This window comes from Hippopotamus amphibius, chromosome 9 (assembly GCF_030028045.1).
Source record: "Hippopotamus amphibius kiboko isolate mHipAmp2 chromosome 9, mHipAmp2.hap2, whole genome shotgun sequence".
NCBI classification, from domain to species: Eukaryota; Metazoa; Chordata; class Mammalia; order Artiodactyla; family Hippopotamidae; genus Hippopotamus; species Hippopotamus amphibius.
Window position 1 is genome coordinate 73,406,075 of NC_080194.1, and position 288,358 is coordinate 73,694,432.

The following is a 288,358-nucleotide window of genomic DNA, read 5'->3' on the forward strand; positions in this document are numbered from 1 at the left end:
GTGGGGGGTTGCTTTCTAGGTCCCAGGTGCAGACTGACTTCTAGGGGAGAGGAATGCATCTGATGGCTGTCGATCAAGCTCCACATATTTGTGGAGAAAATGATGAAGTAACAACTCATGTGTCCTACACCTGCAGGTGACGATTGATCCTGCCTCCTCACACCTCCCTTGCTCCATTGCCTACAATGACGTGAGGTGGGTGCCCTGGAAGGCTCATAAAGGGGGCGATGGAGCTGGGTCCACCCGATGGAGCACAGTGAGCTTCATTCCTACCTGCACATTCCAATCACCTGAGGAACTTAAAAATCACCTAGAAGTCTCGGAGCACCCAAGACAATCAGAACCGTTGGAGATGAGGCCAGGAGGTAGGAATTTTCCACCCCCCTCGCCCAGGTGATTCCAAAGTGCAGTTAGGATTCAAGCCTACCAAGCTGGGTAGGACAGAAGGTATCCAGAGCATGGAAGATGCGCTCAGCAAGAAAAGCATCACATGTGGAGGCTGCGCATCCCCCCCCAGCCCCACCCCAGCGCGGCCCACCCGGCCTCAGGAGACCCTGTGCCCCCGGGCACAGCTCAGCCCGGGGTCGTGCAGCGCCTTCCACATGAGCAGCATCTCAAAGGGCGCGAAGCGGTGCACGAGCAGCAGCTCGCGGTACATGCAGGGGTCGAAGGAGGGCTGCTGGGCGCCTGGCAGCTGCACGCCGAAAGGCCGGATGCCCTCGTGGCCGCTGGGCGCCAGGCCGGCGCGCTCCAGACACATGCCCATGTAGGCGTCGTCGATGGGGAAGAGCGGGGTGTGGCGGGCGGCTTGACGCAGGGCCTGGATCGTGTGGCTGGACAGGAGGAAGCCGCCGCCGCTGCAGTACACCGGGTAGGCCGGCCCGGGGAAGAGCTGCGCCGGCACAAAGTACTTGCTCCAGCTGTCGCGGATGGGCACGGAGCCGCTCATGAGCTGCCCGGCAAAGAGGTGGTGGTGGGGCGGCTGCGCCTGCAGGAAGCGGAGCACGTTGGCTGTGTGCACAAAGACGTCGTCGTCGCCGCTGAGCAGGAAGCGCGCGTGCGGGCAGCGGGCCTCCAGCCAGTCGAGCAGGTGCACGTGCTTGAGCGTGAGGTTGAGGAAGGTGTCGGCGAAGGCCCACTGCAGCACGTCGCCGTGCTCGCGCGCCTCCAGCGCCACCAGCGCCGCTAGCCGCTCAGCGCGCTCGGCGTCCTCGGGCGCGGCGGTGCCCAGCAGGAAGAGGCGGCGCACGGCCCGCCCGCCGTAGCTGCGCTCCTGCCCCCACGTGCGGCGGATGAGCTCGCGCCGCTCGTAGTTGGCCGGCGACGACTTCACGGCCAGCAGCAGGAAGGCCCCGCGGCTGCCCGTACACTTGGCCGGCGCATCCCAGAGCAATGGGAAGTGGCGGCAGTGGCGGAACCGTAGGAAGTCTTGGATGCGCGCTGGCAGCTGCTCGAAGTCGGCCGTGGCGTTCGCCGAGGCGTTGGCCACGCACGGAGGCGCAGGGCTGGACAGTGGCGCGGCAGCGGGGGTCACACGGGCAACCTGCGGGGAGCCATCCGACATCCTCTCTAGCTGGGACCCGGGGGCTTTGGGGAACCACAAATGCAGGCCCAAGAAACTCAAAGCCACTAGAAGGCAGGTCAGGGTCTTGGGTTTCACGGACCTGCGGCAGAGAATAGCCATCTGTGGAGGGAACCGAGTCAAAGGTGAGCCTGGAGTCGTCTTTGAAACAGCAGAATGACACCCTTCCCCCATCACGACTCTCCCAGAACCCAAAACCAGCCCCTTCTCAACTCTGTTGTTAAGAAGGTAAAAAAAGGAACGAGAACTGAAGCCTTTCACCTCTTCTGCAGCCTGGAGTGTTCTGACCTTCAGATCTGTGTATCTCGTTGCCTCCTACATCTCCTCCCGATGTCAAGTAGGCGGGGCAGGCTTCTCAAGTCAAAGTCAAAGCCTCCGTCTTCCCGTGAATCCGTATGCTGCTTTTTTCCACTTCAGTGAATGATACTTCTCTCTGCCCAGTTGCTCCAATGGGAAGCTCTGACTCTCTACCCCACCCTCAACTTTTGTAGACTTTCCACATCTTGTTGATGCTACATCCTTATCTCTCCAAGTTTATTCCCTCCTCTCCACCCCTGTCCAGCCCTGACCCTCTCTGATCTATTTCCCTCTTTGGGAAAGAGGGAAGGAAGCATGAGGTGACAGTCCTGGACTCAGACTCAGGTTAGGATTCAGTCATTACCGTTTATATGTATCATCTTGAACAAGTCATTTCAGATTTCTAGGGCTGAGTGTTCTCTGTACCAAAGAGTTGGTAGCTTCCTACTTTGCAGGGTAGTTGAGAGCATTAACTGAGCATGAGCTGGCCAGCCAACGAATGGCACCAGTTCTTTACCCTCTTTGGCATCCTCTGGCCCCACCTCCTTCTATTTCTATCTGCTGGTGTTATTTTCTGTTCCCCACACATGCCAGGTCAGGCCCTCTCTGTGTATCTAAATGCCCCCGCCTGCCCCGGGTACACCTCAAGCCCTGCCTTCATGAGGACACCTCAGGACAAATCCCAGATCACAACAGCCTTTCCTGTATTTACTCCCTGCTAAATTCAGTCACGCCAGGCCCTGCCCTTCTTGAAACACACTGCTCTCTGTTTCAGGGATGCCACACTCTCCTGCCTTTCCTCCTTCCTCTTTAACCGCATCTCTCAGTTTTCTTTGCTTTTTCTTCCTCTGAAATGTCCTTTAGTGGTGGTGGTGGGGTGTGTGTGTGTGGGGGGGGGGGTCTCCAGGGCTCTGTCCCAGACACTCTTTTCACCTTTGTGCAAGGTGACTTCCTTCGCTTTTAGCACCTCCAAACTCCAGGGCCATATGTCCAACCAACAGTCTGTTACTTACCAGCTCCATGTGGTGGTCCACAGCCACCTCGGATGCAACCTGAGCTCTCATCTTCCTCCCCAGAGTTGTCCCAGAGTGCCATCCCCACTGTGTTGTTCAAGACTCCCTCCTTTTCCTCATCTCCTCCACCCCCACCCCCCAACCCCAAGCGAGGTCAATTCTAACTCCTAAATATTTCATCAGTCTATCCCCTTCCATTCCCACCATCAACAGGCTAATCTAAACTAGCGTCTGCTGCTCAGACAACCTAGCCTTCTGCTTGGTCTCACCACACACTTTCTTGCTCTCAGCTGATTTGTCCTCTACAGCAGCTGGAATAACCTTGAACAATGCAGATCTGCATGCCACTCCTCATGCTCCTTTCCTCAGCTTCTCACTGTTATCCACCTGCGCTGGGCATCAGCCAAGTCACAGCTTTCAACTGTCAACCTCTTCCTGCCTTGGAGATTTCCCTCACGCTGGTCCACTGCTGGGATGAACCTCCCTTCCCCTCCTTCACCTACTTAATGCCTGCTTGGCCTTCTCATCCTCTAGTTCCACTTGAATAGGCATGTCCTTGGGGAAGGTTTGACGTAACTCAAAGGAGACTAGAGTGTTATTTGTTTAAAGTTTATCTTCCCTCCTGGTCTGTAAGCATCCTGAGGGCAGGGATGGCATCTTGTTGTTCACTGATGTCTCCCCAGTGCCCTGCCCAGGGTGGGAGTTGGGACAACATACTCATGGAAAATACTGGCTGCCTCAGTTCAAATTCTGCCTCTACCATTTTCTAACTGCATGTGCTTAGTAAATTAAGCTGTCAAATAGCTATCTCTTAACAGTTACAGAGTTATTGAAATGATAATTCTATAAAGAATTTATCATGGTTCTTGGCAAACAGTAAGTGTTCAGTAAATATTAGCTATTATGATTATCAGAGATGACAGTAAATATTTGTTGAATGACTACTTTGCCCAGAATATGTGCTCAACAAATATCCTTGGATTGAGTCATTTGCACATAGTAGTAGATATTACCGGATCGAATTGTATTCTTCTGTTTGGTTGTTAGAGTCCGTACACAATGTCTAACACAAGATGGGCAAAAAGCAGGTATTCTGTCAAATAATGGCAGCAATTAACTACAAATAAAAGTGGGAAAGGGACTTCCCTGGAGGCACAGTGGTTAAGAGTCTGCTTGCTAATGCAGAGGACATGGGTTCAATCCCTGGTCCGGGGAGATCCCACGTGCCGAGAAGCAACTAAGTCCATGCGCCACAACTACTGAGCCCACGTGCCACAACTACTGAAGCCTGCATGCCTAGAGCCAGTGCTCTGCAACAAGAGAAGCCACCACAATGAGAAGCCTACACACCACAATGAAGAGTAGCGCCCTCTCACCGCAACTGGAGAAAGACCACGTGCAGCAACAAAGACCCAATACAGCCAATAAATTAATTGATTAAATTAAAACATTTTTTAAAAAAAGAAATACTAGATGTAGGTTCCTATAGCTCTTTTTTTTTTTTAAGTTAAACTGATGTTTTATTTTATTTTATTTTTATTTTTTTTATTTTTATTTTTTTGGGGGGGTACATCAGGTTCAATCATCTGTTTTTATACACATATCCCCGTATTCCCTCCCTTCCTTGACTCCCCCCCTCAAGTCCCCCCCACCCTCCCTGCCCCAGTCCTCTAAGGCATCTTCCATCTTAATGGATTCCTGCTTCAGTGTTTAATGCACCAAGAAAAGAGAAACAGCAAAGTAAACTATTTTATCATCACTGTATGCTCAGTGCCTAGTCCTGTACCTGGCATATTTGCGTCATGCAATGCATTTTTTTCCAATGAATGAAAGAATAAAAGAATGAATGAGAATAGAATTTGGAGTCTGAATAACTTGGGCATGAGTCCCAGCTTCTTTCATTAGCTGTGTGACTTAGTGTAAATTTGTTAACCTCCGAGGTTTCAGTTTTCTCATCTGAAAAATTGAGAAAGTTAACATTCATCTCTCAATGAAATATGAAGCAAGAAAATAATACTGTCAGTGCTAAAAAGTGTCACACAAATGCTAGTTTTAAAAAATAATTAAAAAGCATTCTCTACCTCCTCTTTCTGCCCCTAATCATTTTTAGAAAGAAAATAATCTCAGTTTCAATGCGACAGTAATTCTTGTCTCAATTAAACCTGCATTTACTTTGATAAACTTGATCCAGAAACCTGGATCTCAGCCACCTTTTGATATGAAAGTAAGGAGAATGTTGGGCTGGGTCCTGTTCCCGAGGGTGGCATTGGTTTGCTGGCTCTATTCTTGGGTGCTGACACTGCGAAGCTCTGGGTGTCTTCTCTGCGGTTCTTTTTGCTGGATTCCCCCCATTCTCAAACCACTCTTCTAGGACCCCTTAAAGTTCGGGAGTCCCTGAACTTTAAGCTGTCACAGCCTCTGCCAGCCCTGATCCCTTGTCTCTCAGTACTCACCTCCTGCAGGAAGCCTTCTGGTAAGTCCAGCTCAACGGAACCTGTGTCAATGTTGATATATACCACAGCTGCTGAGTCACAAATCTGGTGAAAGACAAACCTGCCGCTTGTGTGACCTTTAGAACCTCAGGTTCCTCATGTGTGGGACCATGGGCAAGTTGTTTATCTCAGAGGATATATGAGATATATATCCTCAGAGGGTAATATGAGGTGATTGGTGTAAGGCACTTAGAACCACGCCTGCACATAGTGAGTATCATAGTAACATTAGCAATTGGCTAACACAGGAATGTTTGTGGGGCAAAGTAGGTCCTCTTTTATGGATTAAGTTCAGCCTTCTCATGCAGGATTGTATAGAGTTCCTTTGTGACCCTCTTTCTGTGCTCCTTTCTTGCTCTGTTTATCACTCCACATGTTTACTTGCCTTTGCAGTGCTATTGTGGGAAGACATTCTGGAACCTTTTTGAAACATTGAAAATGTTTCAGTATGTGGGCCGATCGATGGGATTCAGAATGTCCTGCTTGAGCAGTGGAGGAGCTGAGGGTGCGGGGCGTGGAGACTAATATCACCCTGTTTGGTCCTGAGGGATGGCTGGTTAGCCAAAGACGGGTAAGATTCCTCAGAGGAGGAACAACCTAAGACAGGCACAGTCGCAGAGGGGCCAACAGGGGTGGGGCACAGACCCTTAATCCTTCTGAGAGAGGTCTCCTGCCCCCAGGGCTGCTTTGCTCTCCACGCCCAGCTCAAACCCATGCCACACCCAGCTCAAATCCACACCCAGCTCAAATCCACACCCAGCTCAAATCCACACCCTGCTCAAATCAGGACCCAGGAGGCAAACAAAGATCATTGCCCCCAGTCATGTGAGGCCTTTGATTGTTTATGGGATTAACCTGGGAGTGTCAGACCCTTAGGCTATGCCGAGAACTCAATAAAAGCAACGTGGGATCAATCAGCGAGGCTCTTGATCCTAGAGGTCTTGAGTCCCCCAGTCCCATCTTTCTCTTCAGTCTGTGTCTGTGTCTTCTTCAAGCTTGCGGCACCCGTCACTCACCTCGAGTCGCCGAGTTGATCCCGGCATGCTATTCACTCTACCTGGGATTCTCTCCCTTATTTTCCCAGAACAGGAAAATTTCCTGTTAGTTGTTCCCTCTTGTGGTTTAAAACCAAGCTATGGATGGCTGGAACAGAGAATCCTCCAGCCCCCTATCACCCCAAGGTATTCTTATATATGTACCATAGATGTGGCAGGCAAACATACCTTTTGTTGCCTTTGGCCCTGACCCCCAACATGGGGCCCCAACCCTGGGGCTTTGCCCTGGTTCCTTTCCCCTTGGCCTCCCTCTGGTTCTTGCTTTGCACTCTGAGGAGAGTGGGGCAAGGAGGGGGAGAAAATGCACCTCCTTGTCAATGGGAAGAAGCCCAAGCCCCCATCTTACCTTGAATGTCTGAGAAGAAATAGACAGGAGCTATTCCCAGACTGGGACCTTCCTTTAACCCCCTTCTTTCACAGGCTGAGGCCCCACCCCCTAGGACTGTGGCTTAGGTCAATATTCTTGAATCTGACCAATCCATGAATCCTTCCTCCTCCTTGGAAGGGGGGACGGCTACAAGCTTCCTTCCAACAGTGACAGCTTGCTTACCCTTTATGATAAAGCTAAATGTTATCTCTTCTAGGTGTTTTCTTAACACCCCCGCCCACCAACTGCAACTGACTTATATACTGCCAGCAATACACTTGACTGAAACACTCTGATGCTATATGGTAATGAGCAGTTTTCCCTGGTAAACTGGGAGCAACTCCAGGGCCTCGGACCTGTTCTGTTAGGATGTGCTTTAAAATTTTTGTTGAGTAATTTGCATGTTCATCTTGGCATACTTTCTAGACACATTCATGACATCTGAGTAGACTGAACTTAGCAACTGATCAAGGGCTTCATCCCATTACCACTGTGAGCAGTTGGGAGGGAGATGAATCAGACTCAGCCCTGGTCCTCAGAGCTCACCATATCTTGGTAAAGCTAGATAATAAATGACTGTAAAATGATGTGATGTGTACAAAACACAGAGGGAACTTGGAGAAGGAACTTCACTGAGCCAGGGAAGACTTCACAGTAGAACTGCATTGTATCAGTTATCTACTGCTGTGTAACAAACCATCCCAAAACTTAATGGCTTTAAACAACCAGCATTTTTGTTTCTCAAGAATCTGTGAGTTACCTGGGAGGTTCTTATGTTGGACCCACCTGGACTCTGTCATGTGGATCTATTCAGCTAATGTGTAAGCTGGGAGCTGGGCCCAACTGGGTCATCTGGGCCTTGCTCTCCTGTGCTCTTTCATCCAGGGCTGCTATGTGACATGCTGATCTCAAGGTTCCAAGATGGTGACAGAGAAGGCTACAGGCCCTCTTGAACTTTTATCATGTCACTTCCACCACATTCTATTGGTCAAAGCAAGTCACAAGACCAGCCTAGATATAAGATATGAGGAAGAATTCCAAAAATGTGTGGCCATATTTAACTTACCACATGGTAAGGAGTTTCCCCAGCAGGTAAGGAGCAATGTAAAGAGGGAGAGGACACTGTGGGCAGAGGTACAGAGCTGAGAATAAACAGGACACATCTGGGAAACATTCCAGGTTTAATGTCGCTGTAAGGGTAAATATTGGGGGTTGAAGGTGCAAAGATAAATTAGTGGTTCCTGAGAAGGGTCTTGAATGCCGTACCTGGAGTTTTAACTTGATCCTTTGAAAGTTTTCACAAGTCCGTATCTGTTTTGAAGAGTCCACTGTAGCAACCCATACATGGTATGAATGCTAGAGAGGGAAATAGTGGAGGAAGTAAACCCAGAGGTGGGGTACCGTGATCCATGAGAGAGAGGTGAGGCCCAAGCCTGAACTGGGCAGGGGTTGTCAGAAGGGCAGGGATGGTGTCCTCATAGCTTGGTGACTTACTGGATTCAAGAATGTTCACCTCTCAGGTTCCTTGTCCTTGATAATTTAGAGGGGCTTGGCAGGGGCGAGGGGAATGTCTGGATGAGAGAGAGTGAGGATACATATGAGGGGGAAGTGGTGGGACGGGCCTGATCATATTCCTCCCCAGACTGAGCAACTCCTGTCGCACTCGTGGCTGAGAGTCCAAGGCCTGGCACAGAACAGACATCCATCCAGGTTGGCCCAAAGACTTTGTTAACTCATTTTCTCCAAGTCTCTAAAAACTCATCTTTTCTCTTTAGCAGAAATGTCTCTTGGGAAGTTTGGGGATGAATTGAAGTGGGGAGAAAGTTAAATGGGGATAAGTTTATTGGAATAAAATGAATAGGCTTTAGGACGGAGCGATGACCTCTCTAGGAAGGTTCTGGAGTGGTCAAGGAGGAACTTAGTGAGATGTGTGTACTGGGTATGGGCGGCAGAGTGATTTATGAGAGGTGTATTGTTCAGAAGTGGAACAAAAGAGGTGGATTAAAGCAATCCTAACTCCTTTTCAGCCCTCACTTTTACAGTAAGTGATTGTTTTTATCTAGCATAAAAGGTCTCTGTCTATTGCTTGTTCTGCCACACCTTAGTCATAAAAACTGGCAGAGGAACCTGTCCCCACCTCCAAAATAAACAGGTTCTATGGGCACAGGTGGGCCAGATGGCCAGGAAGGGGAGAAAAGTTGGATGGTCCTTTGTTCCAGGTTGAACTGGCCAGTGGAAGAGGGATCCAGAAGAGGGGTTGACTGCTCAGGTCCGTTCAGAAGTTTTGAAGTACCCCTGGCAGGCCCGGGCCAGGCACTCTTACAGGAATGATCCTATTCAGAAAATCCATTATAATTAGATTCATATTACACCATGGCACTAACCCTTAAGACAACCCTACATTTTACAGATGTAGAATCTAACATTTAACTTTAAGTGACTTGGACACAATTACACTGCTTTTCAGTGGAGGACCAGGATACTAAGCTAGGCTGTTAGACACCAAAAAGGACAGGAAATACATAACAGCACCCCACCGGGACTAATGCAGTGGGCTCCAACTTGGAGCTGCCTCAGCGCAGTGCTGGACCAGGTTAATCCCCTCCACCCCCTCATGCCTCGAGATCATTGATGTTTAACTGAAAAGTTATTAGCTTTTAACCTTGTAAACTACTCAGGCTTGGAGTAGAAACTTACTGCAGAATCACTTAAGACTAATGACAAAAAAAGTCCCAGCATAATTACTAAACATCCTTCCCGTGAACAGGATTGCTGCTGGCCTATACAGCCCCTTCACTCAGATATTGGAAAAAAGTGTCGTGAGACACAACACTTGCAAGTTCCGTACCGTGACAAGCTGAGCACAGGCTTCAGCCTGTACTAACCCCCTCCCCTAACTGTATCATTGTGCAGTGCACAAACTGTACAACTAAACGTGTGGCCCTACCTTTATATAAGTATATAGATACATTAAATACAAACCAGGGATAAAACATTACCAGAAGTCTTATTCAAAACAGTATTATTTAATACTTTCACTTATAGCAAGGTAATTAATGCTGAAATATAGCCTAGATTATAGCAGATTAGATAAAAATACAGTTCTATCTTCTAGAAAAATAACTGTGGCATTGGCAAATCAAATAGAAAAAGTGAATAAGCAGGTCTGAGATCATCTGAAATTGTTCGTTCCTCGTATAGCTCCATGACAATCTATGTTTATTAAATAATTGCTAGTAGAACAAATATCTGCACCAAAATGAAACCAGGAAACCCTATATTAGCTTGAAAAGTTTCTCTAATGGTCACACTGATAAATGACTCAGAAATATCCAAAGTATGGAAATGCTTGATAGTAAACAACATTGTATAATACATTAAACAAAAATTATGATAATATTTCTTAAAATGATTCATTTATTAATTGATATTAAGTAATTTAGTTCTAAAAGAGCCAAAAGAAAGAAGTCCTAATTGTGGAAAGGATTTTGAACTTCTCCTTTCAGAAAGTATTGGGTTGGCTAAAAGTTTCATTCTGGTTTTTTTCTCTAAGATGGCTCTAGTAGCACTTAGTTGTCTTTAACTTCATCCGAAACAATTTTGTTAGATTGTATGTGACAGCTGTCATATCAGAGTGTGTTTAAAAAAAGCCTTATCAAAATTGGTGAATTTTTGTGTAGCCATTTTAATATTGAAGATGGAAGTAAAAGAGCAACATTTTTGGCATACTATGCTTTGTTACCTCAAGAAAGGTAAAAATGCAACCGAAATGCAAAAAGAGATTTGCGCAGTGTATGGAGAAGGTGCTGTGACTGATTGAATGTGTCAAAAGTGATTTGCGAAGTTTTGTGCCAGAGATTTCTCGCTGGATGATGCTCCACAGTCGGGTAGACCAGTCGAAGCTGATAGCGATCAAATTGAGACATTAACTGAGGACAATCAATGTTATACCTTGCAGGAGATAGCTGCCATACTCAAAATATCCAAATCAAGAGTTGAAAATCATTTGCACCAGCCTGCTTATGTAAATGGCTTTGATGTTTGGGTTCCACATAAGTTAAGCAGGAAAAAAAACCTTCTTGACCTTATTTTCACATGCGATTCTCCACTGAAATGTAATGAAAACGTTCCCTTTTTAAAACAAATTGTGACAGGTGATGAAAAGTGGATACTGGGCAACAATGTGGAACAGAAGAGATCGTGATGCAAGCAAAATGAACCACCACCAACCACACCAAAGGCCGGTCTTCATCTAAAGAAGGTAATGTTGTGTATATGGTGAGATTGGAAGGGATTCCTCTATTATGAGCTCCTTTGGGAAAACCAAATGATTAATTGCAACAAGTACTGCTCCCAATTAGACCAACTGAAAGCAGCACTCGACAAAAAGCCACCAGAATTAGTCAACAGAAAATGCATAATCTTCCATCAGGGAAATGCAAGACTGCATGTTTCTTTGATGACCAGGCCAAAACTGTTACAGCTTGGCTGGGAAGTTCTGATTCATCCACCGTATTTACCCACAGACATTGCACCTTTTGGATTTCCATTTACTTAGGTCTTTACAAAATTCTTTTAATGGAAAATATTTCAGTTCCCTGGAAGACTGTAAAAGGCACCTGAACAGTTCTTTGCTCAAAAGACAAAAAGTTTTGGGAAGATGGAATTATGAAGCTGCCAGAAAAATGGCAGAAGGTAGTAGAACAAAACGGTGAATACGTTGTTCCATAAAGTTCTTAGTGAAAGTGAAAAATGTGTCTTTTATTTTTACTTAAAAACCAAAGGCAATTTTTGGCCCACCCAATTATAAAGTGTACATGACTATGATAGCTTATTAGTTCCTTGACAATTACCACATGACACATTTTATATGGCATGAGACAAAAATGGTCAAATGATCTCAACTTTCTGGAAGTCAACTCAAAAGCTGAATGCAAGTAGCATTTTTGGACTTTATAGTAAGGAACAGAATTTCCTTTATAATGAAAACAAAATCATGTAATTTTCCCCAAAGGTTTAGGCACTCTGCAGCAGGCTATTGCCAACCTAGTAAAACTGGTATGAAGAAATACTTTAGCATAAATATTTAAACACAAGTCCTGCAATTACATTCAACAAAGAAGTGAGTGCTGCCTCAAATGTATAAAATATTTCATTCTGACAAATACACACTGGAATCACCTTATAGAGAAGTGCAGTGGGAAGAACTACCATCCTTCCACATTTGCTGAAGGTCTAGAGAAGGGGAGGTAAACTCTTAGAACCAGATAGTGAACATTTAGGGACTTGCAGGCCACACATCTCTGTAACATATTCCTCTTTTTCTTCTTGTATGTTTACACAGTGCTTTTAAAATGTAAAAACTATTCTTACCTTGCAGGCCATACAACTGCAGACTGGATTTCATCTTTGGGCTGTAGTTCACCAAACCCTGGTCCAGAGCCATTTGATAGCATAGACCTTTCATCATTTTCTTTTAGGTACAGATGATGTCAGGATGAATATTTGTAGGGAATCATATTTCAGTGCTTAAAGATTTCTCTATTGTGCTCTGCTGGAACCATAGAGTTACTTCTGCAAACTCAATTTAAAAGTGATGATCTGCAGATCTGACATCTGCCAGAGAAGTTTCAGAAGATTTATGACATTTTTGTGAATATTTAAATTACCAATGACTAAATCTGGTCCACAAAGCAACACTGTGCTCCTTAAAGCCATGAAGAAGTACTTGTAATAAGGGTTAAAAAGGAACTGTGAGCAAAGTGTGATGTGTGGTTGGTGCTATGATATTGATACCTGCTGAGTGGGACAATTTTAAAAGTTACTTGAAGGCCTGTAATCAAGTGGGTTTTAGGGTTTCCTAGTTGGAAATATTCCTGTGATCATTTTCTACACTAGCTACCAATCAAAGCAGGCAGCAACTTAATGACTCAATGATAATGAAGGTCTTGTGAAACAATACTAGATATTTAAAGTGTGTTCAGATGGTGCTCAGTACTACTTATTCCAAACGTGCATCAACAACAGCAGAAATTTTGTAGGTAATAATACTGCTTAAATTCCTTAGTGATCTGCCTGCTCCTTAGCTGCTCTGATTGCTAACTTTGTTTTCCACTTTCCCCTCAAATATGTCAAGATTTCATTACCCAAGGTGAAAGTTTATGGTCTAAAGCCAGAGTTTTATCTTCAGTGTGAATTTTAAGTGAAGAGGTATCTTTCTCTGGGTCTAGGTAATGTCCAAATAAGATAAAACACTGAAACATTAATTACTAAGCATAAATTTATCTACTTTTGACTTACTTTCACAGGGAGACTAAAGATGTTTGGGTTTGTTGACAAACATGTTCTTTCACCACATTCAAAAAATAAAGAACCATATGCTTCTATAAATTGAGGTGGTATATTCATAAATTTGTTAATCTACTACAGAATTCTGATGTGACAGTTCACAATTGCCTACTTCCTCATTTTCACTGGAAATTAAGGTTACTAAGGGTTAAGAATTCTAATCAACATATATAAATAAAAATACTAGAAACAATAAAGAAGGGAAGCAATCTTGAAAGGTCTGAAAGAAATGAAGGATGTGTTTTTGTTAAGGAAAAGAGAGTAATTTTGTCCTGAAGTAGTTGCTTAGAGATTGTCAAATGGTTTTCCAGAATGAGAAAGAGGAAAGTAAAGACAAAAACCTGAATGGGTATAGAAAGTTGTAAAGGGTCTGCAGAAGGTGGTGGGAGTGGGAGAGGTAGAGAAAGGAATGGGGCTGGGGAGAATATCTAAGGTGGTCAAGCTGGCTAAGACTGAATGCATTTATTTATAATTTTTAAAAAAATCAGCTCATTGAGCTGCCTGATCTCCTTGCTTGGTGCCTGCAATAAACACTGTACTTTCCTTCACCACACACACACAAAGAGCTCAATAGTGTACAAATGCAAAACTAGAGGTTGAAATTCCCTGTCTGTTAAAAGGACAAAGTTTTTTGGATTACTGGTCTGTATTTAGTGAGACAAAGTAATTACTGTCACTTTGGTCACATGGGTAAGTGAAGTATTTTTTCACAGTGACCCATAATCTTATTTAATTAAGCATTCAAACCTTTTAACAACTTCCCCAAATCAAATTCTAAATGAAGTCTTCTTGACCTCTTACTTTGAGATTTCTTAGAGGGCCCCTGGAAAATCTCAAAGGATTTGTTCTCTCACCTTATTAAAAGAGAGGTATTAAATTAATTAGGTTTATTTGATGGGTTAAATTGCATGGCAAGCATTGTCAAATAAGTGATGCTTAACCCTCCCTAGATTATAGTTCTATGGGTATGTGTTATTAATACAAGTATTTCAGAAACTGTATGAAATTTCTAGAAGTTTGTTAATGTCATAGCTGTCCATGATATGTCCTGGTAGAATGTCATAACTCCATTTATCTTGAAATGTTGAACTGACAACCAAATTTCGTTGTCAACTGCATTATAATGAACTCTCATCAGACCTTTAACGATAGCTGTGTTAAGCCTTTTGTCATTCACAGATGCTATTTTACTCTGATGCCTTCCTGAAAACTCTTATAATCAGCTACAGGCTTCATCTTCCACATCTTCTCAGAGATCCATGGAAAAGACTATAACAGGTACTCTGAGGTGCAGGCTTACATAACTTTGAGATCATATCACTGAACTGAACAAGGATTTCCAGAACTAATGGAGAAGCTCATGGTTTTATGAAATTGCTAACCAAAATCAAGAGAGACATCAATTTATCACATGGGATTGAGTAGACTGATGAAGAATGATTATGACTCCTTCTGTGATTTTGCTTGTAATATTGCTGGTTCTTTAATGTTCTATTTTCTGGATTTAAGGAACCCCTTTTCTCTTAAGCTATGCAGAGCTTACAACAATTCAGTAGATTATATCTTTGTAAACAGAGATGAAACATTTATCTTTTCTCCCTGCCCAAACCCTCCAAAATTTGGAACAAACTCTTATTGAATACTTATTTCCATGGCAATATAGATATTTGAATAAATTCAATAAGAATTTGTTCTCCATATAACAGGACACAATTGGTAACATTGATTATATTACCAAGGCTTTGACTAGAATGCCATATTTGAGGATGATGTGCATAGATATGACCAGTTTTAAGGAATTATGGTTGACTTTAAGGAGCCAGTGCTTACAAAGCCCTCCTGGAAAACTGGCCTAGTACCTGGTTGAGTAAGGAAGGCTACTTCCTGGCAGGACCAGGAAGCTTAGGATATTTTGGGGACCTGGAGAAGGAGGGATTCATCCAAATCTGAGGGTATGCAAGAGAAGTCTGATGTTCTCAGCTTGGATTCCTAGCCTCAAGGCTTTTCAAAGTCCAATCTGGGATTCCTAATAAAACTTCAAAAGACGTATGTCATCAATTACTATTCTCGTTGCACTTATATAAACAATCAGGCCAAGTTTGATGAGACTAGACATGCTTTGCAAACAAACAAGTCTTACCTTGATTATCTTTGACAAAAATGGGGTGAGCATAAAGAGAAATTTTATGTTTTAATGGAAAACTATAATATACCCTTGTGGATTACCAGATGCTAGTCCTGTTCATTCTCTTTGAGCTATTTTCACCTCTTTGTAAGCCAGATCCTGCCATCTTGTGCATTTTGTCACTAATTAACATTTCCAATTTTCTACTACCCTTCTGACTTGGCCCAAACTGCCCTTTTCCTGAAGCCCTGCAAGCTGAAGCTGGATGTAACTTTACGGGATTTACCACCACAACAGTTTGGGCCACTCAGGAAGTTCACCAGAACATGGTCCTTTGAGCTCTAGGAAATAATCATGTGTGAGACTGCCACTACCAACCTTGCTCCACTGTTTATTTAATAAATTTACTTATTTGCTGCATTGGGTCTTTGTTGCTGCACACGGGCTTTCTCTGGTTGCAGCGAGCGGGGGTTACTCTTCACTGTGGTGCTCAGGCTCCTCATTGCTGTGGCTTCTCTTTTTGCTTAGCATGGGCTCTAGGCACGTGGACTTCAGTAGTTGCAGCATACAGGCTCAATAGTTGTGGCTCATGGGCTCTAGAGCACAGGTTCAATAGTCATGGTTCATGGGCTTAGTTGCTCCATGGCATGTGGGATTGTCCTGGAGCAGGGATTGAACCCGTGCACCCTGCATTGGGAGGCGGATTCTCAACCAATGCGCCACCTAGGAAGTCCTGCTCCACTGTTTAAAGATGCTTTAAGACCAACATCTAGAAATCCTTTTGATTGACTGCCCTCTGTACTTGAAAACCGAGTTTATAATGTGCTACAACTATTAATTTTTGCTTTTCCTTTTGTTTCTCCATAAATCTATGTCTTCCTTACCTTTGCAGATCTCTGATCTCCTAACTTCTAATCTGAATCTTCTCTCCACAGCCACCAACTTGGCTTCTGGTCTGTGAAACTCCTTGGAAAGTTTTAGACAGGGAAAATAAAAGGTCCAGAATACACCACTGTGGCATAAAAAAATATTTTGAGCTGAATGAATCTGAGAATCAATAGAGGCAGGAAGAGGCTTTTTTTCCTGAATTACCTTTATCTGCCTGTAAGCAGAACCTCCCTAAAGAACTCAACTGTCATAAATCTTCCCTGGGAGTTTCAACGCCACACCTAAAAAGACATTGTCACAGAACCATCATATCTCCCACCTATTCTCCTAAGGGCCCATTTATCTTTCCTAAAAGTCATTTGTTTTCCCCTTAAGTGCCCTTTCTCACTGTCCCATTCTCTTACTAAGATGGTATATAAGCTGCAAATTCTGCCTCAAGTCACATTTTTCTCTGAACTCCCATTTACATATGTAAATAAAAATCTGCCCTTTCTCTTGCTAATCTGTCCTTTGTCAGTGTATTTCACAGGCCCCCAACAACTGAATCTAAGAGGGTGGAGGAGAGGCTTTCCCTCCACAACAGGAGAAACTGTTAAGTTCAATGGCATGCTCACATAAACCTCAGCAATACTGGCAGCTTCTCCCCATCTAGCAACTACAAATTGACAATTTTCATTCAGACGATTCTGGATTTTTCCTTTTTTTTTTCACTTACAGCCCCCTCCACAATGGACATTTAGCCAAATTTTAGTCATTATTTCCAAATGTTTACAGCATGGTGAATAAGCTGTAATTTTAGACACTGAAAAATAAGACGTGATCAAACTAATTAAATTATGGTATTGATAAGATGCACAATGTAAGATAGAGGTAGATCTGCAAATTGCCACTTAGTTGCAAATTCCAATCAGAACTGGTTCTCTTTGAAACATCGGTTTTACATAAATGCTTATCCAGTAGCAAGCCATAAGCCACAGGGCTAGAATAATATTTCTGTCATGTAAATGTGGAACTGAGAGCTAAAACCCTTAAACTTAGCAACAGATGATTTTTTTCAAGAGCAAAGTATTATGCAACCCACAGTGACAGGGAGAGAGTAAAGGGACAAAGTAGGTGATTAAATAGTTAATCCCACTAGGGGATTGTAAGTAGGAAAAAGTATGGGACACCCCTGTAAGCTAATGATTACTCAAGAAAGCAGGTCTGCTTAACCACAAAACCAAGCAGGCTTGTTTAGCAACAAAACCACATCACACAAGCATGAGACATGCCTGAAAACAATAAAACAATGGTGGCATGAGACCCACATGCTGCCCAGTGAGCTCAGTAACTTAATGATCCCTAGGACGTGCTCTCTGCACACATAAAAATACAATAATTTATGGAAAGGTGCTCATTGTACGGAGACCTGAAATAATTGTTACAGTCCTGGCTTGACAATGTAGGGACCAGAAACTCCCCTGCCCAACCTGGAGGAGGAGCTGGTGATGGAAGCATGACGTCTGCTCAAGAAAGACAAAGAAGATCCTTTCCCCCTCCCCACTTTTCCTTTGATTATAAAACTGTAGCCCACTAAGTTCTCAGCACAGCATCCTCTTGCCTGCCTGCTTGTAAGCCTCACAGGCATCACTTCTTATCCATCACTTTGCCTCTTGCTGAGTTCCTTCTGCGCTGAGACATAAAGGACCAGGCTCCTCGGAGCCCCCGAAACAACATCTATCCATTTCAGCAGGACTCATAAGAAAAGCTTAAACTAAGTTATTAGTCACCTCTAAGGACATTGGCTAAATTCTGAAGGTGTTGGCATTAAAACAGAACAATTTTTTTCAGGCATTTAAAGATTTTCATGCATCATGTACCTGAAGGTTTTGGTCTCTTGACTTTCTTTGACTCACACCTCTTCCTCTCACTGGTATATGAAAAACCCTCTTGGTGTAAGGAAAGCCCAGTCCTGGAAATTTTGCACTGAGGTTAACCATAATATTTGATCTAATTCTAAACCAAATACCACTATTTGGGGTTCTCATTTGTGGATTATTCGAAAACAAATGTTCCTCCTGTTCATCATTAATTTATATAATATCGCAACGATAAAAGAGATCACTTCAGGAGTGGTAATATTTCATGAAAGCACAAAGGTGCGGAGAGGTGGGTAGAGTGACCAATCAGATGAACACAACCACCTTTCATCTAGTTTTCTCTTAAAAAACGTCAAACTGCTTTCAATTTTCTGGAGTGAAAATGGCAGCACAGGTAGGATGTTAAAATGTGCAAGCTAATTGCTTCTTTCACATCCTCATAAAGTACTAATGTTTTCTAGAATACAATTTGCTATAGGGCTCAGAGATGAGCACCTTTCACATCACATGATAAGCACACAAACCATTATTTGCTCAGAAGGAAAAGGTTTTTTTTTTTGGCACACTCTAGTTAACAGGAAAGCTCTCAAAAAAATAAAGGGAAGGGAGGGGGAGGTAATAACCCAACCCTATAATAATACAACTCAGAGTCCCAGAAGGAAAAAAAATTAAGCCATATTGAAATAAAGACGATTCAGTAATATCCTAAAGATCACCAGTATTTCCATAATACTTGATATGGCACAGATACAAAGTCTTGAGTGTGCAAATACTTAGGTTGCTAAAAAGGGAGCCACGTGTGAGACAAAAACTAACTTGGAAAATTAAAGAGGCTGGATTTTGTCTCTGCTTGCTGTTCAACCCTTCTAAAACTTTTTTTGCTGAGCGGTTTCATGCTGTTTGTTTTCACAACAGAAACAAGGATCTCTGAAGAAGTGTTATAAGTCTCCAAGGTGCTGGACAGCTATATTCAACAAGAAACTACAGGTGGTGGCGGTTGAACTGCTCATTCAACAAACTGCTCTAAAGGGCCTCAGTGTCAGGGCGTGGTCTCTGTACCCTTAATCTGACTCTAATACCGCAGAACCTTCATCTCACAGCTTTTAGCATTGTCAGGAAGGATGGGCCTTGGTTTTTATACAGATTCTTTATACAGAAGTATGTCTTAGTGAAAAGTACAAAAAAGACAATGGTGTGAAACAAATGAACTCATTAAAAAATGTCAGATGACTGACAGCCTGCGTAGCCGCACATGAAATGTAGCCAGACGCCAGAAATCTTGTGGCAAAAGAAAGAACAGTCTTACAGGCTTGTACTGGAACTGTTTAGTTTATATTTTCCTAAGGCACAACCAAAGTTCTTTTAGACTTATATTTTAGCAAGTGTTTTTCTTGCTGGAGGATCATAAAAGTAGGTGGGAAGTATCTGCCTAATGGCATGATGGCATGCTAAAGTAAGGACAGCAGTGCTTGGACTAAAACTAAGGTCAGCAGGTGAAGAAAAACAACTAAATTTGTATTGATTTTAAATTCGTTCCAAGGCTTCTTACTGAATACTAGAAAAACACAAAAGTGTCATATACCTTCGCATAACAAAAAAATGATTTTCCTTTGTAAGCTGTAGCTCAGAATTCAATCCGGGGTAATGAAACAATCTGGATTTTACAATAATGTATAAGCAAGGAAAAGTTGTAAAAATGTTAAATGGTACAGAGCTACAAATATGGTGATATATGAGCAATGGGGTCAAATCAGGTTTTTATTCCAGGCAGGTGTTATGTTTGTGAAGAGTGATTCAATTTGCTATACGTTCAAATCCAAATTAGAACTAGCTGCCTTACAATGAGATTTCACTGCCATGTCTCAGCACTTTAATTTTTGGTAGTTCTGTTACAAGTTCAAGTAAGTTAGAGCTGTTTTCAACCCTTATATCTATTTCCTTCAAAAAAAATGAAGGAACAGGTATTCTAATAAGCTTTATGTAAGTAGGATGGATCCTAATCATTTTAGCTCTAGTTAACCCAACACATTTCCCTGGGCATAACCATGGCCTCTGAAAACTGGAAAATATGCCATAACTTTAAAAGTCAGAGTATAATGACATTTATAACATCAAATAAGTTATTCTAGGAGGATGAAATATGGGTAGGTCAGTCTACCAATCATGTTTGCCTAGCCATAAAAACAGAGACAAAGATCTGCAAAGATTAAAGGAAACAGAGCAACCATCATTAACTGGGTGGACGTGGAACATTCTACAGGCGTCCTGGTGGCCATCATAAATGTTACAAGATGACCCACCCACCCTGCCAGGCTCTGACCACAGACAGACACCCCAGAGCCAACCGCAAATCTGGAATGTGGCCACATATAGAACGCAGTGGCAGGTCTGAGCTTGCTTATAACACTCTGACCAGCACAGAGGCAGACAATGAAGAACTACCAGAATCCCACAGGTAGCCCTTTTTTTACCTTGGGAAACCATCCATGAGGTTACTATGACAAAAACATAAATCAAGGCTGAAACAGCTAAGTACTGACTCACAGCTGGCCATTTGGATATGGGGTTTTGCCAGTCCTCAGCTGACTGTTTTCATTATTTAATCAAATATTAAGAAAAGTTTAATTCACATGCAAGCCTTGTCAAAAAAGAGAAAAGGATTAATTTCCTATGATCAGCACAAACTGTTAACCTGTTAAGAAAAGCCCAATATTTCTAGCGTTTGAGTATATACATACACATCATGTCTATTTCTTTTTAAACATCTTAGGGTGAGGGTGAGGAGGAGGAAGACAAATGAGATAAAGACACAAGCTAAATGTCCAACAAGCCCCATTCCTCATTCTCTGTACGGCTGGCAGCATTAGTCAGAAAGTCACTCCTTTGCTGTGATGGTCATGATATATTTGAACGTGTAGATCTCTAAAGATTTCCTTAATCATTTGGCCAGGCCTATGGAACATGCTATTTTGTCTTCTTGGTGGAATAATTCATCAGTGCTTCCTGAGAGGCTCAAACAGGATCACCGGCCAGATTCCAAAGAGAAACTGTTTGGAAACAAGTTAGGACAAAATGAAAGAAGATAAAATTTTTCCATGTTATCCCTGAAAAAGAATGAAAAAGAACCCATGGGCTATGACTACAGTGGTTTGCTAGTGGTTGTCCTGGTATTAATAACCTGAGCATAGCATATTCTTTCTAGGTCTGTACCAGACCTCAGAAACTATTTTTATTTAATTTATTTAAAGATATTAAGCATCTACTTTGTCAAGCATGGAACTGGACACTTAAATCATCTCAGATCCTTAAAACAACTCTGCAATGTAGCTATTAGCTCCATTTTATTTTTGAAGAAACTAAGGCTTGAAGAAAAGAGGCTTGCCCAAGGTCACAGAGCAGTAAGTGGAAGAATTAAGATTCAAGAGCACCTGGTTCCAAAGCCTGTATTCTCTCTACTACCTCTCCACCCCACCCGCTTCTTCCAACTCCATCCCATCCTCCCATTACCTTCCTCCTCCAACACACACACACACACACACACAGCTCCCTAGGAAGTGAACTTACCTTCACCTTTGGCCTGTATCTCAGGTAAAGTGTTCTTGTATATAAACTGAAAGAAAAGGGGAGGGGGGAAAGCTTTTCAGACCAATTTTTTAAAAAACTGAAGTATAGTTGATTTACGATATTGTTAGTTTCAGATGTACAGCTAAGTGATTCAGGGAGATATATATATATTCTTTTTCAGATTCTTTCCCATTATAGGTTATTACAAGATATTGAATATATTTCCCTGTGCTACATAGTAGATCCTTGCTGTTTATTTTGTATATAGTACTGTGTATCTGTTAATCCCAAACTCCTAATTTATCCCTCCCTCCCCACCCCCTTTCCCTTTTGGTAACTATAAGTTTGTTTTCTATGTCTGTAAGTCTATTTCTGTTTTGTAAATAGGTTCAGAAAAATTTTTAATGCACGCAAACTGGCTTACTGACAAATTTAACCACAGTACTTTTGTATATATATATATATACACAAAGAAAAAGCAACACTGATAAATGAACTTTGTTCATTTACCAATGATTTTTTGAGGACCTACTCTATGCAGAACACTTGGCAAGATCCTAAGGAAGACAGAGAAATGATCAACTCCCAGACTGTAACATTCCACTCATGCTTGATGTGATTCATATCATGACTGCCAGTTTCATCTCTGAAGATATATGGTAGTAAGAATTAAGGTAGAGTATTCCTAGAATATCTTAGAAATGGTTATACCAGCTCTATAAAGATTATAATACAGGTATGAAATAAACAGGAAGCTACTTCAGAGCATCCTTTAAAACGAGCCACCTCTAAAGATGAGATCAGATTCTAATATCAGTCCATAGAGCAAAAATAAAGTTAAATTTATCCCTGAAAAATTTATTAAACTGTCCGTAACTTACAGCATACATAGCTTATGTATAGTACACTATTTAATTGTATTTGAGCAGTAATACACAGTATGAGTACATATGTAAAATATTTTATAGCATGAAAAATTTTCTCCTTTAAATAAGAGAATGAAAAAGAGCAAATATGTTTGAATTTGAGTAATTTAGTGTGCCTATGATGCCATTCTACTGTACCTAAAACCAGAACTGTAAAGAGAAGCATCATATGTTATGAATACATTACTATCTTATAATATAACCTTACTCTGACAGTTTTTCACATGTTAATCTCTAAAAGAAAGTTGCCATGTTTTCTCTTCTCTTTAGTGAAAAGTCCTGGACTGGGGCAAAGAAGCCCTGGATTCCAACCCTTGCTGTTACCTCCACCACTATCAACTACTTATTAAGTACCTAAAACATGGGGGCAAGCACTGGAGCCAGAGCTTTATACACATTCATTCTTAAACTACCCTACTAGGTAGGTATTATTATTCCTGTTTTGCATATGAGAGTCTGAAAAAAGGTCAAATATTTCATTCAAGGTGTTACAGCTAGTAAATGCTAGAAGCAGGATTTGAATTCAGGTGCTGTCTAGTCATCATCCAATGTAGTGTACTCTAACTGGCCAGTGACCTTGAGCATCACTTCTCTCTGGGTCCCAGTTTCCTTCACCATCAAATTAAGAAGTTATATTAGGTGATTTCTAAGCTCTTGATTGGTTTAGGGAGGCAGAAAACTCTGGGCTCAAATCCAGGCAATAACATTAAGATCATATGTGAGGTACCTGACTTCTCTGTGTTCGTCTTTCCTCAAGTGTGAAACAGGACCATCATGAAAATTAAAGGAATAATATATATATCAAGCCCAGGTGAGGCTATGAGCTGAAAATTCAAACTTTTTCTCATGGAAAATTTCGAACATAAACAAAGTACCTATCACATAGAGTTGTTAAAAAGAGCTTTTTTTTTTTTTTTGGCCACGCCATGTGGCATATGGAATCTTAGTTCCCCAACCAGGGATCGAACCTGTGCCCCCTGCATTGGAAGCGTGGAGTCTTAACCACTGGACCGCCAGAGAAGTCCCCAAAATAGCTTTTTATCTTCCTTATATTTGCAGTGTCTGTAGTGGCTTCTTGCTACATTTCTGATACTGGCTATTTATGCTTTTCCTCTTTTCTCTTTTAGTCTCACCAGATGGGTCAGCTATTAAGTTAATGTATCTCAGCTCCAAATCCACTCTTCTATATTCCATCCTGTTTGTGATGCAGAAGCTGAGACTACAAACTGCACTCTTGCATTTCTAGATGCTCCCTAATAGGCTCTGCTAATTAGGGCATTTGAGAGAAACTGCAAAGCTGGAGGAGAAAGAAGGGACTTGTTCCTTTTTGTTTTATTTTTATGAAGGGCTGTTGGCTTCTGGTTCTTGTGAACAGCATCCCAACAACACTTTATCACTGTGGCAGCAACAGTTTTTTCCTTAGCACCAGTACCCTTCTTCAGAGGCCTGGCTCCCACCTCCATGGGGTCTTTCCTCTGAGCTCAGATACGAGCTCCAGCTGAACAGTGCCTCCTGTTCAGATGTGAGTTTAGAGTCCCCAGATTCTTCAATACTCCTCCTGTCAAGAGACGGAATCTATGACTTTGACCAATAGAGTAGGGGAAGAGTGGTACCATTTGAGTTAAGACTAGGTTATAAAAGGCCCCTTTCCTTCACCTGGTTCTCTAGAGATGCTCCCTCTGAGGGAAGCCATCTGTCAGGTATGAAGGCTGACTACACTGAGGCTGAAAAGAATTGTGTAGCTGAGTTCTCAGATGACAGCCAGTATCAAATGACAACTCATGCTCATGAGCCATCTTGGACGTCTATCCCAGTTGGAGGCTTCAGATGACTACAGCCTGAACTGACATCTGATGCCAACCCTATGAAAGACTCCACATGAAGACTGAATAACTGAGCCCTTCCAAATTCAAGACCCACAAAATGGTGAGCAAAATAAAATGGGTATTTTAAGCTGATAAATTTGAGGTTGTTGTATAATATTAGTAACTTAAATACTCCCCCACCACACACCCTTCTCTACTATTCCTCTGAAAGTCCAATTAAACATGTCAGACTCTCTTGCTTTTATCTTTCATCTCTCTTTTTTAAAAATCAATTAATTTATTTATTGCATTGGGTCTTCATTGCTGGGTGTGGGCTCCCTCTAGTTGCAGTGGCTACTCTTTGTTGCAGTGTGGCTACTCTCATTGTGTTGGCTTCTCTTGTGGAGAACAGGCTCTAGGCACACAGGCTTCAGTAGTTGTGGCACGCAGGCTCAACAGTTGTGGTTCGTGGGCTTTAGAGCGCAGGCTCAGTAGTTGTGGTGCACAAGCTGCTCCACAGCGTGTGGTATCTTCCTGGATCAGGGATTGAACCCATGTCCCCTGCATTGGCAAGTGGATTCTTAACCACTGAACCACCAGGGAAGTCCTACCTTCCATTTATCTTAACCTCACTTCCATAATTTTTATATTTTTGTCTCTGTTGAGTTTAAGTAATTTTTTATAACCTGTCTTCCAGTTCACTAATTCTCTCTTCAATTGAATCTAACCTGTTATTAGCCCTATACATTGAGTTTTGCATATTGGCAGCTATAGTTTTCATTTCTATTCTATGTGGTTCTTTTTCAAATTTGTTTTAAAAAGTTTCTTTTACCTTGAAGTTATTTTTAAGTTTATTTCTTCAAGCATATGAATTAATGTTATTTTTACAGTCACTGATAATTCTAATATCTGATATCTTTGCAGGTCTCTTCTGCTATACTATTTGTGTTGGGTTCTTGCTCTTAGTGTCTTGTTTTCCTGGGTGCTTGGTTACTTTTGACTATGTGCTGCTTATTCTTCTTAAAAATTACTTTTGAAGGTTCTTTGGAAACTATGTTGAAGAAGTCTTTCTCTAAAAAGGTTTGATGTTTGCTTTTGCCAGGCACTTGGGAGATACTATAGGTCTAGCACAATCTCCACGCAAGTTCATGGCATGAGGTTCCTCAGATCACTTAGGTAGATGGGCTGTAAATCTGTGTGAGGGATGGCTGATGGCCATTACTTCTGTGAAACATTCCTCTCCCCAACTTTCCTTCTTTTTCTTGCTCTGCTCAGTTCCAAAACAACTTACTCTGCAGTCATTTGGGGGTGGAGTACACAGCAAGCTTACTTCTGATTCATCCAGCTTGATATGGGGAAGTCTTCCATTACTCCCTTCTTTGGGCTGGCTCCTTTCCTTTGGTTAGCCCTAGGCCTTGACTTCTGTCCTCTTTGTCCCATTAGGCCATGAAATCAGAGCTTAAATTTGATAGATTGACAAAAATTCTTTAGGCTCAAAGCAGCTGTGGTGTTCCTTTTTAGGCACCTGCTTTATTTTAGACTGTAACTTATTTTTTTTTAATATTGCCAATATTTGATGCTTTTACTATTTTACCCAAAACTTTTAGTTGTTTTTAGCAGGAAATTTGTCTGAATATCCTAGGCTGGCATTACTGCAAATGAAAGTCCTGCTCAATTTAATCATTTCAACAACCTATGGAGTAAATAGTATTATCCTTATTTAACCAATCAGTAAATGGAGGCTTAGAGCTAATTAATTAACCTGGCTCAAGATTGTTACACAGTTATGAAGTAAAGGAGCAAAGATGAACTCAGATACTTTTACTCTACTGTGTTAACTCTCTGTTTGAAACAAACATTTGTACAGTACTTAAATCTTAGAGGGTACATTATGTAATTAAATTCTCAAGTCATCCCTCTAAAGTATTATTAGTCACATGTTCCCTTCAATGAGGTACCTATAGAATCAAAATTTCCATATAACTAAAACAAATATCCCAGTTTCTTTAATTTTAGTTATTTAGGGTGAAATATATCTAAAATATATTTTATCTTCCCTGCCTCCTTAAAAAAAATCAGAGTTAAACATTTTAACATTAATAGGAAACAAACAGAAAAATTAATTCAAAATCTTGCCTTCAAATCTCATCAAAATGCTTCAGTTTTTCTGAATTTAAGCTTTGTCACCATGTAAATGAATTTTTACACTGGTTTAATAATTACATACACATAGCTTTGTTTTACTTAAAAATAAAAATGTCTATGTTGCTATAAATGTTTCATATTTATAATTTTAAATGGCTCAATAAAGAACATGCTATAATTTACTTTATGATTCTGCCTTAACTATTGGGTAGTTTATTTTTCTCTTATTATTGTTGTTGTTCTGCTAAATTAAATAACATTGCGATAAACATTTTTGTGTTTACACACACATTTTCATTTTTTTGGGTTCTTTCTTTAGGATAAATTTTGAAGAACATAATAACTGGGATAAAAAAATATAAACATTCCATTTTCATGAACACACGTAGTATCAAATTTCTTTCCAAATGGATTGCACCAATTTACCCTGACAAATAATATATGATAATACCATTTTCACTGCAACTAGAGAGTAAAGAAGGGAACTTCAAAACACTACTGTAGCTCATTTAAGGCTTATACAAACTATCCCATTGTTTTATTTTTAAAGTATTTTTTGAATAGCTAATACAAGCATTTGGTAAAAAACTCAAACAAGTATGAAAGGGTACACAGGAAAAAGGAGGTCTGTCTCTTACCCCTGCCCCTCAGTCCAGAGATAATCACTGTTATTTAACAGTTTATATACCCTTACAAAGAGTTTATGCATTTATAAGTATATATGTATACTTAGTTCCCTCTTTTTCACAAAAATGAATATTCCACTGTTTCAGAAGGCATTTTTGACTACCAGTTAGAGGATCATTTTTCCGTTTGCTCATTTACTACAAATATCTCAAAAAGACATGATTTGGAGGCCTGGCCTTCCTCTATTTTTTTTTCTTTTTCTTTTTTAAATTTAAAAAGTTTCAAACTTACAGAAAAGTTGCAAGATATGAAGAATTCTTGTATCCCCTATTCCAGACCCCCAATTGTTGTCATTTAACCACATTTGTTTTATATTTATACAAACACACACACAAACAAATACACATATGTATATGTGTATACATCTATCTATCTATCTATCTATCTATCTATCTATCTATCTATCTATCTATCTATTTATCTATCTCCCTCTCATAGGGTCATTATATGACATGATGCCCATCACCCCTAAACACTCCAGTGTGTATCACCACAAGACAAGAACACTCTCCAAAATTATAACACAACCGTTCCAATCAGGAAGTTAATATTAATACAGTACTCCACCCAAGTCAAAACTTAATTAAGATTTTGTTGAATGTCCCAACAATTTCTCTTTTCATTCCTGATTCAGGCTCCTATCCAGAAACATGCATTACATTTAGTTTTCATGTCATTTGCTAACTCAATAGTTCTTTGCTCTCTTTGTCTCTCATTACTTGATGGCCTTAAAGAGTACAAGACTTACATTCTGTAGAAGGACCTTCAACATGATTCCATCAATGTTTCCTCATGGCCACACGCAGGCCATGCATTTTTGGCAGGAATACAACAGGAATGATGCTGAATTCATCTCAGTGCATTTTATCAGGAGTCACACTACAGTGACCTGCTCTGTCATGGCCAATGCCAACCTTAGATACATGGTCAAGTTGGTTGCTGCCAGTTTTCTTCACTGTGAATTAGTCATTTCCCCCTCCATATTAGTATTTCATGGGGGAGGCATTCTGAATTATGCCAATATGTGTTCCTCATTAAACTTCCACCTATTAGCCAGAGATCAATTGTTAACTAACATCTATCAGCTATCCCTAAGATGGTTGCCAGATGATGATTATCTATTTCCAATGTTCCTTCTACACTTATTAGCCAGCATTATTCTGGAAGGAGGAGCTTTCCCTTCTCATTTATTTATTCATTTATTTATTTATATTAGTACACATTTACGGATTCCTATTTTATTCGATAGGTTGTAATTTGAAACTTCCTATACAATTCTGATACTCAAATTATCTTTGGCAATGGGCCAAAGCTTGCTTTTCAGACTTCACAGGGGACAAACCTAGGCAATACATGTATGTATAAACATATGAATACATATATTTATAATTTATACAACACAACATACATCTAAGTTGTTCTATATCTGAGTGTGTATACATATGTATGTGTGTGTGTGTGTGTGTGTGTGTGTGTGTGTGTGTGTGTGCGCGCGCGCGCCACACATTCTTGAGTTTCTTTCTTTTTTTTTTCTTTTTTGGCCATGTTGCTGCATGGCTTGTGAGATCTTAGTTCCCCAATCAGGGACTCAATCCCGGCCACTGGCATAGAAAGCACCGAGTCCTAACTACTAAACTACCAGGGAATTCCCGACACCAATACTTTAAATTCCAATCTAACCCCTCTCAGAGTTCCTTTTATCTTTCCCTCTTTCCATATTTTTAAATCCCTTGTAAGACAGTGGAGAAATCAGGCTTTTGTTATCTTCAAAATTTTTACTTATTGTTCGATCAATTAATTTATTTGTTCAATGTAACCCACTTCCCAACTCCAGCTACTTCCTCCATCCATCCCCTCCTCTCATCACCTTGCTTTCTTGTTCCACACAGCAGCCTGTTCCCCATCACCTCAGTTTTCTTGGAAGCTCAGCATGCTGCTATCAGTGACCCCTATTCCTCCCTCCCTGTTCCTTGGACATTGAATGCTGGTACCTCTGTGCACATCTTCCCCCTCACTACCTTGTTTCCTTGAAGGGTTTCCACACCAGGAGGAGAAATGAAGGAGAAAGTGAACAATAACAACAACAAAAGATGAAAAGGAGAAGGTGGAAAAGAGAGGGGAAAGTGGGAAACACTAGTCTTTCAAAATACAATATAATGACTATAATTTCACTTCTTGAGTATTTATTAGAAAAATTCGTTGCTGTATTATATGAGGGTGAATCAAAAATTATCCACACTCTGGCTGTAGAATTCATTTTAATTAACTTTTAGAAAAGACAGATAACATCATTTTTCAGCATAATCTCCTTGCTTTTCAATACACTTTTTCCACCTGTCAATAAGCTTTCGTATTCCCTCATTAAAAAATGTTTTAGGCTGAGCTGCGAGCCACGAAGGCACCGCTGTCTTCACTTCTTCATCAGAAGTGAATCTTTGTCCTTGTAGGGCTGCTTTCAGGGGACCCAACAGGTGAAAGTCTGATGGAGCAAGATCAGGACTATAGGGAGGATGCTTTAACACCTCAAAATGAAGTTTTTGCAGTGTTGACAGTGTGAGAAGTGTGCAGATGTGCACTGTCACGCAAGATCAAAATGCCCTTGGATAGCAGTCCTCTGTGTTTAATCTGAAGTTGAAGCTTCAGCTCTTCGATAAGCATCTCACTGTAATTAGACTGTTGATTGCTGAAGCTTCTTCCTGATAATGTTCCAATACTGGCCCTTGAGAATCCCAGAAAACTGTAAGCACCAATTTTCCAGCTGACGGTTGACTTTTAAAATTTTTCTTGGTCGGCAATTGAGGATATTTCCATTCCATACTCTGCCATTTACTTTCTGGTTTGTAGTGGTGAATCCGTGTCTCGTCACCAGTAATGATTCTCTTTAAGAAACTTTCACCTTCCTTAGATTACTGGTCCAAATTTTGTTTGCAGATATCTAAACGCTTCTCTTTATGCTCTTCCGTGAGTTGTTTTGGTATCCATCTCACACAAACTTTTCGAAACCTAAGTCTGTTGTGGATTACTTCATTTTGAGGTGTTAAAGCATCCTCCCTATAGTCCTGATCTTGCTCCATCAGACTTTCACCTGTTGGGTCCCCTGAAAGCAGCCCTACAAGGACAAAGATTCACTTCTGATGAAGAAGTGAAGACAGCGGTGCCTTCGTGGCTCGCAGCTCAGCCTAAAACATTTTTTTAATGAGGGAATATGAAAGCTTGTTGACAGATGGAAAAGTGTATTGAAAATCAAGGAGATTATGTTGAACAATGATGTATCTGTCTTTTCTAAAAGTTAATTAAAGTAGATTCTACAGCCAGATTGTGGATAATTTTTGATTCACCCTAGTATTACATTGCAGTAATGTCCTTGGGACTTCGTGGGAAGTGTTAAAGTGCCAAGTTTTCTTTCTTCTTTTTATTAAACAAACAAATAAATTTATTTATTATTTATTTTTAGCTGTGTTGGGTTTTTGTTGCTACACACAGGCTTTCTCTAGTTGCAGTGAGTGGTGGCTACTCTTCGTTGTGGTATGCAGGCTCTAGGCACTCGGGCTTCAGTAGCTGTGGCAGGCAGACTCAATAGTTGTGGCTCGTGGGCTCTAGAGCACAGGCTCAGTAGTTGTGGCCCATGGGTTTAGTGGCTCTGCAGCATGTGGAATCTACCTGGACCAGGGATTGAACTCATGTCCCCTGCATTGGCAGGTGGATTCTTAACCACTGCGCCACCAGGGAAGTCCCTAAAGTGCAAAGTTTTCAATTCTTGGTTTGCTTTATAGTTATTTTTGTTTCTCCTTTTCTATCATTTGTCAGTTTCCCCAAGCATTTCCTCCCATAACCCTTCCCCTTAAGTAGTTATTTCTAATATACTACGGGCTAAGAATTCATATAATCAATGCAATAAGAAGTAGCAAAAAATAAAATACTTACACTTAGAGCCAGAGTTTAAAGAGCTCTTCTATGATTAATAACCTTGAGCTCTTCACAGTATGAATTAAGTAATTCTTATTTAGCTGCCCAGAAGTTCTTTTTATATAATTCTCAAGTAGTTAAATTTTAGATAATTCAGATTGCCTAAATAAGTTGATCTCTAGACAGGTGAGATGCAAATGTTATTTTGAGAAGGTATCCTAAAAATTTCACTTCAGTAAATTTTCACATTGGTTCAAAGGAAAATTTTTTCCCCCTTTCTACAAATATTTCAGCTCTCTCAATTCTTGAGATGAACTTGAGATTAAATATAAACTGATCCCCTGGTAAAGAGATGATTAATATGTACACATTCATTCATTAAATCATTTAACAATATATACTGAGTGCTTACTATGTGACAGGCATTGTTTTAAGCACTTGGGAAAGTAGCAATGAATAAGATAAAGTCCTTGTTCTCAAGAAACTTACAGTCCAGTTGGGGGAGGTAAACAAGTAAACACATATATAACTGGTTATAAATGCCGTGAAGAAAAATAAGGCTTGGTAAGGGGAGAGAGAGTGATACAGATGTAGTCACTCTCTGACCAGGGTGATCAGAGAGAATTCTGATTCCCTTCTTGCTGTAAATGGTTGACCTCCAACAAATTCTCTATTAAGGGAACAAGGAAAGAAAAGTGGCAACCAATTTATTTCAGGGAAGGAGACAAATTAAGTTGGGGACTTCAGATACTCATGTTTTTCCAGTCCCCACCCAGGGGAACCTGCTGCTTTTTTCCCCTTAAATTTGTTCTCTATAAACAAAGATATGATAATTAACAAGAAATGGAAATGTTTATATCCTACTTGCACTAAAAAAGGAGATGAATGATCTACGTAAAATGTAGATAATGTGCCAGAGGTCAGTTACTATAGCTGTCACCCTTTAAAGATGAGAAAACAGAGCTACAGAGAGAGTAAGGGACTTGCTTAAGATCACCCAGTGGCAGAGGCAAAGCTGGAACATAAGTTTCTGATTCTGTCTCTGACATTTTATATTTACACCATTCTATTTGAAGAGTAAAGAAACACTTCAATACTAGCCTAAAAAGTCTCTATTTCCTACCTGAAGAGGATGTGAAGATAAGAACCAAGGCCAGTTAAAATATGCCACCATGCATGAAACTGTGTAGTGACACCTATGATAGGTGGCACCTTCTTCCGAAAGTTCCTGTGTGGAGAGGGGGGAAAAATAAGCACGTCAATTTTTTTTTATATTCAGCAACTAATACTGACAGTCTGAGCATTTTGAAATGTCGTTTTCAAACATGGCAATTATTTAATTTCCTTATATGTGCTGTAGTCTGCTGTATAGTTTTCTGAAGTGTATTTTGAGGAATAGTATTCCTAGCAGAAGTTTCATGAAGAAATGACTCTTTGGTCAAAATATATGTAGGAAATGGTACATAGTTTAATGCCCTCTTGGAGATTTCTAATGCATATTAACAAATTATATGCTTTGAAAAGTCCTACCATAACTAAACAGTTTATCTTCATTTTTTTTCAGGTAACTTACTAATCCATAGAACCCTTCTTTCAGGTAATATCTTACTAACACCTTATGGAACAAGTGTTTCCTCAAAAACACTTTGGGAAACACCGGTCAACTAAGCTATTCACTCAAGAAACTAGACAACAATTTTTTCTATGCCCTACATACAACCATCATTTTAGAAGAGCACCAAACAGTCTATAAAGTCATTTTGTATCTATGTTATTTCACTTCATAGTGAGTCTCTGAGGTGGCTGTTATAAGCTTTGCTTTGCAGATAAGGAACATAAGATTCAGAGAGATTATTGAGTTGCCCAAGTCACTCAGCTAGTGGCAGAGCTGAGTCTCAAATTCTAGATCTTTTGATTAAGTGTGTATCATATTAATATTCTGAGAGGGGGGAAATTCAATGAAACACCAAATTATTTCCTAGATATCCCCACAAATTTTGGGGACATCTCTAGGAACCCACTTTGTTTCTTTTCTTTTTTTTAAAATTTATTTTATTTATTGGCTGTGTTGGGTCTTCACTGCTGCATGAGGACTTTTTCTAGCTGTGGTGAGCAGGGGCTACTCTTTGTTGTGGTGAATGGACTCCTCATTGCAGTGGCTTCTCATTGCAGAGCACAGGCTCTAGGTGCAGAGGCTTCAGTAGTTGTGGCTCCTCCGCATGTGGGATCTTCCCGGAGCAGGGATCGAACCCATGTCCCCTGAATTGGCAGGCGGATTCTTAACCACTGTGCCACCAGGGAAGTCCCTCTACTTTGTTTCTGAGTAGAAACAAAGAGGCTCTCACACAGAGGATGATGACTTACCTTTGTGTTGTAAAAGCTCCAATTGGTGTTCTGATGGATATTACGGTACTGATTCAGAACCACTCACTTAGATCTTAGTTTTCTAAGCAAGATGTATTATTTGTTTCTGTGCATTTAAAGTATACATTTCAAACATGTACAAAAGTAGGCAAAATAATAATGTACCCTTTACCCAGCTTCAACAATTATAATTTATGGCCAATCTTGTATCATCTAAACTCTTATCTACTTCTCCTTCCCATATTATTTTGAAGCAAATCCCAGATATTATATCATTTTATCTCTAAAAATTTTAGTATATATCTCTAAAAGATTAAAACCTCTTTAAAACGTAACTATAATACCATTTTTGACACCTGAAATATTAACAATAATACCTTAATATCATCAGATATGCAATTACTGATCAAAGCTTTTTTTTTTTTTAAACACTTGGTTTGTTTCAATCAAGATCCAAAAAAAGTAATTACATTGAGTTTGGTTGATATATCTCTTAAGTGTCTTTCAATCTATACATTCCTCCTCCCTTTTTTCTCCCCTCTGCAATTTATTTGCTGAAGAGACTAGGTCATTCATTCTATAGATTTCCCACAGTTTAAATTTTGCTGATTGCCTCTCTGTGGTGCTATTCAATATATTCCTCTGTTGTCTACAATTATGCAAAACTATTAAGTCACAGAATTTTGAGTTGGAAGCACCCACTAGTTTAACCTACTTAACATGTTCATTTTATGGAAACTGAGGCCCAGACAGACAGTGTCTTAGGTGACAGACTAGAGTCCAGAGACCCAAGATGCAAATTCCAGTGAATATATAACTGATGAAAAGATGGTAAAAGGAATACTTGCCTTTCTTAGAAAATAACATTAAGCATATTAAAGTACAAAATTATATATGTGTATTTCACATGTTTATTACAAATCATTCCTATTTCTTATTTCTTTAATATAGTAGGTTAGGCAGATTTCAAAGACCTAGTCAATATTTGATTAACTTTATAGCATGGTGATGCACACACAAAAAATCCCTATAGTTATGGAATATTCTTAGGTCCAAATTTTTAGGTAATTTAAACAAGCATTCCCAGAATTTAACTTTATTATGCTATATGTATCTTTTTAATTTCAATGATGGCAAAAATTCACTTCAGTGCACTAATAATTCTATATGCCTATGAAATGCTCTGCTTAACAGATTCCAAAAATATTTTTCAAAGATAGAAAATATATCTTACCTCAGTGAATCGCAAAAGATGTTATCTATGTTCCATAATAAAAATCCCAATAAAAATACACCCAAGGATGTATAACCCAGTCCTCTAAGCCATGGATAAACCCTGTGGGTTAAAAAAAAAAAAAGCAAAATGAAATTTTGTCAAGTCATGTCATGATCAGAGCTTGAGGTCATCACTGTCACAAGAAGGAAAGGTTTTCATAAGTATTAAAAGCAAACCTATCTATTAAATTCTCTAAAACATTTGCCTGTTACATTTAGGCATTAAAAGGTACTGAGAAAAAAATGTGCCACTAAGACTTTGCTAAGCGTATCAAGAAGGTAACCTGAAAGTACCCAGTAACCTTATCAGTCCCTTGGAAGAGGCAGGGGGTGGTAGGATAGAAAAGAACATTAATTGAGTCATCTGCTCTGTGTCAGGCACTAGAGTATATTACATACACACAATATATATAAACAAACATACACATATGAATACAATCTTCAAATAAACCCTGTGAGGCAGGTATTATTCTTTTCATTTCGCTGATGAGGAAACTGCAGCTTGGTGAGTTACCCAAAATAATAGGTGTAGCTAATGTATTTTTTAAAGCTTTATCCATCACCTCCAAAAACTTAGTTTCTATATTTTTTAGAATGTTATATAAATGGAATAATACAGTATATTCTTTTTGTTATATGGCTTCTTTCATTTTGCATAATTATTTTGAAACTCATCCATGTTGTTATGTGTATCAATACTCATTTCCTTTTACATCTGAGTAGTGCTCCACTAAATGGATATACCACAATTTGTTTATCTGTCCAAATGTTGGTAGACATTTGTGTTGTTTTCAGTTTTTTGCTATAACAAATAAAGCAGCTATGAACATTCATAAATAAGTCTTTGTATGGACATATGCTTTCATTTCTCTTGGATAAACAGCTAGGAGAAGAAGAGCTGAATTGTCTGGCAGGTGAATGTTAAACTTTTTAAGACAGCTAAACTGTTTTATTAAGTGACTGTATCATTTTATATTCCCACCAGCAGGGTAGAAGTGTTTTTTGTTCTACATCCTCACCAGCACTTGCTATGACATCAGTCTTTTTCATTTTAGTTGCCTTAGTAGGTATATAGAGGTACCTCATTGTGGTTTTAATTTTTATTTCCCTAATGATTAATATTATTGAGCATCTTTTCATATGCTTATTTGCCATCCCTTTATCTTCTTTGATATGGTGTTTGTTGAATCTTTACCCATTAAAAAAATTGTTATTTGCCCTCTTATTACTGAGTTGTAAGAGTTCTTTATGTATTCTAAATGTAAGTACTTTGTTGAACATATGTTTTATAAACATTTTCTCCAAGTCTGTGAGTTAAATTTCATTTTCTGTTTTTTTGGATTCTTTAAAAAATTTTTTTTTAAATTGAGGTAAAGCTGATTTACATTGTTCTGTTAGTTTCTGGTGTACAGCAAAGTGATTCAGTTTTTTTCATATATATATTCTTTTTCATATTCTTTTCCATTATGGTTTATTACAGGATATTGAATATAGTTCCCTGTACTATACAGTAGGACTTTGTTGTTTATCCATTTTATGTATTAGTTGGTATTCACTAATCCCAAACTCCCAATCCATTCCCCACCCCCACCCCACCCCCGCCACCTTTGGCACCACAAGTCTGTTCTCTACATCTGTGAGTCCGTTTCTGTTCTATAGATAAGCCTTTTCGTTGTTCTTTTTCAAAATTGTTTTGGCTCTTCTAGATCCTCTGCATTCCCATGTAAATTTCAGAAATAGTTTCTCAATTTTTACCAAAAAGCCTGCAGAGATTTTGATTGTGATTGTATCGAACCTATAGATCAACTTGGAGAGAAGTGACATCTTAATAACACTTAAGTTTTCTAATCCATGAAAATGATACATCTATTTATTTAGTTCTTCTTCAATTTTGCTCAGGAAAAAACTGTTCACTGCAGTTTCCAATATATAAAGCCTACATATATTTGCTAAATTTAATCCTTAAACATTTGATGTTTTTTGATGCTATTGTAAATTCTACTTTTAAAAATTTCACTTTCCAATTGTTTGCTGTTAGTACATAGAAATATGATTTTTGAATACTGATTTGAATCCTGTGACCTTGATGAATTCCACTTAATTGCTAGTAGTTTTTTGGTACATGTCCTGTGGTATTTTCTGCACATGATCATGTCATTTGCAAACACTATGTTGGATAGAACTCCCACCGGTGTAGTGTTGAATAGAGGTGGTGACAATGTATACCCTTGTTTTATTCTTGATTTTAAAGGTAACTTTTAAAAACATTTCATGATTAAATGTATTAGGTGCTATAATTTAAAGATTAAGAAAGTTCCCTTGCACTGAGTTTGTAAAGGGTTTTAGTTTGTGTGGTTTTTTTTTTTAGATCATAAATAGCTGCTGAATTTTACAGAATGCTTTCTCTGAATCTATTGCTATCATCATATCGTTTTTCTCCTTTATTTTTTTAATACGGTGAATGACAAGAATAGATTTTCTCAAATATTTTGTTACTTTAACTATAAGTATTTGCATATAAACAAATGAAAAGGGTGATTAATTTAAAAATCATCAGGAAAGCACAAACCTGGCTGTTCATGGAAAGGACATTATTGCCACTGTTTGATGAAGGTTCTCAGAGAAGATGAGCTTAAGAGTCATAGAATGCCTTCAGCTTTTCAGAGTTTATCACTGCCCCATTTGAGGGAGGCAAGAAAGAGTCCCAAGAAGCACAGGGTTCAGCAAAGTGAAGACATCTGGCAGAACTGCAGTGTGGGCCAAGTGCTGAGATGTGACAGGGATACGATCAGTGTGGGTAGGATACTCTCTATTTTCTGCTTCTAAGCTTACTTACCAGGGCCAATCTTCAGCTCTCAGTAGTTCAAAGCAAAATTCTTCTGTGGGGTGAAATGAATGTCTTTGGTTATCCAGGTAGCAGGGCACGTAAGAGAGAGCAAGAACTTCATCAGCATATGGTCCATGCAAACTAAGTACAGATAAGATTCTGGGGACCGACTACCTATATATCATCAAGTCAAGAGAGTATAATACAGAAGGCCTCAACATATCTGTGTCTGGAGTCACACTGCTTCATTCTGGACTGGCTGTCTGTCCAGTGTACAGCTATTTTCTGAAAAATTCCTTCCCTTCGCCTTTACCGTGGAAATTGCCTTCAACTCTCTCTGTGTTGGATTTCCTATGTCTTGTATCCTCTGTCTTCCTCCTTTTTGGTTTTCTCTCTGATTTCGGTCAAACACATCCTCTGATAGGTTCCTGAGCAACTGTGTATGGGATCTAAGTTTTTTTGAGAACTTGAATGCATGAAAATGTATTTTGTCATATTTTATTGACAATTTGGCTGGGTTATTATCCTATGATTCTGGCTTCCAGTTCTGCTTTGTTAAGTCCCAAACCATTCTGATCCCTAATCCTATGTATGTATATCTGCCTTCTAAGTCTATAAACTTGTGGAATTGTCCTTGTCTAGAATTCTGCAACTGGCATGGGTCTATTCCATCCACTGTTCTTACTATCCAGTGGGTTCTTTCAATCTGATAACTCATGTACTTCAATTGTAGGATATTTTCTTGAATTGTTTTGGTGATGATTCCCTCCCTTCCACTTTCTCTGCACAGTACCCCCTCCCCCTTTTTTATGTTGGTCCTTCTATTTTGGCTCAGTAATAATTCTATTGAGTTCCTTCCATTCTCTATTTCTTTCTCGTCATTCTGATGGCCCCTAGGGTGTAGTCCATGGACTTGAGGAAACTTGCTATTTGTCCACAGCAGTAGTGGTGAGAGGGGCCAAGGGTCCTGAGGCCCCATGCTGTCCTGTTTACTATGGACCATACCATGGGTTTAGTGCCTCTCTTGTGGTGAATGCTTGCTGGTGAATGGGGGGTGATGGACTATAAGACAATAACAATGTAAGTTTAGGAGAAAGAATTCCAGTGCCTTCTTTAACAGTATCTTTCAAACACTTCATTTCAGCTTTTCATTTTATCATATTTTTAATATCCTTTTTGGGGGGATTCTCTGAATGTTCCTTTTTTATAGCATGTTACTCTTGATTCATAGATACAATATATTTCTAGGAATATTAACGAATTATAATAGTTGCTGTCATTTTGTTGTTTTTGAAGTTTCTTCATGTACAAGTTGTTTACTGTAAGCTGATTTTTACCCCTTATTATTTCTTTTGGCCTCTTTCATATTGAAAACATTCATCATATGCCTGGCATTGTCTCCTCTTTTTTTTTTTTTTCTTTCCTCCTCATTCTTAAGAGTAGGAAACTAAAAAGGTGAGGCCTTTAGACTAGTAACCTTCACCATAGGGTTATTTTTCTGGGCCAACTGTTAGGGAACCCTCAATATCATCAGGTCTTTTAGGCTGCTCATATTCCCTATAAGAAGATTCTTTCAATATTCTGCCTAGACATCTGTGCATTCAGCATTCATAAAGCATAAGGTCATCCAATTTACCTGATTTTAGTACAGTATTTGCATGCTCAATTGTGCCTGTCAAAATCCAATCTAGAGACACTGTTTACGCTTTCCAGAGAATTAACCTGAAGACTTCTGCAGTTGCTCTGTGGCATGGAGTTGGGTGACAGAGCCTAAGCATTTAACAGTTTCCTTTTTAACCAATCCTCTTTATTTTAGACCCCTCCTCCATCTCCTTTGCCAAACTGCCTGTTGCTGCTAATGCCTGATACTCAAGAAAATTCTCTGATGGAAACTGGAGGTTCTAGACTCAGAATTTGGCTTTCTTGGGTTAGTTAAGGTAGTTAGCAGTAATCCATTTACTTTCTAGCTTTTAAAATTTTATTGAGTCTTCTCCTTGTGGGTTTATGCTTTATAAATAAATTCCTTTGTTGTAGTCTTAGTAGGGTTTCAGCAAGAAGCAAAATTAGGTAACTGTTGATCTTCAATATTGTATCTGTGGTTTTTGTTTCATTAATTTCTGCCTTTTATCAGTATCAATCTTCATTCCTCTTTGGGTTTATTCTATTGATCTGTTTCCTAATTCCTCAAGTTGAATATTTAGTTCATTATTCTTCAGCCTCTATTTCTAATGTAAACGTTTAATGTAAACATTTCCCTCTAAGAACCACTTTAGCTACATCCTACTTTGGTTTCTAGTATTTTCATTATGATTCCATTCTAAGTATTTGAACATTTCTATTATAATTTCTTTTTTTACTCATATTTACAAGTGTAGTTTTAAGTTTCCAAACATATGGGCTATTTTGACTAATCCTGTTTTAACTAATTGTCAGAGAATGTGCTATGCATGATACCAATTCTTTAACATTTGTTGAACTCTGCTTTAAAGCTAGTATTGGTAGATTTAATAATTACTCCATGCATGGTTGAAAAGATCATGCATTCTTTAATTGTTGAGTATATTAAATCATTTCGTATGTTACTCAAATTTTATCTATCTTATTCATATTTTTTGGGCTCAGTTACTGTGTTAAAATACCTCATCATGATAGAGTATTTACCTTTGCAATTCTCCTTTGTAACGCTGTCAATTTTTGTTTAAAGTTTTCCATACAAGTTTAGAGTTGCCGTTTTTTGGAGTGTGGTAAACTGAATCTTTTAATAACAATGTAATGAACACATTTGTTATGAATAATGCCTTAAATTTCTTTGTTATTAAAATAGCTAGTCCAGCCTTCTTTTAGTCAATACTTGTATGGCATGTATCTTTTTATATCTTTTTCTTTCAAAATTACTATGTATTTATGTTTTAACCATGTTTCTTATGAACAGCAGATACCTGGATTTTTCCCCATTTGAGTCTTTGTCTTTTAATTGCTTAGCTTTGTCCATTTATATTTACTGTGATTACTGATATATTTTGAATTATTTCTACCCCTTCACTTTCTGCTTTGTATATGTCCTCACTTTTCTCTGCTTCTCTTTTTCCCCTTCTCCTGATTTCTTCTGGATTCAGTTTTTATAATCTCATTTACTCCTTCATGTTTTTGTAATTGAAATTGTGAAATCAATGACTGTTTTTAGTAGTTATCAGAAAAGCACATGTAAAATCCAAAATTAATCACTGAATGTACCCTACCCCCAAATAAGAAAGACCTTATATTAGGAACTACGTAACTAAGACTGTCCTCTTGTATCTCACATGTTATTTTGTCATCATTTTAGTTCCTTAAAAAAAATCTCTCAAATTAGATATTATTAAAGTCACAATATTTTGTTCAGATAGTCCCATAGGTTTTCACTTTTTCTCCTTCACTGTTCTTTCTTGTATCTCAGCTCTTCCTCCTAAAGAATATCTTTCAGAAGGTCCTTTGGTAAGGTGTACTAGTAAAATTTCTTCATTTCTATATGACTCAAAATGTTTTTATCTTACCCTTGTTCTTGAAAGATATTTGGGTACACAATTCTAACTTGATGGTTAATTTCTCTCAGCACTTTGAAGATAACAGTCTACTGTTTTGGCTTCCACTGTTGCTGTTGATAAGACTGCTGTAGACTATTTGTTATTCCTTTGTTGGTAATATGTTTTTGTTTTACTTCTGGATGTTTTTAAGATCTTTGGCTTTCAGCAATTTTAGCATGCTTTTTGAAAACAGGTATCAATCAGGATTCAACTGCAGATAATAACTCTATCTAAAGCAGAAAATAATTTAATAGTTTCAATTCTGAAAGAAATGCTAAACAGATTTAGGCTCTCTAGGAATGACTTACGAACACTACTACAAAATTATCTTGCCAAAGGAATTTTTTTCTTTTTCACATTTATGAAGCTGGAGAGCTGGAAAGCCTCTGGACAAACTGTTGCATCCAGCATCATACCATCATAGCTATAGTTCACAGTTCAGGAAGCTGCCATCACACTTGTTTGTTCCAGAGCTATGATGAGCAGCCTAGATCCATATAAGTAAATGGATGCCTTACATACTACCACTTCTCCTCCCTACATAACTTGATTCTGAGTTCCAGTCTCATGTGAATCCATGCGATTGGCAAAACCTGAATGTATCTGAAAACTTACCTGCAAGGAAATATGCGAAATATAGGTTTTAGCTTTTTAGCATCTATATTATAGGAAGGCTCACTTGAAACAGGCTGAAACAATGTTGAATGAGCTATTCTATCATATCTGCCATACCTGAGAAAGATTTTCTTTCATTTATCCTGCTTGAGAATTATTGTTTTTGAAGCTGAGGGGTTATGTCTTTTATCAATTCTAGAAAATTCTCACCTATTATCTCTTTGAATATCTCTTCTTTCCCCATTTTTGCTATTCTCTCCCTTTGGAATTGTAATTAGACACATTATCTCTGTGATGCTTTCTGGATTACTTTTTAGACTTGTCTTTCCATTTTATTAATTCTCTCTTCAACTGTCTAATTTACTTTTAACATATCCATTGGGTTTTTTATTTCAAAGTTTTTTTTTCCTTTTTTTAAACTGAAGAATAGTTGATTTACAATGTTGTGCCAATCTCTGCTGTACAGCAAAGTGACTCAGTTATACACATATATACATTCTTTTTTAATATTCTTTTCCATTATGGTTTATCAAAGGATATTCAATATAGTTCCCTGTGCTATACATTAGGACCTTGTTGTTTATCCATTCTAAATGTAAAAGTTTGCATCTACCAACACCAAACTCCCAATCCATTCCTCTCCCTCCCTCCCTCCCTCCCTCCCCCTTGGCAACCACAAGTCTGTTCTCTATGTCTATGAGTCTTTCTGTTTTGTTGATAGGTTCATATCAATGATTTTTTTTTAATGCCAGAAGTCTTTGATTCTTTTTCAAATCTGTAATTTCATTTTTAATAATTTCCTGTTCCTTGGTCATATTTTCATCTTCTCTATTTTTTCATTAAATATTTAAAAAATAGTTACTTTATACTTCAGCATCTGATTTGAAGGGGTTATTTCTGCTGTTCTTTTTCTCCTGACTTTGGCTTCTGGTAGCTTATTTTATCCTCCAGTTTTAGAGTTATTGATTGTGCGCATGTGTTTGAGCTCCAATATGTGGAAATCCTGAGGGGCCGACATTAAAGGTACATTTCTTTGAAGTTAATATGCTCTTGCTTCTCATAAGATACATTGGGATTCTACAAAACGTGGATCAGTTTGAGTTAATTTTACATCTTGAGGTTTCCAGACAATGAAGGTTATGTATATTTGAATCTCAAACCTGTGTGAAAGCATACTAGTGATTATAGATTCTCGGGGCACTAATTTTTCCTACCTAAGACTGAGGCTGAAAGACAAGTTGCCTTGTCATCTCCTGTTACTGAAGGGCAGATGTTTTTCTAGCCCAGCCTTCCATTGACAGTATCTTTTTGATGGTCCTGACTTTCTGTGTACATGTATGTGTGGTGGTGGAGAGAGAGTTCCAACTGCTCATCTTAAACAGGCCCTAAGCTTTGTCTTCTATCTACCTTCAATCTATTCAAACCTAAATTTCTGATTTCCTGGTATCTGCAAATGCCTTCAAGTTGATCATGATCTGACAACTCACGTGTCAGTCTAGTTTGCAGCTCAATCTTTGGAGTTGATGCTTTGGAATTTTCTTTATGTTCTTTTGAGCTCAGCTATGCATTTAAAAGAACATTCGTTGTATTTTATCCGGAATTTCTACATGTTTTGTTATGGAAGAGATTTTCACATATCTTGTCAGACATAATAAAAGAAATAGAAGTTTCAGAGTTTCAATTTGATTTTAAAAATCTTTACTGATAAGCACTATTCTGAGTTCCAGGGGTTATCAAGATAACTAAGACTTCAAGAAAGTTACAATTTAGTTGGGCAAAGAGGTAAATAAACAATGAACAGTACAAAATGATCACAAAATGGAGATATAAGAAGGAAGCTGTGGTAAAGCAGATGGAAGAAAGACATTTTTATTTTGTAAGAGTTCCATTTTATATAGGTCTATCATTTATTTCTAAAAGTATTGGTACACTATCTATCAGACTTGGATTTAAGGCAAGGACTGTGTTTTACATGCTTCTTTACATTTCCCTAAGGTGCCTAGACTAAAAACTGGAGACTTCTGCTTCTGGGAAGATGAAACAAACATAATTTTCCCTATTTTTCCCACTAAGTATGATTAAAAACATTGAACATTACATATAAAAATCATAAGAAGACTCTGAAAGGTGGAGAGAAGAAGGCAGACCAGTTTGGGACTTTGGGACCCAAGTATGCTATAGTGATAAGCTCCATGTGTTTTCTTTTTGCCTCAGACACCCGAGAGTTGGAACTGAAGAAGCTAGCTAGAAACTAGAAACACCACTAGGCACAGACAAAAGATAGCCCAATAAAAACGTGCTCTCTCTCCAAAGAATCAGGAAAAAGGCACTCTAGCAAGATAGAAAACTTACACAATAATCACTGTTCTACAGCCAGATACCACAGGAAAAAAAAACAAAACAAAACTGTGGCCTTACCCCCATCCATCCTCAAAGCCTGAGTGGGAAGCCGAGAATTCATTCCTCATCAGCCCATAAGAAGGTGCCCCAACCTCTTGCCATGGTAATGTCAAGCAGGGATAGGCTGGAACTTTCCCTACCCAGCAATAATAAGCTCTCTACTTTCTGAAGTTTCAGTGGAGACCATGTGGGGAGCCTGGACTTTCATCTTCATATGGTAATAACAAGGTGTTCTCTCTCCTCACCACAGTGGTATCAGAGCAGACCTACTGGAGAGTCAGAATTTCTACCACTGCCAGAGCTAACAAGGTCATACCACTTATCTGTCAGTGGAGGCCACTTGGTGAGAAATAATTAGGCACTCCTGCCCTTCCCAGACAGAGTGGTATCAGGAAGGTCTAATAGAGAGTGGAAATTCCTACCCCAGCCCAGCAGTAATGAGAAGCGCTTTCCCCCATTTGTGTGTCAAGAGAGGCCAAGGAAGAACCGACTCAAACCGGTACCTGGCAATAATGAGGTGGCAGTTAGGGACCTGTGGGACTATAAGGAAGATCTAGCATTCATGTTATTGGTGTCCCAGAAGGAGAGGAAAAAGAGGGCAGGGCTGAAAAAGTACTCCATGAAATAATGGCTGAAAGCTTTCAAATTTGGCATACACACACACACATACACTAACACAAACCAACAACAACACTATAACCCACAGATTCAAGAAAGCTGAACCTACATCAAACAGGTTAAAACCAAAGAAATCCACATCAAGACACAACATAGGCAAATGTCTGAAAATTAAAGACGAGAAAGATGTTGAAAAGCAGTGAGAAAAACAACACCTTACCTATATACCATATGGAAAAAACAATGTGAATGACAGGATTTCTTATCAGAAAGCTTGAAGGCCAGAAGGAAGTGGCACATTTTTCAAGTGTTAAAAGAAAAGAATTGTCAACCTAGAATTCTATACCCAGTGAAAACACTCTTCAGGAATGAAACAGAAATCAAGACATTCTCAGATGAAGGAAAACTAAGAGGATATATTGCCAGATTTACCCTAAAAGAATGGCTAAGGACGTTATCAAAACAAAAAAGAAATGATGAAAGAAGGAATCTTGGAATGATAGGCAGGAAGAAAGAAACGGAAAGAGTAAAAATCTGGTTAGATTATAATACATTTTACTTATCCTCTTGAGTTTCCAAATTATGATTTATGATTGGGGCAAAAATCATAATACTACCTGATGTGGTTATAAATGCATGCAGAGAAAACACTTAAGATAATTATATTTTAAATGGGCCAGGGAAAAGGCAGTGCTATGGATTGAAGTGTTTTCCCTCAAAAAAGATATGCTGAAGTCCTAACCCCCAGTATCTTAGAATGTACCCTTTTTTGGAATTAGGGTCATTGAAGATATAACTAGTTAAGATAAGGTCATACTGAAGTGATATGGGCTCCTAATCCAATAATGGCTCATATCCTTATAAGTAGACAGCCATGTGAAGACACAGAGACACAGGGAGAACACCATGTCATGACAAAAGCAGAGAATGGAATTATGCAGATAAGAGTCTAGGAATGTCAAAGATTGCCAGCAAACCACCAGAAGCTAGAAAGAGGTGAGGATGAATTCCACTACAGGTTTCAGAGGAAGCATGGTCCTACTTACACCTTGATTTTGGACATCTAGCCTCCAGAATAATGAATTTCAGTTGTTTTAGGCCATCCAGCTTGTGGCACTTTGTTACAGCTGCTCTAGGAAACTAATATAGGTATGTAAAGGGGAGGTAAGATTTCTGCACTTCACTGGAACTGGCAAAATGTAAACACCATCAGACTGTGATGTTACGTATGAAACTGAGCAGGGCCCTGTGGGGCTCCCCGGCATGCAGGCCTATTCTGTCCTCTGTTTCTTGTAGGCAAGACTCCAGCCTCCATGATCTTCCCTGAGTTCCAAAGGGCAGATTTGAACAGTTGCAAATCAAGAGAGCAGCAGACAAGAAACCACCTAAGGTAAGGTTAAAGGGACCAGAGAAGCTCACCAAGATTAGGAGACCACCTGAGATGAGATGAAGGGAGTGCAAGCCCTGCAAACACCCTAATATTGTCAGCAACCCCACCATTGAACTATTGCTATAAAACTCTTCATCAAATCCTCCTGGGTTGGAACACAGTTTTCAAGGGCAGGAGCCCACTGTGTCCCCCTTTGCCTGGCAAACCAATAAAGCTATTCTTTTCTACTTCACCCAAAATCTGTCTCCAAGATTCAATTTGGCACCAGTGTACACAGGGTGAGATTCTGGCATCATAAAGCAAACTCAATTCAAATATACCAATATAGGCAGGTTGTAAGCAGGAGTATGAAAAAGATATGGCATGCAAACATTAATCAAAAGAAACCTATGTTGACATGGCTATATTAATAAGAGATGACGTAGAGTTCAGACCAAACAAAATGACCAGAGACAGAGAAGGACATTACATGATGACAAAAGGGACAAACAGATAAATTCACAAGTATATTTGGAGATTTCAACATCTCCTCTCAACAACTGATGGAACTACCCAGAAAATCAACAAGGATATTAAAAAAACTCAAAAGCACCATTGTGCAGCAAATGGCTAATTCACTGGGGTTGGGTTGTGCAAACAGTGTATATTCCAAAGAAAGGACTGCCCCTTGACTGGTTCCTGAGTCAAGGAACATCCTGTTCTATAAGAGTGTCTCTGTATACCTGACACATAGGGTCAAACCATAAAGTTTATGCTAATAATGTAACTAACAGTAAATGCCTTTTAAAAATTCATTTGCTTAGGGCGCTGGGCCATGCTGCATCAGTTCAACGTTTGGTTAAATGTAACCACAAATATCACAGTTTTTCTGAGCTTTGTGAGTCTTTCTAGCAAATATCCGAGCCCGAGTGTGGTCTTGGGGATCCCTGATGCAATCATCAAACAACATGATCTAATAGACATTCACAGGAAATTTCCTCCAGCATCAGTTGAATACGTATTCTTTTCAAGCATACATATGGAACATATGTTAAGAAAGGCCATATGGTGATCTCCTCAAAAAACTACAGGTCCAGATGATTTCTGTGGAGAATTTTTACCCAACATTTAAAGAAGAATTAACACCAACTCTACACAATTTCTTCCAGAAAAATAGACAGGGAAGGGAACATTTCCCAACTGATTTTATGAAGCTAATATTACCCTGATATCAAAATCAGACAAAGACAGTACAAAAATAAAACTATAAACCAATATCTGTCTTGAATATAGATGTAAAAATCCTTAACAAAATATATTAACAAGTATCATTCAGCAATACATAAAAAGATTTTTACACCATGACTAGGTAAGGTTCATTCAGAATACACAGCTAGCTCAGCATCTGAAAATTAAACAATGTAATCCACCATACTAAAATGAAAAAATCATATGATCAAATCAAGTAATATAAAAAAAATCTGATAAAATTCAACACAATTCATGATAAAGATTCTCAGAAAATTAGGAATAGAGAGTAACTTTCTCAATTTGATAAAAAACATCTATAAAATCTACACAGATAACATCATACTTAATGGTGAAAGATCGAATACTTATCCCTTAAGACTGGGAACACGGCAAGGATACTGCTCTCACCACTCTTATTCAACTAATCCTAGAAGTTCTAGTCAGGGCAATAAGGCAAAAGAGGAAATTAAAAGCACATACATTATAAAGGATGATATAAACTGCTGTAAATCCCTACTTGCAGTAAATCTCAAGGAATCTGCAAAAGTCTCCTAGAACTATTAAGTTCAGCAAGGTGGCAGAATACAAGATACATATAAAGAAAATCAATTGTATTTTTTTCTCCTTTTTTAATTGCAGTTAATATTTACTGAGTGCCTCTTATGTTCTGGGCATTTTTTGAAGAGCTTGAAATGCTCTGCATGAATTACTACATTTAAGCCTCATAAGAATCCCACAAAGTAGGCACTATCTTTTAAAATACTTTTTCAATATTTTTTATATTGATTACACAATGTATTGATATTTTTACATACTGGTTATATAAAATGTGATTAAAAATAAATTTCACTGATTTCTTTTTACTTTTTTCTATTATACACAAGATATTGAATACAGTTTCCTGTGCTATAGAGTAGGACCTTGTTGTTTATCTTTTATATATAGTAGGTTGTATCTACTAATCCCAAACTCCTAATTTATCCCTCTGCCACACACCCCCCCACCCCTCCAGCTTTGGTAAAAGTAAATTTGTGTTCTGAGTCTGTTTCTGTTTTGTAAATAGGTTCATTTGTGTCATATTTTAGATTTCATATAAAAGTGATATCATATGATATTTGTCTTTCTCTGCCTGGCTCAGTATATAATCTCTAGGTCTACCCATGTTGCTGCAAATGGCATGGTTTCATTCATTTTTACGGTTGTGTAATATTCCATTATATAGAAATATATATATATATTTATACACACACACACATATCACATTTTCTTTATCCATTCATCCATCAATGGACATTTAGGTTGCCTCCATGACTTGGCTATTGTAAGTAGTGCTGCTATGAAAGTTGAGGTGCATGTGTCTTTTCAAATTAAGAATTTTCTCTAGATATATGCCCAGCAGTGTGATTGCTGGATCCTATGGTAACTCAGTTTTTAGTTTTTTAAGGAACCTCCATAACTGTTTGCCATAGTGGCTACATGAATTTACATTCCCACCAATAGTGTAAGAGTGTAAAAGTGTAAGAGTATTTTCTCCAAACTCTCTCCAGAATTTATTGGTAGACTTTTAAATGATGGCCATTCTGACTGGTGTGAAGTGATACCTCATTGTAGTTTTAATTTGCACTTACTCTAACAATTAGCAATATTGAGCATCTTTTCATGTCTTATTGGCCATCTGGATGCCTTCTTTAGAGAAACACCTATTTAGGTTTTCTGCCCATTTTTTGATTGGTTGTTTGGTTTTTTTGTTATTGAGTTGTATAAGCTGTTTGTATATTTTGGAAATTGAGCCTTTGTTGGTTGCATCATTTGCAAATATTTTCTCCCTGTCTGTAGGTTGTCTTTTTGCTCTGTTTATGGTTTCCTTTGCTGTACAAAAGCTTGTAAGTTTGATTAGGTCCCACTTATTTATCTTTGCTTTTACTTCTATTGCCTTGGAAGACTGACCTAGGAAAACAATGGTATGATTTATGTCAGAGAATGTTTTGCTTATCTTGTTTTCTAGGATTTTTACGGTGTCATGTCTTATAATTAAGTCTGTAATCCACTTTGAGTTTATTTTTGTGTATTCTGTGAGGGGGTGTTCTAACTTCATTGATTTACATGTGGCTGTCCAGCTTTCCCAGCATCACTTGCTGAAGGGACTGTCTTTTCTCCACTGTGTATTCTTGCCTCATTTCTGGAAGATTAATTGATCATAGATGTGTGGGTTGATTTCTGGGCTCCCTATTCTGTTCTACTGATCCATATGTCTGTTTTTGTGCCAACACCATGCTGTTTTGATTACTGTACCTTTGTATGAATAGTTTCCTCTGAACTCTGGAAGTGTTATGCAGCCAGTTTTGTTCTTTTTCCTCAGGATTGCTTTAGCAATTCTGGGTCTTTTATGATTCCACATAAATTTTAGGATTATTTGTTCTAGTTCTGTGAAAAATGTCATGGATCGTTTGATAGGGATCACATTAAATCTGTAGATTGCTTTGGGTAGTATGGCCATTTTAACAACAGTAATTCTCCCAATAGGAGAGCATGGGATATCATTCCATTTCTTTGAATCATCTTCAATTTCCTTTATCAACGTTTTATAGTTCTCAGCATATAAAGTCTTTGACGTCAGGTTTATTCCTAAGTATTTTATTTTTTTGATGTGATTTTAAAAGGGATTATTTTACTTTCCCTTTCTGATAATTCATTGTTAGTGTAAAGAAATGCAACAGATTTCTATATGTTAATCTTGTAGCCTGCTACTTTGCTTAATTTGAGTAGTTTTTGTGTGGAGTCTTTAGGGTTTTCTATATATAGTATCATGTCTTCCACATATAATGACAATTTTACCTCTTCCCTTCCAACTTGGATACCTTTTATTTTTTTTTCATGCCTGACTGCTGCAGCTAGGACTTCCAATACTATGTTGAATAGAAGTGGTGAGAATGGGCATCCTTGTCTTGTTCCAGATTTTAGTGGGAAGGCTTTTGGCTTTTCAACACTCAGTATTATATTGGCTGTAGATTTGTCATAAATAGCTTATATTATGTTGAGATGTGTTCACTCTTTACTCACTTTAGGAGAGTTTTTATCATGAATGGATGTTGAATTTTATCAAATACTTTTTCTGCATCTACTGAGGTGATTTTTTTCTTTTCTTTTGTTGATGTGGTGTATCACATTGTTTGATTTGCTTATGTTGAATCATTCTTGTGACCCTGGGATGAATCCAACATGATAATGGTGTCTGATCCTTTTTATGTGCTGTTGGATTAGGTTTGCTAATATTTTGTTGAGGATTTCTGCATCTATGTTCATCAGTGATACTGTCCTGTAATTTTCTTTTTTGGTAGTGGTGTTGTGTGATTTTGGTATCAGGGTGATGGTGGCTTTACAGAATGACTTTGGGAGTCTTTCTCTTCAATCTTTTGGAAGACTTTGAGAAGGATTAGTATAAGTTTATCTCTTTGTATGTTTGGTAGAATTCCCTAGTGAAGCCATCCTGTCCTGGACTTTTGTTTGCAGGGAGGTGTTTTTTTATTTGTTTTTGTTTATACAGATTCTATTTCACTTCTAGTAATAAGTCTGCTCAAATTACCTATTTCTTCTTGATTCAGTTTAGTGGGCTGTATGTTTCTAGAAACTTATCCATTTCTTCTAGGTTGTCCAACTTGTTAGGATATAATTGTTCATAGTATTCTCATGATTTTTTGTATTTCTGCAGTGGTATCATATGTTATTCCTCCTCTTTCATTTCTTATTTTATTTGGGACCTCTTCTTCTTGGTGAGCCTGGCCAGAGGTTTGTCAATTGTGTTTATCCTCCCAAAAAACCAGCTCTCGGTTTTACTGATTTTTTTCTATTGTCTTTTAAATCTCTATTTTATTTCCTTACTCTCTGATCTTTATTATTTCCTTCCTTCTGCTAACTTTAGGTTTTATTTGTTCTTCTTTTTGTAAACCTTTTAGGTGGTAGGTTAGGTTGTTTGAGATTGTTCTTATTTTTTGAGGAAAACCTGTATCACTATGAACTTCCCTTTTAGGACTGCTTTTGCTGCATCCCATAGATTTGTATGGTTGTGTTTTCATTGTGTCATTTAGGATCTCTGCTGCCTTACTGATTTTTCTGTCTGGAAAATCTGTCCATCGATGTCAGTGGGGTGTTAAAGTCTCCTACTATTATTGTATTCCCATCAATTTCTCCCCTTATGTCTGTTAGTATTTGTTTTATATATTTGGGTGCTTTTATATTAGCTGCATATATGTTGATGATTATAAAATCCTCTTCCTGTATTGATCCTTTAACCATTATATAGAGTCCTTCTTGATCTTTTTTTTTTTTTTGATCTTTTTTTTTTTTAATAAATTTATTTATTTACTGGCTGCATTGGGTCTTTGTTGCTGCATGCAGGCTTTCTCTAGTGGCAAGTGGGGGCTACCCTTTATTGCTGTGTGCAGGCTTCTCATTGTGGTGGCTTCTCTTGTTGTGGAGCATGGACTCTAGGCACGTGGGCTTCAGTAGTTGCAGCACATGGGCTCAATAGTTGTGGCTCATGGGCTCTAGAGCGCAGGCTCAGTAGTTGTGGCACATGGGTTTAGTTGCTCCGCAGCACATGGGATCTTCCTGGAGCAGGGATTAAACCCGTGTCCCCTGCATTTGCAGGCGGATTCTTAACCACTGCACCACCTAGGAAGTCCCCTTCTTTATCTTTCTTTATAACCTTTGCTTTAAAGTCTATTTTGTCTGATATAAGTATTGCAATTCTCGCTTTCTTGTCACTTCCATTTGCATGTAATACCTTTTTCTATCCCCTCACTTTTCAATCTATGTGTGCCCTTCACCCTAAATGGGTCTCTTGTAGGCAGCATATTGTAGGCTCTTGTTTTATCATTCAATCTGTCACTCTATGTCTTTTGATTGGAGCATGTAGTCCATTGACACTTAAGGTAATTATTAATATATATGTATTTATTGCCATTTTAAACCTTACTTCCCAGTTGATTTTGTATTTCTTCTTTGTTCCTTTTTCTTTTTGTTGTTTTTCCTTTTGTAGTTTGATAGTTTTCTTTTGTACTGTGCTTGAGTTCTCTTATTTTTGGTTCTTGTGAATCAATTATATGTTTTTGATTTGTGGTTACCCTGTTTTTCAAGTATGTTAACCCATTATTTATCTACTTGCTTTAGACTGGTAGTCATATAGGCTCAAACACACTCTAAAAAAAACACCTACATTTCCTTACTCCCCTCCCCAACATTTTATGATTTTGATGTCCTCTCTAATATCTTCACGTTTATCCTTTTGCTGTTCATTAGTTTCACAAAAGTTTTTTTAAATCTATGTACTGCCTTATTTAAGTGATTTTTTTTCCCATTGTGATTTTTCTCTTTCCTATAGATTCTTGCTTCTTTTGTATTTATGTATGTATGTATATATGTATGTATTTAATTATGCTGCTCTGCATGGTTTGCAGGATCTTAGTTCTCCGACCAGCAATTGAATCCTGGCCCTGGCAGTGAAAGTGCTGAGTCATAACCACTGGACTGCCAGGGAATTCCCTATTTCTTTTCTATTTAGAGAAGAACTTTCAATATTTCTTTTATGTTAGGTTTAGTATTGCTATATTTTTTTTACTTTTTGCTTGTCTAAGAAATTCTTTATCCTTCTATTCTAAACGATAATCTTGTTGTGTGTAGAGTATCCCAGATTTGCAGGCTTTTCATTTTCAGGACTTTGAATATATAATTGCCACTCCCTTCTGCCCTGCAATGTTTCTGTAGAGAAATCAGCTGATAGCCTTATGAGGGTTACCTTGTAACTAACTTTTTGTTTTTCTCTTGCTGCCTTTAGAATCTTCTCTTTAACTTTTGCCATTTTAATTATAACATGTCTTGGTGTAGGTCTGTTCAGGTTCATCTTGTCTGGGCTTCCTTTACCTGGATATTTGTTTCCTTCTTTAGGTTTGGGAAGTTTTCAGCCATAATTTCTTCAAATATATTTTCAATCCTCTTTTCTCTTTCTTCTCCTTCTGGGATCCCTATTATGCATAGATTGGCTCACTTTATATTATCCAAGAGGTCTCATATATTGCTTTGATTTTTTTTCATTTGTTTTTCTGTCTGCTGTTCTGATTGGGTGATTTCTATCATTCTACCTTCCAGATCATTTATTCATTCTTCTGCATTATTTAGTTTGCTATTTATTGCCTTTAGCTTGGCTTCTGTCTCAGCAAATAAGTTTTCTAGTTTTCACTGGCTCCTCTTTATTGTTTCTAGTTCCATGTTACAGTGATCTGTATTTCTGTTGATAGCCTTTCTTAATTCCTTCAGTATTTTTATTACCTCCTTTTTGAACTTGGGATCTAGTACACTGGAGAGGTCTGTTTCCTTGTTCTTTCAGGGGATTTCTCTCATTCTATTAATTGTGAGTGCTTCCTCTTCTCCTTTTTGCTTATATTTCTCTGACTTTAGGAATTTAGGAGAAACAGTTATCTATTGTGGTCTTTAAGGGCTGTTTTTATGTGGCAGCATTCCTGTGGAGGCTGCATGAGTGTCATATTTTTGGTGTGAGGGCTGTTTTTAGTATGGATGACTGCCGTGTCTTTCTTCAGTATGTGCTGGGCATCATCCCCTTGATAGCGGGTGTTGACTGGTATTGTGGTGACCAGAGCCTGTACTGGATGTTGAGTGGGGGCCTCCTCTTTGCTCTGTGGCTGCCACAGTCCTGTCAGGGGCAGGACTGCTCCCCAGCTGTTGGCGTAGAAGCCTCCAGATCCAATTCTGAAGTGCAGTGTGGGGAAGTGGAACTGGAGCGCTTCTGCTGGAAGAGGATCCACTAAGTATTCCTCTGCAGGAGCTGTCCACCAGAAAGTGAGTTCTGTGGTGTCGTCTGTCACCCGTTGTGCAGGCTAACAATATACACTGTTGTTGGCACTGCCCTCGGCCCCACCTCAGTCATGGGAATGCAGGCAATCAACCTGAATGTCCCTCAGCTGCTGTGATCACAAAGCCGCTGGCACAGATCTGCTGAAGTCAGGCACTGGGACCTGCCATAGTTGCGCACCTGGGCCTGCCATGGGAGCTATGTAATCAGTGCAGACCCTGGCCCACCTCTGTGTGCACGTGCCCGCAAAGCCAAAAGCTACTAAATCTGGACCCACCCCAGGCTCAGGAGTACCATTAACCCACTGAGATGTCCAGTAGGCACTAAGCTGATAAAGACACCAGTGTTGTAAATCCATCCATCACAAAGCTGCAAGCTCAGATTTTAGCTCTGCCTCCAAATGTGGAGTGTGGGCAACTGCCGGGGCTTGTAAGCTCTGAGAGCTTGTAGAGGCAGAGTGATACCTTCTATGAGCAATGAGGAAAATGAGGCTGCTATGGCGGGGCCCCTTCCCTCCCTTTGCATATGCATTAACAATGGGGGTTCTATGGAAGACCTGCACATACCCCAGGTTGTGGCCTGGGCCGCACTCCAGCCTCTTTGGGCTGTCTCCACACAGCCAACCCCAGTCCTCACCCCAGATTTGTTCCCTGAAGCCTGAATTTCAGCACCCAGCCCGTGCATGCACCAGCAGATGCATGTCTCAGGCTGGGGAGTGCAGCAAGGTAGCCAGGACCGTCTGTACTGGTCTGTCTGTTCTGCCTGTTGCAGCCAGTTGCTGCACTCTCCCATGAACCTCTGACGCGCCCTTTCTGTCCTGGCTGATCTCGCAGCCAGTGAAGGGGGTTTCCAGGGTGAGGGAACCTTTCCTGTTTCATAGCTCCCTCCTAGGGTGCAGGTCAAATCCCAATTCCTTTTTTTTTTCTTTCATCCTACCCAGTTATGTGGTGATCTTTCTTGCAGCTTTGGTTGTATGAGATTTTTTGCCAGTGTTCAGCAGTTACCCTGTGAGAACTGTTCCACATGTAGATGTATTTTTGATGTATCTGTAGGAGGAGGTGAGCTCCATGTTCTATTCTGCCATCCTGATCTCTGTGGTACTATTAATATGCTGTGTTTCTATATAATAGCAATAAATGTATAGATACCAAAATTTAAAAATACAATAACATTTACAATTGCTTAAAAAAAACCCAAAACTCCGAAATGCTGATGGAAGAAATCAAACATGATCTAAATAAATGGAGAGACACATAAGACACACAGTATTCATAGACTGGAAGACTCAACATAGTAAAGATGTCAACTCTTCACAAACCCATATGCAGGCCTAATGCAACTGCTATCAAAATCCCAATAAGATTTTAAATACAGACATTATTATCCTAAAGTTACATGCAAAGGCAAAGGAACCCAAATAGCAAAAACAGTTTTGAAAAAGAAGTGAGAGGAATCAATCTATATGATTTGAAGAGTTATTCTACAGGTACAGTAATCAATCAATAGTGAGTAGGACTGGTAGAGGAACAGACATCTAAATGAGTGCAACAGAATATAAAAACTCGCAAATGCATCCATACCCAAATAATTTTTGAGGAGGGTGCGAAAGCAATTCAATGAAGAAACAGCCTTTTCAATCAGAGGTCCTGGAACAGTTGGACATCTATAGGTTAAAAAATGGACCTCAACCTAATCCTTACCCCTAATATAAAAATTAACTCAAAATAAATCATAAACTTAAATGTAAAATGTAAAACTATACAAAACTTTTAGTAAAAAAGCAGGGGAAAAACTACAGTTAGGCACAGAATCTTTAGACTAGATGCCCAAGCATGACACATAAAAGGAAAATTGATAAACTGACTTCATCAAAATTAAAAACTTTTACTTGGTGAAAGACCCTGGGAAGAGCATGAAAAGACAAGGTACAGACTGTGAGAAAATATTTGTGAACTACATATTTGATGAAGGATTAGCATCTAGAATATATAAAGAATGCTCAAAACTCAACTGGAAAAAAAGAGAAACAATCCCATTAGAAAATGGGCAAAGACATGAACAGACATTTCACCAAAGAGGATAGACAGATGGCAAATGAGCACATGAAAATATGTTCAACATCATTAGCCATTAGGGAAACAAGAATTAAAACCACAATGAGATATCAGTACATATCTGTAAGAATGACTAAAAGAAAAAGTAGTGACAACACCAAACACTGGCAAGGATGCAGAGAAACTGGGTCACACATATACTGCTGGTGGGAATGTAAAATGGTAGAGCCACTCTAGAAAACAGTCTGGCGTTTTAAAAGGAATTAAACATATGACTATCATACAAGCTCTGGGCATTTATTCTAGAGAAATGAAAACTTATGTTCACATAAAAACCTGGAAACAAATGTTCATAGCAGCTTTATTCATAATACTAAAAAACTAGAAATAAAAAACTGGAAATCCAGATGTCATTCAACAGGTGAATGATTAAACTGTGGTACATCCATATCATGGAATACTACTCACAACAGAAATGGAAGAACTACTGATACACTCAACAACTTGTATTAATCTCCAGTGAATTATGCTGAGTGCAAAAGGCCAATCCCAATGGTTATATGTACTGTGTGATTCCATTTATATAACACTCTAAAAATGAAAAATTAGAGAAATGAAGGGCAGATTAGTGGTTGCTAGGGGTTAAGCATAGGGGATGAGGAGATGGGGTAGGAGGGAAATGGGTGTGGCCACAGAGAGACAACACAGAGATCCTTGTGGTGACAGAACTGTTCTGTATCTTGACTTGGTCAATGTCAAATCCTGGTTATGATATTGTACTATAGTTTTATAAGATGTTATCACGAGAGGAAATTGGTAAAGGGTACAGACAGTCTATTATTTCTTACAAATGCATGTGCTTCACAATTATCTCAAAACAAAAAGTTTAATTAAAAAAGAAAAAAAAAAGGAACAAACCCACAAATCATACTATTCACTTACTGAGCATATGTTATATGGCCAGGCCCTATGTCAGGTATTCACATAAAATATTTATTTTATTTTTCATAAACTCTATAAAGATTATGCCTATTTCCTAAAAGATCTTTCTGGAATGCTGTTTCTCTGTGATACTAATAGGCTTCCTTGAGAGGTGTTCTGCAAAAAGGGATCCTTAGTTAAGTAGTTTGAGAAACATAAAAACAATTGTTTTCTACTGTAGGATTTTTCAAGGCCTTTAATATACCCATGTACATTATAAATATTCAAAAGGAAGCCATCACACACAGCTTTCCTCAAATTTCTTTAATTTTAGAACTCTTGCTTTCACATGATGCCTACTAACAACTTGCTTAAATAATTAGTATTTCCTGCAATATACCATAATAAATGTTGGGTTATAAGTTTTCTATCAATATCCCTTCTGGAGTTGGGTTTTATGTGTTATTTCAATTTAGGCTACAGATTTACCACCTAAGAGTACTCTTTTGATGATCCAAACTACTTACCATGTAACAATATAAATAGATCGAACTACTAATGTGAAGACCAACATTCCATACATGACCTGAAGAAGAAAGGAAAAATGAAGTTAGTAAAATCATTATTCTTTGGCAAAGGAAGTATATTTTGCCTATTAAAAAAAGCATTTCCAGTTAAATGTAAACATTTATTATCTTCCATTACATTTTAAAAAACAAATGTATAATTATATAATTAAGAGTCATACTAACCTTTGAAGAAAGAGCCTGCTTGTGAATAATCAATATCAGAAGTCCCATGTCAATTTTAATTCTGAATGGTTACATGAAATTCTAAATATCTGCCCGAACAAATGCTGTATTTTTGCCTCACACTCCCTAGAGATCCTTCCCTTCATTAGCTTCACTTTCAGCAAATGATTCTACTTTCCATCTCATAAATCTAAACTCCTTTAAACTCTTCTCCTAAGTGTTTCTGCATTCATATGCATCCTCTCCCTGCATTCTTTCTCGAATTCCTAGTTTCCAAAGAAAGAGGTGCCCATTTCTTCTTGACTGAGGTTAATCTACTCCCCTGTGTTCTTTCTTCATTCTATATGGTCCCACATCTTCCCAGACTTGGCTCCAACAACTAACCTCTTTCTCTTCTATATTGAGCACTGGATAGGTACTACTAACAGGAAACCTGAACCTAGTGGGAAAATTTAACTTTTAAAAGTGTGAAATATTAAATACAAGAAAACTGAATAGAATATAAATGTATATCTTAACAAATATTTATAAAGCCAGTAGGTGGGAAAGGCACCATTCAGGTCAAGATACATGCTATCTCTTCCCAGTCCAACCCTCTCCCCTACTCCTTACAGAAAACCATGCTCCTGACTTTTATAATAAACATTTTCTTGCTTTTTTTTACATATTTACTAACAAACTGATCTCCTAAATATACAGTCCTAAATAGTAAGTTTTTAAATTTTAATTTTAATTTACAGTAGAATAATGTTACATACATTTGCTTTTGTCTTGTCTTTTAAGATTCAATTATGTTGCATATGTAGCCACAGTTCATTCATTTTTGATGTCACATAAATAAATACCACAATTTAGTCACCCATTCTTATGATGTTGATGGACATTTTTGGGTTATTTCCAGTTCTCACTGCTATGAACATTCTTATTCATATATTCCAGTGCACACATACAAAAGTTTCTCCAGGGTATGTACTTAGGAATGTAATTGCTGGGTCAGAGGGTATATTATTGTCAAAATTACTAAAAATTTCAAACTGTTTTCCAAAGTGGTCATACCAACATTTACTCCGACCAATGTGTATTCTGAGTGTTTCTTTAATGCCACATACTCAACACACGATATAGTCAGACTTCTAAATTTTTGTCAGTCTATGTGGTTTTAAATATGTATTTCCCTGATCACAAGCTGGACACTGAATATTATGTTCACTGGCCATTTTATGTCCGTGATTTTTTTATTCAGTTGCCCATCATTTTCTTACTTACTGATCCTTTTTTTAACTTTAAAAAACTTAAAATTAAAATATAACACACACACACAAAGTGCTCAAAATATAAACACCGTTTGATGATTATCACAAAACAAGTATCTTTGCAATTTTTGACTTTGTAGGTCAAAAAACTGAACTTTGGCAGGATACCATAAATCAACCTCATACCCCTCTCAAGTCCTATACTCTTCTCTTCCCCAAAGTTTACCACTATCCTGACTTCTCACATTAGAGTTCAGGTTTGCCTATTTTGAACTTCAATATAAATGGAACTCTATATTATATACTTGTGTCAAGCTTCTTTTACCTCAATATTGTATTTGTGAGCCTCATTCAACTTGCTATATGAGCTGTGGTATATTAGTGTTTCATTGCTATCTAATATTACATTATTTGAATATGTATATTTTATATATCCATTCTACTGCTGATGGACATTGGGGTCTAAGTTTTAGCTATTTATAATAATCCTGCTATAAACATTATATATATACATACATATGTATATATGTGTGTTTGTTTGTTTGTTTGTTTGTTTTGGTGTACATGTTCAGGGACTTCTACTGGGCATATGCCTAGGAGCCAAGCTGTTGGATCACAGAGTATGCATAAACTCAAGTTTATTAGTTTTTACAAACTGTTTTCCAAAGTGGCTATATCAATTAATACTCCCAAGCACAGTGTATGAGTGTTGCTTAATATCCTTGCTAGTCAGCCCTTGGTACTATAAAGTCTTTTTTATTTTAGCCACTCTGTTGGGTATGTAGTGATACCTCACTGCATTTTCATTTTTCATTTCCATGATGACTACTATAGATTGAATACCACTTTATAAGTTTATTAGCCATTTGGATATAATCTTTTGTGAAATGTCTCATCCATTCTGGGTCTCTTACTTTTTTTTTATTGATTTGTAGGAGGTCTTTACATATACTAGCCTTTGCTTGATTATACATGTTGTGAATAATTTATTCCACTCTATAGCACTACATGCTCACTCTCTTTATGGTATCTTTTGATGACCCTAAATTCTTAATTTTAACATAAATTAGTGTTGTCTGTGTCTTGTAATAATGGTATAGCTGTTTATTTATTTAGCTATTCTTTAATGTCTCTAAATGTGTTTTATAATTTCTTTCACATACAGGTCTTAGACATTTATGTTAGATTTATTCCTAAGTACTTCATATTTTAGATGATTATCATAAGTTGTATTTTTAAAATGTCATTTTCTACCTGTTTGATGCTGTTATATATAAACACAACCATTTTTTTTTTTGCAAACTGCTTTTATATAATGTGACTTTACCTTTTAAAATCTATTCTAATAACTTATCTGTAGAGTCTTTAGGTTTTCCCTATATACATTTGTATACCACTTGTGAATATTTACAGTTTTGTTTCATCCTTTTTAATTCAATAATTTTTATTTCTTCTTCTTGCCTGTGTGAGCCATGTCCTCCAGTACAAGATGAATAGAACTGGTGATAATAAGTACTGTAGTCTCATGCTCAGTCGCAAAAAGAAAGCTTTCAATGGTTCATGACTAAGTGTTATACTGAGTGTAGGCTTAAAAATTTTTTTTAAATAATATTTATGAGATTAAGAATCCCTCTTTTATTTCTAGTTTGCTAAGAGTTTTTTTTAAATCATGAATTAATATATTTTATCAAATGCTTATTCTGTATCTCTTGAGATTACACAATTTTTTTCCTTTAATCTTTTAATATGGTTTCCTAATATTGGTTAATAGTCTAACCAACTTGATACTCTTGGGGTACATTTAATTTAGTCACGTGCTTTATCCTATTTTTGTTTATATTGGCTGATTTGGTTTGGAAATATTTTGCTTAGGCTTCCACCTGTTATTTTAACGCTTTCAAACTCTCCTTACTGGTATTATAGTTTTGCTAGCCTCATACATGAGTTGGAGAATATCTCTTCTTTTTGTTCTATTCACTATGAGAATCTGGAATTATTTCTTCTTTTAATGTGTGGTAAACATTCTAGCAAAGTCATATTTGCACACAGATTTTTGACTACTGATTGAATTATTTTTAATTGTTATAGTACAATTCAGGTTTTCTATTCTCTATAAGTTTCTACAGGTTATACTTTTTCTAGGAATTTGTCCATTTAAAAAAATAAAAGAGTAAATTTACTGGCATAAAGTTGTTCATAATATTCAATTAACTTTTAATGTGGCCAGGACTTGATGTGATATCACTTTTTCATTTCTGATACTGATTGTGCTTGCCTTTCCCTCTCTTGATCAGATTCACCAAGGGTATGTTAATTTTACTTGTCTTTTTTTTAAAAAGCAACTTTTGGCCTTGCTGATTTTCTCCATAGTGTATTTCTTTTCTATTGTATTCCTTTTCGCTTTTATCTCTCACTTCTTGAAATATATGCTATATCTTTCTTTTTTTAGCTTTTTTGTTCTGGTACACACATTTTAAGGCTAGATATCTACCTCCAAATATTAATTTTGCTGAATCCAAGTTTTAACACGTATTTATTTTCATTGATTCAATTCAAAATATTTTCCAATTTCTATGATTTCTTTGATCTATGTTATATTACTTAAATTCTAACATAATTGTGTTACAGTCAGAAATTATATTCTGATTACAGTCCTTTGAAATTTGTTAGGACTTACTATACGAGCAAGTACATGGTCAGTTTTTGTAAATGTGGGGGAAAAGTGTTTCTACAATTGTTGGGTATAGTATTTTACATTTGATCTATAGGTCAAGTTTTTTAACCATGTTCTTTAAATCTTCTATATCTTCTATGAGTTACTGAGAGTTGTGTATCAAAATCACCTAAGATTATAGATTTCTCTATTTTTCTTCTAGTTCAGCTTTTTTTTATTGTATGTTGAGGTATTAGATATATTAAAGGTACATACAAAATTTAAATTATCATAATTTTCTGAATTAAATACTTATAATACTACAAAGTAATCCCTCTCTATCAATAGAAATACTTTCTCCTTAAAGTCTACTTTGTCTGATATTAAAATAACTATATCATATTTCTTTTGCTTAGTGTTTGCATGGTATATATTTTTCCATACTTTCAGTTTCAAGCTTTCTATATCCTGATATTTTAGGTAGACTCTCTTAGAAGCCCCTGCTATGACTCCTGCCTACTACTTTTGGTCTCTCTATTAAATAGAATCCAACAAATATTTATTGAGCATTGTACTAGACCCTGCGGACATAATGGTCTGAGTAAAAGGTTAACTAATATCCAGCCTGGGATGATGTAAGCCTGGCTGAGAATGAACTCAAGTCTCCCAGCCTTGAATACAACAGTTAAGATAAATGGGGAATGTTATGTCTGCTTTTGTTGCTGTGAGGGACTGCACCTAGGTGGCAGGCTTGGGGCGTGCATGAGAACAGTATAAAAGATGCCCACTGTAAAGAATGGCAGGGGAAAATAAAAGATAAAAAAGGGACTGTAGCTTCTACACGTTACAGTGACTTCCACTACACTTAGCTCTCCTCCCTGGCAGATGTACACAACTTAGGTGGATGAAAGGGCAAAAGAAGCTGTGTATAAGGATAGCACTGAATCTCCTGATGAGATGAAAATGTTACACCTGTTGTATCCTCTACCAAGTATTCTATAATAAAGCTAAGTAAACTCAGTATTAGATTAAAGCCTATTAGAGACTAATTGCCCACCTCAATCAGTAATTGCAGCCATGCTGCTATAACGGTGAACAGGAAAGGCATGATCCCTGTCCTCAACTGCGATTACAATCTAGTAAATGACAGTTAAAATGTAGTATTTTACCTGTGTGACAAAGATTGAACAGAGTATTTTGTAAGCACATAGGAAGGCCACCTAATCCAAACTTATGTAGATCAGAGAGACTTCCATGGACTAGGGATGCAATGTACAACATAAGAAATATAATTAACACTGCTATATGTTTTATATCAAAGTTGTTAAGAGAGTAAACCCTGAGTTCTCATCACAAGGAAAAAACCTTTTAAAAAATTTCTTTAATGTTGTATCTATATGAGATGACGGATGTTCACTAAACTTATTGTGATAATCATTTCATGATGTAAGTCAAATCATTATGTTACACATCTTAAACTTATAAAGCACTGTATGTCAATTATGTCAACACAACTGGAAGAAAAAGAAAGACTTTTTTGGAGGACATAATGTCTAGTTTTATAACTGAAGCATTAGTAGGACAAGCATTATTAACAATAACAAACATTATTCAGAGAAGGTGGAAGAGAGTAACCGGCATAGCTTGCATTCTGGCGACTAGAAAAAAGTAATGCTGTCTAGAATATATTGTTGGAGAGAAGAGCAGGAAAAATGAAGTCAAAAAGGTAAGCAGAGGTCAAGTCTGACTTTTCAAGTCATGTTAAGGAGTTGGGCTTTATCTTAAGAACAATGCAAAGTCAATGAAAGTTTCAGCAGTAGCTCAATATGATCACTTGTGTATTAGAAAAATGCCCCTGTCATGGTAGGTGGGAAATGAATTAGAAGGAGGCAAGACTGATGGAAAACAGACCACTGAAAAGGTATTGCAGTGACCCAGGTGAGACACGGGGCCTGAACTAGGGTAGTGTCAGTGGAAAAGGAGAAAAATGAATAGAGTAGGGAGATATTTAAGGCTTAGACTGATAATTAATTTGATATGGGAGTTAGTAAAAGTTGGCAAAATCAATGATGGCCTGGTTTATGACTTGGGCAGTTGGGTGTATAGTGAAATTGTTCATTGGGTTAAAGAACAATATGAAAAGAAGTGGGATAGAAATGTTAATTTCATTTCTAGATATGTTCAGAGTTTGAGGTGCCAGTTAGATATCCAAATGGAAATCTCTGGCAGGAGTTGGATACCTGGGTCTAAACCTTAGATGGAAAAACTGAGCTAAATTAACAGATTTAAGAATCACCAGCACAGAGAAGTCAAAAGAAATGAATTGTTCAGGGAGTACGTTAAATGTAACAGATGATGGACAAGAACCTATACACTGGAAGCACAACAGGGATTTTTCAAATGAATTTTCTTCTCTTCACAAGCACCTCTACCCTATACATTCTGATTATCCCCTAGGAATCTGAGGCAGACCCTGCTAGTGGCCTACTCAGTACCTATTCTTGCCTCTGCCTTTATAGAAGACTGATTTTATTAGGCTGGCAATATGTCCAGCTATAAAAGCTTGATTTCCCAGGCTTTCTTAAAGTTAGAGGTGTCCACATAAACTTTTTTCTATGAATCTTTTAAAATAAAAAGATAATAGAATACATACTTCTCTACTCCCTGCATTTTTCATCTAAAAAATATTTTATGAGGAATTTTCATCTTTCCATATTTAATATTTTTTTTGCTCTCCAGACTCCAAAGACTATAAAAATATTATTAGTGTTTTCTCCCTGCTAAAGCATCATAGAAACATGCTGTGTGTAAACTGAGACCTAGTATTTATCCTTAAGGAGCCTACAGCCTAGGAAAAAAGCATGTTTGTTTTTGTTTATCAGTTAAAAAGTATCTTGAGCAAAGCAGAAAAGCAATTTTTTGTTCTGTGACTTGCCATTAGGATGTCTATGTGGAAAGAGCTGAAGACAGATGAAACAGAGAGGTAAAAGAGGGCAAATTAAGTGGGATGGGGCTGTAGTGTGGGACCTTGGAAACTGTAGATATACAATAATTATTTTGATAATGAGGGAGACTGACTTTCAATATTTCTTCAGAGCTAACATTCTCTACCACTCATTCCTTGTGGTCTATTCCTTGGATTAAGCCAAAACATGGAGGGGAGTTCCATATCTGACCAGTTTATTTTCTACCAAGTACTGGGTTGATCAAGAAGTTTGTTTGGGTTTTCCGTAAGCTCTTACAGAAAAACCTGAACGAACTTTTTGGCCAACCCAATACTTATTGAATACTGACTAAGCGACAGCCATTGGACTAGGCATTCATCATTCAAAGATGAAAAGACACCGTATTCCTGACCTCAAAGAGCTCAGTCTAATAGAGGAGAGACATATGTAATCACATACCTAGTACTTGGATCTGGTTTCTAAATTCTATTCTCCACTAAAAGAAACCAAGGCTCCATGGAGATCAGGCCTGGAGCAGGGGAAGAAGATGAACCTAGAACATCTTTTTGTGCCAAAAAGTAAGAAATATTCAAAGAATGATGGGAACAGGTCAAAAGGACACAGACACCAGCCTGAAAGTGCTCCACTGGCTAAATCTGAGACAATTTGCACACCAAAATAAATTATGAGAGTAACAAATCAAAACTCATTGCATAAAATAGGAAAACAAGAGAGTCCATAGAGATAAAAATAAATAAATTAAAAGTTTAATAATTAAGAGTATTTTCATAAAGTCTCAGAGTACTTTACTACAAAGTTCTTATTAATTACGAAGGGATAAAGAATAACTGCACAATGGAGAAGTCTAGTGGACACTATCATAAGTCATCATGCACCAACATGCTCCAACATATTGACAACATACTTTCAAGCACAGCTATACCTAAGTTTCATACATTCAGTTTTCACATTTTTCCAAGTTCATTACTGAGCAAAAATCTAAACAGTAGTTTTCAATCTTTTGAAAAACAGATCTTTCTGGTAATAAATTAGATTCTGAAGTAACCTGCTATAGGGACATATCATATCATAAAAGCAATATGGGCTTTGGGGAAAGAAAAGATCTGGGTTCAATTTCCAGTTCTACCATGAATTAGCTGAGAAACACTGAGAAAATCACTTAACCCTTCTGACTCAGTTATCTCACCTATAAAATGAAGATAATTCCTAACCAGGTTTGTTGATATTCAAGTGAGATAACGAATGAGTCAATCTATATAAACTACATGAAAGCACATATAATATTTAGCACATAATAGATACTAAAAAAACGTTAGCTTCTTTTCCAAGTGTGCTTATAGTAGTTTCCTTCTACCCTAATTTGTAATGAAATGGCACAAATGAAACATAATAGAATAAATTTTTTAAAAAAATCTACTTAAGTTCCTGTTTTTCAAATTGTTTACATAGTGTGTTCTTTCTTGCAAACCTTGAGGGTCAAATTAGAAGGGGGAGTAATATGTCATGTGTAAAAACAATCTTTAGGAGACATCTACTTTGGCAAGAAGATTTTAAGCACCGGTACTCTTTGAGACATTAGATGAGATCTCATCTGAGATATTCAATTACTGATTTGTCAATTAGCTGCTTTAAGAGTGATCAATAACTTCTTAAATGTGCTTTTAATCTATTCTCATGTATGCTTTTCTTTTTGTTTTCTTGCTTAAGATATGTTGGTGCTTCCATTGAACAGGACAGCTATGTGATTTGAGTACTATCCTTTGCAAGGCCATCAAATTAAATAAACAGCATCTGGCTCTCTTCTGAAGATGTCTGGATCACCTTGGATATAATACAGTAAAGTAGAACTGTTATCAATATATTCTCCCTCAGGGAAGCTAATCTGGTTAGCAAGACAATCATCCTTGTTGTGACAGATACTTTTAATTGTACTATCACTACTTATCTCTCTAGCTCAACTCAAATATCTCCTTTCAGAAGCTTTCTATGATCATCATAGGCAGAAATTTATGCATGTTGTCTTATATCTTACTAAGTACTTTTAGTATCACACAGTATTATGTTTACTGCCTCGTGCTTTGCATTATCTTATATTAATTATTTTTATATAATCCTTGTGAAATACTACGTTTCCTTGTTTTGTATATTTTACAGATGAAGATATTGAAGAATAGGTACAGGAAGAAATTTGTCCATGGATAACAAAATAGTAAGAAATTGAGATTCCAAACTTCAAGAAATCAAAGTGGAAAGAAATCAAGATTCCAGTCCTAAGTCAGAGCTCCTTTAGATTAGACCACATTACTTTTCTTTCCTTTTCCATTATTTTTAAGTTCTTGCAAAATATTGTAAATCTTGTCACAAATTCCAAAACAATTTTTCCATTTACAATTTCCAAAACAAATTTTCTAAGTTTCTACACATAAAAATATCAACAGTTACATGAAAGAATGAGAATAATACTTCAAACTTTGACAATTAGAAGATTCTCAGAAAAAGAAGTTCCTTTTCTTAAGAATTATGCCCAGAAAATAATTAGGGACAGATATGTTCAATCCATAAGTATAAATAGAAAGTATAAATTCCAATTACTTAACAGATCAGCATAGGATACTCTAGATTAGACATTTGAAGCAAAGGTCTCTCTCTCTCTCTTTTTTTTTTTTTCCTAAAGGTCTCTTTAAATAAAACTTTACAAAGCAGTGAGGAATAGTACTGTATCAAAATAGTGGGCCATTTTCCTTAACTTGTTCTTCAGTATTAGAGTAAGTAATAATTTAGCTACATGCAATAGGTGTATTTTGTAATCCTATTTTGAATCATCTAAGCAGACAGACTGTGCCCTTGCCTACATCAGTACTTCTTTTACATGTTTCTTTCAAAATGTATACACTACAAATAAGTTTTTACAAGTCAATCCTCCTGACCAGATAGTGAGCTCTTTGAGACCAGCAGCCATGTCTTATGTGTTTAGTATATTAATATTAGTTAACATTTATAGAGTGTTTTGCAATGTGCTAAGGTTTTAATGCATTATTTCATTCAATACTCAGACAACTTTAGGAGATTATTTTACCAACTTTAGAGATAAGGTCTATTGAGATCTATAAGAGCAGAGACCTCATTATTTCACTCACTAGTATATCTCCTGTGCCTAGTACAGCACTTGGCACATTGAAGACACTTAAAAAGTATTTGTTGAATAATGAGGAAACCAAAGCTCAAAGAAGTTAAGTAACTTATCCAGAGCATACAGTGAGTTTAAGTGGAAGACTAGTTTGAACCCAGGTCTGCCTGACTTTAGATCTTAAAAGTCTGTGCTCTACTGCCTCTTTATTTCCAACTTCCAGCTCAGAATTTGGTACTGAGAAAGTACACAGTAAACATCTGATGAATGAACAAATGAATGTCCTACCTTCAGATTGCTTATCCACTTAACCCTAGCATTCCCCTACTTCTTCACTTCCCTATCCTGATTTTTAATCTCTAAGCCTAGGATATAAGCCATAGCTATAAGTTTTCATCCTGCCTACCTTCCTATCAGCATACACAGATATCTATGTATCTTCCCTATACACAGAGAAGGAAATATTTATTACTAGAAAAACACGTGGAAATTGCAGCATGGAAAGTTATATGAATAGTTTGTTCCTTTTATTATATAAACACAGTGTCAAATAAGTTAAAAGCACAATACAGAAAATTGAATGGTCATAAACTTAGAAAAATTAACTCAAAATTTCCAAATTTTGTGGTTTTTTGTGGTTATGATTTTTCTTTCTTATAAAGGCAAATAAGATGATAAAAACTTAAGCATTCTTCATATAAATAAACACTTCATTTTTTATTATTTTCATTTTTCGCCAATAAATATTTCTAATAAAGGGGTAAATATATAATGACATCACTTCAAGCTATAATAAACAGGAAAGTGAGAATGCCCCACCGCCCATAATATCTATATTAGTACATCTACTTTCAGCTGGCCTGTGGAAAAAAACAAGGCACAATAATGTGAATTTGGGATTTATTTCTTCAAAAAACAGATTTCAGATGACTATCGCATATTTTAAGTTTAAAAGATTACATGAACACTTACTTTTTTTATATAAGCACAAAATATTCTAAAAGTACAAGGCCTCTAATCCTCCTGAAATGTGTGCTTGTTTGCTTATTTATTTATTTATCCCTATCTACCTACTTTATCTATGTATCTATGTATCTATGTATCTATCTATCTATCTATCTATCTATCTATCTATCTTGTTTTGTTAAAAGGATGGTGACAGGAGTCAAATCTAGTTACAATCCTGGCTTTGCCCCTTAATAACTGTGTAACCCTGGGGCAAATTACCTAATATCTCTGAGCTCATTTCCTTTAAAATGTAGACAATAATCCATAATTTGTAGGACTGCTGGGGAGATTAGAGTCTATGTGGTAGTAAGCATAGTGACAGGCACATCATAGCACTCAATAGCTCTCTTTATTTAGGGTCTGATATTTCATTTTACTCTGGTTTCATTCCAGGGTGCACTTCAATTATTATTTCTTACACCAAAGTTTCCTATGCTTGTTTCCCTCAGTATAAATAACCTCCTACCTCAAAAAACTACTTAAAATAGATGTTAGACTGAAAATTCCTTGAGTATTTTCCCCTTATCTTTTCTAGAAAATAATGCCATAAAAAGACTGTTTACATGTGCAAGAGCATAATGCTTCCTGGGTTTTGTTTTTTTTTCTGCTTATGAGAGCAATGCTGCACCTGCATGACTATCTACCAACAGCCAGTGGGGCCCGGGCATTGGCTGTTTTTGGTATATTCCTATTTTGCTTACATCTGCTTCTATAGGAACTTGTTTGCAATCTCTGTTTTAAACACTGTTGTTTCCTAGAACATCTACCATTTCATTTACAGAAGCTATATATGCATATAATTTACTAGAAAAGGAAAATACAAGGCACGTTAAATAATAAAATGTGTAATAATTTTAAAAAATTACCTGATGGAATACAGGCTCCTTTACCTTAAGGTAAACCTAAAAAAATATTAAAAGAAATACATGTGAATGAAGTGCATTATGAAGGGGAAAGAAAACCTGTTCCTACAACTCTGCAAATCTCAAGCCTCTCCTGCTTCCCTAGTCTTGTTCTTAGATCTAATTCCAGCCATATAAAACCAATCAGATTACGTGGCTTGCCACAAAACGGCTACCACCTATAGGTGGGTGTGCCCCAGTGCTAGCTTCATCGTGGTAAACTAAATGTTTCAAAGCTGTTGTGGATTACTCTGGCCTCTTGGTTTCTGCATCAGCATCAAGGAGAGGTAAAGGTGCATGGATACTCATGAGGGCTGAGGTTACACTGACAATCCCTGCAGCAGATCTATTCTACAGCAGCAAGAACACCTGGCTTAGAGACAGGAGTTAAATTTCAAACTGCCACTTACTTGCTACATGCCTGAGCTAGTCACTTAACCAGAAGACTCATTTTTCCTTATCTGGATAATGGGAATAATAGTGGTGAGCAATAATAAGGCAAATTATGTGTGAGTGTCTAGCGCATATGTGCTAATAAGTGAAAACATTTAAAACAAATTTCTTGTCCTTTCTTCTGCTTCTGAAAACCTCTAACTCATTCACCTAGATACACTTTCAGTTACACAAACCCTAGTTTTAGGCTCTAGTGTCATGTGGGTGATTAAGTTCAATGCCTACTTATTGCATGCATTTATTGCCCTATAAGAGTATACCTTTAAAATGACATGATAGAGAGGAGTCACAATTTAACTCATAACCCTGAAAGGACTCCTATCACTTACAAGACAAAGTCCAAATTTCAAAGCCTTTCATGATCGTGCTGTGCCCTTTCTGTTTGGCCTTATTCCTCTCCTCTTGTCTCTTTCTCATCCTAGGCTCCAGAAAGTATAGTGCTACCCCAAATATGCTGGTTTCATGTGTCTGTATCTTTAAACATGCTGTGCTTTACTTTGTTCAGAAATCGCCCCCTGCTGGTAAACACTCATCTTTCCAAATTCAGCTCAAACTATACCCATTTCTTGAAGTCTTTTCTGATTCCTTCTCTGCTTAGCAGAATCCACCACTCATCCTCCTCTCTACCTGACTGTCCATATATAAACTTCATGGAACTTATTAGTTTATTTGTTTCTCTCCCTAAACAGGGCAATAATCTTTTCAGCAGAAAGGACCGTTCTTATCTACCAATACAGCCACATTTAATGTAGTGCTGATCTCATAAAGTTTATGTAATTTTATAGTTTGGCTACTGAACTTCTTATTCCTGGAGGAAGTTCCTTCACTACAACAAGAGCAGATTATTTCCTTTAAGCACCCATAGAGCTTTAATAGTAAGATGTGTATGAAATATTTATAATGTATAACTCTAAACTCTGTAAGGCAGAATGCTTTTAATCTCTGAAATTTGTTATTTCAAAATATTAATTTTCCTTTACATAATTTCAGGTTCTCATTGTTACTAATAAAAGAAATGCAGAAGGGCATGCCTCTTAAAAGCATTTTTTAAAGAACTTTTATTGAGATACAACTGACATACAATAAACTGCGTATATATAAAGTGTACAATTATATATTTTTTTCTTATTTAAAAGGATTTTTTAAAGCAAAAGAATTATGGAGTCCCTACGATGTGCAAAGTATTTATTCTTACAACTAATATGAAATGTATGCTATTATTATTTTCATTTTACAGATGAGGAAAACTAAAGCAGAGAGAGGTTAAGTAACTTGCCCAAAGTCCCATAGTTATTAAGTAACAGTGTCAGTCCAAACTCAGATGTGACTGACTCCCAAACCTAAGTTTCCAACCACATCAGCTCTCAACTTACGAGGTAAACTGTCTTGACTACCACCAATTCTCCATATAAATCTGGTTGGCCAGGCAAGTCACTAAAACTCTCTGGACGTTAATATCTTCTTTAATATAGTAACAAGACTTCCTTTCACCTCTGAAATTCTAGGATTCTTTCCTGATTAATGAGTATGTAGTTTATGCAAAGGACTACACAGGGCAATGTAGAAACATAAGAAAATAGAGTATCTGTGCTCTTTCAATCTCTTATTCACCTTCTCAATTCACTGAAATCTAGCTTCTGCCTCCAGCAATCTGCTGCTGCCAGTACCCTCATTAAGGTCACTTGGCCTTTTAATTAAAAATTTTAAGGATCAAACCTCAATTTCATTTTATTCATCTTAGAGACAACTAATACTGTTACCCTTTCTAGAAACCTCTTTGTACTCTGTGACATCAAAGTCTCCTGGTTTTCCTACTCTGATTACCTCCTTTTTGGCTCTACCTCTTTCACTTGACCCTCAAGTGGTCAGTGTTCCAATGTACAGCATGATAACTATAGCTAATAATACTGGAATGAATACTGGAAATGCACTAAAAGAGTAGATTTCAGGTGCTTTCATCACACACACAGAAAAAGTAACTATGTGATAAGATATGTTAATTAGCCTGACTGTAGTAATATTTTCACTATGTATATGTATATTAAATCATGTGGTACACCTTTAATGTATAAATTTAAATTTTTATTTTAAAATGTTGATTCTTATGGAATTCCTTAGATATGACAAAATGAGATATTCTCATTTTTATCTTTTTTTAAAATTTTTTAAAAATTTTTTACGAGTAGGTCTTTGTTGGTTACCTACCTTAAATACAGGAATGTGTACATGTCAATCCCAAACTCCCAATCTGTCCCTCCCCCATAAAAGAATTCGCATATTGATAGGTTTTAAATGTCAAACAGACAAATCAACTGTAACTTTGACGGTATACTATCATAAATGTATATCCTTTTGTTTTTACTGAGGAAAGAAAAAAAGCCAGTGTTCCATGGGGTTGTATCTTTGGTCATCATAATGGCCTATGCTATCTCTGTGCTAGTTCATCTATCCCCGAATTTCTAGTACTACCTATAAGTGGACAACTATCAAATCCACATCTTCAGCCCAGCCTACTTGTTAAGCCTCAGATATCATTAATATCAGGCATCTCAATCTCAGCACATTCCAAAGTGATCTACCCCTACCTCTACCCTGTGACACAAACCTATTCATTATCTTTCCTGCAAAATCTGCTCATGCTCCAAGTTGCCTGTCTTGGTTAAGGACCTACTACGTACTGTGAGGACCAGGCCATAAACTGATCATCCTAGACAATTCCTTCTTTTTACTCCATTCCTACTACTTTCTACTTAGTGTGTCACAAGTACCATGGATTATTTACGACAGCTATTTTACTGCAGTCTGAGTCTCATATCTTGCCTAAGCAAATGCAAAACTTCCTAGGTCTAGCCTCATACTCCTCTAATCCATCATCCATAATTAAATCCTTCTAAAGCATATATCTAATGCTGGTTTTCTTCTACTTTAAACCAGTTAATAGCTCCACTCTACCTTGAGGATAAAAATCCAAATTTAAACATGGCGTATAAGAGTTTTCATAATCTGATGTTCGTCTAATTCACTACACTTGTTCAGTTCTCACCACTTAACTTATGATCCAGTCATATTAAATCTCTCCAAATTCAACTGGCAATGACAATTTAATGAGAAAATAAATGTAAAGTACTCAGTAGAGTATCTGGCACATACTAAGCACTTAAAAACAATAGTTTACCATGTGTTCCAAGGTTCTACGCCTGTGGACAATGTAATGGTCTATTTAGAAGTGCTTCACAATACTTTTACCCAGGGGCCTGGAGAACTCCTAATCAATTAAAACCCAGCTCAAGTGACCTCTCCGCAGCTTTCTTTGACCCACTCAAGCAATTCATTAATCCTCCTTTATCTCATCATCATATAACTAGTTTTTACCTCCACGACTGCAGTTACCATCTTTTGATCCAATTCTTTGTTTACATGTTTAAGTTCCCCACTAGAATGCGGTCCTCAAGCATAGTGACTGCTTCTTAGCCATCTTTGTATTTTCTGTTACCTGATATGGTAGGTTTGTGATAAAAGTTTGTTGAAGTGAATATCTCTTAATACAAAGTGTAATTCGCTTGAGGAAAAAAAAAGCTAGGACAGGATCAGAAGTGACCAGCTACCTCAACGTATTTGGAAAAGGTTAACCATTAAAAGAGTCATACTAGGACCTATGGAGCAGAGCCAATATCTTTTTTTAACAAATAGGAGGTAATATGTTCATCCATGAGGAAAAGTTAATTGTTTTCCATTGCTACTAAATATTTGCCATTTTACTTTTTCCCCTTCTGTAAAAAACAAATAAACAAACGAAATAAAACCCCCCTAAAGCCCAAACCAAACCCAAAAACAAAAAAAAAAAAAACAGATTTTTAAAAAAGTTGTTTCAACTTTTTGCTGAGAAGTAACACCTAAAACAAAGGAGCAATATCTATAAGTGAGTTTTGTGTAGAAATATTTCAGTTTGAACAGCATGAAGCAAACATTATAAGCAAAATGTACCAAACTTCATAAATGGCTAGTTCACATGCTTAATATGTTAGAAATAAAATATGACTTACTGTGGTTACTATTAAACTGAATAGAACTAAGGTAAAAAGCAGGTGGTAGTTTACAGAGTTCTTCATCTTGAAACACTCAAACCTTAAAAAGAAAAAAGAGAGAGAAAGAAACTTGTTTTAGAATATATAACTAGGAAAACAATAGAATGCTGTTTTACCACTTGTATACATGCACCTGGGTCTAGTGATGCCTATGATTTCCTCTTAACCACATGCTCATCTTAGAGAACCCACACTGCCTACAGCCTCCATGAGGCTTCGGGGACCAGAAGCAGACACCTGACTTAAACTGGGCCAGTGAGAGGATCTTTTCTGAAAATTTGGAGTTTGGGAGCCAGAGACTGAATCAAGTGTAGAGAGTCAAAGTACAAAGCCATGTGGACTCAAGGTCTGATGCTTATTGTTGGGCAACTAACTTGAAGTAGATAAGTGAGTAGAGAAGTGATCTGCAGGAAGAGAAAAAGAAAGCAGATACAAAGACCTGAAGCCACGTGGAGAGGAAGGAACAGAGAAAACAGACAGGGAGAAAGAAGCTGCCCTTCCAGTTCTAATGAGCTGGACGTCAGGCTACTGGGTGACATATAATTCCCTCGTGTCCTTACAATAAATAAATCTCTCCTAAATCAACTGGCTTGAGTAGGTTTCCACATCTTGGAACAAATGATCCCTGACTAAGGCACACTGTCATAGAAAGTATCACTCTATTACAATTGTCTCTTTACTTATTTGTCTCCCCAACTAAACTGTGAATTTCTTGTATGCCCGGATAAGATCTTTTTTTCATGTATCTAGTCACTAGGAAAGTCTGACACAGAAATCATTCAGTAAATAAGTAAATATGAACATATATTTGGCTCTCGGTTAAGTATCCAACCTTTGAGCCTATGTTTTGTACAAGCAGCAGGAGAGTTCTCTACTAATTAATAGGAGTTGGATCCAGCTCCTACTTCCTTACGTGTAAAGAAAGGTGGCTGGAAAGTAATGGCGATCATATTGAAAAGAATCAGATAACCATTACATAAAGGATTCAGAGAAGTCTTATTAGCACTAGGGATCTCTTTGCTAGCACGAAGATCGCTTTCTTTTACCTATAAATTCTGAGACTTGATGACTTTTTGTGAGTGTGCATGCTCTTTGATGGTTTTACCATGGTTTATTGCTTGGTTTAATGAGATACATAATGTCAACTATAAATTGGAACTTGCCATCTGCCTATACAAGAATTAAATCACTTTGTGCTGCTATAGGTACTGACCTTCTACATCCCCTGAAGGGAATTCAGGATGGAGACCAGGAATGAAGCACTCTGTGCTTTGGAGGATGGGCGGAACAGGTTTTTAGATAGCTAGATGTTTTCAGGAGCTGATTTTATGAGCCCAACCCTTGCATCCCCTCATATCTAGAAAAGCACTAAATCCCTACATGGTGACATCTGCTCCTCACGACCAGCAGAAACCCCCTACAAAACAAATGTGTTTCATTGCATGTACTCCTCCTTTACCAAGAAAATATATATATATATATATACTAATCTTCCCCCTGCCTCTTTGGAACAGTTTCTCAGAACTAGAACTATCTGGGATGCTGTCTCCCAGGTTGCAGTCCTAATTTTGCCCCAAATAAACTCAACTCGCAGCTCTCACGTTGTGCATTTTTTTAAGTCGACAATAACCAGACTATTTGAGAGGGATGTTTTTGGAACAAAACATTAACTGAGGTAAGAAAGGAATACAGGGATATGTGTATAAAAAAACAGATGATTGAACTTGGTGTACCCCCCAAAAAATAATAAATAAATAAATAAATAAAAAAAAAAAAAAAAGAAAGCAGTTGTCCTCTGCTTTCTGCTTTCCCTTTCTTGTACTACTCATCTGGGTACTTTTTAATTATCTGCTCTCAGCTTTGTCTCATGCAGGTACAGGTACATGAGGACATTAGCTTATCAATGCTCACTGTTACTTTATTTTTCTTTCAATAAATATAGTTTTGACAGAAAAGATCAATAAACAACCTCAAGGAGAGCACAGACCTTAGTCTCAGTCTTGACAACACAGCTTTCAGAAAATAGTAGATGGGATTTCCTTGTTTTTGATCTTGTTTTCTAACTGCCCAAATCTGCCTTTTCACAGATGAGCTGATGACTTATTAAAAAAGAGTCATCTGAAAATGTTTTTCTAGATCAGGGGTAGCAAACTACAGTGCAAGAACCAATTTCTCAACCTAAGACTGTTTTTGTAAATGAAATTTACTGGAACACAGTCACACCCATTGATTTACATATTATCTATGGCTATTTTCATGCTACAACAGCAGAGTTAAAGACTTGCAACAGAGACCACAGGCCCAGAGAGCCTAAAATAATTACTGTCTGGCCCTTTACAGAAGAAGTTTCTGATGAATGCTTTTTTTTTTTTTTTTGCTGTTTTGTGGATGTCTTATTTATTTATTTATTTATTTATTTATTTGGGCTGCACTGGGTCTTCGTTGCTGCATGCAGGCTTTCTCTAGCTGTGGTGAGCAGGAGCTACTCTTTGTTGTGGTGTGCGGGCTTCAGTAGTTGTGGCTCATGGGCTCTAGGGCATAGGCTCAATAGTTGTGGGACATGGGCTTAGCTGCTCCATGGCATGTGGGATTTTCCCAGACCAGGGCTCAAACTCGTGTCTCCTGCATTAGCAAGTGGATTCTTAACCACTGCACCACCAGGGAAGTCCTTGATGAATGCTTTTTAATAACACTTTTCAAACGTTTTACTTATACGAGTCTTTAGAAGAAGATATTCTTGAGCTAGCAGTAATGACCATGTTGAAAAGAATCAGATAACCATGCTATAAGAGGTTCAGAGAAGTCTCAAGTATTAACACTAGGGTACAGAAGGCATATTTTAAAAATTAAGTTTATTAAACTTGTAGTTCAATTTCCAACCTTGACACTTACTAACTGCATGAGCTTAAGCAAGTCACCTAAGCATAAGCTCTGCTTATATCCTTAGATAAAATGGGGAAAATACCCATTTATCTTGCATAACTATGAGAATTTAGAGATGATACGGTATGCTGCCTGGCACAATTACAGGTACAAAGTAGAGAAATGTTATTATGGCATAATATATAAAATCATTACCTAAATTTTTATATATTCATAACTCAAGGAAAGGCAAATTGTGCAATTTAAGTCTACTTTAAGTAAGAGTCTATCTAAATTGGCTATAAGGCTTTGAGATCACACAAATTCATAAACAATATCATTATAACTTCCCAGACATTATACTATACATTGAGATCATAAAAGTTATAATCTTCTACACTGTTACAATCTCCCAGTTATATAACTGGATTAGTTATATTATTTAATTCCCTACAAAGCAAACATGAATTTTAAAATATATCAAGCAAATGAATTTTAAATGTAAATACTTACATGCAGTATACAAATATACAGCAGCTGTAAATCATTGGGAGTTCATCCAACAGCTATAAGAAACAAAGACAGGTAACAGGACTTCAATATTGTAAAGCTGCAATTATTATGCTAATCCAAAATAAAACATTGGAATGATTAAGAGGTTATCTAATATCTTTTACTAATTCTCATATATTTATCATCATCTAATTTATTCTGTGTGTATATTTAGTTTATTGTTTTTGAACAAATAAGCTTATCCATCCATCTGTCCTAATATAGACACCTAAGTGGGATGCCCAACTCACTGGTCAGTTGGAATCGTTCAGTACCATAAACTATAACACGCCTCCAGCAAAGAATGATGTCCACCATCTACAGGTGATAGGTCCTATCAGTATTCTTTTGCATTTTTCCTCCATCCTATAGTACTTAAGAAAAATAAAATGTCCACTCATATACATAAGAGATACTAATGGCTGGGGGAGTCAGTTAATCTAAGTGATGTCTAAGTATGTCTCTGAAAAATAATATTATTAGCACTAATAACAATTATAGGACTGAGTGGGCGGTATCAAAAATGGCACAGTAGAAGGACACAGAGTTCATGTCTCCTCACAGCTAGGGCACCTACCAGGTGCTGGTGGGGAACCTCAGACACCTAAGGGGATGGGAGGAACCCCCAAGCAACCAGGCAGGACATGGCAGGGAGGAAGGAAGGGAGGAGAAGTGGAGGTGAAACAGGACCGGCACCCCTGAGGAGCAGCTGGGGGAGGGGAGAAGTTCCCACACTCAGGAGGGGCCCACTCGTGGTGAGGGGATCAGCAGGGATGGGGAGGGACCTTCATGGGATCAGAGGGGAACACAGCCAGAGTTTCTGGTGCCCACTCAGCCCAGGGCAAGCATGCTGGGGTCCCAGGTCCAAACCTCTGCCCTCTGAGGCCACCTCCAGCTACACTGAGCCTAAGCCCCGCCCCTGCCTAACCCCACCTTCCCCTAGGCCTTTTTTTTGTGTGTGTGTGTTGCAGTTGTTTTTCAAATAAATTTTATATTTCTAATTTTATTTTATTTTTTATTCTTTGTTATTCTTCTGCTCCTTTTGTTTGCTCCCTTTTCTTTTTCTTTTTTTTTTTCCACTTTGCCATGCTGTGGGGCTTTCAGGATCTTGGTTCCCAGGTCAGGGATTGGGCCTGAGCTCCTGTGGTGGGAGCACCAAGTCCAAACTGCTGGACTAACACAGAACCTCAGATCCCAGGGAATATTTATTGGAGTGAGGTCTCCCGGAGGTCCTCATCTTGGCACCAAGACCTGGCTCTACCCAACTGCCTACAAACTCCAGTGCTGGACACCTCAGGCCAAACAACCAGCAAGAAAGAAACACAGCCCCACTCACCCAAAAAAGAGAGATGACAAAAAAATCTGTTACAGCTGAAGGAGCAAGGTAAAGACCTGTAAGACTGAATAAATGAAGAGGAAACAGTCAGCCTCCCTGAAAAAGAATTCAGAGTAATGATAGTAAAGATGATCCAAAATTTCAGAAATAGAATGAAGGCATGGATCAAGAAAATACAAGAAATGTTTAACAAGGACCTAGAAGAACTAAAGAACAAACAGTGATGAACAACACAATGAACTGAAATGAAAAATACACTAGAAGGAAACAATAGCAGAATAGCTGATGCAGAAGAATCAATACATGAGCTGGAAGACAGAATGCTGGAAATAACTGCCGAGGAGCAGAATAAAGAAAAAAGAATGAAAAGAATTGAGGACAGTCTCAGAGACCTCTGGGACAACATTAAACACACCAACATTCGAATTATAGAGGTCCCAGAAGAAAAGAAAGAGAAAGGGTCTGAGAAAATATTTGAAGAGATTATAGTCGAAAACTTCCCTAACATGGGAAAGGAAACAGCTACCCAAGAACAGGAAGTGCAGAGAGTTCCATACAGGATAAACCCTAGGAAAAACACACCAAGACACATTAATCAAATTAACAAAAATTAAATCCAAAGAAAAATTATTAAAAGCAGCAAGGGAAAAGCAACAAGTAACATACAAGGGAATCCCCATAAGGTTATCAGCTGATTTCTCAGCAGAAACTCTGCAGGCCAGAAGGGAGCGGTAGGATGTATTTAATGAAAGGGAGATGAAAGGGAGACTTCCCTGGAGTCACAGTGGTTAAGAATCTGCCTGCCAATGCATGGGACACAGGTTCGATCTTTGGTCTGGGAAGATCCCACGTGCTACATAACAACTAAGCCTGTGCTCCACAACTACTGAGCCTGTGCTCTAGAGCCCACAAGTCACAACTACTGAGCCTGCATGCCTCAACTACTGAAGCCCATGTGCCTAGAGCCTGTGCTCCGCAACAAGAGAAGCCACCGCAATGAGAAGCCCACACACTGCAACAAAGAGCAGTCCCCACTTGCTGCAACTAGAGAAAGCCCACAGGCAGCAACAAAGACCCAACACAGCCAAAAATAAATAAATAAATAATAAACATGAAAGGAAAAACCTACAGCCAAGATTACTCTACCCAGCAAGGATCTCACTCAGAATTGATGGAGAAATCAAAAGCTTTACAGACAAGCAAAAGCTAAGAGAATTTAGCACCACCAAACCAGCTTTACAACAAACGATAAAGGAACTTCTCTAGGCGGGAAACACAAGGGAAGCAAAAGACTCACAAAAACAAACTCAAAACAATTAAGAAAATGGTAATAGGAACATACATATCAATAATTACCTTGAATGTAAATGAATTAAATGCCCCAACCAAAAGACACAGATTGGCTGAATGGATACAAAAACAAGATCCGTATAAATGCTGTCTATAAGAAACCTACTTCAGACCTAGGGACACATACAGACTGAAAGTGAGGTGATGGAAAAAGATATTCCATGCAAATGGAAATAAAAAGAAAGCTGAAGTAGCAATACTCATATCAGACAAATTAGACGTTAAAGACTATCACAAGAGACAAGGAAGGACACTACATAATGATCAAGGGATCCATCCAAGAAGAACATATCACAATTATAAATATTTATGCGCTCAACATAGGAGCACCTCAATACATAAGGCAAATGCTAACAGCCATAAAAGGGGAAATCGACAGTCACACAATAATAGTGGTGGACTTTAATACCACACTTACACCAATGGACAGATCACCAGACAGAAAATAGGGACACACAATCTTTAAATGAAACAATACACCACACAGATTTAACTGCTATTTATAGGACATTCCACCAGAAAGTAGCAGAATACACTTTATTCTCAAGTGCACATGGAACATACTCCAGGACAGATCACATCTTGGGTCACAAATTAAGCCTTGGGAAATTTAAGAAAATTGAAATCATATCAAGCATCATTTCCAACCACAACACTATGAGATTAGAAATCAATTACAGGAAAAAAAACTGTAAGAAACACAAACACGTGGAGGTTAAACATTACACTGCTAAATAACCAAGAGATCACTGAAGAAATCAAAGAGGAAATAAAAGAATACAAAGAAACATATGACAACAAAAACATGACAATCCAAAACCTATGGGACACAGCAAAAGCAATTCTAAGAGAGAAGTTTACAGCAATTCAATCTCACCGCAAGAAACAAGAAAAATCTCAAATAAACAACCTAACCTTACACCTAAACAACTGGAGAAGGAAGAACAAAGTTAGTAGAAGGAAAGAAATCATAAAGATCAGAGCAGAAATAAATGAAATAGAAACAAAGAAAACAATAGCAAAGATCAATAATAATGATCAATAGTCAGACTCATCAAGAAAAAAAGGGAGAAGACAAATCAATAAAATTAGAAATGAAAAAGTAGAAATTACAACTGACACTATAGAAATACAAAGGAACATAAGAGACTACTACAAGCAATTATATGCCAGTAAAATGGACAACCTGGAAGAAATGGACAAATTCTTGGAAAGGTACAACTTTCAGAGACCACACCAGGAATAATTAGAAAATATAAACAGACTAATCACAAGTAATGAAATTAAAACTGTAATTTAAAATCTTACAACAAACAAAAGTCCAGGACCACATGGCTTCACAGGTGAATTCTATCAAACATTTAGAGAAGAGCTAATATCTATCCTTCTCAAACTCTTCGAAAAAACTGCAGAGGGAGGAACACTACCAAACTTGTTCTACAAGGCCACCACTACCCTGATACCAAAACCAGACAAAGATAACATGATAAAAGAAAACTACAGACCAATATCATTGATGAACATAGATGTAAAAATCCTCAACAAAATACTAGGAAACAGAATCCAACAATACATTAAAAGGATCATACACCAGGATCAAGTGGGAGTTATCTCAGGGATGCAAGGATTCTTCAATACATGTGAATCGATCAATGTGATACACCATATTAACAAATTAAAGAATAAAAACCATATAATCATCTCAACAGATGCAGAAAAAGCTTTTGACAAAATTCAACACCCATATATGATAAAAAACCTCTAGAAAGTCAGCATAAAGGGAACCTACCTCAACATAATAAAGGCCATATATGGCAAACCCACAGCAAACATCATTCTCAATGGTGAAAAACTAAAAGCATTCCCTCTAAGATCAGGAACAAGACAAGATGTCCACTCTCGCCACTGTTATTCAACATAGTTTTGGAAGTCCTAGCCACAGCAATCAGAGAAGAAATAACAGCAATCCAAATTGGAAAAAAGAAGTAAAACTGGCACTGTTTGCAGATGACATGATAACCATACCTAGAAAATCCTAAAGATGCCACCAGAAAACTACTGGAGCTAATCAATGAATTGGGTAAAGTTGCAAGATACAAAATTAATGCATAGCAACAAAAGATCAGAAGGTGAAATTAAGGAAACAATCCCATTTACTGTTGCAACAAAAAGAATAAAATACCTAGGAATAATAAACTTACCTAAGGAGACAAAAGACTTGTATGCAGAAAACTATAAAACACTGGTGAAAGAAATCAAAGATGACACTAACAGATGGAGAGATATACCATGTTCTTGGGTTGGAAGAATCAATACTGTGAAAATGACTGTACTACCCAAAGCAATCTACAGATTCAGTGCAATCTGTATGAAATTACCAATGGCATTTTTCACAAAATTAGAACCAAAAATTTTATAATGTGTATGGAAACACAAAAGACCCCGAACAGCCAAAGCAATCTTGAGAAAGAAAAATGGAGGTGGAAGACTCAGGCTCCCCAACCTCAGACTACACTACAAAGCCACAGTAATCAAGACAGTATGGTACTGGCACAAAAACAGAAATATAGATCAATGGTACAGGATAAAAAGCCCAGAGATGAACCCACGCACCTATGGTCACCTAATCTATGACAAAGGAAGCAAGGATATACAATGGAGAAAAGATAGCCTCTTCAATAAGTGGTGCTGGGAAAACTGGACAGCTACATGTAAAAGAATGAAATTAGAACACTCCCTAACACCATACATACACACACAAAATTCAAAATGGATTAAAAACCTAAGTGGAAGACCGTACACTATAAAATTCTTAGAGGAAAACATAGGAAGAACATTCTTTGACATAAATCACAGCAAGATCTTTTTTGACCCACCTCCTAATGAAAATAAAAACAAAAATAAACAAATGGGATGTAAACTTAAAAGCTTTTGCACAGCAAAGGAAACCATAAACAAGGCATAAAGACCACCCTCAGAATGGGAGAAAATATTTGCAAACAAATCCATTGTCAAAGGATTAACCTCCAAAATAAACAAACAGCTCATGAAGTCAATATCAAAAAACAAAAAAAAAAACAAACCACACACACACACACAAACCAAACAACCCAATCAAAAAAATTGGTGGAAGACCTAAATAAACATTTCTTCAAAGACATACAGATGGCCAAGAGGCACATGAAAAGATGCTCAACATCACTAATTATTAGAGAAATGCAAATCAAAACTACAATGAGGTATCACCTCATACCAGTCAGAATGGCCATCATCACAAAATCTACAAACAATAAATGCTGGAGAAGGTGTGGAGAACCCTCTTGCACTGTTGGTGGGACTGTAAGTTGATACACCCAGTGTGGAGAACAGTATGGAGGTTCCTTTAAAAACTAAAAATGGAATTACCATATGACCCAGCAATCCCACCACTGGGCATATACCCTGAGAAAAACATAATTCAAAAAGACACATGTACCCCAATGTTCCTTGCAGCACTACTTACAATAGCCAGGACATGGAAACAACCTAAATGTCCATCAACCGATGAATGGATAAAGAAGATGTGGTATGTATCTATAATGGAATATTACTCAGCCATAAAAAGGAACAAAATTGGGTCATTTGTAGAGATGTGGATGGACCTAGAATCTGTCATACAGACTGAAGTAAATCAGAAAGAGAAAAAAATATATCGTATATTAACACATATATGTGGAATCTAGAAAAACGGTACAGATGAACCTATTTCCACGGCAGGAATAGAGACACAGACATACAGAACACATGTGTGGACACAGTGCTGGGGGAGGGGGAAGGGAGGGTGAGATGAATTGGGAGATTAGGTTTGACTTAAATACACTACCATGTGTAAAACAGATAGTTAGTGGGAACCTGCAGTATAGCGCAGGGAGCTCAGCTCGGTGCTCTGTGATGACCTAGATGGGTGGGATGGGGTGGGGGGCAGAAGGGAGATCCAAGAGGGAGGGCATATATATACACACATACACATATAGCTGACTCACTTCATTGTACAGCAGAAAATACAACACTGTAAAGCAATTACACTCCAATAAAAAAGATATTAATTTTATTGAACATTCAAAAAAATAACAATTAGTTATTAATATTAAACTATAAGCTGGACACTAAGTGTCCAGCTTAGTGTTGTGACAGGTGATTTCTTTTTTTCTTTATTTTTAGTGCTGTATCTTTTCACATTTTTTTAAGCTCTTTATTGGAGTATAATTGCTTTACACTGTTGTGCCAGTTTCTGCTGTACAACAAAGTGAATTAACTGTATTTATACATATATCCCCATATCCCCTCCCTCCCGCAACTCCTTTCCACCCTCTCTATCCCAACCCTCTAAGTCATCACCAATCATCAAGTTGACCCCCCTATGGTATTCTTTTTGATATGATAATAAATGAGATTGTTTCCTTAATTTCTCTTTCTGATATTTTGTTGTTAGTATGTAGAAGTGCAGGAGATTTCTGTTCATTAATTCTGTATCCTGCAACTTTATGAAATTCATTGATGAGCTCTAATAGTTTTCTGATGTTGCTTTAGGATTTTCTATGTATAAGTATCATGTCATCTGCAAACAGTCAACATTTTTGAGAGGGCACAATTCAGTCCATAGCAGTGTGGTAGTGTGTGTGTTTTTTTTTTTTTTAAAGGTAGTGTGTTTTAAAATATAAATTTTATTATTATTCAGGTATGGTGAAGCCAGCAGATCAGGAGATGATTGCCACTGAAAAGACAGTTTGGGGAATTCCCTGGCAGTCCAGTGGTTAGGACTCTGCATTTCCACTGCTGGGGGCCCAGGTTCGATCCCTGGTCAGGGAACTAAGATCCCGAAAACTGCATGCTGCGGCCAAAACAAACAAACAAACAAAATAGGAGGTAAAACCTAAGGGAGAACTTTCCCCCTTCAAAAAAAAAATAAAAGATAATTTGTTATTCACAGTTCCCAAGAAGAGGGGGCAAGCCATGCCATGCAGGGCAGCACAGGAAAGCACCAGGGTCAGTCAGGAGGCAGAAGAAGCAAGAGGAAAGTGTGGACAAGAGGCTTTATTACAGTTTTCTTAAGAAAGGCAAGGCAAGGGAAGGTAAGCAGGTTTAGAATTGGCTAATTTGAAAAACTTCAGAGGGCTCTGGGGTACAGGAGTTTTCTCTAGTTATCTGGTACCTGGCTCTGGCTTGATTAGGGCAGAGGAATACTGCCTCCTGGAGTGTAACATGTGGTTTAGAGCAGTGGTCCCCAACCTTTTTGGCACCAGGGACCAGTTTTGTGGAAGACAATTTTTCCACGGGCTGGGAGTGGGTGATTTCAGGCTGATTCAAGCACATTACGTTTATTGTGCACTTTATTTCTATTATTATTACACTGTAATATACAATGAAATAATTATACAATTCACCATAATGTAGAATCAGTGGGAACCCTAAGCTTGTTTTCCTGCAACTCAGGTGGTCCCAACTAGGGGTGATGGGAGCCAGTGATACCCCAAGTGTGTTGCTTATGTCCAATCTATTCCATCATCTCGTTTTGGTTGCTGTCACTGCAGAAAACCCTGCTTCACAAAGATAAGATGTTAGGGAGTTCCCTAGTGGCCTAGTGGTTAGGATTCTAGGCTTCCACTGCTGTGACCTGGGTTCAGTCCCTGGTTGGGGAACTGAGATCCCAAAAGCTGCGTGATGGGGCAAAAAAAGGAGAAGGAAAAGGAGGAGAAGGAGGAGGAGAAGGAGAAGACGACGATGACGAAGACGAAGGAGAAGAAGATAGGATGTTGGAAATGGAAGCAGGCTTTTCAGTGCTTTTGTGGCAATCTCAGGATATTCTGCCTTGACTTTAATCCAGAACATATGGAGAACCTGAAGTTGTTTCAAACATACTTTTAAGGCCACCGTCATTTGTGATCTCAAACAGTTGATCCTCTTCTAGAAAGGACAAAGTCAATTATTTACCTGGCTTATTCGCAAATGGGTCGTAGATCCATTCCTTCCCAGTGTGGGGGTCTTTTCTTGGTTGGGAAGTAATTCTCAAACTCTTTTTGAAAGCTGAGATAGGTGATCATGCACCAGCTGGGAGAAAGGCGGCCCTGGCTCTTTCAAAATCTCTGCTAGTATTTGAAACACGTCAAAAATCCCAATGTTCTCCCATTGCCCCCATAATTCCAGTTTGGCTTTGAATCCAGCCACTTTATCTGCCTAATTGAACATAGCTGTCATTCTCCTCCAAACTGATAGATTGAGTTAAATGAGCAGGCTGAATATGTCACACAAGTAAGCAAGTTTTGCGACTCATCTGTGTCACTGAAATGTGCTGCCAGTAGTGACTGTTTTTCTAAAAGAAATCTCTGGAGTGGCTGTCATAACTCAAAAACTCTGGCCAGTGATCTACCTTTAGAAAGCCATCTCACTCCTATGTATAAGAGAATGCGTGTGTGCTCTGCATCCATCTCCTCACAGAGCTGCACGAACAGACATGAGTTAAGGGCATGTACTTTAATGTGGTTGATCGTTTTAAACACATCCTGCAAAATGTTGTTAAGGTCAGGTGACATTTTTCGGCTAGCCAGCATTTCTCTATGGATGACACAGTGCGTAGACTTACATTAAAAAGAGACCTCTTTGACTCAGTAGTGAAACCAGAAAGCCATCCAGTCATGACAGCCACTCCGTCCATGCATATACCAACACAAAGTGACCAATTCAGTTTTCCTGATAGGTAATCATTCAAAGACTTGAATAGTTCTGCAGCTGTGGTGCTGGTTGGCAACAAAAGTGCACATAACATATCCTCACGCACATCCTCCTGAAGAATATATCACACAAAACCAATCATTGTTGCCTTCTTTTCAACATCAGTAGACTTGTCAACGTGGATGGCATAACATGGTGGCTCATTAATCCTCTCTAACAATTGTGCCTCAATATCCTCTGCTATTTCATCAATTCATCTAGTTATGATGCTAGCCAAAAGAGCAACACCTGTCACCTTTTGAACTGCAGCCTCTCCTAAAAGTTCACAACCAATGTCCTTAGCAGCAGGCAGGATCAACTCTTCACCAATAGTAAAGGGCTTCTTAGCTTTAGCAATGCAGTTAGCCACTAAGAATGATGCTCTCAGTGCAGACACATTTGATGAAGTGGTGGCCTTCAATAATTGCTTCTGTTTTCGTGTTCAGATTTTTTTCTTTTGAAAAACTCCAAAGGCTTGTCTTTTAATGTAGGGTGCTTGGTCTCCATGTGGCAAAACAGTTTTGAAGGTTTCATGGCTTCGCTGGATAACTGGTTGCCACCTATTATATGAAGCTGGCTTGGAGAATGTGAATCACCTATTGCAATGAACCCATAATTTAAGCAGGACTCTTGGTATTTTCTTTTAAGTGCAGCTTTCTTTTTGTTGGCAGTCTTAAGAGTCTTCTGCTGTCTCATCATTGGGTCTTCCCCTCTTTTCAAAGAAACTCTCCAGCAATGTTTGGTTTTTACTCATTTTGACTAGGTTTAGCTCGTGGGCTTACCAAAACTGACTGAAACAAGTGCGCAGCGTGGGAAAGAGGCACGGATGGAAGTGGTAAATACAATAATGAGGGGGCCACACACGGACTAAAGTAAGTGTTGGATTCTGACTTAAAGCCTGCCACCAGATGCAGCTGTACAATTGAAGTACATCAACTCACTTGCCACTATAAAGCCTGCCACCAGATGCAGCTCAATTTTCACTTGCCACTCACTGATAAGGTTTTGATATGAATCTACAAGCAACTGATTTATTATGGTCTCTGTGCACTCAAATCTCTCTGCTAATGATAATCTGTTACTCGCAGCTGCTCCCCAGCGCTAGCATCACTGCCTCAGCTCCACCTCAGATCATCAGGCATTAGATTCTCATAAGGAGCATGCAACCTAGATTCCTCGCATGCGCAGTTCACAGTAGGGTTCGCGCTCCTATGAGAATCTAATGCCACTGCTGATCTGAGAGGAGGTGGGGCTCAGGCGGTAATGCAAGCGATGGGGAGTAGCTGGGCCCAGGGGGTTGGGGACACCACGTTTAGAGAAGGGCCTCTGGATTGGTTAATTTGCATATGAAAGGCACAGTTCAGGTTGAGTTGTTTGCTATATCTAAGAACTGGTTATCTCTGGGAGGGGCAGTCTCTCACTAATCAGCGAGGACCCAGATGTCAGAGCATCAAGGAAACAGACGATAATATAGTTGTTATGAACTGAATGCTTGTGTTGGACACAAATTCATATGTTGAAAGTCTAACCCCCAATCTGATGGTATTTGGAGATGTGTCCTTTGGGAGGTAATAGGGTTAGATGGATTCATGAGGGTAGGGCCCTCAAGATGGGATTAATACCCTTCTAAGAAGAGACACCAGAGAACTTGTGAGAAGGTGGCTGCCTGCAAGCCAGAAAGAGAGCTCTTACCAGACCTGACCATGCTGATACCCTGATCTCAGACTTCCAGCCTCCAAACAACGAAAAAAAATAAATGTCTATTGTTTAAGCCACCTAGCTTATGGTATTTTGTTATGGCAGCCCAAGATAACTGACACAGTAGTAAATATTTGGTACCAGATCAGGTACATGTGGAGAGTGCACTGAAGGGAAAAAGCATGGATGTGGGGCAACAAGCTAAGAGGTTACAGAAGTCAGACTAAGCAAAGTTGCTAGTTGGATTAACGTAGCAGAATTGGGAATAGACATAGGTGAACAGACTTGAGAAATATTTAGGAAGTAAAATAAACTGGGATTTGTGACTGATTTGATATAAAGGTGAGGTAGAACAAAATGTCGAGGATGACTCAAGTTTCTTGCTTAAACACTTCAGTTGATGGTAGTATAGTTTACTGAGACTGTGAAAACAGAGACAATTACAAGAACAATTTTCAACATGTTGAGTCTGAGCTACCTGTGAGACAGCCTAGTGGATATGTCAATCAGACAACTAGAAATACAGATCTGTAGCTGAGAAGAAAGGTCTGGACTCCAAATGTTGGCTGCTTTTCTGTTTATTTGCTTAAAGAAACTAAACTGAACCAAGCATATGTTAAAATGGCATGGATTTTAAAATATGGGTAATATTTTACAAAAGTTTTTCTTCAAAACCATAACTAGCAAAATTATGACTGGTAAAAGAACACAGAATTCTAGAATGGGGTGAGGTATGTGTCTGAAGATGAGTCTGAAGACGTAGGCAGAGGCCAGATTACAAAGCCTGTGGTTTAAATTTATGAGCTTGAGGTCTGAGAGGTATTAAAGAGGTTTAAAAAGCGGCATGCCATCTGAAGAGCAGAGACTGTATTTACACATCTCATCCACAACACGTGTACAAAGCCTAGCAAACACTGCTCAAAGAATGAAAACAATTAGTTTTGTTTGTAGGAAGAGTATTTTTATTCCACTGTGACAAAAGGATGGGGGGAGGCAGGGACACAAATTAGGGACAAGTTACAGGAATCTGGGTTGGAGATGATTGATTAAGGCAGTGGCAGTGGAGACAGCCAGAGGCAGATGTATTCAAGAGTTATCACAGAAGTTGAATCAAGAGGTTTTAGAGTTTGTAGAAGAGAGAAAAGTAGGAGAAATTAGAAATGAATCACAGGGTTTTGATTTGGGCTTTGGGTGTAAGGTGGTTTCATTCACTGAGATAGGGAGAAAAGGAGAAAGAAGGGTAGTATTTATAACCAGAACATCTGCTACTGACATTATAAAGTCTGACTTAGGTTACATTATAAAGTCTACCTAACATTTAAGCTATTTTTGTTTTTGTATTATAAACAAACTTTTTTTTTGGTTTTATTTTCTAGGATAAATATACTTATTTTTACTTATGAGAAATACATGAATATATTCTTATTTTACTAGAATTTTTTTCTAACATCAAACATATTACATGCTCAGCACAGAACACATGGAAAAACCAGAAAAACACAAAGAAAAAACTAAGAAGTTACCTTCGTTTTTACCCTCCCCAGGATTATCAATGACTGTATATATCAGCTAGTGAAAGCACAAAGAAGGAGTTGAATGAGTGAAGAGATGAAAAGAAAATCTGGGAGAAGCCTCCTAAAAACTTAAAGTTCCTACCACCATCAGCGCAAGATAAAATCCTAAAAGAGGTAAAGGAAACAAAAGAATACAAAACAAAATGTGGGTCCTCATCTTGTCCCTAACTTCTAGTCAGATCACTTTCCCTCTCTTGGGCTCTTTTTCCATTTACAAAATTTATAAATTTGGACTAAATGTCAAAAATCTCTTTTAATATTAAAGTTCCATGATTCTAAATTGTTCTTTGGTTCCTTTCACCCCTTATGTGAAGGCCATCTGCTCACTCCTGTTATCTCTACCCCTTCTCTAATGTTGTCCTCAATCCCACTCCCAAATGTATTGCTCTTGGCTGGTTGCCACAAGAATGTGACATATTAATCATGGGAAAGGAGTTAGTAATAGCTTAAAATGCTACCCTCCACAGGGGTGCACATAATTTAATGCTACTCAACAGGAATGAATCACTAACAATGGATCAATAATGGTGGTTTCAGACATTCTGACTGACTGAAGAAAAAGGAAGGACATTAACATTTATTAAACACTAATTTAACAGATCCTATCATGATCCTTTCACATATGCCAATCAACTGACCCTCATAATACTCCTACAGGTATTATTAAACCTATTAGATGAAAAAACTAACGCTCAGCAAGATTAAGTTGCATGTCTATGCTCAAATGGCCAGTGAGGTGGTAGAATCAGATCTGGAATCCATGCAGCAGCCACCTAGGAACAATAAATCTGATGAAAATACCATTCAAGTTCCAAATCATTCCTAAAACAGAACTGTCAATATTTGCTTCTGCTCAGTTTAGGCAGGAATAAAAACCAGGCCTCCAATTTCTCTACAGCTACAACAAACTAAGTTCAGGCTGGTGAAATGGTTCGCTGACCACCAGAGTCAGATAAGTGGCAACACTGCCATTTCTTACTTGGCTTCAGTGATTGTATGTAACAAATGATGGCCTAACATTGTTGAGCCAAATTTACCCTGAAAGGAGACAAGACAGGGAACCTCCAAGGAATATTCATGTTCACTTTATGTTTAGATTTAAGAAATGGAGAAGCTATTTAAAGAAATCCTTCGGTACTGATGATTCTTCTCTGCTCCTCAATCATTGGGAAAATGGGTCATATGTTATTTCTGCCCAGTTAGGCAAGCACAAAAAACCACAATCATGTAGACCAAAAGGGGAATGAAATAAGGCACATGTAACATTTGCCCATGAAGTTGATAAAGTAGTATGATAATAACGATGAAGCATAGTGTCAAAGATCTCAGATCAAAGGCCATTTTGTCCATCCAAATGCTGTTATCTTCGCGACAATCTTTTTTTTTTCTCTTAACTTATTTATTTTTGGCTGCGTTGGGTCTCCGTTGCTGTGCGTGGGCTTTCTCTAGTTGTGGCGAGCGGGGCCTACTCTTCATTGTGGTGTGCAGGCTTCTCATTGTGGTGGCTTCTCTTGTTGTGGAGCACAGGCTTCAGTAGTTGTGGCATGTGGGCTCAGTAGTTGTGGCTCATGGGATCTAGAACACAGGCTCAGTAGTTGTGCATGGGCTTAGTTACTCTGCAGCATGTGGGATCTTCTCCAACTAGGGATCGAACCCATGTCCCGTGCATTGGCAGGAGGTTTCTTAACTGCTATGCCACCAGGGAAGTCCCCTTGGCGACAATCTTGCCAACAATTTACATGCAAATCAAAGTGAGTCCCACCTCTGCTCAAAATACAGGTTAAAATGATGGCTCACAAGGGATAAAGTCCATGAGGCTTTGATGGGCCTGTGGTTAGTTCCCCAAACCACATCTGCCACTTAGGTCAACGCCTGCCCAGAGGAGGTACTCAATAATGTAACAAATGTTAGCTATTATTACTGGTAGCACTGTCACCATCATCACCACATCCTCCCACTCCCTGGCTACAACCATAATGTACTACTTGGCAGTGTTCTGAGAAGCCAAACATATTCTCACAACTCCATGGGTGCTAGTTGACCTGACAAATTCCTATTCATCTTGACAGTGCAATTCAAATATGTGTCTGAGTCTTCGGTGTGAAACCTCTTTTCTGACCTCCGCACCCTAATAATCACTTTCTCTTTCCATTTCCAAAGCACCCTGTATATACCTCTGTTGTTGTGTTCACTAGTATATTATCTTCATCCCTAGACCATATAGATTCCTTGAAAGAAGGATTATACAATCATTTACTTATGTATACCTGTTCCTCAGATACCAAAAAAAAATTTTTGAACTAATGAAAAGTGTTTGTTCAGCCTGTGCTTGGGTACTTGCAAGGACAGAGGACTCAAGATCTTCTAAGGCAGCCCTTACTATCTACTGGCTTAGAATATTCTTCCCTATGTTGAGCAAGATGTCTCTTAATCTTTAATCCCAATAGGACCACATAATAAACCTGGTCCTCTTCAATGTGTCAACCCTTAAATACTGATTTGTAAAACACTTACACTGTGCTGTATGCCAGACTCATGGTATAAGTAGAGGATACACTAAGGTCAGCCAGAAAGAGTCCCTGCTCCTTGGTAACTCGCATTCTGATAGAGAAGTCAGACACATAAATATGTCAATAATAGGAGGAAGAAGGTGGTGATAGCAAGATGAGGGAGTGATAGGTGGTGACAGAAAGAAGGTGGTGATAGAAAGATGGGACTGATTTCATCTATATTCTCAACGAAATATTGAAGAAGATATCAGCAAGGAGAACAGGGTATGAAGCAAAGAGATGTAAAAAGAAATCTAAAGAAAGGAACAGGTGTGAAATCATGGTTCTGGGAAGTGAAATTATCAGGGAAATGTAATGGCACTGCTTTGTGGCATTGAGTGCTTATTTGCGATTTCTGTTTAATAATTTGAAAGTGAGGTCACTTAACACAGGGATGTGACTTCTATGAGCAATACTTAGCTACTCAGTTCAGGCACAGAATAGGCAGATAATTAAGCCTGATCTGGGCTGAATATTACTCAAAAAACAAGGGGCAAGGGCTTCAAGGATATCCGTATTGGGTGGGTGAGAGTTATAATAAGTTGGGGCCATAGACTACAAACTTTGTAAAAAGTGGAAAGAAGTGAGGTAAAATGTACTTCCTTCCAGTCTTTTCACTATTATTTATAAAATTTACATCATGTTACATAAAGTTTTATGTCTTAAGATTTTCCCATGTAAATAAACAGTCTTCAAAATATTTTAATTTAGTTATATCACGGCACATTTAACAATCTTCCTATTGTGTTTTGGTTTTTTTGTTTTTGTCTTTTTTTGGGGGGTTTTGTTTTTGTTTTTAGCCACACCACGCGGCTTGTGGGATCTTAGTTCCCTGACCAGGGACTGAAACCAGGCCTTGGCAGTGAGGCCTGCCAAGGACCGCCAGGGAATTCCTAACAATCTTCCTATTGTTAAACATTTAGATCATTTAAAAGTCTTTATCACCTGTAACGCTGTGATAAACATCCTTGTGAAACACCTTTTCTCTGTCTCTGATTACTTTCTTAGGAAGTATTCCTAGGAGTGCAATTATTGGGTCAAAGGATATGTACATTGTTTTTCTGTTTAAAAAAAATGTTAAAACAATTCCAACCTACAGAAAAGTTTGAAGTACAATACAAATATTTTTCTTCTCCCTGAACCATCTCAGTAAGCTACTGACATGAGGTTCCATTACTCCAAAGTACTTTAGTGCATGTTTCCTACAAAGATATCCACTCAGATTATATACCTTGACCAAATGGGATTTATCACAGGAATGCAAGGTTGTTTCAACATATGAAAAAAAGTCAACATACTAGACCATACTAATATAATAAAGAAAAACCACGTGATCATCTCGAGAGATGCAGAAAAAACAGTTAAAAATTCCAACCCTTTTTCTTGATAAAAACACTCAATAAACTGGGAATAGAAAGGAACTTCCTAAGCCTAATAAAGGACATCTACACAAAGCTCCAGCTAATACTATAATTAATGGTGAAAAACTGAAAGTTTTCTTCCTAAGATCATGAACCAAACAAGGATGTCTGCTCTCTCCACTTCTATCCAACAGTGTCCAGGATACAAATGAATGTATATACAAAACAGAAACAGACTCACAAATATAGAAGACAAACTTGTGGTTACTGAAGAAGAGAGGAAGAGGGGTGGGATAAATTAGGGCATGGAATTAACAGATACAAACTACTATATAAAATAGATAAGCAACAAGGATATACAGGGAATTATAGCCATTATCTTATAATAACTTATAATGGAGTATAGTCTGCAAAAATACTGAATCACTATGCTGTACACCTGAAACAAAGATAATAATGTAAATCAACTATATTTCAATTTAAAAAAGTCACTGTGTTGGAAGTTCTAGTCAGGGCAGTTAGGCAAGAAAAATAAACATAAGGCATCCAATTGCGAAGGAAGAGATAAAACTATCTCTATTTGCATGTGACATGATCTTGTACACACAAAAAACCCTAACAAATTCTTATATACATACACATAAAACTGTAAGAGGTAAAAAACAAGTTCAGCAAGGTTGCAGGATACAAGAGCAATATGCAAAAATCACTGGTATTTCTATACAGTAGCATGAGAAATCAGAAAATGAAATTAAGAAAACAATTTCATTTACAACAGCATCAAAAAGAATATAATACTTATAAATAATGTAACAAAAGAAGTCAAGACGAACACAAACTATAAAACATTATTGAAAGGAATTAAAAAGACAAATAAGTGGGAAGGCATCCTGTGTTCATAGACTGGAAGATTTAATATTAAGATGGCAATACTCTCCAAAGTATGGATTCAATGCAATGCCTTTCAAAATCCCTGCTAACTTTTTGCAGAAATTGATAAGCTGATCCTAAAATTCATATGGAAATTCAAGGTACCTAGAATAGATTAAACAATTTTTAAAAAGAATAAATTTGGAGGATTCACAGCTTCCAATTTCAAAACTTACTACAAATCTACAGCAATCAAGGTATATATATACATAGGTCAATGGAATAGAACTGAGAGTTGAATTGAGAATCAAGAAATAAACTCATACATTTATAGCTGACTGATTTTCAACAGGGGTGCCAAGACAATTCAATGGGGAAAGAACAGCCTTTTTAACAAATGACGGGACAACTTCATATTCATATGCAAAAGAATAAAGCTAGACCTGTACCTTAAACGACATACAAAAATTAATTTAAAATGGACCAAAGACCTAAATGTAAGAGCTAAAACTATAAAGCTCTTAGAAGAAAACATAGGTATAAATCTTCATGACCTTGGATTAGGCAATGGTTCCTTAGATATAACATCAAAAGCAAAAGCAACCAAAGAAAAAATAGATAATATGAACTTCAGCAAAATTGAAACCTTTTTTTTTGCTTCAAAGGATGCTATTAAGAAAGTGAAAAAACAACCCACAGAATGAAAAAAAAAATTAGAAAACCATATATTTGATAAGGGTCTAGTATCCAGAATATATATATATTCTATATATAGAGAGAACTTAATGACAAAAAGGCAAATAACCTAATTTTAAAATAGGCAAAAGGATATAAATAGACATTTCTCCTAAGAAGATATACAAATGGTCAATATACACATGAAAAGATGCTCAACATCATTTATTATTAGGGAAACGCAAAACAAAACCATAATGAGATACCACATGACACCCACTAGGATGGCTATAATCAAAAGGAGGGAGAATAACAAGTATTGGCAAGGATATGGAGAATTGCCAACAGGAATGTAAAACAGTGTAGCCACTTTGAAAAACAGTCTAGCAGCTCTTTTTAAACACAGAGTTACCATGTGACTTAGAAATTCCACTCCTAAGTATATACCTAAGAGAACTGAAAGCATACATCCACACAAAAACTTGTATATTAATGTTGATAACATTAGGTACAAAAGCCAAAAACACAAACAACCCAAATATCTACTAATTAATAAATGGATAAAGAAAACGTGCTATATCCAAACAATGGAACATTTTGGCCTAAGTGAAAGAAGCCAGACATAAAAGGCCACATGTTGTATAACCCATTACTACAAAATGTCCAGAATAGGCAAATCCACTTTGCCTAGGAAAGAGGGTAGATAAGTGGTTGTCAAGGGCTAGGAGGTGGGATTAATGGGGAATGACTGCTAATGGGAATGGGATTTCTCTTTGGGGTGATGAAAATATTCTGGAATTAGAGAGTGGTGATGGTTCCACAATTTTGTGCATATACTTAAAATAACCTGTATACTTTAAAAGGGTATATTTTTATGATATGTGAATTATATCTTTAAAAAAAGATATTCACCTACATATCCACAATACTACCAACAAAACCAGGAAAATAACATGGATTTATTATTACTACCATGTAATCCTCAGATCCCATTCAAGTTTTTCTAAGTGTCCCAACAATATAAGTATAAGCAGGCATACACACACACACACACACACACACACGATCCAGTCCAGAATTACACAGTGTATTTAATTCCCATATCTTTTTAGTCTCCTTCAATCTTGAATAGTTCCTCAATCTTTTAATTTTATGACCATGGATACTTTTGAAGATTACCTGCCAGTTGTTTTGTAGAATGTCACTCAATTTGATTTTGCCTGATGGACTAGATTCAGATTATGCATCTTTGGCAAGAATATCAGAGAAGTGATGCTACGTTTTTGCCACTGCATCCTCAGGTGGCACACAACTTTGATTTGCCCCATTATGAACATAACTCATTCCGACTGCTTAAGGTGTTGTCTGCTAGTCTCCTCCACTGTAAAGTTACCCTTTTTCCCTTTATAATTATTTTGTAATAATGTACTTTGAAACTATGTAAATTCAACATCAAACTTTTAATTTATTCATTTATTCATAATACTTATTGTTTCATTTATTATATCATATATTATTTCAGTATGGACTCAAGATTTCCCATTTTATTCAGTGGGTTGTATCTTCAATGGATTTACTAACCGTTATAATCTGTTACTATCATTGCTTATTTTGATGCTCAAATTGTCTCAAATTTGGCCAGCGAGAAGCCCTTCAAGTTGGCTTCAGTGTCCTTTTGTCATGTTCCCATCCTTCTCTTATCACTTCCATTCCTTCTGGCACAGAAAGATGTTTCAGGCTCATATTGTCGTTTTTTTTCTGCCCCCAACCCTCAGAATCCACCCAGGTTCCTTTTAATGGCAAGTGATCTGGATGTTAGGTGTGCTCTTTGGTACTGGGGTTCCCGGCTCCCATATCCTCTCATGGACAGAGCCAGAGAAAGGGTGTGTGTGTGTGTGTGTGTGTGTGTGTGTAGAAATATGCATGCATGTGTGTATGTGGTGTGTGCATGATATATCATTTATAAACTGCAGATGATTTTGGTCAAATCAATTAGCCTCTTTCGGCTCTAGTACTGGAATTTATAAAACATGAGTAATAACTATCTAAGATAGTATATATGGAAGCATTTGATGATTGCTAGAGCTGGACAAATTCCAGTCATTTTTTAGTATGATAAAATGCAAAGCCTTATTTTCAGGGTTATTATTTAGCTGTTGCTCACTGGTATCACCATTCTGATTGCTGGTATTCTTACCATACAGTTAAAAAATTCGGAATATCATTCCTGTCATTTCTTCAAACACATTTAAGTTCTAGTTTTATCACTGTTGTCAGATACACCACCACTGTAATGACTCCCTGCTCTGTTTGTCATAGTGCAAGTGCAGTATGTCATTTCATCCTTTCACCACCTAAAAAGTTTCAACTAAATTCTTTCAGATTCTGTTTAAATGTCTCTTAACGATTATAGATTCTTCTAAGCTCCACTGTGTTGCCATAGAGTATTTTTACTTCTTTGAAAATAATTTCCATACTATATCATTGTTTATAAGTCTGCTTTCCCAGTCAGGGAGTGTGAGAAATGTGTTCTATGATCGATTAGGTCTTAGTCATTTGTGTATTCTCCATGTCAAACATGGCATGCACAGCAAACATGACACCTTATTATAAATACTATAATATTTATAATATATAGTATATATTATGTGTTGAATATTAAACTCTAAGAATTAATTCTTACATTTTAATATAGCTGTATTTAATAATCCATAGACTGTTATATACACAGATCCTTCCAGAAGAGCACTATCCAATACAGTAGGCACTACTTTATACAGCTGTTGAACACTTGAAATAAACCTAATATAAATTGAGATACACTGCAAGTGTGAAATATACACCCAATTTCAGGCTGTGAAAGATTTCATTAATAAATTTATATTGATTACATGTTGAAGTAATACTTTGGATATACTGGGTTAGATAAAATATAATATTAAAATTAATTTCACCTATTTCTTTCTAATGTGGCTTTTAAAAATGTGGCTACTGGAGATTTTTAATTATATATGTAGTTCACATTACATTTCTAGTGGACAGTGCTATTCTAGAAGTTACCTGGGTTAGTGATGGGGAACAAAGAGGTTAAAAGATCGAGGACTATTAATATGGCCCCCTTAGAGCAAGGGCAGTAAGTAAAAATCTTTGCATAGCTCTAAAACCTTGCTAGTTAGAGGGACTAGACCATTCAAGTGGATGCCATAAGAGAGACATAAGGGAATGTAGGTGGCCAAGAGTAAGAATGCATTATTTTGGTGAACTGATTATATCTTCTTAAGATGCCTCCATGGGACTCTACTTTCTAATCCTGCTCTAAAACAGTACAGGCCTGCACAGAAGTGGTCAAAAACCCAACCTACTCTCGCTTGTTTTCTCTATGGACAACTTATTTGCTTGCCTCTTTACTTCACTTACTCAACCTGGATCCTTTGGCCTGAAGTAAAAACTCCAGAGATTACAAAGTCCATCTTTTTTAACTCTTGTCTCAATATCATTCTCTAGCAATGTGCTCTTTCCTCAAATGTGAAGTGTCTCTGGATTAAAAGAAATAAGCATTTACTCAATTTTGTCATTACTGACCTGCATTTCATATTTCAGAGTCATGTGGAAGCACCAGGATCCCATTCCTACCACTGAAAGAAATTAAAACAAACAAATAAAAAAAAAAACAATTAGCATGAAATTCTTTGGGGGTGGCCAGAGTGATCTGAGAAGACAGTAAGACATTCAAAGCACCGAGTTTTAAGAACAAATTTACGAAATCTTGTGGCAGGATATAGCAGATCCTGCCTAAGCTCTATCTATAATTGATGAAATTTTGGTACAGAATAAAACAAGCACAAGGTCTCATAAACTCCCTCCACTAAGTGATTTACTAGAGATTTACTAGATTAATCGATAGTCTCCATTCTTTGCATCAAATGTATTACAGATGCTCAGGGTAAGCTTTAATGCTTACAGCTGGTTAGCTACTCTTCAGTACTTCCTTGTCTTCTAATATAGCTGAGGTGTATGCTTAATAAGAGCCAGTCACTTATGTTTGTTTATTTCTAAACTTGTTAATGCCACTGTATTAGTTATGAGAAATATGACTGCAAAAAGAGAACTGTTGTTTCTAGAAAAACTATTTTAAATGTTTAAAAGAGACAATAAAATTGTACTGCTAATAAAAATTGTTGTTGAATTAGCTGTGGATAAGATATCCGTTATACACTGGGAAAAATAGTAAAAATCTAAAGATTCTGTATTCATGTCTCAAAGTTCTTTCCAAGTGCCGCTATTTTAAATAAACTGTTTTCATTTTAGCATTTAAAATTTTTTGTTTGTTTTTCAATGCAAGAAAGACTAAGTAGAACTATAATTAGGGTCCCATATTCAAAGGCCATGCCTTACATCAAAATCATTGTCAAAGATTATGCAACTATATGTTTTAATTAAAATAAAACTTTAAGGTGGGAATATATTTTTTCAATAATTATAGCTTTGAATCTTTAAAAATGAACAGACTAAATATCACTCCCTATCACATGTGATAATACAGCTTCTACTATGATTAAGTTCAGTTCAACAAGCCTTTACTGAGTACCTCCTATTTGCCAAATTCAACTACAGATGCTGAGGTACAAAGATAAGATCCAGCCATTGGCCTTAATGAAGCTTATAGGCTAATGGAGGAGACACGCAGATAAATAGAAAATGCCAGTACGTGGAGATATGATAAAAAAGATATGCATAGAGGAGCACAGAAGAGGGGACTTATGAAGAAAGTCAGAGAAAGCAAGAATGATGCCAGAGGAGTTAGCCTCAAGGATGTGAAAGTTAGCCCAACAAACATGGTAAATGTGGACGTTACCAAATCATTTGTATGAAGCCACTTGAGAAAAATTTCAAACTCTTTGTTACTCTTGCTTTTTAAAAATCATTATAGACATTATCACATTATTTTTTTTACTGCTCAAAATGAGACAAGAGAAGTAAAGAGTTATTGCACCCATCTTACTAAAGAAATGAGGAAGCGTGATGGTTGCTATCTTTTTTCCAAAGGAGAAATTAGAAGGTGCAAAATAAATAAATTAATGGAAGGAGAGGGAAAAACCAAACGCTGTGAGTTATTTAAAGTCACATAATATACTATAAAGTAAAAAAAATTAAAATGAGGTGGATGACTATTCATCCTGAAAGGCAGACTGGCCTAGTGGTTCATGTCTGACTCAAGGACTATTCTTACCCAAACCTTTCCAAATGTTGTCTTGTTACTGTTTATTATATTGCATTAAAAGTCTGATTTTTAAAAAATCTCTACAGTTTATTTCCTTTCAACACTCCATTTAGAATGCAAAGAAATGTAACAGAAGAACATCACCTTTCTCCATGCAATATTTTATATTTCGCCACTTTAAAGCAAACCACCAATTTTTGCTAAAATTTATTAGCTTTACTGAGATATAATTCACATACTGTAGAATTAAAGTACACAATTCAACTGTTTTTTCACAGAGTTGTGCAGCCACTATCATTATTAGAATATTTTCATCACCCCACAGAGAAACCCCATGCCTATGAGCCTATAGGTTTATTCATGCCCATTTCTCCTCAAACCTCCTCCCTCCTCAGCCCTAGACAATCATTAATCTATTTTCTGTCCCTATAGATCTGCCTGTTCTGGACTTTTCATATAAGTGGAATCATACAATATGCAGTCCTTTCTGTCTGGTTTCTTTCATTTAGCATATTTTCAAGGTTCATTCATTACAGCATGTATCAATAATACCTTCCTTTTATGGATGAGTAACATTCCATCGTATGAACATACTACATTTTATCTATACACCAGTTAATGGACATTGTTAAGGATTGTATGTTTGTGTCCCCTCCAAATTCATATGCTGAAGCCCTAACCCACAACATGACATTGGCTGGGCATGATGCCTTTGGGAAGTAAATAGATTTAGATGAGGTCAGAGAGTGGGACCCCCATGATGGGATTACGGTCCTCATAAGAAGAAGAGACAGGACCTCACTCTCTCTCCCCACCTGCATACAATAAGGATAGGCCATGTGAGGACACAGGGAGAGTGGCCCTCTGCAAGCCAAGAAGGCTCTCACCAGGAATGGAATCAGTCAGCACTTTAATCTTGGACTTCCTAATCTCTAAAACTGTGAGAAATAAATGTCTATGGTATTTTGTTATGGCAGCTTGAGCTAACTAAGAGACATTTAGACTTTTTCTACATTTTGGTTATTATTAATAATGCTGCTGTGAACATTCATGTATAATTTTTTGTGCAGACATATGTTTTCATTTCTCTTAGGCATATACTGAGGATAGAATTAACTCTATGTTTAGCATTCTGAAGAACCATGAAAGTGTTTTTCAAAGTGGCTGCACTATTTTGCCATATGTGCATTTCTCCACATCCTGCCTATACTAGTTATTGGTTGTCTTTCTGATTATAGCCATCCTAACGGATTGAAGTGGTGTTTCATCATGGTTTTAACTGGCATTGCCCTAGTGATTACCCCATTCCCCCACCCCCCTTTTTTCTTCTTGTAAAATGTTTCACATTTCAGCTCTGTCTCATTTTGTGTGTGTGTGTGTTTAATGGACTTTATTTTTCCAGAGCAGTTTTAGATTCATAGCAAAATTGAGCAGAAGGTACAGAGATTTTCCATATAATCTTCACTCCCACACACATAGCCTCCCCCACTATCAACATCCCCGACCACAGTGGTACATTTGTTATTACAAGTGATGAACCTATATTGATACATCATTATCACTCAAAGTCCATATTTCATACTGCAGTTCATTCTTGGGTATAGGCAAATTTATAGAGACATGTATCTACCATTAGAACATCATACAGAATAGTTTCATTGTCCTGAAGATCCTATGTGCTCTGTCATTTCAACTCTCCCTCTCCCCTAACGCCTAGTAACCACTGATCTTTTTACTGTCCCTATAGTTTTGTCTTTTCCAGAATGTCATACAGTTGGAATCATATAGTATGTAGCCTTTTCAGACTGGCTTCTTTCACTTAGTAGCACGCATTTATGGTTCCTCCATGTCTTTCCATGGCTTTATAGCACACTTCTTTCTAGTGCTGAATAATATTCCATTGTCTGGAGGTACCACAGTTTTCCATTCACCTATCGAAGGACATATTAGTTGCTTCCAAGTTATGGCATATGAATAAATTTGCTATCTGTGTGCAGGATTCTGTGTAGACAACAGTTACCACCTCTATAAGGAAAATGCCAGGGAAAATGATTGTTGGACTGTATGGTGAGAGTGTGTTATTATAAGAAATCGCCAAACTGTTTCAAAGTGTCTGTGCTACTCTGCATTCCCACCAGCAATGAATGAGAGTTCCTGTTGCTCCACAACCCCATTCCCTTTTCAACAAATATTTACTGGGCTCTTAACAGCGTTCCAAGCATGTCCACTGGGATAAAGAAGTGAACAAGAGATATTTGTTTCCTGTTCTAAGAACTTTTAGCAAGCCATTAAAAATACAAGAGGGGCGGGACTTCCTAGGTGGCACAGTGGTTAAGAATCTGCCTGCCAATGCAGGGGACATGGATTCGAGCCCTGCTCTGGGAAGATACCATATGCCATGGAGCAACTAAGCCCATGTGCCACAACTATTGAGCCTGTGCTCTAGAGCCCGTGAACCACAACTATTGAGCCCATGTGCCGCAACTATTGAGCCCACGTGCCACAATTATTGAAGCCCACGTGCCTAGGGCCCGTGCTCCACAACAAGAGAAGCCACTACAATGAGGAGTCTGCGCACCACAATGAAGAGTAGCCCCCTCTCACAGCAACTAGAGAAAGCCCGTGTGCAGCAACAAAGACCCAACGCAGCCAATAAATAAATAAAATAAATAAATTAAAAAAAAATACAAGAGAGGCCATTTCAAAGCTAAGGGAGTCTATGCAAAGGGGTTACTACCCTGTCTACGGAGTCAGAAGAGGGCTATCAGGGGAAGCAACACATAAGCTAGGACTTGAAGAATAAACTGGAGTTAACCAGGTGAAAAGAAATTTTTTAAATGAGATCATCCTATGTAGAAGGATCATCCAACATAAAGGCAAGGTAGTGCACTCAAAGAAGTAGAAGAGCTTGGCTTAGACCATGAACACTGCTACATCCAGGAAGAAGACTGGCATGATTTGTAGGCGGTAGACTGAGAAGAGCTTTTAAAGTCATGTTATGATTTGCACTTTATCCTAAACACAAAGTAAGTTGTTGAAAAACTACATACACGTACACAAATACATAAATACACACACACATACATACACACATACAGATTAACAGGACTGATTTTGCATTTTGAAAAATATCACTCTGGTTACAAGGCAGGAAAATGTCTGTAGGAGTAGTCTCCTAACTTTGACAGCAAAAAAATTTTTTAGGAACTCCATATTTATTTATAAAGTGTATACATACTGCTGTGTTAAGATACTGCCTATATTTTTTAACAGCTAAAACAGAAACTTTAAAAAATGATATAAATACATACAAATAGAAGTTACAAAGTTTTCTTCCTGCACCCCAACAGATCATTTTTCTCACCACATAGGGAATAAGCATCCTATTTGGTGACAGCTAGTTTTAATGATGAAGACTAAACCCTGCGGGTCATGCGTGGAGCTTCATAACCTGACTCCACTCATTTCTTTTTACCAAACTTATAATTCAGTTACACCTGACTGCTTACCTGTCTCTTATCTCACAGTATCATATTCCAGTCTGTTCTGCTTTTGTTCAGAGCTTACCCTGTCCTTTCAGCCTGGAATACTTATCCCTTTCATTATCCAACCCTACTTGCCTCTAACCTATGTCTCTGCTTATTGAAATCTTATGCAATTTCTAGATCTAATTTATTTTCTGATCTTCATTCCTTTCAGCTTTTTTCTTTTCAAACAATTTCAAACTTCAGAAATGTTGAAAGAATAGTATAATAAACTCCTATATGTTCTATTCAGATTCACCAATTTTAATATTTTTTATATATGTATGTGATTATCCTTCTGAACCATTTAAGTAAATTGCATACACCATGTCCCTTTACCCCTTAATACTTCAGTATGTATCGCAGATCCATTTTAGATGTCACCTCCTAAAGTTAAATATTCCTCTGTTTCCCCCCCACATTAAGTAGAGAGAAGTGAGGAATGAAATGAGAAAATATAATAGAAGAAATAAATGAGTTCCAAAGAGGGAAAAGTGTTATTTGAGTGGAATGCGGACAATAAGAACAGAGAGGCTTGTCTGTCAAGGTGACTTTTGAGCTAGAGAGATTGGCAGGGAGAGATAGTGAGGGAGAATGTATAAATGTAGACCATACATACAGTTTGAGTCTAAATATTTAGCTAAAATAACACTCTGGTTTTGTGTGAACATGCTGATTCTCACTGTTATCTGTTAGTGTTCCATGTTGCCACCACCTCAGCACCAGTGTGCTCCTTCCCTCCTCCCCTGTGGCAGCATGCCTCTTCCGTGCAAAGGCCAACAGGACTCGTGCTCTAGGATATCACCTGGTCTCTAAGATCTTCACGTTATTTATCACCTTTCTCTCCTGCACCAACCATCTCCACCTCTCTAATGGATTGTCCACATAGTCTCTAATATCTCCTGTCCCATTTACCAGTGCCTCCTCACTTTCCTGAGTTTTCAAAAGAACTGCCTCCACTTCCTCACCTCTCTTCCCCAGCCTTTCCTCAAATCTATTCACACCACTTAAACAGCCCTTCTCTCTCTTCATCCTCCTCAACCTCTTAATAGCATTTAATAAGTGAAACATGTTCCTCTCTAGTTTTCTGTAACACCCCATTCTCCTGGTTTTCCTATCTTGTTGTTGCCTCTTCATAGGTTCCTTTGTTGGTTCCTTCTGTATTTAATGTGTAAATTAGGAGCTGTGAATTCAAATGCCCAGAGAGGCATTTGACTAAAACAGGCTAAGTAAAAGAAAAAATAAGGAACATTGTAGAGACTGTGGTCAACTGGGCAGACCACACTAAAGAGCACAGCTTAGGCTGATTGTTACTGCATAGAAATACAGGTTCAATGATGTTGCATCTTCTTAATTATTCAAGAGAAGGAGAAGATCCAAAATTTTATGGGGACTCTCAATTTTCAAATGTGAGAAACTAGTTTAAAGCATTTTAAAATTTTAAATAATGGCAATTAAAACATGTCTGGATGCCAGATTCTGCCTTTGGGTGATGAACTTGTGTTATTTATGTTCATCTTTGGGCCCTCTCTATATATTCATCCTCTTGGTGATCTCATCAGTTCCCATGGCTTTAAATACCAATTATAACAGTGATGCCTACACCTCACCTCTGAATTCCAATGTCACACATTTAAATGCTTACTTGATTCTTCATTTAACGTCTCACAGGCATTTCAAACATAATCAAAGCAGAATGCCAGATTTTCTCTCTACACAGTTACTCAAACTAGAAACCTGAAAATAAACTTTGAAAATCTTTCCTTTTTCCAACCCCTACTTTTAATGCATTAATGAGTCCCATAGGCACTAACTCCAAAATACATCCTGAGTCATCCACTTTTCTCCAGTCTCCACTGGTGCTATCCTAGTCTAAGCCACTATCATCTCTCACTTGGACCATTGCAGTAGCCTCTGTTGAGTGGTTTTCCAGCTTGCACTCTTACTGTCCACAAATCCATTCTCCACAGAGCAGCCAGGGCAATCTTTTAAAAACACAAATAGGATCATGTCACTCTCCTGCTAAAACCCTCCACTGGCTTTCAGAATAACATCCATACTCTTTACTCTGGCCTATGGTAAGACCCTATGCAGTGTGGCCCCTGCCTAAACCTCTCTAACCTCATATTCTGCTACTTTTCCCCTTAACTACTAAAGAATATTAGGGCAAAATCAAAAAGCAGACAGATAATACAATTTGATATAGTAAGTGCTGTGATAAAGGTACACCTCATATTCAGTGGGTCATCTAATTCTATCAAGGGACTGAGGAAGGTTTAAAAGAAGGTTTTCTAGAGGAAACAACACTTAAACTGAGTCCCGAATGACAGACATGCCAAGTTTACCACAAAAAAGAGGTTAAAGGCAGAGATATAAAAATATATATAGTAGTAAAAACAGCAAATAGTTTTATAGAGCTTAAGTGTAAGCTACATGTGTAAGAGTTATGAAAAATGAGGCTAGTAAGGCAGAGGGTCCGGATTAGGACCACCCTGCTAAGGAGTATATCAACAGATTTTCAAATAGGTTATCTCATTCAAAGAGAAAATGGCTGAATCAAAAGAGGCAGCCCTGCCTGAAGAACACGTAAAATTCAGCACAGTAAGCCAGTTTTCACTAGTGACACCCTATAATTTATCAACAGGTATATATTCACATAGAGACTAAAACATTTAATTAATATAAGGGTGACTCAGCCAACATTTCACTACAATGTCTCCCTTAAAAATTGAGACATCAAAGTAAAAATAAAATTCACATTTTTAGGTGTTATCTAGAGCATTCCAAAAAACAAGTAACAGGGACAAACAAATCTGCCTACATGGTTGTGGCTATATGTAGTGAAAACTGAGCCAGTCAAAATAGTAATGGAACCAGAAAAAGAGGTCAAATGCACCATTCAAATCTTCTAACTAGATTTTCATATTCACAGCATTTTACCAGTTTTAAGATTCTCTCAAGCATATAAATAGAATTTCACCAAGTTGGAATCTCTCGATTCAAATATTTTGGCATGCTACCAAACTTCTTCAAGGTTACAACAGAATATAGATATGTTCTGATACACATTTATTTTGATCCATTTCACTGACCATATACACATTTATTTTGATCCATTTCACTGACCATACTGGGAAAGAGTATACAAGAGATTTGGAATCAGACCTAAACTAGCATCCCAAGTCTGTTACTTATTACTTATCAACATTGACAAGTTGCTTAAATCTCTTTGAGACTCAGCTGTCTCAGCTGTAAAATAAAAATTACAATGTTTATTATGAAAGGTTGCTGTGAGGATTATCTAGCATGCACCTGGCATACAACAGGTATCAACAAATTTTACTTTCCAGTCCCTAACTCAAGTTTCAAAAAAAAAAAAATTCATGTACATAGAGAATGGAATCATTAGGTTTCGGAAGTAGCCAGAACACAAAATTAAAAGCCCAAGAAATACTAGGAGTTCCTTTTAAATTATATCAAGATTTACCATGACGCACAAGAAGGGACCTAGAATAAATGAAAAAGGAGAAGGGCATATTACTTTAAAGTATCAAAGGCATTAACAGCATAATGTGTGATTATTTTAAAATCTATGAACTCAGAGTTCATTTTAGTGTCACTGGTGGTGTCAAAACAATGCCAGCTACAATTATAGGAACACATGAGTGTTCTTTGCAGGTGAAGCTAACACTCACATTAGAAACAAAATGCACTCTCATATTAAGGAGGTCATAGAATGTAGTAATCAAAACTATAAGTTTTGGAGTGTTGTCCTAAGAAGTTTGGACTTTATCCCTAAGGTGACAGGAAGCTAATTTAGGGTATTCAAAAAGAACTTTTCTAATTGCTCCCCACCTACCCTAAAGGTAAGTGATCACTCACTTCCTTTTCTAATCTATCACTTGTCTAGTACATAATCTTATTATACACACACACACACACACACACAGGCCAGAAGATCCTATTTAGCCTTATCCATGTATTTTGGATTACTTTCTCCCTTCCCATACCCAATAAGGATGCTACAACATTAGTAGCAGATGAGCTACCACATTACTTTAGCAACTCTTGGGATATCATAGTAACTACATTAGTGTGGTACACAGAATACTGGGTCCCAAAGATGTCTATGTCCTATCTCCAGAAGCTGTGAATATGTTACCTGAAATGGCAAAAATGACTTTGCAAATGTGATTAAATTAAAGGCCTTGAGGTGGGGAGATTATCCTCAATTATTACAACATGCTCAACTTAATCATCTGAGTCCTCAAAAGCAGGAACCTTTGGAAGATGTGACTATGGAAGAATGGTCAGAGAGATGTAAAATTACTAGGACTGAAGACAGAGGAAAAGGGCCCAAATCAAGATGGAGAAGACGGAGTTATGTGGGTAGCTGCATAAACTAGAAAGGACAAGGAAATTGACTCTCCCCCCGAGGGTCTCCAGAAAGGAACACAGATTTACCAACACCTTGAAGTGAGCCCAATGAGACATATCAGAATTCTAATTTAAAGAACTACCAGATAATAAATTTATCCTTTTTTTGGTACTTTGTTACAGCAGCAGTAGAAAACCATTACAATTACTAACAGATGGCTAGTATATTAGTTACTAAACTGGTATTTGAAAGGCCTCTTAAAACTCTTGCCTAAGAACTTCGGCTCATCTGAAAATTCTATTAGTAAAGTAAAAAGGCAAGCTACAGACTAAGAGAAAATATTCACAATACATATAATATCTAACAAAAGGCTCACATATAGAAAATGTGATACAAAAATCGGTAAGAAAAAGACAACCCAGTTTTTAAATGGGCAAAAGACTTGTAGGGGCGCATCACAAAAGATGATATCCAAAAGGTCAATAACAAGTGATCAGCATCATTACTCACTGGGGAATACAAATTTAAACCTAAGTGAGATATCACCACATAGCAACTCAGAATGACTAAAATTAAAACAATAGACAAGTATAGACAACAATATGGAATAACTCGAACTCTCAGATATCATTGGTGGGAGTGTAAAATGGTCCAGACATTTTAGAAAATTATTTGGCAGTTTCTAATAAATTTAAACACAGACTACCCTATGCCCCAGCAATGCTACTTCCAGCACACTCCCCTAAAGAAATGAGTGCAATTGTCCATTGGAAGACATATACAAGAATAACCATAAGGACTTCCCTGGTGGCACAGTGGTTAAGAATCTGCCTGCCAATGCAGGGTACACAGGTTGGATCTCTGGTCTGGGAAGATCCCACATGCTGTGGAGCAACTAAGCCCATGTGTCACAGCTACTGAGCCCACGAGCTGCAACTACTGAAGCCTGCATGCTCTACAGCCTGTGCTCTGCAACAAGAGAAGCTACCACACTGAAAAGGCTGCGCACTGCAACAAAGAGTAGCCCTCGCTCGCCACCACTAGAGAAAAGCCCATGCACAGCAACGAAACCCAACACAGCCAAAAATAAATAAATTAATTAAAAAAAAAGAATAGCCACAGAATCTTTATTCGTAAGTCTCAAGTGAAAAAACCCAAATGCCCATTAACAGGAAACTGGGCAAATGGATTATATTCACACATGGAATATTATATATCAATAAAAAAGAATGAACTACCAATAGAAACAACATAGATGAATGTCAAAAACATTACATCGAGTGAAAGAAGCCAGATACCAGAGTATGTACTGTATGATTCCATTTATTAAAGTTCAGGAACATGGAAATTAACATATGGGCATGGAAGTCAGAATAGCAGTTATCTTTTTGGGGATGTGTTGACTGAGAAAGAGCACAAGGGAACTTTCTGGGATGATTCAAAATTTCTGTATCTTGATCTGGGTGGTGATTACATATGCAAAATCTCCTTGAGCTGTATGTATACTTAAGATTTGAACATTTTACTATATATGGAATATACCTCAATTTAAAAAAAGAAAGAATTTGGAGGGGGAAGCTTTCACATGTTATGCTCCAAATATACTTTGCCTAACAAAATATTCCCACCTTAAGTGATTTGCTTTAGTACTATTCATACTGTTTCTGAAACAACTTTATCCAAGCCTTCAGGCAGGTTAAGTTAGTACACAAGCAAATGTTCCACGGGTAGAGGAAAAGTAAGACACAAAATAACAATGATAATAATGGATGAGCGAGAATATGGTAATTGAAGGGAGAACCAAAATAATTCTGTTTAAGAATATCTATAGCCAAATGAGGGGAATGTTTGACTGCCTAGGGAGGTTAAAGTATGTTAAAGAGAATGGAGCTAGAGCAATAATAATAATAAACGTGACAATAAGAGAAATGAAATGATGTTATATTTCATACTTATTTTCTTAGAAAATGATTGCCATTCAATTATTGTCTTACTCTGGTTCCAGCCTAAAACACTGAAACATAAACCACAACTGAGGACACAGGAAGCAGATGAAGAGCCATTATAGCTGCATGCTTTCTGGCTTAGGCTATTTTCTACCTGCTTTCTACTTTTCTACTTTTACTTTCTACCAGGCTATTTTCCTGGCCATTTCGTTTCCTCACTTCCTGTTCACTGACTACACAGGCTAGTTAGCTAACTGTGGCTGGCTGAACCCATCCCTGGATTCTGCCTCTAGGTTGGGCATGTTTATTCAAAGTACAGTCACATAAAACCACAACTGCACATGCACAAAGATTAGGAACTATTAACTAATAAAAGAAAATACTGTTTCCTTGGGTGATGGGATTATGGGGAATTTGTATTGTCTTTCAAATTTGCCTTCAATGTTACTATCATGTTACTTTTTCAACTAACTAGAAAAAAAGATGATTGATGTTTCCAACGTCTGGGGACTAAATAAAGGGGGAATAAATAAGTTAGTAAACAAGTTATAAAATGATTTCTGAAGTACCTTTCCACAACATATTGATTTTATCTCTGTTTCATTACTAAGTGTAATTGCTAAAATTTAAAAAAAAAAAAAGGTTACTAGTCTAGGAGAACTTGAGGTTTGGGAGGGGGCGGGGGGTGAAGGGGAAGCTGAGACGAAGCGAGAAAGTAGCACAGACATATATATACTACCAACTGTAAAATAGATAGCCAGTGGGAAGTTGTTGTATAACAAAGGGAGTTCAACTCGAGGATGGAAGATGCCTTAGAGGACTAGGATGGGGAGGGTGGGGGGGACTCGAGGGAGGGTGGGGGGGAGTCGAAGGAGGGAGGGAATACGGGGATATGTGTATAAAAACAGATGACTGAACTTGGTGTACCCCCCAAAAAATAATAAATAAATAAAATTAAAAAAAAAAAAGGTTACTAGTCTAGCATGCAGTCCACTCACTTCCCCCTTGACAAGCGGTGTAATACTCTTAGGATCACTTCAGACGACTTTGATTCAGTCTGACAGTGACATACTGTAAGTATGATCACACCAAATTTAAGGCTACTCGACGCAAGGAATATCCTATGGTCCTTTCCATGGGGAAATGACTTTGTGTCTGTGATATTTCTATTTCAGCACTGAAGTCTATCTTCAATACTTGATGTTTTGACTGTTTTACCACTCATTTTTTCTTATTGCCAATTACCTACTCATTTAGATAACTGTATAACAAATACATCTGTACAACTACAAATAGATTTTGTTGTTTATTTATATGCAATTCATCTCTCCTCAATGTAATATAAGCTCTCTGGGGATAAAGACTTCGTCTTTTTATGCTGGCACATATGTACTCAAAATTATTTGTAAAGGAAAGTGAACATATTTCTATTTTAAAGGAATAAGATAAAGCACAATTTGTCACTTTGGGAGTAAAGGGAAAAATTAAATCTCATGAAAAACAAATCTTGTGAAAAAGGTTTCTTTCGGTTTGTTCTATTCTAGACAATTCACACTTATAAATAACCATCTTATGGTGTAATGATTAAAAGCATATAGATTTGCGTTTCAAGGTATGGCTCTACCATATTTACTCCTTGTGTGATCTTGGTCAAGTTACTTCTCTTCTCAAATGCTGCCTTTATAAAATTAGGTTAAAGAGTTTCTCAGATTGTAGAGAATTTTAAATGACATAATATAATTTAATGTACTTCCCACAGAGCCTGGTATATAGTAAATGCTCTATGAATGATTACTATTATCTCTCTAAATTCCAGCAACATTAGCAGAAAATTTTATGACCTCATAAAAAGTAATGACTAAGCCAATACCACATGAAGCTTGGAAAATGTAAGAGTCCTAATGTCAAACACTAATACTAACTGGGCAGGCAAAATTTAGCATCAAATAACTTGTCTTTACTTTTCAATTTATTCTCCTAGTTTTATTATGGGACAGGGAGTATTAAATTCATTTGAATTCTTTATCATCCTTCTCTATATTTAAACAGAAATAATTTTGCTGATTTTAAAAATGTTTACTTAAAACAGGTATTAGGTTCTTATCCCCATTTTAATAGCAAGTTTTACTAAGAGACCTATTTTAGAAAAATAATCAGAGAAGACATTTTTGATTCTTCTAGATCTGTTACAAGCATCTCTTCCCTTCATAAAATGTGCATATTTGGGATACAATATAGCAGAAAAATAAACAAAGAGGAAGAGAAAGATATTAGACAAAGGGACTGGGTGTCTCCAAAGCAGCTTTAACTGGGCAGGTGGGCTAAGCTGAAACCAGGCTTATTGGAAGAACTGGCAATTGCTCAGGGACATGGGATGGGAAAAAATATTTTAAAAGTAATGTTTGTAATTCTTAACTTCCCTAATTCTTCCTCACTGTACTTGGTACCTTTTCTTTATAACACTTACCACACTGTTAGTGCACACTTAATTATAAAATTATTTGATTAATCTCTGTTTCCCCTGCTAACCTCTAAGCTCCAATGAACAATGGTTTGAGACCTATACCTAGTACATAACTGATTCTCAGTAAAAATTTGTTCAATGAATTTAAAAATGACTAAATTCTTAGTAAATCTAGGCTCTAAGCCAGAACACAATGACTCTCATAAATTATTAACAATCTGTCCCTAATATAATTCTACACATGCCAAAATTTCCAATTCTTTCTACAAAATCTCCCTCAACTTCAAAAAATTCATATCAATTAAGTGGTTATTATAGATTTTTGGTCATAAAATTAAAATACTGAAAATCTTATACGGTATTCAGTAAACGTCCTTGATTTGTTAATCAAATCTGTTTCCAGATAAAGTTTGTTCTGTGTGTTTACCTGTGTGTGTATGAGAGAGAGAATCTCTCTCATACACACACACACACACATTTTTTTTTTCTGATGGAGAGACATCTCAGAGAAAAATTCAAACAAGTATTATGAAAACGAAGTTTCAGCAAAAATGCCTGTTGTTTAAAATAAAGTATCCATTCATTCAGCAAACAGTCTCATGTATTTGGTTTGCACCAGGTATTGGTTAATGCCAGAAATCCAGAAAAGTAAGAACTAAGCTGCTTTCAGGAAGCAAAGCTTAGTCTTGTAGAAGGAACAGACTTAAAACCCATCCTTATTCAAACTTTGCTGATCTGCCCAAGATTGCCCTTTAGACCTTCTCCTTGTGCTCCAATTCACGAGCCAATCAAGATCACATATTGCATGTAGTTGTCACATCTTTTAATCTGGAACAGTTCCTCAGGCTTCCCTTGTTTTTCATGACTTTAACGTTTTATAAAACAAACAGGTAGGTTGTTTTATAAAATATCCCTCACAAATTGGGTTTTTCTGAGTGTTTTCTCATCATTTGGCTCAGGTTATGTACTTCTGGCAATAATATTATATAAACGACGTTTCCTTTTCAGTGCATCACACCAGGAAGAATCAGTTGTTAGTTTATTCTATTATTAATAATGTTAGCATTGATTACTTGAATAAGGTGGTAACTGCCAGATTTCTGTGTTGTTTCCATTTTTCCATTTGTAATTAATAAGTAATTCACCAGGAGATACTTTCAGGCTGTGTAATCATCATGTTCCCCAAACACTTTCACTCAATATTTTTAGCATTCACTGATGACTCCTGTCTGAATCAATTATTACTATAATGGTTGCAAAATGGTGATTTTTAAAAACCCTATCATTCTGCTTATATTTATTAGCTGGCAATTCTACTCTTAAAAAAAAAAAGTTTTCAACTTCTCACACTGTTTTCAGTATCAGTATGAATTCTTTTTTTAATACCATGTGTTACATAACCAATTACAGTCATTTTTCATTTGGAAGCTGAAATTTTCAGTTTGGCCAAACTGTCTTCTTTGTCATTTTGACATTATTCCCTCATTTTTTGAGCCCTTTCTTACTTTCTGGTGTGACAAGATGTTCCAGACTCATCTTGTGCTTTCCCTGCCTTATCTCAGAAATCAGGAATTTCTCCAAGAAGCCTTAGTTCCTTTTAGTGAGGAAAGATTTTTAGAAACCAAGGTGTGGGCACTAGGTATGCTACTTAAGACACATTGCCTCCAGGCCCTTTCAGGGGATAGAACATGTGAAATCTTTTTTTTTTTAAATTTTTAATCATGCTGATACCTCAGATTTCAATCTAATATCACAGGGTTCTTCCTTGCCTGCCTCCATCCAAATCTGTATCTCCTTTTTTCTACATAAGAACCCTATCCCCCAACAGTATCGATATATTTCCTCATTTGCTTAAATCCTAAAATGCAAAGATAACTTCAGAATTGCTATATTTATACCACTACAGAAAATAAAAAGTAAATAAATAAATGCACAGTAAATAAAGTTAGTAAAGTAAGGTTCAATATTTCACTGAATTCTCTTTCTGTTTTCAAATTGGGTATATGAGAAAACCATCCCAAAGTTAACTGGATTAATATTTCCTCTTATGTGGTTATGTTCTCTGTTGATAAAGAGTACAATGCATTTAAAAAATTAAGACCTGATTTTTTTCACAGCAAAATTAAGCAGAAGGTACATATATTTCCCATATAATACCTGCCCTCCTCCCCCACCAACTCTCTGGCTTCCCCCATTATCAACACCCCCCCACCAGAGTGGTACATTTGTTACCATAAATGACCCTACACTGACAAGTTATTAGCACCCAAAGTCCAGAGTTTACATTACAATTCACTTTTGGTGTCATACATTCTATGGGTTTGGAAAAATGTATAATGACATGTATCCACCATTATTGTATCACACACAATAGTTTCACAACCCTAAAAATCCTGTCTTATGCCTATCACCTCTCTCTTCCCTTTAATGCCTAGCAAGCACTGATTTTTTAACTGTTTCCATAGTTGTCTATCCCAGAATATCATATAATTGGAATCATACAGTATGCAGCCTTTTCAGACTGGTTTCTCTCACTTAGTAATATGCATTTAAGGTTACTCCATGTCTTTTCAGCTTGATAGCATGCTGCTTTTTGGCACTGAATAATACTCCATTGTCTAGAGGTACCACAGTTTCTTAATCCATCCACCTACTTAAGGACATCTTGGTTGCTTCCAAGTTTTGGCATTACAAATAAAGCTGCTATAAACATCTGGGTGCAGGTTTTGTGTAGACATAAGTTTTCAACTCTTTCGGGTGAATACCAGGAGAGTGACTGCTGGATACTATGGTGAGAGCACATTAGTTTTGTAAGAAACTGCCAAACTGTCTTCCAAAGTGGCTATATCATTTTGCATTCCCACCAGCAATGAGTAAGTTCCTGTTGCTGCACATCCTTGCCAGCATAATTATTGTCAGTGTTCTGAATTGTGGCCATTCTAATAGATGTATAGTAGGATCTTACTGTGGTATTAATTTGCATTTCTCTGATGACATATGATGTGGAACATCTTTTCATATTATTTGCCACCTGTATATCTTCTTTGATAAGCTGTCTGTTAAAGTCTTTGGCCCTTTTTAATCAGGTTGCTTCATTATTGACAGGAGTTCTGTGTGTATCTTGGATAACAGTCCTTTATCAGATGTGTCTTTTGCAATTTGTTCTTCTTTGCATTCAATTTTAGGGTCTCACTTCCCCAACTCCTGTTCTGTTTGATCTAATTATATCTTTTGAATATGTGAAATTGTAACAAGGTTGCAAAAATAAAAACAATACGAAAAGGTTTACTCAGAGAAGTGTCCCTCCCTCTTCTAGCCTTGAAACCCACCCCCTGTAGAAACTAATTTCATTATTTTTCTGGTTCATGCTTTCTATATCTCTTTTTGAAAAACAAGCAGATTTATGTATATTTCATTTCCCCTCTTTCTCCAAGAAAAAAAATTATATACCGTGTGTGTGTGTGTGTGTGTGTGTGTGTGTGTGTGTGTGTGTGTGTACTTTTACATGCTGCATCTTTTACTTAACAGTAATTCCTGGAAATCACTCCATATCAGTTCAGAGACATCCTCATCCTTTCCATATCTTCATAATACTCAACATGTAGATTCTCTGGTTTCTGCAACCAATTTCTGTCATACAGGCTTTTAGGTTGTTTAAATTATTTTGTAATTAAAAATAATTCTGTGATAAATACTCTTGTGCACATTTAGTTTTGAATTACAGGAGATATATCTTCACAGAAAGTTTTTAAAAATGTGGTTGCTGAGTCAAAGGGTAAATGTGTATACATTTTTGTTAGATATTGCCAAATTCACGTACAAAAATTTTGCTTTCTCAGCAGCAACTTGTGAAGAGTGCCTATTTCTCCCACAGCCTTGCCAAGAGTGTGTCAAGTGTCAACATTTTTTGTCAATCTGATAAAAATAATGTATCAGTGTAGTTTTCTTAGCATTTCTTTGATAATAACGAGCTGGATATCTTTTCTTATATATGTTGGCTATGTTGTTTTTTTTTTTTTTTTTAATTTTAATTTATTTTTTATTAAAGTATAGTTGATTTACAATGTTGTGGTTCAGGTGTACAGCAAAGTGAATCAGATATAGATAGATAGATAGATAGATAGATAGATAGATAGATAGATAGATAGATATCCTTTTTCAGGTTCTTTTCCATTACAGGTTATCAAAAGGTATTGAATGTATTTCCTGTGCTGTATAGTAGGTCTTTGTCTATCTATTTTTTTTTTTTTTTTGATGGTAGCAAATCCACTTTATTATTTTTTTTTGGGGGTACACCAGGTTCAATCAACTGTTTTTATACACATATCCCCATATTCCCTCCCTTCCTTGACGCCCCCCCCTCGAGTCCCCCCCACCCTCCCTGCCCCAGTCCTCTAAGGCATCTTCCATCCTCGAGTTGGACTCCCTTTGTTATACAACAACTTCCCACTGACTCTTTTACAGTTGGTAGTATATATATGTCTGTGCTACTCTCTCGCTTCGTCTCAGTTTCCCCTTCACCCCCCGCCCCCTCACATACCTCGAGTTCTCCAGTCCATTCTCTGTATCTGCTTCCTTGTTCTTGTCACTGAGTTCATCAGTACCACTTTTAGATTCCGTATATGTGAGTTAGCATACAATATTTGTCCTTCTCTTTCTTTTTTTTTTTTTTTTATTTTTTATTTTATTTTATTTTATTTTTTGGGGGTACACCAGGTTCAATCAACTGTTTTTATACACATATCCCCATATTCCCTCCCTTCCTTGACGCCCCCCCCCTCGAATCCCCCCCACCCTCCCTGCCCCAGTCCTCTAAGGCATCTTCCATCCTCGAGTTGGACTCCCTTTGTTATACAACAACTTCCCACTGACTATTTTACAGTTGGTAGTATATATATGTCTGTGCTACTCTCTCGCTTCTTCTCAGTTTCCCCTTCACCCCCCGCCCCCTCCCATACCTCGAGTTCTCCAGTCCATTCTCTGTATCTGCTTCCTTGTTCTTGTCACTGAGTTCATCAGTACCATTTTTAGATTCCATATATGTGAGTTAGCATACAATATTTGTCCTTCTCTTTCTGACTTACTTCACTCTGTATGACAGATTGTAGTTCTATCCACCTCATTACATATAGCTCCATCTCATCCCTTTTTATAGCTGAGTAATATTCCATTGTATATATATGCCACATCTTCTGTATCCATTCATTTGTTGATGGGCATTTCGGTCGCTTCCATGTCCTGGCTATTGTAAATAGTGCTGCAATAAACATTATGGTACAAGTTGCTTTTGGGATGATGGTTTTCTTTGGGTATATGCCCAGGAGTGGGATTACTGGATCATATGGTAGTTCTATTTGTAGTTTTTTAAGGAACCTCCAAATTGTTTTCCATAGTGGCTGTACCAACTTACAGTCCCACCAACAGTGCAGGAGAGTTCCCTTTTCTCCACACCCTCTCCAACATTTGTGGTTTCCAGACTTTGTGATGATGGCCATTCTGATTGGTGTGAGGTGATACCTCATTGTGGCTTTGACTTGCATTTCTCTGATGATTAGTGATGTTGAGCATCTTTTCATGTGTTTGTTGGCCATCTGTATGTCTTCTTTGGAGAAATGTCTATTTAGGTCTTCTGCCCATTTGTGGATTGGGTTATTTGCTTTTTTGGTATGAAGCTGCATGAGCTGCTTGTATATTTTGGAGGTTAATCCTTTGTCCGTTGTTTCATAGGCAATTATTTTTTCCCATTCTGAGGGTTGCCTTTTAGTCTTGTTTATGGTTTCTTTCGCTGTGCAAAAGCTTTTAAGTTTCATGAGGTCCCATTCGTTTATTCTTGATTTTATTTCCATGATTCTAGGAGGTGGGTCAAAAAGGATGTTGCTTTGATGTATGTCAAAGAGTGTTCTGCCTATGTTTTCCTCTAGGAGTTTTATAGTGTCTGGCCTTACATGTAGGTCTTTAATCCATTTGGAGTTTATTTTTGTGTATGGTGTTAGGAAGTGTTCTAATTTCATTCTTTGACATGTTGCTGTCCAATTTTCCCAGCACCACTTATTGAAGAGGCTGTCTTTTTTCCATTGTATATTCGTGCCTCCTTTGTCAAAGATAAGGTGCCCATATGTGTTTGGGCTTACTTCTGGGTTCTCTATTCTATTCCATTGATCTTCCTTTCTATTTTTGTGCCAGTACCATACTGTCTTGATCACTATTGCCTTGTAGTATAGTTTGAAGTCAGGAAGCCTGATTCCACCAACTCCATTTTTCCTTCTCAAGATTGCTTTGGCTATTCGGGGTCTTTTGCGTTTCCATACAAATCGTAAGATTTCTTGCTCTAGTTCTGTGAAAAATGCCATTGGTAATTTGATCGGGATTGCATTGAATCTGTAAATTGCTTTGGGTAGTACAGTCATTTTCACTATGTTGATTCTTCCAATCCAGGAACATGGTATGTCCCTCCATCTGTTTGTGTCATCTTTGATTTCCTTCATCAATGTCTTAAAGTTTTCTGCATACAGATCTTTTGCCTCCTTAGGCAGGTTTATTCCTAGGTATTTTATTCTTTTGGTTGCAATGGTGAATGGGAGAGTTTCCTTAATTTCTCTTTCTGCTGTTCCATTGTTAGTGTATAGGAATGCAAGAGATTTCTGTGCATTAATTTTGTATCCTGCTACTTTACTAAACTCATCAATTAGTGCTAGCAGTTTTCTGGTAGAGTCTTTAGGGTTTTCTATATATATTATCATGTCATCTGCAAAGAGTGACAATTTGACTTCTTCTTTTCCAATTTGGATTCCTTTGATTTCTTTTTCTTCTCTGATTGCTGTGGCTAACACTTCCAAAACTATGTTGAATAACAGTGGTGAGAGTGGACACCCTTGTCTTGTTCCTGTTCTTAGAGGGAATTCTTCCAGTTTTTCTCCATTGAGAACAATGTTGGCTTTTGGTTTGTCATATATGGCTTTTATTATGTTGAGGTAATTTCCTTCTATGCCCATTTTCTGGAGAGCTTTTATCATAAATGGATGTTGAACTTTGTCAAAAGCTTTTTCCGAATCTATTGAAATGATCATATGGTTTTTATCCTTCAATTTGTTGATATGATGTATCACATTGATTGATTTGCGTATACTGAAGAATCCTTGCATCCCAGGGATAAACCCCACTTGATCGTGGTGTATGATTTTTTTAATGTGCTGTTGCAGTCTGTTAGCTAGTATTTTGTTGAGGATTTTTGCATCTATATTCATCAGTGATATTGGTCTGTAGTTTTCTTTTTTTGTGACATCTTTGCCTGGTTTTGGTATCAGGGTGATGGTGGCCTCGTAGAATGAGTTTGGGAGTGCTCCGCCTTCTGCAATATTTTGGAAGAGTTTGAGAAGGATAGGTGTTAACTCTTCTCTAAATGTTTGATAGAATTCACCTGTGAATCCATCTGGTCCTGGGCTTTTGTGTGTTGGGAGATTTTTAATCACTGCCTCAATTTCTGTACTTGTGATTGGTCTGTTCATGGTTTCTATTTCTTCCTGGTTCAGTCTTGGAAGATTCTATTTTTCTAAGAATGTATCCATTTCTTCCAGGTTATCCAATTGATTGGCATAGAGTTGCTTGTAGTAGTCTCTCATGATCTTTTGTATTTCTGAGGTGTCCGTTGTGACTTCTCCTTTTTCATTTCTAATTCTGTTGATTTGCATCTTCTCCCTTTTTTTGTTGATGAGTCTGGCTAATGGTTTATCAATTTTGTTAATCTTCTCAAAGAACCAGCTTTTAGTTTCATTTATTTTTCTTACGGTTTCTTTCCTTTCTTTTTCATTTATTTCTGCTCTGATCTTTATGATTTCTTTCCTTCTGCTCACTTTGGGGTTTCTTTGTTCTTCTTTCTCTAGTTGTTTGAGGTGTAAGGTTAGGTTGTTTATTCGATCATTTTCTTGTTTCTTAAGGTAGGCCTGTATTGCTATAAACTTCCCTCTTAGAACTGCTTTTGCTGCGTCCCATAGGTTTTGGGTTGTTGTGTTTTCGTTGTCATTTGTTTCTAGATATTTTTTGATTTCCTCTTTGATTTCTTTAGTGATTCCTTGGTTGTTTAAGAGTGAATTGTTTAGCCTCCATGTGTTTGTATTTTTTGCAGTTTTTTTCCTGTAATTGATATCTAGTCTCATGGCGTTGTGGTCTGAGAAGATGCTTGATATGATTTCAATTTTCTTGAATTTGCTGAGGTTTGATTTGTGACCCAAGATGTGATCTATCCTGGAAAATGTTCCGTGTGCACTTGAGAAGAAAGTGTAGTCTGTCGTTTTTGGATGGAATGTCCTATAAATATCAATGAAGTCGAGATGGTCTAATGTGTCATTTAAAGCTTGTGTGTCTTTATTTATTTTCTGTTTGGATGATCTGTCCACGGATGTAAGCGGGGTGTTCAAGTCTCCCACTATTATTGTGTTCCTGTCGATGTCCCCTTTTATAGCTGTTAGCATTTGCCTTATGTATTGAGGTGCTCCTATATTGGGGGCATAGATATTTACCATTGTGATATGTTCTTCTTGGATGGATCCCTTGATCATTATGTAGTGCCCTTCCTTGTCTCTTTTAATAGTCTTTACTTTCAAGTCTAATTTGTCTGATATGAGTATTGCTACTCCAGCTTTCTTTTGACTTCCGTTTGCATGGAATATCTTTTTCCATCCCTTCACTTTCAGTCTATATGTATCCCTTGGTCTGAAGTGGGTTTCTTGTAGGCAGCATATAGAAGGGTCTTGTTTTTGTATCCATTCAGCCAGTCTCTGTCTTTTGGTTGGAGCATTTAATCCATTGACATTTAAAGTGATTATTGACATGTGTGTTCCAATGACCATTTTCTTAATTGTTTTGGGTTTGTATTTGTAGGTGTTTTCCTTTTCTTGTGTTTCCTACTTAGAGAAGTTCCTTTAGCACTTGTTGTAAGGCTGGTTTGGTGGTGCTGAATTCTCTTTAACTTTTGCTTGTCTGGAAAGCTTTTGATTTCTCCATCGAATCTGAATGAGATTCTTGCTGGGTAGAGTATTCTTGGCTGTAGGTTTCTCTCTTTCAGGACTTTCAGTATATCCTGCCATTCCCTTCTGGCCTGCAGAGTTTCTGTAGAAAGGTCAGCTGTTATCCTGATGGGTTTTCCCTTATATGTTGTTTGTTGCTTTTCTCTTGCTGCTTTTAATATTTTTTCTTTGTGTTTAATTGTCGTTAGTTTGATTAATAGGTGTCTTGCTGTATTTCTCCTTGGGTTTATTCTGTATGGGACTCTCTGTGCTTCTTGGACTTGGTTCATTATTTCCTTTCCCATGTTGGGGAAGTTTTCCACTAGAACCTCTTCAAATATTTTCTCAGACCCTTTCTTGTTTTCTTCTTCTTCTGGGATGCCTATAATTCGAATGTTGGTACGTTTAAGGTTATCACTGAGGTCTCTGAGGCTGTCTTCTAGTCTTTTTATTTTTTTTTCTTTTTCCTGCTCTGTGGCGTTTATTTCTCCCATTCTATCTTCCAACTCACTTATTCGTTCTTCTGCCTCAGTCATTCTGCTGGTTAGAGCATCTAGAGTATTTTTAATTTCAGTTATTTTGTTATCCAGTGCTGTTTGTTTTTCTGAGTTCTTATGAACTGTTTCTTGTACTTTCTCTATTTTGTTATTGAGATTTTGTATCATTTTTACTATCATTACTCTAAATTCTTTTTCAGGCATTTTTCCTATTTCCTCCTCATTTATTTGGTCTTGTGGGTTTTTTTCCTGCTCCTTTGCCTGCATGGGGTTTCTTTGTTTCCTCATGGTTGTCCAAGCTTTTGGGGTTGCTTGTCCTGGTGATAGAGGTGTTTATAGAAGACTGTCCAAGCCTCAGACTAATGTCCAAGTATTGGATTAAACGAATATTCAGTCTAGGAAACACATACATGTATAAGACACACAATTATTGAATCCGTTAGGACATAAGGCTCTAGAAAGACCTGACAGAACCCCAGTGTGCTATCAGATATTCAAAGAGAAACCCAGCAGAAACTGACAACTGAAACAGAACAAATCAGAGACAAAAGCAAAAGCAAACAAACAACAAATAACACCCTACACATACAAACATCAATCCAGGGAGATTTTGTAAGCTAGGATCAAATATAGAAATGAGCTGGAGTACCACCAGAGAGAATGGAGATTCTCAGAATGTAATTAGACAACTGTACTAAGAACTAAGATAAAGACAAAAGCCTAATATTAATACCAAGGCAGTGCATCATCTGGAGAATAGAGCAAGGAGTCTGAGCAGACCGATAGTGTTGCTTATAAGTATGTTAAGATAAAATACACTTAAAATGGCTGGAAGAAAGGGGAACAGAAGAGCGCAATGTGGTTGGAAATATGCAAAGAAAAAGAAAGGAATAGAAGTGTATAAAAGAAAGGGATGAAAGGAAAGTATGAAAGATATTTTCTCCGTACTACCAAAAACTTAGCTAGATATAGAAGTATATAAAAAGGCAAAAAAAAAAAAAAAAAAAAAAAAAAAGAATAAAAAATATCCTTAAAAAATTATGTTGTAAAACTTGTAGATCCCTTAGGGCTAAGATCGTATTTAATAAATCAAAAAAAAAAAAAAATCCAGAACTGATCCCAGAATGGACCAGTTCAATAGGTATTGATACTACTATTTCTGTGTCCTTAGCGTCTCAGCTGTAAGTGTCCTTCTCCTTGCCTTGGGTTTTTTTTTTTGCGTTATTCTGTGACCAGCAGAGGTTCCTTTATTGTTCGTCTGTAAGCCTCAGTGTGTGGGGAGGGAGAGGGTACAATAGTGGCTCCTTCTCCTGGGAGGGAGTGAGCAGTGGCGCACTGTTGTTTCAGTCAGGCTTGGAGGTGCCTGTTGCAGAGGGCGCTGGTGGCTCAGGCGTACACAGAAAGTCTTAGAGTTGGGCCTCTCTCGGGGTTTTTTCTTTTTGATGCTGGTTTTTTTTTTTTCTCTCGGCAGCCTCCCTGCTGCTGGCGTTGCAAGGAGTTTTAATCTAGCCCCGCCCGAGTGCCTGAGGGTGCTTGTTATCCCTGAGCGCCTTAGGTGGCCCGCAGGGCATCTCTCCACTGCCTGTTGCAGAGGCACGGAAAGAAAGGGAGAGGCTATGCGCGCGGCTCCTCCTCCCCGCCCGGGAGCCTGCAGCCTCCAGCCGCCATCATGGCCGGGCAGCTCTCAGGGACGGGCACTCCTCTCCGCGGACCTCCTCCCTCCTGTCCTCTCGGTCCGTCACCCTACCGGCAACAATGTTTCTCCCCCTGAACCAGCTCTCCGGTTCCCACGCTCCCGCTCCTGGACCCTCCGTTCAGCCGCGGATCAATGTCTCAGTCCGGGAATGCTGAGCTGCGCTGCGGACCCTCCGTATGTTTCTCACTCCCTCCCGTCTGCCACAGCTCCGCCGCTTCACCCTCTTTGAGCCCTCGTAGATGCCTCCCTACCGGCTATGTCGGGCTCCCCGCAGCCCTTTCTGGTGTCCGAGGCCGTCTGCTGGTGTTCAGCTGGTTCTCTGTGGGAATGACTGCGTCCTTCCGTGCATTCCCAACGCCTCTGTGGAGAGGGATGTACTCCACGTCACTCTACTTCGCCGCCATCTTTTTCTCCGGCTATGTTGTAATATCTTTTTTGGAGAATGTTCTGTCTTTATTTCTATTGGATGTTTGGTCCTTTTTATCCTCAATTAAAAGTCATTTTTGTATCAGGGATATTAAACCTCTATCCTTAGCATATGTCACAAATATTTTCACAATTTGATCTTCTGCTTTGGACTTTGCACATGGTATTTTTTGCCATGCCAAAGTTTTTATTTAATTAGCCAATCATTTGTTACATCTGGATTTTGAATCATAGTTACAAATACTTTCCCCTACACTGAATACAGAATAATTTACACGTTTTCTCCCACTACTTAGAAGATTTCAGTTTTTACATTTAGGTCTCTAATCAATTTAGAACATATTCGTGTGTATAATGTAAGGTACACATCTATTTTATTTTTTTCTAAATATCATTTATTAAAATATTCATCTTTTGCCCCAGTGCTCAAAGATGCCATTTCTACCATACACTAAACTCTAATACAGGCTTGGGTCTATTCAAGCTTTTTCTTTTAAATTCCACAGTACTATCAAAATATCTGTACTCTACTATTTTACTGAGGCAGGTTTTGCAGTATGTTTTAAAATACAGGAGGATTAGTACATCCTTCTAGCTCTTCTTTTTTAAAGATTTCCTAGTATCTTCACAGGTTTCTGTTTTCATATGAACGTTAGTATCAACTTGTCTAATTAAAAAATACTTATTGGTATTTTTATTAGTATTATTTAATAGATTAACTTAGATATAACTGACATCTTTAAGTTGGCTTAAGTTATCCAAGAACAACTTTTCATTTGTTCAGGTTTACTTTCATGTCTTCCAAAAGTGTTTTAAGTTTTCTTAATACAGACTTTACATATTTCTTGTTAAACTTATTTTTTGATATTCATCCTTTTGGATGTTATTTTAAATGGGATTTTCTTTTCTATTATATCTAATGGGATATTGTTTGTATATATGAAGGCTATTGCTTTTTGTGATAATTTTAAACCTGATAGCTAACTGAACAGTTTTACTGTTTGAGTAATAATTGCTTGCTTGCTAACTGATTCTCTAGGCTAGAGTTTTCAGGAATACCATAATAGCTATAAATATAGTTTTCCTTCTTTTCCAATCCTTAGGCTCTTAATCATTTTCTCTAGTATAAATGCACTGATTATTACCTCCAGTACTTTCTTAAATAGTAGTGGAGACAGACACACTTGCCTTGTTTCGGCCTTCATAGGAATCCTTCTAGTACTTCCATGCTGAGTAAAATACTAGTTTTAGGACTGATATGTGTATATTATCATGTTAAGACACGATTTGTGAAGGGGACATTGACAGTAACACAATAATAGTGGGAGACTTGAACACCCCACTTACCTCAATGGACAGATCATCCAAACAGAAAATAAATAAAGACACACAAGCTTTAAATGACATATTAGACCATCTTGACTTAATTGATATTTATAGGACATTTCATCCAAAAACGACAGAATACACCTTCTTCTCAAGTGCACACGGAACATTTTCCAGGATAGATCACATCTTGGGTCACAAATCAAGCCTTGGCAAATTCAAGAAAATTGAAATCATATCAAGCATCTTCTCAGACCACAATGCCATGAGACTAGATATCAATTACAGGAAAAAAACTGCAAAAAATACAAACACATGGAGGCTAAACAATTCACTATTAAACAACCAAGAAACCACTAAAGAAATCAAAGAGGAAATCAAAAAATATCTAGAAACAAATGACAATGAAAACACAACAACCCAAAACCTATGGGATGCAGCAAAAGCAGTTCTAAGAGGGAAGTTTACAGCAACACAGTCCTACCTTAAGAAACAAGAACAATATCGAATAAACAACCTAACCTTATACCTAAAACAATAAGAAAAAGAAGAACAAAGAAAGCCCAAAGTGAGCAGAAGGAAAGAAATCATAAAGATCAGATCAGAAATAAATGAAAAAGAAAGGCAGGAAGCAATAGCAAAAATTAATAAAACTAAAACCTGGTTCTTTGAGAAGATTAACAAAATTGATAAACCATTAGCCAGACTCATCAACAAAAAAAGGGAGAAGATGCAAATCAACAGAATTAGAAATGAAAAAGGAGAGGTAACAACGGACACCTCAGAAATACAAAAGATCATGAGAGACTACTACAAGCAACTATATGCCAAATAAATTGGATAACCTGGAAGAAATGGATAAATTCTTAGAAAAATACAATCTTCCAAGACTGAACCAGGAAGAAATAGAAACTATGAACAGACCAATCACAAGTATGGAAATTGAGACTGTGATTAAAAATCTCCCAACACACGAAAGCCGAGGACCAGATGGATTCACAGGCGAATTCTATCAAACATTTAGAGAAGAGATAACACCTATCCTTCTCAAACACTTCCAAAACATTGCAGAAGGTGCAACACTCCCAAACTCATTCTACGAGGCCACCATCACCCTGATACCAAAACCAGCCAAAGATGTCACAAAAAAAGAAAATTACAGACCAATATCACTGATGAATATAGATGCAAAAATCCTCAACAAAATACTAGCTAACAGACTCCAACAGCACATTAAAAAAATCATACACCATGATCAAGTGGGGTTTATCCCTGGGATGCAAGGATTCTTCAATATATGCAAATCAATCAACGTGATACATCATATCAACAAATTGAAGGATAAAAACCATATGATCATTTCAATAGATTCGGAAAAAGCTTTTGACAAAGTTCAACATCCATTTATGATAAAAGCTCTCCAGAAAATGGGCATAGAAGGAAATTACCTCAACATAATAAAAGCCATATATGAAAAACCAAAAGCCAACATCATTCTAAATGGGGAAAAACAAAGAATTCCCTCTAAGAACAGGAACAAGACAAGGGTGCCCACTCTCACCACTGTTATTCAACATAGTTTTGGAAGTTTTAGCCACAGCAATCAGAGAAGAAAAAGAAATAAAAGGAATACAAATTGGAAAAGAAGTAAAATTGTCACTCTTTGCAGATGACATGATATTATATATAGAAAACCCTAAAGACTCTACCAGAAAACTGCTAGCACTAATTGATGAGTTTAGTAAAGTAGCAGGATACAAAATTAATGCACAGAAATCTCTTGCATTCCTATACACTAACAATGGAACAGCAGAAAGAGAAATTAAGGAAACTCTCCCATTCACCATTGCAACCAAAAGAATAAAATACCTAGGAATAAACCTGCCTAAGGAGGCAAAAGATCTGTATGCAGAAAACTTTAAGACATTGATGAAGGAAATCAAAGATGACACAAACAGATGGAGGGACATACCATGTTCCTGGATTGGAAGAATCAACATAGTGAAAATGACTGTACTACCCAAAGCAATTTACAGATTCAATGCAATCCCGATCAAATTACCAATGGCATTTTTCACAGAACTAGAGCAAGAAATCTTACGATTTGTATGGAAACGCAAAAGACCCCGAATAGCCAAAGCAATCTTGAGAAGGAAAAATGGAGTTGGTGGAATCAGGCTTCCTGACTTCAAACTATACTACAAGGCAATAGTGATCAAGACAGTATGGTACTGGCACAAAAATAGAAAGGAAGATCAATGGAATAGAATAGAGAACCCAGAAGTAAGCCCAAACACATATGGGCACCTTATCTTTGACAAAGGAGGCACGAATATACAATGGAAAAAAGACAGCCTCTTCAATAAGTGGTGCTGGGAAAATTGGACAGCAACATGTCAAAGAATGAAATTAGAACACTTCCTAACACCATACACAAAAATAAACTCCAAATGGATTAAAGACCTACATGTAAGGCCAGACATTATAAAACTCCTAGAGGAAAATATAGGCAGAACACTCTATGACATACATCAAAGCAAGATCCTTTTTGACCCACCTCCTAGAATCATGGAAATAAAATCAAGAACAAACAAATGGGACCTCATGAAACTTAAAAGCTTTTGCACAGCGAAAGAAACCATAAACAAGACTAGAAGGTAACCCTCAGAATGGGAAAAAATAGTTGCCTATGAAACAACAGACAAAGGATTAACCTCCAAAATATACAAGCAGCTCATGAAGCTTCATACCAAAAAAGCAAATAACCCAATCCACAAATGGGCAGAAGACCTAAATAGACATTTCTCCAAAGAAGACATACAGATGGCCAACAAACACATGAAAGATGCTCAACATCACTAATCATCAGAGAAATGCAAGTCAAAGCCACAATGAGGTATCACCTCACACCAATCAGAATGGTCATCATCACAAAATCTGGAAACAAATGTTGGAGAGGGTGTGGAGAAAAGGGAACTCTCCTGCACTGTTGGTGGGACTGTAAGTTGGTACAGACACTATGGAAAACAATTTGGAGGTTCCTTCAAAAACTACAAATAGAACTACCATATGATCCAGTAATCCCACTCCTGGGCATATACCCAAAGAAAACCATAATCCCAAAAGAAACATGTACCATAATGTTTATTGCAGCACTATTTACAATAGCCAGGACATGGAAGCAATCGAAATGCCCATCAACAAATGAATGGATACAGAAGATGTGGCATATATATACAATGGAATATTACTCAGCTATAAAAAGGGATGAGATGGAGCTATATGTAATGAGGTGGATAGAACTACAATCTGTCATACAGAGTGAAGTAAGTCAGAAAGAGAAAGACAAATACTGTATGCTAACTCACATATACGGAATCTAAAAATGGTACTGATGAACTCAATGACAAGAACAAAGATGCAGATGCAGAGAATGGACTGGAGAACTTGAGGTTTGGGGGGGCAGGGGGTGAAGGGGAAGCTGAAACAAAGCGAGAGAGTAGCACAGACATATATATACTACCAACTGTAAAATAGATAGCCAGTGGGAAGTTGTTGTATAACAAAGGGAGTTCAACTCGAGAACAGAAGATGCCTTAGAGGACTGGGATGGGGAGGGTGGGGGGGAGTCGAGGGAGGGTGGGGGGGAGTCCAGGTAGGGAGGGAATACGGGGATATGTGTATAAAAACAGATGATTGAACTTGGTGTACCTCCCAAAAAATAATAAAGTAAAAAAAAAAAAAAAAAAGACAGGATTTGTGAATTTCTATTTTCTTGAGTTTTTCTTTTTAAATTAGAAATGGTTGCTGAATTTTGACAAAGGCTTTTACAGCATCTATGGAGATAATGATGTGGATTTTCTTCTTAATTAATATAGTAAATTGCATTAATGGATCTCCTAAATTTGAATTATCTTCCACTCTGGGAACAAACTTCAGTTGTCTTGATGTCTTATTTCCCTAATGAGGGACTATATTCTGTTTACTATTTACTACTTTTAAAAAGAAGAAAACACAGAGTTAGATAAATTTACATATCTTGTTTAATAATACATACCCCCAAAAATCCTTTAAAACCAAAAGATGTTTTATTCTTTTTTTTTTTTATTTTTTTTATTTTTTTGGGGGGTACACCAGGTTCAATCAACTGTTTTTATACACATATCCCCGTATTCCCTCCCTTCCTTGACGCCCCCTCCTCGAGTCCCCCCCACCCTCCCTGCCCCAGTCCTCTAAGGCATCTTCCATCCTCGAGTTGGACTCCCTTTGTTATTTTGTTCTTTAAGTTTGGCACAAATTCATCTGATAGCAAAACCTGACCTAATTGGACATGAGGCTATTTATAGTGATTATTCACCCGAGTTAGTGTGAACATTCACACGTTAAGCAGCAATGCAGATAGGCTCACCGACAGGGTGCTGTCCCAGGTTTTGGTGGGCTTAGTATACTGCAGCAAACACAACCTATTACTTTTCTAGAATTCAAGAACAATCTGAGTTCAGAAATACTTATGGTTCTAAGGATTTGGATAAGGACTTGTTAATGTATATTTGTGATATAAGTGGAAGAAATTAAAGCAAGGAAATTGAGCTCAAGGGCTTTCTCTGAACTTCATAGAATGTATTTTATAAGGATGACTTTCCATGAAGAGATACTGATACAGAGAGACTTGTCTAAAAATTATCCCCCCAACTTTCTTCACTTGGAAGAAGGTTACAGGAAAAAATAATTTAGAAAATATGTTCCTCCATATATTCACAAGAATATTAGAAGCGGGAAGATTACTGTATGTGGAATAGCTTCTCAAATCATCATATTTGTATAAAGATCAAAAAATAACTTTAGGTCTTTAACATGCAAATGAAATCACTTAATAAGACACGGATCCTTGTTAAGAGAGAACAGAAAATCCTCAAACTCAGAGTGACAAACAGGATTCATCTAATCTTGAACCATCAGGAGTAGCTGCCTGGATTCTACTTGTCAAGGACAATACAAGTAGTTGTATTCTACTGGGGAAGAGCTATAGCACCTATACATGCTATCACTTACTTAAAATCATATATATAAATATATACTATTTTATATATGTATACTATTTTAACAATAATACATACATATATAAGATATATACTATTTTCTTTCTTCCTTCAACACCATCTCTGAGATGTAAGGACTAAATATCCCTCCTTCTCTCACACGATATGCACATTCCTCCACTTCCTGTGTCCATTGGTTTTTTTGTTTGTTTGTTTGTTTGTTTAATTGACTGTGCTGGGTCTTTTTTGCTGTGCGTGGGCTTTCTTTTTAGTTGTGGTGAGTAGGGGCTACTCTTCGTTGTGTACATGGGCTCCTCATTGCCGTGGCTTCTCTTGTTGCGGAGCACGGGCTCTAGGCGTGTGGGCTTCAATAGTTGCAGCACATGGGCTCAACAGTTGTGGCTCATGGGCTCTAGAGCGCAGGCTCAATAGTTGTGGCACACGGGCTTAGTTGCTCCGCGGCATGTGGCATCTTCCTGGAGCAGGAATCAAACCCATGTCCCCTGCTTTGGCAGGCGGATTCTCAACCACTGCGCCACCTAGGAAGCCCTGTCCATTAGTTTTTGTTTTTAAAACAAGTACTGAGATATATCATTAAATTCACTCACTGTAAGTATACAGTTTCAGGAGTTTTAGTTAATTTAAAGAGTTGTGCTACCATCATCACAATCCAGTTCTGAGATAATTCCATCACACCCCAAAGTTCCCTTATGCCTATCAGCAGTCAACAACCACTCTAAACCCCAAGTAACTAATTATTTGCTTTTTATCTCTATAATTTTGCCTTTTCTAGAAATTTCATATGAATAGGATCATACAATCTGTGGTCCGTTGTATCTTTTGGTTCCTTTCACGTCCCATAATGTTTCTGGGGTTCATCCATGTTGTTACATGTATCAGTAGTACTTACAAAAAGTATCATTCCCTTTTGTCTGCTAATAATTTACTCAGTACATCTGTACTGATATTCATTCACAATATTAGTCCTTAATTTTCTTTTTTATGGCATTTTATTAGGTTTACATAACAATGTTGTTTGCCTCATAAAAAGAATTTGGAAGTTCTCCATTATTTATGCTTGAAAAAATTTATGCAGCATTGGGACTATCTGGTCTTTGAAGATTTATTAGAATTCTCTGTGCAACTATCTGGACCCAGTACTTTTTGTGGAGGAATTCCTTAATAAATTACTCTATTTCCTATATAGAAAATGGTCTGTTCAAAGCTTTCTATCTTTGGGGTCATTTCTGACAAACTGTATTTTCCTAGGAAATTATCTAATTCTAAATGTATTTATTTACATAGAGGTTTTAAATTTTTTCCCCTTTGTTTCAGTGGCTATTTCCTCTTTATCATTTCTTATTTTAATGTTTATGTTTGCTTCCTTTTTTCTAAAGTTATCTAGTTGTCTACTTTTTCTTTAAAAAAAAGATTTTGATTCATTAATTAGAACTACATTTTTCTGTTCTCTATCTTGTTACTTTCTGCTTTTATCTTTATAATTTTCTCCCTTCAACTTTCATTTGGTTTATTTTGCAGTCTTTTTCTTGCCTTTTGAGTTGAGATTTTAATTAATTTTTCACTTTTCATTTTCATCTTTTATTATTATTATTTGTTTAGGCCTATGGATTATCCTCTGATGGCTGCTTTACATAAATCCCCAAAGATTCTGATATGCAGACTTTTTGTTACAACTGTATTTTAAGAATCCTGTAATTTCCACTTCTATTTTCCCTTTAAACTAAGAGTTAATAGAAAATTTAAAATTTCAAAGAGGAAGAGTTTTTTACGGTTTGAATTTGTTGTTAATTTCTAGCATGGATGCACTGTGACCTGAGGATGTTTTAATATTTCTACTTAATAGAACTTACTGTTTTGTTTTTATGAATCTCCTTTGTGTACTTCAAAAGAGGGCATATTCTCTATTATCAGGGTGTAAAGTTCAGCATAAAGCTGTAAGATCTACTTTGCTGGTTATGCTCTTTAGGTCTTCCAGATATTGTTGATATATTTTGTTCAGTTCACCTGTCTTGTACTAAGTAAGGCACATTAAAATCTTCTATTATTCTTATGTTTCTATTTTTTGTATCTCAGTTTTTGCCATATAATAATGGTGGTTGTATTATCTGGTACAGAGATACTAAAAACTGTTATATTTTCACTTTGAATCACGGTCTCAACATTAAAAACACCCTTCTTTGTCACACAATGCTTTCTGAAGGGAATTCTACTTTATATGATATCAGGATCACTACCCCTGCTTTCTTATTTCCGTTTCTAACTTTTCTGAATCATTTTGTTTTAGCTGTGTCTTTTTTTTTTAATTTTTGTAAAATATTTTAATCAGTGTTTTTTAAGAAATCATTTCTTTATTAAGAGAGGCAAATACTACAGAGACATAGGAAATTGGCGCTGAGGATAATATCACATTTAGGGATCAGGAACTCACGTGTGCCCTTTAGAGACACGTTTCAATAGAAAGGGCAGCAGAAGATTTTAAGTGACTAATTAGCAGGAGGATGGATCACTTGGGGGAGTGAGAGAGTGGAAGGGATTTTTTTTTTTTTTAGATAAAGGTAAGAGGCACATTTACTGAAGAAGGGAAGGACAGTAAAGAGGAAAAGATTGAAGACTGGTGTAGAAGTGGGAATTCTTGACTGAGCAGGGGATAGAAAAGGGGCAGGAGAGCATCGGGCTAGGGAAGCATGAATGTGAATGTTAGCCTTGAAAAGCCAAAAGCAGGGCCCTGTCTTCTAATACAGAGGGGAAGGGGAGGAAAAACAGGAAATGACGCTGAGAGATTTTAAAGCAAATAGAGAGACCTTGCGGGATCTCAGTTTGAATGGTTCAGGAGGTCACTGAGCTTAAGGAAAGTTTAAGAAGATCTGTGAAAGGCAGAAAAGCAGTCTACATGCTTCACCAAACCAAGCCAGGAGTCATCCTCTTAAATCTTAAGTATCAGAAACAGATGAACCTCTCCACGTCAAAAATTTTAGTAGGTCCCAATAGCAACACAAAAGAAGTCACATCTGGGTTCATGGACCTTAACGTTTATAGAACAGGCTAACAGACTGGGCTATTGTAGAGAACATAACAATATATAAATCATAAACCCCTAGCATTCAGGGGGTCTCAAAAGGTAATCTGCAAATGCCAGGTAACACACACGGCTACACACATGCACAAATTTCACCATGCTTTGTAAAGAGAGTTCAGACACCAGGAACTCTTGCATGGAAGGAAAGAGAGCTCCACTTCAGTAGATGGCTGGAAATCAGGTAAGGATGCAAAAGGAAATATGGTTTTACAGGATGAAGCCAGAGGAAAACTGAGTTTCCAAAAATCTTTTCCAGTGTGATTCAGCAGATAAAAAAATGAATCATGTGTCAGGATCCTTACATCCAGTTTCCAGAAGGATAATTTTAAACACCAAGAGTTTAGTCACAGGGAAATAAAAGTTTCCTGCTTCTTTGGCCACATCAAGTCCCACAGGGAACATTAACTACATCAGCTACACCCTTGCTGAGTGCAAATCAGTGACACTAGACCACTAGTTCAGTACCTTCCATCTCACCCTGAAATTCTATTTCACTGAGGTTATTCTTCTAATCACAAAATGCAGCAAAGAGGGAAAGAGCATTAAATGTGGCAGAGATTTAAAGAAGCAACATCCCATCCCACCCACGCCTTTTGCAGTAGAGTTTCTGAGGCTTTTCATCAATTGCAGCTCAAGATGCCCCACGGTCTGAGGAGAAGCCCCTCTCTAGCATAGTTCTCAGCCTGTGGTTACTCAAGAGAAGCACAATGGGGTGGATTGCTGTGCACAGATAAATCACAGCCTGCCACACCCAGTACCAGAATTCCCCGGATGGGACCACACCTGAGGCACTGAGCTCCAGTGACAGAAAATAGGTAATGAAAAGGACAGCAAAGGAGGTGAGAGCAAGGAGAGCCTTGATGTGCACCTGGGAGCTGGAATCATGAAAGCCTGAGATGGGTAGGAAGATGTTTTTGGTGTGTCTTCCCAGAGATGTAATGAGCAAAACCATGCCAGCGATGAAGATAACAGTAGGGACTGTCCAGGTAACAATTTTCAAAGAGAAGGAATAGAGTCTCTCATATGTTTTCATAGCATTCCCAGTGACATTCCAAGATTGCAGACCCCTCTTTAAATAGTTCTGATAGCTGTGTCTTTTGTATACAGCATAAAGCTCAGTCCTAATTGCTAATCAAATTCAAAAATCTTTTTCTTTTGATATTCGGTTAAGCTGATTCATACTGATTCATATGACTGATGTTTAATCTCAACTCTATCATATTGTTTTATTATAACTGTTACATATATTACTTTATATTTAATGTATTTCTCTAACTGAAATGTCTTTTTTTGGCACTTAAAAGAATTCTTTTGGTATTTAGCAAAGAGGCTTTTTTGGCCTAGGGGTTACTTTTGTACTTATGCCTTTTATAGTACCTGCAGTTCTCCCCTTTTCTTTTCTTACTTAACCTTTTACTATCTGGTTTGTTACTTTTAGATTATATTCTTCAATACTCAACTTACTAGACAGGAAAGAGTCAATAAACTTATTCTACTTTGCCCTTTCCTTCTCCCATTTAAAAAACTGCATTCTCTCTACTTTACTAGACCATATAATGCCCATATACTATTCTTTGGTTCTTACCCCATCTCTGCTTTAGTTTTAGATCTATAGTTAAGTGTATTAAATGCTCATCACCAGACATTTTGCCCAAGTTTGCCCAGTCTTCTCTTAGTTGGATGAACATAATTCTCTAGTATAATGCAGTCAGTAGAACTTTCTGCAATGAAGGCGATGTTCTATATCTGCACTGCCCAATACGGTAGACAAGCCACATAAGGCTACTGTGACAGAAGAACTGAAATTTACATTTTATTTAATTTTCATTTATTTAAATTTAAATTGCCACATGTGGCTAACAGCTACTAAATTAGACAGAGCAGTACTCGTGGATTCATCAGGAAGGAGTCATGTGAACAGTTTTCAATGAGTACTTGTATGTTTAAAACTGTTTTTCTCAACCTGGATAACTGAAAAAGAATTTGGGTGGAAAATAAAATCCTTGGTTTGCACTAGAAATGCCGTTCCACTGATGCCTTTCTTTTCATGTTGCTGATGAGGTCTAGTGCCAGCCAAATTTTCTTGCCCTTATAAGTAATCTGATATTTTCCCCTAAAGCTGTGAGGATTTTTTTCATTTTTAAAATCCAGTAGTTTTACTAGTCTCTTTCAGAGTTGACCATTCCAAGTCAGTTTTATGAGACAAAAACGGACCTTTCAATATCCAGATTTGGGTCTTCTTCCATTTCCAAAAAGTCTTTCAAATTAATTTTAAAATTACAGTTTTAAATATAAGATCTGTTTCACTGTTTTATTTTCCTTCTTCAGGGACTCCAATTACTGCTGTGTTGAATCTTCTTTGCCTGACTTGCATTTCAATCACTTTCTCTCTGACCCTATTTATTTCTTTATCTCATTTTCATTCTCTTGCTTGTTTCTCTGTCTTTCTTAAATAGCCTTTATTAAATACTCAACACATTGTAATTCAGGCTTAATTTCTTTCCTAAGTTTAATCAACTCTAATTTTATTTCTTTTGTGGGGTGAGGGAGCTGTTTCCATTATTAGTTTTCATTTTTTTAATTAATTTTTACTGGTGTTATTAGTTTTTAAATTTTTATTCATTTTTTGGTTTGAGGCTAATTCAGTTAGGAGTATTGTGCTGCAGTTTCTTTCTGCTTTATAATTAGTTGTGGGGAAAGAACGTCCATGAGCCAAAAGGTACGGATTCTCATTTTCTATTTTCTTATTACAGTAACTTTGCATGGATGTAGACTGATTCGGGGGGGTCCATTTTGTGGAAAGAGTAAAGGTTTGGGGTGGCTTAAGAGATTCCTAGTTCAAGACTGCCCCCTTCTGCATAATAAAGGTTAGTGTCTCTTTTCATATATATATTTATTTGTTTTGGTGGGGGTGCAGGGAGAAGAGTCTAATGTATTTTACCGTTGTTTTGTTTCAGTAGGATCTTAATTCCTCCCTCTAATTTCCTTCTTTCCCTATACTTACACATTTCCAAAGGCTATCTTCCTCTTTCTAGTTATTTCTTTCCTAGAAGTAATACCTTTCCAAAACTGCCACTTTAGGTCTTATACACTATCAAGACTTTTACTGTGTACTTTACTTTAAAGTATTGTGTACTTTAGCTCGTACTAAGATTTACCAGGTCTTAGAATGTTTCCAGGAATTCCAGGAATCGTGAAGCTTTCTCTTTCTGTTGGTGTTTTGTCAGATTAAGCCCTCAACTCTTCTTTCCTCTTTTCCATTAGTTTTTGGGTTTTTTTAAATTTTATTTATTTATTTAGCTGCATTGGGTTTTCTCTAGTTGTGGCGAGCAGGGGCTTCTCTTCGTTGCAGTGTGCGGGCTTCTCAGTGAGGTGGCTTCTCTTGTTGAGGAGCACAGGCTCTAGGCATGTGGGCTTCAGTAGTTGTGGCACACAGCCTCAGTAGTTGTGCCTTGCAGGCTCTAGAGTGCAGGCTCAGTAGTTGTGGCACATGGGCTTAGTTGCTCCACAGCATGTGGGATGTTCCCAGAGCAGGGATTGAACCCATGTCCCCTGCATTGGCAGGCAGATTCTCAACCACTGCGCCACCAGGGAAGTCCCTCCATGTAGTTTTACAATCTCCCCAAGTCTAAAACATTAAAGACAGTTCTGTTAGATTGTGGTGTTTATTTCTTGTTTAAAAATGATTTACATTCATAGTATTCTTTTTCTCTTAGTAATGATGAAAGTGTGGGCTAAGTGTGGTTTTATCTACTTTTCTTCTTAATCTGTGTGGTTTTCTAGGAGGAGGAGTGGACAAATTCTAACTCAGGAGGTCAGTATTATCCTAAAGCAACTTGGAAGTCCCTCAAATCTTTTTATTCTTATTGTTATTACTGACTATGATTTGTTGGTATCTTATAAACATTCTGAAAACACCCCAGGAAATAAAGCTAAGTTTGTGGACAAGTCTTCCTTTTGAAGATGAATTAGTAACTTTCTCAAAACACCACACATATGAGAAACAGATTCAGAAATTAAACTTTCTCGTATGCAGTAACTAATATAATTATATAAAATCTGATATGATATACTATAGCTTACAGTTTTGTGGTAATTAGAAATCCTTCCTGCCCACGTGTGAATAATATCTACCTCGAACTAAAACAAATTTTTTTTAGTTTAGAAAGTTACATAAAAGAAACAAACTAAAATCTACTTTCTTTGCTATTTTTGTCTTTATGATGATAATGCAAGAAAATGAATGAGTGATTTTCCCATCTTAGGCTGTGGTAAAGTTCACTCATCCCTCCATGTAACATTTCTACCACTACCTTGCCAAACAACAGGGATACAAAGATAACTAAGACACAATCCCTATCTCACAGTCAAGCAGAGGAACAGGAGTAAGTTGCAGAAGGTTAGATACAGTAGAATATCCTTTACAAAAAGTTTTAAAATATGTGAACCACGTTTTTCATATTTTAAAGGATACATACATATATAGTATAGATAAAATGTGAGAAAATGATAATCAAATTCAGTATCTAGGTTAACTCTAGTAGGGTGAGCTGGGAGGAAGACAGGAATAAAATCAGGCAGGAATATAAAGGGAGCTTCAAGTTTATAGTAGTTTACTTCTTTAAAAAAGAAAAGGTAAGAACTGAAACAAATATTGCAAAATGTTAAGATCTGACAAAGAAGGATGGTAAAATACATAGATATATTTGTTATATTATCCCTGTTCTTTTCTGGATGCTTGAAATATCTTGTTATTTTTTAAAAAAAATTATCCAAAATACAGTTCAAATACTGGCAAGATTTGTGGAGTTTTAATTCAGAAGTTTCAGAATATGCTCGAGTTATATAATAAACAACACAAAATCAAGAAACAATTTCAGGAATGAATGAGAAAAACAGTCTGCCTGAATACTATACATCATTTCTTTCCCACATCATTTTTTAGATGAAGTGTTATACATACCTGTGAGTGCTAAATAGGAAGCAATGTACCGCTTTTCCAGTCCACCTTTAACACTCTGAATTGCACCAAAAATTGGAGGTATAATCATAATCAGGTTACTCACTGTATTCCCTACAGGAAAAAAAAAAAAACACAAGAAGATAATAAGATTAACCAATACTACTTTAAATAAAGATATACACAGTGAGCCCTTAGCAAAAATTAAGTAGGTGACTTTCTAGAAAGATGATGGAAAGATATTTACAAGGTGCTAAAGGAAAATAATTCTCTAATCAACAAAAATTTCTTACAAAAAACCGAAGTAAAATAAAGATACCTTCAGACAAATGAAACTTAGAATTTTCAACCAGAATATCCATTAAAGGAAATTCTAAATTCTCAAGGTAAAAAGCAAAGGTATCTCAGAAGGAACCTCAAAGATACCACAAAAAGTGAGTTGGAAAAAGCAGCTTACACCAATGCTACTGAAAGGGTGGTCCATGGATAACAGTATGACAAGATAAAATACAGAATTTAGTTAATTTGTCTCTTGAAAGGAATGACAACAAATCAGAGCTTGCATTTTGCATCTCTTCTTAAAGTTTAATTTTTGTGGTAATGTTTTTAGTTTCTAGTTTCCGTTTCTAATAAAACACAAAAGGCAATGGATCTTGATCTGATTTTTGATCCTCTCTTTACAAAAACAAAGCTGAAACATGAATAGCAAAGAAATGATACAAACCGTAATAGCAGAAATAAGTAGTAAAATGGAAAAAAAGATGGCTAAACTATTCTGTACATTGATTCTGGGTAATATTTTATACATTTATTCTGGGAATAAAGTGGCACAATACATTCAAAATTCCAAATTTGTGACTTCCAACATAGGAGCTGATATTAGGACAAATACCAATCAATGGACATATATAAAACACTCTACCCTACAACAACAGTACATACATTCTTCTCAAGTGCAAATAAACATTTTTCAGGATACAGCATATGTTAGGCCATAAATTAAGTCTCAACAGACTTTAAAAGACAGATACAAAGCATCATACGAAGTATCTCCTCCAAGCACAAAAAATGAACTTAGAAATAAATAGAAGGAAAACTGGAAAATTCACAAACTTGTAAAAAATTAAACAAAATATTATTAAATAATCAATGGATCAAAAAAGAAATTACAAAAGAAATTAGAAAATACTTAAGAGAGTAATTAAAATTAATACACAACATAGCAAAATGAATGGGATGTAGCAAAAGCAGTGCTAAGTGGGAAATTTATAGCTATAAATGCTTACATTAAAAAAACAAGAAAGATCTTCCAGCTGAAATGAAAGAATGTTACTTAGTTAACATGAAAATATATAAAAATGTATAACACACTGGTAAAGCTAAAAAAAAATAATCAAATTCAGAATACTGTAATACTGTAATATGATGGTGTACTAATCACTTAAGTCTAGTACAAAGATGAAAAGACAAAAGTATTAAAAATAACAATAACTACAATAATTTGTTAGTAAATACAAAATAAAAACCAGGTAAATTGTAATATCAAAAACCTAAAAGGGGGAAATAAAAGAACAGAGTTTTAATATACAAGGTTGTTAGTGTGAAAAAGACAGTTATATCTATAAGCTGTTTTATGTAAGTCTCATGGTAACCATGAAGCAAAAACCTACAGTAGATACAACAAAATACTGTTGTTGGAGGGAATCACAAAGGCTGATGTAAGAGGGAATTGAAGGTATACCACTACAGAAAATCATCAATTCAGAAAGGAAAGCAGGAAGAAGGAATACAGGAACCACAAAACAGCCAGAAAACAATTAATAAAATGAAATTAGTAAGTCCTTATCTATCATTAATTACTCTAAATGTAAATGGGTTAAATTCTCCAATTAAAAGGCATGCAGTGACTGGAAGCATAAGAAAACAGACCCAACTACATGCTGGCTACAAGAGATTTACTTTGGCTTTAAAGATATATGTGGGCTCAAAGTGAATGGATTAAAAATGATACTCCATTGAATTAAAAACCAAAAGAGAACAAAGGTAGCTATAGTTATAGCAGACAAAACAGACTTTAAGCCAAAAACTGTAACAAGACAAAGAAGATTATTATCTAATAATAAAGGGTTAATTCATCAAAAGCATATACCAATTGTAAATATATATGCACCCAAATCAGAGCACCTAAATATATTAAGCAAATACCAACAGATCTGAAGGAAGAAATAGACAACAACTACACAATAACAGGGAAATTCAAAACCCCATTTTCAACAATGGAGAGAATCACCCAGACAGAAAATCAACAGAGAAAAGTTGGATTTCGACTACACTTGAAACCAAATGGCTCTAACAGATATATACAAAACATTCCATCCAAGAGTCAGCAGAGTACACATTTTCCTCAAGCATACACAGAACATTCTCCAGGACAGATCATATAATATGTCACAAAACAAGTACTATAAAATTTAAGAAAACTGAAATCATATGAAGTTTCTTTTCTAACTACAATGGCATAAAACTAAAAATTGACAATAGGAGGAAAATAGAAATTCACAAATATGTGGAAATTAACACACTCCTGAAAAACAAATAGGGCAAAGAAGAAATCAAAAGATAAAAAATATCTTGAAACAAATGAAAATGGAAACACAACACACCAAAACTTAAGGGATGCAGCTAAAGTAGTTCTAAAAGGAAAGTTTATAGCAATAAATGTCTATATTAAGAAAAAAGATCACAAATAAACAACCTAACAACAACCTCAAAGAACCAGAAAAAGAACAGACTAAGCCAAAAGTTAGGAAAAGGAAAGAAATAAAAATCAGAGTGAAAATGAACGCAGAAAAAAAGAGGACTCATAAAATCAGAAAAGAAAGAGGATATTAAAACTAATACCACAGAAACACTCATTGGGGAAAGGTTAGTCTCTTCAATAAATAGTGTTGAGTAAACAAGATAAGCATACACAGAAGAATGAAACTGAACCTCTATCTTACAAATGGAACTCAAACTGGATTAAAGATTTAAGCACACATGAAAGCATGCTCAACAACACTAATCATCAGGGAAATGCAAATCAAAAAACCACAATGAGCTATCATCTCACACCTGACAGAATGGCTATCACCAAAAAGACAAGAGATACAACATTGATAATTATTAGAAAAATGCAAATCAAAACTACAGTGAGATACCATCTCACATTGGTTAGAATGGCCATCATTGAAAAGTCTACAAATAACAAATACACTGTTGGTGGGAACATAAATTGGTGCAATCACTATGGAAAACAGTATGGAAGTTCCTCAAAAAACTAAAAACAGAGTTGCCATATGATCCAGCAATCCTACTGCTGGGCATAAATCCAGACAAAACTATAATTCAAAAAGATACATGCACCCCTATATTCATAGCAGCACTATTCACAACAGCCAAGACATGTAAACAATCTAAATCTCCATCAACAGATGAATGGATAAAAAAGATGTGGTACATATATACAATGGAATATTACTCAGCTGTAAAAAGCAATGAAACTGGGACATTTGTAGAGACATGGATGGACCTAGTGACTGTCATACAGAGTGAAGTGAGTCAGAAAGAGAAAAACAAATAGCGTATATTAACACATATATGTGGAATATAGAAAAATGGTACAGATCAACTGGCTTGCAAGGCAGAAATAGAGACACAGATGTAGAGAACAAACTTATGGACACCAAGTGGGAAAAGCAGGGAGGGTTGGAGGGGAATGAATTGGGAGATTGGGATACCAAATTGTACACTCTAAATATACGCAGTTTATTGTTTGTTAACTGTATCTCAATAAAAGTTCTTTAAAAAAGAAAAGAAGATATGGTACATATATACAATGGAATACTACTCAGCCATAAAAAAAAAAGAATGAACTAATGCCATTTGCAGGAATATGAATGGACCTAGAGATTATCATACTAAGTGAAGTCAGAAAGAGAATGACAAATACCATATGATATCAATTATATGTGGAATCTAAAATATGACAAAAATGAACTTATCTACCAAAACAGAAACAGACTCACAGACATAGAGAACAGACTTGTGGTTGCCAAGGGGGAGGTAAGGTGGAGGAGGGATGGATTGGGAGTGTAGGATTAGCAGATGCAAATTATAGAGAATGAATAAACAACAAGGTCCCACTAAACAGCACAGGGAACTATATCCAATATCCTGTGGTAAACCATAATGGAAAAGAATATGAAAAGGAATATATATATTCCATAAATATATATATGACTGAACCACTTTGCTGTAAGCAGAAATTAACATAACATTGTAAATCAACTATACTTCAATAAAATAAAGTTTTTAAAAAAGACAAGAGATGTGTTGGCAAGAGTGTGGAGAAAGGGACCCCTTGTGTACTGTTGGTGGGATGTAAAACAGTATAGCCACTACATAAAACAGTATGGAGGTTCCTCAAAAAATTAAAAATAGAACTACCATATGATTCAGCAATCCCACTTCTTGGTATGTAACCAAAGGAAATGAAAACAGGACCTCAAAGAGACCCTGCACTTCCATATTCATTGCAGCATTATTCACAACAGCCAAGATATGGAAACAACCAAAGTGTCCATCAACAGATGAATGGATAAAGAAGGTGTGGTATATACATATACAACAGAATATTATTAAGCCATGAGAAAGAAGGAAATCTTGCCATTGGCAACAACTTGGGTGAACCTTGAGGGAATTATGCTAAGTGAAATATGCCAGAGAAAGACAAATACTGTATCATATCACATATATGTGGAATCTAAAAGAGCCAAACTGAGAGAAAAAGAGAATAGAGTGGCAGTTACCAGGGGCTAAGTAAGGGTGGGGGAAATGGGTATTTTCAAAGGGTACAAACTTCCAGTTACATGACTAACAAGGGGATCTACTGAACGGTATTGTGACTATAGCTAACAATACTTAAAAGTTGTTGAGAGAGATCTTAAATGTTCTCAACACAAAAAAAGAAATGGAAATTATGTGACAAGACAGAGGTGTTAGCTAATGCTACGGAAGTAATCATTTTACAAATACGTGTATCAAATCAATAGCTTGTACATTTAAAGATTTATTTTATTATTTATTTATTATTATTATTTTTTATTTTTGGCTGCATCAGGTCTTCGTTGCTGAGCACGAGCTTTCTCTAGTTGTGGCGAGCAGGGGTTGCTCTTTGTTGTGGTACTGGGTTTCTCATCGTGGTGGCTTCTCTCATTGCAAAGCACGGGCTCTAGGCATGCGGGCTTCAGCAGTTGCGGCTTGCAGGCTCTAAAGTGCAGGCTCAGTAGTTGTGGCACATGGGCTTAGTTGCTCTGCTGAATGTGGGATCTTCCCGGCACAGGGATCGAACCCGTGTCCCCTGCATTGGCAGGCGGATTCTTAACCACTGCGCCACCAGGGAAGCCCAACAGCTTATACATTTTAAATTTATATAATGTTATATTTTAATTATACCTCAAAAAAACTAGAATAAAATCCAAAAGGATCAAACTATTCCCAAGTAAATTTACTGAATCCTAGAACAAAATTCAAGACTATTTATGGTAATACAAAAAATATCCAGCACCCAACAAGGTAAGAAGCACAATGTCTGACATCCAATTAAAAATTAGCAGGCAGGGAATTCCCTGGCTTCCCAGTGGTTAGGACTCTGTGTTTCCACTACATGGGTTTCATCCCTTGTTGAGGAACTAAGATCCCACAAGCTGCACGGCAAAGCACAAAAAAAAAGGTTACCAGCCATACAAAAAGGAAGAAACACAACCCAAAATGACAAAAATACTCAAATCAGTATCAACCCAGAACTGATATAGATGTTAGAATTGGCAAACAAGGATTAAAACAGTTCATATAATTCTAGAAAATAAAAACTAACCTACAGTGTCAGAAAGCAGGTCAGTGGTTGTGGGTAGGGCTGGAGTGGAAGAGACAGAAGGATGGAGAAGGACTTATACAGGGATATGAGAAAACTTGGAGATGATGTATCTGTTCACTATCTTGACTGTGGCGATGGTTCACATGTATATACACATGACAAAACTTAATTTGTTCACTTTAAATAGGCACTTTCTATTGCATGTCAACTACACCTCCATAAAGCTGTTTTTTAAAAAAAATTTTCCCTCTTGGGACTAGAATTGGAGGAAAGACTGGTTTCGTTATAAGTCTTTTAGCACAGGCTGGATTTTTACCTATTTTTAATGTATTACTTTAATAAAATAAAAATTAAAGAAAAGTTTAGAAAGGGAATAAAATAGTTTGGGATAATTTCATAGATGTGATAAGATTTGAGCTAGACCCTGAAAGGAGAGAAAGGAACAATAAAATCTCCTGAGCCTATTATTAAGGACCAGGTACTGGAATTCACATTATACATGTGCTAACATTTGCTTTTCGTAACAATCTTGTGAAGTATTATTGCCCCATTAAACAAACAATGAAGTCAGGCTATGGGATTATATAATGTATCCAAACTCTCACAGTAAGAAAATGGTGGAATCAAGATTTTATTCCAGGTCTATCTGTCCTTACAGCCAATGTTCCTCTCCCTAAATGCACTAGCACAACGTTTGCACAAAGAAGATCCTTATTAACATTTAAAAAATTATATCAGAGAGTATTTTATTAAAAATGTTTTAAGTAAATTCCAAATTATACAAATAACAAAGTAATTTGCCTAGGTGAAGTGTGAAAATATAAGGTGGGGAGCCAGACTGAAAGACATATATCCAAACAGCAGTTATCAATAACTTTAAGCAAACCTGTGGAAGATATTGAATATTATGCCATTTAGGAGAGCCCTAGGAGTCAAACTAATGAAAATCTTTACTGATGACTGAGATAAAGAAAATGAAACACGCCCAAAGGTACAGATAATATTAAATTTAGCTGAGATGTCAATACTGTGGAAGTCAGAAATATATTTCTAAAGGAAGAGGAGGGACTTCCCTGGTGGACCAGTAGTTAAGAATCCACCTTCCAATGCAGGGTATGCAGGTTTGATCCCTGGTCAGGGAACTAAGATCCCACATGCCATGGAGCAACTAAGCCCGTGCGCCACAACTACTGAGCCTGTACTCTAGAGCCTAAGTACCACATTAGAGAGAAGCCTGCGGGCCGCAATGAAAGATCCCGCATGTTGCAACTAAGACCTAACACAGCCAAATTAACTATTTAAAAAAAAAAAAAAAGACAAACTGGGACATAGCAAACATTAAATAAATAAATAAATAAATAAATAAATAAATAAATAAATAAATAAATAAATATAAAGGTAGAGGGTATAGGAGGGTCCAACAAACTGCATTACACTCAAGGACAACACAAGGTTTTACAAATTAGAATGAGTAATTGCAGACCACAAATACAGGCTACTGTGACTGACAGAATAAGGACAACTCTGAGAGAACGATTCAAAGACAGAAAAATGACAGTAGACTATTCTTGGGGGGAAAATCTCTATATACTACCTCAAAGCAGTATTTAGAGGTAAAAATGGAAAGAGCCAGATAGAGGCCACCCAACTTCCCTCTGCTTTAATTCAGCTTGTTTTTGGAATGCTTAAGTATGTGTGGAACCCTACTTTAAACAAAACAGAGATCCTAAGCAGTGCAAGAGATACTAAAACAAAGAAGTCATTTGCTTAATATTAATAAATAAAACGTCACATGAGGAATGCATGATTGCTGTCTTCAAATATCAACTTCAAAGTTTAAAGGAATGTTAAACTAAAGGTGAGTGAGGCTTGCTGTGGCTGTAAAACATCAAAATTAAAATCAATGAAGTTATAGAGAAGCATATTTTCACTCAATATAAGGCAAAACATTCTAAAATTAGAGTTGTCCAAAAAAAAAAAAAGAGTAACAAGTCTATGAACTTTTGGTGCAGGGACCATGTCTTAGTCATACCTGTATGCTTTTGACTGGCACCATACCAAGGACAGAGCAGGCACTCAGGAAAGTCTGGTAAAATGAATAAACTCATACATGCATGCTTACTGAAACCTGAGTATACAGCAGTTTCTCCTTTTATCCCCTAGTGTTATTTGCAAAATTATGGGGAATGCCTAGGTGGAGCAGTGGTTGAGAATCCACCTGCCAATGCAGGGGACGTGGGTTCGAGCCCTGCTCTGGGAAGATCCCACATGCCGCGGAGGAGCTAAACCCGTGAGCCACAACTGTTGAGCCTGTGCTCTAGAGCCCGTGAGCCGCAACTATTGAGCCCATGTGCCACAACTATTGAAGCCCATGCGTCTAGAGCCCATGCTCTGCAACAAGAAAAGCCACCACAATGAGGAACCCATGCACCACAATGAAGAGTAGCCCCTGCTAGCAGCAACTAGAGAAAGCCCGTGTACAGCAACAAAGACCCAACGCAGCCAATAAATAAATTAAATAGATAAATAAATTTATAAAACAAACAAAAAAATTATGTGTTTCTTACTGTTTTAACAATGGTTACAGTAGATGGTAGCTTGTTTATTTTAGCATGACTTCACACTTTTTTAAAAAAATGACAAACGTTTATTGAAAAATTTAAACAATTCAGAAAAGTATAAAAAAGTTAAATCATTAAATATCCTAATACCCAGTAATTATCATCATTAATATTTGCTGTTTTTCATATAGATTAATGAGAGATGAATGGATGGGAATTAAGAAAGAAAAGACAAAGTTTTATAGGCTATTAGACACACTCTTTTATTAAAACGTCTTAATTTAACAAAGGAAAGTAAAACTGAATATGAAATGACTAAAAGATTAGAGCCCTGATTTTTACTGAAGCCTGAGCTCCTAGAGCCTGTGCTCTGCAACAAGAGAACAACAAGAGAAGCCACCGCACTGAGAAGCCTGTGCACCACAATGAAGAGTAGCCCTTGCTCACAGCCACTAAAGAAAGCCTGCGTGCAGCAATGAGGGCCCAATGCAGCCAATAAATAAATTAATTTTAAAATAAAAGCTTTATCAAGATATAATTCACATATCATAAAAACAACCCTTTTCATGTGTACAATTCAGTGGTTTATAATGTACTCACAGATTTGTGCAACCATCATCACTATCTAATTTTCTAACATTCTCATCACTCCAAAATGAAACCCCAGACTCATTAGCAGTCACTCCCCATCTCTTCTCCCCACAGTCCTTGGTGACCACTAATCTAATTTCTGTCTCTGGATCTGGCTATCCTGGACACTTCATATAAATGAAATCACACAATATGTAGGCTTTTGTGTTTGTCTTTTCTCACTTAGCATAACATCTTCAAGGTTCATCCATATTGTAGTATGCATGTGTCCAGAATTTCATTCTTTTATACTGACAAATAGTCCATTGCGTAGATATATCACGTTTTTTTTTTAACGTATTTATTTATTTATTTACTTACTTATTGGCTGTGTTGGGTCTTCATTGCTGTTTGAGGGCTTTCTCTAGTGGTGATAAGCAGGGGCTACTCTTCATTGCAGTGCTCGCGCTTCTCACTGCAGTGGCTTCTTTTGTTGTGCAGCACTGGGCTCTAGGCCCGTGGGCTTCAGTAGTTGCGGCACGTGGGCGCAATAGTTGTGGCTTGTGGGCTCTAGAGTGCAGGCTCAGTAGTTGTGGCGCGTGGGCTTAGCTGCTCCGCAGCATGTGGGATCTTCCTGGACCAGGGCTCAAACCCATGTTCCTTGCACTGGCAGGCGGATTCTAAACCACTGTGCCACCAGGGAAGTCTCCCACATTTTGTTTATACATTCATCAGTTGGACATTTGAGTTGTTTTCACTCTGTGGCTATTATAAATGATGCTACTATGAACATTCATATACAGGTTATTGTGTGGTCATGTTTTCAATTCTCTTCAGTATATACCTAGGAGTGGAATTCCTGGGTCAAATCATAATTCTATGTTCATCTTTGTTTTTAGTCTCAGGTCTCTAAATGAATACAGTGCCAAACTCCAGTCTTTTTCTCCATGGCTTTTCTTTCCATTTTACCTTTTCTTTTTTAAACCAAGTTTCACTTGTTTAGATTTCATCGTTCATCTTCATATAGTTTTTTAAGGATTTATATGTGCTGTATTCCCTGACTTCCTGAGTGCTTAAGAATATTGTCTTTTGCCTTTATACTTAGATAACTTAGCTATAAAATTCTGGGGTCTCTCTTTCTTTCAAAAGTTTGTAAGTACTGTGCTGTTGTCTTCCAGATTGAATATTACTATGAAGAAGTCTGACGCTAGTCTGAACTTTTCACTTGCTTTTTTGGCTGTACTCCTGATGAATTCTTTCTTTATACTTGAATCTGTGTATTTAAGTAGCCACTGGACATCCAGATAAGATAGAGTTGCTATACCCATTCTATCTCTATATAAAGCTAAGTAAATATAGTATTAAAGACATTTTTAATCAAGTCAGAGTGACAACTTGAACCTGTAACTGCAGCTGTAGTGATACAGATATAATTTACAATAACCTCAACACATGACACATACCTAGGTACAAATTTAACAAAAGATGTGCAAGACATAAAACTAATTTTATCAATAAAACTCCCAGCAGGTTTTTTGGGTACAAATTGATAAACTGATTCTAAACTTTATATGAAAATTTAAAAGGCCAAGAAGAGCCAACACAATCTTGAGTAACAACAAAACTAAAATATTTATACTACTAGATACCAAGACCTATTAGGAAGAACAGATAAACAAAACAGTAGAACAGGTAAGATTCCAAGAAGAAACTAACATTTACAGTCACCTGATTTATGACAAACATGACCCTACAGTGCAGTATGAAAAGGCTGGTCTTTTCAAAAAAGAGTACTGGATCAACTAGATATTTACATGGGAAAAAAAAAAGAACCTGGACCCCAATCTCATACTTCTTACACAAAAATAAATTCCAGATGTACTGCAGATCTAAATGTGAAAGGTAAAACAGTATAATTTTCAGAAGAAAACATGGGAGAACATATTCACAACCTCAGAGTGGCAAAGAGTTTTTCAATAGGACACAAAAAGGATTAACCACAAAAGCAAAAAGATAAAATGTCAAGCTAAGACTATAAAACTGAGAAGAATGAAAGGTCATTTTTAAAAAGTTGACTTAAAGAATAATAGATACAAAATTGCTTTGTAAATAAGGGGATATATACATGCTAGCTAATTTAACTTTACTGAACAAAAAGAATACACAAAAAAATTATCATGGACTGAAAATTTTTAGTTAAAAAATGCTATCAGTCTGGGTCCAATCAGGAGAGAGAAGCCTCAGAGTAATTTGAACAGGAAAAGTATACTATAAAGAATCATTAATTATAAGAGGGGGACTTCCTAGGTGGCGTATCCACCTGCCAATGTAGGGGACACGGGTTCCAGCTCTGCCCTGGGAAGCTTCCACGTGCCACGGAGCAACTAAGCCCGTGAGCCACAACTACTGAGCCTGTGCTCTAGAGCCGGTGAGCCACAACTAATGAGCCCGTGTGCCGCAACTACTGAAGCCCACGTGCCTAGGGCCCATGCTCCACAACAAGAGAAGCCACTACAATGAGGAGCCTGCGCACCACGATGAAGAGTAGCCCCCGCTCACAGCAACTAGAGAAAGCCTGTGTGCAGCAGCAAAGACTCAATGCAGCCAATAAATAAATTAATTAATTAAAAAAAATTATAAGAGGGAACTGGAGTAATGAGAGATTCGCTGGTAGTAAGTAAAGAGAATGCTATAGAATATAGGAAAAGCAGATGTAAGGAATAGCCACTACTCCTAAGATGGAGATAGAATACTAAAAGAAGAGGTCTCAGCCAGGGCTAAGATGCAGACCTTGTGGGAGAGGGCATGACCATAGCTCACTAAATATCAGAGAGGTTGCTGTGATGCCACCCCTGCTGAGCTTAGTGAACATCCACCTTAGCAACTTGTCCTTAATCTGCCCTCTAGGATGCCAGGGAAAGCTGATCACCTGGAGTGGGGAGCTACTGTCCACTGGGTGCTGCTGACTGCAGTACTGCATGAGCTGGCACTGGAGAAGCTGAGCAAGCTTCAGGATCTGGGCATTGTATGAGACAGAAGCTGGATGAACCTCCTGCACTGCAAGAGCCAGGCACTTAAGAAGCCACCAAGCCAGCACACCAGAACCAGGAAGGAAAACTTCTTCTTGCAATGTCTCTCCAACGCCCTCTACTGATGAAGTTTAACATTCAGCTAGTTGGCAAAGGAAACAAATTTAAAGGACCCAGGTCCATTTTCACATGCAATGAATGATGAATTTGGAGCTGAGAGGTAATAGATTGATAACTATGATTTATTTATTTATTTATTTAGGCTGCATTGGGTCTTCGTTGCTGCACGCGGGCTTTCTCTAGTTGCAGCGAGCAGAGGCTACTCTTCCCTGCGGTGCACGTGCTTCTCATTGAGTGGCTTCTCTTGTGGAACACTGGGCTCTAGGCGCGCAGGCTTCAGTAGTTGCAGCATGTGGGCACAGTATTTTTGGCTCCCAGGATCTAGAGCGCAGGCTCACTAGTTGTGGCACAGGGGCTTAGTTGGTCCGCAGCATGTGGGATCTTCCTAGATCAGGGCTGGAACCCGTGTCCCCTACATTGACAGGCAGATTCTTAACCACTGTGCCACCAGGGAAGTCTCATGATAACTATTATTGATAACAATTATAAAACTATGTTTTTAACAAAACATATGTTTATCATTGCTGGGCCAAACTATGCTTGATGAGGGTTCCCCCAGCACCAAAATAAGAGAGTTTTAAGATGGTAAAGTAATAGATTTTCTCTTCTTTTTTTCATATTTTCTACAATATGGTTATATTGTATCTATAATTTAAAATTAAAATATTAATAATATAAGCAAATGATAGAAAATAAAGACTAAATTTCTTCCACTGAGAGTCTGAGTTTGGGGTGCTTCCAGAAAATTCAATTAAAACAGGGTTTTTTCCAGAAATAAAAACTAGAGATTCATCCATATACCACACAATAGTGTACTAAAACATTAAAGAAAAATCTTTTTTATAGAAGGAATCCTGTTTGGATATGGACTTACAGGACTTTTTAAAAACTGAAAACCATGATATTTTTATACTTCCAAACATAATATCTCTGCATTCTCCCCTCAATACAAATTATGGACAAGGCTGACAACATTTCAATAATTGCAAGATTTCTTAATAGGTAAAGCCATCTTTTAGCAAGCGAAAAGAAAACTCAAACATCAAAAGTATAAGAGAGAAGGTCAGAAGAAAAAGGTAATGTGCAAAAGAGTAAGTTTGAAACAACTCTGAATGAAGATACAGTAGGAAGATGTTTGCTTCAGAATGACAGTAGGTGGAGCCAGTGTACTCAGCAGTCTTAAAAGTGCTCCCATGGGGGGGGGGGGGGAGTCAAGGAAGGGAGGGAATACGGGGATATGTGTATAAAAACAGATGATTGAACTTGGTGTACCCCCCAAAAAAATAAAAAAATAAAATTAAAAATCACTTAAAAAAAAAAAAAGTGCTCCCAAGTTTGACAAAATACATAGGGTCCTGGGGCAACCGAATAGACAATTTAGAGCTCAGTTTTATTTACAATTGTGTAACCACCACCCAGAGCTAAGGATGAAAAAATAGAAACATTAAAACCTGGTGAAGCTGAAAAAGTGATCTATACTGCTTCATTGCCACTGTGAGGAACCCTCCTGCACAGTCAGCGAATGAGCTAGATGAAAGCAGTAACTGGTTTGAGCCTGAAAGCAACCCAGTACTTTCCCCAAAGCAAGTTCATTTTGTCAAATATTTTACTGCTTATGCAAGTTTTCAAATAATGTTAAAGATTCCCAGAACTTCAGAGTCTTTAGAGCTGGAAAAAGACAGGAAGATCATCTAATTTACTCTCAATTATAGAAGGCAACACTGTGTTCATACCTACTACCACTTTCCAGCTGTGTGAACTTAGGCGATTTATTTATGCTTAAGTCTTAGTTTCCTAACCTATAAAATGGAGGAAAATACTATTTAAATAATTAGAATGACTATGACCAAATAATATATATAAAGATTATGTCTGATATGAGAAAGATCCACTGAACATAATATAGGAACTTCCACAACCTTGCTACGTTAAGAATTAAGTGCTGCCTGGGTACTGTCTTGGCCCTTGGATCAACTCAAGAACAGTTGTCACAAGGGAGAAAGTTTGTCTTCCAATCCAGACCAATAACAAGGAAAGTCAAGTACTCTGATTCACTAAGTTAAAAAAAAAAAAATTATATGCATGCATGTTATAGTACTGGCGCTCCTTAGCAGCTTTTAATTAAGAAAGATATCAGAATAAAAACAGGAAACTAATATAGGTATGTCTTACTTTAAAAAGTGATAAACACAAATTCAGTTCAATTTGACAAACATTCATTAAGAATTTTCTGTGGGCAAGGCACTGAGTCAGGAGATAGGAAGAGTTCCTATCCTGAGAAAGTATGTATACAATTTAGTAGGAAAGAGACAGGTAAACAATGAGTAAAGGAGAACAGCAGGACCAAATAGCGTACGGACGGAGAGAACCCAAAAAAGTCTCCAGTAAGGAGGTAGCACTTGAGCTATGCCTTGAAAGAGGGAAAGATAAGAAGGATTTGTCACTACCAATACAAGAAGCACCCTATTTCCTCTGTAGCACATAGAGTAGCTTCAAAAACATTATTTTTTTTCTTCTCAAAAACAGTATTTAATGAAAACTTTTTTCACATTATTTTTTAAAAATACCTAAGTTACACTTTCACTTTATTCCATGTAAGTTATAACAAAAATATTTTAAAATGACATATTGTAAAAATGGAAATGATCATATTAAATTTAAGAGGAAGTACATTTTAGATTTGGGAAGAAAGGTCAGTCATCAAATGAGCTAGATGAAAGCAAGTTCATAGTGGTAAAGATATGAGAGAATTTGGGAGCTCCACATCAATTATGGCTCCAGTAAACTCTAGCCTAACAAGACGGAGGTTATAGGCAAAGGGAAAGACTCATAGCAAAAGCAGCATTACCTGTATATAATACTACTTTGAAGAAGGATCAAAGATGAGAGCTTAACAGTGAGAATAAAGAGTTAACAGATAAGCATGGTGCAGGACAAAAGAGAAGAACAAGGGAAATAAGACAGTCAAACTCTCTGGAGAAGTATTTGATGAAATTAAGATTTTTTAAAAATAATTTCTACTTTCTCTCCTTTTTTATTAAAATGTTTTCAGAGCCCAAATAAATAAAGTTGGTTTTGCCTAATCACCCTACTGAAAATGATCACTCTCTTCTTATAGCACTTACTGTTCTAACCTCTCATCTGGCACTTAGCACAGATTGCCTTCCACAGATAGCTCTCTTTTCACTAAATGAGAATACAGATATTTATGTCGTATCTCCTTAAGTTAAATTTCTTAAGAGCAGTTGCCTTGCATTCAGCCAATCATTCAATAGCACTACTTACTGAACATCTACTCTGAAAGGCACTGTAAGAGAATACAAAGCAAAACCAGACTCTGCCCTCATGCAAATTAAATAAGTATCAAGTTTACTAAATGGTAAAGATATTGAAAACCTAAGAGATATTATTTTAGATGCAGTTCAATTATGATATAATGGAGTCATTCTTTACTCTCAAATTTAACAGATTCATCCTTCATCCAAACTAATTTCACTATAATTTTTCATTCACTCTTCATTTACTTAGAGTTAAAATATATCACTTAAAAATCATGAATGTACAAGTCCTATAAAGTACATTTAAAATTTTAGACTAAATTAACTTTAATAGAAATGCAAGCTATTTATTACTATTAAAATCTTGCCAAAGACACTGTCCACATTTTTATGATTTATTTTCATTAAGTTTTCTACAATGGCATAAAAAATTTCCCAAACTGCCTTAAAACATGCAAAAAATGTTCTTAAAATAGATCATTCTCATACATATTATGCATGAGGGGAAAAAAAAATTTGACTGTTACACCACTGCCAAGTTACTCTGATCAAGATTCAGGGATCCCTCCCCAAAAGATGAGTGATCAGGATTCTATAACCTTTTTCTTTAACAATGTATCATTGCCCTAAAGGGATATACCTCAACATGACAAAGGCTATATATGATAACCCCACAGCTAATATCTTTCTCAAGGGTGAAAATCTGAAAGCATTTCCTCTAAGATCAGGAACAAGACAAGGATGCCCACTCTTGCCACTTTTATTCAACACAGTATTGGAAGTCCTAACCACAGCAATCAAGAAAAGAAAAAGAAAGAAAAGGAATCAAAGTTGGAAAGGAAGTAAAACTGTCACTGTTTGCAACTGACATAATATCAATACTATACATAAAATCCTAAAGACACCACCAAAAAACTACTAGAACTCATCAATGAATTTAGTAAAGTTTTAGGATACAAAATTAATATATAGAAGTTTGTTGCATTTCTATACACTAACAGTGAACTATCAGAAAGAGAAATAAAGAAAACAATCTCATTTACAATCATGTCAAAAAGAATAAGATGCCTGGGAATAAATCTAATTAAGGAAGAAAAGACCTATACTTGGAAAACCATGAAACACTGATGAAAGAAATTAAAGACAACACAGATGGAAAGATATACTGTGCTCATGAAATGGAAGAATTAGTATTGTTAAAATGACCATTCTACTCAAGGCACTCTACAAATTCAGTGCAATTCCTACCAAAATACCAATGGCATTTGTCACAAAGCTAGAACACGTAATTCTAAAATTTCTATGGAAACACAGAAGACCCTGAATAGCCAAAACAATCTTGAGAAAGAAGAACAAAGCTAGAGCTATCACACTCCCTGATTTCAGTCTATATTACAAAGCTATAGTAATCAAAACAGCATGGTACTGGCACAAAAACAGACATATATCTCAATGGAACAGACAGAGAGCCCAGAAATGAACCCACACTTATATGGGCAATTAATCTAAGACCAAGGAGGCAAAAACATACAATAGGGAAAAGACAGCCTCTTCAATAAATGGTGTTGGGAAAATTGGACAGCTACATGCAAAAGAATCAAACTGGATTATTTTTTCATACCATATTAGAAAAAAAAAACTCAAAATGGATTAAAGACATGAAACCATAAAATTTCTAGAAGAAAAGATAGGCAGTACACTCTTTGACATCAGTCTTAGCAATATTTTTTGGATATATCTCCTCAGGCAAGGGAAACAAAAGCAAAAATAAACAAATGGGACTACATCAAACTAAAAAGCTTTTGCACACCAATGGAAACCATCAACAAAAAGCCCATCTACCAAATGGAAAAAGATATTTATACGACATGACTGATAAGGGTTAATATCCAAAATATATAAACAGCTCATACAACTCAACATTAAAAAAAAAAAACTAAAAAATGGGCAGAGGGCCTGAATAGACATTTTTCCAAGGAAGACATACAGATGCCAACAGGCACATAAAAAGATGCTTAGCAGCATTAATCATCAGAGAAGTGCAAATTAAAACCACAGTAAGATATCACCCAACACCTGTCAGAATGGCTATCATCAAAAACAAAACAGAAGAAAACAAAACCCACAAATAACAAATGTTGCTGAAGATGCGGAGAAAAGGGAACCCCCCCCCACACTGCTGATGGAAATGTAAATTGGTGCAGCTGCTGTGGAAAACAGTATGGTGGTTCCTCAAAAAAACTAAAAATAGAACCGCCATATGACCCAGCAATTCCACTCCTGGATATAAATCTGAAAAAAAAAGAAACAGTGATTTGAAAATATACACACATACCCCAATGTTCACAGCAGCACTATTTACAATTGCAAAGATATGGTAGCAATCTAAGTGTTTATCAACAAATGAATGGATAAAGAAGATGTGGGAGTTCCGTGGTTGCTAGTGGTTAGAATTCGGGCTTTCACTGCCTGGGTTCCATTCCTAGTCAAGGAACTGAGATCCCACAAGCCAAGCAGTGAAGAAGGAAGGACGGAAGGAAGGAAAGGAGGAAGGAAGGAAGGAAGGAAGGAAGGAAGGAAGGAAGGAAGGAAGGAAGGGAGGGAGGGAGGGAGGGAGGGAGGGAGGGAGGGAGGAAGGAAGGAAGGAAAGGAGGAAGGAAGGAAGGAAGGAAGGAAGGAAGGAAGGAAGGAAGGAAGGAAGGAAGGACGGACGGGAAAGAGACACTAAAATACTACTCAGCCATAAAAAAGAATAAAATTTTGCCATTTGCAACAGCATGGATGGACTTGGAGGGTATTACGCTAAGTGAAATAAGTCAGAAAGAGAAAGACAAATACTGTATGATTTCACTTATATATGGAATCTAAAAAATAAAACAAATGAACAAACATAACTAAACAGAAACAGATTCACAGATAAGAGAACAAAGAGGTGGCTGCCAGAGGGGAGAGGGATTGGGCGGGGGTGGGGAGGAATAGGTGAGGGAGATCAAGAGGTACAAACTTCCAGTTATAAAATAAATGAGTCACAGGTATGAAATGTACAGTGTGGTGAATACAGCCAACGATTATGTAATATCTTTGTATGGTGATGGATCATAACTAGACTTTTTGTGGTGAAATGTCTAGAAATAATCAAATCACTATGTTGTATACCAGGAACTAACACATAGTGTTGTAAGTCAATTATACTTCAAAAACAAATTCACAGAAAAAGAGATCAGATTTTGGTTACCAGAGGTGGGGGGTGAGGGGAGGGGGAATTGGATGAAGGTAGTAAAAAGGTACAAACTTCCAGTTATACGATAACTGTACTACATTACTTCTAGGGATGTAATGTACAACATGATAAATACAATTAGCACTGCTGTATATTATATATGAAAATTGTTAAGAGAGTAAATCCTAAGAGTTCTCATTATAAGGAAAAAAAATTTTCTATTTCTTTAATTTTGTATCTCTATGAGATGATGGATATGCACTAAACTTATTGTGGAAATCATTTCATGAGGTATCAAAGTCAAATCATTATGCTGTATACCTTAAACTTATAAGTGCTGCATGTCAATTATATCTTAATAAAAGTGGAAGAAAAAAATAAAGAAAAAATATTACCTGAACATTGAACGATTTTTAAAAATGTATCACTGCCTTCTTTAATCTACAAATAGAGACCAATCAATTTAACAAATGATCACACAGTATTATATTATATGGATATATTATAATTTATGTAACCAATTCCTTACTGGTAGACAGTTATTTTCAGGTTTTTACTTTGAAAAAAATGCTGTAAACATCTGTTTTAGTTTCCTGGGGCGACCACAACAAATTACCACAAACTGGGTGACTTAAAACAACAAAAATTTATTCTTTGGGAGGCCAGAAGTCAGAAATCAAGTCAGTAGGGTTGGTTCCTTCTGAAGGCTCTGAGAGAAAACCTGGCCCATGCTTCTCTGTTACCTTGTGGTTGCTGCTGGCAATTCTTGGCATTACTTGGCTTGTAGACACATCACTCCAATCTCAGCCTTTATCTTCACATGGCTTTCTTCTCTCTGTGTCTCCGTGTGTTTTCTTCTTATAAAATTATCAAACACTGGACTTAGGGCCCACCCTAAATCCAGTATGATTTCATTTCAAGATCTTTAATTATATATCCACAAAGACCCTATTTCCAAATAAGGCCACACTCTGAGGCTCCAGGTAGACAAAAACATTGGGGAGCCACTACAACTTTGAACATATTTGTTTATTCATTTTATTATGTTCACAGGATGAATTTCTAGAAGTAGAATCTCCTCGTGGAGAAGTGTCCAGCTTCCTTTTAGTGTTGGCTTCCTAGCCCCTTTTGGAGTGGGTAATGGGAAGTTACAAGATCTTCACATTCCCTCAGCCCCCTAGACAAATCTCATACTAATTGTAGACCTTTCATCTGAAAAATTAAAGTTAGGACTCAAATAAAAGCAACACTCTTTTGCATACTTGTACTGGAAGGTGGTATAAAGCTCAAGTCAAAGCATCCATATTTAGGCTAAGTGAAGCAGAGAAAGTTTTTCTATAGAAAAAGAGAAAAAGGGCAGATGGGCAGAGAGTAGCACACATGACACATCATATAGTAGCAGACACTGTAGAGAATAATCTTAATAACTATAAAGAACTTTACAGCTCTAAAAATAGTTTTTATGACTATAAAAGCACTATATGTCCATTGAAAAAAAAACTGGAAAACACAGAAATATAAAATCAAAACCATGCATAAGCCTTCCACCATACTGTTAATATTTTTATGTATTTCCATCTAATATTTAAAATAAATTTAGAATTGTACTATAATTTAGAATCATTCTATAACTTAAATAGTACTGAATGCCAATTTTCGTATTTAACATTATCACTTGAGTATTCATCCATGTAACTTTATAATCTTGAAAATAATCATTTGGATGGCAGTATAATGTGCCACCATATGATAATCACTTTATTTTATTTTTTTTGATAATCGCTTTATTAATCATTTTATTTGTGGGTACATTACACAGCACAACCAAACTGCTTTCCAGAATGGTTGGAACAAGCATTCTCCTATTAGCAGTGTGTAAGGGTGAGTGACTCACATTACAACCCTAAAATTGAACAATATAATGCCTTATTTAAGAAGTGAGAAATTATATATCATTATATTTCTTTGGGTTACTGAACTATTTTTATGTTTGTTTATTCATTTTTCTTTTTGTTTGTTAATAGTATATTATATTTTATGAAATGCTTATTTAGGTTATTTAACTACCTTAAGGCTTAATTGTCTCATATGCAGGTTAGGGTTAATACCTACTGTCATGATGATAAAATACTGCAAAAGTAAACTGAGTAGGTACACAATAAACATTAGTTCCCTTCCTAAGATTTTATTCTGTAATAAGATATAACAGTTTTATTCTAATAAGGTAAAAGAGTTTAGAAAGATATACATCTACAATCATTTTTTAGAAAAAAAACAGTAATAGATTCACGGGAGTTATAGGTAATTTTAAAAAAAATAAGAAATGGTTATTCTAATACTTATCTGTGAAAAAAATATAGTTTTTATACCATGATAAGCAACAACAGTTTTACAAAACTGGACATTGTTGGCTTATTTCCTTAGATTCAAAAATTATCTTGTGGACCTCCCTGGCAGTTCAGTGGTTAAGACTTCGCGCTTCCAATGCAGGGGGCACGGGTTTGATCCCTAGATGGGGAACTAGGATCCCACGTGCTGCACAGCATGGCCAAAAAATTTAAAAAAATAAAAAAGGGGAAAAAAAACAAAAATAATCTTGTACATCTGAACAGTTAAAAATCAAGTTGAAAACAAATAAAAAGCATTCAAGAAAGTCACCACATGAGTTTGTTATCCTTGTTGCCAACAATATGAAAGAGGTAACCACAGAAACAGAGACATAATCATACCAGCAGCAAGTCCACTAATAACAAGTTAGCCAAACAGCACAGGTCTCACAATAGATTCATTTGAAATAGTGTCTGGTAAGTTGTAATTTACAGAATACTTTCAAATGCATAAGAAATAACCAGATAACACAAGAGCTGCTAGACAAGGAGTACTGGTATCTCTCATAAGAAATGGTTCCTGGCCTAATGTATTTTTTTTCCTTTTTTTAAGCTCTTTATTGGAATATAATTGCTTTACACTCTTGTACCAGTTTTTGAGGTACGCCAAAGTGAATCAGCTGTATTTATACATATATCCTCATATCCCCTCACTCCCGCGACTCCCTCCCACACTCCCTGTCCAGGCCCTTTAAGGCATCACCCATCATCGAGTTGATCTCCCTTTGATATACAGCAACTTCCCACTAGCTATCTGTTTTACATTTGGTAGTGTATATATGTCTATGCTACTCTCTCACTTCGTCCCACCTTCCCCTTTGCCTCCCACCCCAGCCCCAACCCCGTGTCCTCAAGTCCATTCTCTGCATCTGCATCTTTATTCTTGCCCTGTCACTGGGTTCATCAGTACCATTTTTTTAGATTCCATATATATGAATTAGCATACAGTATTTGTTTTTCTCTTTCTGGCTTACTCTGTATGAGTCTCTAGGTTTATCCACCTCATTATATATAGCTCAATTTCATTCCTTTTTATGGCTGAGTAATATTCCATTGTATATATGTGCCACATCTTCTTGATCCATTCATCTGCTGATGCGCATTTAGGTTGCTTCCATGTCCTGGCTATTGTAAACAGTGCTGTAATGAACATTATGGTACATGTTTCTTTTTGGATTATGGTTTTCTCTGGGTATATGCCCAGTAGGGGGATTACTGGGTCATATTGGCCCAATGTATTTTAAAGAATGTTTCCTGAATTTGTACCTCAGAGTATTATCACTCGAGGGTAGTTTCTTTAAAGTATGTAGAGAAGCTTAAATAACTGGGTTTTTCAACTGGCTGTGTGGGACTTCCCTGGTGGTCCAGTGGTTAAGACTCTGCGCCCCCAATACAGGGGCCCAGGTTCAATCCTGGGTCAGGGAACTAGATCCCACATGCTGCAACTAAGAGTTTGCATGCCACAACTGAAGATCCCACATGCTGCAATGAAGATTCCGCGTGCTGCTGTGACTGAGACCCAGCACAGCCAAATAAATAAATAATTTTTTTTAAATGGCTGTGTAGTTTGTTACTATAGGAATGGGTAAAGAAAACAGGGAGAGAACTGAAGTTCATAAAGTGCCTATTTTGTACCAGATGCTATACAACATGACATTTAATTTCAGAAACTGTAAAATGCAGAAAAAAGAAAAACGGGACCAGCACATCTACTACCTAGAGCTGATCACTGTTTACATTTTGTCATGTCTGCTTCAAGTTTTTTATTTTAATAAACAGAATAAATTATTACAGATAAAGTCAAAGTCACCCATCTCTCCAGTCCAATTCCCCTTCACACACTTCCAGAGGTAATGGCCAGTGTTAATTTGTGTGGGTTATTGTAATTCATTTAAAAATTATTTTACATATATGTGTGTCCATAAATATACAGTTTAGCTTTGTTTGTGTTTTTGATATTTACCTAAATAGGATAACTCTGTAGATATCATCCCACTAATAGCTGTTTTTTTTTAAAGCAGCACAGAGTTGCATTTTTTTAATTAAATTTTTTATTGGAGTATAGTTGATTTACAATGCTGTGTTAGTTTCTGCTGTACAGCGAAGTGAATCAGCCACACATATACATATATCCACTCTCTTCTAGACTCCTTTCCCATACAAGTTATTACAGAGCACTGAATAGAGTTCTCTGTGCTCTATAGTTGGTTCTTATCGGTTACCTTTTATATATAGTAGTGTGTATATGTCAATCCCAATCTCCTAATTTATCCCCTCATTTTCCCCCTTGGTAACCATAAGTTTGTTTTCTACACCTGTGACTCAATTTCTATTTTGTAAATAGGTTCGTTTGTACCATTTTTTTTTTAGATTCCACGCATAAGCGATATCATATAACATTTGTCTTTCTCTGTCTCAGTATGACAATCTCTAGGTCCATCCATGTTGTTACAAATGGCATTATTTCATTCTTTTTTATGGCTCAATAATATTCCATGATATATATGTACCACATCTCCATTCCTCTGTCAACGAACATTTAGGTTGCTTCCATGTCCTGGCTATTGTAAAACAGTGCTGCTATGAACACTGGGATACATGTATCCTTTCAAACTATGGTTTCCTTTGGATATATGCCCAGGAGTGGGATTGCTGGATCATATGGTAGTGACGGTGGCTCTATTTTCAATTTTTTAAGGAACCTCCATACTGTTCTCCATAGTGACTGTACCAAGTTATATTCCCACCAATAGTGAAGGAAGGTTCCCTTGTCTCCACATCCTCTCCAGCATTTATTGTTTGTAATTTTTTGATGATGGCCATTCTAACCAGTATGAGGTGATATCTCATTGTAGTTCTGATTTGCATTTCATTAATATTAGTGATGTTGAACATCTTTTCATGTGCCTCTTGGCCATCTGTATGTCTTTGTTGGAGAAATGTCTATTTAGATCTTCCACCCATATTTTGATTGGGTTCTTTGGGGGTTTTTTTGATATTGAGTTGAAGGAGCTGTTAGTATATTTTGGAGATTAATCCCTTGTCAGTCGCTTCAATACAAATATTTTCTCCCATTCTGTGGGTTTTCTTTTCGTTTTGTTGATGGTTTCCTTTGCCATGCAAAAGCGTTTAAGTTTAATTAGGCCCCATTTGTTTATTTTTCTTTTTATTTTCATTACTTGGAGGTGGATCAAAAATGATCTTGCTACAATTTATGTCAGAGAGTGTTTTGCCTATTTTCCTCCAAGAGTTTTATGGTATCCAGTCTTACATTTAGGTCTTTAATCAGTTTTGAGTTTATTTTTGTATATGGTGTTAGAAAATGCTTTGTTTGTTTGTTTGTTTGTTTGTTTTTTAGAGCAGTTTTAGGTTTTATAACAAAATAGAGAGGGAAGTACAGAGTTTTCCCATGTACTCCCTGGCCCCACACATGTAAGGCCTCCCCCATTATCCACATTGCTCAGTAGAATGGTACATTTCCTACCAAGAATAAATCTACATTAACACATCATAACACAGAGTAATTTTAGGGCAGTAAAAGTATTTTGTATGATATTATAATGATGGATATATGTCATTACACATTTTTCCAAGCCCACAGAATGTACAACACCAAGAGTGAAACTTAAGGTTAACTATGGACTTTGGGTGATTATGTGTCAATGTAGAGAATGTTCTAATCTCATTCTTTTACATGTAGCTATCCAGTTTTCCCAGCCCTACTTACTGAAGAGACTATCTTTTATCCATTGTATATTCTTGCCCCACCAATAGTTTTCATTAATAAAAATTATGATTGAGAGATCCCTTAGATAGATTAAAGGATGGTTTAAAGGTTCATTCCTTTAAACTGCTAAATAGTAAGCTATCATAGGAATATACCAAATTTTATACATCTATTCTCATACCAATGGACATTCTAGGTTGTTTCCTATGTCCTTCTATTAAACAGTATTTCAGTGAAATCCTTATTGATGTACATTTATACAGATGTCTTGCTTTATACTTTATATACATATAGAAGAATCTTCCTAGTTGGGGGAGAAGGAAAGGAAAAGCGGAAAGGGATGGAAAGGGGTCCTAGCTATCACAGGAGGTAAAAGGTCAATGGACAAAGGATGGGAATGCTCACTGGAGTAGAGCTCCCTTACATCCATCTTCACTGTCATTACTATATTTCAGGCCCTTACCTTGACTTGTATGATAAAAAGTAAAGCAAGTGAAAAGTTAAAGAACAATGCATGCTAAGAGTATTATTTTACAAGCACTGAGTCGACAGATACTGTTTCACTTTTGATAGAGAAATGTAGGTTCAATTTTTTTTTTAATTTAAAGGTAAGCTCCTATAGAATAAAAAAGTTTATCTTCTAAATTACTTTTTAAAGGCATGTAGGTGTTCGTTATATTCATTAAATGAGAAAATCACAACAAAAAATTACATAATGCATAATCATATTTTATTTTTAAAAAAATATGTGTATAGAAATAGAACACTCTGGAGAATGTACAGAAAATAATTAACTGGTCTTAAGAAATTTTCCATGAGGTCACAGGTATGGGATGAGGGTGAGGTGGTGAAGCGGCAGAATCTGGTACCATGGAATCTAAGCCACCTGCTTGAGCAGTTTAATTGTGTGTCAGGGACCTGCTTGCATCAGGTCCCATTTTTACCAATTACAATTATAATTTTACCAATTATAACATAATGCTGGGCAGAGTGATCACTAGTGCTTTTGATTTTCAGAGGAAGGAACACTCCTAAGCTCATTCTATGAGGCCACCATCACCCTGATACCAAAACCAGACAAAGATACTACAAAAAAAGAAAACTACGGACCAATATCACTGATGAATGTAGATGCAAAAATCCTCAACAAAATACTAGCAAACAGAACCCAACACATTAAAAGGATCATACACCTTAATCAAGTGGGGTTTAACCCTGGAATGCAAGGATTCTTCAATATACGCAAATCAGTCAATGTGATACACCACATTAACAAACTGAAGGATAAAAACCATATGATCATCTCAATAGATGCAGAAAAAGCTTTTGACAAAATTCAACACCCGTTTATGATAAAAACTATCCAGAAGGTGGGCATAGAGGGAACCTACCTCAACGTAATAAAGGCCATATATGACAAACCCACAGCAAACATCATTCTCAATGGGGAAAAACTGAAAGCATTCCCTCTAAGATCAGGAACAAGACAAGGATGTCCACTCTCGCCACTACTATTCAACATAGTTTTGGAAGTCCTTGCCACAGCAATCAGAGAAGAAGAAGAAATAAAAGGAATCCAAGGAAAAGAAGAAGTAAAACTGTCACTGTTCACAGATGACATGATACTATATATAGAAAATCCTAAAGATGCCACCAGAAAACCACTTGAGCTAATCAATGAATTTGGTAAAGTTGCAGGATACAAAATTAACACACAGAAATCTCTTGCATTTCTATACACTAACAATGAAAGATTAGAAAGAGAAATTAAGGAAATAATCCCATTCACCACTGCAACAAAAAGAATAAAATACCTAGGAATAAACCTAACTAAGGAGGTAAAGGACCTGTAGTACTCAGAAAACTGGAAGACACTAATGAAAGAAATCAAAGATGACACAAACAGATGGAGAGATATACCATGTTCTTGGATTGGAAGAATCAACATTGTGAAAATGACTGTACTACCCAAAGAAGTCTACAGATTCAATGCAATTCCTAGCAAATTACCAAAGGCATTTTTTACAGAACTAAAACGAAAAATCTAAAATTTGTATGGAGACACAAAAGACCCCGAATAGCCAAAGCAATCTTGAGGGAAAAAAATGGAGCTGGAGGACTCAGACTCCCTGACTTCAGACTATACTACAAAGCTGCAGTAATCAAGACAATATGGTACTGGCACAAAAACAGAAATATAGATCAATGGAACAGGATAGAAAGCCCAGAGATAAACTATGGTCAACTAATCTAAGAAAAAGGAGGCAAGGATATACAGTGGAGAAAAGACAGCCTCTTCAATAAGTGGCACTGGGAAAACTGGACAGCTACATGTAAAAGAATGAAATTAGAACACTCCCTAACACCATACACAAAAATAAACTCCAAATGGATTAAAGATCTAAGTGTAAGGCCAGACACTATAAAATTCCTAGAGGAAAATATAGGAAGAACACTCTTTGACATAAATCACAGCAAGATCTTTTTTGACCCACCACCTAAAGTAATGGAAATAAAAACAAAAATAAATAAGTGGGACCTAATGAAACTTCAAAGCTTCTGCACAGCAAAGGAAACTATAAGCAAGAAGAAAAGACAACCCTCAGAATGGGAGAAAATATTTGCAAGCAAATCAACAAAGGATTAATCTCCAAAATATATAAACAGTTCATCCAGCTCAATATCAAAAAAACAAACAACCCAATCAAAAAATGGGCAGAAGACCTAAATAGGCATTTCTCCAAAGAAGACATACGGATGGCCAAGAGGCACATGAAAAGCTGCTCAACATCACTAATTCTTAGAGAAATGCAAATCAAAACGACAATATATCACCTCACACTGGTTAGAATGGGCATCATCAGAAAATCTACAAACAGTAAATGCTGGAGAGGGTGTGGAGAAAAGGGAACTCTCCTGCACTGTTGGTGGGAATGTAAATTGATACAGCCACTATGGAGAACAGTGTGGAGGTTCCTTGCAAAACTAAAAATAGAACTACCATATGACCCAGCAATGCCACTACTAGGCATATACCCAGAGAACACCACCATTCAAAAAGACACATGCACTCCAATGTTCATTGCAGCACTATTTACAATAGCCAGGACGTGGAAGCAACCTAAATGTCCATCAACAGATGAATGGATAAAGAAGATGTGGTAAACATACACAATGGAATATTACTCAGCTATAAAAAGGAACGAAATTGGGACATTTGTAGAGACATGGATGGACCTAGAGACTATATCATACAGAGTGAAGTGAGTCAGAAAGAGAGAAACAAATATCATATATTAACACACATACGCAGAATATAGGAAAATGGTACAAATCAACCGGTTTGCAAGGCAGAAATAGAGACAGATGTAAAGAACAAACATATCAACACTAAGTGGGAAAAGTGGGAAGGGTTGGGGGGGAATTAACTGGGAGATTGGGATTGCCATATATACATTACTAATAAGAAAAAAAATATCAAATTGTACACTTTAAATATATGCAGTTTATTGTATGTCAACTGTATCTCAATAAAAGTTCTTAAAGAAAAAAAATAAAAATAAAAATCATCCTGGGGGAATAAAAAAGAAATAGAACAGTTTGGAGAATGTACAGCAAATAATTAACTGGTCTTAAGAAATTTTCCATGAGGTCACAGGTATGGGATGAGGGTGGGGTGGTGAAGCAGTAGAAACTGGTACCATGGAATCTAAGCCACTTGATTGTGCAGTTTAATTGTGTGTCAGGGACCTGTTTGCGTCAGGTCCCATTTTTACCAATTACATTTTAAAACATAATGCTGGGCAGAGTGATTACTGGTGCTTTTCATTTTCTTTTTCTGCTTCTTTTCATTTTCTTTATTTTTTCCTTCACAATATTTTTGAAGAGTTAAAGTATTTGTTTGAGTACTTTCCCAAGTCTTATATGAGCTCCACAAGACTTTACCACTGTTTCTCTCAGGCTTAGCATTGTGCCTGGCATATTGAAAGTAATCAATTACTATTTGCTGACTAATTAAAAACTTTCTACAATAGGAAAATAATTACTTTCTAATAAGAAAAACAAGATGGCGACTTGAAGAAAAAAAAAGAAAAACAGGAAAAGTTGCTTTCACAAAGAAAATTCGTATGAATATAATATCAATTTTTAAAATGTAACATACCATAATAGAGGTTGATAAAAAATGGTATCAATTAATTAAACCTTGGCTTGGTATAACTGATGAAAATTTCACAGAAGAGATATTTGAGCGTGCCTTAAAGGGTGAATGGGAGTTAGACAAGTACAGAGAACAGTATTCGGGGCAGAGATAACACATGGATATGCGAAAGCAAGAAAGTGTGCATTATGTGTAGGGGGCAAGTTGTGTAAGGAGACAAAGCTACTAAGAAAAATTAGAAGTAATATAAACATGGGTAACACGTTTATGATCTCCCTATCAAACTGTAAAAAGTCTGAACTCTATCCCAGAGGGAGCAAATAGAGAGCAAATGATACAGAAGAATGATAAAAAGATGAGTAACTTTAAGATAAGCCTGGGACTTCCCTGGTGGTCCAGTGGTAAAGAATCTGCCTTCCAATGCAGGGGACGTAGGTTCAATCCCTTGTCGGAGAACTGGGATCTCATATGCAGCGGGGCAACTAAGCCCATGCGCCACAACTACTGAGCTCCTGTGCCCAACTGAGTGCCTGTGTGCCACAAACTACAGAGCCCAAGCACTCTGGAGCCCACGTGTCCTGGAGCCCGTGCAGCCCACAACTAGAGAGGAGAAAACATGCATGCCACAACTAAAGAGAAGCCCATGCACACAACAAAGAGCCCACTCGCAAAAGATCCTGCCTGCCTCACGAAGATCTCACAGTGCCACAATTAAGACCCAACGCAACGATAAATAAATAAATAAATAAATCTTTAAAAATAAATAAATAAAAAAGATAAGCCTGACATACTGGCTATGCTAGGAAGGGGACAAAGAAGACACTGTAGCGATAGTCCAAATAAGTGATGATGAAGGCTTGAACTAAGACAGCTATAAGATGGGGAAGACGGAAGAGAAGGTATAAATTTGACTAATTTAAGAGAGTTCTCTATGATGAAAGAATGCATTCCCAATTGGTTTCCCAGTTGGTTATGCATAAAAAAGCATGCAAATATGTAACTACTATTGTACTAAAAAACTAATAAAATGTCAGAAGTGTGAAGAAAGTTACCTGCTTTCTTTCCATAGAAGAAAGGAGGAAATAACTTTAAACATAAAGGGCCATTATCATAAATATTCTTTATTCAGATTTTTCACTATAATTAAACAAGGTGCTTAGCATAGTGGCTGGCACACAGTAAGTGCCAATAAATATGAGCTGCTATATTAATATTGTTGTTTTTAATATTATCAAAAAGACCACAAAATGAACTCATTTTCCCCTGGATATCTGCATATTTAACTAACAGTGACTTCTCCTTGAAATACTGGCTTAAGCTCTCAGAATTTAAATCTTTCCTACTGCCTAGGGCATAAGGAATTACATCAGACATAATCACTGAAAGAGTCCTTAAATAGAAGAGGAAGTAAATAAAACTATTCAGCAGTGGTTAGGGAGGCTACCAATGAGGATTTTAAACATGTCTATGTATAGAGTAGGGCCCACTATCTGAAACGACTAATTAATTATATTTTCTTACTTCCTGTTTACTCCATGTAAACCCCTCCATAAAGTAAGACTTCAAAAAGTGAAACGTTAAATATTCTGTGCAAGTAGATAAATCTTTTTTTAGGGAGTTAGAGCAATATTTCTTAAACTGTGGTCTGTGGATTCTTTCAAGAGTCCTTGAGGTCAAAACTATTTTCATAATACTGAGTTATTCACTTTATTCACTGTATTGACATTTGCACTGATGGCATGAAGGCAATGCTAGGTACAACTGCTAGCACCTTTGCTCAAATCAGGGCAGTAGCAACCAAACTATACTGTAGTCATTGTATTCTTCCCACCACTGAACATTCACAGCTTTTTTTAAAAGGCAGTTTCATGTGAAGTGATGGCTGTGTTATTTAACTTGATTATGGTAACCATTTCACAATATATATGGGTATAAAATTACCATGCTGAACTTTAAATATATACAATTTTATTTGTCAATTATACCTCCATAAATCTGGAAAAAAAAGTGTTAAAAAAGTGGTTTCAATCAGCTATGCCTTTGATGAAGGCTTTTATTTTGATGAAGACTTTAAATAATGCCTTTTATTTTGAGAAAATAAAAATTACTAATTGTATTAAATCTCAATTCTTGAGTAGACAACTTTTTAATATTCTCTGCAATGAAATGGGAATTTGTATAAAGAACTAAAGATTTTAAAGCACAATGGTCATCTCAAGAAAAAGTATCTGTGTGACTGTTTTGCATTGTGATCTCAATGAGCTACTTTTTCCATGGAACAGCATTTTAAAGGAACTGACAGATAAATTATGACTATTCATTTTGGGGTAATTGGAAGATGTTTTCCTGAAAATGAGTAAAGTGAGCCTGTCACTTCAAGAAAAACAACTGACAGTATTTTTGCCAATGGTAAAATTCAAGCTTTCGGGCAAAAATCAGAATTTTGAAAAATATGCATATGCCATTATGAGTCTGATAGCTTCCCAACACTTAAAAGACTTTCTAATGCAATCTGAGATGATATACTAATAAATGTGATCTTTTGATATTATATAAAGAAACATGTCAACATCTGGAACATCTGTATCAATAGTGAACCAATATTTTCCATATGACCAATGATGCATGATGCTACAAAATCATGCATGGGTAAAAGTCCAGTCCAAGTGCAAGACAGACCAATGAATTTTAATGTAACATAGTTAAGAAAAGGTCAATGACACAGCCTCAGATTCTGCATTCCAATGAAGCCTAGGACTGCCACTTGTCAAGTTTTGGTACACTATCAAAGAAGAATATCCACAATTACCTGTAAAAGCTATTGTCAAAAATAATTCTCCCTTTTCCAACTACATATGTCTGTTTAAAGCCTGATTTTCTTTATACACTCCAATCAAAACAACATTATTATGACATTAAATGCAAAAGCAGAAGTGAGAATTCAGATGACTTCTATTAAGCCACACTTTAAAAAGACCCCCCAAAAAGTAAAGCAATGCCATTTTTATCAGTAAATTTTGTTTTTTTGGCTATTTTTCATAAAAATGTTATTTATGTTAACATGTAATAGATTTATTATTTTTAAATAAATTAAAACATAAATATATAAAAATATTTCTCAGCTTTATTTTCTTTTTTGTAATGATTTTTGTTTTTGTTTTTCTTTTAATTAATTAATTAATTTATTGGCTGTGTTGGGTCTTTGTTGCTGCACACAGGCTTTCTCTAGTTGCTGCGAGCAGGGGCTAAATCTTCATTGTGGTGCACAGGCTCCTCATTGTAGTGGCTTCTCTTGTTGTGGAGCACAGGCCCTAGGCGCGTGGGCTTCAATAGTTGCGGCACACGGGCTCAGTAGTTGTGGCTCACGGGCTCTAGAGCACAGGCTCAATAGTTGTGGCGCATGGGCTTAGCTGCTCCGCGGCATGTGGGATCTTCCCAGGGCAGGGCTCGAATCCGTGTCCCCTGCATTGGCAGGCAGATTCTTTACCACTGCGCCACCTAGGAAGTCCTCAGCTTTATTTTCAAATATGGTAAATATAAATAGATAAAACCTACATATAAATAAAAACTCTTTGGGATTCTTAATTTTTAAAAGCGGAAAGAGGTTCTGAAAGCAAAACATTTCAGAACAGGAGAGAACAGCACTAGCCCAAGCAAATCTTCTATTCAGAAACAGGCAGAATTGGAAGTTAAGGTGGGGGAGGTCTCCTTTAGCCAAGTTCCCATAATATACCTCTGTCTCAAAGATTTCCACTTAGTGGGTCAGTAGTGAGAAGCCCTGGAGGGAGGATTCCTCTAGTCTTTTTTATTCCCCTTAACCACAGTATGGAAGGATAAAAAGGAAGAATAAAACGTCATGAAAACCCCAGATGCAGGGCCAGAACTTGGGCTTTAGTAAGATAGTAAGGATCCAATGGATGGTAGATGTGCAAAACATGTTTCAAGAATTCAAACATTTAAAAGCAATAATCCTTCTGTAGAGAAGGGACTGATATGACGTGAATTTCCTAATTTTGCAGTTTGGCCTAAGGGCAAGCCACAGTCATAATGGTGTAGCTAACCTCCAGAGAGAAAGCCTACACTCATTTTGGCCTGAGGAACCAGGGAGTGGAGCCCAGGGCGACCACCGCCACCTGAGAGTGAGGGGAGAAACACAGATGGGTAAGTCCCTAAAGTCTGTGTATGAACTCTACCCACGTCTCTAGTAGACCCCCTGAACTATGCATGCACAGAGCCAACTCAAAGCAGCTTGCAGCTATGGTCGGAAAAGTGAACTGATATGTTTATTTCTAAATATGGTAAATGTTGATAGACACAACCTACATAAACAAAAGCTCTTTGAGGTCCTCAATTAAGTTTTCAGAGTATAAGGGGTTCCAAAACCAAATTGTTTAAGAACTGCTGGCCTGGGACTTCCCTGGTGGTCCAGTGGGTAAGATTCCACGCTCCCAATGCAGGGGGCCTGGGTTCAATCCCTGGTGGGGGAACTAGATCCCACATGCATGCCACAACTAAGAGTCTGCATGCTGCAACTAAGAGTCTGGATGCTACAACTAAGAAGCCCACATGCTGCAACTAAAGATCCCACATGTCACAACTAAACAGGCTGCAACGAAGATCCTGTGTGCCACAACTAAGACCTGGTGCATCCTAAATAAATATTTAAAATTTTTTTAAATATTTATATATTTAAAAAATATTTTTTAAAAAAAGAACTGCTGGTCTATAGGATAAACTATTACTTATAAGATAAAATTAAAATTCATTAAGATGTCATATAAAAGCTTTAATAATCCATCCCTAAATCACTTTTCCATTACCATTCTGCATTCTATGCACAATCACATTAGATTATCTGTTCCCCAGAAAAGCTTACACTTTCATCATGTACGGATGTGAACATATTGTTCCCTACTTTAGGTGACCTATAATTAAATACATCAAATATTAATTGAATGTCAGCCACTTGTGCTAGACATTGGCAAAATTCTACTCATCATTTAAACCCATCTAAATTGTTATTTCCTCTGTGAAACCTTAAATAAGTCTTCACCAGACACCCAGACACAGAGTTAGCTGCTTATTCCTCTAAATGCCAGTATCACTTTGTTGATTTTCTATTTTTTTCTTCACTAATCTCTGGTCTCTCTAGTTGTCTTACTCCTCTTGGTATACCAAAGTCATAGCATATACCTTGTACACAGTAGGTGCTCCACTATAATTGTGTAGGATAGAGTCAATTTATAGCTGGACTAGGAAAGCTCTATCCTTATCTCTGGAGACATCCGGATGTCTAGATCTTAGAGAAAATAAGGTCAGTTGAATTTATGATGTGCTGTTAAGAGTCAAAACTGCCTCAGTGGCCTCTGACACAGTGTTTATTGATGGTTTTCACCTGACAGAACTCATTCGCCAGCCTACCTTGACTACATGACCAGAGCAACATAAAAATACCCCACTGGTATTTTATAAAAATACCTCCACTGGGATCTTTTGCCTTGAGCACTCCTGAACCCAAGACCTATCACACAGATCTTGGTGATTCAATCCAGAGATGAAATGGACCTGTGTGCAAATTAGGATACTGAGTTTTCCTTTGACTTTCCCCACATCCTCAACGCTTGTCTGCCCTCTCTTTCTCTTGCTGCACCACATCCTTTGTCTTTAAATAAAGCCTTAGGTGAATATGTTCTATGGAGACTTGTGAGTCCTTCAACTATCCAAACTTGTGAAATCTTGCAACTATACTTTCTACACACGTTCATGAATGTAAAAGAATAAGTCACACGACCCAGCTCATATCCATGTCAATCTTAATAAAACAAAAATTGCTATATTTTACAAATATTTCACATCCACTAACACTCAATTCCCAAAGTAACCCTGTAGAGGGGTAGTCTCACCACTTACTAGAAAAACTCAGGCTCAGAAGATTAAATGACTTGTCCACAGTAGCTCAACCAGTTAGTGGCAGAACTGGACTTAAACCTAGGTCTAGGCCTCTCAGCTGTACCAGGCTGCCCCAATGTTTGCAGCAATCATAGTTGACCCCTGAACAACACAGGTCTGAACTACACAGGTCCACTTACTCATTAACCTTTTTCAATAAATATGTACTTTAGTACTACACAATTCATGGTTAGTTGAATCTGTGGATGCGGAACCCTGTATACGAGTATAAAGTTACACAGGGATTTTCAACCATACAGGGGTGGGCAGCCCTAACCCCTACGTTGTTCAAGGGTCAATTGTACATGCCTATGATGTAATTTGAGGATTTAAGGTAATGTCTCTGCATCCTGATAAAGTTTATTGAAACAAGTCACACAGACATCTGCATTCATGTATTAAAGAGATTAATAGTAATATACAATGTTGATATCAAGAAGCTGAACATATTAATCCCTTCACTCCACAATTATATGAGCACATATTATAGTGTTTAGGCACTGTGTTAGGTAGAGTGTACAGTTTTAGTGAAAAAGTGAGACATTTTAAAGAAGAAAAATGAAAACTTTTTCAGTTCATGGATGCAAAGAAAGTTTGAATTTAAGTGCATAATCAGATATTCTAAATTCTTAAGAAAGTCATTAAACAATATTTATATAATACTTTACAGTGTATGATTATTACTTTGCCTAATTTGATCCTCAAAACAAACCTATGAGACATTTTTAATCTAATCTGACAGCTAAGGAAAGTGAAAATAAAAACTAAGTAATTTGTCCTAATATATACAAAATCACATAGCTCATATAAGGCAGTCAGGATTCAAATACAAGGGTACTAGTAACTTCTTTTTTTTCTACTTTCTATTTCTCTTATTCTTATGTTGATTTAGGTTTAAATGTGCTACTTCACTTTTGGTTTTAAAAACCCACAAAATGAAAATCATTAAGTAAAACATTTGCTTACCATAATAATTACTAATAATTTAGAATTTAAAGTAAAATAATTTAAATGTCCTAGTAATGGTTTCCTTTTTTCTCTTTATTCTTTTTAATTGAAGTATAGTTGGTCTACTTCTCTTTCTAACTGATGGTTATAAATATGTTTCTTAAACATTTATTGAATGCCATATCTTTTAACCTCTGGGTAATTTTAAACAGTTTTTTGGCAAGTGAAATAAAAATCATTCATTTCTTTTAATCAGCCTGCAGATCAATATAATGAAAACAATTAAATTTAGATATGTATTTTCTAAACATGAAAAGCTATCTGAGTTGTAGAATTTTTTGAAAACGTATAAGTAGTTGTTAATGTTTAACAGTATCTCATTCTTGAACAGTGTAAGCAACTAAATATTTTTTTCCAAAAGAATACATTAAGTAAAAAAATAAGTTGATAAATTTAATTCATTTAACTTAAATTCTTAAACAGTGTTTAAGCTAAATTGCTAAGCAGTAAGGAAAAAATTAAAAGACTGTAAAACACAAGTTTTAAAATTTTTTTAATTCACAAATCTCTCAAATGAACTGTTCTAGTTCCTTTGGGCCAAGTTCCACTGGCACAACACTTCTTTCCAGGGTATTCATTGCCCATGTGTCAGCTTTTAAAGGTCTGAAAAAACCCGCTTTAAAGAAAACCAGAAAACGAGATAGGCCAGCCAAGACAAGTGTGCCATGCAGCAAACAGAGGCTTCTCTGTGATCCAACTAAAATAACAGTGCCACTGCACCCATACATACATATAACTGGAATGTTTCTATGGTCTTTCCCATTAACCTTTACTCAAAATACTAATTTTTTTTTTATTTTTAAATTTGGTTTTGATTTTTTTATTAAAAAATAAAGAGAATGAAATAGTGAAAATTTTCACATAAATTAGATAAAAGAAGAAAAAGAACAAAACAGACTACTAAAATCTATTGAACTTGTATGCCTGGAATCATGCTGGTGACTTCATTTACACAATCTCTTTTAATATAAACTATCACCTTGTGAGCTAGGTGTTATCATTCTCATTTTACATATCAGGAAATTGAGACACAGTAAAAATAAGAAACTTGCCCAGTGTCATATCACTCCTAAATGGGAATTTCTAGATTCAATCTCATGCCATTTCTATTTAACAACAAACTGTGTCCCTCCTACGACATCAAGCAAAAACAAAAAGCAAAAGAGAAGAAAAAGGACAAAAGAGACTCAATCATGAGCACTGATCTACTCTAATAAATCTTAAGAGGGAAGCAAACCACATAATTCTGGCAACTATACTAGATTCATCTGAACCTCTATAGAATTTATTCATTTGTAATCCACAAGAGTAAAGACACAATACTGTCTTAAAAACAATTCCTTCACCGGTGTAACGAATCATTTATCTTTTGTGCTATTTATCTTTTCACACTTTGACATTTATACCCTAGCTAGCACATAACCTATTGGGAAAAAAAAATCCATCATAAGGCATTGCAAACTAATACACATACAGTAGGTACTTAGTAAATATTTGTTGGTTGAATATTTTGTATTCACAATGCCTTGAAATCAGTAAGTACCTGAATAGCTGATGCTATGATTAGCCCTCAGTGACCCTGGTCTTAAAGTTCTGGTTTTGGAGTTCAGTTTGAAAAAGGATTCTATTTTAATTGATCATGACCAGGACACACTACTCTTTATCTGAGTTGATCCATCATTTCTCTAGTATTCTCCATTTATCAAAATGCCTTCAGAATGACAATCAGGCAAAATAAATCTTTTTTATTCTGTAACTTACAATAGGTAGAATATGCCAAACAATTCCTCACTGGTTTAATAAGCATTTACTGAGAACTTAATCCATATTAAACACTATGCTAAGTGCTGTGGATACAAGGTTACAGTTAAAAAGTTTTTTAACTTAAGGCATTATCAATGTAGTGGAAAATATAGATGCATATATAAATAATTACAGCACTGTGTGAAGTGTATACACGTCATTCATTCAATAAATATTTATTGAACGCCTCATATAACAAACACTGTAACAAACCCTGGGATACAGCAATGAACAAGATTCTAGGGTTCCTGCCCTCATAGACTTTATAATTTAACATGGCCTTGAAGACTTCCCAAGTCTCCAGAAAAGTAAACTCATGGTCATATATCACAGGAACACATGAGGGAACATGCACTCATAAAGAATCAATCAGTAAAAGAAAAAGCAACAGAAACAAATAAGCAAAGATGAAAGATACTGAAATTAATGGATACAGAATATTAAATAAGTATGTTTAATATGTTTAAAGAAATAAAAGCAACAAAAAGAACTAAGGAAGAAAAAATCATCAAAAATTGCCAGGCAGATTTGAAAAAGAAACAACAGAACCTTTAGAAATGAAAAAAATAATTAAAAACACGAAAGAGAAAAATGAATTTAGGAGAAAAAAAAAATAAGGCTGTATTAACCAAGTAAAGAGAGATGAGAGGGATAAAGCAGGACATTCCAGACAGAAAACACAGTGTATGCAAACACATGAAACTACGAAGCTGCATTCTGTGTTCGTGGAAATAAAAGCTGAATTATATTGCTGAAGTATAATGTGCAAGTGTTTAAAAAGGAAAGCAATTACATCAGAAAAGTCATCAAGGGCTAGATTGTGAAAGTCTTCATACACTATACTTCTCAACCTTATATTCCATGTGTGCCTACACTGATTATCTGAAGTTCTTATTTTATATATCTGTAAGTATACTTTTTTATATGTATATACAGTAAACAATATTTCTAGTTTTGAAATATATAAATCCTTAGTTAAAAGAAAATAAGCAGCTATTGGGCAATTTGGCAGACAACCCAAAAGTCCTCTCTTCACAAACACCTAGAAATGCTGGATAATATTTAATAGGTATATTTTTAAAGCATTTTTAAAATTTATTTATTTATTTTATTGGCTTTGTTGGGTCTTCACTGCTGCACACAGGCTTTCTCTAGTTGTGGTGAGCGGGGGCTACTCTTCATTGTGGTGCGCGGGCTCCTCATTGCAGTGGCTTCTCTTGTTGCAGAGCACGGCCTCTAGGCACGTTGGCTTCAGCAGTTGTGGCACATGTGCTCAACAGTTGTGGCTCACGGGCTCTAGAGCGCAGCTCAACAGTTGTGGCGCACAGGCTTAGATGCTCCATGGCATGTGGTATCTTCCTGGGGCAGGGATCGAACCAGTGTCCCCTGCATTAGCAGGTGGATTCTTAACCACTGTGCCACCTAGGAAGTCCTAATAGGTATATTTTTAAATGCACAGCTGAGCTCCTGAAAGTCTAAAGGTAATTCCCAGAGGGGGAACAATGAGAGTAAATTGGGAATCAATATGGTACCTGGGTATGACTCTCCTACCAAGGGAAAAAGGTAGGGCAGCAAAATGCCTGACTCAGTACCACAGGAGGCTGAGTTTCAATGCTCACACAGGAATAGTAGATGAGGCACTGGACCATGCAGGGATGGGAATTGGATCTGATATCATCTACATAAAGCTGAAATGCTTAAGGGAGTACCTACTCAGTAGCTAAGTGAGGTAGAAAAGTAACTACCCACTAGCACAGAGAAACAAGAAAGCTGTTCTATACTGAAAATATATAAATAAATACATAAAAACAATTACCTCACTTGGAAGTATAAAAACAATATGTGTGACAATCACTGAAACTCACCCCATAATCCTCGCCCCCTGGCATCCATACCCTAGTGTAACCTCCTCCCCTTGTGTGTGGACAGAACCTGTGAATTGCTTTTAACCAACAGAATACAGCAAGGTGACAAGATACATGTGATTATGTATATGTGACAACATAAGATTGTAAACCCACCTTGCCAGAGACTCCCTCTCCCTTGCTGCCTTTGTAGGAGCAAGCTACTACACTATGGGTTGCTTATTTTTGGGGGTCCCATGTGACAAAGAACTGAGGGCAGTCTCTAGGAGCTAAGGGTAGCCACCATCCAAAAGCCAGTAAGAAACTGAAGCCTCAGTCCTAAAACCACAGGGAACTGGATTACTCTAATGGAGTCGTCCCTATTCCAGCTTCAGATGAGACCACAGCCCCAGCTAACCTATAGCAACTGTGAGATTATAAACATGTGTTACCTTAAGCCATTAAATTTGTGGGTAATTTGTTATGCAGCAAAGAAGACTAATATAAAGTGGAACTAAATACTGCAAAACAACAGAAGGAGCATCTTCAAAGTTAAAGGAGGTTCTCTAAATGGTCTAAAAGGAAAGAAGAGATAAGTTTGCCTTTAAGCCAACATGCATTTAAAAAACTTTTCAGAAGAGAACTAGAAGAAATCGGTAACTTCCAAACCAGTAGAGGAGAAAAGCGAAAAAAAGGAAACCTATCAATACCAAGACAAGGGAAAAAACATAGGGAAGAAAAAATTCTTATAAATGTAGGATAAATAAAAAGCATTTAAAGCTGACAGAGACGGAACCCGATAGAAAATAATAATCTTTTAGCTTTGGAATGTCCTTATTCACAAAGGAACCGCAAAGGAGAAGAAAGACGGTAGCCAAGTAGAAGGACATGGAATGCAATCCTCTCCACAGATGCATCAGGAATACATCAAAAGAAGGAATAATTTCCACAGAGAACCAGCTGAACACCAGCAGACGACCTCAGACACCAGAAAGGACTGCAAAGATTCCAACATAACTGGTATTTGTTTGACTCAACACTCTGCCATTAGTCTGGGGCTTGGACAGTCTTCTTTAAACCCCTTTATTGCCGGGACAAGCAACCTCTGAAGTCTGGAATACTCCATCAGAAGTCAAGTAGGAGGCTCTGGGGAGGGAGCACTGAATCCAGGATGCTAGACTACTAGGGAGTCCTCAGACACAGGGAATATTAACTGCAGAGAACTTTCACAGAGCCCTGTATCAGAGTCTAAGACCCGGCTTCATCAGACTATCTGCAACTGCCAGTGCTGGACACCTCACACCAAACTACAAACAAGACAGGAACACAAACCCACTCATCAGCACACAGACTACCTAAAGCTATATTAACCTAACGGATACCCTAAAACACACCACCAGCCACGGCCCTGCTCATCAGAGAGAAAAGAAACAGAGCCACACACTGCAAAGCAGACACCAGACCACTCCCCACCAGGAAGCCTACTCAAAACACTGTACAAACCCCACCATAGAGGGCAGAGGGCAGAAACAAGAGGAATTACTACTAGGTAGCAAAGCGAAAGAAGACAGCAAATACTATAAATTAGACAAAATGAGAAAATAAAGAAACACCATGCAGGCAAAGGAGCAGGAAAAAAAACCCACAAGACCAAATAAATGAAGAGGAAATAGGAAAATTGCTGGAAAAAGAATTCAGAGTAATGATAGTAAAGATGATCTAAAATCTTGACAACGAAATAGAGAAAATACAAGAAACAGTTAATAAGGACTCAGAAAAACTAAAGAGCAAACAAACAGTAATGGACAACAAAATAACCAAAATTAAAATTAGTCTAGATGGTATAAACAGCAGAATAACTGAGGCAGAAGAACGAATAAGTGAGTTGGAAGATAGAATGGGGGAAATAACTCACACAGAGCAGGAAAGAGAAAAAAGAATAATAAGAATGGAAGACAGTCTCAGAGATCTTGGTGACAACATTAAGTGCACCAACATTCAAATCACAGGCAACCCAGAAGAAGAAAAAAAGAAAGGGGCTGAGAAAATATTTGAAGAGGTTATAGTGGAAAACTTCCCCAACATGGGAAAGGAAATAATTAATCAAGTCTGAGAAGCACAGAGAGTCCCATACAGAATAAACCCAAGGAGAAATACACCGAGGCACATATTAATCAAACTAATGAATATTAAACACAAAGAAAAAATATTAAAAGCAGCAAGAGAAAAGCAACAAATAACATATAACGGAAAACCCATAAGGATAACAGCTGACCTTCTGCAGAAACTCTGCAGGCCAGAAGGGAATGGCAGGATATACTGAAAGTCCTGACAGAGAAAAACCTACAGCCAAGAATACTCTACCCAGCAAGAATCTCATTCAGATTCGATGGAGAAATCAAAAGCTTTCCAGACAAGCAAAAGTTAAGAGAATTCAGCACTAACAAACCAGCCTTACAACAACTGCTAAAGGAACTTTTCTAAGCAGGAAACACAAGAGAAGGAAAAGACCTACAAAAACAAACCCAAAACAATTAAGAAAATGGTAATAGGAACACACATGTCAATAATCACCTTAAATGTAAATGGATTAAATGCTCCAACCAAAAGACACAGATTGGCTGAATAGACACAAAAACAAGACCCTTCTATATGCTGCCTACAAGCAACCCACTTCAGACCAAGGGATACATATAGACTGAAAGTAAAGGGATGGAAAAAGATATTCCATGCAAATGTAAGTCAAAAGAAAGCTGGAGTAGCAATACTCATATCAGAAACATTAGACTTTAAAGACTATTACAAGAGACAAGGAAGGACACTACATAATGATCAAGGGATCCATCCAAGAAGAACATATCACAATGGTAAATATCCATGCACCCAACATAGGAGCACCTCAATACATAAGGCAAATGCTAACAGCCATAAAAGGGGAAATCGACAGTAACACAGTAATAGTAGGAGACTTTAACACCCCACTTACACCAATGGACAGATCATCCAAACAGAAAATAAATAAGGACACACAAGCTTTAAATGACACAGTAGACCACCTCAACTTAACTGATATTTATAGGACATTCCATCCAAAAACGACAGAATGCACTTTCTTAAAGTGCACATGGAACATTCTCCAGGATAGATCACATCTTGGGTCACAAATCAAACCTCGGTAAATTCAAGAAAACTGAAATCATATCAAGCATCTTCTCTGACCACAATGCCATGAGACTAGATATCAATTACAGGAAAAAAACTGTAAAAAATACAACCACATGGAGACTAAACAATATGCTATTAAACAACCAAGAAACCACTAAAGAAATCAAAGAGGAAATCAAAAAATATCTAGAAACAAATGACAATGAAAACACAACAACCCAAAACCTATGGGATGCAGCAAAAGCAGTTCTAAGAGGGAAGTTTATAGCAATACAGTCCTAGCTTAAGAAACAAGAAAAATATCGAATAAACAACCTAACCTTACACCTAAAATAATTAGAGAAAGAAGAACAAAGAAAGCCCAAAGTGAGCAGAAGGAAAGAAATCATAAAGATCAGATCGGAAATAAATGAAAAAGAAAGGAAGGAAACAATAGCAAAGATTAATAAAACTAAAAGCTGGTTCTTTGAGAAGATAAACAAAATTGATAAACCATTAGCCAGACTCATCAGGAAAAAAAAGGAGAAGATGCAAATCAACAGAACTAGAAATGAAAAAGGAGGAGTAACAACGGACACCACAGAAATACAAAAGATCGTGAGAGACTACTACAAGCAACTCTATGCCAATAAATTGGATAACCTGGAAGAAATGGATAAATTCTTAGAAAAATAGAATCTTCCAAGACTGAACGAGGAAAAACAGAAACCATGAACAGACCAATCACAAGCACTGAAATTGAGGCTGTGATTAAAAATCTCCCAACAAACAAAAGCCCAGGGCCAGATGGCTTCTTAGGTGAATTCTATCAAACATTTAGAGAAGAGCTAACACCTATCCTTCTCAAACACTTCCAAAACATTGCAGAAGGTGCAACACTCCCAAACTCATTCTACGAGGCCACCATCACCCTGATACCAAAACCAGCCAAAGATGTCACAAAAAAAGAAAATTACAGACCAATATCACTGATGAATATAGATGCAAAAATCCTCAACAAAATACTAGCTAACAGAATCCAACAGCACATTAAAAAAATCATACACCATGATCAAGTGGGCTTTATCCCTGGGATGCAAGGATTCTTCAATATACGCAAATCAATCAACGTGATACACCATATCAACAAATTGAAGGATAAAAACCATATGATAATCTCAATAGATTCGGAAAAAGCTTTTGACAAAATTCAACATCCATTTATGATACTCTCCAGAAAATGGGCATAGAAGGAAATTACCTCAACATAATAAAAGCCATATATGAAAAACCAACAGCCAACATCGTTCTAAATGGGGAAAAACAAAGAATTCCCTCTTAGAACAGGAACAAGACAAGGGTGTCCACTCTCACCATTATTATTCAACATAGTTTTGGAAGTGTTAGCCACAGCAATCAGAGAAGAAACTCAAATAAAAGGTGTCCAAATTGGAAAAGAAGAAGTAAAATTATCACTCTTTGTAGATGACATGATATTATACATAGAAAACTCGACTCTACCAGAAAGCTGCTAGCACTAATTGATGAATTTAGTAAAGTAGCAGGATACAAAATTAATGAGCAGAAATCTCTTGCATTCCTATAAACTAACAACGAAAGAGCAGAAAGAGAAATTAAGGAAACTCTCTCATTTACCACTGAAACAAAAAGAATAAAATACCTAGGAATAAACCTGCCGAAGGAGGCAAAAGATCTGTATGCAGAAAACTTTAAGACACTGATGAAAGAAATCAAAGACGACACAAACAGATGGAGGGACATACCATGTTCTTGGACTGGAAGAATCAACATTGTGAAAATGTCTATACTACCCAAAGCAGTTTACAGACTCCATGTAATCCCTATCAAATTACCAATGGCATTTTTCACAGAACTAGAGCAAGAAATCTTATGATTTGTATGGAAATGCAAAAGACCCCAAATAGCCAAAGCAATCTTGAGAAGGAAAGATGGAGTTGGTGGAATTAGGCTTTCTGACTTCAAACTATACTACAAGGCCATAGTGATCAAGACAGCATGGTACTGGCACGAAATTACAAAGGAAGATCAATGGAACAGAATAGAGAACTCACAGGTAAACCCAAGCACATATGGGCACCTTATCTTTGACAAAGGAGGCACGAATATACAATGGAAAAAAGACAGCCTCTTCAATAAGTGGTGCTGGGAAAATCGGACAGCAACATGTCAAAGAATGAAATTAGAACACTTCCTAACACCATACACAAAAATAAACTCCAAATGGATTAAAGATCTAAATGTAAGGCCAGACACTATAAAACTCCAAGAGGAAAACATAGGCAAAACACTCTATGACATACATCAAAGCAAGATCTTTTTGGACCCACCTCCTAGAATCATGGAAATAAAATCAAGAATAAACAAATGGGACCTCATGAAACTTAAAAACGTTTCACAGAGAAAGTAACCATAAACAAGACAAGAAGACAACCCTCAGAATGGAAGAGAATATTTGCCAACGAAGTGATGGACAAAGGATTAATCTCCAAAATATACAAGCAGCTCACGCAACTTAATACCAAAAAAGCAAATAACCCAATCCACAAATAGGCAGAAGACCTAAATAGACATTTCTCCAAAGAAGACATACAGATGGCCAACAGACACATGAAAAGATGCTCAACATCACTAATCATTGGAGTAATGCAAGTCAAAGCCACAATGAGGTATCACCTTACACTGGTCAGAATGGCCATCATCAAAAAACCTAGAAACAACAAATGTTGAAGAGGGTGTGGAGAAAAGCGAACTCTGCTGCACTGTTGGTGGGAGTGTAAGTTGGTACAGCCACTATGGAAAACAGTTTGGAGGTTCCTTAAAAAACTACAAATAGAACTACCATATGATCCAGTAATCCCACTGCTGGGCATATCCCCAGAGAAAACCATAATCCAAAAAGAAACATGTACCATAATGTTCATTGCAGCACTACTTACAATAGCCAGGACATGGAAGCAACCTAAATGCCCATCAACAGATGAATGGATCAAGAAGATGTGGCATATATATACAATGGAATATTACTCATCCATAAAAAGGAATGAAATGGAGCTATATGTCATGAGATGGATAGACCTAGAGTCTGTCATACAGAGTGAATTAAGCCAGAAAGAGAAAAACAAATACTGTATGCTAACTCATATATACAGAATCTAAAAAAAAAAAAAAAAAAAATGGTACTGATGAACCCAGTGACAGGGCATGAATAAGGATGCAGATGCAGAGAGTGGACTGGAGGACAGGGGATTGGGGGAGCAGGGGACGAAGGGGAAGCTGGGACGAAGTGAGAGAGTAGCATAGACATATATACACTACCAACTGTAAAATAGATAGCTAGTGGGAAGTTGCTGTATAACAAAGGGAGATCAACTCGATGATGGATGACGCCTTAGAGGGCTTGAACAGGGAGAGTGGGAGGGAGTCGGGAGGGAGGGGGTATGGGGATATATGTATAAATACAGCTGCTTCACTTTGGTGTACCTCAAAAGGTGGTACAAGAGTGTAAAGCAATTATATTCCAATAAAGAGCTAAAAATAAAGAAAAGAAAAAAAACAACAACCCAGAAACCACACACAGACACAAAAAAAGCATTTAAAAAGGTGGAAATAAAATAAAAAGGTGGAAATAAACAAAAATGTATCAGTAATCAGACTAAATATAGTAGAAGAGAATGAGACTGAATTTTAAAAATAACAGAAACAGTTATCTGCCATTTACATGACAAATATCTAAAACACAAGGGCACAGAACAGCTGAAGGTAAAAACCTGAAAAAAAAAATATGACAGGCAGAAGAAATATAGATTTCAAAGCATAAATTCAATATATAGCTTAAATTTCAAGTCATTTCTTGAATTAGTACCACGTTTGGTCTAATCTTCTTGAAGAAGCAAACCATTTACCGACTGTACACAATGGGTTTTGTACCAGCCTCACAGTTGATACAGCAATTTCATGAAAATACCTACACAGCATTCTTACCATATAATTAAGAAAGACTATTCTAACAGAGGACAATAACAAGCAAGATAGACTATATACATGACAGGGATGGAACCCAGCCCCCCCCCCCCGAAGTGGAAGTGCTGAGTCCTAACCACTGGCCAGGGAATTTCCTTCATGAAAGTTTTTGAAGAGTAACAACTTTTAGAATGCTTAAAAAGTGACTCAAAATCCCATTAATTAATTCCTTCTTTTTCTTTAAGTCTGCAACTAATCAAAAGGCTTGCATCCCTTAAAAACTTTTGGGACAGGGCACAAAGAGAACATTTCACATAAGTAATATTTATTCTTGTGATTACTGTCATGTGCTTCAAATAGTCTTTAGAGGCACTGATTAAAATACCCTTTTCTTGAAATGATTTAATCTGATATTCATGTGGCCACCCATATTCTAAAACTCATCATTTCTTTTACTGAAATAAAATTTAATTCTAAGAAACCGACAAGAACACATACTGCCTACAGAATGTGAAATATTTAAAACTGTAATATGCTGGCAACAAATTAATGACTTGTTTATGAAGATGATTCTCTTGATTCATCTAATGCAAAGCATATAAATATATTTCAAACTATCTTTGTATCTCTGGGTTTTCCTTTGCTTTCTCATCACCTACTCATAATCTTTATCCTTTCTTAAAACTAATTTAGCTTTACTCCCCCAATCTCTTATTGAAAATACTTTATAGAAAGTTGAGGACAAGGTCCTTCTCTGACCTTTATAGCTATTTTATAACTCCTTTCTGTCATCAATTATTTTGGTCATTCTTAAAATTAAAACTTTATCTATATGTCATCCTGGACAACAAATTCTTATGTTTAAAAAGTAAGGGTATCTGAGCACACAGGCCTCCTTTGTTGGATTCTTCTCCTTTCAAACTTCATCTTCGTTCTTCATCAATCCTAGTCTCCTCCATGATCAATATTCTCCTTAGAAGATAGTTGCTTCATGAAAACTTTCCCAATTTAATAACATCTTCATTTTTAATCACATAATCATAACATGTTAATATATCTCCCAAGTGTTACACTGTCATTGTCATTAGTACTATACTGACTTGTTCAGAACTGAGTGTAGAAAGATTTACTCTTCTGGCTAAAACCTTCCAAATGCTTTTGACAGCAAATAAAATAAAAGCTGGACACCTTACCATGGAATACAAAGCCAACACAATCAACCTCTGCCTACCTCTTCTAACTATTCTTCCTGCCCACCCATTCCAACACTAGCCTTCCTAATGCTCCTAAAAACAAACCAAGTCCATTCCAGTGTCAGAGCCATAAGCAGAATTGCCTGGAACATCATTACCACAGATTACCTCACATTCCTTCTCATTCTTTAGGTATTATGCCAAATACTACCAACTCAGAGAAGCCTTCCTTAATTACCCTATCTAAGAAGTCCTCTAACCATTCTCTATCACATTACCTTGTTTTATTTCTTCATAGCATTTATCACAATTAGAAACCATTTATATACTTGCTTATGTATTTGTCATCTTCCCTCATTAGAATGCAATCTCATGACAATAGCAATCTTATTTATTTTCTTCACTGTTATATCACAAGCTCCTAGAACAGTACTTGTAATAGCCATGTTTTCTGCTTTTTATAGTTTCTGCTTTGACATGTGGAGTCTTGCTGACCTTAGTAGGACTATTCTTCCCTGGGCTAGCTAGTTAGCATACTACTTGTCTGTAAGCACACCTTTTATATGCAAAACAATCCAGAGCCTACAACCCCAACTACCTCCTCTATCAGACTCTAGGCCACCATTCTCCTGCCCTAATCACTTCTGGGCCATGTACCAGACAATTAAATACAGTCCCTAAGCCCCAGAGCCCACTGAAATTATTCAAACTAACCAATCCCAGGCCTACTTACCCTATGTTGAGCACTCCTTCCTACAGAAACCACAATAAAGGCTCTAACCATCTCCACTTCACAACCTCCCTTCCCTGGACAGACCCTGGTGCTTCCCCATGTGGTACTGCATAGTGTGCTATGCCTCCTGCTTCTAAGGAACTGTGAGTAATAAAAAATTCTTTCTTCATAGCAATCATCTCCATGTTTGCGTGTCTTATCATACATAATTAAACAAATCACAGGTACCTTTAAAATAAGTGCCTAGCATAAAAAACATGCTCAGCAAGTATCTGTTGGATGTATCACCTGCAGAATAAATTCCTTTGTTTCCCTTCAGTTCCTAGCATGACTGAGTTTACTCATATCATTCTTCAATACACTTTAACAATTAAAACATTTGTAAAACATGTATTATTGGCCAATAAGAGATAGTTATCATGCTAAGTACTAAAGATACAGGGATGAATAAAAAATAGATATCTTCTGTTCATGAGTTTCAAATAAGATATGAGAATGCAGAAAAGCTGAAAATAAAAGAATGAAAAAGATAATCTATAACTACTACAGGAAAAAAAAAGCTGGCATAGCTATTATAATATCAGACAAAAAGAACTTCAAAATAAAAAGTATTACAAATATAGGGATCCAATTCACCAGGAAGATATCATAACTGTAATTACATATGTATCTAATTTAACTGCATAGCTTCAAAACACTTAAAGCAAAAACTAACAGAATAATATAGGGAAAATAATCAAATCCATCAACATACCCATCTCAGTGTTTGAAAGATGAAGTAACTTTCCCCATTCTCCTCTCCACACCACCCCCAGTCCCAAATCAGCAGGGTTCCAGAAGACTTTTAACACCACAAGTGGCCTGAACTAATAAACACTGGCACTAATAGACGTAAGAACACTACAATAATCTGAGGGCCTTTCACATCTAGCCATGATAGAGTAACTGGGACTGGACTTTCCCTTGCTGTCAACAATTAGAAAAGAAGGCAAAAGATATGCAAAAACACTTTTCAGATGTTGAACAACAAGGTAGTAAAGAAATGTGACCCCCGAGGAAAGGGAAGCAAATGAGATAAGTGATATGATTACCCCAATTTTCTGCAGGACATGCTTTCCAGATCCTGGTGGAAGGAAAGGGAATCCAAACATTGCATAGCCATCTCACTAAATTGAGGAGACAGAGATTAGACTTTAGAAAGACTGAAACATTAAGATTTATAGGACAGAATACCAAAGGAGGTAGCTTTGCAGAGAAAGAGGTCCCAAACTCTACAGGGGATCCACTTTAGCCTACTGTGAATACTAAGCTGCACATGCACAGAGTGAGACTCCATTAGGCAGAGATAAGAACTACTTGGGGGGGGCGATGGGGAACTACTACAGAGCTGTAAACTGAACAACTGCCACAGCACACAGACAGAATAGAGATCACATTGAACACCTAGGGATCAATAGGGATCCCAGACAGGTCATGTTTCAGTAAGGAAGCAAAACTAGCAAGAGAGTAAAGACAACTCTAAGCCCACCCAAAAACATGTTTTAAGCTGACCAGAAATTAAGTCACTGGCCAAAAAGAAGTCAAACACCCTTGAAAAGAAGACAACAAAATCCAGTCACTCGGGACTTCCCTGGTGGCGCAATGGTTAAGAATCCACCTGCCAAGGCAAGGGAAACAGGTTCGAGCCCTGGTCTGAGAAGATCCCACACGCCATGGAGCAACTAAGCCCATGAGCCACAACTACTGAGCCTCCACTCTAGAGCCCGGGAGCCACAACTACTGAGCCCACATGCCACAACTACTGAAGCCTGCATGCCTAGAACCAGTACTCCGCAACAAGAAAAGCTACCACACTGAGATGCCCATGCATTGCAACGAAGAGTAGCGTACATTCACCGCAACTCACGAAAGCCCACACCCAGCAACGAAGACCCAATAAAACCAAAAATAAATAAAAAATAAACAAAAAAATCCAGTCACTCAACATGACAATTCCAAGATCCAAACAAAAACTGCTATATAAGTTTAAAAAGCAAGAAAATCAAAAAAGAAAGAAAAAAAATAAAAAATAAAAATAAAAGAAAGAAAAAAAAAGCAAGAAAATCAGTCAAAAAAACAAGCCAGAAATGGCAATGATGATGAAACTGGCAAAGATTTTAAATCAGCTATTATAACTATGTTCAAGAACCTAAAGAAAAACATGAAAATAATAAGAAAAATGGAAAATATTAAAAAAGACAAAAAAATACATTTCTGCTTCCAGTAATGACAGACTAAGATCCTACTGTCTAATTCTCCCTCATAAACAAATGGTAAAATCTGGAATAATACAAAAAGAGATTTTATGTGAAAGCACTGGAAAGTAAAAGAGAAGCAGACAAATTCCAATGGAGAGTACATACTTGAATGGGGGGAACTGTACAAAATGGGTTCCCATTTTCACAGCTTTCAGCCTTGGGCAAAGTACAGCACACAAGGAGCAGTGGAATGTAACACTACAGACTTTCTAGCCTAGGGAACCAAAAAAACTGAAGTCAGAAGAATCGTGACTACTGAAGAGAATGGAGAAATCCTTAAAGGGAACAAGACAGAGAAAGTAACCCCAAATTCTGTCTGCCTATATCTCTATCATTAGAGAACCATGCATGTATATGACAGACTGAAAGAAGTTCAGCTAAAGGCAAAAAAGATGCTGGCCAAAAAACAGAGTTTACAGTTCAAGTCAGTTCAACTGTCAATTAAAACCAAAGAAACAACACTCACCAGGAAAAAACAAACAATCAAGAACAGAATCTCTACAATTTCACATTTTTACTATCTAAAATAAAATCCAAAATTATCAATATATGAAGAACCAGCAACATGAAACACATTCTTAAGAGAAAAGAGTGTCAACTGAGACTGACCCTGAGATCACCCAGGCAGACAAGGGCTTTAAAGCAGCTATTATAACTAGCCTCAATGAATTAAAACAAAATATGCTAACAATAATGAAAAGATGGGGAATTTGTGGAGAAAAATAGAAATGATAAAAAAGCACGAAATGGAAGTTCTAAAACTGAAAAAATACAATATCTGAAATAAATTATTCACTGAACAAGCTTACCAGACAAATGATACAGATGACAGAGAAAAAAAAAGTAAGTGAATCTGAAAACAGATCAATCAAAATTATCCAACCTGCACATGCACAGAGAGAGAAAAATATATTTTTTGTAAAATGAACTGACCTTAAAAAGCCTGTTAGATGACATCAAACAGTCCAACATACTTGTAATTGGAAACAAACTATAGAAGAGAGAGCCTGAGGCAGAAAAGAATATTTAAAGAATGATCAAAGTTTTCCAAAATATGATTAAAGGCAGAAATTTATAGATATTAGACACTAAATTTGCTGAAGGGAAATGATACCAGAGGGAAATCCAGATCCCCAGACAGTAAAGAAGAGCATTAGAGATGGTAAACCCCCAGTTAAATGTAAAAGTTAATTATTTTGACTTTTTCCTTCAATTTATAACTTATTTACTTTTAACATATAGCTGTTGTGAAGTTCATAACATATGTAGATGTAACATAACAACTACAGCAAAAAGAACAAGGTAAACAGGATATGGACCTATACAGCTATTTTATTCTGCATGCTTCTACATTTTTCATGAAGTAGGCTATGAAAAGTTAAGGATATATACTGTAATCCCTCAAGAAACCACTAAATAAATAATACAGTTGAAACGCCAATAGGAAAGTTAAAATAGAATTCTCAAAAATAATCAAAAAAAAATTTTTAAAGCTAGAAAGAGCAGAGAAGACTAATATAAAAATAGTAGTAAAATGGCAGACCCACACCTGGCCATACTAACCAGAGTAAATGTGATAGTCTGTTGCCCTGTTGATAATATTTACATTGTTATCTGTTCTGGTTTTGTTTTTAAAAATATAAATACTTGCAATATTTCTTTGTCAGAAGAGCTTTGGGAATTTTCTTTTCCCTTCATACTTAAAGTTAAAATAAAACTATGACTCTAATGGATTTCTTACTTAAACAAAAGAAAGAATGTTGCTGTTCATTTAATTCAACAATAAGTGCCTAAGACCAATCCATATGAGAGTAGCAACTGAAGAATAATGGCTCAAGGTGGGGCTCTGATAGCAGCCAGCAGAGAAAGGTAAAAATCACCTTCATTGGGGTCCCACTGAGGCGCCTGCCTGTTTCTACAGTTTGTTTCTACACTGTTCAGAACTATGTACTTCAAACTGTTTACACTAAACAGCCAATAAATAAATAAATATTTAAAATAAATAAGTAATCAATCCACAAACCTAAGATCAAGAAACTTCAAGCAAGATTACCACACAGACACCATCATCAACACCACAAAACCACCATTAAGGAACATAATAATAAACTGCTGAAACCAAAGATAAAGAGAAAATTCTAAAAGCAGATAGAGAAAAATGGCAAGGGGAATAAAGTCAGTAATAAATGATGACCTCCTAAACAAACAAATAAACAAAATGCAAGCTAGAAGACAATGTAACAAGTTGTTAGATGCTAAAAGAAAATAATTGTCCAACAAGAATTCTACACCCAGCAAAAATATGTTTCAAATAGGAAGGTGAAAAAAGACAATTTCATACAAATGTAAGTTAACAAAATTTATCACAAGCAGAAGTGTACTATAAGACAAGTTAAAGTATACAATTTAAAGTTATTACATTACACACTAAATGGTATAATATTATTTGTGAGTAAACTATAATAAATTAAAGATATACACTATAAACTCCATAGCAAATTCTAATGAAATAAAAGAGAGATGTAGCAGAGAAGATAGTAGGCAGGATGAAATAAAACACTAAACACACACAAGCGCGTGCACACACACACACCCCTAAGTCAAATTAAAAGAAGCCAGGAAAAGTGTGAGGGGGGAAAAAGCCCCAAAAAAGAGATGAAAAAAATATAAAATAAATAGCAAGATGCTAACTTAATCACACTGATAATTACATTAAATATGAATGGACTATATGCACTAATTAAGAAACAGAGACCATCAGGGAGTTCCTAGTGGTTAGGATTTGGGGCTTTCACTGCCATGGTCCAGGTTCAATCCCTGGTTGGGGAACTGAGATCCTACAAGCCATGCAGTACAGCCAAAAAAAAAAAGAAAGAAAGAAAGAAAAGGAGAGAGAGAGAGTGCCAACTATAAGCAACTACAGGAAAAGCACTTTAAATGTAAAGATACAGAGAGGTTAAAATTAACAGGCTAGAAAAGAAGTACCATGCCAATACAAATTATAAGAAGGATGAATGGCTACAGTAATATCAGGCAAAACAGACTTCAGAACATAGGATATTGCCAGAGAAAAAGGAGACTATTTCATAATGATAAAGGCTGAATACCTCAATATTAGATGACAATCCTGAAGTGTATATGCCTAAAAACGTAGCATCAAAACATATAAGAATAGAAAGGAGATACAGAAAAATATACCACTATAGTTGTAGTATAGTATTGGTAATTACAGTACTCTTCTTAATAATTAATAGAAGCAGACAGAAATATCAGTAAATATGCAGAAGACCTGAACAACACTATCAACCAATTTGACCTGACATTTATAGAATACTACATGCATAAACAGCAGAATATATATACTTTTCAAATCCACGTAGAACATTCACCAAGTAAAACATATTAAGAGCCATAAAACAAGCCAACAAGTTTAAAAGAATTTAAATTAAAAATATGTTTGGGGGACTTCCCTGGTGGTCCAGTGGTTAACAATCCTCCTCCCAATGCAAGGGACATGGGTTCAACCCCTGGTTGGGGAACTAAGATCCCACATGCCAGATGGCAACTGAGCCTGCGAGTCACAACTAGAGAGAAGCCTGCACACCACAACAAAAGATCCACGTGCCACAGCAAGACCCAATGCAGCCAAAAATAAAATAATTTTTTTTAAATAAAAATATGTTCTCTGAACATAATGAAATTAAACTAGGAATCAGTAACAAAAAGATACCTTGCAAATTCCAAATATTTGGAAATTAGACAACACACTTCTAAATAACCATAGATTATTTCTATTTCCCCTGTGATTTTTTTCTTTAACCTATGGGGCCATGTAAAAGAAACCACAGGAAGAATAGAAATAAAGCATATCAAAATGTGTTGTATACAGCTAAAGAGTGCTAAGAGGGAAATTTATAACTATAAATTATTCTACTTTTTTAAAATAAGGTCTAAAATTAGTGCTCTAAACTTCCACCTCATGAAACTAAAAAATAATAATAAATTGAATAAAAAATAAGTAGAAGGAAAAAATAAAATAAGAAAAGTAGAGAAATTTAACATAGCAAGAAGTTGTACCTCTGATATGATTAATAACATTTAATAAACCACTAAGATGAGTAATCAACAAAAAAAGAGAGAATACACAAATTACCAATACGAGGAATGAAAGAGCAGATATTACCTTAGAGTCTTCAGACATTAAAAGACCAATAAGAGAATGTCATAAAAATTCAAAAATTTACATAAAATAAATTTCTTGAAAAACACAACCTTTAAAAAACTGAAAAAAGAAACATAATAAAAACAAAATTATAGGCCGGTATCTCTCACGAACAAAGACACAAAATCCTTAACAAAATTACAGTTGATCCTTGAACAACACTGGGGTTAAGGCAGCCAACCTTCCAAGCAGCTGAAAATCTGAGCATAACTTTACAGTCTGCACTCTGCACCCATTGGCCACATATCAGCACGTTCAACCAACCAAGGATTGTGTAGTACTGTAGCACATATTCACTGAAAAAAATCCCTGTATAAGTGGACCTGCACAGTTCAAACCTGTGTTGTTCAAGAGGCAATTGTACAGGCAAACCAACCCCAGATATAGATATAGATATAGATATAGATATAGATATAGAGAGATATAGATGATAATACATCATGTCCAAATGGGCCAGGAAAGCAAAGCTGGTTGAACATTAAAAAAATCAATCAATTCAATTCATCATATTAACAGAAAGGACAATACCACTTCAACAAATATAGAATAACATTTGACAACATTCAATGCCCACTCATGATAAAACTCAAGCAAGTTAGGAAAAGAAAAGAATTTCCTTAACTAAGGAGTCTACAAAAAATCTACAGCTTACCCAATAATAATTTAAAAAAATCACATCTAATAATGAAATATTTAATGCTTTCCTCCTTAAATTAAAAAAAAAAAAAAGCAAAGCAGTCTGCTCATATCATTTCTACTCAACAATGTACTGGAAGGTCCTAGCCAGTGCAATAAGGCAAGAAAAAATGCATAAAGATTGAAAAGGATGAAGTGAAACTTTCTATCCACAGACTACATGATTATTTACTGAATGACAAAAAAATTAATAAGTTTAGCAAGGTAGAAGATACAAGGATGATAAACAAAAATCAATTTAAATCTCTATGCTAGCAATTCAGAAACAATGAGAAAAATCAAATTTTAAAAATATAATGTATAAGAACATCAAAAAACATAAAATATTTTGATATAAATTTAACAAGATGTTTAAGACCTCTACAATGAAAACTACTGAAATTAAAGGAGACCTACATAAACAGAGAAATATAACATGGTGGATTGTAAGACTCATATTTTTAAGATGCCTTTTCCCCCCAAACTGATTTATAAGTAAGATATAACCCCAGTAGACTTTTTAAATAAAAATTGATGTACTATCTATTTTATATAACAGATGACCTCAAAACTTAGCAGCTTAAAACATCAAACATTTATTACCTCACATAATTTCTGAGAGTCAAAAATAGGGAAGAAGTTAAGATTCAGGATCTCTCATGGGGATGCAGTCAAATGTTGGCCAGCTCCAAAGTCATCGGAAGGCCTAAATGGAGCTGGAAGGTCGACTTTCAAGCTGGCTAATTCACCTGGCTATTGGCTGGAGGCCTCAGTTCCTGACCACACAGACCTTTCATGACATGAGGGCTGTCTTCTCCCAGAGTGAGTGATCCAATAAAGAGGCCAAGAAGAAAGCAGTCATGCCTTTTATAACCTAGTATCCAAAGTTTTCATCATACTACTTCTAATTTATTTTATTAGAAGCAAGGCACCAAATTTGGACCACAGTCAAAGGGGAAGGTAATTAAGTTTTACCTCTTGAACAGAGAAATAACAAAGGATTTGTGCACATCTTTTTAAACTACCACAACAGACAAGCTGATTCTAAAATTTATATGAAAATGCATGACCTAAATATCCAAAACAATATTTAAAAAGAACCAAGTTGGAAGACTCATAGTAGTTGATCTCAAGGCCTACTATAAAGCTATATTTATCAAGTTTCTGTGGTAATGCCATAAGGATACACAAATAAATCAATAGAATAGAGAGCCCAGAAACAGATCTACATGCACAGCTCACTTATTTTTGACAAAAGAGCAAATGCAATCCAATGGGGGGGGGGGGATGTTTTTTTCAGCAAATAATGCTGTAACAACTGGATATGCATATGGGAAAAAATAAACTTCAATCCCTACCTCACACCATATATGACAATGAACTTGAGATGGATATAGACCTAAATGTCAAGTTATAACTATAAAATTTCTATAAGAGAACATGGGAAAATACCTTCATAATCTGAGGGTAGACAAAAGTTTTTACACAGGATAAGGAAAGCAATAACCATATTTAAAAAACAGATAAATTAGACTCTACAAAAATTTAAAACTTCTCCTCATTAAAAGATGCTTTTTAGAAAATGAATAGGCAAAACACAGACAGGGAGAAATCAGTCACAAAATATCCATCTGATAAAAGGACTTATGTTCAGAATACAAAAGGAGCCCTTACAACTCAATAATAAAAAGACAACCCAACTTTTTTTAATGGGCAAAACATATGAAAAGGCAATATACAAAAGAAGATATATGAATGTCCGAGAAGCACATGAAAATGTGCTCAGCATCTTTAGTTATCCGTAAATGCTAATTAAAATCAAAATGAAATGCTACTATATACACTCCAGAATAGATAAAATGTTTAAAAATGACAACACTAAATGTTGTTGAGTGTGTGGAGCACCCAAAACTTCCATGATGAGAATGAAAAGTTACATCCCTTGGAAAAAAGTCTTGCAGTCCCTTAAAAAACTAAACATAAACTAACTCTATGACCTGGTAATCCCACTGCAATGAACTTACCCAAGAAAGATGAAAAACATATGTTCACAAAAAGACTTGTATAAGAAGGTTCATAGCAGCTTTATTCATAATAGCCAGAAACTGGAAACAGTCCTAGTGTCCATCAATAGGCAAATGGATAAACAAACTATAGGATATTCATACAATGAAATACTACTCCGCAATAAAAAGGAACAAGCTACTGACTCAACAGCAAGGAAAAACCTTGTTTCTCAGAGACACGAATCTTAAATGTATTAAGAGAGATTTTTTTTTTCAATATTAACTTCTATTACAGGAAATACCAATAGATTTAACTCACCAAGTTCTCCGGGGTCCTCAATAATTTTAAATGTATAAAGGGGTCATAAGACCAAAAAGTCTGAGAACCTCTGATCTAATAAAAGTTAAATACAGGCATGCCCTACAATCTAACAATTATACTCCTAAATACATACTCTTACACTTGTGTGTACCAGAAGATGTACAAGAATGTTCATAGCATTATTTGTAATAGCAAACACCTGGAAACAACAAAACATCGATGACTGAAGAATGGCTAAATCAATATATTCATACAGTGAAATTCCCAACAACAGTAAGAAAAAAATGATCTAACCTATCAAAGTAGATACTTCTCAGGAACATGTATGATAACAGGGACCACAATTTGAATGAAAAAAATGAGTTGCAGAAGAACATATACATAGTAAAAATTCCACTCACATAACATGTAAAACAAGCAAACCTAAACTGTATTTTTTAGGAATGCAAAAAGAAAGAAGAAAAGAAAAAGAAGAAGATGGGATGACGGAAGGGCACATAGGGGCTAAATGTTTACGTAATGATGGTTGCTCTTAACCAAAGAACAGTCCTCCTTTATCAAAGCCACAATTCTCTTCAATTGTCAAGTTTTAAATTGGACATTCTTAGAGTAGTGAGAACAAAGAACGTTCATTTGATTGGCAAGCCTAACTGAATCAACTCCAGCGATCAACAGATCAACAGAACACCAGACAACAAACCCAGACTGCCCTTACGTCTGCTTTGAAAAAGCATGTGTGTACGTGAGGACAACTCACAGAATGGGAGAAAATATTTGCAAACGATTCAACAGACAAGGGCTTAATTTCCAAAATATACAAACAACTCATACAGCTCAATATCAAAAAAACAAACAACCCAATCAAAAAATGGGCAGAAGACCTTAGCAGGTATTTCTCCAAAGAGGACATACAAATGACCAACAGGCACATGAAAACATGCTCAACATCACTAATTATTAGCAAAATGCAAATCAAAACTACAATGAGGTACCATTACCTCACACCAGTCAGAATGGCCATCATCAAAAAGTCTACAAATAATAAATGCTGGAGAGAGTGTGGAGAATGGAGAAAAAAGAACCCTTCTACACTGTTGGTGAGAATGTACGATAAATTGGTGCAGCCACTATGGAGAACAGTATGGAGGTTCCTTAAAAACCTAAAAATAGGGTTACCACATAATGCACAGTCCCACTCCTGGGCATATATCCAGAAAAGACAAAAACTACCATGATGTCCATAATCTAAATGTCCATCAACAGATGAACAGATAAAGAAGATATGTGTGTGTGTGTGTGTGTGTGTGTGTACATATACATATACATACAATGTATATGTATTATGAATATTATGCAGCCATAAAAAAATGAAATAATGCTAATTGTAGCAACATGGATAGATCTAGAGATTATTGTATTAAGTGAAGTAAGTCAGAGAAGGACAAATATCAAATGATATCACTTATATGGAGAATCTTAAAAAATGATACAAATGAATTTACAAAACAGAAATAGACTCACAGACATAGAAAACAAACATGTTACTAAAGGGGATAGCAGTAGGGAGGGAAGGAGGGTATATTAGGAGTTTGGGACTAACATACATACTACTATATATAAAACAGGTAAACAACAAGGACCTACTGTATAGCACAGGGAACTATACTCAATATCTTATAATAATTTAGAAAAGAATCTGAAAAATAATTCATATATATGTATAACTGAATCACTTTGCCGTATACTTGAAACAACACAACATTGTAAATTAACTACCTTCAATTTTTTAAAAAATGGAAAAAAAAAAGAATGTGGATCAAGTGCTATGAATGTAAAACACTACAACCATTTTGGGAGAAGTTCTAAGAGTTTCTAATAAAACTAAACATACAACTATCCTATGGCCCAGTTATTGCAATGCTAGGTATTTACCTATGAAAAATGAAAACATATATCTACAAGAGGACCTGTACAAGAATGTATATAGCAGCTTTATGATTATCAAAAACAGCCAGGCATCCATTAACAGGAAAACAGATAAATTGTGTTATATTCATACAATGGAATACTAATTGGCAATAAATAGGAACTACCAACACATGCAACAACATGGATGAATATCAAAAATATTATGCGAGTGAAAGAAGCCTTATACCAAGTAGTAAATACTATATAACTCCACTTACATGCAGTCCTAGAATGAACAAATCTAATCTATGGTGAAGAAAAAAATCAGAACAGGTAGTTACTATGGAGAGAAAGGGGGAAGGTGAAGGGGAGAATTACAGGGAGGGGGCATGAAGAATTTTCATGTTTGATGGTAAAGTTCTCTATCTTGATAGGGATTTTGGTTATATAAATAACACTTAAGGATTTGTGCATTTACACTGAATATAAATTTTACATCCAAAGAAAAAATAAAGAATTGAACTTTAGTCAATGATATGAATGGTTGAAGTATTTAGGGGAAAAGTATACAGATGTCTGCAACTTACTCTGAAATGTATCAAAAAATGAAATGAATTTACAGATGGAGAGATGAATGGTAAATGGATATATATGTGATAAAATAAGTACTGTATACTAAAATGTTATTGGTAGGATCTAGGCAGTAGGTGAACTGATATTCACTGCAAAATTCTAACTTTGCTGTACACGTGAAAATATTCATTAAAAAAGGGGGAGCTTTTCAGGTCATATTTACAATTTGTCCTTTATCCTTCAGTTAACAGAAAGTCTTCAAATGGAAACAAAAGAAGCACCTAATTCTGTAAGGAGTAATCAGTCAAGGTTTAAAAAGGTATCCACTGACTGGAAATGCAGCTACAAATGACAAGGGAACAGCAGATGCAAAAGCAATCCGGTTAAGGGTGTGCGGCACACCAGATACTCCAACTGACCTCTCCACTGAAGACATCTAAAAATTCTAGTATATTCACAAAATATTCAAATAAATGAAACAAAGAATGAAGAAAGGGAGGAGGAATGAAGGGAGGGAAGGTGCACCAAGGTGAGGGGTCAAATAGGAGACCTCCCCAAATAAAGGTTTAACTTCCCCACCCCAATCACTAAACTCAGTGTCTGCTGTTACGGCCTTTCAACTGTCTGAATGAGGCCCATTCACATTACTGAGGGTAATCATCACTTACAGTCAACTGACTGTAGGTGTTAACCACATTTACAAGATTCCTTCATAGCAACACCTAGATCAGTATTTGATTAAACAACTAGATACTATAGCCAAGCCAAGTTCACACATAAAACTAACCATCACAGATAAGAAGGCCACAATTATAACAAAGCAGGATTTATATTTTAAACTTATTTTGACTAGATTCCAATTCAACTAATATTCATTGAGCACCAAGTATTTGCCAGGCATTTCTCTGTGCACTTTCACATGTATCCTGCCATTTAATTCTCACAACCCTACCAAATATTCATTGTTCTGGTTTTATAGAAAATAAACTGGTGCAAAGAATGATTAAGTGATTTGCCCCAAGTCACAACGTTCAATGGAGCAAAGTTCAGATAGGATTCTGATTCTGACTTCAAGCCATTATATCAGGCACTTTCCCCACAGTAAGGTATGTAGGGTTTCGTGTCACCATAAACTGCTTTTGCTGTCTCTTTTGGGCTCAATCATTTTTCTGGGTCCTAAAATGTTTCTTCATGCCTTTACTTCATTTAAAACACTTTTTTGCACTACCTAAAACTCTCCAGGTGAGGGTTTTTTTCCACCCACTATGACACAGTCAGCAAAAGAACAAGGGTAGAATCCCCAAAATCAAAGAAATAACTTAAAATTTCAACCTGAAATTAACAGTGCACTGGGCAAAGCTTTAAATGTTTACTATTCTCTGTATCCCAGTTAGTAAAGTTCCCCAAATTACAATCTGAGGTATTTATTCTCCTTATTTACCTATATATCAAGTACTGTTCCACTAAAAATAAGTAAATAGGGACTTCCCTGGTGGTCCAGTGGTTAAGACTACATGCTTCCACTACAGGGGGCACGGGTTTGATCCCTGGTCGGGGAACTAAGATCCCACATGCCACATGGTATGGCCAAAAAAAAAAAAGTAAATAAATCATTTCTTCAAACATGTGCTACCAAATGACAATTTTTCGTAGTTAAAATCTTGGATGACCTAGGTAAATGCTAAATCAAGATTAGACTTCAAAATGTACTTAGCCTTCAAGTACAGTAGTTTCTCCTAATCTGTGGTTTCACTTTCCAAGCTTTCAATTACCCAAAGTCAACTGCAGTCTGAAAATACTAAATGGAAAATTTCAGAAATAAACAATTCATAAGTTTTTTCCTTTTTCTTTTCCTTTTGGCTGCATTGGGTCTTTGTTGCTATGCGCAGGCTTTCTCTTATGGCGAGAAGGGGCTACTCTTCATTACAGTGCGCAGGCTTCACAATGCGGTGGTTTCTCTTACTGCAGAGCACGGGCTCTAGGCGCACAGCCTCTAGTAGTTGTGGCTCTCAGGCTCTAGAGCACAAGCTCAGCAGTGGGGTGCACAGGCTTAGCTGCTCCATTGCATGTGGGATCTTCCTGGACCAGGGATTGAACCCGTGTCCCCTGCATTGGCAGGTGGATTCTTAACCACTGCACCACCAGGGAAGTCCCCATAAGTTTTTAACTGTGTACCATTCTGAGCAGCATGATGAAATCTTGCACATCCTGCTCTACCCTGCCTAGGCTCCTCAACCATCAACATCAACTGCTCCTGACATCCAACCAGCCTAACACTAGGTCACAATGCCTTCTTATCATGTAGGCATTTTATCATCTCAGATTATCACAATAATAAAGGTGAGTACAGTACAAGAAGATATTTTGAGAGAGAGACCACAGTCACGTAACTTTTATTACAGTATATTGTTATAACTGTTCTATTTTACTATTAGCTGTTATTAATCTCTTATTGTGCTTAATTTATAAATTAAATTTTACCATAGGTATGTATGTATAGGAGAAAACAGTACATACAGCTGACCCTTGAACAAAACAGACTAGAACTGTGCAGATCCACTTATATGTGGATGTTTTTCAATAAATACATACTACAGTACTACACAATCCACAGTTGGTTGAATCCACACTTGCAGAACCAGGGATACTGAAAGCTGACTATAAAGCTATATGTGGATTTTCAACTGCATGGAGGAGTGGCATTGTTCAAGGGTCCACTATATAGGGTATGGTACTATCTGCAGTTTCAGGCATCCCCTGGGGGTCTCGAAACATATCCCCCACAGATAAGGATGGACTACCATATTACAACTAATTACTAACTACAGACCAAAGTCTCAAAGATAGTTTGTTGAGTGTTGAGCCCAGCTTAGGCATTGGGAACAAATGAAAAGAAAACTGTCTGCAAAATGAAAATGTAATACGTTCAATTTTAAATTCAATTTAGCTCATTACCCAGGACAATCATTTTCAAACTTTCCTTCACATGCAGTGTTTTTGGCCTGTTACTGCTGGGGGCAGGGTGGGGGAGGGGGATGGGGATCAACACCTAACTTGATTTTCAAGTTAGAAACCTAGGTTCCAGTATCAGTCCTGTGACCCTGAACAAGTCACTTATCCTTTTGAACTTCATTCCTTACATACAAATAGTGATAACACTTACATCCCATAGGAAAAAAAGAATTAACAGTGGTTTGTGAACTATAAAGTCTTGCTTCTCCAAGTATAATTTCCAGACCAACAGCACTGGAATCACCTGACAGCTTATAAGAAATGCAGGATTTAAGGCCACATTCCAGACCTACTATACTGGAATATGCATTTTAATACGACGTCCAGGTAATTCATATGCACATTAAAGTCTGAGCAGAACTACTATAAAGCACTCTACAGATGTTAGGTATCTTCACCATAAAAAAAAAAAAGTTAATTAGGAGCTCATTTTGTTCTGAGGAAGTCCTGTGACCTGCTAACTCATTAACAATATGACATCAACAACATTTGACATTATCCTCCTCAGCTCTATCATTTCCCATTCTGAGAAACTACTGAAATTGGATTCTGGTCTAGGTTTCACAACTAATTTGCAATATAATCTTGAGCAAATCAATGTCAACTCTCAAGGTCCTTCTCCTTAGATGTAAAATGAGAAGGTTAGACCACTAATTACCAACCTGAGGTCTCTGGACCCACTGGGGTCTGAAAAAGTAGTAGTGGAGGGAGGCAAGATAGTATGATAGTTAAGAGCATAGCTTTAGAATCGAATGGCGCTCGGGTCACTTTGGCTCTGCCACTTAATAGTGTGTGACCTAGGGCAAGTTACTTAATCTTCCTAAACTTAAAGAGTTGTTATAAGGACTATAATAAGGGTTCTTATAAGATAATATACACATAGAGCTTTGCACATTGTGTCCCATAATGTTAGCTTTTATTATTTCTATTGGCTATTTTCAAGATCTCAGAAATCACATTTAATGGGAAATAAGACTGCAGTGAAAATATTATGCTGTTTTGCTCTGGATTAGAATTATATGAATACATTAAGGAAATACATTACCTTATCAATACAGTGTAGTAACAATGACTAGATCTCCTCTAACTGACAGGCACATGTGCCTTTGATTATTTGAAATGGGGATAAAGTACATTATCATAATTTATATAGACATAATAATAAGTTACAATTTATATAAGAACAATAATAAATTCATGGAGCCCAAGAAAGAAAATAATAAAATGCTTCTTCCTAATGAAAAGGTTAAATTAGCTACTATGTCACCGTATGATCCAGAAATTCCATAAATATCTCTTGTGGGTTGAAGAGATATTTGTACACCTATGTCACAGCCTCACTATTCACTGTAGCCAAAAGATGGAAGCAACCCGCGTGTCCATCAATGGATGAATGAATAAGCAAAATATAGCATATACATACAATAAAATATTATTCAGCCTTTGGAAAGAAGGAAATTCTAACACAAGCTACAAAATGCTACATAAGGACGTTATGCTAAGTGAAATAAGCCAGTCACAAAAACAAACAAACAAACAAAAAAACCACAAAAAAAAAAAAAACAACACTGCTGATTCCACTTATATAAATTCATAGAGACAGAAAGCAGAAGATTGGTTGCCATGGTCTGGGGAGGGAACATGAAGTTGTTAAATGGATATGGAGTTTCAGTTTTGCAAGATGAAAAGAGTCCTAGAGATTGGCTGCACAACGTCAGTGTACTTAACACTACAGAACTGTACACTGTAAAATGGTTAAGAGGGTAAATTTTATGTTATGTGTTTTTCCACAATGATTAATAAATAAATAAATGTACAAACAGCCAGCTAGCTGGTATGGCAGTTCTTCCAGCACTAACACTGTAAAGCCTCTATGCTTCAAGTTTTTAATAAGCACCCCTTCCTTGCATTCCAATGTACCATATACATATGTCCATCACAGCACCGGAACAATTTACTGACCGTCTCTGACTTGTATACACTAAATCTAAACCCTTTGGTACAGTGAATTTGGCCTTCATTCTTCAGCGGGCTTATGGTGTTTCTGAGCTACAAGTCAGAGGCAGTGCTGCTTGCTCATCAATAACCCTTAGGAAAAAGACCATCTTCCTTAAGGTGACAGGGATGTCACCTTCACCAGCCCACAGAACCCCAGAACCAAAAGAAGCCTGAAGCATGCTCATTTCCTCCAGGCTACTATTCAGAGAAGATAGTGGGAAGGAGCCTGAAAAAAGGAAAGGAAATGGGTGCAATGAGGTACAAGCAGCTAGATGCCTTGAGTGGCATATACGTATGGCAAAGGCAGCTGGTTAAAGCATCTCTAGTCTTGTGCTGCATTGGCAATGAAGGATAGACCCCTTTATCCCATCTAAGCAAATCCCATCATAAAGGTGTAAAGACTGAGGGTTGCCCTGCTTCCCTTCTGCCCAATTCCTATGAACAGGATGGGGAAAGGGGCAGCAAACCTGTGAGAAGAGACAACACCTACCTAACTTGAATCATCCTAGCCCAAGGACAAAAGGGAGATAGCTAGATGGTACTACCAGAAGTTACCATCCATTCTGCCCATCCATTAAGTCTTACTAGCCAGGTTACCCCCTCAGACTGAGGTAGCTCCTATGAAACCCATAATTAGGAATTTAAAAATATTTTTTAGCTTTCTGATAAATAAACCCCCCTTTACAATACATCAAATTTTGAACATTCTTCTCTCAAATACATTTTTAGGAATGCATTTCCCTTGAAAGTAGGAAATGCCTATTTTGAATGTCTTTGTTCATACCTCTAGTGGCTTATTAGCTACCTTGAACAGAGAGACAGTCTTTATATAGTTTTGTATTTTAAGTCAATGACAAAATAAGTTTTCAATAAATATGTGCTGAATAAATTAAACATTCTGAAAAAAATTTAATGGGGGTAATTCTCCCTTGAGGCCATAATTAAAACATAGAATTCCCTTCTACTTCCATTTTTTTTTCTACTTCTATTTAGGAAATATTTCTTCCATAAAAATGGCAGCACCTGAAATTCCACTTTCTGTGACAGTATTTCTTGGTAGAAAGAGTTGTCAGACCTGTATTTGAATCTCATGTCTGCCACTTAATAGCTGTATGACACTGACCAAGTTACTTAACTTCTCTAAGACTCAGTTCCCTCATCTATAAAATGGGGATAACACCACCTACTTACTAGGAATGTTAGCAGGATTAGAAATACACAAGCAGTCTTCATTTTGCAGTTCTAGTATGCACAAATTTCAGTTACCACAGTTTTGTTAAACAATACTGATTCCCCAACAACACAATTCAAATTTCAGTTTTCACAGCATAGTAACTGTAACTGAATACCATACAAACTTCACTACTAGATCTTCAATCCACAAATCACTATGTAAATAATAGAAACACAACATGATCAGTGACTAACCAAGTCACTTCTTTTAAAGTTTGTTGGTGGATTTGACAAAATAAACTGCCAAGGAACAACAATTAGGCTGTTGGTGGACTCCTCATCAGTAACATTAAAAGTCAGGATGCAATGGAATAATATCTTCAAAGTGCTGAGAGAAAAATATCTCTCTGCTTAAATTTCTAACTGTAGATAAGAGACCAGGGCAAAGTCTGTTGGTGTCTAGTCACTGCACATCTGTTATTCAGTTCATGTACAGACCGCAAAGCTTGTAGCTGAGTTGCCTCCTTGTCTCCTGGTGATGAATGTATGTGACATTTTACAAAAATGGATAAGTGAAAGATGGAACAGGCCAACAATGAAAGTGCAGCAAAGAAACCAAAAGTAATAGTGTTAAGGGGCTGGCAGAGGAAGAGACTGGAAGTTTGGGATTAGCAGATGCAAACTATTATATAGAGAATGGATAAACAACAAGGTCCTACTGTATAGCACAGAGAACTATACTCAATATCCTGTTATAAATCATGATGGAAAAGAATATGAAGAAGAATGCATATACCTATAACCGAATCACTTTGCTGTACAACAGAAGTTAAGACAACATTATAAATCAACTATACTTCAATAAAATAAATTTTTTTCCAGTGGTACATTCAGCTGACTTTTAATCCAGTTTGTCAAGGAAACATATCCTTTTTTTTTTTTGCATATATATGTGCATTTTATTTATTTATTTATTTATTTTATTTATTTATTAATTATTTTTGGGGGGTACACCAAGTTCAATCATCTGTTTTTATACACATATCCCCGTAAAATAATTTTTTTAAAAGTAATAGTGTTGGAAATAAAATCCCAATCAAACATAAAAGGAGTTGTAGAAGAAGTAACTGACCATGACAATGTTGACCCTGTTGCCATTCAAGAGACCAGATATGAAGCCAGAGGAACTTAGTGAAGGCAAACTTATCGACACAAATGAAGAAAGTGGTTGTGAGAAAAGGATGAAGATGGACCAGAAGAGACACCAGCAAAAACTCTGCATTAAAGGAACTCTCAGAAATATTTCGCAATATTGAAAGCGCAAAGAATGAAATGTTGGGGCCTGATCCAAACTTAGAAAGGAGCATGATAATCCACCAAGGCACAGAAAAAAATACTCATTCCATATAATAAGTTACATGATAAGAAGAAGGCAAGTACTACTCAAACTACCCTAGATAAGTTCTTCTACAAAGAAATAAAACATTTTAATTCTCAATGTTTTTAATGTTTTAAATTACAGTGTACTAAATAAATATTAGTTTTAATATTTTTTCATTTCTCCATATATTTACGATTAACAATAAGACTTATAATGTTTGACAAAAATGTGTAAAGGTCATGGAACACTCATAACTTTTCTCATTGATTATTAAGATGGCTTTGCCAGGTTTTCACTTGCATGGTCATTTGTATTGTTCCACACTACCATGCAAAGTGAGGACTGCCTGTGCCTGTAACTTCTGGCACATCAAGGCACTTAGTATTTCACAACTAAAGAGAAATCGTCTACATTTTTCCCTGATTCTTACAATCCGCTCAAGCAAAAAAAGGAATATGAACTCACCTGGGATGATGTTAAGAAGATAGCGTTTCAGGTTTTTCAGTGACTGAGAACTGTTGCCCTCTTTACATGCAATTCCCCAAACCTGTCTTTAGATTACCCAAAACACACACACCCCAATGCTGAAAGATAGGCTTCCTGAATGGTTATTCAGTTTGTCATCTGTGATAGCATACTACCTCATGCTTGTCCTCATTCCTTGCATGCAGGGGTCAAACAAGGAATGTGTGATAGAAGTAATATGGTATAGTAGCTTTAGAGTCAGACCTCAAATTGCATACTACTTCTACCCCAATTTTTGCAATCTTAGATAAATTACTTCTTAACAGTTTCAATTTCCTAATCTGTGAAATAATAATAATGCCTTCTTTTTGGAATTATGGTAAATATCGAAAAAGATAAGACATATGAAGTGCTTAGCAAAGTGTGGTACATAGTAAGCACTTGGACATAGCTATTATCACCATTATTATTATCCTTAATATTTCTTTCATTATTGTAAATATTACAATGATGGTAAAGTTGCATTTATTTTAAACACATTATTAATCAGACTATTTTTCAAAGATCAAGTCTCTTACTCAAAGATATGATAGATACACACTACTGGCTGGGTAAGAAGGCTGACCTCAACTTCCTCCATATCATTTTTTCCCAAGGTACATATGCAAAGTGCTGCCAACGTTCACTCATCCTCTTCTTGCAACCCCTGATTCCTAAGTCAAAACCCTCCCTGCAGGCTGCTCAGAGTTTCCTCTTCTGAGAACATTAAGAACTAAAGCCATTTCCCATTTCTCAGAGCTATCTGTCAGAACAGTAGTATCTTGCTCTCTCATAATTCACATGACTTAACTGTCAGTTTTCTCTTTTGATTCTAATCCTTTATTCTAAACTAAGAGTCATTATTACCTATATTGACCCATAAAGCTGCAAAGGACACAAAGGCCAACTAAAGCCAACCCCTTTTCTCTACCAAACAATTAATTCTCCCTAAAATATTCATGTGAGTTAGTTGAGCAAGGTGTGTTTTAACACTTTCAGTAACAGAAAGCTCTATACCTCTCAAATCAACCCATTCAATGATTATAACTTTAATCTAAAATTTTCCTTATGTTGAAGCAAAATCTCTTCCCTTACAGGCAGTTTCCACCCATAGGCTCTAATTCCATATTCTAGAGAAATACAGAAAGTTTAACTGCTCCATATCACAGCCCACTCAACATTCGAAGAAGCCTGAGTTTCACTTTTCCACATTACAAATTTCTAGTTCAGAAAGCACAATTTTAAGTCCCTTCTTTCACGGACCTCCTCTGGATCATGTATGGGCTTGCCAACGTGATCTAACAGCAAATTGGTAAAGCACTTCCTCTGCCAACTTTTGAGCTGCCAAGTAATTATACTACAAATGATCCCTTTGCCCATATTCATCCATTATTATGTAAAAATTATTAATTTAAGCTAGTAGTTCAGGAAAAGTAACTCTCGGCCTAAGTCACATTTTAAAGGAAACAATATAAAAAGTCTTAAAAACTACCAAAAGTTTTCTCTCTCTCTTTTTTTTTATCTTAGCCAATTACTGGGAACACAATAAAGTAGGATCAGCTAGCATGAAAGTCTTGCCTCTTTCCTACAAAGCCAAACACGTCTGGGAGAAAGACAGAGTTAGCTAAAAGAGTTTTGCTTCACATCCTGAGAAAGCTGAGCCAATGAAAAGAAGGCAGTAATAGTGAGCCAAAAAATATTCTCTGTACCTTGCCAGAAGCAGGTACCCGAAGAAGGATCAAATATCGTGCTCTCAAAACTGGACCAAAGTAAACTACAGGAAAAGAAGTGACAGATTTTTCCTGTGTTCTCCTAGCCCGGCAGGAACAATCATCTGGGGAAACACACACACACACACACACACACACACACACACACACCCCCACCCACCCACCACCAAGGGGCCAGTCAGGGGCAGCAGCTGGAGAAGGATTCTTCCCCAAGTCCTCAGAAGGTGTAATCAGTGGAAGTAGAGCCCTCAGAAGAACCTTAACCTTCGTCCGGTAGTCGGAGAGGAGGCAGAGTGGAGTAGGGACTTGATTCCTTGAGGTTTTAGGAGCCTGGCACGAGCCGGAAGGTACAGATTAGGTGCTGCCTTCTACTCCTGGTGCAAGGAGATAGCTCAGTGATCGTACTCAGAAAGGAGGCGATCTCTGGTACCCGAAGATATCCTGGGTGAGAGTGGGCTGGGGGGCAGGGGTGGGGGTCGGGATCTGAGACCGGGAAAACCGTCCCCTGGAGGTGACCGAAGAGGTCTCATAGAAACAGAGAAAGAGGAAGGGAAAGACCGTGTTTTCACGTATTTGGGGGAAAACTGAGCTAGGACCTGTTCCCTTCCCCTGTGCCCTTACAACGAAGGGGTGGCACCAACGGCAGGAGCAGGTGTCCCGGGCCCTCATTCAAATGAGCCGAGCCCCCCACTGTCCCAAGCTCTTGTCGGGCTGCCCCCACTCGCCCCTCAGGCAGCGCAATCCCCATTCCCAAGCCTGCCCCTCAGGCTGCCCCTCAGGTCCAGCAGGGGCTCTCCACTTCTCTTCCGCCCTCCCCCCCACCCCCCGTCCAATCTCAAGGCCCTCTTAACCCGTCCAGACCGGCCCTCCTCACCAGCCACACTGGATTCCCCTAGCTGCTGCCTTCCTCCGCAGCATTCCCGTTGCTGTCCCCTGGCGCGGTCTCCCCACGCCATCTCCCGGGCCAGGCCCGGTGCCTCCCCCGGCGGCCAGGTCCGCCCTCTCCCTTCCTCACGCGGCGTCTTCCCCCTCAGACCGGCGCCCTCCCTGCCTCGCCCCCGCCTGAGGCCGGCACCCGCACTCACAGAACTCGGCGATGTACCAGGTCACCGCGTAGTTCTCCTCGCACCAGTCCAGCGTGGAGGTCGTGGGGCCCCAGTAGCCCTCTCGGTCCCCGGCAGGAGCCATAGCGTGCGCCGCCGCCGCCGCCCAGGGGCTCCGCTCGCTGCTCTCGGCTCCGCGGGCTCCCAGGCCGGCTCTGGCCCTGCTGGCGCGCTCGCCTCGCGTTGCACCCGCCCTCCCTGCCCGAGGGGCGGGGCCCGGCGCCGTAAGCCGCCCGCCCGGCCGGACACCCCGCCCACCGCGGCAGGCACGCGGCCCAGCCGGAGCGCGCCGCGACTGCCCTGCCCCCTTCTTCCCGGGGAAGGGGTGTGACCCGGGCCGCCGGCCCCGCCTAGACACGCCCTTGGCTGTGGGTTAGGCGATCCTGACATCCCTGAGGGTGATTTCTGTTTGGATGTCTGAGCTTTTGTGTGTGGGGCGGGGGGCCGATTTTATTGGGGCGGGGGTGGGATGAAGGCTTCAATCAAGCCCTTGCTTGATGAAACCTGTGCAGAGATACACCTCAGTGTCTTTCTTTGCCCGCAGGCCTCAAAAGGAGCTCAGAAACCGAACACTCCCAGGCCTGCCAGAGACTCCCAGGAAATAAACAATTTTCTGATAAAGGTATGTGTCACCTGGGAACAAAGGGAAAGGGCAGCAAACCCCGGACCGAGAAAAAAGAAGGGGGAGGGGGAACTTTGGGATCCTAAAAAACAATGCAGCTAGAGCACTAATGCAGAGTTAGCTTGCTTCCTTTTGGGCTTCTAAGCCTAGAAGTTTCTACCCTCTAGCAATCTATAATTGTGCCCTACTCATCAGGCAACCAACAGCCTCCCCTCCTACCAGCCTGAAGACCCTTAATACTTCACAGAGCTACTGGAGGGATCTTTTTAAAATATAAATGCAGCCGCCCCCTGCCTCGTGTGTTCAGCTACACCAAACTCTTACCCAGCTCAGAATCTGCAGGGTCCACTCCCATCTTCCTGCCTTTGCTCCTGCAGTTCAGCTAGGACTGCCTGCCTTCCTCTCTTCTCCATTTGGCTAATTTCCACTGGTCCTTTAGAATCCAGCTTCCTGAAGCCCTTCCTCACTCCGACCCCCAAGAGCTCCCTTCACCTTTGTTCACATCCTCCAGTGATAGGTGCATCCAGATCTGAAAGTTTGATTTCCATTCTTTATGGTCCTAACACCCAGGACTCTGCCCTACCATGTAGTTTGAAATGAAGAGTACAGTTAAGGATGACACAACCTCTGTTTTGTAAAGAAATAAGTCTATTAAGGTATAATCAAAGGGTAAAAAAAAAAAAAAAAGAGATGAGGCACCCACAGCCTCTCTACAAAGTGACCCTACTAGATGATAGATGCAGAACTTTTACTTGCAGGATGCAAAATCTGGGAATAGAGGCTGAATGCTTTAATAGAAATAGTAGGATATTGAAATTTTTCTTTTGAACAGCAGACGTTGAGCTTTGGCTATGTACCCAGCCTTTGACAGAGTGCTAGGAAAACATGGAGGTAAATAGGAAAGATCCAAGATGGCAGTCTCCAGAGAGATAAATAAAACAGGGAAAATTTCTACTCCTAGTCATTTTTTATCTTGTCCTCTAAAATTTCTGTCTCATGTATGTTCTTAATATATATATTAATCATAAGTGTATATAATTTATAAATGAATAAATATACATATATTTGTATACTCAAAATGAATATGCAGAAATACATACTAAAATTGATTTGCTGATGAGATTGCAATAAAAACTGTAGAGACCACAACCATAGAGTGTGATAATACTTACTAGGAATAAAGCAAAAATTAGGATATTGCAGGAGCCCTTAATGGAAAGAACCCCTAACTCAGCCAAGTGACTCAAAACAGGGGATGGGGGACCTACCAGGACCAAGACAAAACTTAGGAGAGAAAAATTAATTTTTCTCACCAAAACAAAAGGTGCACTGCAGTAGTATCACTCAGAAAACACAAAATGTATTTCATAGGTCTTTCAGCAATGTCTGTCTTGCCTTCTCTCTTTTCTAAAAAAACTCTCTCCGCCCCCTCCCCCCCCGCCCCCGTATAAATGCAATGCATGGAAATGTAAGGAACCCAGAACAGCCAAAACTATCTAGAAAAAGAGGAACAAAATTGGAGGACTTACACTACCCGATTTCAACACTTACTACAAACCTACACTAATCAAGACAGTGTAGCACTGGCATAAGGATAAATGTGTAAATCAATGGAATAGAATTGAGACTCTAGAAATAAATCTGTAAATTTACGGTCAGTTGATTTTCAACAAGGATGCCAAGGGAAAGAAGAATCTTTTCAACAACTGGTGTTGTGACAACTGGATATCCATATGCAAAAGAATGAAATCAGATTCCTTCCTGCCATAATAAACAAAATTTAACTCAAAATGGATCATAGACTTACATGTAAGAGCTAAAACTATAAACTCTTAGAAGTTTACATAAAACTAACTCTTTTGTGTAACCTAGGGTTAGACAATAGTTTCTTTTATAAAATACCAAAAACACAGGTGACAAAAGAAAAAATAAATTGAACTTCAACAAAATTTAAAACTTTTGATACAAATGATACCGAAAATAGGAGAAAATATATATCTGATAAGAGACTTGTATTCTGAATACATAAGAACTCCTACAACTCAAAAAAAGAAAAATAACACCAAAAAAATGGGCAAAGTAACTGAATAGACATTTCCCTGAGGAAAATATACAAGTGGCCAATAATCACATCAACAGGTGTTCGTATTTGCCATACTAAAAATGCAAATCAAAACCACAATCAGATGCTACTTCACATACACTAAGATGGCTATAATCAAAAAGACAAACAACATGGGACTTCCCTGATGGTCTAGTGGCTAAGGCTCCACACTCCCAATGCAGGGGGCCTGGGTTGGATCCCTGGTCAGGGAACTAGATCCCACATGCTGCAACTAAAGTTCCCGCATGCCACAACTAAAGATCCCCCACGCTGCAATGAAGATCCCATGTGCCTAAACTAAGACCAGGCGCAGCCAAATAAATAAATAGACAAACAATAACAACTGTTAACAAAGATGTGGAGAAATTGGAACACTCATACGTTGCTGGTATGTAAAATGATGCAGCCACTTTGAAAAACAGTTCCTTAAAATGCTAAGCAGAGTTACCATATGACTTAACAAGTCTACTTCTAGGTATATACTAAGAGAATTGAAAACATATGTCTGCAAAATATTGTACAGGGATGTTCATAGCAGCATTACCTGCAATAGCCAAAGAGTGGAAACAAAGCACATTCCATCAACTGATGAATGAATTAATAAAATGTGGAATATCCATACAATGGAATATTATTTGGCAATAAAAAGCAATGAAATACTGATACATGATACAACGTGGATGAGTCTTGAAAATGTTATGCTGCATCGAAGTCAAACACTAAAGGGCACGTATTATATGATTCTGTTTATATAAAACATCCACAGCAGGCAAATCTATAGAGATAGAAAATAAATTAGTTGTTGGCTGAGAGAGGGAGAAGGAATGCAGAGTGACTGCTAGTGGGTACACATTGGTTTCTTTGGGGATGATGAAAGCGTTCTAAAATAACTTTGTGTGGTAATGGTTACACAACTCTGTAAAAATGCAAAAAAAAACCATTGAATTGTATACTTTAAATTGTACACTAAATGTTTTAAATAGCTGAACTGTGTGGTATGTGAGTTATATCTTAATACAGCCTTTTTTAAAATACATTCTCATGTTGGAAAATTTACAAAATATCCAAAAAAGTGTAAAAAATAAAGGAAATCACCTATAATCTCACCAACTAGCAATAACTATTGTCAACATTTAAGTATATTTTCTTCGAGCATTTTATTTAGGGATTTTTTTTTCACATGATAGAGCTAATAATGCTGTTATACATCATATTTTTTCATAAGCATTTCTCATGCCATTAAAAATCCTTGTAAATATATTAATAGTTATATTCAATTTTATAGATATACCACAATTTACCTAATTATTAAATATCCATGTTACTATTCCCTTACTACAGAGTTATTTAGGTTATTTCCAATGCCTATATTTTTTTTTCATCTAGCAAATGAGAACCCAAATTTTGAAAGCTCTGAACCAGGTTCCTACTGGAAACCCTTTCTACTAGTTCCCAAGACAACTAAAGCAATCCTAGCTGTAATCCATTTTTTCCACATGAGATACATTGCACCATAACTTCATAACTGCCAAGGAAAATTTGAATCCACAAAGACTGAATGTGTAGGCTCGCCACAGATTAAGTGACATTATGATCTACAAGTTACCTCTTGGCCTCTCTTATAGTGAGGCACAGTCATGGCGGCATATCAACACTTTCTAGTCCCCATCTGAAGGGGATAGAGCATCGCCCAAGTATAACAGAGCACACCCTAGGGACACAGCTGCAAGCCTCTCTGGGAAGAGTCTCCTGACACCCAGCCTGGGTTGGGGCCCCTCTATGTTCCTGCAGCCCCTGGGTTTCCTTCCACCATAGCCCTTCTCACATCTCACAGTAGTCTGTTTAGGAGTTGGTCTTCCAGCCCCCGTCTCATTCTACCTCTATATCTCTAGTCCCTCACTTGGGCCTGACACAGAACTGGTGCTCAGAAAATATTCATAGAAAAATAATAATAAGGTAATATTTATTAAATGCTTAACCATGGACCAGATCCTGTTCTGAGTCCTTTATATCTATTAACTTAGTTAAATCTTACAACAATGCTATGATGTATTTAGATACTGTTCTTTTCCCCATTTCGTAGTTAGGGACATTAAAGTACAAGGAAGTTGAGTTACTTGCCTGAATACACATGACTAGTTGGTAGCTGAGCCAGGATTTGAATGTAGGCAGTCTAGCTTGACAGCATGGGTGCTTAACAGCTGCATTAAGAAAAACTGCCAATGAATTTGTAAAATATTGATAATGAAGCCTAACTCAGAATTTTATAGGGTATGGAGGGTACCCATGAAGGTGAGTTCCGTGAGAACAGGAACCATGTAACACCACTGTATCCCCAACATGCAGTTTGATACAGATTAAGTCCTCAATGAACAAGTGATGAATGAATGACATAAAAAGACAAGAGTGAGAAAGACACAAGAGAAGAATTTTGTGTTATTACATTTATTTACTTTCTCTGTTTTATATAACAAGCATTACACATTCATTATGAAAAAATTAACAATACAGATGAGAAAAAGTTTTATTATGAAATATATGATATATAAAATAATATATCACTTATATATAAGTATCAAGAATAATAATGAAGTGAATCTTCACTACCCAGCTTAAGAGATAGAATTCGATTCCTTAAGCCCTACTGTATCCTTCTCCAATCTCATCACTTTCCTCCTTCCAGAAGCAACCACCTTCCTGAATTTTGTTTTTATCATTCCTTTACCTTTCTATATACTTTTGTCACATGAATGTATCCCTGAGCATAGATTTTGTATGTTTTTGAATTTTATAAAAGTGGACTCATAAAATAAGTATTCTTCTGGGACTTGCTTTTTTAAGCTCCACATTATGCTTTTAGGACTCATCCATGTTGTGCCATAAATCTGTAGTTTCTTCATTTTTAGTCTTTTGTAATAAGCCTTCTCAGGAATTCCCTGGCAGTCCAGTGGTTAGGACTCTGTGCCTTCACTGCTGTGGGCCCAGGTTCGGTCCCTGGTCAGGGAACTAAGATCCCTCAAGCAGCGTGGCAAAAAAATAATAATAAATTAAAAAGAAATCTTTTGTTGTATGAGAGTACCACAGTGGATTTACCCATTTTCCTGAGATGGCTATAAGTTGGTTCCCATTTTTGCTATTATAACCAATCCTACCCTGAACATTTATTTTTGCAAATCTGATACACATGTACAAAAGTTTCTTTAACATATTTCCTATGAATGGAAGTGTCTTTGCATCTTCAAATTTATTAGATAATACCAAATAGTTTTCTAAAGTGTTTGTACCAATTTACATTTCTACAATAAAATTGTTTCATAATATAAAATGTATTTATACAAATAAAGATATAATCCACAATAAAATATATATATATAATCACTTGAAATTTCATCACTTGGTGGTAACCACTGATAATATTGATATTTTGGTATATAACTGGCCATTTTTCTGTGAGTGTGTGTGTATGTTTTATTAAGCCATAGATATGTATTTGTTTTGTTGAATAGAATTTAAAAATATAAATCATTTTGGAGCTTCCTGTTGTCACTTACAATACATGATAAGCATTAAAGAATAAATGTTTTATGCACCTGCTGATGCTTATGCTTCCAGAAACATCACTAGTGTAATCATCACTCCCAACCCCGGACTTTGAGACTTAACTGCCACTTCTGTGGCTGGACCCCAGGCCCCACTCTTCAGGTAGAGTTAGTGCTTCCTTCTCCTTGCTTTCTATCTCCCTGTGCACTTCCCAGAGTTGGCTTCATTGCCTGTTGGTTAGTTTGTACCCACAGGCAGCTATGAGTTCCTGGAGAGAAAGGATCGCCTATATTCAGCTTATGTTCCCAGTGCCCGGAACTCGGTCTAGTATGTGAGCAAATCTGCAGATATTTTTCAGATTAAGAAACAAATCAACTTTTATGAAGCAATCTGGCATAGCAGTTAAGGGTATTAGCTCTGGAACATGGCAAACATGACTTTGTATCCCAAACTCACTTCTTAATAAGTTGTGATTTAATCTCTCTAAGGTTTCCCCATCTATAAAATGGGGAAGCAGTAGTACCCACTTCATGTTTAGATTCAATTCAAAGAATAGTTGCAAAATACAGTACCTGGAAATGGAGTGAGATCAATACATCTCAGGGTATTGTGGTATTACTACTCTAAAGGGAGGAGAAAGCCTCCTTGGTGAAGCACAGGGAATTACACTGTCCACCGTGCACAGGCGAGATAGTGGGGAACATTTGGGCCTTACTCTTCCCATAGACCTATTTCTAAACTAAGATGGAACTTGGATTACAGAGAACTAAAGGTCAATTTCACACTCCTTGAGATAAACTTCCTTGGCCCCTTGTCTCCCAGTATTTCCTCTCACAGTCTGTCCCCTCCTCCCATACCCTAGCCATAGCCATCTGCTGCCCGTGTCCCCGGCACTATTCTAGAAAATAGAAGAGGACAAAATAGACATATTTCAAGCATCGAAATGAAGTGTAACTAACAATTACAATAGTTAACACTTCTGTAATGTTTACTCTGTTCCTGACACTGAGTAGTTTTCAGTATTACCTTTTAAAATCTTTCTAACGACCCCATGAATGAGGGCCACATTTAGCTCTCACTTACCGATAATGAAACTGACATGTGAGGTTTCACCCAAGGGCACCCAGCTAACAGCGGCTTAGCAGAGGCTGGAATCCAGGCACTCTGGTGCCAGAGGCCATGTTCTTAACTACTGTGCCAGGCTGGTCCTGCAGGAGCTCAGAAGAGCGGCCACGCAGGACAGAGAGGACTGTGGGCCAACACTGGATTTGAATTCTCTCAGCTCCTGGAATGTGGAAAATGAGGCTTGAGAGTTCTGCCGGGATGATTCCCTTAGGGACCTAGAGGGTTGTAAGGAAGAGATCGACATGGGTAAATACGCAGAGAGGAGGAAGGAGTCTTTCCATGTGTTAGGGAGAATAGATGTTTGGTTTGGGGATTGAATTGGGAAAGATAGAAGACATGGAGGCTCCTAAAGAGACTTGCAGTGATTTGGTTAGTAGCAGGAGTGATGGAGAGGAGAGGACAAATTTACAGATGTTTCGGGGATAGAATCAGCAGGATGTGGAGAGAGACTGGGGCTGGGGGGAGGGACTGAGGGCGTAGTAGGTAGTGGACTGCTCGTGGGTTCCCAGCCATTCCTGGCTGCTGGAAGACCAGCAAATGAATCTGGCTGCAGTGAGTATGTGTGGGTAGTCAGTCCGTGCAGGAGACGGAGAAAGCATTATTGGGCAAGAAAACAGCCTGCAAGGGCTTGAAAGGGCAAGAGGAATGTGGGTAAAATGAGACATTCAGGGAGGCTGCCCATGTGTGCAGAGATGGGAGAGTGGTGGAGGCAATTACCAGGGGCTAAGGATGGAAAGACTGGGGCCTAATATGCTGTGATAGGGCATTTGCACTTTATACTAGAGACCACAGAAGTGTTCAAGAGAGGGAATTACATGTTCCCATGTGTTAGGTAGAATAGATTTTGGTTTGGGGATTTCTTTTTTGTTGGGGGCAGGATGGGGAGAAGAGAGGAATCAGGAAAATTAGCCTGATTGGCCTCTTAATCAATTAGGAGGCTGCAGCAAATAATCTTGACAAAAGTTACGACAGTCCAGTTAAATTGCAACACAGAGCCCCAAACATGCCACACCCTGGGACATAAGTCACCACATTTATGACCAGTCATCAGCCCTTGCTTAAGCACCTGGAAAGTTGTTACAAAATAAATTTCAGGTGGGTTGAGTATAAATTGAATAGCCCTAAGTTGTTTTGTTTTGAATGAGGTTATGGAAACATCAACAACAAAAAAGTAACCTAAAGACACTTACCCTGTGAACAGAATTCCTCCTTTCAACATTGCCCACAAACTGAGCCTTCTCTGTCCTTTAATCCATAAGAATCTCTTATATTTGTGCATATTTGGGTGCCTGGTTTTCTTGTAGCCACCCAAACACAGTCAGTTACCACCTAGATGCTGACCTAAATTGCTATCTCTAACCCAGATCTATCTCCAGAGGCTTAGTCCTTGAATCAATTAAGATCATGTTTTGCTGCAGGTGACAGAAAACCAATCCCAGTGGTTTAACTAAATTAGGGTTTACTTTTCTCAGATGGTAGATAACTCAGGGCCATACTACAGCTCTACAAAGTCCAAATCCTTCTTTCTCCTCTGCCTCCCTTAGCAAAAAGGCTTCAGCCTCGTGGTTACAAAATGGTTGTATCTTGCAACACAACCCTGTTTAGGCAGGAAGAAGGAAGAAGGAAAAGGGTGAAAGGCAAATGCCAGTTGGGCCTGTTTTCCAGAACCTCCACTCAAGGATGTCCACTTAGAGCTTATTGGTCAGAACTGGATCTCATGACCAACCATAGAGAGTCTGGGAAGACTGGCAAGAGAGTCTAGGAGGGTGGATATTTTAACTGGGCACTGCACTGGCCCCAAAGAAAGCTGGCTTCTGTTAGGAGACAAGAAGAGGGAGAGGATACTGAGTGAATAACTAGCAGGATTTTCACATACCCTCTGGACAGCTCTGCTTGGGTATTTCATAAAGATCTCAAATGCAGTATGTCCTATAGTGATCTTGTCATTTTCCCTCCACAGTGGTTTCTCTTGCAGTGGTTTTGTTTTATTTTGGGGTTTTTTTTTTTTTTACTATGGTGAAATTCACAACCGTTGACCCAGTTTGCTAAAGTCTTAACTCCTTCCTATCCCCATCCAGCCGTATCCAGTCAGTTACCACCTGTATGGATTCTTCTATCTGTCCACTTCCCACCTTCTCTCCCTGCCATTGTCTCAGTCCTAGTCATTATCACCTGTGCCCTCCCTGATTGTCCTGAGGAAAGTCTTGCCCTTTCCAGTCCCACACCCTATTCTTTACATTGTGTCTGCCACAGGGTTCTTTCTTAAATTCAAAACTATCGATGCCCTCCTCCCCCAAAAATAAATTTCCCACTACCTGTACAGTAAAGTCCAAATTCCCTGACATGACCAACAAGGCGCTTTGTGACTTGTGTGACCTTTCAGCCCATGTCTGCTGCCTCATTGCTTCATTCTGCACATCAGTCACACTAAAATAAAATACTCTTCTCTAAAAGAGCCACTTTCATCATTTTCCCTTCAGCTTGAATCTCCCACTTCCTTTCTGCCCCTGTCTCAGCTCAGAATAGAGTTCCTCCAGAAACTCTTCCAGGACCTGTCTTTGTAACTCTTATCATTCTGTACCTAGCCATATGTTTACTTGTCTTCCTCATCAGCAAGATCAGTGGCTCTCAAACTTACAAGAATGTCAGAATCTCTGTTCACAATGTTCTTCCAGAAACCTACTGAATCAGAATCTCTGGGGAGGGGGGAGCTGGGAATCTGCATGTTGAACAAGCAGCCAGGGTCACTGTCAGGCAGATGGTCCAGGAACCAAATCGTGAGAAACACTGAACCAGACTCTAGGCAACCTCAAGGAAATTGTCCTGGTCCCCAGTGCATCCCTAGTGCCTAGCACAGGGCCAGGCACAAAGTGGGTCTCGAAATCCAACCTTTTCTCCTTCCTCTCCTCTACATTGGCTCATGGACATAATAATAATGATTACTATTTAAAGGGTAGCACAAACTGCTGTCAGGCAAATGAATGAATGATTCTTCTTCAGTGATTCTCCATCGTCTGCAGTTTCAAGTCCAAACTCTCTGACAGGCCTAAGATTTGAATCCAGCAGTGCCTCTTATCAGCCCTGTGACTCTGAGCAATTTGCTTGAACTATACACACCTTGGCTCCCTCATCTGAAAAACTATGCTGACACTTATACCAACCTCATACAGTTGCTATTACAAGTAATTGAGGTAATGAGTTTCAAGCACTTAGGACAATGCCAGACACATAGCAAGAACTCAGAACAAATTTATTGTTGTTGTTATTATTACTACTACTACTATCTGTGGAGTACCTATCAAATTCTAGCCAGGCATTTGAGTATGCATCTTTATATGCATTATTTTATGTAATCTTCCTACTCATCATAGCAAGATAAGTATCATTATCTCCATTTTATGGATAAGAAAATCCAGGCTTAGAGAAGCAAAATAATTCATACTAGGTATAACTGAGAGCAAATGGAAGAGATGAAATTTGCACCTTGTTAAAAAAGAAAATTTTAAGGCTTTATTAAGATAAATCAAGTTTGGCAACCACATAGAACAATATGAACTTTTATACATTGCTGGTAGGAATATAAAATGACATGATGACTTTGGAGAGCACCGTCTGGCAAAGGTGAAGCTGTGCATACACCATGATTCAGCAGATACATTCCTAGGAATACATCCTAAAAAATTATCACACCTTTGTACTAGGAGGCATGTTCAAGAATGTTCATTGTGTGATTATTTATTGAACAGAAGGATGTTTAAATGAACTAGAGTATAATCACAAAATGAAATATTATACAGCAGTTATATTGAATGAATCTCAAAAAATGTTGAGGGGGAAAAAGGAAATTCAGGATTAGTTACAGGAGAATACCATTCATATAAAGCTTAAAACATGCAAAAGAAGCCATCTATTTTTGTGGATACATACATATGTACTAGAAGCATAAATACATATGTACTAGAAGCAACATTGAGTTGATAAATTGATAAGCCCCAAATTCAAGACGGCAGTGACCTACAGGGGGAGAAGGGAATGGGATTAGGGAGGATTACACAGACATTCAGCTATATATTTAATGCTTCATTGCCTAAAAACAAAACAGCTGAAGCAAATATAGGAAAATACTAAGATGTGACTAAGCTGGGTAATCAGTACGTAAAGATTGGTTATATTATTCTATCTCTGTGTATGCTTTATTTCATAAATTTTTTAAAGGGTTTCTTTAAGAACACGAAGAATAGAGACTCGGGGGTCCAGAAATGTCCTAAATGTCCCCTTGGGCCCTTCCACCACCATCCCTGATGGTGGCTGCCTCCCCAAGCCTCGTGGCTGCGGGGGGACCTCAGTGTCAAAGTGACTGGCCTGCGCCATGGGCGCCCGCAGGCTCGAAATCTAGCAAGCGCTGGGCACTCTTGTGACTTAGTCTTCGACTCTCCCAGGCTGGGACGCCGGCCCGCCCGTGCCACCGAGTTCAGAGCTAGAGGAGAACCAAAGTTCCCCTCCAGGAGCCGGTCCCAGGCAGGAACCTCCGCAGCTCGATCACTACTCCACTCAGCTCTAGCCACGCCGGAGAGCTTGCGATGGTGAGTCCAGCGGACCCCGGCCCAGAGCTGGCCGCGCCCACCCTCGGGCCCGCCCGGGCCCCGCCCCTGGCCCCGCCCCTGGCCTCTCGGTTCCCTGCGCCGGCAGCTCAGGGCCCAGCATGCCCTGCGGTGAGCCCGCTGTCTCTGCCTGCCGCTGTGACAGGATGCTGCAAATTCCTGTTTAAAAAATTCATCTCAGCATTCTCACATAGGGCTTGGAAACCACCTGAACTTCATCAGTACCATCAGATCTATATTCATTGACATGAAAAGTAATGCCATAAGATAGTAATATGAGAAAAAAAGCAGGATACACAACCGGTATGTGTAAATATAATCCCATTTTTTAGCATGTACCTATAAAAAAAAGGCCGATGTGAGTATCTGTGTAAAGTGAGATTAGGAATGATTTTTTTAATTAAATAATGTATTGGCTGCGTTGGGTATTTGTTGCTGCTCACCCACTTTCTGTAGTTGCCACAAGCGGGAGTTACTCTCTGTTGCAATACGTGGGCTTCTCACTGCGGTGGCTTCTCTTGTTGTGGAGCATGGGCTCTATGCATGTGGGCTTCAGTAGTTCTGACACATGTGCTCAGTAGTTGTGGCTCATGGGCTCTAGAGTACAGGCTCAATAGTTGTGGTGCATGGGCTTAGTTGCTCCTTGGCATGTGGGATCTTTCCCGACCAGGGATCTAACCCATGTCCCCTGTATTGGCAGGTGGATTCTTTAACCACTGTGCCACCAGAGAAGTCCAGGAATGAGTTTTTTATTCCTAGCTATATTTTCTAAATGTTCTACTATGTTTTAATTGGTTTAAAAAATTTGTGTAGGGGGGGAAAATAATTTTCCTTCTACCTTTCTAGGTCCTTGGCTGAGACACCCCATCCCCATAAAAAAAAAAAAAAGGCAGATTAACAGAAGAAAAACAAATTTCTGCAAATATATGAGACTCAGAGGCAACCAGACAATTGAGGTTTATCTGCCATCCTGAGCTAAGGAAAGGGATAGGAGTCTGGGTTTCCAAAGTGGGGGGAGCAATTCATAGAAGGGTGAGAAGAGCAAATATTTGATAAACAAATGTTTGCCCTGCCAGGCAGATATCTCTCAGATGAAATACTTGTCTCTGGTAACAGCTCTCTTCTCGGTACAGGTCCCCTTTCTAAATGGTTTTAGGCAGTTAAGAGAGAGGTAAAAAGCGTTTCCTAAGTTGGGTCTTGATTGCCTTCAGCTCAAAATAACCCACATGCCAAAGTGGCACATTTGGGGGTGGCATATCCTACCCCCCCTTCATTAGGTTAAAAGAAAAATAACTATGCAGTTCCAAAATTCACCAGGTACAAAAAAGTACTCAAAAAGTAAGTCTTTCTCTCACCCCAGTTCCTTAGCCCTCCTCCTCAGAGGAGGGCTTTACAGGCTTTATATTCAGAACCAGTTTTTATAATCAGAAACATAGGGACATTTGCAATGAATGAGGCATTTGTTTCTGGGTTTCTATCTCCCATTAAGAGACTGGGGAGACTCTTAGGGCAGGGAAAGAACTCTGAGCTTTGAAATCAGACTGGGTTTTGAACCATAATTCTGCAACTAGTGCAATCTTGAACAGGTCACAAAGCCTTTCTAATCCTCTGTTTTCTCATCTTTGAAATGGAGTAACCACCCATCCTGATATTTTATTAAGATTAGATGAGATCATGTGTATAAAGCACTAAGTCCCATTGCACACATATAAATGCCCAGTAACTGCCAGCCCCAGTCATTATAATAATTATTTCTTGTGTCTGGTACATGAGCTGGCACTTAGTTAAGTCTTCAGAAATGGACTGATAGACCATTTGTTTGGCAGGGAATAATTTCTGAGTTGAAAAGCAGCTACAAAAAAAATCCCCTGAAGGTGATGTGGGCTTCGAGGGACCACAAACTCCTTTGTAGCTTAGTAGCTGGTGGGTTGGAGAACAAATGCTGAGACTGGTGCTCTGTAGTTAAACCACGCTGCATAAAGCTGTGGGCAAACCCAAATGTATATGCTCTCAAAAGTCTCAAAAGGCAACCAACCAACTAGAGGAACATAAAGAGCTGTACCCAAGAGTGAGGAAGTTAATATGCATTTGTCCTTTGTGCTGAACTCAGTGTCCCCATATTCTGTGGGTGAGCAGTCCTCTGCATGCACATACTAAAGGACTCAGAACTTGGAGTATTGGATTATTGTCATAGAGATTGGGGGAAGGGCCAAGAAAGGGACTAAGATTTACGGAGCCCTGACTACATGTAAGGCAATTTATGCGCATTTTTTTCATTGAATCCTCATAATTTTGTGAGGTAGGTGCTACTGCCCCATTTGCAGATGAAGCATTTAGGATTAGGGAGGTTGGTGACTTGATGAAGGTCACACAGTTACTAAGTGATGAAGCTCAAACTCAAACGCAAAGGCTGACTTACCCCAAGCTGGCATCCTTTCCCACCACACCACTCTAACCATGTCAACTTCCACTGCCTTGAAGAAGGCTTCATGGCAGAGATGGCTAAATATAGTAGAAAGGGAAGGCTCTCAAGTTAGAAAAGTTGGATTCAGTTCTGGAGACTTTCTGTGTGGACCTGGGTGAATCACTTGATATTTCTGGACTTTGGTTTTCTTATTTGAAAAATGGAGATCATGACACCTATAGCGCTGAATGATAGGACAGATCAAATGGGTCTGACAGGGCTGCTTAAACTTGAAAGAGCTATGTGACTGTTAGTGCTTTTTGTTAGGGGCTAGAATTTTAGGATATCTCAGAGGAGACTGTTTCCAGCAAGGCAGGATAGATGCAAATGCAGGGTAGGCCCTTTGCTTGAGCCTGGAGACATGAGATGGAGAGAAGGGCTTGGCTCGCCCAGAGCAGGAGGGCTTTGCACAGCATTTGGTGTTTTAAAGCAGATCAGTAAACATTAACTGAAATTAATCCAGACATGGCACAGGAAGTGGTCTGGGTGAAAATCAATCCTTTCATTAAATATTTGTTACTTAGTCTGTGCAAGGTCCAAGGCAGATAAAGGAGAATAAAACAGGTCCTTAATAACATGAGATAGAAGGTGTAAATATCACACTCTGGAACTGCTGTGGAAATAGACATGAAAGACCCTTGCGCAAAGAGCTCCATCTGGGAGAGGGATACACTGCATCCTAGGCAGAGTAATCAGGATTCTCAGAGTAGGGCAGAGGTGTGTGTGGTCAGAAGGGAGGGAAGATGTCTGTCTGGGGGCAAGAGGCTGAGAGAGAGGGAAGGTGGGAAGAGTAGGTGGGATGTAAGGTCCTTGGCTCTTGGTTCTAACTCAGAGGGTGGTCAGCATTAATGTGAAACCTGGACAGTAGTGGGGTTTAGGGATGGAAAGGAAGGAGACAAGAAGGAATGAGGTTGGGAGGAGGGTCTGGTGGGATGCTGTGAGAAATGGGATAGCGGGGTGGCATGAGGGGGCGGGGAGTAGAAATTGTCCAGAGAGGAACTCTTTGAGTAGGGAATGGGTCAGAGGGTGGTTTCTCCTCTAAGAGACCGCTTCATGAGATGGGGAGATTCAATATATAAAAGCCCTCCACTTCTTATTAGACTCCTGTCTTCAGTCTTTGAAAATTTCTGAACCTCAGTTACTTTACCTTTAAAATGAGGCTAATTATACATACCTCATATGATTGTTGTAAAGAATGAACTAGATCAATTTCATAGCATAAGGGCCCTAGGAGAAATATCCAAAAGTGTTCCTAGTAGCACTATGTGTAGTAGGAAAACACTAGAACCATTTTAAGGTTCCCTCAACTCAATGGATACATAAATTATAATGTACTCATAAAACAAAATATAGCCAAGAAAATGAATGAATTAGAACTCTATGCATCAACAAGTATGAATCTCAGGAACATTATGTTGAATGGAAAAAGTGTCACAGAAAAACACGTGCACTCCAATTCTTTTTATATAAGGTTAAAAAACATGCAAAACTAAAAAAAAATACCCTTTTTTTCTTTAAGAACTTTTATTGAGATACAATTGACATACAATAAACTGCATATATTTAAAGTGTACAATTTGATATTTAAAAAAATACTCTTTAAAGATACAATTATGTAGTTATAAAGAAAAGCAAGAGAGAAAGGCAGAACATTTGGGAATGTGATTATCTCTGGGATGAGAAGGAAGGTGATGGGATGAGGGAGGGGCACTCAGGGGGTTTCCAAGGCAATGGTAATATTCATTTTTTCAAATATAAAAATTGTTTTTGGTAGTGTTCATTTTTTTTTTTTTTGAGTGAACAATTTTTATTGAAACCCTCAAAGATTAAAGAGGACCAAATGGTGAGTTTGGGTACCATAACAGAAAATCTCACCTAACTGTACCATCATTCACAGGAATGAACAAACCCAAACATGACAAAATTCAAATTCTCATGTAATTGCTACAAGTGAATGTAAATGAACTAATAATTTTATCATAACCTTTCTTTAATCATATGAAAAGAAGGGAATTTACATGGCATAACAAAAGATATGCAAAACTTAATGAAACACAATTCTCTTAAATTTCTCGAACTTATTTTTATACGATGCAGAATGCACTTGAAATGATTAAATGACTTAAGCTGATTCTTTTTTTTTATTGCAAACTGTTTTAACATCAGCTTAACCCCCATGCATGGTATTCAAAAAGAACACACAGCTTTTGAATTAGAAAGATCACTTAAGTTAAGACGAGGAATTAAGTATTGAACTTAGGAAAAGGCTGGGGTTTCTTCTGAAAGAAATCTTCAAGTATCAATATGTATAGAGAAAGAATACTAATTTTGGTTACAATTTCCCCCTTACTGTTAAAATATACAAACTATATAATACCTTTCAAAATAAAACACCCACATAAGATAACTTTAATTAAGAAACATTCAAACCAGATCTTGGAAAAACATTAAGCAAGAAATTTACTGGGCCAGTGATGTCTTAATTTGTGATTACTCAAAACATTGGATCAGTCTCCTGCTGTAGAGCCCAGTTTCTCTCCCTTTTGGTCCCTACAATTAAGAAACCTTCCATTCTCTGTGCTATTGAGACAACCTGTGCTCATCTCACTTAAGAGGAAAAACATTTTGCCGTACATTGACAGACCAAGGAGGGAGAGAAAGTAGGTGCTCTGAAGAAAAGTTAAATGAGGAAGAAAAAAAAAATTTATCAACTGAAAAGTTTCGTTTTGTCTTTTTTGCCCCACTCCCCACCCCCAAAGGAATGCTGTACCTATTTCACATAATATTGGAAATCCAGGTTAAAGGCACTGGGATGTACTCCTCACCGTGAGCAGACTGCTGAGTTACATCTGACATTTCTGAGTCTGCTATTGCAATCAGCCTCCTTGCTGAGTGTTTCCGTGACATTTCTTACACAGAAACCTAATGTAAATTAAATAAGTTTCAATCCACGTATAATGTAACTAGTTTTATAAAAATATTCAGAGTTGCTAATAAAGCACCAAGAAAAAGAGAACCTCAGAGAGAGGACTCAGATCCTTTCTACAAGGTCACCCCTTTACAGTTTTCTCCAACAGGACCTCCAGAGTGACAATGGTCCTCTCTGACATGTCCTACCCATATAATCCCAGGGATGTAGAACACTGCTGTGGTGACTATACCTAAATGCCAATTTTCATTATAAATAATTAAGAGGTAGTGTTCATTTTTAAAAACTGGTTTTGGGTACAGGAGTTTTGTTGTATCGTTTTTAAATACCTCATGCCTATTTTATAAGTAGTCTTTTTTTTTTGCCTACTTAATTTTAGTACAAAAAAAGTCTATCCCACCTAATACCAACTACTATAAATTGCATAATAGTTTTAAAAAGAAGCAAGCAAACAGAGAATTAACTTTGAATGATTTGGCTTTCGATGGATTAGTTTTTGTCTTATAAGCCATTTGGCAAAGTGATGGTTTGGGGAATTTTTCATTTGGGCAGCTGACTTTTTGTGATTTGCTTGTTGGAAAATTGACCTGGAGTCTGGTGTTGGGTAAGATCAGGACTACTAGAAGGAAGCAATGCATGGGCCAGCCTGGAGGAGGGGCCCTAACTCGCCTAGAGGAGGAGAGGATGTTTGTTGGAGACCTGGGCTGAGTCCTGCTAATGAGTAAGTGCTAACCACTTCTGTCAACTCTCCTCCTTAACAGTTCTCAGATATGCCCCCTCTCTCCACCCCTACAGCCACCCCCTGGACCACTAGTGTGGGCCTCCTGATGGGTCTCTTGGCATCCACTCTGCCCCCTCCAGTGCTCCATACCAGAGCCAGAGAGAAATTTTTCATATATAGATCTGATCTCTTTTCTCTGCGTGACACCATTCAGTGGCCTCCTTGGCTCACAGGATAATAATCACAATTATTAACCTCACAGGTTACTGGGACAATGAAAGGAGCTGACGCATGTAAAACATCTGGAAGAGTGCCTGGTACAGGGTGGGTGCCACATGAACGTTAGCTGCTATTATAGTTACAAGGCTGTGCCCTCCCCCTACCTCCACCTTGCAGGGCCGCTCCAGGTTCACCTTGGGATCTTGCTCCTGATCTCCAGGTGCTCCCCACTTGTCTTCTCAGTTCCTGGAATGCACCAGGCTCCTTCTTCCTTCAGGAACCTGCTCTTCGGGGCTTAGCCACATGGTGACTTACTTGTTTTGGGAAGTGTCTTGGAGCACACGGCCTGCTTCCCCAGACAAGCTGCTTCTCCAGGGCAGGACCATCTAATTTCTCTCTCTGTCCTCCGTGCCAAGCACAAAGAGGGCATTGGCAAGCTTTGTTAAAGAGAAGAATGACATATTGAGGATCTGAATGGCTGAAGCCAGGGCCAGAACTAATTTCCTTCCACCCCAATGATAACAAAGCTGAATTTCACACTGTACTGGGCTGTCAACAGCCTGTAGGACCTGTTCATTGGCCCAGCATTTGGGGGGTTGCAGGGAATTTCCTGAGGACTTTGCCACTGAGAACCACTCACCCAAAGCCTGAGCAGAGCACCAGGACAGCCAACGCTGAAGCATCTTTTGCTATTAACCAGAAGGATCCTGGACTCTGAAATAAGATGCAAGAGGTCCTGGCAGCCTTGGGTCAAACCTTCGAGGTTGTCCCACCTTGTTCCCCACTTGAATTCCTCCCCTCCACCCCCCTGCATTCAGTGCAGCTCATTTAGGTGTCTCCCACGTGGGCCGGCACTGTGTGAGCATGGGACAAGGGGCACCCAGTGAGGACAGCCATCAGCAGCCTGGACATCAGGCCTCTGGGCGAGAAAACAAGGCAGTGACGTGCACAGTTCGTGTCAACACAGTGACTGCAACCTCAGGAATGTGGCCAGTGCAGCAGCTGCCTAGAGGGAGTGTCTGGTGCACAGTGAATGCCCAGTACTGTGGGGTGGATGTATGGCCAGTATGGGGGTGTCCATGGGGTCAGCCATCTCCTCATTCACAGAGGAAGCTTTTGTCAGAACTGGGTTTTAAGGCATGGGCAGCTGTTTGTCAGATGTTGGGGGACAGGGAATGGAGATGGGGTGTCATTTGAAGAAGAGGGAACAGCATATGTGAAGACACAGAGGCCTGAAACAAGGTTGCCGAGGTATTACAGTAGCTCTGCAGGAATGCAAGGAGGTATGTGGGGCAGGGGGCGGGGGAACCTGGGGGAGCAGAAGATTATGCTGAAGAGGAAGGCGGCTGAGGCTTTATTCTGTGGCACTGGGAGCTCTTGAAAGGTTTGCAGCAGGGTAAATGTGTGATGAAAGTTTCTTTTGAGAAAGGTCGCTCTGATAGTCTGTGCAGGGCTTAGGAGGAAAGAAGGGAGACTGCTTGGAGCTCATTGTAACAGTCCAAGTGAAAGATGATGTGGTCTGACTTAGGGCCATCAGCAGGGCTGAGGAACAACAGACTGATTCAAGACACCTCTGCGCACAAGAACCGCAAGGCTAGGTGGCTCATCTATTAACTACGCGTCTTGATTCTGCTGTGTTCAGGAAAACATGCATCTGTGTGAGAGAGGACAGGTGCAGAGATGAAGGACACACATCCCTACCCTTACAGAGAGGAGGCCAACCCACACTCGTCCATCGTGTTGACTGAGGGCCCACTTAGCCCAGGCACAGAGGTAAACATGATACAATGTCTGCAGCGGCAACTGGGCAAGGAGCCGGACCATGAAGCATTGTGGGAACTTGGGTGCAGGAGGGACACTTCTAGATTGTGCAAGTGGGTGAGGCCAGGTGAAGAGGTGGCATTAGAGTGGGACCCTGAGATATGGAGGTTTGATGCTTTGGGAGGCCACTCCAGACAGGTGACACAATGTGAGCAAGGCACAGCCATGCTGAGGCCCAAGGAACTGTGATTCAGTCTGGTGCGTGCGTGTGTGTGTGTGTGTGTGTGTGTGTAAGGTTAGAGGGGGAGAGAGAGAGGACATGGCAGGGGCAGTCAGGGGTGGCCTGTGGTGAGCCGGAAACACCAGCCTAAGGAGCAGGGGTGGGTGGGGCAGCTCCAGTGAGCCACAAAGGCTTCGGTGCAAGGCAAGGGACACGGTCTGTACTTTAAAGAGACAAATCTGGTACCATGTTCAGTAAGCTGGAGGGACAAGCCCTTCCCTGAATGGGGAGATCAGTAGGTGTCTGTTGGCATAGCCACCATGAGATTTGATGATTCTCTGAACCAGAGTTCTGGCAGAAAAAAATGAAACTGAAGGGACAGATATGTGAAGTAGGCAAAGGCAGCCCACTTAGGAGTCCACAAGTATTAATTCTCTGTTCACTGTTTATTGTCTGTTGACAGGGCCAGACGCTGTGCTAGGCATGAGGGTGTGGGCAGATTCAGGCACAGTTAACAAGGATCCTGGGCTTGGTGAGCTCACAGGCCAGTGGGGAGAAGAGAGAAAGGGAACATTTGTTGCCTCTGGTACTAGGTGCTAGGTGCTGTGCCAGAAACTTGAGATACTTAATCTCAAAGCTACAGCTGCAGTATGTAAGATTATCTCTGTTTCTCAGATGTGGAAACAGACGCTGAAGCATGAAATGACTTGCCCAAGGCTGCACCAGCAAATTAGGGGAACCTTCCAAAGACAGCACTTTGTCTCCTATATCAGAAGTCTCCATTAAAGCCATCCAGACCTTTCTGGCATTCATTTCCCTTACTGCTTATGGAGATATCACCAATGATGTCAATGACTAATAGTTGAGAGTACCAAGAATCGTTTTTTATGTATATCAACTAATTTAATACTTGCAACAACACTGTGATTTGGTTACTATTATTATCCCCACTAGACAGACAAGGAAGCTGAGACTCAAAGGGGTTAATGACTTATCCAAGGTCAAAGCACTGGGAACTAGAAGAGAAAGGACTTGAATGCAGGAGGTCCAGTTCAAAGCCCATGCTCTTAACCAATATGCTATACATAAATACTAACCAGATAGATTCCCCTACGTGGACATAAATTAAATCACCTAGTGTGCTTCTTTGCAGATTTTATATTTAAACATGTTTATTCATTCAGCATTTATTGAGTGCCTTTTATGTGACAGATCTTCTATCCAGCACACCAAGGATCCAAGGATATTTAAGACAAAGGCCTGCTCTCCGGGTTGGTAGGGAGACAAATGAACAGGTACAGTGAGGTACAGGGACGACGTCAGAGGGGTTGAGCAGAGGTGAGACAGTGTCTAAATTAAGGTTAGGTTTACCATGTTCATTCTGCCTGCTGTGTAGACAATAAACCCTAGAAGGGTAAGAGTGATAGAAGACCAGTGAAGGTTGGTGCAGTTGATCAGGAGAAAGACACACTGGTGGCCCAGGCCAGGGCAGTGGCTGCGCAGCTGCGTTACAACCCGGGAGTCAGTGGTTTGGCTGAGAGATCTGCATGAATGGGGTCTCCCACTAACTTCTGGCTCTACCACTAACTGACCCTTTAGTCTCTGGACAGGTCTCTTCCGCTGGACCAAGGTGAGGTGAGATGTTTGGGTCAGAATGACTCTTCTGTTCCTGTCCTCTCTAAGGCTGAATATCATTACCCTGCTTACCTTCCACCAGTGACTTTCTCCAGCTGTCTGAACTCCGGCCGTGACCCTGTATGATCCCATTTCCCTCCACGTCATTTTCTGCCATTTTCCGTACTGTTAATCTACTCCAGCCATACCAGCTTCCTTTCCGTTCCTCAGAGAGTCTTGCTTGGCCCTACCTCAGTGCCTTTTCACCTGCTATTCCCTCAGCCCAGGAAGCACTTTTCCTAGATCATCACCTGGCTGGGTCTTTCTCAACCTGATCTCAGCTCGGATTTCATCTCCTCAGAGAGGCCATTTCTAACTACCTTAACTGAGACGGACCCCCAATTTACCATATCAATTCTCCTAGTTTACATTTCTCCTAGAGTTTGGAATAAACCGAAGTCATCTTAATTAGTTGTTTTCACCTTTATCATCTGTCTTCCCAACACAAAGTCAGTTCCATGAGAATAGAGACCTTGTCTGTCTTTGTTCATTAAGATATAACCAGCACTAAGAACAGTACATGGTCACCACATAGTATACACTTGATCAGTATTTGTTGAATGATTGAGTGAATGAATGAATGAATGAGCCATCTTTCAGCTTTTTGAAACATATAATCTAAAACAGGACATCATCCACTTCCTGAATCAGAAATTTTTTTTTTTAATTTAAATAGTTAAAAGCCCAGATTTAAGGAAGGAAATGAACATGCATTCTCCTGAATTATTTTTTTTTTTTAATCATTGAGTCATAGACTGTTCAGATTCGGTGGGAACCATCTTGGTCTTTAGAGTCAGGCCGACCTGGGTTCAAATGCTAGCTCTATTGCTTGCTAGCACACGCAGGTCACTTGACCTGTTTAGCCTCAGTTTTTCCCACTGTAAAATGGGGGTAATAATTTCTACCTTAGAGGAGGCATTAAATTAGACATTAGATATAAAGTGCTGGGAACACAGCTGGTGCTCAGTAAATATTAATTCCTCCTACCTCCACCCAGGGAATCTGTGGGCATGAGCCTGTCTCACTCTCCAGGCTGTGACCTCCTGAGGGCAGCCTTGTCTTCAGAGTTTCCTCTGTGGGACTGTGCAGGTCCTGAAGACCTGTATATGTTGAACAAACAGTGGAACCTAGTCCAAGACCCTCATTCCACAGAGGAGGAAACTGCAGCCCAGGGAGGCAAAATGACTCTCACACACAGTGTGTGAATGGCAGAGTGTGGCTTAGAGCTTGGCTTAACTTCGCGCCCAGGGGCTTTTTCATCGCCCCCATTCTCTGCTGCTCTGGTTTTATTCATTATTTCCACGCAGCATTCCGGGTCCTGTCCCAGGTTTTGTATTCTTCCATAGCTCTCTGAGGCCCAGGGGGATATTTAGGCTGTGAGGAAGCCTGCACAAGAGCTAGTAAACAAAACTGAAATACATTGCAAGCTTTATAAAAAGTGTCCCAATGGGCTTACAACTGGCTTACAATGGTAAACTCTGAAGTAAATTCTCAAAGACTAGAAGTACAGGCAAAGAGTCACACTATTATATTCTCCAGCCCTCAACTGTGCTCCTATATCTTTCTGTTCAGTTCATAAGGCTCCCTGATGCCACCCCAGTGACTGGCTTTATGCGGAGCCCTGGGCCCTAGAAGATCAGTGACATCAGACTAGGGGGTGAGAACAGATGTGGACATGGGCAGTGACCACACAGTGTAATCTGAGCAGAGACAGAGAAATACAGGAAGCTGGGGGAGCCCAGAGGAGGAGCCCCTAGACCAACTTAGTAGAAGGCTGCGGGGGGGCTTCCTGGAGGAGGTGATATCTGAGTTTCACTTTTTTCTATGTGAGGAATATTCTCTCGCCCTGGTAACATGACTTTCATCAAACCTGGAAAATGTGTGGGTGAGGCAAATGAGTGACTTAGCATAAAGCCAGTCACTGGGGTGGCATCAGGAAGCCTTATGAACAAAGCACTTTAGTTTTGCTTCCTGGAGGTTGAGGAAATTCTGATTTGCTGATCGGATCCTGATGTGGGCATTTTTTCCATCATGCCATATATATGATGCTGAAAATAAAACGAAGTAAAACAAAATCCTTTTGCAACATCACGTGGTGTAAACATGATAGGGATTAACAAACAAGTTTGGGGCAGATCATTTCAAACCTATGGGTCTTTGAGAGCACTAACAAAAATAGCAGCGATCCCTATAAAACAACAGCAGGGCTAAATCACCACTAGCATTTGCACTCAGCCTCACAGTCACTTTGTCCTGGCAGCCTTTTGTATTTCCTCCCAGATGAAGGATCTTTATGACATTTGCCTCTAACAGAGACTAGGTCCACCAAAATGAAAAATCTAAGGCTTAGACTTCTTTCAAAACAACAAAATTTTTTCCTTAAATACCAGAGGAAGTATCTGCACTCTCCGCTTCCCCAGAGAGCCTCACATTGGAAAGGATAGTGGTTCTTAAGCCACTAAACCAGTGGCAACTTGCACCAGAGAAAAGCACTTCTGCGGGATTTTCCAAGTTTTTGTAAGGTCTTCATAAAATGCTACAGCTTCCTCTTTAGTGGTGAGAAGGCATGCTCCTAATTGCTTCAAAACATGCACATGCTGGAATATACTGCGCAGGGACATCAATATGACTTCCACATAGTGTGGATTCTGTACCCCCTTAACCAATCATGTGTGCTATTCCTATGAAAGAAACACACATTTCAGCAGAACAGACTGTTTTGAATCTTCCTTGAGGAAGGGAATTTAAAGTGGTTTCTCCTTCAGGAGGTTTTCAGAGACCCTCTGGCCTCTCCACTCTTTGGGCTAATAATCAGAGCCCACTCATCTTTACAATACGTGTGACCTTCTATAACATACACTCTTGCAGAACCTTTTCTTCAGGCTTCACAACAGTTTTGCAGATTAAGACATGTAGGTGACAGATGCCACCCCCACTGCTCCCTCTCAGTGGGGAGGGTGACAGAATTATCTATTGCTGAGGACCCCCAGGCTACACGCCTTGTGCCAGACACCTGCCATATGCCACCTAAGTCCATCCTCAGGGCAGCCCAGCGAGGCCAAGGGCGGTTTACTTCCAAGACAGTTTGATGTTGTCTTCACTTTCCAGGGGAGGAAACTGGAGCTTGGGGATATTAAAGTCATCTAGCTGAGAAGTGACAAGGGCAGGATGGAAACCAGGCCTTGTGTGAAGATAACCCCTGTGGTCTTTCCCTGCCACCTCAGGGAGCCAAACTAGCAACTGGCAGCAAAATGGATGAGGTTATCTCCGCTGCAGAACAGCCCTTGAAAGCCTGACGGCTTCCCAGGCTGAGAGCAGGAAGGTCCCATCTCGGCAGGAGCGTGTGAATAACGATTCCTATGTAGTGAGCATTTTTTATCAGCCAGGCACTGTGCCTGATGCTTGCAATGTTATCTCCCTAAACTTCTCCCAAGCCCTGTGAACTAAGGATTTTTAAACCTGATTTGCAAGTGAGGAACTTGAAGCCAAGAGTTTTGCAACTTGCTCCAAAGGCTTGTTAAGCAAAGGGCTGGGATCTGAAACCACATCCCACCGATTCCATGTGAATCTAAGGGGTGCTGAAATCAATGAAGCCTGACAGGGCTGAGGCAGCTTCCTGTTTGTCTGGGACTGTCCTTGGAGGCACCAATGACCAAGGGCAAGACCTGCACGGGACAAGCTGAGAGACTAAAACTCCCACCGTGAAGACACACGAAAGCTGAGACTTCGTAGGAAAAAGAAGAAATTAGGTTTCACTGGAGAGTGGACAGTATTGCCCATCTCTGCCCCACCTGTGCCCAGTTCTGACCCCCATGTGGGAAGGGTAAAGGGCAACGTCTTCTTTTTTTTAACCAGCTGAGGGGGCTTCCAAGGAACCAGCCAGAGAATGTGTTTCGTGTGCCTTAACATTTTATGGGGGTAGAACTAGTCTCTGACCCACACTTGAAAAAGTCTATGGGTGAGAGGCTTGGCTAGAGCACCCACTGGTGGCCAAGTCATGAGATGGTGTGCTTTGGGAAGGGCCCAGATTTTGGCTGGGCAAGGATGCCTGCGGGTTTCCCAGAGCCAGGAGGAGCCGGATTACCAGGACCTTCTAGAAGAGCAGGTGACCCCTAGAGGGGTTGAATGGGAGCTTAACTGGGGGAAAAGGCATAGCTTTCAGCCAGAAAAGGCAAAGCCATGTCAAGGTGCCATAGGTGGGAGATCCCCAGGGATGGCGAAGGGCTGGAAGGGACCCATGGACACTCCCACAAGACAAATGCCAATGATGGCACAGCTATCTTGAAGAAGGCTCCAATGACAAGTTATGTCTGCACCTGTCAATTTTGACTCTGGTTGCTCGGATCTCACCGCCTGTCCACTTCCACCTGAGGGGAGGTTTAGAGTGTGTCTGTGTGGGTAGGGGGACAGCAGCTAAAGAATGGGAATGGAGGTGCCAAGGCCACAAAGGGCACCCATTTAGAGACCCACTGGATTCAGTCCTTCCCCTCTGAGGCCACAGGGATAATCGTTCAATATAGTTAATTTTCTTGCAGTGATGAACTACTCCACATGTGGAATACATCATCTCTTTCTTTTTCAGTATCTCTTTAAACATTGCCATTCCTTTCCCTAGAATAGGAGTAGGAGGTGCCTGTTGCTTTTTAAAAGAAATTAATGACTTTTGTGCCTGTTGCTTTAAATTAACATCTGGCTACACTCTGGCTGCTCAGCTCCACCCCCTTACCTTCTGTGAGCACAGATGTTCCTGAAGGAAAAGGTCTGCTCTGGACAGGAATTTTTTTTTTTTAATTAATTTATTTTTTTTTAATTTATTATTTTTTGGGGGGTACACCAAGTTCAATCATCTGTTTTTATACACATATTCCCGTATTCCCTCCCTCCTTCGACTCCCCCCCACCCTCCCTCGAGTCCCCCCCACCCTCCCCATCCCAGTCCTCTAAGGCATCTTCTGTTCTCGAGTTGAACTCCCTTTGTTATATAACAACTTCCCGCTGGCTATCTATTTTACAGTTGGTAGTATATATATGTCTGTGCTACTCTCTCGCTTCGTATCAGCTTTCCCTTCACCCCTCGCCCCCCCCAAACCTCGAGTTCTCCAGTCCATTCTCTGCATCTGCGTCCTTGTTCTTGTCTTGTCACTGAGTTCATCAGTACCATTTTTAGATTCCGTATATGTGAGTTAGCATACAATATTTGTCTTTCTCTTTCTGACTTTGAAGCGCCATACATGGGAGGAAGGCTGGACATGGCGGAACCCAGCACTGAGTTTCAGCTGTGTACCAGGAACTTCTTATGCTCCTGGGGAGATGGCTGAGGAGTGTGGTGTGTGTAAAAACATGAAGGAAGGTGTTTGTCCCCTCAGGCAGGTCACTGTCTCTCTATGAGGTTCCCAGGGAGACTGTGCCAAGCTAACCAAGCCCAAGAGAGACCCCAAAACAAACATCACTAACTTTGGGATGAGTGGGAGGCGTATTACTCTTACAAGAGTATATCATTTTTTCCTTTTCATATATGTATCCATTTATTAACAGCCATTTTACTATGAGCCAGGCACTGTCCTCCAGTCTGTGTATAACTTGAAGATTTAAAAGAGCCTTTTGGGAAAACAGGAAATACCACTTCACTAAATGTACATGCAAATTTTCAGACACATCCTGATTTCAAAAAATAACGCAAGGAGAGTACTGTGTGAAGGGAGGAGCTACGGCAGCTCTCTGAGATGGGGCTGCTCTGGGCCATCCTGGCTCTCACCAGGCCTCTCTTCAGAGCTGCAGCCTGAACCTGGTTCCCCCACCTTGGCCTGGATCCAGCTCCAAATCTTCCAGGGACCCTGGGAATCAAACGTTCAGGATCCTGCCAAGGCCCTACTATGCCAACTGGCCAAGCCCTGGATGACAGAACAGGGTGGGGTCCACGTTTCCAGATGGCTCCTATGAACAGCTCAGTTTCTGAAAGCAGTCTGTCAGCTCTCACACACTGACACAAGCAGGCTGGGGTAGCAGGGTGCCCACAGGATTTGCTGGGACTAAGAGATTCAAGAGGGATGACAATGGAATATGGTGAATTCCTTAAAAACATTTCTTAGTATTACATCGTCAACTTTTCCTTGTTGAAAAGTTGAAAAATACAGAGAAGGCAAAAGAAAAACAGCTATTAAGCTCATGACCCAGAGATAAGCACGTTTATCATTTTGGTGTGTAGTGTGGAAAACGGATCCACCTTCCCCTTGCCTGCCTGCTGCCCTCAACACACACAGACATACACACACACCCCCCACATGCACATATATCACACTCACATGCACATACTCTCGCACACCTCCAAAACACACACATGCATGCACATCACACACTCACACCACACATACATGTCAACCACACATATATCAAGAAGACAACTAAAGCATTTCATAAAATCCTTATTATAATGGTCAATCTGAGTCCCTCCTTCATTTGAGGGAAAGAACCAAGGGGCAGAGGTTTCCAAGCCTCAGTAGGTCTAAAAACTATCCGGACACATGTTAAAATCGCGATATCTGTTCTCACCTCCCGGGATCCTGATTCAGCAGGTCTGGGGTGAGGGTGGGCTGGGCAGGTGGATCCAGCGAGTGAGACCTCCCACCTTGTAATGGGGACTGGATTTCCGTGGAACTGGAATGGAGGTAGGTGAGAGGCTTATGAGAAGGAGGCGTTTGGAGGAAGAGAAGTATGAATCTCAGAGCAAATGAGGGGAGGTTAGAAACTGGGGTATGCCCTGTGCAAACCTCTCCTTTTATGAAAAATCCTAAGGGTTTCCCTTCCACATGCTGGGAAATGTCAAGAGAGGGAGAGCCTCTCCTTCCCCTTGGACATCGTAGCACCTGTCACGATTGTTCCAATCCTTCTGTGCGGAAAGGTTTATCCCATGCCCAGTTGGATGTTTAAGTATGGAGCCTGAAGGGGCAGAGAAGTGGGGGGAAAGAAGCCCTGTTCCTTCCCATCTCTTCCAGGGCTTCTATGGAGGAAGGTGTTCACCATCCCACTGAGGGGGCTACAGCCCAGGTCCCGAGGCAGAGACTTGAAGCCCAGTGGGTAGTGGCCCAGACATCCAGGAGTGCTCCTGGGCGGACAGTTTAAAAGAGGCAAGAAGACTGAAGCTCCCCTGACCCCTGCCTGTTAGAAAGAGTTTCACTTTTGAAAGGAGAAAGAAAAACACCATGAGTACCAGGCCACGTGTAGCCCACTTGGTGCCTTTGTGCCAATGAGAAAAAGGCAGACTTCCTCAAGACCCTTAACTTCCACCTGTCACAAATTGTCATGATATTACGAGAGAGCAAGCACTAGACTACCATCCACTGGAAAACTGTCATAACAAACACACAACCCTCAATGCGGAAAGGCACGACCTTAGAGAGGGTACCCTGACACGCTGCATGACTGCCTGGGACAGTCTTGCTTACAGGTGTCTGTGAATTTTACACGTGAGGAAGCTGAGCTGAGAGAGGATGAATAAATAACTGGACCAGGGTCACACTGCCGCTTAGAGGTGGATTCAAACCCAGCCAGTTCGACTCCACAGCCCAGGTTCTGCACCATCAGGCCACCGTTCCTTTCTTTCTCTCCTTCCTTTCTTCCTTTCTTCCTTTCTTTCTTTCTTTCTTTCTCTCTTTCTTTCTTTCTTTCTTTCTTTCTTTCTTTCTTTCTTCCTTCCTTCCTTCCTTCCTTTTTCTTTTTCTTTCTTTCTTTCTTTCTTTCTTTCTTTCTTTCTTTCTTTCTTTCTTTCTCTTTCTTTCTTTCTTTCTTTCTTTCTTTCTTTCTTTCTCTCTCTCTCTCTCTCTCTCTCTCTCTCTCCTTCCTTCCTTCCTTCCTTCCTTCTTTCTTTCTTTCTTTCTTTCTTTCTTTCTTTCTTTCTTTCTTTCTTTCTTTCTCTTTCTTTCTTTCTTTCTTTCTGCCACGTCGCCTGACTTGTGGGATCTTAGTTCCCCAATCAAGGATTGAACCTGGGCCCCCACAGCAGTGAAAACACCGAATCCTAACCACTGGACCCCCAGGGAATTCCCAGGCCACTGTTTCTATTGGAAATGTTTGTTACTCCCCCCAAATCCCTGAAAAAACCTTAAATATTATCCTTAAAAATGTCAAATTTTAAATTTCAAATATCACCTCTGCTTATGCTACCTTCTTTGACCTCACCAGGTCCAGGTGGCCGTTCCCTCCACTGATCCTCACTCCTGGACTTCATCCAGCCCTCTGTTAAAACCTTATCTTAATGAGTGAATTTGGTAAGTTTACCGTCTGTCTCTACTCTCAGACTGTGAGCAAATTCTTCAAGAGCTTGCTGGGGAGACTGAGGAGTGCCAGCTCTGAGCCCCCAGAACCTGGCACTAGGCCAGGCACATTGGAGCAGCTTGGTAATGATGGATGAAAAGAACTGAAATGAACTCTCATGTGAGGGGATTGGACACAGTGCCCTCCCTGGACCACTCCAGCTCTGACCTTCATGAGTGTTTGTTTCCGTGTTTGATTCTAAACCTCTGCCAATGCTGGGGGGCAGGAATCACAGCCCCCAAAACAGAGGGAGGCAGGATAAAGAGTAATTGCCAGGAAACGGCAACCACATCTGCTCAGAAGATGCCAGAGTGATAAGATGGAAATTGGTCTAGAAATTGTGGAGCTTCTTGGGAGGCTCACAGGAGTACATGAAATGCCACTGAATGCCCGAGGGCTCCCCAGGCAGAGTGGCCAGAAAAGCTGTCAAGGTCATAGCCAACTTTGAAATCCCCCAGACACTCCTCCATGAATAGGTTTTCAGGAAAGGGAGAAAAAAACAATAGACTGTCATTCTAATCAGAGGACATTAATAATGCTCTCACTAGGAAAAGGTCAGGGGCTTTCTGCCAATTTCAGTCAGGTGTCCAAGGACATCCTGTGTGTGCAGAAGTTTGGGGCGGGGGGAATCGTGAGAGATTTGTGAGCTCAGGGGGGTGGCAAGACACAGCTGGTGAGACCCCCGGTTCCATCCCCTTCTCTGCACTTAGTGGAATATAACTGAACCCCCCATGGACTGGGTCCCACCATGAGAGAAAAGCAAGTTTTCTTGCTCCAGAATTTAGGGAGATCTTGAAGGGTCAGTGGTATCTCTTACCCTTTAGATTTTACTAGGACTGAGCTCTACTAATCTAAGGCAACTAATATGCAGTGACTCATATTTGATGATTTAATTTCTTTATAATTCTGTTTAATTCACTCATCATTTGGAAAAAACAATTCCCAACGTATCCAAAAGATTCACAGAGTTGATCTTGCCCCTTCATTAATTAACTCAATATGTTTTTCTTACACATATGTCACGTGCTCCTGGGCCAGCTCGACAGCATTTTAGCTTTGTCCTCCTCACCCACATGGAAGGAGTTCCCCCAGTGCTCTCCTAAGCCAGACATCCTGATGCAATTCCTTAGTGGCCTCTGTCCCACCTGGACCAGGGCCTAAGCATCAAGAGGGATTGTGCTACTCAGGACCCAGAGAAGCAGCCGCTCAGCCACTGCCCGGGCCCAAGGGGCTGCTTCCCCACCAGACAGGACACCCGGGATTGGGGAGAGGCACACACATGGGGGCAGAAGTACCTTCAGATCCTTTGGCATTCTCTAAGGGACTGTCAGTCCAGACTCCATATTGTCATAGCAGAGGACAGAGATAAATGCCATGTTGTTTTTCCTAACAAAGGAATGAGGAAAATACATAGAGATAGTAAAAAAGTCCCCTGTGATTCATCATCAAGAGATAATCACTTTTAACATTTTGATACTTACTATTTCTGTTTTTTTTAATTTGTATATAAACCCATACATCTATTTTTACAAAAATAGAATTATTCTGCAATACTTTTTATGACTCCCTTCCGAAGCACAAATTACTGTGACTGTTTCCCCATGTCTCATATTTCATAATATTGCCTAGTATGAATGTAGCTGTTTATTTAACTTACTCTCTATTGACATCTAAGTTATTTACAATGTTTTTCCTACTGTGCAAAAAGGTGAATTTTTAAAAGAGATGATGGGTATTTCTTGTTAACTCACCATGCATCCCTCTCCTCTGGTTTTTCCTTCTGTGTTTCCACCACCAGCTTGTTGGCCAAGCCAGAACTCTGGAGTCAATCCTGCCCCCTCCCTGCCTCTCACCCCTCCATCCAATCAGTCACCAGTCACCCAGCGGTCTCTTCTCTGGGTCCTCAGCCCTAGCTCGGACCTTGTCTGTTCTCTCTGGACTATCACAAAGGCCTGGCCTCTCAGAGACGCCCCTCAATTCCTCCTCCTCCCCACTCTGAGTCATCTTGGAACCAGGATGATATTCAGTTTGCTCGTCTACTGTCCTTGGGGGCAGGGAACGAAGCCAGAAGCGCCTAGTCTTGGCAGAGGAGGAGAACCGTGTTTAATGGGGATGGCTGTACCCATGTTTTGAGGAGGCCGACCTCTGGGAGATACGGGAGAAATTGGTGATGGGGTGTTAGAATGAGAAAGTCCTTCTGAATCTCTGGGGTGCCTGTTGGGAGTCCTCAGGGGTCAGTCAGGGCGATGGATGGGCTGGCTCTGCTAAGGGGAGCTCAGCCCTTGGCCGCTGGCTGGCGCCCTTCCCAGGCCCTTCCCCTGCGCATGTGTTCTTTCACAAGTCCTCATACTGGCAGGGGCTCAGGGCCTCCCTAGAGAAGCTCAGAATGGGAAGCTAAAACTCGATTCTGGGAAGATGAAGGCCCTCAGGGCAGGAGAGGCTGTGCATGTTTAAGGTTGCCTGCAGTGGCATACAAATGCCACTAGGGAGTTTGATAATCCTGTAAATTTGGCTCCCGACCCTTCTTTAGTCCTGAGACGTGACACTGCCTCTTGGGAGCAGAGGGAAAATGACCTTATGTTTTCCTTCTAATCAGGGTCAACTCGGAATCTCAGATTTTAGAAAGACATGAAAGGCCTTTTATTCCGGCCTCTCTGTTCTCTGTTTAACATTATCTCCCCAGAGTATTCCAAACAAAGCCAGCTCCTTCCCATGCTCTTCCTTCCAGGAAGACTTTTCAGTCTTTGCATGGATTTTTAGAAAGCTCTTCTTGGACCATGATGGGGAGGCCCTTCTTCACATTCGTGCCTTTGCTTTGTAAGTCAGCCCTGCCCTTCCCCATCTAGTTCACCAGGGCAAACTCTCATTCCTTCTTCAAATCCTGGCCTAAGGTCACTTCCTCCTTCCCCGTATCTCACAGACTGAGTTGATTCTTTGTCTGGATTTTCCCACAGTGCCCTGCGCTTCTCTTTATCATTTGCAATTGCTAGTTTACTCGTCTACATTCTGATCCTCTTCTCCACCTGCTCCTGCCACCATGGACACTTCTGAGGGTGGTACCCAGGCTGATTTGTTTCTGTATCACTTGCCCAGCCCAAGACTTGGCCAAGAGAGGAGGCCTGAATGAATGGATGAGAAGGGAAGAAAGGAGGGTCTCAGACCACTTTAAATAGCAAGAGCTCCTGTACCACCTCTGTTATCCCAAGTCCCTGATGTTCTTAAGCCCTCCCTTATCCCCAGTCCTACTGGATCCTCACAGCAGCCCTGAACTAGTTTAAGGTGGGCAGTTGCATCCTGGTTGGCAAATGAGGACGCGAAGGTGCCAACAGGAAAAGTGACTTGTGCAAGATCACTTCAGAACCTGGTGGGAGACCAGAAACTGTTTCCTTCTCCTCCCACCTGACTCATTTCCCTCAGGGCTGCAAGAGCAGAGCTGGGATTCCCTGTGAGATCTGAGGGATTTTGGAGGCCTGGGAGCAGTTCTGGGCAGTGAAGTATGTGGGTGGGGTGCATGCAGATTCTTCTGTGTGTCTGCAGGAGAAGGGCTGGCTTCCAGAGGACCTCAAAGCAGGTTTCGCACAGAGCTATCTCCTATGTCTCCTTTCCGCTCCCTACTCCTGAAAGGGGGATCCCAGGTGGTCTCCTAGTGTCCAGATAGCTCCAGCCATGTCAGCCGAGTGGACAGAGTGCTGTGCCAGGGCAGACACTCATTAATGATCTATTGAAATTGTTGTGCGACCTTAGGTAAGTCATTCAATTTCTTTGGGCTTCAGGGTCTGGTTCTAGAAAATTTAGAAGCTTGAAGTCCTATCCTTAGGAACTAGGGACAGACTGTTGTCTCCCAAATTCTACAGGACTGCCACAGGGAAAGGGGGGTCATACTTGTTTGTGTAGCCCAAGGGGCAGGATTAAGATGGGTAAAGGAAGGCGGAGGAGTGGATTGTAGATCTGGGGTCAGTGGAAACACCGGGTGATTTACTGAGCGCTAGAGCAGCTCTAGAATGGGAGCGGCTCCCCGTCGCTGGAGGTTTGCAAGCAGGAACCAGGTGGCCATCTGGGGGCATGATGTAGAGGATGGCAGTGTTACCGAGTCCAAGCTCACTCTGCTCACCGCACCACAGGCCAATAAATCGAGACGAGGCGTTGAGACAAGGAACACAGCTTTATTTAGAAAGCTGACAGACTGAGAAGATGGCAGACTAATGTCTCAAAAAACCCATCTTCTCGGGGTTTGGATGCCAGTTTCTATTATAGAACAGAGAGAGGATGGAGGTTTGCAAGTCAAGTAAAAAGGCCATAAACCTTGCAAATATCTCCTGGAATGGCCAGCCTCAGGGAGGGGATGTGTTAATTTCTTCTTTCTTGCAGCCATCCACAGGTGAACTGGGTCAGGATGCTTCCCTGTACAAAGGCACTTTGATTTAACATTCAGGCACAGGGGCAGGGTTCCCTGAGGCAGGCCATTATGTATAGACATCATCCATTTAGTGAACGAAAGCAACGGGAAGCAAAGATTGAAGTAAAGAAACAGATCCAAGATGGAGTCAGGATTGGCTCTTCCCTGTTACAGTAGCACTGGACTGTGACATGTGAGGTCTAACTCAGAGAGCTACGATTTCAGTTACCCTGGAAGTCTCCTTTGTGCCCAGCATGGTCTTTTGCCCATGTTAACAGGGTAGTGATGGTGAAAGCTCAGGGTCAGAGCTGGCAGACCTGAGTGTTAGTTTTCACTCAGATTTGTAATTGTGGTGAGACTTTGGATAAGTGACTCCTCCTCCCTGGGCTACAACTGCCTGATCTTAAAAATGGAATAATGAGCTCTGTCTTCCTGATCTTTTTAAGAATATGGTTACTAAAAATAATACTTGTAAGCTAGGAAATTCTATACAAATATCAAAGAGTAGCATATAAAACAACTTTCTGTGTGTGTTTTCAAAAGTAATACATATTTATCATAGCAAATATGGATAAGAACAAAGAGGAAAATTTAGAATTAGCCATTATTCTACCACTCAGAGATAGCCAGTGTTAATTTGGGCATATCTTCCTTTAGTCACTTTTCTATGCATGTATACATTTATATAATTTTCAAACCAAATATTATATCAAATAATATATACTATTTTGTACTCTGCTTTTATTTCTACTTAAGATATCTATATATAACTGAACATTTTCTCACATCCTTAAATATTCTTCTGCAGGTTTAACCTTTAAGAAAATGTTTTAGTGAAGTATTCATATAATATAGATACAGAAAAGCGCATGCATTGTAAATGTACAGTTCATTGAATTTTCACAAACTGAATCCATCTGTGCAACCAGCACCCAGATCAACAGAACAGAATATTACCAGCTTCCCAGAGGCTCCCTCCCAGCCACCACCTCCGACCCCTGGGGTTGTAGCTTCATATAAAATTTTTATTTTGAAATAATTATAGATTCACAGGAAGTTGCAAAAGAGATGTACAGGGAGATCCAGTGTATCTTTCACCCAGTTTCCTCCAATGGCAACATTTTTGCATAACAATATCAAAACCAAGAAACGGAAATTGGTATCATCTACCGGGTACTCAGATTTCACCAGTTTTACACGCACTCATTTCTGTGTGTGTGTGTAGGTGCGTGTGTATGTAGTTCTATGCAACGTTATCACCAGTATAGAATCATGTAACCACCATTACAATAAAAATACATAATTGTTGCATTTCCACAAGGCTCCTTCCTGCTCCCCCTTTATAACCTCATCCACTCCCCAACTCCTAACCCCTGGCAACTGCTCACCTGTACTCCATAATTTTGTTACTTCAAGAATACAATACAAATAGAAGCATACAGCATATAACCTTCCGGATTGCCTTCTATAACACAGCATAATTCCCTTGAAATCCACCCAAGTTGTTGCATATATCAATAGTTCATTCCTTTTTATTCCTATGTAGTATACCATGGTGTGGCTATACCACCATTTGTTTAACCATTTACCTGCTGAAGAACATTTAAGTTATTTCCATTTTTGGACTATTATGAATCAACTTTATGAACATATGTGTATAGGTTTTGTGTCAAACATAAGTTTTCATTTCTCTGGGACAAATACCGAAGAGTGTGATTGTGGGACATGTGGCAAGTGCGTTGTTTAGTTTTATAACAAACTGTCTAGCTGTTTTCCACAATGGCCGTTTCCTTTTGCATTCCCACCAGCAATACACAAGCGATCCAGTCTCTCAACATTCTCATCAGTATTTGATATCATCACTATTTTTCATTTTAGCCATTCTGAGAGGTGTGTGGTGGTATCTCATTGTGGTTTTAATCTGCATTTTACTGATGGCCAATGAAACTGAATGTCTTTTCATGTTTATTTGCCATCTGTATATCTTCTTCAGTGCGATGTCTCTTCATGGGGTTTTTTTTGCCCATTTTCTTCTTGGGGTGTTTGTTCTTGTTCTGTTGGGAGTTGAGAATTCTTTATATATTCTCAGTACAAGTCTTTTGTCAAATATGTGGAGTCCAGCTATCTTCTCCCAATCTACCTCTTGTCTTTTCATCCTCTTCATGGGGTCTTTCATGGAGCAAAAATGAAAATTCTGATGAGGTCTAAATTATCAGTTTTTAATTTTATGGGCTGTAGTCTTGATGTCAAGTCTAAAAATCCTTTTGGTTAGCCCTTGGTATTGAAGATTTTCTCTTGTGTTTTTTTTTTTCTGAAACTTGTATAAGTTTATGTTTTACATTTAGGTCTATGATCCAATTAAGATCCAATTAGATCCTGACAAGTTATTTTGTTTAAGGGTTGGTTTTTTGGTTTGTTTTTGGTTTTGCCTATGCACAGCTTAATTTCTAATGAGTGGCCAATATTCTATCCTTAGACGAATTATAAGTTACTGAAACAGCCACCCTGTTGATGAATCTTTAGGTGGTTTTCAATATTTTTGCTGTTATCAATAGACGATGACTATCCTTGCAGCTAAATTTTGTACTTTTCCATAATTGTTTTTTAAGAATGTTTTAGAAGTGGAATTAATGTGGCAATTTTTAGGGCATTGGGTATGTACTGCAAAATTGCTCTTTAGCAAAGTTTGTGCCAGTGTGCTCTCTCTCAAGCTGGGCATGAGACAGCCTACTCCTTCTGCCATATCCTTGCTCCTAGGAGGGCCCACCTCCAGGAAATAAAACAAAACTGCACATGGGATCTCCACTGTGTTTTAATTTGTTAATTCTTTGATTACTAAAGGCAATCTGGGAGGCAGACATAGGGGATTCTGTGCTCCCATGTTGTTTCCTTCTTCCCTGTCCTTCCACTTATGTGTTCTCACCAGGCCAGGGAACCAGGACCAGAGTTTACTCTCTTCTCTGTCACTGGACGTATCGCCCTGGACAAAGCACATACCTCGTCTCTGACTCTCGTTTCCTCTTTTGTAAAGGGAATTAACAATGCCATCCTAGCTCCTCACAGATTTTTGTTAAGATCAAGACATATCATGGACATACAATTGCTTTGAAACATTACATGCTGTTCAGGCTGTAGGGTACTACTCATTTTATTGTTACTTTTAGTTCCTTTTCCTTTGTAATTTCTGGCTATACTTTGCATTAGTGTAATTTGTTTTATCAGCGTCCGTGGCTGAGCAGTCAATGAGATACTGACCCTATCCTTACTTGGATCCAGACATGATGGTGTAAGGGCAGCAGGGAGAGAGTCACAGGATTTAAGTACTCGGAGTGGCACCAGTCAAAACTGACGTGGGGACCTGTTCTGGGATACTCACCCTGAACCTCAGCCTTGGGGAGAGAAGAAAGGAGCTGCCACTAGCTGAGCTCCTCGATGTGCCAGGCCCTGTGATGGGGGCTCTGAACGTGACATAAATGTGTTGTAAACAGTGTTAATGTCCCCACTTTCCCATGAGAGAACTGGAGCTTAGAGGGTAGAATGCCTTGGCTGGGGTGATGCAACTAGAAAGCGGCAGTGTTGCAGAAATCGGTCTGACGAGAAACCAAGCACCACACTCGGAGGGCTGGAGAACTCAGGTTTATTAAGCTGGTGGCCCCAGACGAGCTAACGCTCCAAAGTTCTAGGCCCCGAACTCAGGGTGAGCTTTATTTTATAGTGCACATGTTTACAGAGCATGGAAGTTTCCATACAGAAACTTATAAGAGCAGGTGCAGAACATTCCATTTTTTAGCAAAACATCTTAAAGTTACGTTGGATTGTTAGGTCATCCTGTTTTTCCGTTTTTCTGGGCACAGCAAGCATATTTCACAAAAGCAAAACAAGCACAGAGTTATTTTTAGCTGAGTGTAAGTTTCTAACTTTCCTCTTCAGCAGGAGTGACTGGGATGCAAGGTGCCCTCAACTTTCCCTGCCATCTTGATCTGAGAGTATTTTCCCTGCTGACCTACCTTTGTGCCCGGGAATCACCACATAACCAAGTATTTTTAGTTAAATCTCTGATGAGGTCGGTGTTAAAAAGCCATGAACTTGGGCAGAGACTAGGCCACACCCTCATCTACCATGAGCAACGGCCCACCAGACATTCTTGGGCTTACCTTGTGTTGAGCAAGGGCCCCATGAGGGGCAGGGAGGATACCTGGACAGGAAGGTCAGAGGACCCAGGTTCACATCCATGCCCATGTGGCTGGGAAGCTTTGAGCAGGTTACCTAAGAAGGGGAAGATTCGGCCCACAGGCCTTTCTCAGAGGAGCTTCCCAGCCCCAGAGTAACTGCCCTTGGCCAGGAGAACAACCAAGCAGCAGTGACCAGATGCTGCTGCTGACTGACCCTGCTTAGAGATTGGACTGGGGTGGAGCCCCGGTCAAAGCCGTTGGACCACTGGCCTGCAGGACCCACAGTCCCTTCTAAAGTCCCCACCAAGCCCATCTTGGCTTCTGTAAGAAAGAGTCAAGGAGGCTGACACTCTGGGAGTCTCTGTTCCTGATTCTGTAAGTTTAGTATTCGTTTACATTCTACGCACTTAGTGTATTTCTGGGGTTCCGGATTAGACAGACTTGCTTTTAAAATCTAGACTCCGTCACTTACTTGCTGTGTGACCTTGGGCAAATTATTTAACTGAGCCTCCGTGTTCTCAACTGTCAAACATCTTTTTATAGAGTGAGGATGAAATAAGTCAATATATAAGCATTAACCATTTGTTGAATTGGAAAAAAAAATCCACCTGAATATATGTTAGTTTTAAAATTCTGTAAAACAAAAAGATTGGAAGTTATTTCATCAGAGGGACGATGTGAAAGCAATGGACTCCTTGGTGACTGCCGAAAACCACTGCTCCTTCTGGTTTCTGCTCTCCGAGTTTGCTCTCAGGCTCTCTCTTCAACAGGATGTCCCCACCCCAGGCCTGGGCCAGAGAGTCAACTCCACCACCCGCACAGAAGAAATGAGCGGAGAAAAGAAAGGGGGGTGTCCCAGGCCCTCTGGTGGCCGGTCAGAGACCTGCATGCAGCCTGGGGCACGGCCTGTAGTTCAGTTCAGACGGGGCGGGGCAGGGCGGGGCGGGGCGATGGGGTCCCCGGTTTGCCCCTCTTTCAGATGGGAACTCACGTTCCAGCCCTGACTGTGTAGGCACTTTCCACCTGGTTTAGCCGACGAGGACAGGGAGCCACCGGGGCCAGGGCTGGGTTTGCTCCAGCTGTGGGTACCCTGTGGCCACGATTGTGGTGTCTTTCTAACAAACGCCAGCTTAAAAGTGTGTGTGGCAGGATCCTCAGCTCAGAGACCTGGGGTTCACCCCCTGGGCTGCCCTAATCTTTTGAGTCACTCTCTCAGCGTCCCGTTGCCTTTGTGCCAGTTTTATTATTCTTGTCATCTCTCACCCCCATCTCCTAGAGAATGGGCTTCCCACCAAATGATTTAGCTTCCTGACAGAGCTAAGCAAGCTGTTTGGGTAGGTCTACCAAGAAATTATATTCATCCTACCATTTATTATTTATTTATTTATTTATAAAATTTATTTATTTATTTTGAACCAGAATCACTCTGCAGAGGAGTGGGAAGAGGACAGAGTTTGGAATGGGGCTTTTGAGTGCAAGTCCCAGGTTCTGCCACCCACTCTCTGGGCATCATTTTCCCCATCTGTGAAATGGGTTAGTGATCGGCCCTGCCCTGCTTCCCTCACAAGAAGGTTGTGAAGAGTACAATGAGGTATGGGTGTGAGATGTAAGATCTGTGTAAACTTTAAAGTGTTGCCCAGACCCTGATTATGCAGTAGAATCACCTGAATTTGTTTGTTTTTAAAGTCTGAAAACTACCATTACATGTGCACACACGCGCACACACACACACACACACACACAAAGTAGTGGAAGTTAGAAACTTACATACTATTGAAATAAAACTCTGGTACATTTGATAAAGACAAGATTTCTGGGCCTTTCTGGTGCTTGGTGAAAGTTTGTGCTTCATGCCACACAGCAAGCAACGTGGAGCTGGCCACAAGCTAGCCTTCTTCAGTCTCTTTCGTGGGGGTTCCCAGACCCTCCGTTAGAAGGATCCTCCCAATCTCTGACTCATCTTCCAGGTGGGAAGCAGGCTCAGAGAGGTGGGACTGCTGCTGCTGTTGGGGTGGGTGAGGCAGGGCACAGACTTAGTCACAGGGTGGAAGTCAGAGCAGAGGTGGGACCCTGCCAAGAGGCTGGAGAGGAAGAGTTGGACCCCCTCATAGGGGACTCTGGCCCCTTCAGGCCTGTTAGTGCACACACCTGCCTCCTGAGGGGTAGGGGAGAAAGGAAGGGAGGGAAAACTGGAAGAACTTCGTGTTGCAGAACTGGAAGTCTCAAGAGCTGGTTTCTTGCTGAGCTTGCTGCAGGAAAGCAAGGAAAGTCCCTTAACCTCTCTGGGTTTCCATTTAACCATCAATAAAATGGATGTGTTTTATTTTTTTGGATATGTATTGATAACCAACTATGTGCCAGGCACCAGCCCGGGTGCTAGGGACCCTTTGAAGACCAAATGTAGGCCCAGTTCCTGCCCTCAGTGTAAAGTGCAAGCTGGAAAAATAAACAGAAAATAAATGTGATGAGTGTCACTCTGGAGGGAAGATGAGGTATTGGGTGAGCACAGAGGAGATGCATCTAATCTTGCCTGGAGTGGGATGGGGAAGGTGGTCAGCGGAGGCTTCCCGGAGGAGGTGGCAGGGACACTGAGACAGGAAGGATAAGTGGGAGGTAATCAGGCTGGTGGGTGTGAGGACAGGGGAGCATTCATTGCCTCCTGCCCTACTCCTTGGCGCGTCACCTGCCTCTAGAACATGTCAGCAAAGGGGAGTTCTGTGTAGTCACCTCTGAGGGGTCTGCTCCAAACCTAAGACACACTCCCTTCAAGCACCCATCCTGGTCCCCACCACCATGTGTCTGCACAGATGTCGGATTTTACCCACAGGTGGGGCCGGTCAGGGGAATTACAGTGTTTATGTCTGTGTGTGGGGAGGTTATTTTTAAAGCTTGAGCTAAGTATGGCTTTGTCCACAGTCTGCGGGAAGTACTAAAAAACTATACCTTCCCCAGGGTCCCCTGTGTTCCAGTCCAGCTTCCCTCCTGCCTACTCTCCTCTGACTGCTCTCAGCTGCCCCCACCCAGTGCCTGGCCTCCCTACAGCCTCATTTTCCAGCTTGTAAGTCCCTGGGTCTGGAGGAAAGGCCCCGAGGGAAGGAGAAGGCCCTTAGCAGGACAGTGGGTCTAGGTCTTTACTCTCCAGGTTCCCAGCTGGGGCTGTGGAGAGACAAGGGGCATCCTGGCGTGAGAGGTGGGTCTGTCTGGGGACCGGCGAGTCATTTGTCTGGGCTGGGAGGAGAGTGTGAGGCTGAGGGGAGACAGCCAGGCCTGCCGGGTGGCTGTGAGACAAAAACATAACATGAGATGAGCTCATGTGCAGGGTGGCACCTCATAAACTTTAAAATACCAGGCACGTGTGTTTTCTTTCAACGGTGCCTCTCAGCCCAGTCCCTTCGTACTGACCATCCTCAAGGAGGCTCTGGCGGTCTGGCTTTGTCATGTGATGTCTTTGCATCTTCAGCTGCTCATGTCCCATGACTAGGTTAGCAGTTCTTTCTCTAGGAGAGCCAGAGGGGGTGGAGGAGGGGTAACGGGGCAGGGGGACCTGTTGTTTTGGTTATCTACTGCCGTGTGAGAAACCACTCCAATGTACGATGGCTCAGCACAGCAATCATTTTATTTGCTCACTATTCTGCAGTCAGGGCTGGGATCGGCTGACTGGTTCGTCTGCTGCTTTTGTTGCGGTCACTTACGTGTGTAAAGGGTTGGACGGGGTTTGCTATCTTCTGGGATACTGGATGGCTGAGCTTTTCTCTCTCGGTATATGGTCTTAGGGCTTCTCCACATGGTCTCAGCAGACTCTGTACGTGGCAGCTCCGCACACCCAGGATTGCAAAAGAGAAAGCTGCCAGACTTTAAGACTTAGGACTGGAACTGACCCAGAGCCACTTCTATTGCATTCTATTGATTAAAGCAAATCACACGCCCGGCCCAGATTCAAGAGAATGGTTCTACGCAGGGTGATGATACCAGGTGTGGTTCATTGAGGGTCACCAATATAACAGGTTATCACATTGGTTGGTAGAGAAGGCAGCATACGTAAAAGACCTTATTCTTCAACTACTTTCTTTATGAGTCTCACAACCTTGCCTCTAGAATCATAATCTTAAGCAACTGTCCTATCAACATATCACCTTAAAATCATTTTTTAGAGTACATCACATTTGGGCCACTGCCTATCTAGCAAGGACATCAGACAACAATCACAGCTAAAGCCAAAGACTTATGGTGGAATTTCAGACAGAGAGTGAAGCTGTCTGGGAGAGTGAGAAGAGTGGTAGGTTTTCCCTGCATCTCAAATTGCAGCAGGTCGGCCATTCCATCTATGACTGCCAGGCCTGGGCAGGACAGGAGTGAGGACATTTCCTCAGCACTGAGTGTGGGGAGGAAGCTGTGTAGTGAGACAGCTTCCTCGGGCAGAGGGTGGAACCTCGTTACAGTCAAATTCCTAAGCATAACAGCTTCTATGAGATCACCTGCTGAGAGCTAATGGCCACCAAAGAAACCCTGCTTGAGAATGTTTTGAATCACAGCATGCTTATAAGCGTGACAACAGAAAGAATTAAAAAAAAAAAAAAAAGTACAGTTGACCCTTAAACAACACGTGTTTGAACTGCATGGGTCCACTTATATGTGGATTTCTTTCACTAAATGTGTACGTGATCCATGATTGTGATCCGTAGTTGCTTGAATCCGTGGATGCGGATACTTGGATCTTTGACTGCTTGGCAGATTGGCTTCCCTAACCTCCGCGTTGTTCAAGGGTCAATTGTATTTCATATTATTTATTATATGGCACTTATTATATGCCAGGCACTATTCTAAGTGTTCTATGTACATCGACTTATTTATTTCCCACAACAACTCTATGAGGTGGCTACTATCTCCATTTTACAGATGTGGAAACTGAGGCTCAAAGACAAGCTGAGTGGCTTGCCCCAGGTCACTTAGCTGGAAGTAGCAGAGCTGGCCTTGAGCCAGGCAGCCTCCCTTTGGAGCCTGTGCCTTAACCACTGGTTATGCTGCCCTAAGGAGCCCTTGCATCAGTACCTTAACTTTATTAGAGGACCGGGCTTTTTGTCCTTCTTTGCCAGAGCAGGACCGATGTCTCGAATTATCACTCAATTCTGGAAAAGTTGCTACCTCTAAGAATCAACTGATTAGAAAATTTTTCTTATCTTGACACTTCTGTCCTCAAAGCAGTTTCTCTTTTTCTGTCTTCCTGTATTATTCCTGTATTTAATAATTATATATATATGTTACATATACATATGTTTATATGTCAAGAAACATTAATATATGCTTGTGTTCCTAATTTGGAATATTTTGACGAATGAGTATGCCATATAAGATAGTAAATAGCTTTTGGAGTTAAACAGTAAACACAGGAAGAATCTCCCGCCCAGCTCAACAAACACAATAATCCCCGTAAATACAACCACTGGGACTTAAATAAACAAAAGAGAAGAATAAACACAGGGCACATGACTTAACTAGAGGGCTATCTGCTGTTGCCAGATATTGAGCTATGGACCAACATCAGGTACTGACGCAAAGAGCAATGACCATTGCAGTGAGCTACCTGTGGGCACTGGCACTGGTGTGTGGCGGGCAGCAGTGGATGCTGCCGCCACTGGACATTTTCCCTTTGTGGACGTCAGCCATTGGTGAGGGCCATCATCGATGGACATTAGGTACTGATACATACTAGGGATCAATGGACATTTGCTCTCTGGTGAAATTAGCCCACACAGAACACTGAGCATCAGTGGGCAAGGCCCTGTTAGCCTGTGATGACCTTTAGTTTCTTTGTGAACATTAGGCACAAGCAGAGGTAGGCCTCTGCCCCCCACATGCCTGACAGTGTCATCCAGAGAAACATCCTATGAGCTGGTGTGGAGGCAGCTGGAAGGTGTTAGTATCTCCATAGCCATCGGCCCTCTCTCTCTGAGAGGGCAGCCCCTTGGCCCCTTGGCCATGACAGTTTGGGAAAATCAGGGATGGTCTGATAACACCCACAGAGGGAAATTACTGGATTTGAAAGAGTCTAATTGGGTCCCTGAGCTACAGAGGGATAGAGTTTCACAAAAATCTGTACAGATGCTCTTTTGCCATCTTGACCAACACAGAGTGTTTGCCTCTCCCTTCTCTGTAATGCTTTGATTAAACCACTGCAGGGATGGCTTCTTGGGCAGTGGGACCTTAGAAGGGCCCTATGCTTAGTTTAAGGCTCTGCTCTTACCATCTTGAAATTCTTAATAATTTGGAAGAATAGACCCCACATTTCATTTTATACTAGGTTTCACCGATTATGTAGCCTGTTCTACACTTGCTCTTAGCCAAAAGGCCGAGAAGTGATGTAGCCTGTTCTGAAGCACAGAATCCTGGCCATATGGCCATGTCACCTGCCGTGTGACCTCGGGCTGCTCCTCTCTGGGCCTCCATGTTCCCATCTGTGAAAAGCAGCCAGGAGAGGAAAGATTTTATCTTTGGCTTTTCATGCTCTAGGATCTAGAATCCATGGTCTGATTGGAGATACTTAGAGCTGCATAACTTCCCTTTTGGTTTTGTTTTGCTTTGTTTTCAACAGAAAAATAAATGGAGTCCTAGCGTTTTTTGGTTTCTCAGAACACCTTTGCCCTTTCTGACACATGTGATCTACACAGCTGGCCTGGCCACTGAGGTAGGATAGTCAGGAATGAGAAACTCACCATCTGACAGATGAAGCCAGGTGCAGGCTGGTTTCCTCATCTGTAAGGTGACAATAACACCAATCCAAGGACATGTGCCCAGTAAACGGCAAATGATTAGTGAAGTGCAGTGACATATTCGTGACCAGCCTGTGCTATGATGGCAAACTGTGCTCAGTTGTTTCCCCATCTCTAAAACTCAAACTGACATGTGTGCTGAAGGCCTATTCTACGTTAGGTGCACAGAGTAAAGATCCTGCGGACCACATTGTCGTTCAGCAATTCTACCATCCTAAACCTTTACGAAGTCCTTTGGTTCTGAGTCAGTTATCAAAATATGAGTCTAAGACTACATGGTTCTGTAATCTAATTCATAATCTTATGGTTGCAAGAGGGAAGAAACAAGCATTTCTGGCGTGTCTATTTTGTGCCAGGCACTGTACTTGATTCTTTACAAATGTTACTTCCTTTACTCTTCATACAATCCTGTGCAAGGGGAAATTTTCATCCCCATTTTCCAGGCTCAGAGAAGTAAAGTGACTTGGCCAAAGTCACACAATAGGTTCGTGATGCACCAGAATTTTAACCCTTTTCTGGGAACTCCAAAATGGAATCTTTGCACTTATCTCTATAATTCTGTATGATTCCAATGACCTCATTCTCGGCCCCAGGATTCCAGGGGGGCAAAGTGTGGCAGGAAGAAGGCCGTCGGCGAAGGGAAGGAAGGGCTGGCCGCGCAAACTGCGCAGGTCCACTTTGGCTTCCAGCGGCCCCGGGCCTTGCTCCGCGGTCCCTCAGATCTGGGGTGTCTGGCCATGCGTGACCACAAGGTGGCGCTGCAGGCTGAGAGCCTCCGGAGGGGCTGCGGGGACGGCCGGGTCCGCGAGGTCCGCTGCCCAGCGGGGCTTCAGCTTTCCCTACGGCACACAGGGGCCGGGGTGTGCGAGGTGATGCCCCCACCGTCCTCCCACGGTGTGGCGGCGTCTGCCCATCCTCCTGCTGGAGCGTCACCCCCCGCCCCGTTTTGCAGATGTGGAAGCTGCAGCTCAGGGCGGATATGACCTGCAGGAGCCCCCCGCATCCCTTCCTCTGTTTTCAGCGCCCCTTAGTTTAAGACCCCTATGTTCCATGGCCCTCCCCCAAGGACGCCTTCTTCAAGCGGGGCTTTAAAGCCCCATTGGATGAAAGTCCCAGGGATCTGTCCCCGCCACCCTCCGCCTCCCCTCCCCGCCCCGTATTTGAGGTCTCTCTTGTCCCAAGGGAAATGGGAGGATGGAGTACCAATCTGAGGACTCTGAAGACTGGGATCTCACCCTGACTCTCCCCCATCCCCCATGCTTCAGACCCTTCCCATATTGGTGGGGGGGGGGGGGGGGCAGCAGCCTCTGGCTTAGGGAGCCCAAGCCCTGGAGGGCCCAAGCCACATGATGGGCAAGCACCCCAACCATACCCATGGCCTGAATGTCCTGGGATCTGTGCATTTGCTCACCCGTGACCCCTCTCAAGTGCCAGCCACCTCTGTCTAGGTCCACTTGTTCTCGCAGGTCCGTGCACGCACCTCCTCCAGGAAGCCTTCCTAATCCCACCACACGTCTCTCAAAGCTCTCTGTACTGCTCTTATAGTTAGGTGTCCTCTGTGTGTCCTTCCCCCTCCCATCCCAGGAACATGAATCCCAGGGTACAGAGTAGACAGCAGGAAAAACTTGGTGGTGGTGATGGTGATGGATATTCCTGCAGATCTTGGCCAGTTGGAAGGAAGTACTTGCTGACAGCAGAGCCATTCAGATGAGCTGGAAGTGGGTTCCCTATCACTGGAAGTGTGCCAACAGGAGTTAGGGTACCACAGCAGTCAGATGCCAAGAAGGAACACAGTACTGTTGGAGCTCAGAGGAGGGAGGTGGAGGGGGACCTCAGGGAAAGCTAAGGGGGTGAGGCGGGAACTGGGTCTATTAGGCTGGGAAGGACAGAGGGATGGCAGCAAGGGCCAGGTCCCAGAGTGACAGCCTGAGCAAAGGCAGAGGCAGGAAAGGGCCTGACAAGTTCGTGGAGCTGAGGTGGCAGGGAGAGGGGAGATAAGGACGGCAGGCACAGTGTAGCTGCAGTGAAAGGTGCAACCCACCCCCGCAGAACCCCCTCCCTCAAGCCACCTCACTCCCCTAATCCTGGAAGGTTATTGGGCTTTTCAAAGGGAATAAGCTTGTTTCATCTGGGGAATGTCAGTGGATGCTGGTCAAATGATGGAAAGAGGGACTCTTTATCGTGTTTATTAAACCAAGGACCAGGTGTTGGGTGGGGCTGGTGGGGAGGACAGAGCTCTCATTGTCCTGTGGGCATCTCTGTGGGCCCAGCCCCCTGACGCCCACATGGCCACGTATGGCTGGCTTTCACCCAACACCTCCCCCCCCCCAACACATCCCCAGGACACAATATTACAAAAGTGAACAAATGCAATGTCTTTCTTCCTTTACAAATGATGTTTCCATCCCCTGCCAGCAGGGACCTGGGGGGGGGGGGGGGGGTTGAAAGTGACAGTCCATTAAAAAGGCAACAACTTTGATAAAACCAATACTAAGGAAAAAGCCCAGGGCTGGGGAGCTGAGATGCCACCCTGGTGGGGAAGCATAAACATGGGTGGGGGCGACCCTGCCTCCTTCGCTGCATTCTCAGTAGGATGAGCTGGGCTGTTGGGCATAGTGCCAGTAGGGGCTGAATCCAGGAGGCCCCTAGGAGCTCAGGGCCTGGTGGGGCTCCAGGACTGCATCTCCTCCTGCGGGACCATCTGGAGGCAGTAACTCTAGGGTGCATTGCCATTCTTGATGCTGGGGGACCTCATCCCAGCGTGGGAAACTGGCAAGGCTGGGACTGGCATCCCTGAAGCTTCCAGAGGCTCCGAGGTAAAATGACTTAGGCTGTGCCACAGCTGGATACTGGGCCCAGAGTGCCACCCTGGAGGCCCTGTCCTGTCCTCCTGGGGATGACAGGGAAAGGGCAAAATGGCAGGATGTGAGTCTTGGAAGCAAGGGGGAGCCCAGAAAGGGAAGAGGGAGGGCATGATTTAGAGAAGAGAGAAAAGTGCAAAGGGGCCCTGCTGGGAGGCAGGACATTAGGTCCATTAATGCTTCTGGCACTGTAGGACCTCAGAATAGCATTTCTTCTTCTCTAGACCTCAGTTTCCCCCTCTGTCACATGAGGAGGTGGACTTGACTTTTTTCTCCAGTCCTTTCTGTAACTAAAGTTCTATCCAGAGTTCCAGAGGAAGAACAAAGGATGACGTGGGCCTCACATGCTCAGAGCAAAAGGAGGGCTATGTCATAAAAGAAACCATGCCCGAGTGGCTGGACCTGACCTCTGCCCCGCAGCACTACCTCCCTCCCGCCCTCTTCCTGGCATGGGTCAGGTCGGTCCAGGCCTCAGGGAAGGCACTTTGGGGACAAGTGGGGAAGGACAGCAGGGGACTGCTGTCTGGTTTGGCATCGAAAACCCTTGGCTTATGGTCTGGGGAGCAACACAGACAAAGGGGCAAAACTTTGCTGCATGTAGGTCCCAGGTCCAAAGCCTCTCTTTCAATGATGCTGCCTCACAGGCCTGCGGAGTCCCTGCTGGCATTGGCACATTAAAATATAAATTACCCAGGACCTGAGGAAGCCCAGGGCGCAGTCTGTTACGTGGCCCCAGGCCACACCATTCGTCACAAGGTATCAGAGCCCCTGGCAGCTAATTCCTGGGTATCTACGCAGTGCAGAGCCACCTTGGGGGTGGACCCAGGCTGCCGTGGGTAGGTGCCCTCGCGCACCAGGCGCCGACACTGCACGCCCTGGCCCACGCTGATGCTCTGCAGCGCTGGGAGGTGGAGGAGCAGCTTCTCGGGCAGGGGTACCAGGCCCGTGCCTGACAGGTCCAGCTCCTGCAGGGAGCCCAGGCCCGAGAACACTTCGGGTCCTGCCCACCTGAGCTTGGGGTTGCTCGACAAGTCCAGGACCTGCAGGCCCTGCAGCTCACTGAAGCCATAGGGTGCCAGCTGGGGGAGACCCTGCAGACTGCCCAGCGACAGGTGTGTAAGGCCCGCCAGCCCCTCGAAGACCCCTGGGCCGATGGCTGCCAGCGGGTTCCCGTCCAGGCTCAGGTAGCGCAGGGGCAAGTCCCGGAGGTCGGGCACGGCGCGGAGCCGGTTCCAGGCCAGGTTCAGGCTCTGAATGGTGGGCGCGGGCAGGCTGGCCCGCGAAGTGTGGGGCACAAGGCGGTGGAGAAGGTTGTGGGAGAGGTCCACGTGCAGCGCCCTGCCCTGGCTGTGGGTGGCGAAGGTGGACACGGAGACCTCGCGGAGACGGTTGTGGCTCAGGTTCACATCGCTCAGGGGCGAGCTGGTGAAGCTCTCGGCAGGCAGGGCAGCCAGGCCGTTGTGGCTGAGGTCGAGCGACTCCAGGTAGCGAAGGCGGGAGAAGGCTGTGGGTGAGAGGCTGGTGAGCAGGTTGTGGCTGAGATCCAGGCCGGCCAGCGTGGTGTAGCCCGGGCCCGCCAGCACGGACTCATTCACCGTCTCCAGCCGGTTGGAAGACAGGTCCAGGTGGGCTGTATCCAGAGGGATGGGCACGGGCACGATGTGGGGGCCCAGGCCGCTGCAATCCACCCGTGTCAGGCTGAAGCTGTCGAAGAGGCCGAAGGTCTCCACCTCACACTGGCATCCCGGGAAGCAGGGCCAGGTGGCCTGGGCCCCATTTGCGGTCAGGAAGAGCAGCAGGGGTGGCAGCAGGGGCCACGGCATGGTGGGGGCTAGAGAGAGAGCCACGGGTGAGGTTTGGCAGCAGGTACCCTGCGCTAGCTGGTTCCAACCCACCCGGTAAGACACCAGACGACGTGTGTGGGCACAGCTGAAAATTGCCACCAGCCCCTCACTGAGCCCAGATGCGTTTCCTGAATACCCCTCCTCGTACGATTCCTAGTCCGTGTTCCTCTCTGGCCTCAGTCTCCCCATCTGTATGGTAAAGGGAGTCAGGCCAGATGGCTGGGTTTTAAACTAGAAGCAGGAGAACGCTTTCTCAAATAAGGCCAGCAGGTGAGAGTGGGCCTGTTCTGGCTGAAGTGGAGGTGGGGGCCTGGAGCCTTCCCTGCCTGTTCCCCGTCCTGCTGTAGGATCTTGACAAACACAGCTGGCAACGCGCTGGACAAGACGGGTCTCTGGCTGCCCTCTCCAGCTCTGAGGGTCTAGGCTCCAGGGGCTTATCTTGACCCGGGCCGTACTGGGGAGGGGTCACAGCGTAGTGGTTAGGGTCTCCATTTACCTCTGCTGAGCATGTGCTACGTGCTGGGTGCTGTGCTAGCTGCCTCCCTGCACGGTCTCACTTAACCCTCACAACCACAAAAATTGCAAGGGAGAAATTCTGTCACCACTTCACGAAGAGGGAACTGAGACTTAGGCTTAGAGAGGTTCAGAAAGTCGTACATGGCCACATGTACGTGGGAGCGGAACCCGACGGCATAGAGGAAGCATGGCTCGCTGTCATGGTTTGGCAGGGGCTGAGCCAAGCCTGAGACCCACACTCCAGCTTCCCAGACTGAGGCCTCTTCCTGCAAGGGGGGCCTGCAATGACTGTCCCCACCTTACACCTTTTGTGGGTAACAATGGCTGGGCCCTAAGGATCCAGAGGCAGGATCCTTCTTCCAACTGGGGACCTCGTGCAAAGCCTCTTCTCCCTTGCCCTGCCCCGACCCCCAGCTGTTAGGGCTCTTACACCTTTTTGGCCCTTCCTTTAACCTAGGGCAGGCAGCTGGGCTCGTTCCCCCATTGCACAGATAAAGAAATAGAGGCTCAGAAAGGAAAAGAGTTTTAACCCCAAACCAGTAAAAAGCAGGGCAGGATTAGAACCCAGGCCTGCTCAGTCCCAATTCTTCTACTTTCATCTGCTGCCCCCAGCAGGACTGGCAAAAGAAATGGGGTCCAAAAGGGGCTCTTACCCCCGACTCAGGCTACGATGCAAGCCACTGCCCCTCCCCTGGCTTCAGTGTCTCTCTCTGGACAATTCTAACAGCAGCTGCCATTGACGCCGGGCACTGCATGTACATTGTCACCTACAAACCTCATACCCACGCACGTCTGAGCTCCTTAGACAGTGGTGCTCGCAGGAGGATGAGAGAGAGGGTTGAGCAGTGAAAGCTTCTAACTGGACAGTCTGTGGCTACCCTCGCCCGCTGCACAGCGGCCACTCAGCCTAGGAGATAGAAAGCACTATGCCTCACTCTAGCAGGGTCTTTGGCTCTGCACTCCTGCCCCCTTGCCCTGTCTTCCCCCCACACCTATTCCTCCCCCTGGCCTTCAAGGAAGGATGGACCAGGGGCCTGCCTACCTTGCGACTAGGGGTGGGTAGGGAGGGAGCAGCAGGATAGCATTACCCGCCCTACATGAAACTTTAAAAGGGCAGCCACTTGATCTGCACTTGGGCTCTGAGCACAGGCAGGGAGAAGGGGGGGAGGTGCTCTTCTCCCCTGCCCCCCTATGCAGGCCCCTCCTCTCCCGCCCCTTTCTGCTGTAGAGTCCAATTTGAAGATTAAAGCCAGCCCAGGTGCATCCTGGGCTTGGTCCCAACTGAGGCAGGACAGAGTGTTCCAATGTCTGGAACTGAAAGGAAAATATTAAGTTACTTCACACCCCCTTTGTTCCCCCGGGTTAGCTTCTCTCCACAAGGGTTCATTACTACCTAGGGCCTCACCTTCCCTGCTAAGCCCGTCTGCTCACACCCACCCTTCCTGGGGTTTAAACAAACACCAAATGCGCACAAAAAGGCCCCAAGATTGCCCTTTCATTCCCAAAGGTGATTATACAATGTGCCTCTTAAGTGCCAAATGGCCCCTCATGAGCTCCTGCTTATGCAACACAGCCCAACGCTTCCCCGCCCCCTCCAGAAAGGGGGCCTCTCCAGGCCTCAGCTTCATCCTATGCAGCACAAGGCAGTGATTCCTGCCCTCCTCACATACGTTGACGCAACTCTCACTGCAGTGCAATGCAAACTGTGAAGAGCTGTGCACACATGCTGCGTGGTCATCCCTGGGCCAACGAGGCAATGGTGGTGACAGCTGATACAGAGCATAGATTGAGGTGTGCCTGGATAACTGTGCTTGTGACGCTCCCGGGGCACTGTGGACAAGGTCCCTGCTCAGTCCTGCACAGTGGACACTTCTCCCTGGGCCCCTGTTCCTTGCCAGGCCTAGATGTTGAATGCAAAGTGCTGACAATGATAGAGCCTGCCCTCACTAAGTGCTGGGCACATGTTCTCTTACGCCATCCCCAGTCACTCCAAGAGGTCAGCAGTCTCATGTCCATGTCACAGAGGAGGAAACTGAGGATGGCAAAAGGAAGGCAGCAGAGCCAGGAAGCGAACTCAGGCCACTGTAACCTCGTAATTGGCTTGGTTCAAATGTAACGTGTACTTCTTTGTGTTGCTGGGAAAAGAAGGGCTAAGAGTCCAGAGTTCTAGAGCCACGCTCCAGCTGCCATTGACTGCTGTGACAGGTAGGTGCCAAGCTTTCTAATACTCGATGCCTCTGGGGCTTTCCTGAGGTCACAGCGGAGCCCAGAGGCCTCTCAGGGCTGTCCTAGGCTTTTGGGAGAAGAGAAGAGAGAACTCTCTGAGACGCCTCGAAATTTTGAACCCAGAGGAGGGTAAAGACAGAGATGTGGGCTAGTGGTCTTTGAGGGTCAGTGCCCCTGTTCTGCACAGAGGCAATGTCCCCTTTGGGGTGCCATAAGGAGGGGTGCCTTCATGTGAGGATCTCAGAGGTGCTGGGGTCTGGCATTGCTGCTTGTAGCAAAAGGCCCAGGAGCCAAGAGGAGGGCAGAACCTTCACAGGAGGAAACTGAGGGAAGATAAGGAAAACCCCTTAATAACTTCCAAAGACCTTTGCTTATTTAAGCTGTGAGGCCTGCAAGCAGGGCATGCAAGCCCTCACTTTAGCGACGAGGACGCTGCGGCCCAGAGAGTGTGCAGTGACTTGTCCTGGAGTCCCCAGTGAGTTGGTGGAAGCCGACGCTCAGGCTCTGACCGCCTGACTCCAGGACCAGGGCTTCCCAGCCCACTCAAGGTGCCTGTGGAATCTCCTAGAGATCTTAGGGAGTCAATAAAAATAATGCTCAGAAGAGTCTGCAACCTCATGGAGGGGGGTTATGCTATGATGCTAGAGATCATAAGGGTAAATTGCATGCTGAGAAAATTATAACTATGCATTAAAAAAGAAACCACCTAAATCATAATTTCAGTCTAGAAGAAAATATGTCAGCCCAGTAGTGGTCTTTCTTTAGATGGTAGAACTTTGAGTGATTTAACCATGTCTTAATCTCCTTTTCCCCTCTTATTTTCTCTCATAGTAAAAAATATATAAAACACACTGAGCAATGAAGGTTCCTAAGAGGACTGCCTCATGGCCATCTCTGCTCTCTCTGATCTTGGCTAGCCACAATCTCTGAGCCTCAGTCTTCTCATCTGTAAAACAGGGATGTTAACAGCCATCTCACTGGCCTGTCCTACGAATGACACATGATGGTGGGGGAAAGGCACCTGGGCGGGGTCCCCAGCACAGGCGAAGGGCGCAGTCGGGGCTCCCCTGACTACCTCCACAGACGGGAGCGGGTGGGGTAGGGGTCAGTGGGTGGGCCGGACCCCGCCTCTCTTCCTCCTTTCTCCAGAAAACATGTATCAAACATGACAAAGCTCTTACCACTGTCCTCCTGGAAAGTTCTTCCCTGGGAAGCCACACTAGGCTATTTCTCAGCAGGGCTGCTGGATCTGGGGAGGGGTGAGTAATGTGAGTTCCTCATCACAAACACCACAAGGCCCAGCCCCACGGAGAGGAAAGGCCTGAACCGAGAGTAAGAAGGCCTTGGACACCAACTTGCAGTGTCAGCCGGGCAATTCAGTTTATCTCTCTGGGCCAGTTTCTTCAGCTGTGAATCTGGGATGCTAATGATGGCATCAGCCTCAGAGAGGATGGCTGTGAAGATGAGACTAAGACCAACACCCCTATAGAGAAATGAGGCCCCAAGGGGTGGAAGCCACATAATGGAAAGACTGTGCCTTTTCATTCTACCCATACCCACATCCACTGCAGACATAATTAGTCAATCATAGCACTAAATCACTAAGTGCAAGGCAGCGTGCTAGGCCCTATGAGGTGTACGCTGGGGTCAGAGTGGGGGATCCCAGGGCCCCTGTCCTCACCGGACTTACAAACCTGCAATGGGGACAGGAGACGAACTCGTATCAAGATCACTAGCACCTTCCTTAGACTCAGGAGACCAGGACTCTAGTCCCAGGTCTGCTACTAACAGTGTGACCTTCACAGTTTTCTTTCTTTCTTGGAGCCTCAGTTTTCTTATCTGTGTAGTATTAATTCTGTCTCCCTCCCTCCCTCTGGGACCCTGTGACCTACCCTCGGGAGAAAGGGAAAGGCAGACAGATATTCACCACGAAAGGCCAGAGAGGATCTCTGTCCCAGGATAATCCACATACTTTCCAAACCCTGACCTGCAAATAAAAGGCATGTATTGACCAGTCAGGTTATAGAACATAAGGGCAGCAGGACAAAGGCTTAGTAACTGTAACCACCTTTGGTTTGGGGGATATAGCATAAGCTCTTCTGGGCAGGGCCCATGAGTTACTCCTTGTTGGGTCCACTGTGACTCTAAGAAAGTTTACAGATGGCCCATGAGGTCAAAACAGTCAGCGGTGTGGCCCTAACAGGCCCCAGGCAGGTCTCCCCACTCCGACACCCCAGACCCTGCTAGGAGAGCCTCTGAAACAACTTTGGCTACATGATTCCCCCTCTCAGAAGCCTCCTGACTTCTACTTTACCTACAGAAATCAAGTTCTCTCTGGCACAGAGGGATCTGCAAGGTGTCCCCACCTTCCTCCCTCCTTCGGCTGAACTCCCTTCTTGATTTGAACCTATGGTGGTGGCCTCTGAACAACTCTCAGCCTCTGATCACACTTTTCCAAACTCAGAGAATTCCAGGGCTGGAGAGCTGGAAGGCCGCTCAGAGATCGAGGCCCAGAGAGGGGCAGTGATGCAAGGAAATGGCAGAGCAGGACCCAGGACCTGGGTTCTGATGCCTCACACTACTGCCAGGACTGCTGCATCCCCAGGCCTGCCCTGGCCCTGCCAGTGGAACAAAGCCCGTTCTGTCCACTCAAGCTCCTGGGCCACGCCCCCCTCCCTTCCTTGCTCCCTGGGCCTCTCACATCACACTATCAACACACCTCCTTCAGACGCACACTACGCAAATTCTCTGCTGCTATTTACCTGCCCGTTTCCTGACTTGAAGTGTGAGCAGCTTGGAGCAGTGACCCTGCCTTCTTCACCTATTCATCCCTTTCCCCACCTTGGGGCCACAGTCCTGTGGCCCCAGGCGTGGCAAACACACAGGGAAAATGAAGAGCCCAGAAGTTAAGAGTTAACCACAGGACTCAGACCCAGCTGTGAATTCAGCTCTGTGCCTACCAGCCTCAGGCACGTCTCAGCCTTGCTGAGGCTCAGTGTCCTCAACAAGGGTGACAACACAGGGTCGGTGAAAGCATCAGGGGACAGCGTGTGAAACAAGCAGCTCAACTGCCACACGTTGAGTGCTGAATGCATAGTAGACAATGATGGTGATGATTTATTCAGCTTCCTGAAGGCAATGACCGTGTTGTTCTTTGTTCTATTCCTTCCTACCCAACTACCCAAAGAGGTGCCAGGCACCCGGCGGATCTGTGACTACCTGTGCTCACATCCTCTGCCCACTGTGCTGGTGTCTGCTGGCAAGGCTCCACTCTCCCTCCTCCTCTGAGAAGCCTTCTCTGGAGTTAGGGGTTCCAGCTCGGGTCCTCCTGGCCCCAGCCGCCTGCCCGTGGTGCTGCACGCCAGCATCTCTGGCCCATGGAGTTGCCAGCTCCGTGCCACAACTTCAAGAGGGAGCCCCTGGCAAAGGGACGAGGTGGGCAGAGGGCTGAGCTCCCACCTGAGACAGGCTTTGTCTCCACTGGCTGCTCGATGCTGAGATGCCTCCCACCCTGCTTATGTTCATCATGAGCTCACTCAAGCTGATGCCAACGAAATCCCCAGGTGGAAATTCCATTAACGTCCTGGCCCCCAACTGCTTAGTCAGTTCTGGAAACACAAGGCAAAAAGAATGTCAGGGCCAAACTCCCGGGGCCTTGAGGGCCGGCTCTCCCAAGAGAAACACTAACACCACACATCTGTACAAACACGTCAGCTCGCCATGCACTCCTACAGCAGTATCTTGTTTCTGCCTCACCACAACCCTTGACCGTGGGGATTACTGTCCCCGTTTTGCAGACAAGGAGACTGACACTCAGCTGAGTGGGAGAGGAACTGGGTCTCAAACTCAGATATCTGAGCTCCAAATCCAATGCTCCTTATGTGGCTGTGCCTCAACTTACAAATGGGCACGTGTGGCTCGTGCTGGATTATAATTACACTTACCTGTCTGTCCTTCTGTGGGCAGGGATGGGGTTAGATTCACTTTTATGTCCTTGGAGCTGAGTGCTGGGCCTGGCACACAGCAGGTACCATATGAAGATATACTAGGCACTTAGAATACTACCACCTCACCAGAGGACACCTCTCAACCTTTCCAGTGTCTCCTCAATTCTTATCTGTTCAGTTACCCTGCAAGATCAGCAGGCTAGATGGCACTGTATCTGTTGTATAGCTGCATGAAGACCCAGAGAGGTTCAGTGATCTGCCCGGAGTCACACAGCCAGTGAGGACAGAGACTGGACTCAGGATCCAAGTATTCTGACACATAGGGCCTAGCCTCCTCCCTGACATCATCCCGGAAGGAGAATGTATAGGGAAATGGACCTCCCAATACTATTTTCTCCATTCTGAAGCTTTGTAAGTTCCCTTTGGTCTGAGGCATATATGGACACACGGACAGGCAGTATGGGGCAGACAACATGGGTTTTGCAGTCAGGCACACCAGGCTCCGGCCCCGCCATACATCACCTGATAAGAGGCCTGCGTGTGCCCTCTCCTCTCTGAGTCTTCATCTGTAACATGGTGAAAAACCTAGCACTGCTCCTAGCAGGTCACTGGGACGATTACACGAGGGAAAGTGAAGACTCAGCCCCGGGCCTGGCACACACTGGTGCTCACTGCATGTAGGTTCCTGCCCGCCTCATGGGTGATTTCGGGGGCCAGGAAAGAAAAAGGAGCTGTGACACCAGCAGATGTGAAAGCAAGGAAAGGGCAGAGGATAGAGAAGACTCCAAAATGGATTATTCCTTGGATTCCCTCCCAATGTACGACCCAGGGTCCTACTTGGGCTACAAGCTGCTGACCAGGCTCTACCAGGGAGCTGGTATGGGAGTTTGGAAAGGTTACAGAGGCCAAGGCAGGCTGAAGCAGTTGTGTCACCTGTGACAGAATGAGACTCAGCAGCTACCCCTGGGTGGGTGGCTCACTGTCTTCCCCCTCCTGCACCCCCAACCTTGCCCAGGTCGGGTTCAAGAGGCCTCCTGGCCTGAGTTGCTGCAACAGCCTTGTTCCTGGCCTTCTGCCTCCAACTGCCGGCCTTGCTGGCCACCAGAGTACAATCCCAACAGACGATCAGGATCCCACTACTGCTCCTGGTTTGAAACCTATCCTGCAAAGACAGCTTGCTAGTCTAGAAGACTGTCTTACTCCTCGGGCCCCACATCTTTGCACAGGCTGTTGCCTCGGATGAAGATGACACAGACATCCTTCTTTTCTTTGTCTTCCATGCAAACTCTCACTTTCAATTCAAAAGTCACCTCCTCTGTGAGGTCTTTCCAGTCTAACCTGCCCCTCATCCAGTAAAAGGTCACCCTCCCCCAGGCTCCTGGGGCCCCTGGGCCACCCCTGTCAAGGTATGACATACTTTGTGGCCTGTGGCCATCTCCAAATCTGACTGTCCAGCTCCTCTCCTGCGTGGGGCCTGGCCATGTGAAAGGGATAAGCCAGATGAGTGAAATGTCCTGGGCGAAATGCTTCCCTGTGCTAGGAGAGGGTACCAGTTGGTTCAAGCTTGCAGGATACTTAGGGCTTTGCCAGGTTGTGAAATCAGGTTTAGGACTGTAATAGATACTGGTTCTGCCTTCTATTGTCAGTGCAATCCAACAAATGTCTGCACGATGTAATAGAGACTACAAACCTCGTCTCATTTTATTAGCATATGTAATTCATTATCCTATTTAACATTCACAACAGATCAGTGAGACCGGAATTACTATCCTCATTTGAAGGATGAGGAAACTAAGAATCAGAGAGGTAGAGTTACGTGCCCAAGGCCTTAGAGCTGAGAAGCAATGAAGTTAAGTGAAAATCTCCTTCTGATTCTAAGAGGCTGGAGCACTCAGCCTCCAGATTGGTCTCCCAGGTTCCAGCACCACCCACAAGCCAGAGGAAGGTTTCCTAGAATTACCAACCCCACCCTGTCATGCCAGCTTAAAAACCCCTCCAGCAGCTCTCCACTGCCTAAATTCCTGCTCCTAGGTCTGGCATTCAAGGCCCTCATACTTGGCCCCTGCCTTCCCTCCCAGCCTCAAGTTGAATTCCAACCCTCCCTCCCCAGCCTTGCATCTGACAGTCCACAATGCTGACCACCCTTGTGCTGTATCAGAACGCGAACACACAGAGCCAGGCAGTGCAGTTCCCTCTGTGGGAGATACTTTCTGCCTCCCTCCCAGGTGTATTCACCTGGCTTCCCCAGCCTGCTTCTTTCCCTTTTTGGGCTGCAGGGGTTCCAGCCCACCTCACTTCATCCCTACCTAACTTCAAAGCCACTTCCCCTCTCTCTCTTCAAAAGAGTAAATCAGTGCTTGGGAATTGATCAAGTCAGAATGGAGGTATTAAATATCAAAGTGTTTCCAGGTTCTAGGAACTCAACCAATCTGTCAGAACAGGAAGGGAGGAGACAGGCTGTCAGCACCTCCCTTTTCAGAAAGGAAACTGAGGCCCAAAGAGGGAAAGAAAAGTGCCCACAGTGAGGTGAGTGGCTTGTGCCCATCCTTCACGTCTGCAGCATCAAGCAAAATTCTAGGTTAAGGTCTGGGGCAGGTGGGGGGTTGGGGTAGGGGAGGGAAAAATGTTAGGGTTATCTTTGCCACCCAGGATCAAAAGCAGGCTCCAGGCAGCCTGAGCCCTCCCTCTCAGGTCAGACCTGAGCTCTGCAAGTCTGAACTTATCCGACGGGTAGAGCAGGCAGGAAGGATCAGAAGCTCCTGAGTCACCTCCTCACCCAGGCCAAGTGTGAGCTGGCGCTGCACTCAGGCCGTCTCCGGCTGCGCTGGTTACTCCCACTGCACGCGCTGCCCCGCGAGGGGGTCCTCGCCCCCATCCATAACAGGGTGACTGCGGCTCAGAGAGGCTGAGCAACTTGCCCAGTGCCATAGTGCGGAGACCAGTGTACGTCCCATTCTAAACTAGTGTGTGCAAGTAGCCCTACTCCCAGCAGCCCAGATGGAGGTCCCGGGAGCCGGCGCTGCGGGCAGATGTCGTCGCCTTCTCACCTATGAGATTGGAGGGCGCGACCCCCCCACCCCAGGGGCGGGATGCAAACGGAGAGCGGATCTCAAAGCGGCGCCGGGGGCTGGGGCTGGCCTCTCCGCCAAGCAGACACGTCTCTCTCGGTCACATACACTCTCTCCGAGTAGCGTAGGGAGGGCAACACCAGCTGCCCGCTTCGCTCCTCTCTTCAGCCCCCGGTCGGGGGCCAGGACCGGCGGCTTAGCTCTCTCCTCCCAGCCGGTACGGCTGGGCTGTGCGGCATGCTCTGCCCAGCCCTGGCTCGGCTGCCGATCCCCCCACCCACCACTCCTATCCCATCCCCTCGCGGCTCTAAGGACCCCTGGAGGTGCATGAGGGGAGGGCTGCCAGCGCCCCCCGCCCGGGCTTCAGCGGGGAGGAGGACGGGGGCTGTTGCCGAGGAACCTGGAGAAAAGTTTGAAGCCAAGTCTGGGCCTGGGTGGACAGCAGGGGAGCGAGGAGCTGGGGCGGTGTCCGGCTCTCGGCGCACACATACTCCACGGACACCCAACCCAGACACGTCGACAGGCACAGACCACGTACGCGGACACAACGATGCGCCCACCAACACCCACAACCCAACGCGGGCCCACGAAACGTGGACACAGGCGCGAAACAGCCTCCCCAAATCACGGACATACAAAGGCACTGGCAGATCCATGTCCGCGGACCAAATTCACAAAGACCCACAAACGCGAGATGCACGTGTCCGCACAAAGACCCCAGAGGCGCCGGCCCACGCCCACGGCCCCCGGTCAGAGCCTTTGTCTCCTGGAAGCCCCCTTCTAGGTCCGGGTTCCCCACTCTGGCCGAGCCCCTGGCGTCAGGCGGCCGCTGCCGACGCCCCGGGACCAGGAAAAGTTGAGGCGCCCCGGCCCCGCCCCTGCGCCCAGCGCCGGTCGCTCGCCGGACAGAGCGGCGAGGCTGGGGTGGGGGCTCCGGTGCCTCGCCCGGTGGGTGGACGCGCGCTCCGCCCGGGGGCCCGCACCCACCTGGAAGCCTGCGCCGCAGCCGCCTCGGCACGCTCACCCAGGCGGCCCGGCCGCGGGCCCTCTGGCCGGCGCTTTTCTCGGCGCCGCGCGGCCCGCCCCCCAGCCCCCGATCCCCGCCCGCCGCTGGGCGCTCCCCCGCCCGCCCGGCGCCCAGTGGCGGCTCGGGCCAGTACCCGGGAGATTTAGGGAGCGTCGCCAAAGTGCCGACCTTTCCCGGCGCGCTCCCCGCTCCGTCCCCCGCCCGCCGGCAGAGCCTGTTCCCAGCCCGGGTTCCACCCTAGGGAGCGTCTCAAAAGTGCTCACGCAGCTCCCGCCCCTCCAGTCGGCCTAGCTCCCAGCTTCCTGCATCCCGGGTCCCTGCCCCCTTCCCCGGAGCGCCTGAGCCATCTCAGCAGATGGCCGCTCGGTCGGGAACATCTGGAGGTCGCTGGAGTGTGTGTGTGTGTGCGTGTGTGTGTGTGTGTGTGTGTGGCAGAGAGAGATGTGTTAAGAAAGAAATTGGGTGGTAAGGGTTCCCTCTTCTGGAGTTCATTCCCCCCCACTCCAGTTTTTTAAAACGGGTGACAGAGGTCCCGAGACGTTAGTGAGGAGTCCAAGAATCTGAAGCAGAGAAAGACAACCGAACCAACAGAGAGAAGAGAGCCAAGCTTAGGCAGAAAAGCTGGTAAGAGAAGAGACAGAAAGCAACAGACTTTTTTTTTTTTTTTTTCTGGAGGGAACCATCGACTTCTGGTTGGCTTTCTAAGAAGGGAAACTGGGAGTGTGACTAGGCAGCACTTTAAGTCGATTCCTCCCTCTGCAGCCCATCCTCTCACCCTCGCTCTTTATGGTAAAAAGTACAGGAAAGCATCCTGCTTTTTTACATGGGGGCTGGGGGGAGAGACTGCCTAGAAGGGGCGTGGAGGGAGGATGAATTTGAGTCTCCCTGTCCACACACCCGGACTGCTTGGGGGTGAGGGAGGGGGTAGTTCTCAGGCACCCCAGAGGTATGTGGCCTGGGGGTGGAGGGAGGTTTTGGCCTTGAACCCTGGACCTCCCAGGAGTTTTCGTGCTGTGCAGAGATTGGGCAGTGTTCCCTTTGCAGTGGCCCAGGCTTGCACACCCAGTTTTTTTGCTCCTTCTTTTCTTATTACTTTTTTTTTTTTCAATTAAAAAAAGTTGCTTAGGCTTCTGCATATGTGTCTGCTTGTCTGCCTGGGGAAGGAAAGAGGCAAGTAGGGAGGTGGGGAGGGAGGAGTAGAGGCCACCACCCCAGGCCTCAGGGCAGCAAAAACAAATCTGCCTCCCAGAGAACAAAGAGCTCTTGCAGGTCCTGCACTAGTCTGTGTGGTTGTGTGTTCATGGGGACTCTGCTCACCTGGGCCGAGACTGGGGTGGGGAAGGGGGGGTGCCCTGCCAGTTAGGGAGGTATAGGGAAAAGGCTGGGAGCCGAGTCTTATCATTTAGGACAGCGAGAGTTCCCCTCTCTCCTTTCTGCCTATCGTCCTCCCCCAATTAGAATCCCAGCTTCTAGAACCAGGAGCTACCAGCTCATCAAACCATGTTTGAAATTGTACCATAGGCCCCTTTGCACCCAGTCACCTCCTCACACTCATGCTTAATAAAGGGGCTGTGGAGATTCAACTCTGCATCCTGGGACCCTCAGGAGGGTCAGAGCCCTTCCTGCTCTTACCTCCCGGCCTGGAGTGGAGAGACACCCGCAAAGCAGTGTTTGGTGAGAGCCCCAAGCTTGGACAGGCTTCAGGTTCCAGCCCTGCGACTTACCAGCTCTGGGTAATCTCAGGGAGGTTACCTAACCTCTCTGAGCTTCTGCAACTGTGAAAGAGCAGTTGTGAAGCATAAACAGTAACTGAGTAAAGCATTAGTCTGGTTCACTGGACACGCCATTGTGGGTTGTTATTGCCGTTATTATTACACCAAGTTGTCTCTGGTCAGGGATGGGATAGAGTCTAGAAAGCTGAGCAGGCTTGGGAGGGGAGGAGACAGGGGGATGGTCATCTGACCCTCTGCCGGGCTGGCCCACCTGCCAGCCATCTCCTGCCCTCCCGTGGGGGAGGGGGCTAGCTTTCATAGGAACCGCCCCCCTTCCTTTGCCCTGGTAGTAGAGAACGTGATCCTCCCCTCCGTTGCTGTGGAGTTATGGAGTGAGGATCAGGCTCAGCATCTGAGCAATGGACATAAATACTCAACTCCCAGGGACCTCGGGAATGCTAACTCCCATTGTCCTTTGTCTGCAGGCACTAGCCAGCGGGCATGGAGAACCCAGGCCCCTCCAAAGGGCCCCTCATGTAACAGAAGTGTGACAAGTCACCCTTCACACCTTGGCTAGTGGCTGGCAGCAGTTTCAGAGTGCTTCCACATTCATCGTTTCCCTTGATTTTCCCTAAGTGGGAGGTGGCCTCCAGGGACTTTGGATTGGGAATCTCCATCAGCCCTCTCCCCCTCCCCCAGAAGGGTCCCTCCGGCTCCAGGCTCCGCCTCCTGTCTGCTGTCCACACTGCAGCAAAAATGACCTTTCTAAACTGCAGATCTGCAAAATGGGTAATGACATGTTTCTGCTTAAAACCATTCCATGGCAAAAGCCAAACTCCTTGGCTTGGCATTCAAGGCCCACGTGATATGCTCCCCTCACTCCCACCTCTTCAGTCTCATTTCTGTTCACTCCCCTCTTACACATCCCAAGCTCTGGTCCTCTAGTCACATGAAAGTAGAGGGAGGGAGGTGAGGGAGGGAAGGGACTCTACATTCTTCAAATCTCTGTCCAAATTCCCCTCCTCCAGGAAGCCCAATGCCTGGTAAAGTTGGTCCCTCCTTCTATTATGTTGCCACACCCTTTGTACATATGCACTATCAATCTCCTCATTCTCTTCAACCTTCTTGTGGTCATCTTGGCTGTTATCCCAAGCCAGGGACTGTGTTGAATACCTTTAAGGTCATCACATCATTTACTCCCTATGACAACCACCCTAGATGGATAGTGGTGAGGCCCAGAGAGGGCAAGAGATCTGTCTGCGATTACACAACATGTTTTCTGCAGAGCTGGAACCATAGTTAGGGCTCTAGTGCTCTTTCTACTACCTTACAATCAATCCAAGAAGCAGAATGTGGTGTAGTAAAGAGGCCTTAGAGCCTAGGAGTCCCAGGTGCAAATCATTGTTCTGTCCCTGGCTACCTATGGACTTTGGGCTAGTCACTCCCTCCCCCTGAGCCTCAGTTTCCTTACCTATAAAATGAGAATAAATGAGAAACCCTACCTCATAGGGATATAGAGAGGATCAAATGAATTAATACATATATAAATATGTTGTAAGTTGTAGGGTGTTGTGTACTTTTACTTGACCAACGATACTTCAATTGGGGGTGTTAGTTGAGGGTCTCTTTTCTCTAAGAACTCCCCAGATTGGACGTCAAAGGAACCATTAGTCCCTTTGGCTACCTTGCTCATTTCCCACATTTTGAGAAAGCTAAAAGGTATTTCTTTTTCTCTTTCCTATCATAGCTGTCAAGCCCTGACCAGAAAACCTTCCAAATCCAATGTATTTCCATGAAGCTGCAGGATCTCTAACTATTCTTGCTGTGTTTTCTTCTTTCCAGTTGTCAGAAGCTGGCAGATCGAAAGTTAATAGAGCATCAGGACCGTGTGAGGAAATAGAAAAGAAGAGCTGGAAGAAAAATAATGCCAGTTCAACCTCCTTCTGATTCTATAGATCTGCGTTGGCCTGTGCTATGTTGTGTTTTTTAAAAGCTCCAATGGTGGTTCCACGTCAGTACAGGGACTGGGGTACATGGCAGAACGCCTCAGGCTTTGCAAAGTCTTCCCACACGTATTCTCATTTTTAAACCTCTAAGCAAATTTTTTAGGTAGTCTCTTATCGCCTCCATTTTACAGATGTGGAAACAGACTCAGAAGCGACTCATCCAGGGTCACACAGAACACAGCCTTTTTGAGACAACTCCAGCCATTCCTCTGCTGGGCCAGATTCTGTGCACGGGCTTTGCTGGTGTCTCAGCAGTCACTGTACGACGAACATTCCTCCCCTCCTGCCAGATCAAATGCTTCCCTAAATATTTCTCTCCCACTCTCCCACCTCCATGCTTTTTCCCCTGCCTGGAATGACTTTCTCAGCCCAATCTACCAGCTGCAGTCCTCGCAGTCTTCCAGGCCCTGCTGCCTCCTCCACAAAGACATTTCCATTTCCCACAGTTTCTCTTCCTTTGGGCCTGGAAGCACTTGGTTTGTGCCTCTGTGCTGCCTCCTCTCCAGCCCTACCTCCGGCTACAACTTGATGCCCCATCTTCAGCCGTTGGGGTTCCCTGCATTCTGGCAGTTCCTTGCTGCCTCCATGTCTTTTCTCCTGCTGTGCCCCCTGCTTCAGAAGTGCCTCTTGCCCTACCCCTTCTCATACTTGTCATTCAAAATTTAGCTCTGGTTATCACTTCCTCCAGGAAGCCTCCCTTGATCTTCCCAATCCTTAACTCTACCATTGGAGGTCCTTCCTCTGTGCTTCCAAGGGTACAGTGAGGATACTTCTGTCATGAACAAGATTGTTCATTCATTCATTCATTCATTCATTCTGGCAAGGCACAGATTTTGGAACCAAACTGCTCGGGTATGAATCCCAGCTTCAGGGTAGACAAGTTCTTAAACTTCTCTATGCCTTACTTTTCTTATCTGTAAAATAGTCCCCAGCTCAAAGATTGTTGCAAAGATTAAGTGAATTAATCCATGTAGAATGTATAGAATAGTGCCTGAATATAGTGAGCAGTGGATGACTGTTGGCAACTACTATTATGACATTAGTTCATTCTACAGCATGGGAAAAACATTTGTAAAACTGGACAGGGAAACTGAGGCAGCAGTGTGATTGTATTCTCCAAGAGGACACAGTATGAGGTGTGGTAAGCTTGGCAGGCACAAAGGTTTTTTCTACCACTGCAGAGAAAAAAAAATGGAGGGTGGCTTTGACCTTGAGTGGGGAGAGGGGACACAGTAGGGAAGGAGGCTCCCTCAGCTGAAGTCATGGATCTCTGGTTGACCCTCTGGGCAAGAAGACCAGAGAGGCACAATGCTATTGGTCAAATATGCCAAGGCCTCGGCTTCCAAATTTCTCAGTTTGGTGGTGATGGGAGCGGGTCAGGAAAAAATTGTTTCCTGAGTTGCTGCCAGAACTGGTCTCCTGCCAAGAGGCTGGGTCCACATCTCAGGTGCTGCCCTTTCCTACCTTGGCTTCCAGGCTTCCAGTGACCCCCAAATCTCTGCCCTCATCCCTGCATCCCAGGAGCTAAGCTGCCCCACATGTTCACACAGAATATGATACATCTGTCACCATGGAGGCATCATGGCAGCTGAAGGGCCCTTGGGGACCAGATACAAGGCATCCTACCCTATCATCTCCCTCATTGTACACGTGGAAGACTGAGGTCCAGAGAGGGGGAGTGACTTGCCTCAGGTCCCAAAGCTAATGAACAGGAATGCTTAGAGATTCCAGTCAAGAGCTCTTTTAACCTCTCTATGTTGCCACTATAACTACATGTTTCCCCTTCTCCCAGGCTATCCTTCCATCCATCTGTCCTACTGTCTTTACTCTCCATCCATCCATCCAGCATCCATCCTACAAATGTTCACCTATTGAACCTCTGACATAAATCAGGTCTGGTGCTGGTCTCCAGGAGCTCACAGTTGGGGTGGGTCCTAAAGACATGTCTTAGGTCCTAAAGAATTTTGGATGCTCTGATAGAAATCTGTGCAGAGCATTCAGAACAGAGAGGGGCCGGGTTCTAGTCAGAGCAATGAGGAAAAGTGTCCTCAGGGAGGTGATGCTTGAGCAAGCCCTACTGGACATAAAGGGATCAGGAATATGGGATTAGGGAGGAAATTAAGGGCATTCCACCCAGAAGGAGCAAAGGCCAGAGGGAAGAGTATACAGCAATAAGTGGTTCAGTACAGCTGGAGTACAGGACATGAGGGGGCCCACCCAGGGGCAGTTCTGAGAGAAGGGGAGCAAGCCGCAGGGCATGGGGCCCTACAGGCTGGCCAAGGTGACAGTCCTTGGTGCCAAATGCATGGGAACCTCAAGTGATCTCTTACATGGTCAGGTGCTCATCTCAGAACCCCAGTGAAGGTGCCCAGGGAGGAGGGAAGGCTTGGCAGGGACTGTCAGTTTCCTTCCAGAGACCTTACACCTCCCCCCCACCCCAAAACACACACTACTCATTCCCTTCTTCCCTGTTCCCTCCTCTGTCCCTGCCTCTCTGGCATTTTAGCCTGTCTGTCCTTATCAATTATCTGGACCCTCCCCGCTTTCCTCTTTGTTCTGTCTTCCTGACAAGAAACAGATTGTATCCTACCACCACATTCTGCAGGCAAAGAGCCCCTGACTGGAGGTCAGGACGTGGGATTCCAGGCCTGGCTTTGCCACCAACTGACCTGGGCGAGAACAGCTTATTAATAACAGCATATTTGCGGGGCCCTTTCCCGCTGATAAAGTCCGCCGGACTATTGTCTCCTTGACTCCTCGCTACAGCGCCCTCTACAGGGAAAGAGGTGTCATCTACACCACAGTGCAGAAGCCTTCCTGGCTAGTCTAGTGCTTGAGGGCCAATGAACTCTGGGGACTTTGTTATCAGGCTTGGGTTGCATGATTATGTTATTGGGTGCAAAGGGTTGTGTGCTCAATTTATTACCATCTGTCCCAAGACAAACAGAACTGCAGAATACTACCCCCACAGAGGTTGATTCTCAGAAAACATTAGAATCTTTCCGACCCATAAGCAAACAAGTTCTATTAAGAGGTTTTCAGATTTCATTTCTCTTTCCTTTTCTTTCTTTTCCTTTTTCTTTTCTTTCTTTTCTTTCTTTCTTTCTTTCTTTCTTTCTTTCTTTCTTTCTTTCTTTCTTTCTTTTTCTTTCTTTTTCTTTTTCTTTCTTTCTCTTTCTCTCTCTCTCTCTTTCTTTCTTTTTTCTCTTTCTTTCTCTTTCTTCCTTCCTTCCTCTCTTTCTCTCTCTCCTTCCCTCCCTCCCTCCCTTTCTATATATCTAAAACCAAAGTTTGACAGAACAATACTTACCCTTACCACAGGTGGTACACTATATTTTCTTTTTTCTCCTATTCTATTGCATTAGGAATAACCTTGGTAGTCACAACCCTGTAAATTGATTTCACATCCCTCTAACGGGTTACAATGGGAAATAGGAGAACCTCTGTTTTAGTATCTCCCATGTTCAAACAAAACAAGCCAAAAGAACAAAAGAATACCTCCTGCAGCCTAGTTGCTCTGCAGTCACTGTTTTTCTCCCCGTAACGCTTTCTCTGATACATTAACTTAGAAATATTTACTGAGCATTTACTGAGTTCCTTGCTTTGCATCAGTTAAACCTCTTAAATGACAGCCTGGATCTATTGTTTTCACTTTCCCACCTCCCATTTATCCCTTCTAGAAAATCATAAACTGCCTTTTGCTACTGCTAAGCTGCTGACAATGGCTCACCCACCTTTACCGAATGACAGGTGTCACTGCCAACTCCCTCTTTCTCCTTGGCTTCCCTCTTTGTCTCCTTTGCTGGCCCTTCCTTGGTCCCCAATCCATACATGACTTTCCCAGGCTCCACTCTGCAGCCCCTACTCCTCTCACTCTGCGCGCGGTGCCCGGGGCTGTTCACCCCACCCCTGCCCCATGCCTTCAGTAGCTCCCTGATGCTGAGGAATGTGTGTCTGTATCTCCTGCTGGCACCTCTCATGTCAGCCTATGTTAGACCTCTCTGGCCACATGCTTGCTTATCAGCTCTGCTTGCGAGTCCCACAGCCTTGCACTCAAGTCACCTGAATCAAAGATTTAGCTTTCACTCAAACCTGCCCCTCCTGAGTCCTCATCTTAGAGAAAGGTGCCACCACCCACCCAGCTGCATAAACCGGGAAGCTGGGACACGTCCAAGACTCCTCTTTTCTCTTCCTCATCCCCACAGTCGGTGCACCCCCAAGCTTCTCAAATCTATCCTCTTCTCTCTGTTTGCATCACCTGATTCTGCTGCAGGTGATGGCATTTCTTACCTAGACCATGGAAATACCTCAAGGTATCCCCACCTGCATATCATCACCTCCAGACCAAGCTTTTTGGAGCAGTAAGAGGGTCTCTTTTAAAATACAATGCTGATCTTGTCTCTACCTGGTTTAAAATTTTCCCACGACTATTGCTTCTAGGATGAAGTTGTAACTGTTTAGTATGACATAAAGAACCCTGTGTAATCTGACCCCAGCCTACCTCTCTTGCCTCACATCTCTTCTGTGTCTCCACATTCCAGACATAGCAACCACCTTCTGTTCCTTAGACAAAGGTGCCCCCCCCCCCCCGCCCCCATCCCAGACTTTGTTCTCTTGAACTAGAGCTCGGGATGAGGTTCCTCTCTGCCTCCAGGTGCAGCTTAGCTGGCAGCTCTTCACGAGGCCTTCTCAGACCTGCTACACGTGGGTCTGCATTGTCCTCTGCCTCTTCCATCACGGTCCTCATCTCATAGTGTCATAATGGGCTCATGCTTCTCCTCTCCGCCTCCAGTCTATAAGCCCTGTGAGTCTAGGGACTCTGCTGTGCTGGTTGTTTTGTCCTGATATCCAGCTCAGGACCTAGCACATCACAGGCACTCAGTGAGTATTTGTAGATGAGTGTGCTTTTAGACTTAACAAATGTTGGAAACATAACAGAACTACCACAGTGTTAGGGACAGTGACCAAAGTTTGGAACCAAGACTGTTACAATCAGAGTCAGGACATTGGAATCATGGAAATATAATCATTGGATTTACAGGACGTAGATTTGTGGGACCCGAGAATATTCAGTTCCACCACTTCCCAGCTGTGATCTCAAGCAAGTTGATGAAGCCCTTTCTCTGACTTTTGGTTTGATTTTTTTATAAAGTGCTGATAAGAAGCCCTGCCCGTCTGGTCTGCGGGTCATAAGCAATGAGACCATCAATGTGACTGTGAATGTGCACATCTTGCTCCCTCTGACCTGAGTAAGTCTCTTTACAACCAAACAGTTGTCCTGAGGTTCTCACAGGGAGACCTGGTTGGGTTATTTTACTTAAACTATCCATGCTTTGGGGCTTATTTTCCTCGGGGCCCGGAGGACAGAGCCTCTGCCCTAGCCTGGCATGCATCAGTACTCAGCATTAGGCCCTGGGGGAGAAAATAAATACCCTTCAGGAGCAATTCTCTATAGTCAGGATGGGCTGAACTGCCTTCAAAGCCTGGATTTTACAGATGGGGAAACTGAGGCTCAGAGAGGGTAAGATTTTGTCCAGGGTCACACAGCATGTTAGGGCAGAGCCACAGCTGGAATCTACTGCTTTTAGCTCTGAGTCATCAGGGAGTCTCCTTCTTAAATTCCCAATCTCCCTAGTTCTAGACTACCTGGAGGTATTTGCTTTGGTCTAGAACAACATGAACCATGCTTGGGGTTTCTGAAGATGGTAATATTCAGGATTCATTCTTCAGATGGTGCCAGATTTTTGCATTCTGGGTCCATCAGCTGAGTAGAGAGTTCTGGTTAATTATTCCTTACATGACCACAGCAAGGTCATGTGCACAAAGGATTCTTGTACCCCTGTGTGAGAGGAAGAGAAGGGGCATTTAGGTCAGGCTCTGGGCTGAATATACACATCCATTACATCATCTTATCTCTGTTGTTTGGATGAGGAAACTGGGACTCAGAGAGGTAAAACAACTTGCCCAAAGTCACTCAACTCACGGATGGGAGAGCCAGGACTCCACCCCAATTCTCTGATTCTGAGGCCTGTGCTATTTCGACTGCCTCTCTTAGGCACTTACTGGCCTCGTGACCTGGGAAGTGGACCCAGCAGGGAGGCTGCCAGGAAAACGATGGACTACAAGATACAGTGGGAACAGCCAGAAAAAGTGGGGAAGTGCCCAACTCCTAGGACACACAGACTTAAAGACTCCATTTCCTTTTCTGTAAAACAAAGGAAATTATTACCTTGCAAGGTAGTGGAAGGGATCCAATGGATTCCCTTATGTAAAGTGGTTCACAGGATTCTGGGCACGTAGTAATTGCTCAGTGAGTGTTTATTATGATTAATAATAACAATAATAATCTCTTACAATAAACATTTTAGAAGGAGGTGGTCAGTAAAACCTTGTTGAATAATCGGGGTGCTCAGATCCCACACCTGTCCGCAGAGCTGAGAGCAGAAGGTAATGCAGCTGAGGGCAAGGGAGGGGACGAACGCTCGTGGAGCTCCTGCTGTGTGCCGGGCACTGTGCTCATTGTCATGATTCCTGGCATCACCTCTGTGAATGCTCACAACAAAGTAGGTGTGATTGTTGGTCCAATTTGAGAGTTGGGGAAACTGAGGCTCAGAAAGAGGGAGCGATTGAGTGGCTTGCAGGTGGCTAGAGGGAGATGTAAACCTTGGACTGAGGACCTGAGAGCACTTGGCTACACCCCTCCGGGCTCACACCTGCCAGAACTTCCCTTAGAGCCGGTGATGCAGCTCTAGCTCACCTGCTGAGGAGTGCCCTGTGCACGCCCTCTGCTGGGCCACACTGGACCCTCTGAGAGGACTCTGGTCCCAGGAAAGAGCACACCAACCATGAGGACTTTGCCCCATAGCCTCTGCCCATCTCAGCCTCTCGTTGTTCTTGAGGGATCATGGGGAGGGGGCTGCTCCACCTGCCTACCCAGGCTCCTTTCCCAACACATGTCTGCCACCCCAGTACACAAACAATGGTCACCTGCGCCAGGTGACAGGCCCCCCCCAGACACTTCAGTGCTTTCCACCCTCCAAACGTCTGCTCTGGCTGTTCTGCTGTTCTTAATAACCTCCCCTCTTAACCCCAAAGATTGAAATCCTGAGTATCTCTAGTTAAAGACCTAGGAACTGGGAGGTCAAGGTCTGTCTTCAAGACCAGGGCCTGAGTGGGGGAAGTGGGGTGGTCTGAGTGTAGGGAGGCAGGAAGCAGAGAAGAAGAGGTGAAGGAGGCGGGGGGCTGGGGGAGGAGGGGGCTGGGGAGACGAGAGGGTGAAAGAGCAGGGCAGGGCCCAGTGTGCTCTTACATAAGGGTGCGTGCCCAGGGCCAATGCATGACTGAACTCAGGTGCCTTCCTAGGCAGGTGAAGAAAGTTCATCAGCCACAGGCTCTGTGCTTCCAGAACAAACACCTGGGGAACAATTGCGCAAGAGAAGGATGCTTCAACCCTTGATGAGCAGCCAAGGTCAGCAACTTGTCCATGACAGAGGTGGAGGCCTCCCTCCCACCCCAGCCAGTTACAACTCCTACTATGTGCAGCTGCAAGGCAGGCCCCATACCAAAAAGAAAAAAGGATACTTGCCTGTCAGTGTGCTTTCATTTTAGTTTCTGCTGGTAGTCACAGGAGTTAAACATTTGTAGACTCTTTCCCAGGGTTCATGCTGTGGTTACCTTTGATGCTCATGGGGCCCTGGGAGGTAGGGCTCAAGCCCTCATTTTACACACTGGGGCTCAGAGAGGTTGTCCACGGCCTCGAAGTGAGGAAGAGGCAGAGCTGGGACTTGAGAGTTAGTTTTTGTGTTGTTGGCACCCATGATGGTGGCTCCAATAAATAAAACTTAAAGGTAACAACTTAGCTGAAGCTTACAATGGGCAAGATACAGTTATAGTCCCAATTCATTAATCCTTGCAACTCTGTGAGGAAGGTACTACTGTTATCCCTATTTTACAGAAAGGGAAACAGACGCATTGAGACGTTAAGTAACTTATTTGCTTCATGGAGTTAGTAAGTGTGGAGCCAAGACTTGAGTCCAGGCCCTCTGGTTTCAGAGTCTGTGCTCTTAACTGCTTCACTTACATGGGGGTTCAGGGTGGAGGGAGTTTCTATTATGCCATGAGGCCCCTGCCCTCTCATTACGGATAGGGGCCCATCTAGACCCCATGGTCAGCAGTTGGACGAGGCATCTTCTCCAGGGATGGCTGCTGGGCTTATTCAGCTCAGCCTGGGTCAGGGCAGGTTGTGACACTGCAGGGACTCTTGTGCCCTGTCCTGGGCTTCTTATCTCCAGGGGAAACCAGCAGACCAAGAGGTTGTTGAACTCACATGCAGTCCCCGTGGGGTGAGGCAATGAGTGGGCATGGAAAGCTGGTGGGGTCAGGACACTTGGGCAGGTGTGGTCAGGGAGGCTAGAGCATGGGGTACCAGCCCTGGCTCTGGCCCAGATCGCTGCACAAACCAGGCAGATGCTTGTCTCCCATCTGTATAGTAAGGGGCTTGGACAGTGTGATTTCTCAGGCCCCTTCCATCCCTGTGCCCTCTTCTCTGAGTTATAACTCCTTAGATATAGCTTTTATTTTCAAAGGAAGGAAACTCTTCCTTGTCAAGCACCTTCTAGGTCTGGAGGAGTTCCTGGCAGTTTTCCACTCTGACTTTTAGTGATGGTCCTAACCCCCAAAGGAGTGACTGACGGTGGAGAATAGGGCTGGTGTTCAGACAGTATGCGCCGGGACTGCTTCAATGAGTGTAAAAAGATGGATACCCTTCTATTTTGGTTTGTAAGTAGCCATTTCCCTTAATTTCCTTTCGTGCCCCCTATTCTGCCAGGCACTCCAGCAATTCAACGATTGAATTCAATTCAATTCCTGGCAGCCCTCTGCCCTAGCCAGGAGTGCCAACGTCCATTTGGCCATGCCGCCATACTGCCATGTGGCCATGCAGCGGTCAGCAGTGTGACTATCACCCCAGGAAGGGCAGCAGTGAGGCAGGGTGGAGCAGGTCAGACACCACTGTTCATGCCCTGTCTCAGCTACTGACTCCTTGTGTGCCCTTGCGCCGCTTCCCTTCTCTCAGCTTCAGTTTCCTCATGGGGCCCACCTCCCAGAGTTGTTGTATTAAATGCAATCATGGGGGCAAAGCACCTGGTCTGCAACAGATGCTCAGAACATGCTGGATCCCCTGGTGGCAGGCTGATGAGAAACCAGCCTTGGATTCCGGGAGAGGAAGAAATGTAATGTGGTATGAGAGAAAGAGGGTAGATTTTTGAGCCAGAAAGACCCAAATTCAGTCTGGTTCTGCCCCATATCCACTGTTACAGGCTGAACCTAATTCCCCCTAAATCCATATGTTCAAGTCCTAACCCCCAGTTCCTCACAACGCCTACATTTGGAGATACAGTCTTTAGAGAGGTAATAAATTAAAATGAGGGCGCTAGGGTGAATTCAACTGCAATACGATCAGCACCCTTCTTAGAAGAGGAAATTTGGACACAGACACATATAGCGGGAGAGCGCCATGTGAACGCAAAGATGGTCACCTGCAAACCAAGAAGAGGAGAGTCCCAGAAGGACCAACCCTGCCGACACCTTGACCTCGGACTTCTAGCCACAGACCATGAGAAAGTAAATTCTGTTGTTTAAGCCAGCCCGTCTGTATACTTTGTCATACCAGCCATAGAAAATGCATATGCAACATAGAGCTAGTTAACATTTCTGCACTTCAATAGGAGATTAAATTAGGTAATGCCCCAGAAAGCGCCAGCACATAGTAGGCCCTGAGCAAATGCTGGCTTTGCCTCCCCTCCATGCATGGGAATGGCAGCTGGCTCTCTCAGGGGAGGGGTGGGGATGTTCCTGAGTCATCCTGCTTCAGCATGAACCTGCAGGAACCTGACCCTTGACTTGTCCCTCACCTTTCCCCAGACTAGCAATCCTGCTCCCAGCCCCACCCCTGACCACCCCCTTCTGCCTGCCAGGCTATGGGGTGATCAGAGTTCACAGAGGCTTTTTCCCCTGCCTGGGTTCAGCAGCAAACCTGCCATTTATGGTCAACCAGCTTGGCGTAGGCCCCACCTGAAACCAGGGCAGGGTTGGAGGGGTAGGGAGGGTGGCCTGGGGGTTCTCGAGGTGGAGGGGCTGACTGTTGTGTGATATTTTCCAAAATTCTTGCTCACTGTATTTCATCTGATGTTCACAGCAATCCCTGCAGGTGGCCTGGGCTAATGGCTCCTCTTGACACAAAGAGAACTTGAGCCCAAAGGAGTTAAGGGGCCCCTCCCAACTAAACAAACTCATGTCGGGATTAGGACCTTGGAATCCAGACTCAGGCCCTGGCTCCTGTCACCACTGGAACCACTCGCTTGCCCTTAAAGGTTCTGGGGGTCTGTGGGGCGTGTGGGAAGCACATGGACCCAGGAGTCCCCAGCCCTGGGCTCAGATCCTGGCCGGGTCCGGGGCCAGCTGTATAACCCTGGACAAGTGCCCACCTCACCAGGCTGTTGAGGAGCTCCGTGAGAGAGGGCAGACAACTCTGCCCCTGGAGCTCCTAGGTCCACCGTAAATGGCAGCTATTGTGACTTTTTCATAACTAACTGCTCAGTAGCTGTTGCTGAATCGAATTCCTGGAGAGCCAGGAAGCGTGTCTGTGGGTGGGAAAGAAGTCTGGCACTTCCAGGGGGGCCCCAAGCCTTCCTTCCTACATGCCTCCTCCCCCCAGCGTCTGGCAGCGCTGGAGAGGGAGTGTGAGGGAGGAAGCTTCAGCTGGGCGGGTCTGGAATTTACCTCCCCCAGCCCACTGTACCTGTCTGGAATCCCTGTTTCCCTATCTGCAGTTCCGGTTCAACAAACACTTTTACTTTCTTCATAATGCCTGCCACCATCCAAACCTGGACCATTATATTTTCACTATGACCTGCCCCCTTTCCTCTCCCCACCCTTACAGAATGAGAGTCATGCAGCAGGAATTTTCCTGTATTGTTCCCTGCTTTATCTCCTGCACCTAGAACAGTGCCTGGCACGTAGAGTTTGGTCATTTTTTGACCAAAATAATGAATGAGTGAGTCGATTATTTGTGGTCAGCTCTTTGCTGCATTTGTGGATATTGCTTAAGTCAGAGTCCAACCCTGTTTTCTAGAGGCTTCCAGACTTTGGGAGGAGGCAGACACAGGCAGTAACCAGAGTGTGACCTGCTCTGTGACAGAGGGAAGGTGGCACCTGGGCTGGGGGAAGCTGGAGCAGGTGGCATCTGATCTGCTTCAAGGAGCAGGAAGGGCCACGTGGGAGGACTGGGAAGCCTCTCAGAAAGGCCTCAGCTGAAGAAATAAAAGATGAGTTCGTTAGAGAGACAAGGAGGGGACAGAATTCTGGGCAGAGAACAGCAGGTGCAAAGGCACAAAGGCAGGAGAGATTGCATCAAGTCAGAGGCGTCTGACACGGTGGAGACAGGGCAGGGCCATGAGTGCAGCAACTGGGATGAGGGAGGGGGTGCCCGCGGGAACAGCGGGGTCTAATGGGAGCACAGCTGGGGGATGTGCAAATCCAAGCTGTTTCTTCTCCCAGTTCTCAAAAGCTTCCTACCCACCTGTTGAGAGGCAGGGCTGCCACGTGGTCATGGCTCTTTCCTCCCTACTGCCCGACTTTCCCAGGTGAGTGCAGTCTCCCCTCTGAGCCGGAGTCTGCCTCTGCCTCTGTCTCTCCGGAGAGAGAATGGGCTTGGGGTCAAGGCCCATCCGGCCAGGGCAGGCTGGGGTGGTGGCGGGGTCTTGGAGCAGCCACTCCCCTGTCTGAGCCCAGCCTCCTCCTGAGACTCAGAGTGGGTGCATGATACGTGCCTTGCAGGCCTCCCTTCCTGGAGTTTTGGGTTTTGGCAGACGGAGCAGTGTCGGGGAGAATGTGGTGGCTTTCCAGTCAGGATTCACTGCCCAATGGCCCAGGAAGTGTGACTCATTCCGGTCTGGCTAGGGGTGGGGATCAGGCTCCTGGCTCCGACCCCTCCAGAGAAGCCTCTGGGCCTAGGCAGCCATGAGGGAGCCCTGAAGCCAGAGAGGTGGCCTGTCACAGGCTCTCTTGGTGACCCCAGCAAGTTGCTGCCTCACTTTGGACCTTGGTCTCCTCTTTTGTGAGACAGATATAACAGGGCCTGCCCTCTTTCTGCGGAGCCTGGAGACCTACCTGCTCCTCGTCCTGGATTTAGCATTGGCTCGCCTTGGGCAAGTCTGTCCCCTTTTGGGGTTTCGGTCCCCCCATCTGTGTGCTGAGCCGGTTGGACTTCAGGACCTTGGAGCAGATTTCCTACTCAGACATTCTCCCCAGGCTCATAGATTCTCTGGATCAGTTGGTTCTTGGTGATTGCACAACTGCCAAATACCCACCCAGGTATGCTTGAACACTTCCAGGAACGTCACCACATGTCCTGCAGTTTCCTTCTACCTTGGAGAGTTCTCGCAGAAGGG

General features: G+C 40.0%; 3 protein-coding genes and 2 long non-coding RNA genes across 13 annotated transcripts; 1 reads left to right on the forward strand and 4 right to left on the reverse strand.

Annotated features, from left to right (window-relative positions):
* Positions 1–544: 544 nt before the first annotated feature.
* Positions 545–5,380, reverse strand: B3GNT6 (UDP-GlcNAc:betaGal beta-1,3-N-acetylglucosaminyltransferase 6). Its single transcript, XM_057747334.1, has 2 exons — positions 5,346–5,380; positions 545–1,684 (listed from the first exon to the last, which is right to left on the reverse strand). Exon 2 carries the CDS (start codon positions 1,682–1,684, stop codon positions 545–547), a length of 1,140 nt encoding a protein of 379 aa, XP_057603317.1. The 5' UTR covers positions 5,346–5,380.
* Positions 5,381–19,976: 14,596 nt separating this feature from the next.
* Positions 19,977–211,282, reverse strand: ACER3 (alkaline ceramidase 3). Of its 5 annotated transcripts, none has more exons than XM_057750225.1 (11): positions 211,061–211,282; positions 139,534–139,644; positions 99,537–99,589; positions 77,756–77,808; positions 74,339–74,420; positions 69,807–69,842; positions 57,709–57,767; positions 34,658–34,759; positions 32,183–32,287; positions 21,591–21,636; positions 19,977–21,073 (listed from the first exon to the last, which is right to left on the reverse strand). In XM_057750225.1, exons 1-11 carry the CDS (start codon positions 211,161–211,163, stop codon positions 21,020–21,022), a joined length of 804 nt encoding a protein of 267 aa, XP_057606208.1. In that variant the 5' UTR covers positions 211,164–211,282; the 3' UTR covers positions 19,977–21,019. The 5 variants fall into 5 exon arrangements, with proteins under 5 accessions (XP_057606208.1, XP_057606209.1, XP_057606210.1 ...); XM_057750226.1 differs by lacking the exon at positions 211,061–211,282 and adding an exon at positions 210,850–210,978; XM_057750227.1 differs by lacking the exon at positions 99,537–99,589 and having other exon boundaries at positions 211,061–211,089.
* Positions 211,283–230,469: 19,187 nt separating this feature from the next.
* LOC130829324 (uncharacterized) lies at positions 230,470–241,308 on the forward strand. Its single transcript, XR_009047485.1, has 3 exons — positions 230,470–230,686; positions 231,046–231,176; positions 241,236–241,308. It is a non-coding gene; the product is annotated as an uncharacterized LOC130829324 (long non-coding RNA).
* Positions 238,904–243,285, reverse strand: LOC130829323 (uncharacterized). Its single transcript, XR_009047484.1, has 4 exons — positions 243,119–243,285; positions 242,663–242,753; positions 239,607–239,711; positions 238,904–239,086 (listed from the first exon to the last, which is right to left on the reverse strand). It is a non-coding gene; the product is annotated as an uncharacterized LOC130829323 (long non-coding RNA).
* A 15,794-nt stretch (positions 243,286–259,079) lies between these two features.
* TSKU (tsukushi, small leucine rich proteoglycan) lies at positions 259,080–272,385 on the reverse strand. 5 transcript variants are annotated; one of them, XM_057750627.1, is made up of 4 exons: positions 272,152–272,215; positions 266,077–266,136; positions 265,331–265,398; positions 259,080–261,394 (listed from the first exon to the last, which is right to left on the reverse strand). In XM_057750627.1, the coding sequence occupies exon 4, from the start codon at positions 261,384–261,386 to the stop codon at positions 260,313–260,315; it is 1,074 nt and encodes a 357-aa protein (XP_057606610.1). In that variant the 5' UTR covers positions 261,387–261,394; positions 265,331–265,398; positions 266,077–266,136; positions 272,152–272,215; the 3' UTR covers positions 259,080–260,312. The 5 variants fall into 5 exon arrangements, with proteins under 5 accessions (XP_057606610.1, XP_057606609.1, XP_057606611.1 ...); XM_057750626.1 differs by having other exon boundaries at positions 266,042–266,136; XM_057750628.1 differs by lacking the exon at positions 265,331–265,398 and having other exon boundaries at positions 266,042–266,136.
* Between the last annotated feature and the right edge of the window lie 15,973 nt (positions 272,386–288,358).

Coding starts and splice junctions, on each gene's coding strand:
- TSKU (XM_057750629.1), bottom strand. CDS start 261,386: ATGCCGTGGCCCCTGCTGCCACCCCTGCTGCTCTTCCTGACCGCAAAT.
- B3GNT6 (XM_057747334.1), bottom strand. CDS start 1,684: ATGGCTATTCTCTGCCGCAGGTCCGTGAAACCCAAGACCCTGACCTGC.
- ACER3 (XM_057750225.1), bottom strand. CDS start 211,163: ATGGCTCCTGCCGGGGACCGAGAGGGCTACTGGGGCCCCACGACCTCC. Junction 74,421..77,755: donor TGTATATTTGTATACTGCAT/GTAAGTATTTAC, acceptor TTTCTTTTTAAG/GTTTGAGTGTTTCAAGATGA. Junction 69,843..74,338: donor TCAGTTTAATAGTAACCACA/GTAAGTCATATT, acceptor ATATTTTTTTAG/GTTTACCTTAAGGTAAAGGA.